This window comes from Phalacrocorax carbo, chromosome 19 (assembly GCF_963921805.1).
Source record: "Phalacrocorax carbo chromosome 19, bPhaCar2.1, whole genome shotgun sequence".
Classification (NCBI taxonomy): Eukaryota; Metazoa; Chordata; class Aves; order Suliformes; family Phalacrocoracidae; genus Phalacrocorax; species Phalacrocorax carbo.
In genome coordinates this window covers 6,898,835-7,177,860 of record NC_087531.1, presented here as the reverse complement: position 1 = coordinate 7,177,860, position 279,026 = coordinate 6,898,835, and the positions used below count along the sequence as shown (strand labels likewise).

Here is a 279,026-nt window from a genome sequence, read left to right as displayed (position 1 = left end):
GTCCCAGGGGCTTGGGCTGGACTTTTACAGCCACTGAGCAGCACTGGTTTTGCCCCCTTTCCTCCACTCGCCCTAGCAGACTGGTGTGTTGCGGGGAGAAACAGACCATGTAGAGCTGTGAAGCTGGTAACAAGTGCTGGGGGAAGGCTGGGCTCCGCTGCAGAGCCACTTTGTGAGCACACGGAGGAAATAACAGCAGCTGCAAGATGGAGTGCCCAGGCCCTCCCCACCTCCGGGATGGCTCCAGCACCTGTCCTCCCCGATCCGGCCACAGGAGGGTGCAACTAATCAACACCCTTTTATTAAAAACAATTACAAAAAAGTTATGGGTTACAATAGCTTACATACAACCCAAAATCCTCTTGCCAACTACAAACCTCTGGTTTTGCAGTGTTAGGGTGCCTGGGGATGGAGGCGGTGACAGCCTGTGGTCCAACGCTTGCTCTGACCCACAACAACAGCGTGGGTGGAAGCAGTCTGCTTTCCCACTAACACCCCACAAGCCAGGCAACCTCCCCCCGCCACACAACCCACTCCAAAAGCCTCATTTTAGGAGGTCCCACCTGAACCATGAGGAAAGGAAGGGGAAATGACTGAGGTCCCCTGGCCTGGCAGGACTCATGCCTGGAGGAATGCACCCTGTAGCAATATTCTGCCTTCCCCAAGCCCAGGCAGAGGGGTTAAGCCAAGCAACTGGCTCCCCAAGCAAGACACCAGCACACCAGGTCCATGTTAGAAATGTGCCAGCTTTTCCAGGGAAGGAAAAGCAGCTGCTGTGGGAGAGGGTCAGGGGGCTGGGGCTGCCTGTCAAGTAACAGGGGAACCTCAAGGCAAGAGCTGGCTTTGAAATCTAATGCAGCTGGCACAGTAGATTGGCAGGCTGCTCCAGGTACGCTCCATTACTGCAGCCAGGGGTGAAGATAAATGGGGGGATAAACAAGGGAAAGAGGCAGAAGCAGGAATAAACCTTCCCTCCCCTGTTAGGGAGCACTGAACTTTCTATCTCTCCCACAGCCTGGGCAGGAACAGCATCGCTGCCTGCAGGCGATGGGAGAGGGGGACAAGACAAGGTATGCCGAAGATGCTTCGACGTGGAAGCTCCACAGCAGTGAAGGAAGCAGCTGCAACACTTGGCAAGGGTGGGTTACGAGGAAAGCTGGGTGCAATGTGCCCTACAGAGAGCTGGGGAAGTGGCAGGGAGCTGCACAGCCCAAAATGTGGGGTAACGAACAGGCTGGGAGCCCACGGCACTGCCTGCCAGAGGAAACACAGAAGGGCTCAGCAATAACAGGAGCCTTTACAGTCCCCACTTCTCCTGGTGGCTTCAGGAGAGCCTGGCAGCAGTCAGGCCCTGGAAGCCACATCCTCACCTCTGAGGACAGCAGTGGGATGGGGAGAGCCTCCCAGGGCTTGCACACGTACCAGCACCCTCCAGCCCACACAGAGGGCCCAGAGCAGGACACCCCTGCCCATGGCACACAGCCCAGCCCCGTGCTCCTCCCCTCCCCCATGCTGGGCACAGAGGTGAGACACATCAGCAGGATGTGCTGGGGGACATACAGTGTGGCCCCAAACCCTGAGCCCAGCACTGCCAGAGGGGCTACAAAGGAGCGAGCCAGACCCAGCTCTGACAGGAACCAAACACCCAGGAGCTCCGCTGCCCCACTGCCACCGGAGCAACAGCCAGCAGGGGCCAGCACCACACCAGCCACCACTGGGAAGCAATGCCAGTCCTGCCTGGGAGGGGCAAGGCCATCACTGCTCTAATAATGGGGCTAAGCCACTGCCTGGGCCTCAGCTAAATGACCTCAACTATCGGGGGCCATTTCAATCAGCTGTTGTTCCCTGTTGTTCCCTGGGTAGAGAGACAGCTCAGGCCATCCAGTCTGCCTGTGCTCCTGCCCCAGTCACTGCAAGTACAGAGACACGCTCTTGACTGTTGTTTTTGTCCAGGGGGCCAGACAGACAGTAACTGGGTCTTTTGCTCTTAAAACACCCAACATGTAAACTAGTTTAAGAGAATAATTTTTACCTATTGCTTTTGCTCTTGCCTGCATCAAGTCCCTGCTATCAGGGACAGACTGGTGGGGCCACCCTTAGGTGCAATCTTAGCTACACCCAGGTCCCCCCAAAAACCTTCAACCCTGCATACGAGCTCACTGGAGACATGTTGGAACCTCAGGGTTGGGACAGCATGTCCTAACCCGCAAAGACACAATGCCTGCTCTTACCACTGTCCTCCCCAACATGGCTTCTCCCCTGGAAGGCTGCAAGTTGCTGCTTGGCCTTGGGAGCCCAATTTGCCCCGCTGTCCGTTGCCTCGCTACTACACATGCAGCTCCCTGAGGTCTGGGCAAGGTCTGACACTTGTGGTTTCCCCCTTTTGCAGCAACTGCAGAACCAGGATGCCAGCCCTCGCTGACAAGATCACCTAGATCACCTGGGTCACAGCAGGCAGTAATTCCCCTGACACCATCTCAATCCTCTCCGACCTGCTGCTCCCACCACACACTCTCAGAGACAGCTTCCCTCTCTCGCAGCTCTGGCTTTCTCCTCCACAGTGGGACTGCACTAGGATCTCCTCCCAGATGGCTTGATCCTTGGCTCTCATCACACCTTGCTACACAATCCACTCACTTTACAGCTTCCTGCCCAGCTTTCTTCCATTTCCCCCCCATCTCCAAACACTGTGGGAAGCTCCCTGCTTTGGAGTACAGAGGCAATTGAAGTTGGGGGGGGGGGGGGGAAGAGAGAAGAAGAGATCTACCTTTAGCTGAACCAGAAAGATCCTTCTGCACATATGCAACCTAACTCTAAAAGCTTCTCCTAGGAACCAAGAAGTTCTCTCTGGTTGTGCTACTCAAAACCACCTTGCCATGCCTACAAGGCAATTATTATACCACAGAGTATCCCTCAGGTAGAGTTGGAGTAAAGAGGATCTGAGCACCACTATCTGGACACAGGGACCTGCAAGCAGTGAGCTAGTGCCATTCAGCTGTGCCAGCAGCAGTCTAAGTCCCATAGATACCTGCGAGTGCATGGGGAGCCTGGGGTAGCATGCTGCTACATACAGGTGGACAGTGTTACTCTGAACATTTATTGCATTGCTTCAAAAAGGTGAAGGAGGAACAGGACAGAGAGAATGGGCAAGTTATCGTTTCACTTTAGCATCTTCTTTGATCTTCCAGACCATCAGCTCCATGCAAGCTCTGGCGTCCTCACTGGAGTCGTGCCCTTCCACTGGGGACAGAAAGACAAGGATGGCGGTTACCACCTCGGCCCAGGCCGCTGCTCTGCTGCACAGGGGCTGCCTGCTCACAGCACAAAGGCTTCCTGAGACAAGGTCCTGCCTGACACTGCTGGCCCAGCTGCTCACAGCCCTCTGCCACAGCACCCACAGGTGCAGCTGTGATCACCGTGACCCACGGTGATGGATTTAAAAATAGAAGAATTGCCACTAAACACATTTTTTGCAGGACTTGAGCCTGACCTCATTCCCTTGTTTAAATTAAGGGCTGAAGTCCTGCTAGTCTGTAGGCCCTCAGGCTATGGAGTAGCTTGTCAGAGAGGCCTCAATTTCCCAGTATGTTTATAATGTGCTCAAGGAAGATGGAAAGGAACATGCCATGCTTCAAACAGAAAGGTCAATCTCAATTTGCCAGAGAGAAGGGAGGGCATGACATGGCCTTGACAGAGCTACCTCTGGCCTTCTCACACCACTTCTCTGGTCCCCACTTAGCACAGAGAGGGAAGAAGCAAGTGCTGCTGGCCCTCAGAACAGGGTTCAAACTGAAACTGTCTGTGGCAAAGACTTCATACGCTGGTCCATTCACAGCTACTGCCAGACACTATGCAGGAAAAGAGATTAGGAGCAAGAGGACGGGGCTTGGGGAAAGCAGAGGAAGGCAGGTCCAAGGAGCCCGCATCCAGGTGGGAAGGGACACGAGACCCTCGCTCTCAGCTCCTCCTCCTCTTCAGTCTCACCATTGTCCTGGATGATGCGCTTGAGGTAGTCTGCCATCAGCGTCCGGAGAGCCCGTTTGTAAGGCAAACCCAGTCGGTGAGGAAAGACAATCGCAGTATCCACCACTGTGCCATGGATAAGCTGAAGGAAGGGAGCAGGAAACATACATGCTTATTTTCCCTCTCCCACAGGGACAGACACTCCTTAGGATTAACCATGCTAAAGCAATCTTACAGTCAGCCTCTCAGGCTCTATGTAATGCTATCGCCAAGCTCCAACCCAACCAATCCTGCAAGAGGCTCTGGCTGAATCAAAGATGACTCCCCCTTGAAGGGTGCATGTACTCAGGCTTCCCAGCACTCTGCCAACCAACATACCTGCCTCAAAGCCCTGCCTAACTGCATGTTCAAAGCAGCAGAAATTCAGGGCTGATTCAGTTTGTCTAACTCAAACAACAGGACAGGTCAATCCTTAATACCCTGGCCTGGAGGAGCTAGCATACCTCAGAGTGTCTTTTACAATGAAAAACTAAGCCAAGGAACCAGTTGACCCCACAAAGCTTGTAACAGCCTTTCAACTGCTTCTCAAGATGTGGACAGAAGTGGGACAGATGTGCAAGTCAAAACTGTACCTAACCCACTGTACATCACACTGCTTCTACAGAAAAGGCCTAACCTTCAAGGTGCTAACCAACCTGAAAACCTCCAGTCGTCAGCAGTGAGTCAACAGGAAGTTTTTAACCAGTACCAGCTCAGCAAGAATGAAATGGGATAAGGAGATCTTGTACTTCTGGGCATAAGGAACTACACAGTGGAGGGGAGGGAGGCCCTGGCTGGTCCCATGTCCAGGTCAAAGTGCCTGGGCACACAGGAGAGGCAAGAGGTTTGCTGTCCTCTAAGTATGAAGTGCCACCATGCTGGAGGAACTGAGGATGCTGAAGAGGTCAGCATGCTACCCACCCTGCACCAAGAGGTCCTGCGGAGGGCCAAAAGGCCACATCCGACAAAGTCCATAAACACAGGATAAGCTGGCTTTTCTGAAATACTAATTTCTCACTCTCAGGGCAAGACAAGATTAATCCTCTGTTGCCAAGAATGTGTGTCAGTGAGAGCTAAAGGAACATGGATGAAGGCAGTCCCATATCCTGAGTACAGGAGTAAAATGCACAGTCTAGGAGATAAACCTCTAAGCCTGGCCAAAAGATGGCTCTGCAAGTCTTGGCACAGGATGACTCAGACAGGACCCTGATAATCTAGTCCCTTCATCTGCCTCAACTCTTCCTAGGCACCAGCTAATGTTCTGTGACAACCCATAACTTTGTCATTAATAGTTTCATAGCCCAGCTCCATAAATGCCTGAGAACAGCTGCAGTTTAACAGAAACAACCTGCTATGCACTTTGAAGTATAAAACTGCCAACATTATAAATAATCTCCCCTAGACTGCAGTCAAGTTTAGCACCCACCCAGGCACAATGATAATTACTTATGTAGATCAGGAAGACTGAGGAAACAGGATAATATAGCTTTAAATAAAAATTGAAATGCTATCACCATTTGGAGCTTGCCATAGCCATTAGCAAGATGTTGACTTTACTGCCACAGCCTTCAGACATTACGACTTGACATGCCACTGCCTGTCACGCTCTGCTATATTACTCTTGGGTTCGTTCTCTTGGCAGTGTCTGCGATGCTAAGAGAAAATCATGTATCTAAGAGGCCAACGCAGTCATCTTGTGCTGATAAAACTGTAAATAATTTTTTTATGATGATGAACTCAGAGGCTGGGATAAAGGGTGCCATAGAGAGGTAAAGCGCTTTACAGGCATTAAAACCTCCTGCTTCCAAACCATCACTGTGAGTTGGCAGCCACAGCTGCTTCATCAAAGCAGCTGCACAATAAAGAATGGCCAGAGGAAGTTCTGACTTGTAGGCATAGACTAAAGACTCAGCTCCTGTCTGCCACATGCTTTCTTGGTGACCCCAGACAAGCTCCTGGGGATCTGTGTTCAGAGTGGAAGGGGAGAGAACAGCCCTCCCTCGCAGGACAGCAGAGGTGGTTGAGAGATGTGCAGGCTAGACTGACAAGGGACAGGCAGGAAACGAAGCAGATAAAAGGTCAAAATAGCTCGATCAAAGTAACACCACAAATCACAGCAAAGCAGGCAGAGAACCTCACTCAGAAAACAGATGTTTTAACATTGGAAGAAAAACCACAGGAATTATCTCCAGTGGCAAAGAGGCTTGTCCTGTTTCTAAAGTAGTTACTGTGGATATCCAGAGGGCACAGGGGACTCCAGAGCCTCCCCTATTCCTTGCTGAGCACATCTTCAAGCCAAAGGATGCTGACACCAATGGGAGATTCTTGACTATATGGCAGGGGGGAAAGGCAAATGATTCAAGATCAGTCCTTCCAACCAGCCCTGCTCTACTCGCCCTCCCCAGTCACCTCTAGAGAGGTCTGTCACTAAAAGCTGGGGTGACACCACGAGTGACACACAACTCACTCCCTTGCTCTTCCACCACAGGCAGCTTCCCACTGGCTCAGAGACAAGACAGATTTACTGTGTCCTCCTGGTTCTCAGAAATAAACAATTCCTAAATTTAAAGGAGACATATAACACACCAGAGTGGGAAAGAACCGGAGGGTGATGTACACGCAAGACATGCAAGTTACCTTTAGTGCAAATAAGTCACTTTCCAAGCTGTGCCCTATCAATATGGTATCTGCATTGAACATGTTCAGTAGGACAGCTTGGACATCCCGCAGGGTGATACTAGTGTTCTCCAGGTCCTCTTCTGTCACACCTGAGAATCTGCAGAGCAAGGGCAGAAAGGAGAGCTTCCTTCACTAAAGGAACACCTTGAGGCCCAAAGCATCTCAGCCATTAGGAAGTGGTGGTCAGTGGAGTTTCAACAAGTGCTCCCAGCCTTTCCCTCCAAGTTCCTGATTCTGAGCACAAACCTCTGACCCAAGGAAGACCATCCTTACCTGGTGTTATAGTCCACCACCTTGGTGTCCGGTTTGACGAACGTGTCATATACCACTTTCAGGTCAGAGTTGATCACAGTTACTCTTGTCAGCTCCAGCCCTTGTTTAGTGTAGCACTGCAAGCAACAGAGCAGACGTGAAGACAAGTGTGTGCCAGCCACAGCACGGTATCAATGGAGCCATTCATCGAATTGCTGCACCTCCCAGAATGCAGCACACCTAGTGCAGCGAGGCCAGCCTGCAAACGCTGCTCAATATCAGCCAGCTAGTTACAGCTTTTCAAGGGTACACACGGTCCTCAGATGAAACACACATTGCTAAAAGTAATTAACAAGAGCTAATTTAAATGTACAGGACCAATATGATTGAGAGTCCACAGCAGAAAGGAAAGAAGATAAGGAATCAGAGCTTTCCTTCAGCCACTTGTATCATACCATCGGCCTTCCCCAAAAAGCTTTATTTTGCTTGTGCATTGCCCCTGTCATTAGGGACCCACCATTTCACAGTCTAACGCGTAGATTCCAGGGTAGCCATCAGTCGTAGGCAACTTCTCAAAAGTCTTCACAAAGCCATCAAGGCTCTCCTTTCGGCCATCGTGGACATGTTGCTTAAAGAAAAAAAAAAGGGACACACACACACAATTGTTGACAGTAGGAACAAGAATCCAAAGTCCACTTCAACAGAACCTCCCACTTAAACAAAAAGGGTTTTTTATATGATTTCTAAAGGTTAATGAGAAAAGTTCTGCCTACCAGTCGGTCTGAGAAGTTTACCACAACAGCAAACATAGCCATGTGCAACCCTGATTCCAAAGCCAGATCAGGGCTAGTGGCATCACACTGAGAGCTCACGTAGGAGCAAGACATCACCCATCCAAAGACAAGTAGCTTTCAACTTTCAAGTCTGAGTAGAATTACTCAGAAAGGGTCATGCTGAGGTCTTACACCGATCTAAGTCAGCTACTGGTTCCTGGTTTAGCTTGCGGCTGAGACATGCCCAGGTGCAGGATTCTAAGTCCAGACATCCCTGTTTGAGCATGAGCATCAGGTGTATCACAGCCCACAGACAGCATGAAAAACTGGTGTAATGAAGTACCAGAAAATTGTCAGTGTGTGCATACAAATAAAAGCCACTGTATTCCAAAAACTAGACAGTTCACAGACAAAGAGGAGCTACTGCCTACCAGCATCTGAGGCAATAAATAGAGAGTATTTCCAACCACTCTTCATTATCCTCAGCTAAAGCTCTAGGGTCAACAAGATCCAGCACAGAAGAGCTCCCCAAGCAAGCAGGAAAACTCAGGGAGTGATTTCACAAGTGGCTTAAGCCAATGTAAGGCTAAGCCGCTGTTGCAACAGGCACTCTCTCTCCTCCGCTGCCACGGATCCCACCCTACTTGGTCAGCCTGAAAGCCTTCTTTGCAGGGGAGTTTTAAACTGGATGATTGCACTAATCTGGTTACCTGCACCACTGGGGAAGCAGGAACATGTAATCAAGGGCAAGGCAGCAGTTGTGACTGCCCTTTTACACACTAACATGGTTTTAGGTAAAATTAAGCTGCTGCACTACACCCTGAGGTGATGCTCGCTCTCATTTCCCAGTGGGGTTGTTTTGTTAAGTTTTGTGTATCCTTAAATCTCAAGGTATTTGGGCACAATCACAGCAGCCTGCGTACAGCCTCCTTCATTGTTCTTCTCACAGATCTCACCCTACAAAGAATCAAACTGTACTTGTTTGTCTCAGGATAGGAAGGGCTGGAGAGATGAGGAACTGAGGCACTGAAGCCTGCAGGCAGAGGGGTAACCAAAGCAAGGATTTGTGTATTTTCCTGCACAGGTTATTACTGCAGGAGCAGCCAGAGTACAGAGAACTGCATCATTTGAAGTTAACAAGGCAGCTGAGCCAACACTGAGCCCAATCTCTCCCCGTATCCAAAGCCAGCAATGCTCAGAGGCTGCATGGTTTCTTGCTTCACAGGAACAAGAGGCCATACTTGTCCATTCTGCATCTATACCCATGAATCTGACTGTTTTCCTAAAGAAACGGATAGAGCAGATTACCAGGCCAACAGATAGTAAACGTTTCTCTCCCTTGCAGCTTGATTTCTTCTGTCCCTCTGTAATACAAGATAACTGGGCAGCAAAGGAAAGAAAAAAAAATTAGGTGTTTTTCTGCACTAGTTGATGTTCTGCAACTGCCCAATTCTTCCTTGCTGAGAGGAGGGCAGAAAAGTTGCTTCTGCTTTCCAGAGCAGAGAAGGAAACAGACTCAGTTCTCACAAAGAGCAGCTCGACTCCTCTGCTCCTGGGGAGCAGTAGGTACGAGCACAGCTCCACCCTGCCACCTCCTGCCACACTGGCTAACTGCAGCGTAATCCGGACAGGCATGTCTCAAATGTATTTGGAAGGGAAAGACGCAGACTTACTTTTCTAACCAGCTGTCGTGGTTTAGCGGCAGCTCAGCCCCACACAGCCGCTCGCTCACTGCCCCACCGGTAGATGGGGGAGAGAATCAGGAGGGTAACGCTCGTGGGTTGGGATAAGAACAGTTTAATAATTAAAATTAAAAGAAACAACAGTAGAAATGCAATGTAAAGGAGAACAACGAGAGGCGCAAAGCCCCGGGGGAGGGGGAAGGGAGGGGAGAGGGGGAACGAACCGCCGGAACAAACCGCACGCGCCGCAGCCGCTCCCGAGCCGCCACTGCCCCCCCTTCATATACTGGTCATGGTGTCACGTGGTACGGAATGAACCTGCCATTGGCCACTCGGGGCCAGCCGCCCCCACCATGGCCCCGCCCCTCCCGCCACAGCGCGGGAAGCTGGAAAGGCAGCCGCCCCCCCACGGTGAGGAGAATTAACCCCTTCTCAGCCAAAACCAGCACACCAGCTACGGATCTAGTTACTTAGAACAGTTTCTTATTACAGGTATTTGCTGTTTTCAATGCCCTCCTTCCAAGCGGAAAGATTCCATACTCCCCAGTAGCCCAAACATCCCGATATCTCATTGCGTAACTCTCATCCTGAGCAGGATCACAGTCTGTGGACTCCAACCTTAAATCTACCAAAGGATGCTGTGAAACTTGCTTATTCAGATAAGAAAACCAAGAAAGCCAGACCATAGTGTTCTGTAGCAGCACAACAACTAGGAGGCAGATGCGAAAGGATGCCTGAGCCCTGGAGCAGTGGCAGCATGCTTCATTGAGTAAGAGGCTATTAGAGAGATTGTATGTTTCTTAAAAGGCCACGAGGTTTTATGGTCTACAACAGCCACACAAAAACATGCAGAGAAGTCATGTTTTTATAGCCCCATCAATTTCTCCCGACTTCCCTGCTGGATTTTTTTTTGAATGCTGATTAAAAAAGAGATCCTAATTTCACATGAAAAAGAAATACAAGTAGCAGCCTGCCTGATCCCATCCACACTTCAGCAGGGCAGGCTTTTAGGGTGCCCATACAGACAAGTCTTCCTATTTTAACAAGCTTTGAATCTTGCCCCAGAAGTCACTTCCTAGCTCTACCTTTTGGCCAGAAAAAGAAGGGCACACACCTCAGCAAAACCTACAGCCAGCCTTGCTGGCCCTGCATCACTTGAGGTCTTTCAAACAGTGGGACAGAAGATGCTTCAAAACAGATATGCTCTGGGAGCCCCTTCCACTGGACATGACCCTTCTAGATCCCCTCTCACTTGGTTCTGCATCATGCTCCTCTCGCCTGCATGGCAGCTGCCAAATATAAAAATGCCACTGAAACAAGTGACGAGGAGCATCCCCCGAGACCCGAGGGAGAGGCAAAACACAGATCATTCCCTTCAGTCAATGGTTTGAGGGCCGATGATGCCAGGCTGGGAAACCAACTCTCCCCGTTGCCTAAGGAAATAAAAAGAGCACCTGTGCAAAGGTATCCCAGACAGTGCTCAGCTCTAGCAAAGGGCCAAAACTCTACTACTGAGTAGCTTTTTCATCTGCTTTCTAGTGCTGGGATCCCTTCCCACGCCTCCCTCCTCAAGAGGAGTAATATTTATCAGTTAACACAGGCTCCTTGGGAAGGTTCCTCCCCTTCATACAACAAAGGTTTGGCCTATAGCAGAAAGTTACTTTAGCATGGGTACTTGGGAAAGGAAAACATGGGAAATGTTTTGGAACACTGTTGTCAAGGCCCCGAGACTGCTCTTTAAAAAGGAAACATTGAGAAAGTGAGAAATAAGGAATTTCCCTAAAGAAGTCTAATCTGAGCTTTTGCTGAGCAGCTTAATCCACTGGCATTTGCTTAAAACAAATGAAGCCACCTTACTCCAGAGAGCAGAGCCTCCTCCTTCCTGCCAAACACTGATTTTTCTTACCTTTGCATAGCAAAAGATATTTAAGTAGTACTTGGTTTCCCCCCTTAAGGGAAGCCACCATTCTTCTAAAGCCTTAAGCACTGATTACACAGCCTTCACCAGTGTAAGCAGAGGACAAATGTCATTGAGAATAAAAAGGTGTTGCTCAATAACTTACTTTAGCAACCTGGCAGCCTGGTGAACCCACAGCTCCTGAGCAGCAGCTGTAATGAGTTTCCCATCCACCTAGCACTGAAAGAGCAAGACATAAGAGTCAAAGAGAGGAGTCCTGTTAACAAGAGACCTAAACTTTAGCTCTCACATGCAAAGATATGCTGGATATGCACAGCAACAATAATGTGTCAAACAAAGGGGAAAAATAAGTATGGATTAACTCGCAACAACCTAAAGAGTTTAAGTCCCTCACACTCAGCCAAACTCCAGAAGCCACATGGATGCTCTGACAGAAAACCACAGCAGAGCTCAAACTAGGTTAGTGTCTTGCTGCAAATGAATTCAACCAAGACCAGGAAACTGTCCTGGGCAGTGACAGACATCTAGTGCTCCCAAATCAGCCTCCTAAAAAGACTGTTTTTTTTCAAAAGGTTCAGGAAGGTTTTTTTCTTTTGCCTTTTTTTTTTAAACTGAAAGATGAACAACCTCTGCTCCAGCCCCATTACTTCCCAGCAGCTCTTTGCAAGGCTATTTCAGCAGCAGCAGGGCCACCCAGTGACAAAACTAGGAACTGTCACAACCTGTGAGCATGACAAGCCCCAAAAGCCACAAAATGTTCCAGAGCAACTCAAACCTGAGGCAGATTCTGAGCTGGGAGCTAGAGCACAGCTAGCACATGACTAAGCCCTCTTTGAAGAGATATACCTCTCTGCTTGCGTAGCCTTCCCCAGTGATGGACACACTCCTCTTTCCGAATGCAGTTTCCAGAGGGTGAGACCATGTACTTGGTGCCACAGCGACAACAGATCCTGCAGGAGGCTTTAAGAGAAGAGACAAGCAAGAGTCAGGTCACTAGAAATCCTTCACCTGTTAAATTTGTCCAAAGTAGAAGTAAATCAGAACCACTCAAGCCCCAGACACCAGTGGAACAACTTCTGTTAAAAGGGATTCCAAATGTTGTTTTGAACTCCCATAAAGACATAGAAATCCCTCTGAAAATGCAGTCCCATAGCATTTGCCCCCCAAACACTTCTCAGAGGCAAACATAAGACTCCCTAGTGTTTCTGGTGTGCAACATCAGCTCCACCACAGTTCACATCAGCATTTGCTGTGTTGTTTCTCCATCCACAGTAAATTACATTGTACTTTAACACAGTTATTTTAAGAAACAGGATAAATAAGTCATTCTTTGAACATCAGAGCTAATGAAGCCTGGTTTCCAGGGGATCTGTGCCTTATCACTTCTAAATGACATTTGAGTTTTTCCTGGGCACAGCTTTTATGTAAGGATTCTCCAGCATCTAAAAACAGGAGTGCTTACAACACAGCCTGGCCTACCAAGGGGGCAGTTACAGACTTCTCCCTCCCAGCACCTGTGGTTATACTGCTCACAATTCAGAGAAGGGAGATGCACAAAGCCACAGTGAAGGAGTTTACTGTCATGCTTCTGATGTTCTAGCGTAGACATTTAAGCTGCTAGCACATTCCCAGCTCTGCACAACACCAGTCCAGACCATTTTTGTGCACTGACCATGGTCACAGCATTAACTGAAGCTATTGCTAGTCTGTTCAGTAAGAACAAATTCAAAGATCCTGCAACATCTACAGGAAACTAGAACCAGGAACATAACCTCAGAATCCTATAAAACAGCTGGCTGGTTAACTAGAGAAATGGGCTCTAACAAATACAGTACTTGACAGCGTTAATGCAGGAGAGCTTTCGTACAGGTTGCTTCAGCAACCCCTGGACAAATGTAGACACAAGGTGTTAACATGGATGAGCACTTAACACACTTCAGTGAGCTCTCTCCAAAGAGATGCTCAGAGGAGTGTGGCAAGGCACCTCACAGTATATCCTAAGTACGTGTTTCATCCCTGCTGCATCACAGCTTGCTCTAATCAGCGTTTGAGAATCTTAAATGCTGCTACAGGAGTTCAGAAAATTCAGGCAGAAGAGGACATCACCCTGTCCTGAGAAAACCCTGGTGATTGTTTTGTCCAGTTACAAAAAGGGCTTTTGGGAACCTCTTGGCCCAGCGCTGCCATGAGACAAGCAGAAAACCGTGCAATCCAAACCAGCAAGGCATGACCCACTGCAAAAAGCAGCCTCTCTCCTCTGCGACCGGCTGGCCTGCAGAGGCAGAGGTCACAGCCAAGGAGACACATCACAACAGGAGCAAATGGCTCCACACTGAGACCAAGAACATCTTTATGCAAAAAGACCATTTGCAAGCAGGACAGGTGTCTCTAGTCCTGTGTCTAGCAAACCTTGCAGAATGAAAGAGCCAGCAGAGCTTACAGTCAATTGTTTTCTTCTCCTCTGCCGTGAAGAGGACAGCGCGACCGGGCTTCTCTGGGTGAGGCATTGGGTAACCATTTTCCTTTAGCTGCTCCTCAGTCATCAGATACTCCTTTAGTCGCCGGTATAAGGCGGCTCCTGCACACAAAGGCAATGCTGAAGCCAAATCACTTAAGTAGGGACCGTTTCTCTTACTGTTTTTTGCTTTGTCAAGCCTTCTGGCAGGGACTCCCACTATTTTAAACTTGTTTCCACTGCCTTTGTTCAGGACTGACAGAGAAATAAGCACCAGGGCAGTTTTAAAAATCTGGTCATTGGTGCACAAGCTGATTTAACCTCTTCAACAACCAGCATTAAGTCTGGAAAACACAGGCTTATTCTGGAAACAGAATTCCTCCAAAAGGCCCATCTTCAGGCCTTTTTTGTTACCAATGTGAGACTTCTCCCATTTTAACGTTTTAAATGCTTTAACCGGTAATTTGTAACACAGCCCAAAGAATACCCCTCAAAGGCCACCCACAGCTAGCTAAAAAATTCATTATTGGAAGCTTTCTTCCTGCTGTTGATTTCAGGCTGCTCATTTCATTTCACAGAATAATTATAACTTGCACTCTGCTCAATATCTCCTCTTTTGCCGCTACGTTAAACCCTTCCAATACTGCTGCGTACCCTTTGATGTTGCTTAGCTGACCTATACAGGCCCTTTTAAGCTTTCTCCATGTCAATCCCTTCTGCTCCTTGGCCTCCCTGTCTCTCCTCTGATCTCCTCAACAATTTGCCTACATCTCTTGGCAACCAAAATACCCATAACCAATTTGAGCCAACATGAATAATGCTTCTGGCACAATCCTTTGGCTACAATCTGATCTTATTATGCCATTTCTAAACATGAAAATGAGCCCTGCAGAGCAGATGGAGATATTTGTAAGTTTACCTTTTAAACCCACAGGCACATTGTAAAGTACCGCTTCAGGGCAAGAAATTTAAAGTAAAATCCAGGCAGAAATAAAAGCCCAAAAGTCAGTAATACCCAAAACACAAGAGGCAGCTTGGAACAGTTACTGATGCTACATCAAAGCCACACGACTACATCAGTGAACTCGTAGCCCAAAGCAGGGAAGTAAGGAAGGTGCTGATCAGAGTGGCGTGCCATTAACCGAGCCACTCTGCAGCACTGTACTGCAGTTAGGTAATAACTCATAACTCTGGCCCACAGATAAATCGCAGCACTTCATGCATCAGCAAGATCCTGCTCTCCCCCGTCACAGCGTTATACCTCCAGCTATAATTTGCAGGTTACAGCCTCACAGGAGCAGGGTCTTACCTGTTAAATCCTCTGCTCTCAAGCTCCCTGACCGGTTTAGAGTAAAGCTTGTCTTAGCAGCAAGCTTCCCTCCCAGAACAGCTTCATGGGACACCACTTTCTTGTTACTTGTCTCTGCAGCGAGAAGAGGGAAGAAAAAACAGGACACAGATCAGGTACCCAGCCGAGCAAGAGTAAGCAACTTCAGTTCTAGAGTTTGGGGCACTATGCATCAGCAAAAGGACTGCATTTATCCTCTTGAATTCTTACTCTGCTCCAGAAATCAGCATGTGTAAGGTGGTGGCCTAGCATTTTCATTCCAGCACTACGGGGAGCTTTCTGTTTGCACTGTCAGCCCACAGCAACTTTAAGGGTAGCATTTTTACAGTTCCCTTGGAAACTCTGGTAGCTCTACCTGCTTACTCAGCACAGCAAGCCTTCCTCCTGACCAAAAGCAAGAGAGGACTAAGCGCAGAAGCAACTCGACCCAGTCATGTTCTGCATGGTGGCATCACCCACCCACAGCGAGCAGCTTTGTTGTTAGGTCTCTGCAGACCAGACTCCCACACTGAATCTTTCAACTTCCTTTAGAAAGGAGCTTCAGAGCTCTAGAATATGCTCAGCACATCAGATAATGGCAGATCGGTGCTTTTTACTAATCATTAACTGGCAGCCCTCTCTTAAAGGCCAGCCTCCCAAGTTCAGCCGCTCTGACTAATGGCTATGAAGGTAATGAAGACAGAGGGGAGAAAAGGGAAGAGACCAGGGAAAAAAATTCAGAAGAACAGCACAAATTGATTGTTTAATGTACCCTCTCGAGAGCCAATAATGAAATGTCTTAACCCTCTTGGCTCCTCTCTTGAAGCTTAATGTGTGTAACATTTCTGTGGTGATGGACGCGTCATTCACTTTGAAGGCATCATGTGAAAGTTACTCCATTAGCAGGGCTTTTCATTTTAAAGAACTTGTGCTAAAAAAAAAAAAATCCATGTGGCATTATCTCCATTTAGGTTCAGACAGCCAAAGCAGCATTGCAGGACTTGCCTCTTGAAGGCCCATTAAAGCTTGCCAGACTAAAAAGCTAACTGGAGTTGTTTGCCTTTCAGCATAATGCTTCTGAGAAATGGGTCTGTCTTTTCAACAAGTTTCTCTCCATGGCTTCTAATCCAAGCAGGGCTCCGATTATTAAACCACAAATGTGGTACGTACTGTTCATACTGGTCGGGGAATTGGGCGCTAGGCTTCGGAGCTTCTTTAAGGTGTTCACTGCCACATTCAGGTAGATGTTGCGACTGGTGCTACGTTCATAAGCCACCTTCTCTTCTGACAGAGCCTGCAAACAATGCAATTCATTACTACATACTCTTTCCACTACTGCTTTTGGAGGAAAAAAAATGTTTGGCTCTTAAAATACAGAATCCAGGTATGATCGCAAAAAAAAATTGCCTGTCAAGGAATCAAGTAATAAAGTGGAACATGGCAAATATTTACTGGTTCTGGGGCCTGCCTTAGGTGAGTAACAGGAAAAAAAAATAATTGTATTTAAAACAAAGTGCTGGAAGAAGCATTTTCATGTGAAACCTTTGCTGACAGATTAACAAAGCAGTTCTAGAACTGCCTGGGAAAAGGTATTTTCCCCGCTTCAGTGGCAGTGTAAGATTAACTGGCAAGAAAAGGAATTTGGGTCCAAGAAGTGACCGTTTGCCAAACAAACAGGAGCATTCCCCCTAGGGAGCTGTGAAGGTGAAACCCCACAAACGAAATCCTCATGGCACCTGCTTTGGTTACAACACACCACACAATGTCCCATATTTACCCAACTAACATTAATGGCTAAAGTTTTCCAATAAAGCGCATTACATTCTCAACTCTGCTTTTGGAAATCCTACTCTATTATTCCCTACTGCTAGAAGGCTCCTTAAAAGCCTCACAGTGCATAAGCAGCAAGTTTTACCAATTACATCTACCTTAGACACTTACCTCTGCTGAACACTTAGATTCCAGGTGGTGTTTGCTGCTGTACCAGAGAAAAAGGCCTTTCTGTACAACTTGACCATAACACACATTCCCCTACGTCCCTCTTCTGGGGTTATTAAAAAGATCACTCATGCTTTCCGAATGAAGGGAAAGATGGGATTTCCTACTGGAAACCCCCACTGGAATTACACTTGCTGTTGCCCAGTTTGGAATTATTTAATGCCAGTCTCCTCTACAGGGTTGTATGTGGATAGGAGAGTTTTCTGGGCTTGCTGCAGTTTTAGGTTTTAGCCAAGGTAGAGGATGTTATTCTCTGCTGCAGACTTTATTCATAAGCAGCAAGCATCAGTACAGACCTTGTCAAATGCTTCCTGGGAGGAACGGCAGAATTTCAGGCACTCATCAATGAAGAGATTGAGATATCTTTGACGAATGTTTGTTGGGACTTTAGCACCAAATTCTGTGGTAATAACAGGCCTCTGTAAGCTGGCACTCTAGAGGTGAGACAGAGAGAAAGAGGCTATTCAGGGTTTAAGTAGTATGTTGCCTTGAGAATCTCACATTTCTGCTATGTTAGTGGCATGACTTCCTTTCTGAAAATCTGCCCAAAGCTAAATATAACGTGCATCGTTTTTAGTACTAAAAACACCACTTGAAGCTTTTGTGCCACTTTTAATATTTGTACTTCAAAACACAACCATGTTTCATTATGCAACTCATCCAGCAGCCAAGGACTCCCAGTGGCATTAGTCACAACAGCACGTTTACACATACAAGCATTCCAGACCATGAAAATAATGACATTTACATTAGGAGATTCAAGATTAGCATGATACCAAGCCCCACGCTTGGACTTGGAGCTGTGAACACATGACACCAGTTATGTGCATGACAGACATGGTTTTCTCTTCAGCACTCTGGTGTGAAGAGAGAACGGGAGGCCCACCCCTGCCAGGCTGGCAGCCAGCTAAATCATCACGCTTTCTGTGGGATTCCTGTAACTTTACTGCATTGAGGTTTTTCTTCCTTTTCTAATGCCAATCATGATGCTCCTGAAAGGATTTCCCCCTTAAATTGAATGACACCTTCATGCATAAAAACTACATGTTGGACCAACCGAGTTACGATCTACCACTGCAGTTTTCCATTTAACACCAGTTTATTCACCAAATCAACAAAATTTGCCTCTTTTTTGGAGAGGAAACCGTTTGTTCACCTCTAAAGCACCCAACTGTTTTGTCAGTCCTTCTCCATCCCACCCAAGAGATATCCATAAACCAAACCATCTGATGCAATTTGTAATAAAAAGACCTCTATAGAAGATATGAGCGCATTCGAAGGGGAGCAACTAGTCCTATTTCAATGGAAAGAATGCTCATGAGATTGCCACTTTGATGCCCTGTTCAAGGGGCATTTTCATTATTTCATTCATCATTTTCATTATTACATAAGAAAAAATATATTATATGTATTTTCTAACTTCTAATATGATACCCTTAAGCACCTCTGTAACACTGGTAAATATTTTATCCCTTCAGTGGTTCTTTTATTTTTGATCAGCTTCAAATGATGTTACTATGGTGGCTTTTTGGGTGGGGAAGGAAGAAAATGACTTTTCACTCCTACAGAAGTAATCAGAGCATGTTATGATATATCTTGATACACAATATCATCAGTAAAGAAAGATATCTTTAATCAAGTCCTGGCACTAACCACATTCCTTGCCATCCACTCCAGCAAACAGCTTCTTATGCCATCCACACGCTGCTACATGAGGAACTCTGTTCTGAACTGTCTCAGCGAGTAACATGTTCCCCAGTGCTCATGGGGAAAAGGAGGGACTTATTTGCTAAGGAACTCATCCCAAAAGTCCCCAAAGGCTGGGCAGGTATCCTAGGGCAGGGGCTGGGAAGAGAGTTTTTCCCTCAAATATTAACAGCAGCATTAAGTTTAAATGATCCCATTTTAACTACTAGGCTCTTTTCATTAGTGCCCAACAACAGGCCAAGGGGCAACGGGCACAAGTTGGAACACGGGAAGTTCCACCTGAACATGAGGACAAACCCCTTCCCTGTGCGGGTGCCAGAGCAGGGGCACAGGCTGCCCAGAGAGGCTGTGGGGTCCCTTCCCTGGAGACATTCACCCCCCGCCTGGACGCGGCCCTGTGCCCCTGCTCTGGGTGTGCCTGCTCAAGCAGGGGGTGGGATAGGATGAGCTCCAGAGGCCCCTTCCAACCTCCACCATTCTGTGATTCTGTGATATAGGTCACTGTGGGACATTATTCATAACCACCCTCCTCAGCATAGCCCACAAAGCCCAGAAGGACATTAATCCAGCCATGCCTTTTGAACACGAGAGGCTCCAAGTCCCTGAGAAAAAACAGCTACACACCTAGCCAGACAGCACAACAGAAGACTCAAACTGAAGATGAGTGATCAATATTCAAAGAGATCAGAGTAGCACTTAAGTATTTCTATCTTTTTAAGCTCCTACCCCTCAAGTGTTTAATTTTTAATACAATGCTATCAAAGAAAACCACAGGAAAAAACAAACCCATTTAATCAACCTAATCAAAACACCGCTCTTCAGAGAGTGCTTAGTTCAGAGCAGCACAGTTAAACATATCTCCCTCAATGGGGAATGACCAGAAAGACTTCAAATTTCCCTTACCTGTAATGAGGGAACATGTGCTATCCTTTTGGGCACAATGGTGCTGGTGGTCTTTGAAGCCATCCCAGCTAAGGTGCAAGCCTTCAGAGAAAGGGTGGATGCTTCAGAGTCATTGGAAGGTGTGACACTCCTGCCAGCCACAGTCATCTTACCACTCATGAGGCCTGCAAGAAACAGAAAACACATTTAGGTAGAAATCCTATCACTGGGCTTCGAGTTGCCAGAATAAGCTTAGTATAAAAGGCCCATGCTGCAAGCTGTGACTTTTTCAAATGGAAGTCTCCAAAGGGATACAAGTCAGGTAATTTTACCACCTTCCAGGCAAGGATGAAGGAACCTTCCAGCAGGAAACGTGCCTCGTTTCTGTTTGTTTAGGGGTAACTGAGTCAGCAGAGTTTAAAGAGGTAACCCTGTCAGCTATAGTGCCCTAACTGCCCATCACGTCAGCTCTGAGTGCTTCCAACTACAAAAGGATACCAAGGAGCGTTAATTACTACTTCCCTTCTGCCTGTGCCGCCTCTGAAGGTTTGGCTGGAAGAGCGAATGAGGAGCAAACACACTCCAAGGAAGAAAAGAAAAAGAACAGGCTGAAGCAAGGGAGGCTGCGTGAGACAGACAGGGGAACAGGGGTATACATCTAGTCTGTTGCTTTTCAGAACAGGATGGAATTTCTCAGGAGAAAGACCTTCCACCGGTCACTATCAGAAAAGTCATGGCCAATGCTACACGTCTCCTGATAGCTTCACATCTGCTCAGAAGTTTAAACAGATGCCAGCATGTTTCAACATGGGGGAGGACAGGACATCAAACACAACACTGCTGGCTTACTTTGTTTGGCTGCTGTGGAAAGGGCTGCATTTGGCACGTGAGCAATCCTCTTTTCTCCTGGCAAGAAGAGAGAGGCCTTTTGAACAGCCACAGCCAGCTGTGCTGCCTGCTGCTGAGCCAGCTGGATCCTCTGGTAACAGACCTCTTGAGCGGCGGGGGGACGGTATGGCCGGACTACGGGCTTGCTCGGGACCTCTGCCTGCACAGACAAAAAGTTTTAGAGCCAGCATGCTTGCCTGCTCAATCCCCACCCTCTGGCTTCCATTCACCTAAGAAAAGTCTCTTTTCCTCAACCCCTCTCTGTTAGCAAATCCAGGGTTTTGAGAGAAGATCCCAATCGTCTTCCAGAACAAAATATTTAGTCACCCACTAAAAAACATGACATTAATGACTCACCCTCAGGCAAGGCCTTCCAGCACTCCGGCATGTTCCTAAATTGGTAGGTGGTATTTGAACTGCGTGTTTAATGGCATGATGTTCCCCATCACTGCGCCTAACCCACTTCTGGACTCTGTCAATACTCTCAGCTCTACAGTCTTGTGCTAGAAAATTAATCTACCCCCATGCTGCCTACTGCATGCTTCTTTAGTTTATATTGCAATGAAAAAAAACCAACCAACTATTCTCCATTCCCCTTTGCCACATGATGCTGAGTTTTACAGCTCTCTCCCTGTCTTTCCCATGCTGAAGAACAACCAGTGCCATCTACCCTTGCAGCAGCTCCCCACCTCTCAGCAGCCTTGTTTCAGGTCTCTAGTTCCTGTAGCTACTTAAAAGTCTCACATATATTTATGGAATTAGAGCATTACATAAACTGAGCACTGAATTTTAAACAGGCTCTGCCCCTGCCCACTTCTAGAGGCATTTCACTGCTTCAGCCATTACTAGCACAAACAAGTTACACATGCATTTCCTTTGATGTCCAAATTTAGGTTGCAGGAAAGGTGCCAGAAATTATGCCAGCAAAGAGAGTTTTCTAGCAGCAGAAGTACAAGAGAAGCAGCAGGAGTACAAAATTCTCCACACTACTTAATAACCTTTAAAATGTGAGAAACAGGCCTTCCCTCCTGAAATTTCTTCAGAGAAGGCTGCGCTCATGCAGCCCATGTGTAACGTGGCATTTCTGAGACCGCAAATTGGGGGCAAGCTGGCACCTCCTGCATTACTGGTCTCTGATGCTGACACCAGCTTCTGGATACCAAACTGAGTGCAGTCAGCCATTAAATCATAATTACAGACTTCCGAGCAGGACAGGACACTCATTTTCTGCCTCACCTTCAATTCCTTTGGCCCACCATTTCCCCAGCAACTAAACTGGAACTCAGCTCCCTCCCCTTCTGCTTGCTCAGTACTTAAGTTATAAATCACAAGGAAGACTGAGCAAATATTTGATTTGAAGGGACATGGCAAAGCACGAGCCTCAACACTGCGCGTAAAAGCAGCAGTTCAGGTCTTATAGCACCTCCTGAACAGACTTGGCAGCAGCGCCAAGCTGAGATATCCCAGGGGACGCACATCCCGTTGCACCCTCACAGAGGCTGCTGATGAGCGCACCAGATCAGCTCTGCCCATGCAATGGCTGTGCTGGGGCTCACATCTTTGGAAAGCATTTTGGGATCAGCTGTCACATTAAGAAAATGCATTTAAAAGATTTGTACATGCCTAAAAGGCACCTATTTACAATAAATATTTGAGTTAATGAATTTCCAACCCATTTGTCTTTTATCTCTTCACTTTGGAAGAAAGGGCCCTTATCAAAATGCATGAACTGGCTGAAGATATGTAGTTAAATAAAAACACATGGTATTGACCTCAGGGCTTCAAATTATTAAAAGCAAAGAAACCTTTTCTAGGCAGAGAGGAAAGGAAGAACAATTAATTTGGACTACCCAGCTCAAATCAGTGCATAAGCCTCCACTCTTATCCTGCTGGAACATAAAACTGACTAATCTGTGCTGAGCACCTGGAGGGAAACACATTAAACCCTCAGAGAAAACATGAATTAAAATCCCAGTGAGAAAGAAATTTTAAAAAAATCAGAGTTGTCTTCCTTGTCTTTTTTTTAATCTTCTCCTCTGTATTTAAAGTATTTTCACAACTGTGAAAGAAGAATATCAAACAAGATATTGTTGATATCTTGGCTGATTCAGAACAGATACGAGGTAATGGTTTTAAACATCTGAGAATTCCTACAGCTATCTTTTAGGTCCACAAGACAAAGAAAAGTACCGTCAGACACAGACTGACCTTGTGTCTGGCTAATTTTTATCTAAGTGATTGAATGAAGCTATACTGTAGAAAGATGAACACCTTAATTTATCCCAATGTGTTACAAGGTACAGAATCCATTTACTCTTCCAAAGCTCACCCTTGGTTTTATGAAAGTTTATTAGAGTTTTGCTGCCATTTGTAACAGATGCCTAACCATGTTTTTCAAAAATCAGAAAGGAGATGAAAGAAATCTGACATAGACGGATTCCAGTGCAAACGACACATATGCTACTGCCTGAACCTGGGACTGCATCATTTTCCAGTGTTGTAACAGGACAGAAAATCCTCACTTTAAAGAATCTAAACTTTTGCTTCTAAAAGCTGCACTTACATTTCCTTGTTTGACAAGATGAGAGATCCTTCTTTTTTGGCCAGGAAACAAGGTAGTTAAATTATCTTCTGTCTTTTCTTCATTCCCTTCCTCTCTGGATAGCTGAAACACAAAAGAACAAACTTCCAAAACTGAATAGACTTGAAGATCCCTCTCAATGAGGAAACCTGAAAAGTCTCCTTTTGGCTTAACAGAAAGTCCTCGCAGGTGACAGGTGAGAACAACATGTGCTCAGCTGCCAAACTTCTAAAACAAACCTCGACTGGAACCCAAGAGCCACCAGTGAAGCCAGCGAACAGCAGCGTGACAGTTCCCACCCAAGCAGTCGCTCCACAAGCTGTGCACTAGGCAGCACTGGCATGATTCAGGACAGCCCCCACCTGACACAAGAGCCTTGAGCACCCTTCTCCTGCCAGCTGCTCACACACCTCGCCTTTCATGGCATTCTTAAAATCCAGGGGGGTTTGGTTTTTTTGGTGGTGGGTTTTTTTTTTTTTTGTTTGGTTTGTTCCCCCCCCAAGAACTTAGGAGCTGACTCATTTCTGCCCTTGTGTAACATGCTGCCAGAGCAGGTCCCACAAACCTGCTTGACACCAAACCACGGTGCCCCCACTCCATGTTTAGGGAAACACTTCTCTGCAGTTTTACCCACAGCCATATCTGCAGAAAGGCTGCGGTGACAAATCCCCAGGTCACACACTTGTACGGCCAGAAACCCAGGAAGAAGTAACAGCACCTCTCCAGCTAAAGCTACTTCTGAGCTAACATCTCGGACTTGCTGCTGGGGGAAACCACTTTAAAGCCTTCTTTGAATTTGACTTGGCTGTTCTTTTATACAAAACACGCTTCGCAAGTTTATTTTACAAAACTCTAGCTGCTCTCCAGTCAATCTTGCTTTCAGTTTTCCAACACAACCCCTGGCAAAGCTCTGAGCAGAGGCAAAGTTGACAATCTCTTAGAAATTCAGCGCCAGAGCTGAAGGCTGGATTTGGGGATGAGCTCAGGCTCCACTTGGGTTGCGCTTGTGTTTGTCACCACAAGGGCATTCTGGATGAGCACTTCACACTGAATCACTTCGCTCTCTAGGAACTCGGTAAGTCTGTTAATTCAGTTACATGCCCAATAAGCTCTCTCACAAAGCAATCCTTCACAGTGGAAAAGTACCGCACTGCCCACATGTATCTCTTCCCTTGGGACTAGGACATTACTGAGACCAAATGACGTGGGCTCCATCTATGAAGTTATTCCTCAAACAAAAAAATTCCCCGTGACCAATCCTACATGCCAGAAATGCAGCGGGGAAGCAGGTACCTACTTACAAACACCTACCTCGCAAAGGACCCCTCTGCTGCAATGCTCTTGTTCCTCCCTTTCCAAAACAGGGGGAAATTAAAATTTTAGTTCAGGGATATAAGGTAAAGCACGTGAAAAGGAAACACGTGGCTGCTGACAGCTGAACATTGCCACTCTGCTGGAATTAACTGTTTGCAGTGAGTGGCAGCCCCTGGTTCAGCACTTTTTGAATTCAGTCCATTTTGAACCATCGTATTTGGAGAGCTCTAAATGGATTAGTATTTCCCACTATAGGTTGCGTGCCCTTATAGTACTTTCACTTAAACCAGGCAATTTGAAGAAACAAAGCCAAAGATAAAGAGCTCATTCTTAGCTTGGAATTACACTAAACACTGAAGAAAGCAAGCTGAATTTTAAACAAGCAAAATCAAGTAATGCTTAATAGTTCAGAAGGAAATCATTATACACAACTGCTTTATACAGTTTCTTCTACCGAGGTATTTCATAGAAGTGTAAAAAAGGTCTTTACTTGTCAGGAACACAGACTTATCTCAGAACAGATCGGGGACATTATTCCAACATGGAGTTCAGCAAAACATTTTAATAGTCCAGCTATTCTTTTCAAAAGATGAGCTCTCCTCCCCACACTGCAGATCCTGGCTCGCTTTGCCCTCCACATACAGTCATGAATGGAAGAATTTTGTTCACAGCCACTTCGCCCAACCAACTAACAAAAGCCTGAAAACCAGCACCAATTCCTGATGCCATCTTTAGAACAAAAGTCAATAAACAACCACACCAGGAGAAATTGGCTTTCCACCATGCAGTCGCCTGGTTCCTGCTGCACTCACCCTGCCCCTCCTTCAGATCAATAACCCCAAAGGGAGCCTCACTGTGTCTGAAGGGGTCTAAACTGGAACACACTAGAAGCCCTGACAGAGTCCCAGTACCTCCATTATCTTTGGGACACAGGATAGCTGCAGCTGAAGCCACTAACTCCTTGGACAGGCGCTCTTGGCCTTTGGCCCTCCCATTCCCCTGCACACAGAGGGCACCTGATTTTGTCCCCTTGCCCCACTAAGCCTCCCAGGTAATACAGCTGACTCAGCCACCCTGATATCTCCTCACAGCAGTCACATGTACCAGACAGATAACCCTACAGACTGGTTTGGGGTATTTTCTCAATGTTGCCAAATTTGTCACCTTATTCTTTTATTTAAAGCGCTCTCCAATCCAATTCCCTGAACACCTGCTCTGTACACAAGCAAAACCATCCCAACCAGAAAACCTGGGCATGCTGGGTTGGACAGCAAGTCAAACAATCCTGCCCATGCACAGGCAGCTGATCCCGGGATCCGGGCTTTGCTCTTGCTGCCCAGTTGAACTCACATGTCAGAAGATGAAGGATGAGTTTTGTCTGCTCCTACTTCCCTGCCTCAGAGGCTGTTGGGATCACTGCCAGCAGCCGCTTTCTTTTACAGCGGCCTTTTACACTTGCTCCATTCTGTTTTAATCTTGGAAAATGAGGGTCTTGCATCCTCTAAGGACCACCTCACAGTCACTGGCAGAAGCCTTTTTATGTAAATGCTGTCTTTTTACCTCCTTATTCTGAAACCCCTTGTACCTTTTGAAGAAATTTTGCCCTCCATTTATTTGCACCACCTACAAGGTATCCAGAGATCCTCACAAAATATCTGCAGTACGCATTTAAAATAGGAAGCAGTAATTTGGGAAGTCTCCAGTGTCCAGTGCCAACTACGACGACTTACTTGCACCAACACATTATCCTGGTTCTACCAGCTGCTACATTCCTTAAACTACACTGCAACAAGAAGGGATCATCCAGATTAGCAAACTTGAATTAGCTTTGGAACACCCACAATGTACTCCCTGGAGCCTCTCCTCCAGCCATCCAGGCCACCATGGTTCTTAGGCCAGGTGGAGACAGAAGTAACCGATAAACCTGGAAGCTAAAGGCCTTCCACACAAAAGGTAATCAAACCCTTACATTTCACAGCAGCTTTTAATCCAGCAGGTAAATTCAGGTACAAACTCTTCAAAGCACTCTGTCATCACAAGGATGACATTCTTCAAACACATGGAGGCTCCCTCTGTAGCCCTCTTCAGCTACTTGAAATAAGCAACACCACTAAACTAAACATTTAGATGTGAGGGAACCAACCAACCCAAACCAGCATTACCTGTTTCCCCAGCCTTCCCTTGTCTTCAGTTTTCACATCTGTAGATTCATTAAAAATCCTGAGACACTCTTCCATTGTATCTGACTCAAAGTCCACATCTTTCTCAAGGATGGAATAATCAATGTCATCAGATGTTGAGGAAGATGATGATGACTTTGACAACTTAGAGTGCTTCACTTTCTTTGTCCCTTCATTTTCACTCTCAGAGTCTGAACCACAGTCATCACCATCCGAGTCCGAGCTCACATCAAGTAGTGTGGGTGGCAAAGGCTGGCCTTTGTCATCATCATCTCCACTCTCATCGCCAAACAGGTCAACATGACTCAAGCTCTGCTGCTTCCAACCCTTCTTTGGATCTCCTTTTTCTGTAGAACTGACCTTTTCTTTCTTTCGCTCTAGTGCTGGAGTCTTGGTCTCTTTCTCTTTGTTTTTACGATCACAGGTTTCTTTACCATTTTTCATATCAGCTGTTTTCAGCTTGGAATCTTTCTTGCTGCTCCCCAGCTTCTCTGTACTAGAGCATTTGACAACACCCTCGCTCTTGTTTTTCCCTGAACTACTGCTGGTGGACTTAGATTTTTCTTTATTAAGCCCATCTACTTTTTCTGACTTTTGTTTTTCAGGTTTCTTTAAATTCCCATCAGTTTTCACTTTGACACTTTTATCTTTGCAGTTTTCCTCTTCGTTCTTGGTTTTTAATTTTTCTTCTTTCTTGAGCATTTTGTCTTTCTCTGTATTTTTACTTTTCTCCTTCTTACCAACCTCACTGAGGCCAGGTGTTTTACTGACATCTGATTTCTTCCTTTTTGTTTTGTCTTTTGAGTCTTTGTTTCTATTTTCAATTTCCTGGTCATTCCTACCAGAACATGATTTTGCTGCTTTTGCATTCTTGTCTGATAAGTTTTTGGCAAGATTTTTCTGTGGGCTTGGAAGTTCTTCCATGTCATATTGTGGTGCCGCTTCTTTGCTATCCTGGGAAGCAAAGTCATCCAGTTTGGTGCTCTGCTCTTTGTTGGATAACCCGTCATTTGATTCACTTTCAGAACCAGCTTTTGATTGTGAACTAACAGAAGTTGGCTTGTGTTCCACATCAGCCTCATCTTCAGAGGAAGAGAACCTGGCACACACTCCATAGTCATCAGCTACTTCACAGAGCTTCTTTCGCAATGGAGAATAGGATTCCTCATAACTAGACACCCTACCCCTTTTAGACCCCTTTGGCTCCTTTGTTGTAGCTTTGCTCAAAAGCCTGGCTGAGTAATTTGAAAGTGGGTCATACTCCAAGTCTGTAGAAGGCTTAGAGTCATCGATCACATATTTATTGCTAGTGACAGTGATACTATATTTTTTATTCTGTACTACAGCCTTGGGAACATATTCCAATGAGCTACCTTTAGATCGGGAAGTACCCAAAGTGTATTTACTTGACCAGCTAGCAGCAGCGAGAGGCATAGGGTTGTAGTCTGAGTTATTATTAAAGTTGTAACTACCCAGATTATATTCTAAGGAGGTAAATGAATCATTTTGTGTCCCAGCAGCTGACACAGGTGTATTTGAAATGAGCGAGGAGGCCTCTGAAGCACTGAAGTCCTTCGTCGTTCCTAGCAGCTCCTCATACTTTTTCTGCTCTCTCTCAACTTCATTTTTGACTGCCTCAATTGCTTTGTTGACCAGCTCCAGCTCCAGAATACCAGGTGCCACATCTGTAATGTCAGCCAGAGAACCATCCTCTGCCTCCAGCGAGGGCCTTGGAAGCTCTGGATTGTAGGGATCATACCCTCGTTCTGTAAAAGAGAAGGAAAAAATAATTTACTGCCAGCAATTTAGGTAAAATCTTCTTTGGAGTAAAATTTAAAAAAGGTCTTTTTAAGGTCTGTTCTTATCAAAACCCAATACTGAAAGACACCACCAAAAGCCATGCTCTCATCACCACAGAACAGATGTTGGATACCAAAAGCCACTAGTGACATTCTCTGGCCAGTGGCAGGTCTGTGGCTAGACTAGATTTTACAAACTATTCCTGCACCTTAAGGACTAAAGATCTCTTAACAGAGTGCTTTTATTTCTCATGGAAAAGCTCCATAAATTAAATTTTCTTTGGGGCACCAAAGAATAATCACTGTATTAGGACCAAGAGGAACTGACTATACACAGAATTATCTGCTTAATCCAACAAAGCAACCAAAGGAGGAAAGAGGATTCCAGTAGAAACACTGTGGATTAGGTTCTCCTTTATTGATGCCAATGAAAGCCTCCAACACTCCTCACAGCTCAGTATTTCTCATGGCAGCTACAGGAAAACCCATCTTATTTGAACTGACAAACTGAGTGCTGCCAACATGAAAAAACTACAGGTCCAAAGGCAACACAACTCAGCCATGCAGAACAACCACCAAGTCAGGAACATTAAACACCCAGAACACCTCATCCTTCAGACATTTGTCTTTTCAGACAAGTCCTTTAGGTGGCCTCTCTTTCACAGGCATTTCTAGGACTACAAACAGAGGATACGCTGTGACCATGCTGCACAACTCTTCCAACCACAGCTCTACAGGAGAGCTTTTGGTGAGTCATGGTCCACCCTATGGAACAATATGGAAATGCTAAAGCAACCCATCCAAGGGACAACGTACAACTGGAGAGTCCGTTAAAGCTCATCTTGTAACGTTCATCTTGAAAAGGACATGGGAGCAGTTGTCACAAGCATAAACGCTCTCTACTTTCTGCCATGGTGTTCCAATCTCTCCCACCTACCTTTCCAACTCATGGTGAAAGGAAGGGACAAGGACATCATTCATGTGTGTGTGCAGAGTGACAGGCACCCTGCTTGCCAAAGATCAGGCAGGAAAATAACTTCTCCTTGAAAAATTAGACTAGTAATGGGGGAACCCAGCAATCAAGTTGATAACTGCATTTAGCAGGCTAACAGAAGCTACAGGTAAGTTAAGGGCTGCTTTTTCACCTTGAACAGTTTTCAATCCTCATTTTATCATAGTGTGTCTGGATGCTGCTATTCGAGAGAAACTTCTTTCCTAGGATAGTAGTAAAACTGGCTTGCCACCATGAATATGTAGAAGGATAAAACAATAAGCAGAGATAAAAAAGACAGGGAAAAAACCCCAACCTCTCAGGTCTATCAGGGATGAAAGAATTTCTTCTAACAGCCAGAAACCACCAGTGTTTACAGGATTCATTTCTACCATTCTCACAAGACTGAATTTTTTCTTACTTTTTTTTTTTTTGAGAGGATCCATGAATGCATGGCTCCCTTTGGTAATAAGAAAAGAACCTGCCTAGCAGTTGGCAGAACTGGCCTCCAAGCAAGCAGAATAATGGAGACTGGGTTAAAATAAAGGCAGTGGTTTCATAAAACACTTTTTACCCCCTTGGGTCTGCAAAGGCTTTTTTCCAAACCAATTAGCTCCTGATTGAGCAGGGACTCCAGGTGATCAGAGCGTGATGTCACCATCTTCCAAAGAACAGTCTGAGCTGTGGTCAGGATCAGAAATGTGGGGGAAAAGGAACAAGGTGATATATTTCTATAACTAACTCCCCCTCCACCTATTACAAAGTGCTTTACAACTAAGACACAACAAGCATTTCCAGAACAAGCATCTGTGCTTCCCCATTAAAATGCCCAAGCACAGCTCACACCCTGGGGAAGAGAGGGAGGGTGAAGGTAGCAAACCAGAGCATCTCAGCAGATAGCGTACACTGGACAGACCAATATCCAGAGCCTCATTAGAAAAAGAAACCATGAAGAAATGCAGGTGACTAGGGAAAAACATCTAGGAACAAACCTAGATGCAAAGAGCATCATCGTCAAGACTAGTATATATAAACAGATTATCAAAATAATTAGGTATGAAGACTAGCCTAACAGCTGACAAAGAACAGAGAGCCCTCCACACCCACCACCTCATTTCTCACCACTTTGTGAAACATCAGCTCCACAGTGGTAGAGAAGACCAGTGCAGTGAAGTCTGGAGGAGTCAGCTATCACCCCCTAACTCAGGAACAGAGACCTAAAATTTAACACAAGCATTTTTAAGGGAACAGCTGTAAGGCTGGTAGTTTGTGCCGAGGTAAGCATTAGGTGGCCTATAAACAGAGGTGAGAACACAGAGTCTGGATCTAAAGACTTGCCAAAATAAAATAAACCCAAATATACTACCACACACAAAACACCAAACCCCAAACTACACAAAAGACATCTTGTCCATGCAGAAAAACAAACTGTTCTAAACATATCAGGATACAGAGAAAGAAGACGACAACCTAAGCACAGACCTGGTGTCTGATTCTCTGCTATCCATCTACAGCATAAAACTAATTTGCAGATTTTCTTTCAATGGAATGAGCAGATGTAAAAAATACATTATAATCTCTGAGAATGCCAGCAGGCTTTGAGATATCGTCATGAAAGAGCTCTTTTGTAGGCATGTAGAAGGCCTGATTACCCAAGTGCCACTGATCAAAGGCTACCTTTTCCATGAAAGACACTTGTGTAAGTGGGCTCCATGACACTAATCAGGACTGGCACCTTTGGCCATGATGCATTTGCAGATAATGTAGTGGAAACACAAGCAGAAGGGGATTTTATTTATATATTTAAACACACACACATGCATACATATGGAGAGCCATATACACACAAGTCCCCAAAGTCAGAGAAATTAAATGTGCTACCTGAAATCAGGCCACCTTTTCAGACGCCAGACTATACTCCTAGGAACCTCGGAGAAGAAAGGACCTCTGGGAAATTGAGCCCAGTCCCACGCAGGCAGGCACCCACCTACACCCACACCCCCCTTCTTACAACCTGGACACAAGATCCAAAGGAATCTTCTTCAGCTCTTGCCATTTATTCCTCTCCACTTCCAACACTAATATGAACACCCATGGCATAAAGAAAGACTACTACAAGATGAACTACACTGGTTTTGCTATTTCAATATACAAGATGCCTGCAGTATTTCTGCAGAAGCAGAACGAGTGAGAGGCACCACATCATGAAGTAACTCTTTTTGGATGGATGTAAAATCAAGAGACTACACTGTCTTTTGAGAATCACGAGATAATGAGACTTGAAATAACTCCTTATAGGATTGCGAACTCAACTGCTATCAGAACACTCTCGAAAATACATTAATTTGTTAAAATGGTTTGCACCTCAGATGTGAAATAGTCCTTCTGAGATACAAAAAGGTGAAGTTAACATCAACGCTATAAAAAACAAGTTATTAATAATTTACCTAGGACCTCAGCAAACAATTTATTTAACCTAGAACTACTTTGGAATATACCAAAACAAACTGCACTTAAATCAGTCATTTCAGCATGGAGTATACAGAAGTGTAAAACAAGATTATTCCAAAAAAACAAGGTTGATTGTTTTTCTCCTGGTTACAGTCATGTTGGTTCTGGGAAATGAGGCTTCAGTCCTAAGGTGGAGCTGTTTTATTACAGAGCTTCTACAAGCTAGCGACTCCTTGCTGTACACTGGCCTTTCTAGTTTGTGCAACAGAAGGCGGCAGTAAACAAAGGCTGACATTAAATGAATAATGGAAGTACAAGGTCACCTGTTTGATGTTAAAATTTATTTTACAGTGAATCATTCTGGAAAAAAGATGTCTTGTTTGTTTTTTTCTCCCCAAGCACCAGATTAGAACACATACTTCAGATGCTTTAAATACAGAAAAACCCAAATGTATGACGGGTAGTGAGTGGTCATTGTGAAGCTGGGGGTTTTGGAAGGGCAGTCAAGCTCTTGCACGCATGTGGGCATAGATGACAACTATGTTCCTTCAAGATGTAACACAGAGCTGCTAAGCAGCAGCAGCAGCTGCTGCTAAACAGAAGGGAGACAAAAACTAGAAGCTTTCAGATTTACAGCAATTTGGATCTCAGAACAGAAGGGTTTGCTGGCCAAGCTGCAGAGGGGCCAGTGCGGGCCGAAAGGCAGCAAACATCTTCAAGACCCGCTGCTGCTGAAGTCGCCCATTTTCCCGGGTCACCCAGCACTGGCAACAAAAGGTGCATTCATCAGAAGGTGGGGAAGGTGAAAGCTGTTGGGAGAACTCTTTGGAGCGGGGGGGGAGGCATTTTTATTTTAACATCATCAGAAAAACTATGTTGGCTTAATAGCTTCCCGGTGTTTACAGTGCCAGTACTTAGCAAATGGACAACCTTTGCAATTACAGAAAAGTTATCACCATTGGAAAATTATTTTAAGCTTTTCATTTAATGCTTCACAGAAGAGACAGTGGTTTCTCAAGAACAAAACGTTTCAAAAAGGCTTTACCAGCAGGCTGAGTTTTGCTACTCTTCAGAATTAAACAGCACAAAAGAAAAGGCAGTTTTTGGTGCAGAACTTATTCGCAAGTACCCAAAGCAAATTTCCAACAATTAATTTAACAGTAATATCCAACCACTTGGAAATAATTAATACTGAGATTTAAAATAGTACATTTCAAATAATTATCCAGAGTAAATGGGTTAGGAGGGCAGGTAAGAGGAACTAAGAAATGTTTCCTCCACTTTAAATATAACCCTAGTCCTAATGATTTTTTTTCTCCTTCTTTCTCTTTTTAAATACTAAACTTAATTATTAAAATTAAGTTTTAAAAGCCTAGATTAACCTTGTGCTGGTCTAAGAACATAAGGGAAGCAAGGTTTGAGAGGTATCACAGCCAGTCTAGTCCAAGCTGGCCTCTCCCCATGCACCCCACTCCTTCCGTTTGTTACTCCATTGGAGGTATTCGATGCCACAGCATCAAAGCACATCATGAACCAACAAGGTCATTTCTTTAGTGGAAAAAAAGGAAGCAAATACGAGAAAAGAAAGTCTTATATTAGCAAGGCCAAAAAAAGTTTGAACAGTCATCCATCACCCTGTGGTATTTTAAACCTGCTGTGACAAAGCCTGTTGAAGTTCAGGGTATGGTTTCACCAGATGTTGTCGGCCAACCTAAGCGCTCAGTGCCACCGAAGGACAGTTTGGTGTTGAACTGGTTGGCCGGGGTGTTCACTGGAGGGGGTCACAACCAGCAGAAGAAGGGGTGGATCAGGCCAAGGGACAAGAGCAGCCAGACATCATCCTTGTACAAGCCATACGCTGTTTTCTCAGCTCAGCTGCCCAAGACTGCTGACGTGCTGCGGCTGGAGAGGAGACACGGACCTGCCCAAGTGGGTTCAATCCAGCAAGGGAGCAGCTCCAACATGGAGCATGTCGCTCCCGAGCGGGCGGCATTATCAGGGAATGACTCACTCAGGTAGGAAACTCACTTTGACAGGAGGACATTAGGGCACACCCCTCAAAGCAGCTCAGACAGCAACATAAAGGGAAACAGTACACACCTAATTTTATCCAAGAAAATGTAATTTTGCCTCTGGTGCAACAGAAGATGCATCTAAAAGGTCCTCAAGCCTACTAAATACGGTAGCTTCACCCTCTTGATAGCCTCACAGACAGTCCTGGAGGACTGCTGGGACCACCACTGCTTCAGACAGCAACACTAGTTAAATCTAAGGATGCAAGAGCCAGAATGAGCTGGTCTGGCCCATGCAAAAGCCATCATTTACATTCCCCTATTGCCAGTGATTTACAGTCCCATCCGCTCCAGTGCTAAAACAACAGTGGCAGGCAAAGAGCATCAAAGGCACACCAAGATCTGTGATAAATGTAATGTTTTCCTAAGGCAAAAATCACACCATCAGTACATTTCTCCCATCACTTAGGAAGGAATGTGAGAAACCAGTGCATTTGCCAGGAGAGGAGCAGAAAGCAAAGGCTGGCACCCCAGATATCACAACTGCTCCCCAGGCTGCTGCCCCGACCCCACAGCCTGTCATCACACAGGCTAGAAAGCATCTCACCATTTTAAAATCGATGATACATTAATCTGGATATCCAATGTTTGGATTCTTTGGAGATCCTTCCATTCCCCCTCTCATTTTAGCTTTAAAGTTATTCCTCAATATACAAGAAAAGTTGAAATGCTGTTGGGGGTGGGGGGGGAAAGAGGAGACTAATTTTTTCTGTTTCCAAGAAAAAGACCAGAAAACACTTCCACATCTCCTGTATGAGTGCTAGGTAAAACTATGCATCTACTCCAAACTTAATAGGCCAAGTCGTCTTTTCTTTTTCTTCTGCTTCTTTGAAGAAATGCTTCAAGTATTCTGGTGTCTTTTTTTTTCTCTCTATTCAAATCCAGCTTGAAAACTTACTTTGACCAGCACAGTCAAAAGCCATAACACCACTCCTCACCCACCAGTCCCTTAATTTTCCAGCCTTTCTCTGGCTTGCTCAAGATAAGACAGGTGTTGAGAAGATAACTTATTTCTTTAACTATTGTAGGTGAAGAATTCCCAATTAAGAACAAAACCCAACAGTATTTCAATACAGCCACAACTGGAGACTTTGAAAAAGTTCAAAACTAAAGAAAAGCACCCTTCAAGCTATATTACATTTTAAAACTTCAGCTGTGACTTATGAAGGACTAAACCCAAAACTTAAAATGGTTTTGAAACCTGTCTGGCTTTAGTTAACTCAAAAGCTGGAATTAATACTTTGCAGCTCCTTTACAACTCAGACACCTGCAGCTCCACAGACTCTTAACCAGCAAACCCAACACATACCCCCAGTTCTCAGCAGGGATCCTCTCTTTAATAAAAAGGCTAGATCTCACAGAGAAATTAAAATCCTTGTGCAACTAAACCCTCCAAAGCAGAGCTGGGTTTTCTGCCTAGTCCATATATTTCAGAGGCAGATGCAACCCTGAGGACCTAAGTCTCATGTTAAATGAACGGCTAACACGTGAAAGCCTCTCTGGAGAAGGCACTTCTCACAGCTGCTTCTTCACATACTGCAACCCACACAAAAACACAAGTCTACTTCACAGTAAGTCAAAAACTTCAAAGAATTACCTGAGCTCCCCACAGTTAATAAATATTGCGGATATTTGTTCATGCTGTACTTGAGGTTTTTAATACCTGCTTGGCACTGCTAAGACACTCCAGCAAGGGCTTATGGCACAATACCACTGACCATGTGCTGACACAGCACTTTGTCCTGCAGAGATAATTAGGGCAGGACTTACCAACCCAAAGTCCCGCCTTCACCCTCATTTACTCCCAAGTCAGACTGGGTTTTACTCGAGTGTCTGCAGGGGCTTTTTTACTGTCGTCTTCTTTCCTAGCACTACTACAATCATCTTGGGGAATTTTTTTACATCATACTTTCCCCACTCCCCAACTGGACACGTTGCTTTTTAGTTGATTTGAGCAACACAGGTTGGCAAGCCCAGCGGTTTCCCAAACAGAGATCCCCAGGGTCGTGCTAAGCGATCCCCTCGTCCCATCGGGCCCCTCAACAGCACACTCCCCAGCTGGAGCCCAATGCCACCCCACAGCCCACACTCAGTCCCAGTGGGGAAGGAGGCTGCAGGCAGGGCAGGGAGACAGCCTGGCCCTGCCTGTGGGCATGTGCCTGCCTGCAGCCCAGCACCACTGCCTCTCTGGTACTATGTGAGCCGACACACCGCCCCCAACCCACCTTGCCCAGCACAGGGCAGCCCAGGGAAAGTGGTTTGGGAAACCCTGGACTTTCCACTTCTCCAGTGCTAATGCAGCACTGTCGTGCTTGACTGGGGGGGGGGGGGGGGAATCAGAAGTGAGAGAGAAATCCTGTAAGAGCAGGTAAAGGACTCCTGTGGCAGGCAGAGCGGAGCCCGGGAAGTTCAAACACGCCAGCGCAAGGCTAGTGCCTCTGATCCAAGCAGGTTGCTGCACCTTTAGCCTTCAAAATCCTCCCAGCTTGACAAAGAAGATTTGTTCCCACCTCCTGCTTTTCACAGGTCTGTGACTGGAGCAAGGAAGAGCTGCGTGCAAGCTCAGGGCCGAGTCTCCCCACAGCCACACTACCACTCGCAGACAGACCAGAAGTTGGAAGTGCCCTGCCAGCCTGCACTGAAATCCCAACACAGAGCAGCTGCACCTGCCCACCCACAGGAAACCTGCCATAACTGACAATTTAGTTAAGTGACAAGAAATCCCTAACCGCTGGAAGACCATGACATTGATCTACATGAAAAGACTCCTCCTGACGTTACCATCCAGTGGGTTTTCTATTCTTCATTTCAAAACTCAGTTTAAAAAAAAACATCCACTGGTGACATTTGGTAGTTACTGTCCTAAACACACATGTGGGGGGGGGGGAAAAAGCAGTCTTAGCAATGCCCCCCACATGCAGTTTATGGACTGGAGCACCCGACACCAAACCACCCAATTTCCTCTCTTGGTGAAGAAACACTGAAGGCAGTTCATAAGTTTCTGTTTCTACTCACTCAATTTCCCTGTAGTAAATACAATAATAAAAGCTCTTTCCTACAAGAAGCTGATCTTGCACAATATCAACTACAGGAAGGAAAATACATCTATTAAAGGACTTTTTTCATCCTTTCTACACATGGCGTGAACCTGCACTGCAATATAAGCAATACAGAGGCAATCCCAGGCAGCGCGGGGAGGCTGCTCCTACCACACACCACTGAGTTTAATGTGCAGCCCCTCAGCACTCTGCTGACAGGTGAAGATGACATTGGCCTTGATCCTATGGTGATGCATGGGCTGAGGACGATTAAAGTTGGGTTTTAACACTTAAAGAGCCACTTTAGGTTTTACCAAGTATCATTTTGCACAGCATTTTTATATAAAAGTCACAGCCATCGCACGTGGCTGCTTTTTGGCTGAGGACTTTGAAGAAGGGAGAGGTGAAGTGCCTTCCTGCATCAGTGACAGGATCAACAGAGTTAATGCTGGGGAGATAAACCCAAGGATTTCTCCACATCTGACCTGGGCAAACAGGCACCAAACAGTGTTACAGCAGCTTACTCGTGTGCTGGGTAGCGTAAAGGTTTTTTTACACAGAGATAAAAAACTCAGTGACTGGATGGTACCACATAAACCCACCCAGTCACCTTTCAAAGATGCAAACTAGACCTAATCTGCCAAGCCTTGCCTATCCAAACAGAAAATCCACACAGCAAGAAAACTGCTCCACAAGTTTTGGACCATACCAGAAAACTGCCAAGCAACTGTCAGCACGCACCACTCTAGAATAAAGTATTTCAAGGCAGGGTGCTGAAAGCCTTGCTCTTCCCATCTCACGCTAACACAAGGATCAGAGCGGGCAAAGAAGAACTCAGGCCTCCAGACCTGGACACAGCTTTCTGCTCTGGGTGCAAAAAAACCATCCACCTCTTAAGCATCTCCTGACAGCTACTATCAAACCCAGCAAACCAAAGAGATGGATTCCTTAAGATATTTATGAAGAGATGTATTATGCTTCTTTTATGTCTTTCGACATACTCAGGACCTAGACTTTAAAGAGACCTATTTTTCTCCTCTACGGTTCTTGAAGAGATGCTTTTAGGACTGAAGGAAGTTCTTCCCTCCTACTTACACAGCTTGCTTTCAAAGCACTTCACAAATTCAATAATCTTTTCATCCTGCTCTGAAGCAGGTGGGGTTTAGTCATTCTGTAGATAGAAAAAGCACTTCAGCCAAGTCAGGATTAGAATTTGCAATCTCCAGATTCTCAGTCCTGCACAGGCCCACATCCCATTTCTCAGCCCACCAGCACTGCCGTGGAAATACTATATCGGTGCATGCTACTGCCCCAGCACCTTCCTCAGCTTTCAGCCAGCCCTGAATTTCCACAAACCTCCAGGTAGCCACTCTTTTACGACACAGGCAGATACTTGCAGTAAAGACACTGAAATAGATTTCCCATGTGAATACCATATGTTTCAGAACCCAGTTCAAACGTGCCCTGTGGACCAGACACATCACACTGGTTCCCTCCTCACCCGACAAGTTTGTATTTACTGAGCTGCTTTCAGAGGAGAAGAAAAGGGAACAACTGCCACATGCAACAGCAGCAGATGGGGGAAAACTCAGTCCTCCTGCTGCTGCTGATCTAACAGGCACGGAGGCCTCTTCACCCATTTCCCAGTGGCTGGGACCATACAAGCACTGTATGAAAAATAAGGATCATCTGTTATGAACATCTGAAGACTCCACTCCTCAGAAAGTTTGGAACAGTGCAAAGGAAAAAGGGGAACAGTGCTATGTCCTACTAATTCCTCTTTTCACCTTCTCTCTGCTCCATCTGGCATGTGTCCACAGCCTCCTCCCACCACAGCCTGGCAAGGCCAGCTCTACTCCTCGGTTTTCAAAAGCTACTTTCAAGGCTACAGAAGGTCTACTAAGAGTTTTGGGGTTACTGCCAGTCCTACAGTAGTCCTCAAAAAGTCAACATCAGCCTCGAATCAATATGCTTAGCAGGCTGGTTCTTTAGATGTTATCCTTTTTTCTAGGCACTATCCCAGAAAACACAGATCTGGACCATAGCTCTTGGTGTAGGTACCCACCTGTTTTGGCAAAAATAGTGTGCTTTTATAGATTATTTATCAAGTGATGTGATTAAATAGGTCATGTATGCTCCAGTGCACTGTTATAAGGCTACTTTAAAACAAGACAGGCCGTTTCATTGACGGGGAGCAACTTACATTGGATCAAGAACCTGCTTTCAAGAAGATGGTTGCCTGGTTGCTAAACTACTACACCCTCTAGTGTAAGTCTTAAATACATCCTTCCAAGCTGGATGAGCTTCAGACAGAGAAAGAGACAGGAGCACTTCAACCTGCACCCTTCAGACAAAGCTAATCCATAGCACTGCTTCAAAAATAACTGCAAAAGCATCTTCTGCTCCTATAAAAATGAGGCACCTTACAAAATGCTGCTAAAGTCCTTTCTAGAAGACAGTGCTTTGCAGTGGGTTCATCACTTATTTTCCATTCCTCAATCACAATCAACATAGAAAACATGGCTGAAGTCCAATGCTAAGCTGAGGCAGAATTTACAGATCCTTGGTTATGACAGCCGTGCCATGCGTTAGATGCCAAGAGTTTGGGAAAGAGGGCAGGAGCACATGCTAACGCCGGCTGAGGGGAGTGGGAGGCAGTGGGCTGAAGTTAAGCGTCAGGATCCTGCTTCTTTCACAATCGGCGGACACTTCACCTAGGAAAACTAGACCCACACTTATAGCTTCTGTTTTACAAAAGCCAGAGCTTCTCTAAGAGTACAGCAAGTAAACCACTCTCACTCCCCAAAACACAAGCTTTCCCTCCTGGGTCACTAACACAGCCAAGCCAGGCCTAAAAAGATTAGCACTGGGATAATTTCTTGTCGCTCACACTCAGCTCTTACATTAACACTTTTCAACCAGTATTAGAAGCTGCACGCACTTTCCAGGTGCGCCAGGAAGTTTTACTAAAGACCAACCTTCACTTCCCCATTCTGAAAATCAAAACCAGCACCAGCAATTCTTTAGTACAGGAGCATCTGTTTCGGGTGGCAGACCAAAATGAGCAAATTTAGTTCCAAAACTGACACTCTACAGATATTTAAAGACAAACAGGAATAGTACACTAAAAGGTAATTATAATATCAATAATCTAGAGGACCATCCGAAAGGGTTCAAAAGAACACTGAAAGAGGCAAAAGCTTTTGTCTTTCTAATATGGCACCTGTCCACCTATGATAGCTCTGAGTATGCTTCCTTTATTTTAAGCTAAACCATAGCCATAGTAAGTTGACCTGGTAGCCAGGAGACAAAAAAATTAATCGCCTTCCAAACACATGAATAACCCAAACTTAAGTAAGCACAGAAAAAACATGACAAGTTGTGCTTCATTTTGACAACTTCTGCTTCAGGTTATTAGAGCCCATACATATTAGGAAGCATACCTGACTGAAATAACAAAGCTTTAACAAAAAGAAAGCATGCAGCATTCTGCTAGGGAGAAGAATGAAGGCTTTTCTCTCCAAATAAAATGAGATCAGCAAATAATGCAAGTAAAACGATGAGAGTTGCTAGAAGAACGGAGGAGAACAATAGCTCACTATTTCTTTTGTAGCCAAGCTTCGTTTGAGAAGCCTGGCAGCACTCCATGCCTTACTGAGGTCCCTCATCGGGAGGGGGCCCAGCTCACTGCAGCCCCCCACGACACCCTGCCAGCAGGACCTGCCTTGCAGCACTGGACTAGAGAACACATCACCTCCAGCTCCCAAAACCCATGCACCTCCTGAAGGGTTGACGGCACCGCAACTCTTAGCAGAGGTTTGAAAGACTGCCCCGACACCTCACTGCCGCGTGACCCGGGGTGCCTGGAGGGACAAAGACAGGGATCACAACAGAGCTGCCCTTCTGCAGCCTCCACCCTGGTGACCAGAGACAGGCTGTCCTCCGGCAATCAGACATTTTGAGAAGCTGCTCCCCACCACCCCACCGTCAGACAGCAACCGTGGGATCCGACCGACGGGGAGGAGGAGACGACGACACCCACCTCCCTCTCACCCAGTGGGGGAGAACAAGCCTTTCAGACCCTCCTTCAGAGGCAACAAGAAGTGACAGCCACGGGCCCAGAGAGCCGGCAGGGCTGAGCACAAGCAGATACAAGAGCTCAGGAGCGATGGGGACCCGCCTGGCCGGTGCTGACAGGTCCCCGTAGGGACACCCCACTCGAGAGTGAAGAACACCCGAGCCCCGGGAGCACGTGGGATTTAGAGGAGCCAGAGGCAGATTCAGGCCCTGAATTGCGGGCGGGCGGGCGTGAGGAGGAGGAAGGGCAGGGGCCTGTCCTTGCCGGGGGAGGCCATGCTGTTGCTGGGGTGCAGGGCCGGGAACAGCCACACCCCGGGGCGGGAGAGAGACCGGGAAAGGGGAGGGAGGTACCGCGACCCGCCGGGCCGGACCGAGGCCGTACCTGCGCCGTGGCCGATGGCGACCCCCGCGCCGGGGCCGCCGAAGGCTCCGCACCGCGCCGCCGCCGCCACCGGGGGATGCCGAAAGTGGCAGTAGGGCCGGCGACAGGGCAAGCCCCCACCCGGCCCCGACCTCCCGGCGCTGAGGAAGGGGCAGTCGATACCGCGGAAGTAGCCGGTGGACCTCAGCATCCCACCGGCCGCGGGGCGGGGAGCAGAACCGGGGAGGGGAAGCGGAGGCACGGGCGGCAGCGACAACGCACTCCCACCTCACACCACCTGCACCAGCCCCACCGCCATCTTGAAACCACCAGGCTCTGGCAGCGAGGCCCCCGCGACGCCGCTGCCCGCACAGGGCTGCCCGCGGCGCGCCTGAGCGCAGCGAGGGGCGGGGCGGGCCGGGGCTGAGGGGGGAGCGGCGGGAGCCTCAGGGAAATGGCGGCCGGAGGGAGGCGCACGTGCTGAGTCGAGCCTGGCCCGGCGGCCACCGCCCCTCTCCTCCGCTCCCCTCAGTGCTTCCCCGGCCTCACCCGCCTGTGAGCTCGGGTCTTGCCCCTCGGAAAGGAGCCTGGGGCCGTCCTGGGCCCCCACGGCCGCAGGGGGCAAACCCCGGGCGGGGAGGTCAGTCGCCCATCACCTTCCCGGAGCCACAACTGGCGTGTGATCGGTGTGTAGGAGATGCCGTGGAGACCATCTCCAAGTTCAGCTGTTTTGGGTACGCTGCTGGACCAGCTCCCCCCAGAACCCCGCAGAGCCACGGAGAGAGGCTGGGGAAGGAGGGCATAGGCCCTGGTGCTGCGGCTGCCCCACACTGGGCTGGGACACCTCTGCTGCACCCCAGCACTGCCACATCGCTCCTGCTGTGGCCGGAGGGACGGCCCCAGGCTCCATGGCTCCATGTGCTGTGGCCCACTGACCCCAGCACAGCCCCAGCCTTCTGGAAAGCAGCAGAACGCCAGCCAGGTTTTGGCAGAGGGATCTGAGGCAGAAATAGCTCACCTGAGGCCATGCAGAGGAGCAAACTCACCCCGTGCTGCCCCCCACCATGAAGACCCAGCTTGTATCAGCAATAGCATGGCCAGCAGGAGCAGGGCAGGGATGGTGCCCCTGTACTAGGCACTGGTGAGGCTGCACATTAAATCCTGGGTTCAGTTTTGGGACCCTCGGGACAAGAAGGACCTTGAGGGGCTGGAGCGTGTCCAGAGAAGGGCAACAGAGCTGGGGCAGGGTCTGGAGCACAAGTGTGCTGGGGGGCGGCTGAGGGAGCTGGGGGGGTTAGCCTGGAGAAGAGGGGGCTGAGGGGAGCCCTTCTCGCTCTCTGCAGCTGCCTGAGAGGGGCTGGAGTGAGGGGGGGGCTGGTCTCTGCTCCCAAGTCACCAGTGACAGGACGAGAGGAAACGGCCTCAAGCTGCGTCAGGGGAGGTTTAGGTTGGATATTAGGGAAAATGTCTTTACTGCAAGAGTGGTCAGGCATTGGAAGAGGCTGCCCAGAGAGGTGGGGGGTGTTCAGAAAGCGTGTAGACGTGGCACTTTGGGACATGGTTTAGGAGACATGGGGGTGTTGGGTTGATGGTTGGACTTGATGATCCTAGAGGTCTTTTCCAACCTTAATGATTCTGTGATTCTGTGTTCTCCTTTCCCTCCTTTCCCCAGGCAGTCGTCACACCCGTGTTAACCAGTAGGGAACCTGAGGCACATGGTAACAGCCATTTGTCTGCCAAGTCGGTGCCAGAGTAGGGACTCGGGACTGGCCCTGGGGGAGCTCAAGCAGGCGAGAAGCATCCGCAGCTCCTCTGGGAATCACCCGGTGTTGCCCCTACCTTGAGTTTTTGGATGAGGGAGTCTCCACCTTCAGCAAGTGAGGCTGTTTTGGGATGACAGCAGGCGACCAAGGCCTTCGATGAGAAATCCCATTAAGGGTAGCCAGATGCCCCAGCCCAGAGAGGAGGGATGATCCAGGAAAGCCTCATCTCGTGAAAGGAGAGATGTGAGAGAAGGTGGAAAGCGCTGAGGCAGTGCAGGGAGCCAGCTAGATGATGCAGAGAAAGGTGCACAAGGAGGAGTCATCTTGGCCCCAAGGAAGGACAAGGGAAAGATCACAAATAGTCTTCAAAAAAACCAAAATCACTTTATTGTCAAATACAATGCCACAACAGTGCCATGATCCTGCCTCTTCCCCTCCCATTGCTCCCCCATGGTGTCCCTGCAGAGCAAGTCCAGGAGCTGAGACTGTTGGGAGAGGAGCCCACCCCCATGCCCGGCCAATGCGAAGGGGGACGAGCAGGAGACTGATGCCCTGGCGCTGCCGAGGCTTGGGGGCTGAGCAGCTGCCGGCCCCGGGAAACCTGAATAATTGATACAAAGCTTTAAAAAAGCAGGAAACACCAGGAGGTGAACAGCTTTCCCTCCAGCAGAAACATGCCACCAATGCAAGGTGCTTTAAAAGGTACGCAGGGAGGGCTCACACTGAATATCCCCACCCATGCTCCTGCCAGCCAGCTCCCCGCTTCCCACCAGTGCTAGAAAAGCAAGTTGGTTTTTCCCCCCAAAAAAGGAAAGCATTTTTTATTTTTATGATATAGATAAATCTATTTTATATAACTTCAGCTGTAATAGAGAGGACTCCATAGACATGCGTGCAGATACGCTGAATAGTGTTATTTCCCTTCCTTATAATTCTCCCCCAACTCACAAGCTTGTGGGGGATGAATTTGCAAGTATCTCAGCACTGTTTGACACGTCCTTGGACTGAAGCAATGCAGCAGTAAAAAACAGAGACAGGAACGTGGGAATGCCAAGGAAGATTTAAGTAAGCAAAAACAAATGAGGTAGCGCAAATAGAACAGCCTATTAGAATGTAGCATAAGGCGCGTGCTTAGAGCTAGCTGACGAATAACAAATTGATTGTGCGCGTGATCGCGTGAGGAATGTGTCGAAAAGATATATAAGCAGTGAAAAGCTGACAATAAAGGTCTTCTGCAGAACATCTGTCAGGAGTCCGTGACATTCATCCCTGCACAAGCTGGCAAAATAATATAAAAGAAACCATTCATGTCTGTCTAGACATGGAGGACCCCACATGGAAAAACTGCCCAGGATCGATTCAGGCTGGCCTTGGCTATGCTTCTGGTTCCCCACATGGAAAGGGTTAGCTCTCAGTTAGCAGGTTAACAGCTCGGTTAACTGGGATGCCCAAGTTAGCAGCACTGGGAGAGGTCCCAAGGGTCCTGGCACACACTGAGGCAGCCCCTCTCTGAGAACATGGACCCCCAAATTCACCTGTCCTGGTGGATCCAACCCTGCCAAGGACCTGAACCTCCCACCACAGCCTCCCAGATCAACTAATGGATCCCCAAGATGGACCTCATCCCCCCAAAAAAAGCTTCTGACCCCTCTGCAGAGAAATGAGGGGATTTCCCCAGCTGCCTGTCCCCGGGACACCTGGCTGATGCTTGCTCTGCCTCCTGGCACGGCTCGCACCCAACAGTCAAATGTCCCAATTTAAGTTAAGGAGGAAAACAACCTCAGGACAGGTTTCGGGCACGCGGCAAGGTTGTCAGCGCACCTTGGGATAAGGTGCAGTGCAGAGGGACCTCGGGATGCCCTCGAGAGTGAGGGCTGTGCTGGCGCATAGCCCTCTGTGGTTTTACCTCTCTCCTCCCTGGGGAGAGGCAGGCAGAGGGATGCCACCACATTTGGGCCAAATTCATCCCCACCACGGCCCGTGATTGCTGCTGGGTGACAGTGGGGACCCGCTCCCTGTGCCAGGGAGACCGCACACTGTGCTGGGCTTCCCCGACACAGCAGGGACCGAACAGAGGATGTGACCCAGCAACGTGGCTCTGGACCTGCCACAGGGGATGCTCCCAGTTTGCTCCCCAGGGCAGGAGGCTGGATCCACCGCTGGGGCCGCTGGGGCTCGGAGGTGACCAGGGGAAGGGGGTGTCCCCACAACCTCACCCCCCAGCAAAGCATCTCCTGTGGGGCATGGGGCTCTGCCTCCGATCCCCACCCCATGATAAGCCCACAGCCAGGTGAATTGGGTTGAGTTTTTTTGGGGAAAAGAGCCAAAATAAAGGAAACCAGCCAGAGATGCTCATGTGGTAGGAGCCTCCTGCCTTGCAGACCTCTGCTCCCTGCTTGTTATTTTGCATCACTGTATAAAAGCTTCTCCTGGGGCAAGTTTCTGCTCTGCATGGTGAGGGTTACAGATTTTTTCTGCATCCACATGGGAAGTTTCCCAGCAGGGCTCCGGCACAAGGCACCAGCCAGGAATTTGTGAAGTTGGAGAAAGAAACAGGGCAGTGGGAGAAGAGGGGCTTCCCCAGAGCTGCTAAAATGTCCTTGCGTGGAGTCATCTCCTTGCAGGGATGGACTGTTCAGTGCATGGGGTGATACCTGTCCCTGTACCCCATCCTGGTACCACCCCACACATATCCCGCCACAGTCCACATCCCCCATGGGAGCCCCTCCCTGGCTCTGCGGCACTGTCCCGCTCACCCCACAGCCCTGCCACAGCCCAGGGTGCTCTGAGACACCCCATAACCCCATCCACATCCTGGGGCGCTGGCCAGGCCGCTGCGTCCCACACTGCCCAGCCCCAGCCTACCAGGTATCAGCCAGCCCAGGGAGGATGCTCCAGTCCCAAAAGGGTGCTCCCGACCCCCCAGGGTGCTCCTGGCCCCCCGAGGGGATGCTCCAGCCCCCCCAGGGTGCTCCCAGCCCCCCGAAGGTGTTCCCAGTCCCCCCAGGACTTGGGTCCTGGGTGCGCAGTCCCACACGTGCTGTCCAGGCGTTGGTGTGGCAGCAGGGCTGTGGCAGCCCGTGGGCCTCCCTTCACCGTCCCAGCCTCCAGGCATCACTCAGGCATAGGATGACAAAGGGAAGCTCACAGGGGGCAGGGGGCCAAGGCCCCGCACTCCTCCTGCTGCCAAGGGCTCCTGTGGACAGAGGAGAGACGCGAGTCCGAGGGAGCTGGGGGGTCCCCAGCCTGCGCCACATCTGAAGGGGGTGAAAACCAGCCCATGGATCTTGATGATCTTAGAGGTCTTTTCCAAGCTTAACGATTCCATTATCTCCCCGGTACGACCCGCAGGCCCTGGCGCTGCTTCTCCCCCTCCCCAGGGACAGTTTGGGACTTGGCAGATGCGAGCAGGGCTGCGTGCTTGGGCAGTGCTGCCTTTTGCAGGGGGGTTTGTAGGCGAACGTGTAGGTTTGTGTGCGCAGGGCCAAGGGGGTGAGGAGTGCGGCACCAAAAAGGCAGCGCAGGCATGCGTGCACATCCACACGTGTGTGTGTGCGTGCCCAGCTGTGGCAGGGTGTGCGTGCACGGCTGTGCGTATACACACGTGTGGGTGTGAATGCGTGTGCGAGGCTGGGTGGGTGTGTGCAGGTCACTGGGTGCTCGGGTGTCTGTGTGCAGGTGTCTGCACTCACACGTGTGTGTGCATGTACACACGTGTGTGGGTGCGTGCACATGTATGTGTGTGCATGCACATGTATGTGCACAGCGCAGAGCTGGGTGGGCCTGTCCCACGGCCCCACTCACAGAGTCCAGGACCCAGCCTGGCACAGGGGGACCCCGGGGACCCCTGTCCCCCCCAGCCGGCAGCGCAGGGTGTGGGTGCCCCTGCTGCAACCCACACTCCCTCTGCCCGTGATGTGATGCCACACTCGCCATCTCTCACCAGGGAAGTACCAGCCGGCGCCTGGGTGCAGCCTCGGGCACACCAGGGTGCTCACAGCGTCTGTGCCGCCTGGGGAGCAGGGGCAGGCGGGCTCTGCTCCCCCAGACCTGCCGCTGTCCCTGTCCCCAGCTGCCCCCCGCCAGCCCCAGGTCGCTGCCTCACTCACCTGGCAGGGCAGGGCCAGGGGCTGCTGCCAGCACGGCCTCTCCGCTCCTCATCCATCCCCTTCACTCCACCTTATCCAGTGCCGTGCAGAGCCCCTCACGCTGACATCCCTCCTCTGGCACCCTCCCCTCTCCCCAGCCTGAGCACGGATGCGATCCTTCCCCTCTGCCCTTTTATACCATCTTTGTTCATATGACAAGCATGTGAAAAACCAGAGCAGAGCTCGGAAAAAAGCTCCTTAAGATGCTTTAATTCAGTTTCCTGGATCCCATGACTGAGCTTGGCCTGTGAATGGGGTCTCATGACTGTGGCATGCAGGCCCCGGCCATCAAAAGCCTCATTTATGCCCCAAAAGGGACTTAAACCCCTCTTGGCCGGTCACCGGATGAGCCCAACATCCCCCATGCCTGCCTCTGCCGCAGCCCTGTCCACACCAGCATTGCGCCTCTGCCGAGGGCCCATTGCAGCGGGTGTCCCGTCCTTTCCCCTGCGAGATCCCTGAGACATGCAGTATGTCATCCCCGTTCACAGCCATGACACGTGGGCACACGCAGACACACACAGACCCATGCAAACACCCCCCAGACCAGCCAGGTGCCTGCGACTGCAGTGATGGGGGCAGGAGCCGCCTGTGCCCCAGCTCTTCTGGCTGGGGACTTCAGAACGACCCGGGGGGGTGGAGACGCCTGCCCTGTCCCCTCTCTGCTGTGGCTGCAGAGGGGCTTTGTGGGGCCTTTCCCCTCTCCCACGCCCCGCTGAGGCTATGATTTCAGCAGAAACCCCCCCCTCCAGGCACCGAACCCAGTCCAGCCACAACCCAGTCCCTTCCCTTCCCCAGCACCTCCTGGTGCTCCAAAGCAGCTGTGGGGACACAAGTGCGTCCCAGTGGCTTGTGGCCCTGCTTGGCCCTGCTGGTGGGGGATGCTGCACCCAGGGCACCTCAGGCAGGTCTGGCTCATGCCTTGTGGGGACCCTGCAGCTTGTGTATGAATTAGAGCCTCTCCCTCCCTCCTTGCTCCAGCTGCTTGTGCCTGGGCGAGGATAGAGCCTGACCCTCTCAGGCCAGGAGCAGTGAAGGATCCAGACATAAAAAGCCCTGACCCCTAACAACGGCAGATCACAGCCATGGCTCCCCATCATGGAGGTGGCAGCCAGCAATGTCAGGCTCACCAGGATCCCATAAACCCAAGCTGGGTCTAAATTTTGGGGATCAGGATGAACTTTTCTGTCCTTTTGCCTTTTTTCTTTTTTTTTTTTTTAAACTGAGACACAGTAAATACAAACTCAAGCCATCCCAAATACCCCCCGAACCCAACCACTGGCTCTGAGACATCCTGCCGGTGATGCAGAGCCGCTCTAAAGCATCCACAGCTCAACAGAAAACAGGCAGTAGTAAGAGGATAAAAATACCCTTGGTGCAAACAAAATGTCTCTATGTCAGGATTAGGGCACCATGGGCTGCTCCAGCCCTGCTAATCAGGGCCGGGGGAAGACAGGCTGGGCGACCGCAGTGGCTTTGGCTTCGGCTTCCAGCATATGTATGAACTCAAGGCTCTAAAATCGCCCGGCAGGTGTGTGCGGTGAGCTGGGGAAGGGAGGGGAGGGCTGGGGGGATGCTCAGACATCCCAGCTCCTGGACCCCAAAATCCCCCTGGAAAAGGGGGGAAGACCACCCAAGAGCCCCAACATCCCAATCCTCTTCTAAGTCCTGCAGAGCCCCAGCACCAAGGAAGGGTTCCCCCTCCTCCACCGGAGCACCCTGCCTTGGTCCCAAGGGGAGGTGAAGGATGTGTTGGGAGCAAGGGGTCCTGCGTCCCCCTCCTCGGCCCCCGGCCCCAAACAATAGGTGCATTTCAGCACTCCAAGCGTGGGGCTGCAGCGAGGCCCCACCACAAGGCCCCCGAGCCCCTCTAAGAGCTGCCTAAGGAGATTATCGCTCCTCACATGAGCCTGCCAGGCCCCGCAGCCTCACACAGGGGAAGAGGGGACATGAGGGTGACAGGGACAAGGGAGCCGGTGCCTGGGAGCCCCATGAGGGACCCTGTGGGCACAGGAAGGAGCAGAGGTGCTTTGCTGTTTGTGTTTTCCTGCCCCCGGGGCATCCCTCGCCCCAACCCACAGACGCTTTGAGCTGCAGTTCCTGGGGCGATTTCAGAACAGGCACCGACCCAAAAAGCACAAACCTGAGCACTCTGCTTTTTCATGGGGCAAAACACCCTGTCTTCTGGTGGGAGGGCACAGCGGGACGCCCCCAGTGCCTGGCTCCATGGCCAGTACTCACCCGGACTCACAGAGCTCCCCGTGCAGCCAGGGCCATAGAGCAGATAAGAAAAAATATTTGCTCCCTGAGGGCCACCATCAGGACAATGCTGCACCCCTCACCATGCTAGCAGGCTGGGGGGATGTCCCCCTTCCCCTGCAGCACATCCCAGGCCCCCATGCCATGGCTCCCAGGAGGCTGAGGCCATCCTCCACCTCTGCCCCCACAATCCCATGGGACCCCCTAATGAAACAGGCCAGGGACTGGTGGGGGGGACATGCCCCTGTTGTCCCCACGGCCCAATTCAAAGAGACAGACCTTTGCAGCCCCATCCTGTGGGGCCAATGGCTCCTTCCCTTGGGGCTGCCCCATCCCCAGCAGAGGGTGACAAGCACTGGTGATCTAGCCAAGTGCCATTTGGCAGCAGCCAGCAGGGAAAGCCGAAGGGCCGGACCCCACAGGGGCTGGGCCTGGCCCCCCCCAGGCCGGGTCACAGGGAGGCAGCCCCAGGCGTACCCAGGGAAAGGGTGCATACAGGTAAAACGTTAAACCTTTGCTCTTTATTCAGTACCTGGTTTCCTCACCCCATTTGCCGAGCGTACCATGAGCGAGTGGTATGGAGGAGGTTTTCCAGGGGTGACCTGAAGACAGGGAGTGCTCTGAGAAGGCAGAGTGGAGGGGGTGCAGGGCAGGCACCTCCTCCACGTGTCCCTAAACTACCCGTGGGGACGTAGCTCTGCCCTGGCTGCGGGGCGGCACCAGGCACCCCGCCACCACCAGCACTGATCCCAGGAACGTTCCATCAAGAGCAGGAACTGCTACTTCCTCTGTCCCACCTCGCAGCAGCACCAGGGAGTGGGCCGGGCCCCCAGCCCCTCTCCAACTCGCCTTATTGCTATAGTCAGAGCAGCAGAGAAGCCAGGAGGAGCTCAGGAGTTCACTGTTTTAGGAGAGGGGATGAGGACATGTCCGAAGCCAAGGATACGCCATCAAGAGGGTGGGCTCTCATCTTTCTGGAGAAGGGGGAAGGAGGGAGCTGCCATCTCTTGCTAGCCCAGCTGGTGGTGCCAGCAGTGCTGGGGCTGACACCAGGAGGGGAAGACAGTTGTGCTCACGTCCAAGAGGAAACGCACCGTCTGCTCCAGGGCCTCCTGCCCTCTCTTGAGCCCAGAGCTGAGGCTGTACAAACTCATTGCACCTCCAGCAGCAGGGACTGGGGAGGGACACTGGGAGAACTGGAGAAATGGGCAGAAACCCCCTGCCCGTCCCCCCGCCCCGCAGCTAGTTGTGTTGGCTGGTCAGCTCCTGGGAGATGAATTTCCGAAGGCGCTCGAGGTACTGACTGTAGAGTTCAATGTCATTGTGCCCAGCCCCATCCACCCACAGCGGCTCCACAGCCTTGGGGCAGCGTTCAAAGAGTGCCAGGCCGTGGGAGAAGTCGATGACTTCGTCCTCTGTGCCATGGATGATGAGGACTGGAGAGGTGATTTTGGCGATCTTCTCAATGCTGCCAAGAAGGTGGGTGGGGAAGAGATGAGAGGGGGCTAAGTACAGGGATCAAGGCACTCCCATTCCTCCTGCCCCGCAAAACACATCCCCTTGGGGAGAGGGACGGGAAATGCTCTTTGATCACAGCAGAGCACAGGGACACAGAGCTCCTGCCAAGGATGAGCTCCTGGACCCCGGAGCAACAAATGAGGACCAGACAGTGGCAACAACAGCCCCACAGGCCCCAGGCAGGGCTGACAGAAACCACTGCAGGACGGCGTGAGCCCAGGTCCTCCCTGCACCAGGATCAGCCGTACCAGGCTCTGAGGAGCAGAAGCATGTCTGTTCTCAGCCTGGCCCCAAAGGCCACGTGAGGCCATCAGGATGCAGAGCGTGGGCTGGTGGCTCCCAGCCACAGCTTCTGGCTCAGGGACCGTCCCTCAGGCCCCACTGGCCTGGCTGCAAGGGAGAGGCAAAGCAGGAGCTTCTCCCACTTCAGCGCTGCCTTTCTATGCCCCCACCCCTGCCCTCTGCAGAGGAGGGAAACAGCCCAAGGAAGTCACGCTGGGGGAGAGAGGGGTCCCAGGGACCCTCGGGGCATGTGGTACCTGACAAGGGGCTGGTGGGACAGCCCCAAAGCTGATAGGCAAAGACACTGGGACAGGACAGCTGGGAGGCAATTCCACTGGAGGACATGGGGTACACACATGGCATGGCCCTCAGGAGGGGGCACGGTGACCCCAGGGAGGGTTAGAATCCCCTGCCAGGGTCTGCAAGCAAGGCAGGAGGATCACGATGGGCATGGTTTAGCCTATCGTGGGAAACAGGCCCACAGTTCTCACCACAAGCCCTCTTTGTGGCCAGGGCTGGCATCCAGGCCAGAGCCAGTCTGGGCGCTGCCCCCCCAGAGCTGAGCCCTGTCCCCCGTCCCATCTCCTCAGGCCACTCACTTGGGGAAGGCATCAAACCAGTAGGTCTTCTTGGTCTCAGGGAAGGCAACTCTCATGCCAGAGGTGAGCGGGGAATGGAGCACAATGGCAGCGCACTCGTAGCGGGAGGCCAGATCAACCGTGGGCACTGTGCCAATGCTTTGTCCATATAAAATAATGTTCTCCGGGCTGATGCCATACCTGGGAGAGGAGAGGGCAGGTCAGCATCCAAGCACCAGCCAGCAGAGTCACATCGCAGGAAGCTGCAGCTCAGGGGGTCACTGCACTGGCCACAGCACCCCACAAGGCTTCCTGGGATGGTGTGGAATGGGCTCTATCCACGGAACACCCAGGAGCAGCCAGGGCTGAGCTGCCCGATGAGCCGTGGGGGGTGTCAAGGCTCACCCTCGCCAGGAGCAAGGCGAAGCATTCACAGACCCTGGATCGCAGCCACATGGGGCAGCCCCCAGTTCCTGGGGCGCGCTGTGAGCCAGGCCTGGCTGCAAGCGGGGCAGAGGAGGCAGAGCCCGTCACAGGGTTGTACCTTGAGCCCAGCTGGGGAACAGGGGCTGAGCACAGCCAGGAGAGAGGCTGGGAGCAGCAAGGTGGGGAGCACAACTGGTGCCAGCGCCCCTGAGCGAGGTCCTATCCCCACAACATCCCTGCCCCTCCAGGTCCCCTGGCCTGCTCCCCCTGCAGCTGCTTTCTAGCCACCCCTTCCCATTATGACTGGCCCGGGTTCCCTCTCTGGGAGATTTCCTGTTTTCCAGACTGCTGGCCTGCAGGGTTTTCCTGGACATCCTCCCTTCCCCCTGCCTAGCTCCCCACTCACCGCGTCCGCAGCGCCTGCCACGCAGCATCGATGTCGGAGTAGAGGTTCCTCTCCGAGGGCTTGCCCGTGCTCACGCCGTAACCCGAGTAGTCGTAGGAGAAGATGTTGCAGTTAATGCGGGTGCCCAGCCCAACGTAGAAGCTGCTCATCTGCCCCAGGTCCACAGCGTTGCCGTGCGAGAAGAGCACCGTGTACCTGCATCACCGGGGAGAGACAGGCACAGCAGGTTAACCAGGAACTCCGCTGTGGTGCCGCTGCGCTGCCCGGCCCTGCCAGCAGCTCGGGGACAGACATGCCTGGGCAGCACCAGCCAGGACGTCTGCTTCGGAGGCCGAAAGCCCAAACCCCAGGACACGAAGGGCCAACACCCCTCCAGCCACCAAGGAAGGTCCTCGCGACACCTCCGGTCCACCCCAGAAATACCCAGACCCTCCTTGCTGCCCAGGGTCAGGGGCTCGCTCCCAGCAGAAATGGGCAGCCCAAAAGCAGGATGATTCTGTTCAAGTTTTTGAGTGTATTTCTTAGTAAAAAGCTCAGGATTTGGGGCCGTTTGCCCAGTGGGGATTTTAAATAAGAATTCTGTCAGTGTTTGTTTTTTTTCCTCCCCTGAGTCTGGCAAGACACCAGACGCTTGGAGAGAAGTGAATTGTGGGAGTGACAAGGCACAAGAAATTTCCACCATAAGGGAAAAAACAATGTTCATCATAAAAATCAACACTAATAATGCATTGATAGAAGCTTGGCTCCCTTCTGCCAGAGGGAGGGAGCAGGACCTGCTCCCTGCTGAGCCCCCACAGTTGGTCCAAGGGGTCTGTGGCCAGCTTGAGCCTCCATGTCACAGCCCGGGTGCCCTAGAGAGCCCCAGCAGGAAGATGGTGGCATAACAAGCTGCGGGGAGGAGATGGAGACCCAATGCACCAGGGGGTTTGGGAGGGTGGGAACCCCCCAGCCCGGGCTCTTCCCTCCAGCCCCACAGCCTGTACTGATCCAGCAGGCTGGCTGGAAGCGGGACCAGCACCAAGCCTTGCCATGGCAGGGTGCGGGCAGGCGGACATGCAGGCAGAGCAATCCCACCACCAGTTTCCTCTCTCCGGGGACCTGCATGCAGGGACAGAGCGGACGTCCCCACCAGACAGCCTGCAGAGGCCTCCTGTAACACAGCTTTCCAACCCCGCCACGAGAGCCATTCCCCTCACCCCAAACTCACCCAGTTGGTTCAAAGCCCTTGGTGGGCCGAGGGCAGATCCAGGCTGTGGCCCCCTGTACAGAGGTCTCTGCAGACACCGTTCCTCGGAGGGCACATTGCTCCCGGGGCAATACCAGTGCGTGGGGTCAGCCAGGGTGCTGCAGGCTTTGGGACCTGACCTCCCTCCACACCTGAATCCCCGCGCCGTGCCACCAGCTCAGGGAGCAGCTGCTGAGTCCCCTCCTGTCCCCACACCATCCCCTCATCCACCGGCTCTCCATCCTGCACCCCGGGCTGCCCCTCTCCAGCTTCCCACTTTACGGACCTGTGGGAGTGACCAGTAGCAGGTTGTGCCTAAACCCCTCCTGGCTCCTGCTCCTATCCCTCTTTTTGAGGAATCAAATGCACCAGTGAAAGACTAAACATGCAGAGCCGGCTCACTGCAGGCATCTCCTGGCTGGCACAGCCTCTCATGCATCCATGTGGTCACCATGGGGCTGGGGACAGCGGGCGAACAGCCGGCACAGACCCTGCTGGCGCTCACCGAGAGCCTCGCACAGATGCTTGCTCACTACTGGAGCATTACATCACTGGCGTGACATCAGGGGAGATGTGCCGCACAGCCTAGGGAATCCCTACACCCCTACGGCCTCCAGCTTTGCCTCCACTCCATGTTTAACCCCATTCCCAGCTGCAGCCACAAGCCAGACCGGTCCTGGGAGCCGAGCTCACCCGCCCCACCAGATGCCTCCAAACCCCCGTGGCGGGGCCAGCTCCTTCAGCAAGGCGCCGGCTCAGGCTGGGTCAAGGAGGTGGCATTCGGCTGAAGGAGAGGAGGGGGCAGGATGGCACTGTGCCCACCAGCACCACACCAGCCCGATGTTGAGCGGGCCAGGGTCAAAGCACCATCTGCGGTGATGGGCCAGCATGTCCATGGGTGACTCACCTGGCACCTGGCACACAGCGGACGTACATGCAGCCGACACGGTTCCCTCGGCTGCTCTTGGTGAAGAACACCTCAATGTTGTCCAGCTCCCGCTGGGAATACTGGAAATCCGCCCGGTCCTTCAGGTGGAGCTTCCACCGCCCCACAGCGCTGCCGCGCAGGGAGCCAGTGCTGGTGCTGCCCACAGGCTCCGGCTCGGGGACCATGGCGTAGGTGGGCTCCGGGGGCAGGAAGGCCAGTTTGGCAGCGATGCGGCTGGGGCAGGGAGGGCAGCAGAAGAGGCAGCAGAGTTGGCTGATCGACAGCCCATTCATGACGGCGGCGAGGCAAAAGGCAGCCGCGCCCAGAGTGAAGGAGGATCCAAATCGGAGAGAGGCCGGGAACGCCAATGGCCTGGAGAGGCCCTGTCCTCAGCCAGCCCTTGGCACGGCTGCCACCGGCAGTCCACCACGGGCCAGGGCACTGGTTGGGGCTGGGGCGGCTGCCATCTGTCCGTCTGCAGGCAGCAGCAGTGGCCTGCAGGCAGGTCAGGCAGCAGTGAGGGCTCTGCAATGGGTGCCCCCCAGACACACGTGACCCATGGCCAGGGACAAACACACACCTCCCCAGCACACACTAGTGAACACCGCAACCCCCCCTGGAGCCAAGGAGCGCACTGTCTCCCCCCAACACACACACACAGAGCACACACCTGCTACTCACAGTTCCCATGCTCACACTGAACCCACGCAAGCCCCCAAAACTGAGCCTCCTTCAACACTTCCCAGCTCACACCCCCCCATGCTATGTACTGCAGCCCCCACACGCAAGCCCATGCTGGGGAGGCAAGGACGGCAGGTGCAGGATCGGAGACATACACACACACACTCTCCACAACAGCCGCACGGACAGTGGTACAAAGGCCACAGCCCCTCCAGGACCCTCCCCAGACACCAGCACAGGCCTGGCCACACAGGTGTGTGTCAGGAATACCAAGCTCCTGAGGAAAAAAGGGGAGAAATGGGGAGGAAAAAAAAAAAAAGCAACTATTTTCTGCAAGTTTGGGCACAGACTTGTGCTGAGGAATGTCAAACCAGCCCACACCCCAAGGAATGCGCTCCATCTGCTTCTGAAGGGTTGGGAAGGGGGACGAAAGGGTGGAGGGCAGAGGCCTCCCGCCCAGCTGGGAGGGGAAGGCACACAGCGCCTAAATATGCCCAAATATTCCGAGTGAAGGGATGCCCCAGCCCCGTCACAGGCCCTGGGGCTGAATTCGGGTCCCTCTCGGGCCAGTGGCCACCCACAGCAGTGCCGGGGCCGGCATCACAGCTGGCACCCCTGGGTTTGGCACCCCATGTGCCAGCGGGAGCACACGCACCCACGGTGGACAAGGGTGTCCGGCGGCCGCACACCTGCACGGGCACGTCGGGGCATGGGTCCATGCAGGCAGGGGCAGGCAGCTGCCGCTGGGGCCGTGTGTCACGCTCACGCTGGGCCAAACCCCGGCACCGGCAGGGGACATGCACCCCTGCGGGCAGGCAGCATGGGGGGCAAATCCACACCACACACCCCCCGACTCCAAACCCACTCACCCCATGCCTGGCGTGGGGGCCGGATCCATGCCACGGACACACACTGACACCCCCCCCAACACACACAAACACTCACCCCACAGCCAGAGTGGGGGGATCCACACTGCACCCACTTGCTGACCTGAGTGGGAAACACGCACTGACACGGGTGGGACCCTTCCAGACACACACTGACATGGGTGGGCCCCCCCCCCCGACTGGTGGGGGCCCCCACACACACTGACCAGCGTGGACCTCCACCCCCACTGATCAGTGGGGGTGTCCCCCTGCACTGGCTGGTGGGGAGGGGGTCCCACACACACTGACCCGCGTGCCTCCCTCCATGCACAGACTGCTGTTGGACCCCCAGACACACACTGACCCGGGTGGGACCCCCCAACACTGACTGGTGGGTGCCCCCCGCGCTGACTAGCGTAGGCCTCCCCCCGCCACTGACAGGCACAGGACCCCCCCACACCCCACACACACTGACCGCTGTGGGCTTCACTCCCCGCACTGACCGATGTGAGGCTGTGGGACCCACCCCCCCCCACCAGTGGGGCCTCCCACGATCACTGTGGGCCCCCTCCCCGCCCCAAACCGGCGTGCACCGCCCCCCGCGCCGTGGGGCCCGTCCCCCGCCGCCCCCCGGACCCCCCAGCACCCACCAATGTTCCCCTCCCGTACCTGGCCATGCCGGGCCAGGCCCCCCCGCACTCGGGGCTGCCGAAGGGACGGGCGGCCGCCGCAGACCTCCGAGGCGGGGGCGGCGCTGCACAACGGCCCGTCTGGCCCCGCCCTCACCTCTCCCGGAAGTGGCGCCATCCCCCCTTCCCCACCCCGGTTGCCACGGGAACGGCGCGGCCTTCGCTCCCCTCTTGGCCACCCGACCCAGGGGCGGCGTGGCGGGACGAGCCCACGCCCACACCACCCCACCCCCCCCCGCAATCCACATGCCAAACCCAGCCCAGCTGCGGCGTTTTGGCCCAGGTGGGACCTAGGGAATACTCCCTTTCCCCCCAGGACGTCCATCCGGCAAGGCCGATTCTGATACTCACGCAGTCTGACACTCCCTCGCCCATCCCTGACACCAGACATAAGTTGAAGAGTTCCATTAACTGGGTGCCCTGAGGATCGATCTCGATAAGATCCCTCAAACTGAACCCATCTGGTCCTGGTGTTGCGTTCTTACTCATTTTGATATCCTGAAGAAAAAGGAATTTTTCACTAAGTCATAACAATGAACCATGTGAGCTTGGCAAAACAGAATTTGATGGCCAGAGATGGGAACTGAGAGATAGGGAAGCACTTGTTTTACAGCTATATCCTTGAGGAGCGCTGAGAGACTGAACAAAGCAAACATCCCACCTCAGAAGAGGCTGAGGACGGGGTGATAAACTGTATAGTCAAGGAGAACAGCTAACTGGGATGTGAGAAGAACTAAAACAAAGTGTCCTTTAGGTGAACAATCCTCATTATAATACTAAAAATCACACCCATAGGCCAGGAACCCACCCCCCTCAAATAAGCCCCTCACTCTCTGAGCATGCGTGGTAAATTTAGAGGGAGCTGTACTTTTAAGTTGAAATGAGAAAGAAACTACCCAATTATTAGCTGAGGGGTGTGAATATTAGCTGCAACTGACACATTTAACTGTATAAATGCCTTGTGGTGTCTCAGTGCGGGATGCAGCTTTGTGGGTTACCACCTATCTTTGGGCAAAAATGAATTAAATAAAATACCTCCACTCTGTGTGGAGTCTGGCATTTTGCATGCCAGGTGAATGAACCCGCTTTTCGTAACAATCTCTCTGATATTTTTTGAGATTTCTTTTGCCGTGATCACGGCTTCGGATGCCAAGTTGTCTGCATGACCAACAGTCCTGAAAGCACCAAGGCCCTTGAATGTTCCCGGCGACTCCCATCTAGAGCTGATCACCTTGTGCACTTCACCTAGCAGCACCTCAGGGATTCCACATCATCCAGGATAATACCAGCAAGTTTCCCTCTATCCAGGTAAAACAATGGCTAGAATCATAGGAATCACCCCCACTTCTTGGCCCTCCTCTTCATCCACTCCTTTGGCAGTTCCAAAAGAGTAGCCCTACGGCCGACTGGTGCTTCTGTACCTGTCTTGCTTTCACCTTGGTGGACTTTGTGAACAGGCATGAATAGTAGTCTTCCACCACTTCAGCGATCAACACTGACAGATCTTCCTTCCCTTCGAGCACCTTTTCAAAACTCCCCTGAAGAACGGGCAGTTTTTCAGATGCCAACCAGTCAGAAATCGCTTTCCGATAGTGGGACCTCAGTCCTCCCTCCACACGCAACCCAATGTCTGCAAGATGTTCTCCTTTTTCTAGATGTTCTCTCAATTCCTGGTCTTTTTCCCTTCTTTTCACTGGACTCTTATGGAAACCTCTTCTTTTATCACTTATCTGCTTCGCAGTTTTTGACAGAGTATGTTCTGCAATCAAATTATTGATGTTCTTACTCCCCTCGTACTGCTCATCCAATCTCCGCAACGGCTCCACCTCCTCCTCCGTCCAGCACTGCCGCTGTACCCCTCTGTCAGTACACTCCTTTGGGCAGGAGGCAACAATCTGCTCCAAGTTTCTGACAACTGACCGGGCCAGGTGTTGTGTGTTGCCCCAGGCCGATTTTTGATTGGAATATTCTTCCACATTCCCCACATACTAAGCCCTCCACCTGGGGTGGAGGTCCCACTCAGGTCCTAGGCCTGGGCCAAACCCCCCCACCCCATATCACGAGCACCATGTGGTCCCACCCCAGCCCTACGAACACAGGTAGAGAAAGCAATTCCCCCGCCAAAGGGGAATCCGGTCCCCCAGGGTGTAGAGCTGCTGGGTATGGCCGCAGGACACAGCCTACATACCAGGGCTGGGGAAAGAGAAACCTAACCCCCAACCCCTGCCAGCACCAGGCTCTGTTCATTATTATCCATGGGGAAATTGAGGCACAGAGCCCCACAGCTACCCCAGAAGAGCCCAGAGTTGAGCCAGCGCTTGACACATCCATGCCCGTAACAAACCATCCACAGCATCCAAGCAAACTAGACTGTTTTAATATTTACACATATGAAGAAGAAAGAAACAAAAGGGAAAAGGTAGGTGGTGGTGAAGTGGGCGGCTGCCCTTTTGCCATGTGGGTTTTCCCGGTGCATCCACGGGAACTGTTTCCCCTCCCCAGGGGCTGCTGGCCTTCATGCGAACACAAGGCAAGGGGTGGTTGCAACTTCTCACAGCTTCCCCCCACCCCGAGAGTGATGGCTTGTTCTCAGCCAAAAACCTCAACGGTGAAACCCAGCCTTGCCATGCACCGCTGGCACCGTGCTTACGGCCCAGGTGCGTCCTGACACTAAAACATGCTGCCACTCATGCGCTCCGGACGTGACGCCCATGTTACCCAGAAGCAAAAACCTGAGGAAAAGGCATTTGCACCATTTTTGGAGGTCTGAATCCTCCTGGCAGCGCTGTACAATGGTAGCTGCCGCAGGGCGCACACTGCTTTGGCTGAAATCATATAGGAAAAACAAAACCTTTGGAATGTTTCCCCCACAAACCCCAGGGCAGAATTGCCATAAATAGAGGAAGAAGCTGACGCTTGGAAGGAGCTGCCATGATTTCCCCTAGCCGCCAGTTCAGCCCCTGCAGCTCCACTCTCTGATGCCCTTGTATGAGCTGATGCTGCAGAAAAATGTTTCCAAAGCGTGGGATGGCCAGAAGTGGGGCAGAGGCTGCCGCTTTTTCCCTGGGACCATCTGGGTTTCTCTGCTTGTGAGACCACTAGGAGCCCCATGGCTGCAGCCCTGCTCCCAGCATTCCCAGAGGTGGCTTTGAGCTCACCCCAGGAGCCTCCACCTGTCTCACTGCATACCCAAGCCCCACATTTTCCTTTCTAACACCCCCAGAGCCCTCCACATTTTTTCTGGAGTGCTACTGAGCCCAGCATTCAGCACCCCAGAGCCCTCCACGTGTATCTGTGAGCATGGATGTGCCCCAGAGCCTTACAGGTACCTTTTGGGGTGCTCAAGTCCTCTGAGCATGTTCAGTGTACCCCAAAGCTCTGCTTTTGCCTTCCCTTGCACCCCAGAGCCCTCCCTGAGTCTTCCAGCACCCCCAAGAACTCTACAAGTCTTTCTGTGGGCCCAGAGCCCTCCAAGTGCCTCTCCCTGCTCCCCAGGGCTCCCCATGAGCTTTTCTGAAAGCCTCTGCCTGTGCTTCTGGGCACCCCAGGACCCTCCTTGTGACTTTTCACATGCCCTGCAGCCCTCCACGTGCCTTTCCCTGTGCCCCAGATCCCTCTGTGTGGCTTCTAGAGCATCTCCTGGGGATCTGGCCCTGCCTCCCATCCCATGGGGACAAGTAGTGGGGCGGGAGAGCAGGGAGGGGTGGGTGGGCTTGCTGAGCCAACATGCTCTCAGGGGAGAAAGGCTCTCACCGAGTACTGGCGAGGACCATGGGGAAGGAGGGGGCCCTGCCATCCACCTGCGTGCAGAGACAGGAAAGGAAGCAGAAGTTTGGTGATCTGAGCTTTGTGCACAACCCTGATGAGAAAGAATGGCGTAAGGCAGAAAGCAGGGAGCAGAGGGGAAAGGAGAGGCGCAGGCGCTGCTGTTACAACAAACCTCACTTGGGAAGTGGCCAACAGTTATTCAGGGGGCGTTGAAGCATGAGAGGCTGGTGCAAGGGTGTCCCTCAGGCTTGCTGCGTCCCTGGACGCAGCAAGCCTGGCAGGCTGGCTCCCTCCCTGTGGTGAGGGGCATGAGGCAGCGAGCAGTGTGGAACAAGTAAATGCCACAAAGCAGTACTTTCCTAAAGGTCCTGACCTGTGGCTGGAATGTGTCTACATTGCTTCAAGCCACAAAATAACTTCACTGTGCCGGTACTCTGCTGCTTAACCACCCCAGTGCTTCAACAACAGTGTCTCAAAGGGAGGGGAGGGGTATTTGGGGTGTTAAAACTACAGAATCCTTTTCTGCATCTGAGAACAAACACCTCTAGGGGAGCAGAAGGCAGCCTTGCTGCCAGGATTCCCCAGCTCCCGGTTTTACATCTGCCACAAAGAGATGGCGGTACAGAGGGAACAAAGTCCAGCGGCAGCTCCCGGGCCCCAGCCGCGAGTCCCAGGTGGTTCGCAGGACTCAGAGCTGCCAGCTGAAGGGCAAGGCTGGCTGGCAGAGCCCTGCTGCCCAGGCCGTGCAAACCGCCCCAGCAGAACCAAGTCCAAAGGTCTCGGCACTGGAGCGGTGGGGCGGGATGGTCCCTTTTCCCTTGGGAAGCTGGTCGAGAAGGGATCAGCTGAGCTGTGGCTGTCATACGGGTAATGGAGGGAGAGGAGGAACGGCAGCCTTCTGCCAAAGAGGAGGTGCGAGGAGTCTCCGTATCCGGGTGCTGGTTCACGTGTGCTGCTGGAGTCCCTATCGCACCACTGATGGGGCTGGGAGGAAGGGGAGGAGCACCAGGCCACCTGGCTGCAGTTGGAGCTGCTCAGCCCCCTTCACAACTTCTGGATCTTCTCAGCAATAACGATGGGGTTCTCCTTACGGATCTTCTCAGCAGCTTCTGCCTTGTAGTCGTAGGGGCAGGCATGCACATCAGAGTACCGGTGAATGGCACAGAACAGGTTCCCGCAGCGGCAGTCAAAGCCTGAAGGGAGAAAGAGCAGAGAGACAAAGCCGCGTTAGATGCCATCCAGCCGGACAGGAAGGTGGCAGGGCCCCTGCTCTTTCCTGCCAGGCCAGGAAACTCCACTAATGCAGAAAGAAGGTCAGATGAGGGAGGGGGGCCACTGTCCCCGACAGGCAAACAGGAGTCTCAGTGTGGGGGAAGACCACGGGTTGCTCTTCCATTTCCCCTGGCTTAGCCGCTCCTATGAGTGCATGCACTCTGGGCAGCCCCAGCTGTCGTGGCAGTGGGAAACGCTCCCAGAGCAGCTGCTCTCCACGTTCCCCAGGGTCAGGGGACATGCCGGGGACTGCACAGTACCAGATTGCTAATCCAGACCAGGCTCCCCAGGCTGCAAGGAGGCAGCCTGAGCTGGAGCCGAGCCCTCGAGCCAGCTTGGCTCCCCAGGCATCACACAGCAGCATCTGGACTGACCAGCAGCAAGCCTGCAAGCAGCAAAACCTGTACCTCGTTAGGATCACTTTTGAGCTATTTAGGCTTCAAAATTCATAATTTAGTCATTTTACTTGGAGATAACGCTGTTCTGAAGTGCTGCCATTATCACAGCACACACAAACTGAGGCACAGAGCAGGAAGGGGGTTTGCTACAGGACAGCAGATCAGCTCCCCATCACACTGGCAGTGACTGATGCTCTTTCCTTTCATGTCTTTCCAACTACAGGCTGTAACGACCACAGACACCTTGCTACAAGGTGCCAGTTTACTCCCATTTGGGAAAACTCATTTTATCCTAAATGCCCTGCATTCACAGGACTTCTCTGCATGTTGATTCCTAAAGGAGACAAAACTTCTCACACTTTGAAGCTCTAAAGGAAATCAATCCTCCCTGCAGATCTGAATCATAGAATCACAGAATGTCCTGAGCTGGAAGGGACCCACAAAGACCATCAGTCCAACTCCTGTCCCTGCACAGGACAGCCCCAAATTCACACCATGGCTCTGAGGGCCTTGTCCAAGTGCTTCTGGAATATCGCCAGCCTTGGTGCCGTGATGCCTCCCTGGGGAGCCTGTTCCAGGGCTCCACCACCCTCTGGGGGAAGAACCTTCTCCTAATACCCAGCCTAACCCTCCCCTGGCACATCTCCCTGCCATTCCCTCGGGGCCTGGCGTTGGTCACCAGAAAGAAGAGATCAGCGCCTGCCCCTCCTCCTCCCCTCAGGAGGGAGCTGCAGAGCGCCATGAGGGCTGCCCTCAGCCTCCTCTGCTCCAGGCTGAACAAACCAAGGGACTTCAGCCGCTCCTCGTACAGTTTCCCCTCTAAACCCTTCCCCAACTCTGTGGCCCTCCTCTGGACACTCTCCAGTAGCTTTATACCCTTAATGTCCTGTGGCGCCCAACACTGCCCACAGCACTCGAGGTGAGGCCGCCCCAGCACAGAGCAGAGCAGAAAAGGCTGGGCACAGAGTACCCTGCTCAGTCCTAGGCTTATAAACCCATGTTTATTCAATGACAGTGCCCTCAAACATCCAGGCAAGCTCGGGTTCCACAGTGTCAGGTGCTGGGCAAACCTCCCAGGCCAGACCATGCCAAAGCAGCTTACAATGGATGAAATCTGAAGTGTGTGTGCAGTCCCTGGTTGCTGAACGCACCGAGGAGGCTAAAGAGGAGAGCGCTCTGCTAGAACAGCAAGACCTGCACGGCTCTAGAGTTAACTTTTTTCCGGGGAAATGCTAAATGCCAGAGTCAATTTACAGGAATGATGTTTTTATTAACAAACCACAACCAAGCTAATTGCTTCATGAATTGCCTTTCCAGGGGCAGTTTCCCCATTGATACCAGTCAGCTGACACCATCTCAGCACTTCTCTCCAGCTTTACAGGCTGAAGACTGAGAGCCATCTTGCTCTCAGGAAGCTAACAGTGGAAGTCAAGCAATGTTAACTTTAAATGGGATGAGTCTTAGAGTGGGATTTTCAGTTTGGATCTATCTTAGTTCACATCACTATTGTGAAAGCTTTACCACCGACTTGAATAGGAGCAGAATTAGACCCACAGCGAGCACTGCCTTTGCTTCTACAAGCAGCTTTGGCCAAGTTGCAGAGATAACCTGAGAGGCACGGCTCCACCCTGTTCCACAACCCTGCATCCACAGGCTCGCAGGGACCCCGACAGCAAGTGGCAGATTCCCCAGGCTACCTCCACCCACCAACCCACGCCAACCCTCTGAACCCAGGCATTATCGCAGCACAGGAGATCTGTTCGCAGGGCTATGAAACCAGACTAGTCAGGCCACAGGCAAGTTTTCCCCACAGCCAGGGACTTACCAGTTAGCCCTATCTTCTTCCGGCAAGTAAAGCAGCGATTCTTCTTCTGTTTTGGCTTTTCTGAAGCTGTCTTGTTCTCAGCTGTGTTCTGGGATATTTCAAGCAGGGTACCTGAAACAGAGGCCAGAGTTTTGCTACCCTTCTTGATAAACCAAGCATCACATTCATTTTATTACAGGAGCTGCCTGAGGCCCTACTGATTCTGGGTCTGTGCCAGACACCTCTGTGTACACATTGCCCCAGCCAACATACCCCAAACTGTGATATTTGTCTTGTTCCACAGAGATCTACACCTCACACAGCCTCATGTTTTCTCTGTTTCAAATTCCTTAAGTCCAAGGCTCAGAAACACCAAGGAGGTATTCCAGTTTAGCTAAGGCAGAGGTAAGGTAATGTGATGCTGTTTAGCTCCTGCCAAGGAAAGGTACTACTGAGTAGAATTACCCAGTGCTTGCCACAGGTTAAGCATGTGTCTGGATAGTACATCAGCTAAGCTGTAGTGACAAAACAGTTGTACAGCTGAGCCTACAGTTAATCTTTGCAAGGGGGAAAAAAGTTAACCCCTTGTAAGTACTACTAATTATTTTTGCTGACTCTTATGTAAGTGTTCCTCGTATGTAGGTCTCAGAATGCTTTACCCAGATACTCATCACTGTCTCTAATCTACCAAAAGGAAAACTGAGCTCTGAAAGCCAGATTGTTAAAGGTCACTGATGCTTAGCAGGATTTCCTACAGTACCTAAGCAGGTTAGAGAAGTCGACAGGAGGGAGGAGCTCCAACTGCTAGCAGATACACACCTGCAGCGCACACTGCTCTGAAAATCAGGCTAAGGAGACAGAGGCAGAGATAGCTTTGTGGATATGACCCTAAACAACTCCCTAACAATCCCACAGTCAGAAGAAAGGGGCAGGCTCTTCCAAGCCTCCCTTTCACCAAATACTCTCTCACCTGCCTGTTGTAAATTGTCCCCATGGCTTACAGGCCAGAGATTACCAAATCCAAAATGCACAGTTATATGCGGTGACTAGAGCCTGTTTTTTTAGCAACCAACAACTCGTGGGGTTTTTTTTAGCTTTGAATGCAAGCAAACTGTCAGTTGAACTAAAGGAGGGTGTCTCCAATGCAGTGTTACTTGGTTACGGCTCAGCTACAACACAACAGCTCACCCTGTAATTCATTGACTGGAGGACATACGCTGCTGGGCAACGACACCTGTGCTCCTCTACCACTTCAAGGTACGCACTTTGCAAAGCGACAGTGTTGGCGCTCCCCTCCGAGGGGCAGGCATGCTGCCCATCACACAGGATGACACCAACCAGGCCAGCTGCTGCCCCTGGGCACCACCGCAAACACTTCTCCTTCCCTCCCTCGAGAGACAGCAGGGAACTGCAGCCAACAACAGCCGTGCAGCAGGCCGTGGGATGCTCCGGGCTTTCTGCCATTCACTAGGATAGGCATCATGGAAGATTATCCTCCTGCCAGCGAGTCAAGGGCTGGCAGCTACTCAGCCCTCAACCCACAAAGCAATCTCTATCGACCTGCCCTCAGGCGCAGCATTTTCTCTCCTCCCTGTTTCAGAAACAGACAAACTGTTTTCTCCTTAGCTCTTTTGCTAGGTGATCCCTTCCTGCCAGGAGGTAACAACTGGCCCCTGGAGTTAGCGGCCAGTATTGTACTTGCTGCTCAAACCGACTTGCGAGATTGGTGTAATTCAGACTCGTGCAAAGGCCAAACCATCTACCTGATGAGGAAGATGCTGATGAGGCTTCTTCTGTCTTGATCAGTTCTTCTGGCTCACTGCTGTTTTCTTCTCTGGATATGCTCATGGCCGTCATCTGATGGGTCACAGGAGTTTGAGCACTGGAAGCATTTGCAACAAACAAACCATAGAGCAAACACAAGTATTTTCTCTTGATGAACAGTTATGTGGGAGAGATCTTCAGCCCATAAAGTTAATTTCATGATACTCAGAGGTAGCTCAGGACTACAGCAGGCCAATTCCCCTTGAGATTTGGGATCAAAGTTCTTCACAGACACAAATGGAATGAATCTGTGATGATCTCAGTTCCCTTTTCCACCCAATTATATCTCAAAGCCAAGGAAAAAGCCCATCCAAACAAGTCCAGGGACAGGGAAACTGAGTTATGAGCCAGGACTGTAACGCAATGGTAGAGCTCAACACGGTACTACCTTCCTTCCTATCAAACACGACTGAGGTACCTAATCCTGCTGTTGCAGCTTCCAGACTGGATCATTGCCAGGTGCTGTCACTTAGGACTGAGTTGAATCTGAACAGTTTAACACAGCCAGTGACAGACAAGGTACGTTGGCTCTAAGAGAACCAGGACGCCATTTAGTTTACTACAGGTTTTAATTTACTACCAATCCTCTGATACCTGACTGTACGCATCAGTCATCATTGACAGGGACATCTGTGTCTTCCAGATAAACCAAGAACAGTGATCCAGCCCACTTTACAGATCCCCTTGGCCATGTGAAGGACGAGAGACAACCCCTTGTGTCCCAGGGCTGATTTTTAGCACAGCTGCAGATCCCCCCACCCTGTAGGCTATGCCCCTACCTGGCTTTCACATCCTCAGGCATGGAGTCCCCCTCTGCACGCTGCCCTGCAACTGAATCTGAAGCCATGGGGCTGCTGTTGGGACCACTGGGTGCTACAAGACAAGATCACAGTCTTGGTAAACTCTTTAAAATGTCAGCAAGTTCCTTGGGTGCTTGACAGCCCAGGAGAAAGCAGGACAGGCACTTTCAGCAGGCTTTAACCTCCTGCTCCCTACCAAGAGCTAGGAGGGCGCACCCTGGTTGGGATCACTCCCAGATCCCCTATTCTTATAATCTCCCCTCTGAATTTGGGCACAGGTCTCTGTGGGGACAACACATCAGTGCTGGACAGACCTCACTGTGACCCAGTGCAGCTATTCTTACACTAGATCAGGAATGACTCCTTGTATCAGGATCCCTCTGGAATTAGCTGCTCATCTTCCTGAGGACTGCAGGCCTCATTTATGGAGATCTGCTTAGCTCCTCAGGATCTGTGAACTCCCTTTTGAGGGATGCCAGTTTATTTGCAGGAGTTACATGCTGAATGCCTGCCATTACTGTGTTTTGTAACATCTGCTAAAACCTGACTTCAGTCACCCATGTCATTCTTTGACTCACCTTCTTTTCCACAACACTGCAAGGCAAACTCCACATCAGCATCAACATTCTCCTATCAGCATAAATTAAAGTGCTGCAGGTACCAACATACCTCAAACCCCACGTTACTTTGCAACTTCTCCAAGGTATAAGAACCAGATCCTCATCTGCTGAAAGGAAACAGCTTTGACAGAAGCACGTTGGTTTATGTCAGCCGAGGATCTACGTCAGGGTCTTTAGGGAAACCCTTTGTCAGGAAGAGCTGTGTTCCCAATATAAATTTTGGGTGGGTAATTCAAGGAAAGCCATTATTACACTCAGGAATAAAACTTCAGAAGATCTCTGGAAGGAGTTTCTCACCAGTATTGCAAAGCCTGTACGTGGGGCATCTGCACAAACTCTCAGCAAAAGAAAATCCTGCTAATGATGGAAAGAGCATCCTTTCTGTGCACCCAGCTGCCTCCCAGCTTGGTGCTCTGTCAGCTCTGTTCAGCTGCAAGAAACAAACCTTTTATTTCATTGCTTTTGATTGTCAACCCTGTTAAGATAAGAAAATTATGCAAATACAAACTGGCCAAATTCTTCCCAAATAAAAAGTCATTTCAGGGGTCTGTTGTGACTCCCAGCAGTCAGCATGTAACTCAGGCAGCAGGTAATAGCTAAAAATTTGGGCCACTGTTAGTGCCAGTGAAGTTTTGTGGTTTACTGGAAGGTGCTGACTGGGACGGGCTTCACAAACAGCTGGGACAGGGAAGAAAAGAACTGACCCCCTTCCAGGGAACAGAAGTGTTCAAAGGCTCAGGTCTTTGATTTAGAGGCTCAGGTCTACAGGAAAAGACACAAGTTTTCCAGGAGGGAATAAATCTGCTGGCAGCCAGTACCAGTACCACACTCTATCCCAGTCACTTAACACAGTCTGCATCCAGGCACCCATTTAAGACAGATTTCTCAGCCAAAAAACCTCTACCTGGGGGGCTTATCCGGTCACTGCTCTGCTGCCTCTGCAGAAACTCCTTATAGCAAATGGAGCACATCCCGTTAGTCCGGGGGCTGCCATAAAATCCACAGCCTGTGGTGCACAACAGAGGCACCTGGGTCTGGTTCGTCTCCTGAGCCATCCTCTCTCCTCCAAGGCACCAAGCTACAAACAGGAATAAAAATGAGACACTGTTAGGGCTGGAGCATTCATTCATTGTACGCCGCAGCTGATCAGGAAGGAGCACAAAGGATCCCGAGAGAATCTGGTTCCTGCACATGCACGACACAATCCGAGTCCCCTGAGCACAGGGTACACAAGGCTCGTAAGCAGCCACAGGACGCAAGTCCTGGGGCCTTGAGCCACCCAGAGCTCAGCTGCAGGAGCCTGCCCAGAGCCAGGCTGAACAGCCGACAGGAAACAGCTCCCGGTACTCCCTCCCCACACCACAAGGCTCCCAAAACTCCCAGTGAAGGGACACACATGTAAGACCTGAACAATCTGCTCTCCAACGGTAATGAGAAGTGCCATCGCAGCATGACTGGCTCCTGCAAACACTGACACAAAGAATGCCACTCAAAAGGCCAGCGTCCAGCCTAAGTAGTTACACTTTGCACTTAGTGGCGCTTGTTTTCATTTCAAGCCTGTTTTACTACTTTAGCTCTCAGGAAGGTGATATAAGTGAGGCAAAAAGAACTCGTTGACTCTCAGTTTTGACATGCTCATGTATTTTCTGACCCATGCTGGCATACGTAGGCTGGAAATAAGGATAAGGTTTCTTCCCAGTAGTAAGATGTGATTCTAGAACACCTTCCCGGGGAAAAGAGCAGACACGGTGAAACCTACTTTTAAAATTAATCTTAATAATTTCTCCCTAGATCACCTGCAGTTGCCTCCAGACCTGGGAACTGGCCCCTTCCAGCCACACATGGTATAGCATTTACACGGCCAAACTGCACTGCATCCTTTTAAACCAGAACCATGAGCAATAACACCCAGCAACAACAAACACCAATTCAGACGTGTGTGAACGACATGGCTGTGTCCGGTAGAGCTTCAGTGGGGGACAAGGGGAGAGGATGTTTGCAGGGCCGCGGCGGCACAGGTGGCTTCAGCTCGGGTGCAAAGACACTGTGTTGCTACTGGGAGTCCCCAGCAGCAATCCCCTTCTCCCAGCACGGCAGATGCACAAAGTATCCACCGCTTCACAGGTAACTCTGCCGCTTGCTTTCACACTCCTACAAAACTTGCTCCACCGAGGGAATAAAACAACAGGAACACGAAATCATTACCCTCCCAAGAGCGCTCCCGTGGGATGGAAGTGAATCAGCTCCGGTTTAGTCCTCCTTGTCCTCAGCTGGGTGATACGAATTTCTGCTGTGCACTCGGGGCTCCCCTTGCAGAGCTCAGACCAGCATTCACATTACCAGACCAGGAGTCCTTCCCGGCTCAGACCGACCTCTCCTTCAGCCCTAGCAGCCAAGAGAGCCTCCTCCGCACCGGAGCCTCCTCCACACCAAAGCCTCTGGGAGCAGACCTAGCAGGCTGAACAGACAAATTTTCAGGAGTTTCTTCTGATTTTGAGTGCCCCTGGAGAGAGAAGGGAACGACTGCTGTGACTTTGGGCAGAGTTCAGCTCAGCTCTCCCTTAGCCAGCAGCCCAGGGGAGAGCTGCAGCAGGAGCCGAGCGGCACAGGGCTCTACCGCAAAACCAGCTGAAATTAAGAACCACTCCCCCTCCGGCTGCTCTGCCCCTGCCCCCGAGCCGAGCCAGGTAACCCGCCGCAGGCTCGGGACCGCCGCCGCCGCCCCGTCACCCTCCGGCCGAGCCGCCCCAGCCGCTGCTCGGTCGAAAGCCGGCGCTGCCCCTGGGGGGACGAGATGCCTTCCCGCGCCTCCCCGCCCGCCGCGGCCGGGCCCCGCGCCCCGCTCCCCGTCCGCGGTGGAAATCGAGGCCGAGGCTTTGGGGCCTGCGCGGCGGCGGGCGGGTCCGGGCCGGGGCACCGGGCCGCGCCGGGTCCCACTCACCGGCGGCGGAGGCGGACGGCCGCCGGGCCGGGTAGGGCCGGCCGCCGGCAGGCTCAGGCGGGCGGCGGGCAGAGTGGTCTGCTGGGAAACATGGCGGGCGCTGCCGCGGGACCGCGGCCCCCGAGCGCCCTCCCCCGGGGAGGGCCGGGCCGGGCCAGGCCAGGGCGGGGCGACGGCCGGGGAGGGCTGGTAGTAGGGGCGCGGGTATAGGTGTGCCCTGGCTATAGGGGAGGGGGCTGTGATCTCCCTAGCTATATGAGCAGGGATATAGGTGTACCCCATTTATAGTTAAGGAGGTTGAGAACCTCCTATGGGGGGGGGGGGGGGGGGGGGAGGAGGAGGAAGATAAGATAAGATAAGATAAGATAAGATAAGATAAGATAAGATAAGATAAGATAAGATAAGATAGCCAGACCTCACTATAGAGGGGGGATTTGGGATCCCCTGCTATAGGGACTGGGTCACAGTCAGACCCAGGCTATAGGAGAGGGGTGAGACCCCTGTTCCCCCAGGCTATAGGGGCTGGGACATCAGCTGGACCCCAGCTATAGCTGCTGGAGGAGAGGGTGGGCAACATTCTTCCCCCCCCCCAGCTATATGGGCCAGTTATATAGGGCAAGATGCAGCTGGCTCTGGACCTGGATACCCTGGCTCCAGGAGAGGGGCTGGGAACACCCGCCCAGCTCCTGGGGCCGTACCCCATCTATATGGGCTGAGCCGGGAGGCACTGGTACCCCTTGTGTGTTTCTGCTGCCGTACAGCATTGACTGCCCTGAGCACACATGCCTTTTCCACCTCACCCCAGGCTGTTTCCCCGCAGCCCAAAGACCCCCAGGGTGTCACTACTGACCCCCTGGGTCACCCTTCCCATCGAGGCAGAAAGGGAGGGTAGGAGGCTCAGGGGATCTCTGGCTGGAAGGGCTTCCCAGCTCCAAACCATTCCTGCTGCTCTTCAAGCCTTGGTTTGGGGTTGGGTTTTTTTAATTCAAGCTTTGCTCAGGTGCGTTGTGACCTGGCTCGTCACAGAGCTGGTTTGCCTCCGAGCCTGTGTGCCTGTGCCCAGGGTTGGTGATCAGAGGGTGCCCGGGGCAGATGGATCACCTCAAGAGAAAGCACCTGTTGCCTGGCCATGTTGGGGTTCAGGAAACACCCAGGAGCAAAACCCCTGGGAAGCCACCACCAAGTTCTGCTCAGGTCTCTCCCCATCTTCTTCCTGGCCCAGGGGGCTACAAAAAACTCTGTGCGTTAGTCCTAAGCCCCGGGCAGGCTGCCGGAGCGGGGTTTCTGCTCATCTTTGGTTTGTGGCAGAGGCACAGACGGGACTCTGCTCTCGGGGTGCCTTTCAGGCTGGCTCTGGCTGCACAAAGGTGTCTGTTGGTGCATCTTGATTTACTTGCGCTGGCCGGCATGGGGAATAAATGCAGCTGAGGGGCTGGGCAGGTCGCTGCCCCAGTACCCTTGGCCCTGCCCTAGCACCCCCAGCACGGTTCTTGTGGGGCCAGCACCGGTGAGAACCCCCCACTCGGGGCCGTAGCCACGGCCATATGGCCACCAGGCAGCACCAGGCTCCCATGGGAAGGTGGGCACCCGTGTACCCACGCACCCCCTCACCCACGTACCTGTGCACCCCCGCCCTCTCCACGTCCCCTTTGCCTCCCCGGGCACCCCTCGCTCGCTGCCAGTCCACATTCCAGCCAGCCCTGCCCAGCAGAGTGGGTTCCCCTCTGGCTCTGGAGCCCCACTTGGCTACTGAGGGTCCCTTGGCTAATGCAGACCAGGGGTCCTGGGACCACCAGCACCAGTCCAGGGTGCCCCTGGCCCCCCAGGGGTCTCCACACCCTCCATCACCACCATCCTGCTCCCCAGGCCCTTTGGCTTTACCAAGACCAGTGGGGCAGGAGCGGGGGGTCAGGGTGGCTTTTCGAGGGGCAGACCCCCCCAGCAGCCCTGGACAGATGGGTGAAGCACAGGGGCTGCTCTGCGAGGGCGGTTGCAAGGAGACCAGGAGCTACCTGACTTCACAGGCTCCAAGATCCTGCCTGTGGCTGGGGGAGTGCGGTGGGAGCAGGGGTCACCTTGCCTGTGGGACAAGGGCATGGGACGAGGGCGGTGGTGGGGCTTGGAGAGCAGGGCAGGCTGAGCTGCTGGGCTATTAATATACATTTTCCCGTGATGCTCTGGCACAGTTTTCAGAGCCAAAGCTGGAGGGAGCTCCCAGCCGAGGCAGCCTGGGTTTGTCCCTTCCCTTGCTCCACTCTCATCCCCAGAACTGCTGCGGTCACCCACCGTGCTCACTCCCACAGCACCACGCACTGCCGGAGCATCGTCTCCATCTGCCCTTGAGCCGTGGCAGCAGAGAGGAGCTGCCTCCATCTCTGCCTGCTGCCTGGCTGCATCAGCCCCCTCCTCAGCAGCTCTCCGCCTGGGTTATCTAACGACCCAGCGGAGCATTTAACTGTCACTCTGCTGAAGGGAGCAAGGCGACGGGAGGACTGGGGGAGACAGGATGGGAGAAGCAGGAGCGAAACAGTATCGATTTCTAGCCAATTATCACTGTTATCAAAGCAATGCAATTAAAGGATGAGGACACATTTCCAATACCCTGCCTGCCTCTCCAAAGCCAGACACTGGTTCTTCAGCTCGGCTGAACACACATGTCTGCATTCACGCAAGTGCTTAACATCTGCACATGCGTGCCCACAGATGCTGTGACACATGCATGTGCATGCAAACGCACACGCGCAGCCGCACAGGCGTCCTCGGCTCAGCAGTGTCTGCTGAGCTTGTTTTCCCTGTGGAGTTAATCTCCCCAGCCCGCTTTGCTGCCTTGTTTTTCTGCGCAGCTAAGATGTGCCTCCATCTGGCTCTCACTGAGCCCAGGGAGGGCGGAGGGCTCTGGGGAAGGCTGGTAAAGCCCTGCCTGGGGCTCTTGCCCAAAGAGGCGCTGGAGCTGTGGGAACTTGGCCCGTTTCTCATCCTCAGGGTCCTCTGTAAAATGTTTTCTCTCCACACGCCCATCCCTCCTTCTCCCTCCTCCTTTCTGCTGCCCCAGCACACAGGCGTTGGCTCCAACCCTGCTGCACCCCAGGGCCCTCCCGGGCTGCCAGCTGGGTGCTTGTTCTACAGATATTTGGGTTCTTATGCTCTTGCAGGATGAGTGTCAGGGTCACGCAGCTCTGAATTACACTATTTACATCCTGTCAGTGGCAGGTGGCATTTGGGAGCACCGCAGATGCCAGCAGGGACCAGAACCCCAGCTCAAAATGTGTGCCAGGGCCCGATGTGGTAATGTGAGTTATGCACAGAGGATCCCTGCAGCGCAGGCCTTCAGAATTGGCAGGGGGTTTGCATGTGGTTTCCAGCATCAGGAGGGTCGGATGCCTCCACCCCGAGGCAAACCCAAAGCCAGGATCAACCCCTGGTTGAGCAGAGCCCAAATCACCCCTAACCCAGCCGTGCCCAAGGGGGCTGTGCTACCCGCTGTCCGGTGGCACGGCTCGAGAGCAGCATCTCCAGCAGCTGCCCCAGGAGATGCTCCCGGAGCGGCGGGGAAGGAAGGAGAGCATCTGGGCTCGGGTCGTATTGCCTGGGAGGGAGGTTAAATGGAAAAACACGGAGGCTGACAATGGCAGGAGCCCTGTACTCCCCACCCAGGCAGCCACCCTCCTCCCGCAGCTTGGGAGCCCTGTGCCGGCTCTCACTGCTGCCCCTTCCCCAAGGGATGAGCAGAACCTGAGCCCCGACACCCTGCCCCAGCCACTGGCCATCACTGTTTCCATCTCCCCCAGCACCCAGCCCCCGCTCTGGTCCAACCTTGCACAGCTAACACATTAACCTAGTGCTGCACCAGCCCCTGGCAGCAGCGCCCCGCGCTCCCTGCCTGCGTGATACACATCTGGGGAAGAAGAGAGGTGTAGGGGGGGCATAAAATCCTTTTAACAGGCTCAGTGGGTTAGAAACCCCCTTGCAATTACCACCTTCTCCTTGTCCAGCGCACACAAAGGACTCTCTGGGGTGCTGGGCATGTTCCTGACAAACCCAATGTGGCCGCGGGAGCAGGGAGGAAAGAACAGATGCGGGAGCCCTTTCAGATGCTGCTATTTGGTTGCAAACTGCTTAATTTCCTGAACAAAATTATATTTTTGTTGTTGCTTTCTTGGAAGGATGGCACTTTTTTGGCATGGTACAATCCCAGGGCTATTCATCCATCACCACAGCAACGAGCTCCATCAATGGCCATCCAAGATTGCAGATGATTAGAGACAACATGTAAAGGTGGAAAATGCTGGGCACCTCGCAAACCTCATCTTCCCAAATGACTTGAATTATCCTCATTATTTCTCCCCAGCCAATTCTCTCCTCAGTCCATGGGAGACGTCACTGTTATATAAACACGGGAAGAGCCGAGTTATGAGAGTGGGCAGAGGAGAAGGGAATGGTCTCTTTTGGTGAGGGACTGACCTGGAAAGCTCATGACATGGAGGATGAAACCCTCCGACATGCTCTGGGAGCTGCAAACATCTTCCCCTGCCTGAGGCGGGCATCGCTCAGGGCCGCAGAGGAGCGAGGCTGTGCTGCTGTCGGGGTGGCAGGAAGCATGGCTGAGCTTTGGGGTGGGGTGGCCACAACCCCTGCTTGTCCCTGGTCCTGCAGGACCTTGCACCCTCCCGCAGCTTTGCCTTGAGCTGTGCCGCTCCTTCCTGGGGACATGGCAGGGAGCTTCGAGTCAGTTTGCTCTTGGAGTGGTTCAGGGACCCAGCCCATCACCACCACCCGTTTTGGGGGTACACCAGAGGGAAACAGGTTGCTGGAGCCTGGCAAAAGTGTGACATGTCCTGGCAGAGGGGCTTCCCTTGGTAACGGTATCCGCGGGGCTGCAGTGAGTTGTGGCAGCTGTGAAACTTTAATGCCCGTCTGCAATATTCATGGTGCTTTCAAAGGCGAGGTGGGAATCGCGCTGAATGGCCTGAATATTTCATGGGTGGCCCCGCGCTGGGATTTTGGGGAGGGTTTCCTCCGCTGCTGCCGCATGCCCACCTTGCCGCTAAGTCTGAGCTGTTGGGTGCAGAAAAAGGGTGATGACACCCCCATTTGCAGCCAGAGAGTCCCCCAAAAAAAATCCAGGGGCATTTTGGCCACTGCCCAGGGTGGGAGGAGATGCCTGGGCATCTCTCTTCTCTGGAGGGGAACGGGAGACCCCGGGTGCAGGGCTGGGGGTCTCCAGTGTGACCTCCCAAACTGTCTTCGGTGGATGCCCCCCACCCTGTGTCCCAAAGCAGAGTGTGGGTGGCGTGGAGTGCCCACCCTGGGCTGGGCTGTCCTGGGGCCACCGTGAGGGATAGGGACAGCAGCCATCTGCAGCCCTATCCTCCCTGGCCATTGCAGGGCTGCCCCCCATGCTGGAAGTCCCTCTCACAGGGACATGTGGTGGCACTGGAGGTGATGGCCACTGGGGTGGCTGGGATCCAGGTCAGCTCTCCATCAGCGCATCCCTGCCGTGAGCCAGGGCACTCACCACTCACAGCTGGCATTACTCAGGATCCTGATCCGAATCAAGTCAGCCCGAGTGGGCACCAGATCCCCAAACCCCACAGCCATCCCATGACGGGGAGGTGATGGCGAGGACATGCTACTCCGGCACAGCCCCCTCTCCTCCAGCCCCCTTGGCCAGAAACCTTCCCCGAGCAGCTCCTGCCTGCTTTCCTGCAGCTTTGGGGGGCTGCTGGGGTTCTGGCTGCCTCTGAAGCCCCCTTAGGTGGAGACCTGGAGGGCAGCCGAGCCCCTGGGTCCCACAGCAGGGACAGGGATGCTGCAGCCTGATGGGGCTCAAGCACCCGCGTGGCTTGGATGATGCCCCAGAGCTCCGTCCCTGCCTGGGCAGACCCCAGCATCCCTGCCTCACTCCATTCCTCAGTTTCCCCACTGTACTCGGGGGATGAGCCATTCCTCCAGGCATTTTGTAGGGAGTTGTGGCCACCCTCCAGGGCCACGGGCAGGAGAACAGGATACGGGTGGGATCCTGACCTCCACCAAGGGACAGACCCCAGCCCCACGCACGCAGCCAGGAGGGGCGGCTGAGGAACATATTCACCCATCATTTTCTCCGTCAAATGGAGAGGCGGGAGGAGGCTGGGTGCAGGTGCCACCCCCGGGCTCAGCACCCCAGGGGCCAGCACCAGGCAGGATCAGCTTTGCCTCCCTGCTCTGGAAGGATGCTGGGACCTGTCCTCAGAGCCGGGGAGCAAGGACCACTGTCACCTCCCCCAACAGCTCCAGGGGAGCAGAGACACAAGGGGCAGCTCTGCCCCTGTCCTTGGGGCAGGGGGTGGCCCTGGAGGGTGGACCCTGCACTGCATTTTGACCCCATGCTCATCTGCTACTGGAGCTGGCTGCTGCTGCAGAGCCAGAGCCACCATCCCCCTGCCACAGCGTCATATTGGATGTGAGACACTAACACCTCCAGGCTGGGATATTTGTGCCCTTGGGGGAGCACGTGCCGGCTCCTAGCCAGGGCTCATCCCCCGCCATTGATCCCCACCACGTCCCAGGTCCCCCTGCTTGGGGAGCAAACCCCCATTGGGATGCACACCCCAAACCCCCACCCGCCCCTGGCTCCTCGAGCTCCCCCTTTGGGTCCCATCCACTCGCCAGCAGCCCCAGTGCCCTGTGGGGAGGATGGCCAAAACTGAGACAGGCCCTTTGCAGGGAGCCATGGCTCTCATCAGGCTAAATTAGAGCCACTAATTAACAGCAGGAGAGGACATCAATAAGGGAAGAGGCTGGCACTGCAGCTGAGGCTGGGGCTGACTGGGCTGAGGCCCCTCCTGCTGCTCAGGGTGCCCTGAGGAGCCCCGCTCCAGCACCCTCCAGCACAGCAATGCTGGGTCTCTGCTCTCATCCCGCATCCTCAGAGGAGGAGGAGGATGGGAGATGCATGTGCAAGGGCAGAGTTGGGTCCCACAGGGAGCCCATCACCAGGCTGGGGGTGATGACGAGAGGAACCCACCCACACCCATCCCATGGACCCCAGGCCATGTGCATGATGGAGACAGAGCCAACACTCCAGGTCGGGGAGCTCCGGGGTGGGAGAAGGAGTTAATTCCTACACTGAAAAGCTCTTTGCTGGCATCTCGTCTCTAATGGAAGAGTCATGTTGGATTAGCGGGTGGCTGCGCGAGACACTGAGCGAGCACCCTGCCTGCTGGTGCCCGGCCCCGGGGAGAGCCGGGGAAGCCATGCGGAATGGCAGATCTGGGCCACTGTGCCAGCGCCAGTGGGGGACGCGGCATGGAGGGGACTGTGGCCGAGGACAGGCACAAGGAGCCTGCCGCAGCAAGCTTTCACATGAGCTTTTGTCTCCATCACATTCCATCAGAATCCAGCCCGGGGATACTTTTCCTCTGTTTCCAACCAGCCTGGAGAAAATTGGGTTCAGAAGCAAGGACACCCCAACCCCTTGTGGCGTGGTGGCTCCAGCAAGCAGCAGGGCATTCCTGGCCATGCTCCCTGTGCCTCCGCCACTGCAATCCAATAGCTGAGGGTGAGCGATGCCCAGGCAGTGGAAAAGTGGGTCAGGCACATTTGATACCATGTGCTTCACTTCCCCTTTCACACTCCTTATCGCAGCCCTGATGGTAAATAAACCAGCCTGTCTCCCCAGCAACCCAGCCGGCTGCTGGGCCATGCCAGGAGCGGAGTCCAAGGTGAGCCGTGGTGCTGGCAATGGGGGCCAGCCTGGCCAGCTGGGTGCCAGAGGATGAGCAATAACCCACAGCCCATTGGCATGGCATGGCATGGGTCTGCCTGGCAGCCGGGAAGAACCGTCCTGGGCACCGGTGTCGTGGGTGGGGTGGGAGAGGTGGGTAAGGCCCATTTCTTGGTGTGATGCTGCCTCTGCGAAGGGCACTGAGTTCCCTGAAGCCACTCACTTCTGGCAGATCCCAAGGTGGGAAAACTCTGGAAAATGGGAGTATTTGCCATGAAAAAGCACAGCAAGGTGTGTGGGGCACCTTTAGGGTGAGCGTGTCTCTGAGCCAGGCTCCCTCCGGTCCCTGGGAGCAGGAGCAATGGCTGAAAGCAACACAGAATCACAGAATCCCAGGTTGGAAGGGACCTCAGGAATCATCTAGTCCAACCTTTCTGGGAAGAACACAGTCTAGACAAGATGGCCCAGCACCCTGTCCAGACGACTCTTGAAGGTGTCCAACATGGCCGAGTCAACCACTTCCCTGGGGAGATTATTCCAGTGGTGACTGTCCTCAGCGTGAAAAATTTCCCTCTGGTGTCCAATTGGAATCTCCCCAAGAGCAACTTGTGTCTATTCCCCCTTGTCCTCTCCGTGTGACTCTGTGTAAAAAGGGATTCTCCATCTTCTTTGTAGCTACCCCTTAAGTACTGGTACATGGTGATGAGATCCCCTCTTAGCCTCCTTTTCTCAAGGCTGAACAAACCCAGCTCTCCCAGCCTATCCTTGTATGGCAGCTTCCCAGTCCTTTGATCATCCTGGTGGCCCTTCTCTGGACCCCTTCCAGCCTGTCCACATCCTTTTTGTATAGGGGGGACCAGAACGGCACGCAGTACTCCAGGTGTGGCCTGACAAGCGCTGAGTAGAGCGGGATAATGACTTCTTTCTCTCTGCTGGCAATGCCCTTTTTGATGCAACCCAGCATCCTGTTGGCCTTCTTGGCCGCAGCAGCCACTGTTTGCTCATGTTGAGCTTTCTGTCTGCCAGGACCCCCAGGTCCCTTTCCACAGAGCTGCTCTCCAGCCAGGTGGATCCCAGTCTGTGCTGCACTCCTGGATTATGTTTTCCCAGGTGCATGACCTTACACTTGTCCTTGTTGAACTTCATAAGGTTCTTGCTGGCCCACTCCTCCAGCCTATCCAGATCTCCCTGCAGAGCAGCTCTCCCTTCTGGAGTGTCTGCTTCCTCACTCAACTTGCTGTCGTCAGCAAACTTCATCAGGCTACACTTGATGCCCTTATCCAGATCACTTATAAAGATGTTGAATAACATTGGGCCCAATATCGATCCCTGGGGGACCCCACTAGTGACAGGTTGCCACTTGGAAAAGGAGCTATTTACCACCACCCTTTGGGTGCGGCCTGTCAGCCAGTTCCCCACCCACTGCACAGACCACTTCTCTAGGCCATAACACATCAATTTTTCCAGGAGGAGACTGTGGGGGACCGTATCAAAGGCCTTGGAGAAGTCCAGGTAGACAATGTCCACCGCCCGCCCCATGTCAACCAGGCAAGTCACTCTGTCATAGAAGGCCACCAGGTTTGTCAAGCACGATCTGCCTTTAGTGAAGCCATGTTGGCTTTTCCCAATCACGTGCTTCATTTGACTTGTGATGGCCCCCAGGAGGATTCGTTCCATAACTTTCCCAGGGATTGAAGTAAGGCTGATGGGCCTATAGTTACCCAGCTCCTCCCTCGAGCCTTTCTTGTAGATAGGGGTAACATTTGCCTTCCTCCAGTCCTCTGGGACATCCCCTGTTCTCCATGACTTCTCGAAGATTATGGAGAGTGGCCTTGCGATGACGTCAGTCAGCTCTCAACACCCTCGGGTGGATGGCATCAGGGCCCATTGATTTGTAGGGGTCAAGCTTCTGTAGTAATTCATGTACTAACTCTTCCTTCACTGATGGTGGGTTGGTGTTTGGATCAATCGGCAATTTCGTTCCCAAAGCCTGGGACCCGACAGTGCTGGTAAAGACAGAGGTGAAGAAGGTGTTGAGGACCTCTGCCTTTTCTGCATCATTGGTGATTGACTCTCCTTTTCCATTTAACAGTGGGCCTATGTTTTCCTTCTTTTTCTGCTTATGGTTGACATGTCTGAAGAACCCTTTCTTGTTATTTTTTATGTCTACAGCCAGTTTCAATTCAAATTGGGCTTTTGCTTTTCTAACTGCATCTCTGCACACTCTGGCTATGCCCTTGTAGTTCTCGGCGGATAATCCTCCACTTCTCCATCTCTGGTGTGCTTCCCTTTTGGATTTGAGTAGACCCAGGAGGTCATGGTTGAGCCATGGGGGCCTCTTGTTCCGCTTACTTCCCTTTCCTTTGTAGGGGATAAATTGGCTTTGTGCTTCCAATAGAGAGTTCTTGAAGAATTCCCAGCACTCACTAGCTCCTTTGTATTCCATGGAAGCTTCCCATCGAATCCCTCCCAACTGAGCCCTGAGTGCACTGAAGTTTGCTCTTCTGAAATCCAGAATCCTTGTCTTAGAGGTGACCTTCAGCACACTCAGCAGGATCCCGAACTTCACAGAGCATCCCTGACCCACTGACTCATAAAAACGAGGCATCCCAGAGGGGCTGTACCCTGTGTCATCCGGCCGAGCATCCCCCTCCACAGGTAACCCCAGCAGCTCCCCCTGGGGAGGGCTGGACCACCCTGACCCCCCTCCCCCAGCTGCTTAAAACAAGCAGAGCCCTTTGTTTTGTGCTTTCATATTATTTAATTCTCCTCTCCTCACTTGCACTGCAGGGGCAACATCTAAGCCTGGGGTTTTGCTAAGCCGAGATCATATTAAAAGAACAGAGAGGAAGAGAGTTTCTGGTGCTAAGCTGCTTGTGGCAACAGAGATGGATTTAAGGAAATTGCTCCCATAGTGATATTATTGCCCAAAAGCAGCTGGCCCGGGGAAAGGCAGCCGGTGATGCAGGGAAAGGCCTCAGGCTGGTCCTTGGTGGGATGCACCAGCACAGCAGGGCTTGGGGGTCTTGCCTGGGGCCACCCAGCAAAGCCCTGTGGGGCTGGGACCTGCAGCCGGAGCTGGGACCAGCCCGTTTGGTGCCAGTGGGCGGTGCAGGCAGTGGTGGGTGGCTCACCTGGGCTTTGGCTGTATTAAAAGAGAAGTCCTCCGGCACAGCTTTTTCCAGAGCGACAGCCAAAAAGGTGCTTACGGGGCCAAGGCGGGAGCTTGCCAAGCCCTAATTAGAGACGCTCAGCAGTGCAGCATGCTAATACGCAACCTTTTGCCTCTGGAGGCTGGGATTTAAACCGCAGTGAAATCGTCTTAGGGACACGAGCGCTGGGTTTGGGTTGTTTGGGAGAGAGGGGAAAAAGGCTCCCTTCCCTCCCCAAACTGCGGCAGACCAGGAGCTGCTGAGGCTCCCTGGCCCATCACTGAGCACCATCCCCAAAACTGCTCCCTGGTGTGATGCAGGGTGACCTGAGCTGGAATGGGGGGAGAAGCCAGAGCAGATCTCTTGGTGCTTTCTTCTCCCCTGCTCTTTCTCTTGCCCTCTCTCCACATTAACGTGTTAACTTTGGCCAAGAGCTTTTCCCACTGACCTACTGATCTTTCCTTTTTCAGTCCCTGGAATTAAGGGATTGCTGGGATTAACTTGTGCTAAAGCCTCCAGATCAGCTCTGGAGCGGGATGCCCAGGTACGGGTGCAGCAGGCAGCCAGGAGCATTGACCAGCAGGACAAGGAAGCCAAGCAGTGGCTGATGGCTCGAGCATGGGCCGGTGGGTGCAGCACCCCATGCTCAAGCAACTCGGGTGCTCTTGGCTCCTGCTTCTCCCCTCCCCAGGGTTTTGGACCCACTGCGGTGTGCTGGTTTTGGCTGAGAAGGGGTTAATTCTCCTCACTGTGGGGGTCGGCTGCCTTTCCAGCTTCCCGCGCTCTGCCGCGTGGCGGGGGGGGGGGGGGGGCGGGGCCATGATGGGGGCGGCTGACCCCGACTGGCCAATGGCAGGTTCCTTCCGTACCACGTGACACCGTGACCAGTATATTGAGGGGGGGCAGTTTGCGGCTTGGGAGCGGTGTGGTGTTGGGGGGTGAGAGGTTCCTTTCGGTGGTTCATCCCGCCCCCCCTGCCCCCCCGGGGCTTTGCGCCTCTCGTTGTTCTCCTTTACATTGCATTTCTGTTGTTGTTTCTTTTAATTTTAATTATTAAACTGTTCTTATCCCAACCCACGAGCGTTACCCTTCTGATTCTCTCCCCCATCTACCGGTGGGGAGTGAGCGAGCGGCTGTGTGGGGCTGAGCTGCCGCTAAACCACGACAGTCTTCTTGGAGCCCAACGTGGGTCTCAAGGGTTGGAGATAACAACAGCTGCTGGTCACAGCACCATGTTGTCCTTTTTGCAGTTGGTGTTAAAGATTGGTGTTGGTTTGTTTAGTCTGCTGTGTTCTGCTGTGATTAGTAACCTTTTGCCTACAAGATTTGTTATACAAACACTCGTTTTCAGCTTTATCTAGTATTTGGGGTTTTTGCTGAAACTGTTACTGTACTTTGGATACCACCTTGTTGAGGCAATTAGCAATTATACCTCCTCCTCGGAGAGATTTTATATGGAGGAAATACAGAATAGTACCTTTGCAACTTTGTTCTATGATGTCTGTGCCTTTGTTACAACAACCTTTTTGTATCTTGAACATCCTTGGGTGGTTAAGGCGCACTTATTGTTAGCTTTTGGGCATGTTGTTTTGGTTTTGACTAAGCAACTTAAGAATATCACCCAGAAATCTGCCTCGAGGCTTGATAGTTACGAGTGGCAGGGCATGTGGGATAGCATGGGCAAATCCCTAGGGCAGTGGGCACCCCCAGTGTTTTGGAGTTTCACCCCCGAACAAGTGCAGAATCCTGAAAAACTAGTAGAATATTTGGAGAAATTATGTTGTTACGCTGGGAACTCCAGAGAGACACAGATCACTGCAACATGCTGGGGCCTGGCCCATGCATACCGAGCCCTGCTCAACAGTATTCAGTGCCCCCAGGGGGAAGAGAAGGTCTCTGGATTGAAATGCAAAGTGACTGGCACTGTAGACAATCCAGCCCTGACAACAGGCACTGCAGCCACTCAAACCCCCACAACAAGTACCGGAGCTGGCTCAGAAAATAAACCCGTACCAGTATCAGTTGCCCCCATACACAAGACAAAATATTGGAAGCGGACATCAACTCGTTTAGAACGGGATGATGAAGAACCAGGGCCATCGCGGGGAGAGGAGGAAGAAGTCATAAATGAAATAGAGACCACCCGATCCCTGTCCTTGAGTGAGTTGCGAGATATGCAAGAAGATTTCAGCTGTCCTTCAGGTGAGCACATTGTCATCTGGATGCTCTGATGCTGGGATAATGGGGCCAGTAGCCTGGAACTAGAGGGAAAAGAGGCCAAACAACTGGGATCCCTTTCTGGGGAAGGGGGCGTTGACAAAGCAATTGGGAAAAAGAACACAAGCCCTCAGCCTCTGGAGGCGACTCCTGTCTGGAGTGAAGGAAAGGTATCCCTTTAAAAAAGATGTTACATATCGCCCAGGAAAATGGACAACTATGGAGAAAGGCATCCAGTATCTAAGGGAATTAGCTGTGCTTGAGGTTATTTATGTTGACCTGGACGATCAATGGTCATCCAAAGATCCAGATGAAGCCGAGTGCACACGACCCATGTGGCGGAAGTTTGTACGGAGCGCGCCATCTTCGCATGCAAACTCATTGGCAGTGATGTCCTGGAAAAATGACGAGACACCAACGGTGGCAGAGGTGATTGATAGACTCTGGGATTACGAAACAAATCTCTCTTCCTCCCTCGTCTCTGCTGTGGAGAAACTATCCCAAGAGGTCCAGCAACTCAAAGAAGATCTGTCCTGCTCCCCACCTCGACAGAGTAGTGTCTCAGCTGTTAGGAATAAACGTCCTTTGGCTCAAAGGAGAGGATACACACCACGGGCCACCCTATGGTTCTACCTGCGTGACCACGGAGAGGACATGAGGAGGTGGGATGGCAAGCCTACCTCGACCCTACAGGCACGAGTACATGACCTGCAAGGAAGAACAGTCACTCGGGGAGGCTCTTCCAGGAAAGCTGCTGCTCCAGTTTCCAGCGAGCAGGTCCCCAGACAGAGGAGTAGAAGCGCAGATTTTATTTCTAAGTGTAATAGAGGGACTCCTGATTCACATTTACAGGAAGTGAGTTGTGACTGCCATGATCAGGACTAGAGGGGCCCTGCCTCCAGCCGGGTGGAGGAAAGGGATAACCGGGCTTACTGGACTGTGTGGATCCGATGGCCTGGCACGTCCGACCCACAGGAGTATAAAGCTTTAGTGGACACCGGTGCACAGTGCACCTTAATGCCATCAAACTATATAGGGGCAGAACCCATCAGCATTGCTGGAGTGACGGGGGATCCCAAGAGCTAACTGTATTGGAGGCCGAAGTGAGCCTAACTGGCAATGAGTGGCAAAAGCACCCCATTGTGACTGGCCCCGAGGCTCCGTGCATCCTTGGCATAGACTGCCTCAGGAGAGGGTATTTCAAGGACCCAAAAGGGTACAGGTGGGCTTTTGGTGTAGCTGCCTTGGAGGCGGAGGAAACTAAACAGCTGTCTACCTTGCCCGGTCTCTCAAAGGACCCTTCTGTTGTGGGGTTGCTGAAGGTCAAAGAACAACAGGTGCCAATCGCCACCACAACAGTGCACCGGCGGCAATATCGCACCAACAGAGACTCTCTGATCCCCATCCATGAGCTCATTCACCAACTGAGGAGCCAAGGAGTCATCAGTAAGACCCACTCACCCTTTAACAGTCCCATATGGCCAGTCCGGAAGTCTAATGGAGAGTGGAGACTAACAGTAGGCTATCGTGGCCTGAACGAAGTCACTCCACCATTGAGTGCTGCTGTGCCAGACATGCTAGAACTTCAATACGGAGTGGAGTCCAAGGCAGCCAAGCGGTATGCCACAACTGATATTGCTAATGCATTCTTCTCAGTCCCTCTGGCAGCAGAGTGCAGGCCACAGTTTGCTTTCACATGGAGGGGCGTCCGGTACACCTGGAATCGACTGCCCCAGGGGTGGAAACACAGTCCTACCATTTGCCATGGACTGATTCAGACTGTACTGGAACAGGGAGAAGCTCCCGAACACCTTCAATACATTGATGACATCATCGTGTGGGGCAACACAGCGGGAGAAGTATTTGAGAAAGGAGAGAAAAACAGTCCAAATCCTTCTGAAGGCTGGTTTTGCCATAAAACAAAGTAAGGTGAAGGGACCCGCGCAAGAGATCCAGTTCTTCGGAATCAAATGGCAAGATGGACGTCGTCAGATCCCAATGGATGTGATCAACAAAATAGCAGCCATGTCTCCACCAACTAGCAAAAAGGAACCACAAGCTTTCTTGGGCGTTGTGGGTTTTTGGAGAATGCATATTCCCAATTACAGTCTGATCGTAAGCCCTCTCTATCAAGTGACCCGGAAGAAGAATGATTTCAAATGGGGCCCTGAGCAACGACAAGCCTTTGAACAGATTAAACGAGAAATAGTTCATGCAGTAGCTCTTGGGCCAGTCCGGGCAGGACAAGATGTAAAACATGTGCTCTACACCGCAGCCGGGGAGAATGGCCCTACCTGGAGCCTCTGGCAGAAAGCACATGGGGAGACCCGGGGTCGACCCCTAGGGTTTTGGAGTCGGGGATACAGAGGGTCCGAAGCCCGCTATACTCCAACTGAAAAAGAGATATTGGCAGCATATGAAGGGGTCCGAGCTGCTTCAGAAGTGGTTGGTACTGAGGCACAGTTGCTCCTGGCACCCCGACTGCCAGTGCTGGGCTGGATGTTCAAAGGAAAGGTCCCCTCTACACACCATGCAACTGATGCTACGTGGAGTAAATGGGTTGCACTGATCACCCAGCGGGCTCGAGTAGGAAACCCCAGTCGCCCAGGAATCTTGGAAGTGATTATGGACTGGCCAGAAGGCCAAGATTTTGGATTATCACCAGAGGAGGAGGTGACACATGCTGAAGAAGCCCCACTCCATAACAAACTGTCAGAAGATGAAAAGCAGTATGCCCTGTTCACTGATGGGTCCTGTCGCCTTGTGGGAAAGCACCGGAGATGGAAGGCGGCTGTATGGAGTCCTACACGACAAGTAGCAGAAACTGCTGAAGGAGAAGGTGAATCGAGCCAGTTTGCAGAGGTAAAGGCCATCCAGCTGGCCTTAGACATTGCTGAACGGGAAGAGTGGCCAGTGCTCTGTCTCTATACTGACTCCTGGATGGTGGCAAATGCCCTGTGGGGCTGGCTGCAGCAGTGGAAGCAAAGCAACTGGCAGCGCAGAGGCAAACCCATCTGGGCTGTCACATTGTGGCAAGATATTGCTGCCTGAGTAGAGAACCTGGTTGTAAAGGTACGTCATGTGGATGCTCACGTCCCCAAGAGTCGGGCCACTGAAGAACATCGGAACAACCAGCAGGTGGATCAGGCTGCCAAGACTGAAGTGGCTGAGGTGGATCTGGACTGGCAGCATAAGGGTGAACTATTTCTAGCTCGGTGGGCCCATGACACCTCAGGCCATCAAGGGAGAGATGCAACATACAGGTGGGCTCGTGATCGAGGGGTGGACTTGACCATGGACGTTATTGCACAGGTTATCCACGAATGTGACACATGCGCTGCAATCAAGCAAGCGAAGCGGGTAAAGCCTCTGTGGTATGGGGGACGATGGCTGAAATCTAAATATGGGGAGGCCTGGCAAATTGACTCTATCACACTCCCACAGACCCGCCAAGGCAAGCGCCATGTGCTTACAAGGGTAGAAACAACGACTGGCTGCCTGGAAACATATCCTGTCCCCCACGCCACTGCCCGGAACGCTATCCTGGGTCTTGAGAAACAAGTCCTGTGGCGACATGGCACCCCAGAGAGAATTGAGTCAGACAACGGGACTCATTTCCAAAATAGCCTCATAGACACCTGGGCCAAAGAGCACGGCATTGAGTGGGTGTATCACATCCCCTATCACGCACCAGCCTCTGGGAAAATTGAACGGTACAATGGACTGTTAGAAACTACACTGAGAGCAACGGGGGGTGGGACATTCAAGCACTGGGATACACATTTAGCAAAAGCCACGTGGTTAGTCAACACGAGGGGATCTGCCAGGCGAGCTGGCCCTGCCCAGTCAGAAATCCTACATACTGTGGAAGGGGATAGAGTCCCTGTAGTGCACGCAAAAAGTATGCTGGGCAAAACAGTCTGGGTTCTTCCTGCCTCCGGCAAAGGCAAACCCATTCGTGGGATGGCTTTTGCTCGAGGACCTGGGTGCACTTGGTGGGTGATGCGGGAGGATGGAGAAATCCGATGTGTGCCTCAAGGGGATTTGATTTTGGGCGAAACCAGCCAATGAACTGAATGGCACAATGCGAACTGCTATATAACATTGTGTGTCACCTCTGTGTTGTATCAATGATATCAGAGTACGAGCCTCCCAACCCATGGAAGACAGACTGTGAAACAAGCCGTGCAGCAGGGATGGAACGATGACTGACTCTGTATGCAGCAACCCAACGCCACACACCACCTCTCCCACCCTGAAAGCCTGATACGGCAGATGGAGCCCAGAGTCATGGACTGGGTGAACTCAATGGACATTTTAATGGACATTTTACAGGGAAGGTCCATGAACTAAGGGAACGATGTCTGTGTGTTATGTTAAAGGATGGGAAGGGGAGGGGTGGTGGTTGGTACGGTTGTATTGCATCATATGGGACCTGGGCATGGTGTAAATGGTATGGAATAAGGGGTGGGGAATGTGCTGGTTTTGGCTGAGAAGGGGTTAATTCTCCTCACTGTGGGGGGGCGGCTGCCTTTCCAGCTTCCCGGCTCTGCCGCGGGGGGGGGGCTGGGAGGGGCGGGGCCATGGTGGGGGCGGCTGGCCCCGACTGGCCAATGGCAGGTTCGTGCCATACCACGTGACACCGTGACCAGTATATTGGGGGGGGGGCGGCCAGTTTGCAGCTCGGGAGCGGTTGTGGTGTGTGTGGTTTGTTTCGGTGGTTCGTTCCCTCCGTCCCCCCCCTCCCCCGGGGCTTTGCGCCTCTCGTTGTTCTCCTTTACATTGCATTTCTACTGTTGTTTCTTTTAATTTTAATTATTAAACTGTTCTTATCCCAACCCACGAGCGTTACCCTTCTGATTCTCTCCCCCATCTATCGGTGGGGCAGTGAGCGAGCAGCTGTGTGGGGCTGAGCTGCTGGCTAAACTGCGACATGCGGTCAGGGCTGAGCACCCGCCCAGGTGATGAGGAGGGTTACGATGCCCAGTAGTCTCGCAGGGATGGATGGGTGCTTTGAGGACCACCTTTCACCCAGCCTGTCCGGTGCTGTCCCAGCAGCAGGGATGTGATCAAGGGTCTGGAGCCAGCTGGAGCTGTGCAAGGCTGCAAACACGGCTGCCATGGCTGCCAAGCCTCTTCCTTGGGAAGCAGCTGGTTCCCACAGCAGAACCCTGAGTGGGCAGCACCGTCCCCCTTCCACCAGCCCCGGCACTAGGGTCCTACAGCCATCCCCAGTCAAGCAGCGGCGGGGGGATGCTCCCGGCACCTGCACAGCTGCTCCGCTCCCAGCTCAGCCCCTGCAGACTTGCCGGGCAGCTGCCTGCACCCTGGGTCTTCTGTCTGTCCCTGGGGTAATGCCCCACTGTCACCAGTCCCCAGAGCCCTCACTGCCTGGGGAGGGGCCTGGTCACCACCTTGGTTGAGCCAAGGGCTATATTTTATGCAATATTTTGACAATATTCTAGTTTGGGGTGAGAAAAAAAAACAACAAAATATCCCCTTTCCACCCCAGTTTGGAAACTCCCCCCAAAGGCAGTCTGCTTTTCTACCTGGAGGGAGACCCCCGGGAGTCCCCATCCCGTGTTCCCCCGCTGTGTGCCCATGTCTGCCCCAGGTCCCTCATTGCTTGCTGTTGGGTGCAAGAGAAGCAGCATCACATGAAACTCAGCAATTTTGTGGCTGGGAAGTTCAAAAAGATGGAGGCGAAGAGGGGGGACGGGGAGGGGAGCAGGAACAACCCAGCTTTGAAGGTGCCTGGAGATTAACTCAAGGCCACGGTGAAGGCTCAGAGACTTTTACAGCAGAACCTCATTAAGGCAGGAGCAGGGGGTGGGTGGGGGGAGCAGGGAAATCTTCTAGGCAGGAGGAAAAGTGTTTGATTCAGCAGAAACAAGTGGGGAAAAAAGCCCCCTCATGTCCCCCCACTCTGCTTTTATCTGTCTCAGAGGGATCAGGGTGGAATATGAAATCTGCCCCTTTCCTCTTTCCTGTTTATCTCCTAATTATTATACTGGAGATTTGGCAGCGCCGTGTGGCGCCTGAGCCAATGCCAAGTGGAGGCAGCGCTACCTGAGCCAGGGGTGAGTGTGGGGGGGAGCCGCCGGGGAGCCCTTCTGCACCCCCACACCACTGGGCTGAGGCTCCTGGGGCAGTGGGGAGAGAGGGGGGTGCAGGGGGGGCCAGGACCCTCCTTCAGGTGCCATTATCCAGGCATCATTTGTACAATGAGGTGTACCAGGGCTCAGCAACCCAGCCCTGGTGGGGATGACACCTTCGTCCCCTCCCCAGGGACCCTGGAGACCAGTGGGGTGAGTAGGGCGATGGGCTCAACAGAGGGCGAGGGCGGCAGGGGGGCGGAGGCCGAGCTCCCCATGAGCAAACCCCCCTGGACAGATGCTGCGGCAGCCCGCGGTCGCCCAGCACCTCGGCCCACTGACCTACTTTGAGCATCACTGTGCTGTGGGTGTGCAGGGATGGGGATGGGGATGCCACACTCCACCTAAGGTGATGCTCCCTCCCACCCCATGGGCACCCACAGCTGCTGCCCAGTGGGGTCCAGCCTGGCCATTCCCTCCCCACAGCCCCTAACAAAGGCTCAGCAAGCACTGGTTGCTTGGGACCCCCCTCAGGGTTCAGGGTGAGACCGAATCCCCCTTCCCCGGCAGCTCTGCCGGCCACAGCTCCAATTAGCCTCCTTATCCTGCGTCACCCGCTGCTTAAGGGCCAGTAATTGCTGTGGCGTTGGATGTCCCTTGTAGCCGCGTGGCAGCAGCTATTGCATAAGTGCCTGGCAGGCGTTACGTGAGTGCGCCAGGCCAGCCCTGGGGCTCCAGTTACACCTGGACCTGCTGCTCCCCGGCCCCACACATGCCCTGGCCACGGGTGGGGAAAGGGACAGCCTTGAACGGGCTGCAGGACTCGGGGGCACACCCCGCTGCTGCCTTGGTTTCCCCCTTCTCCATGCTCTGCTTTGCACCCACCACCAGCCCTGGTGTGCCCGAGCAGCACCCACCCAGTGCCACGGCCCCATGCCACAGCCCCACGCCACAGCCCCACACCACAGCCTGTGCCAGCCTTTGCATAATGAGCGCCATGGGGCGGTGACTCACGCTGCTTCGGCAGGGCCACATGCCCAACGCCATGCCAGACCCAGCCGGCTGCCAGCCATTGGCGCAGGCGGCAAAGCCATGTCTCGTCCCCCTGTTCTGAGGGCACCAGCTCCATCCGACACAGTGGGGGGACCCTTGTCCTGCACCACCAGAGTGCTTCGGCCATGGGGTTAGGAGGAAGGGTGACACTGATGCCATGGAGAGGACAAAGCAGTGGGGCCTGGTCCCTGAGCCTGGTTCTCTGTGGTGTTAACCCCGCAGCGGGGGGGCCATGTTAAGGCTTGGTGGTTGCAAGTGCCACAGCTCCCCTGCTGCCCCCCAGTTCCCACTGCCTGCACCCACCCCCTAGCCTGGCACTTGGGGACAGGACCCCCGCCCAGCCCTGGGGCTGGGGGCTGCCACGGAGCACGCCCCCATGCCAGCACCCAAGGATGAGGTTTGAGGGCACCAATGTTGTGGCCCCCATCAGTGGGTTCACCCCATGACCTGCTCCCCGCCAGGCAGGTCAGCTGTTCCCGATGGGAAACTGAGTCATGGTGAGGCGAAGCAACCTGGCAGTGCCCACGGTGGGGAGCCCAGTGGTCTCTGAGGACGGGTGAAGGGCTGTGGGTGCAGGATGGGGTGATGCTGGCTGGGCGGGTAGAGAGGTTCCCCTCTCGCTGGGTGGGGTGTGAGCAAGAGCAAACAGTGATTAAGGTGCAGTGGTGTCATCCCGAATTCCTGCTCACCTCCAGGCCAGCCAGGGGCTGACTGAGCCGACCCTGGCAGGAGAGCCGTGCCAGCAGTTGCTGCTTTAACATGGCCATGGGCTGGGAGCACCCCGGCCAGCATCTGTCCTGGCCCTGACCACAAAGATTTGGCAGCGAGGCTGGGCCGGGGAGGAGGGGAAGGAGAAGAGCTGAATGGTGGCAGGGTGGCAGAGTTTTTGCTTCTTATCCATTCCTGGTGGCTGTCTCCTCCTCGTGCTGCTGATGCTCAGGGCTGCTGGAGCCACCTGCAATGGGCTGGATCCAGCCACACTGGACACGTCCCCTGGCATCGCCCAGGTGGGTGCAGCTCCCGGACACTGAGCCCGGTTCTGGCAGTACCCAGGCATGGGGCGGCAGCTCTGGCCCCTCCGGCTCCACTGTTCCCCCATCGCTGGGAATGTCACTCGTCGATGCCAGTGTCAGCTCCTCAGCTCTGGAGCAGCACCGGGCTCCGCATCACAGCATGTGGAGGGGGAGGCAGTTTTTATGGGAGGTTCAGTGACCTCCAGTGCTGCCACATCCAAAACAGCCCTGGGCAAGGGGAGGGGAGGCGCCTCCTCTCTCAGGAGCAAATGTTACACCAGGGGCTCAACCAGCTCCAGTGAACTGGCTCCACCTTGGTTCTGGCTTTGCTGGCACCAGGACCCCAATTTAAATCTGGCCAAGTCCACAGGGTGAGGCCCTGGTCAAGATAAAAGGGAGTCCTGCTCTGGCATAACCTCTTCACCTCCACCCCTGTGGCCCCAAAACCATGGGGCTGAGTCCCAGACCTGCAACACACCTGGCACCCGCTGCCCCATGGGCTGTCCCCACTCAGGTGGCCCCGCAGCATTTCCTTCTCCCCTGGGACTTTCCCTGGGCTGCGCCAATGCCCGTCGGTGTTGGAGGTCGGGTGTTGCACACAAAGGGTTAAGGAGCCGGTGGCAGGGAGTGGGTGCGTGGGTCCGGCATTGCTCACAGCAGGTGTGGTGCCGCTTATGTAACCTCATACTTTTGGGTTGCGCTGGGGCACTCGGGGAGTATTTTTGCTCTCACTCTGATGTGATTCAGCCACGACTGTCCCAACAGCGACAATCGGGGCTATGCCAGTGACCGCCTTTCAGGAGGGGCGAGTTCACTGGGGCCAGACCCTGCGTGCCCCAAAGAGTCACTGCGTTGCTCCCAGTCTCAGTTTCCCCATCTGTGAAATGGGGATAATGAGGCTGACCTCCTTCAGGCAGCACCTGTGACCTCCGGGAACGGGCAGTGGCCTCACGCTGTGTGTGCTGCTGGTACAGGGGCTGCCCCCACCCGGGGCCGGTCAGGATGTGTGCAGGGGTGGGATTTCACTGGCCATCCAGGGCTGTGCTTGCAGAAATCCCGCTGGAAGTGGAGCCTGTAAAGACCAAGGCGACACGTCGCCCCGTCCCATCTGCGTGCCCATCCATGCGGAGTGCAGTGGGGAGGAGAGAGGAAAGCCAGGAGGAAAGAGCGAATCTGAATGGCAAGAGCAGCGAACCCGTTCCCAATCGCCATCAGCAAATTCATGTCAGACAGCAGCACTGGAGCGTGGCGGCAGCTCGGCCCCTTCCACTCCCCGCACCCCTCCACCCCCCGCCCAGCTGCTGGTGCCCCCCACCCCGGCCGCTGCCACTCCTACACCGGAGTGGAGCAAGGCTGTAACTCAGCACATGGGCAGGAGCACAAAAAGTGCCACCATGGCTCAGCTCCACCATCCATCTGCTGCTGCCGCCCGCCCACACAGCTGCGGGGGGTCAGTGCCGAGAGCAGAGGGGAGATCCCCTCTGCCACTGGCCCGGCAGTGTCCCTGTGCCCACGGCTCAGCCCCAGGCGTTGGGTTGGATGTGGGTTGAAATCATCCCCTTCAGCCATGCTTAGATGGTTTAATTTAAGGGTTTGGGGGCCATGGTGAGCCCTAAAACCCCCAACCACGAGGGCAGGGGGGAGTCCAGGGAGGAGGCAGCAATGTCATGTGTGTGATGGTGGCGGCAGCTGCAGCTGTGCCCATGGTGGATGCCGCATGCCCATGGCAAATGTGGTGTCCATGCCCACAGCCATGACTGCTGCCGCGCTTGTGCCCATGGCAGATGCCACATCCATGCCTGCGGTGGATGCCGCGTCCATGGAGGATGCCATCGCCATGTCTGTGGAGGATGCTGTGCTCGTGCCAATGGTAGATGCCGTCTCCACACACAGCAGGTGCCCAGCCCAGCGCCACCGTCCCCAGTGCCCAGGCACATCCCTTCGTGCTGCTGAGCACTGCATCCCACGCACTCAGAGCCCTGGACCAGCCATGACACAGACTAGCCGCCTCCACCCCTGCGACGTGGCACCACGGGGACTCTGGTGGTATGGTGCGAGAGTCACCCTGCAAACCTCAGCCACGGGGCTTTGTCCTGTGCCGACACCTCTGGCACTGCACCACAAGGTCTCGTTGTGTGGTCCAGAGCCAGCATTTCTTTGCATTTATTATGGGACCATGTTGGAGTGCCCTGTTACCCAGAGTACGACCCCGGGCCCCAAAGCCCTCTGCGTGCAACGCAGCGCAAAGGACAGGGTGGGAATGGCTCGCTGCCACCTCCAAAGCTCCCTGCTGCGTCCACCATGCACTTTCTGAAGCACAGGTCTGCTAGCCAGGACGTCCCCTCCGACCTCAGCATCTGCACCCTGCTGTGGGGACGCGTTGGGGCTGCTCAGGGGTCCCCATGCTTCCCACATCCCCCCAGCACTGGGTGTCTGCGCCTTCTCCAGGGTCCCCCCACCCTGTCCTGCAGGGAGGTGAGCATCCCTGTGCCAGGTGGGGCACCCCGGGGGGGGGGGACAGCGGAGCCGTACGGGGGGGGCGGGGTGAAGCAAGGCGGTGCGGTGATTCAGCGGGACACCCAGCCGGCTCCATGCCTGGGCGAGCCGGGACAGGCCGGGCACCGGCACGGCCCTCCCAGGGGCGGGCAGCACCCGGGGGGTGCAGCGCCGAGCACCCCGCTGCCGGAGCAGCTGTCCCCGGCCATGGGGCGGAGGTGGAGGTGGTTGTCGGGCAGCCCACGGGGCAGCGCCCGTGTGCAGCGCCGAGCACCGGCGCGGCGGGAGCGATAGAGACGGAGACGGAGGAGGAGGAGGAGGAGGAGGAGGAGGAGGAAGGGCAGGAGGTGGGGCTGGAAGTGAAACCGATTTGAGGGGGCGGGGCGGGCTCGTCATGTGAACGGCCGCATGTTCGGGCAGAAGTGGGTCAGCGGCGCCGCGGAGGAGCAGGTGCTAGAGCCGCCCGGTGCTGCCGCTCCCGCACGGACCCCCGCGCCGCTCTATGCGCCCCCCCGGCGTGCCCCTGAGCGCCGCCGGCCACGATGCGAGGTGAGCCCCGGGTTGGGGGGGGGGACCGCCCAGCTGCGGAGCGGCAACAGCAAAAGTTGTCCCCGGAGGGGAACGGGGAGGACACCGCATCAGCCCCGCTGGGGACACGGGGGGACCCTCATCAGCCCCGCGGGGGGATCCGGGGAGACGCGGCATCCCCGCCGCCCGGGTCGGTCCGGCGCCTTCAGCTGCCCCTTTCATTAGGAAAAAAATTCTTGTTTATTTTGCTTCGCTTTCCGACGCCGGCTTAGACCCGCTCTTAAGCTTTTCCTCGTATTAAACACCTTAACCTTCTCTTCAATATGTTGCTCCCACCAGGGTTGGATTTATTGAGGGGGGGGGTTGTCCCTTTTCCCTCTCCCCAGGGCTTTGGGGGGCGGTTTGGGACCGGGCCGGTTTGGCCGGAGCGAGGCTCCTGCGAGGACGGGCGAGGGACCGGCCGCAATTTCGGATGCCCCTTATGCAGGGGAAGGGCCAGCTCCTGCCTGATTTCATCCGTTATTAAAGGCGAATCCTACTTTGCACCCCTCCGCTTTGCAAAGTAGGCGGTTGGGAGGAGGAGGAGGATGGAGGGAGGAAGGCTCCGGCGGGACGATCCACCGGGGCCCGGTGGTGGTGACGCAGCGGTGGCCGGACCCAGCTCTCCCCGAGCCATTTCCCGACTGAGCTGCTGGGAGCACGGCAGGGACCTGACGCTATGGGGTGGGATTTTTATCCCCCTTTAAAGCAGTTTTCCCTCATTGCCTGACGTGCCCGAGCCCTTCACCCCCGCCAGGACTTGCTTGTGCACGTCTTTAGGTGTGTTTTTTGGGTGTGTGTATTTAGGTTTATTTTTGGATACGATATTTAGGTGCATTTTTGGGTGTATGTATGGGGATGTACATCTTTAAGCTCCTCAAATGGGTTTTTCTCCCTCCCCAGCGCAGCTGTGGGTGCTGCGGCTCCACTACCTGCCATGCTCTGGTGTAATGGTGGGGCGAGGGTGAGACAAGCCCCCTGCATCCCCTTCCTGCCCCACGCCATCCTGGGATTTCACCTTTATTAGTATGGAGGGAAGCATTAATGCCTGCCTAATTAATAACACTGCCTGGCTCTTATGTAGCGCTTGCACAGCTGGCCCCGGGCTTAATAAGCAGCTGGGTGAACTTTTCCTTTCTTTAAAAATTCGCCCCCCCCCCCCCGTTACTCTGCGTTGGCTGCAATTAATGGCCAAGACCCCCCAATATCACATAATTTTCCCCATCGGTCATTTTTCCTGCAGTCCTGCCTGGTGGAGGGTCCCTATCTCTCACTGAAGCCTAAGTGCTGCGTGGTGATGCTGAATCAATTAAATCTTTGTTTTCTTCCCCAAAACTGCCTCCACTCTGCCCATTTCCCCAGGGGCCACAGCAGCTCCTTGCTCTTGTCCTTCCCTGCACCAGGGCTGGACGAGAGGCTTTGCCTTGTATAATCCTATGGGGTTTCCAGCCCTCCTGCTCACTTGTTTTGCAAGCAGCGTGGCGAGGAGCGTGTGGTGGCTCAGCAGCCTTTCCGACTTGTCCTAGTGACCTAGATCTGTCATTGGAAAAAACAGAGAGGGTGGAGGAGGAGCTTCCCTGCCTGTTTAGGCAGCGTGCGCATGCTAGTGCAGGCGAGGACAACTGGCACCCATCGACCCTTCCACACGATGGCTGAGCCCTGACCCCAGGTGCTATGGAATGGGGATGGATGTCTGTGCCCTTTGCCTCCTGAAAATAAAGTTGGAGGAGAAAGGTGGCTGCTGGCAGTGTGGGGTCCCAAGGGTTCCAGCCAGGATTTGGGATCCTCAACCCCCATAACCCCAAGGAGCAGCAGCACCTGGAGGGGGAAAGTGAAGTATGGGGAGACATTGGTCCCTGTCCCCGCAGGTGGCAGCGGGTTAACCCTGCAGCCCAGCCTGTGCTGGCAGCATCCCCTGCCTATCCTGCCCGTCCCTCCTCCCTGTCGCATTTAACTTTGAACTCCACAGTGGCTATTTAAAGAGCTGCTAATGTCTAAATCACACTGGGTTTATTGGATGTGGTGAGCAGAGCCGCTCTCACTGCCTTTATTTAGCCCCACGGAGATAATTCCCCCCCGATTTATCTGCAGGGCTGGGGGGGGAATCTCCCACCCCAGCCTGGTTTTTCCTCACCCTGAGCTCGTGGCAGGTCCCCCTCCCTGCCACCACACCTTTGCACTTTGGCTGGTGCAGGAGGGTGGCAAAGGGCTGTGTCCCGTGCCGGCAGTGCTGGCCGCGGTGTGGGAGCTGGTGAACCGCAGGAGCTGGGTGGCCTTGGGGGAGCCTCATCGCCTACCCACCGCTGCTTGTGGGTGAACTGCTTACTATGATTTTCAAGCCAGGGACACGCACTGCACCACAGGACAGGGAAAAAACAGCACCTTACCAGGGATTGGGGTGGCTACAAAGCCACCAGCCACATGGCCATGAGCAAAGGTGCCTGGGGGTCACCGTGGGGCAGGGGGAGAGCTGCTGAGCCCTGTTCTGGCCCAAAGGTTCCAGGAAATCTCTGCTAATCAATTAAGAAACTGGTTCCCACCTTCAGTATCACAGCCTGGCACAGGGCCAGAGTTGTGTAATTTAAATTTTCCTTACTGCCTGCATGGCCCCAGTCCCGGTGCCCCTGCGGCCTGGAGCCCGTGCTGTGAACATTACACCGGGGCCATGCCAGCTGCATGCTGCAAACTGCCCTGGCCTCACGCAGCCCCAGCTTGTTTGGCGTCACCCACGGGGTGCATGGATGGGGATGGGATTTGCTGGCAGTGATAGCCAAAATGTTGGGATGCTGGGGGCCCCGGGGCGCTGCAGCACGGGACCCTGTTTAAAAGCAAAACCAACAGCAGATTTAAAGGGGTGATTGTTCCTTTTATTTACTTATTTATTCCTCCTCTGCCACCCCTAGCCCATGGCCACCTTGCCAAAATACAACGGCAGCTAATTGCTGTGTGGAAGTGTTGTGACTCCCAGTGCTGGGATCTGAGGTTGCCGGAGGGAACGAGGGAGTGGAGCCGGGTTTTGGGGCAGCAATGGGGAGGTGGGATGTTATTGTAAGTCCTTGTGTATCCCCATGCAGCCTGGACCCATCCTTCTCCTGCTGCCCTGGGTGTACCAGGGGGATGCTGAGCCCGGTGAGGGGCTGTGCCCACACCCCTGCTTCACCGGAGGGGAGAGGACAGTGGTGGCAGAGCATTGGAGTGTCCCGGTTCCCTGGGCTGGGGCTGGGGTAGTGAGGGAGGGCGGCAGGGCTGCTGCTAATTACCAGGCGCCTGTCCTGCGGCATCGATCGCAGCAACAGGATGGGGCACAGACCTACTTTCCCAGCAGGTTCACTGAGTAATGAGCCATGGCACTGGGGAAGCCGCCTGCCCCGGCTCTCATCCCGGCAGCTGGGGGGGTATTTGGGGTAGGGACAGCCATGGGGGCATGGAACCACCTCCAAAACACCTGGAGCTGGGCTGTTCCCCCTGGCCCTGGCAAGGGGCACCTGGGCCCCGGGGGAGGCTTTGTTCCTTTGGCCTCATGGGGCCCACCCAGGGGAGGGGGTGGCCATATCCTGACCCCAGCCCCACGGTTGAAGGGTGCGTGGGCTCACCCTGGGGGGTGTCTGTGCTGAGGGCTTTGCAGGGACCAGCTGGTGCTCCCCAGAATGCCCCCCCAGGGGTCCTCACCCCTTGGTGGGGGGCACCCAGCCCCATCAAGCTGGCTGGAGGGGGGGCAGCTCCAAAAAGCCTCTGGCAGCAGCAGAATCACAGCACGTCCCAGGGCTCAGTGGGATGCTGAGAGTTTTGGGGTGATCCCCCCTGCCCAAGGAGTGAGAAAATATGGCCAAGGGGAGGGATGGGGATGAGGAGGAGGATGGGGCCACCCATGGTCCCTGCACCACAGAGGGAGGGTCCAGACTCCTGTGGCTGGATCCTATGGGGCCTGCCTTGATTTGGGGTGCAAGAAGGATGCCTGCCCTCAGAGCAGAGGCGATGGAGAGGAGGGTGTGCTGGTGTGGGAGGAAGGCCAAGTCTTGCTCTGGGGAGGGCAGCTCTGGCTCTGCCAAAACCACTGGAGCTGCCTGCCCAGTTTGGGGCAAGAGGTGGTGGGCTGGAGGGGACAGGGGATACACAGCCAGGTCTGGGGGGGTGACAGGGAACGTGGGGATTGTGCAGGGACAGACCTGCAGCCCCCACAGAGAGCTGCAGCTTGGGGCAGCAAACAGGTGTCCCCAGCTTCAGGTATCACCCCAAAATGCCCTAAAGGCCCTATCCCCAGCGGCAGGAGGTCGGGGTGCAGCTGCAGTTCTGTCCTGGTGCGGCCACGGCTGCGGGAAGGGTTAACAGCCGTGGTGTTACACAAGCATGTGGGGCCACGGGCAGAAAGTGTGTCAGTGGGACAGGATGGCTCCAGCCACAGGGCCACACGCAGCCACCGGACCAGGGGCCAGTTGCCGCCAGCATGGCTGAGCCCCATGGCTGGACGGTGCCGTGGTGCCACTTACATAAGGACCGGCTGGTGGCAGCAGGCCGGGAGTTGGGCAAGAAGTATTTACAGTGGGAGGAGAGCAAATGCCACATCCAGGACATTTTAATTGCCAGCTGGAGGGTTTTTTTTTTCTTTCCCCTGTTTTAGCCCTGCTGGCCCCAGGGAGGAGTTTCGCTGCCTCCCCACCCTGGGCAGGGGGACAGGGTTTGCCTCCACCTAAATAAACCCCCCGGGTTGCACAGCATGGCTGATGCTTACAGAGTTGTGGTGGAGGATGGAGGAGCCCAGTGCTCCACTGGGGAAACTGAGGCACAGCTGGGGGGGCCATGCCCGGGGTGTAGGGTCTGCTGTGATGTTTCCCCCCAGTCGTGGTGAGAACTGGGGGATGTGGTGTGCTGCTGCAGACACCCCACCAGCACCCATACCCCTCCCCATTCTACTGGGTTTGCCCCAGGGGGTATCTAGCCCCCATGGGGGTCCCGGGGGAGACATGGCCATGGCACGAGGGGATGTTGAGGGAGCTGGCGCGGTGATTCAGCCGGGGCTTACAGAGCCGCAATCAAAAGCGTTTCTGGGCTGTAATTGCCATTGTGCTGGGGTTATGGCCATATCTCCATGTCAGTTATTTGGGGCAAACCTCTTAGGAGTGGGTCAGGTGCTGGCTGTAGGCATGGCCGTGTAATTAGCAAGATGATAATTAGAGTCCCAAGAGGCTGCAGGCACATGGCAAGCGGTCAGGGCTTCTCCTTCACAGCATCCAGGGGTGATGCTCAGCTCTGGAGGAGCTAGCACAGCATCATCCCCACATACTCTTAACTCTGCCCACATGGCTACAGGGGTCTTTTGGGGGGCTCCCCTCTGCCTGGGCCTGGGGGTGCAGGGGCAGGATTTGGCCATTGGCATCACATGAAGCCATCGCCATTGTTGGGAGGCAGTGAACAGCTTTCAGGGCCCTGTGGGGCAAGCGGAGCGGCACCCTCAGGCTCTACTTGGTGGGTGCCGGCGGGTGCGAGGGCCCTGCTCAGCCCGGCTGTTTTGTCAGGCGCGCGGCGCTGGTAATTGCGGGGGGCCAGGAGTATTGGCTGCAGGCAATCACCCCAGCGCTCCCGGCGGCTGCAATTACATTGCATAACAAACTGATGCTGCTTCCTGCAGGGGGTGGCATCACTTCCCTGTGTCCCCCACGGTGCCACCACCTCCATTCCATCCCTGCGCTCCTACCCAGGCAACAGGGACAGGGTGCCGGGGCGGGGAGGGGTCCCCACGGTTTGCAGGTTGCACCCCTCACCAGCGGCACGGGCGAAGGTGGCGGTGGGGAATTGGGGGGTGTCTTGGTTGTCAGAGCTCGCGGGTGACATGGGGGCACTGGCACATTGCCCTGCCCATGCCTCTGTCCCCCTGCCAAAGGGGTGACCCCAGGGCTGTGATGCCAGTGCAGAGCCGGGGCGGGCGGTGGGGCTGGAGAATGTGAGGATGGGAGGATGACCTGCCTGCTCCCTGCCAGCCCCGGGCAGGTGGCTCTGCTGCCCTAGGCCCAGAAGTACAGCAGAGGCAAGGGCAGAGGCTTTGGGGAATGGCAGGGGTGGGATGTGACCCCCTTGGGTCAGGGGTGGATGACAGCACAGCCCTGGGATAAGCCCAGCCCAGCAGCCCTGAGAAGCGGGGGTGAACCCCAAAATCACCTGGTCCATTTGTGGCAGGAGCTGAGCAGCAAGTCAGTGGATGGAGGAAGGATCTGTCCCTCTGCTTGCACCCAGGCTTGGGGCAAGTCTTTCTCCCAAATGGCTGGAGCAAATCTGCCCTGGGGGGGATCAATAGCATTCCTGGGGGAACAATGGCTACCCCACTGCGTGGCAAGGCTTGCACTGACCTGACCCAGCCCAGCCTCCCCAAAAGCAGCGAGGGACCCTGGGGCACCGCTGGGTGCCAGGGTGCAGGTGGGGCTGGCTGAGCACCAGGGCTGTCACCCACAGAGGTGGCCAGAGCCCCCGCCAGCAGCAACCCACAAAACATGTCCCTCGACCAGAATTGGTTGCTCCCAGGGGAGGAGAGAGGCAGAAGGGAATTACCCAAACCAGGGATTTGACAGGCCCAGGAGATTTGAAACAACCATAATCTGGCCATGGGGGTTATTTTGGCATGGCGGCGGCTGCCCAGCACCCTCAAGAGCGACACCAGGCTGAGCCCGGCTGGGGGGCCTGGGGACTGGAGTGGGGATTAGAGGGTGCAGAGATGCCGGGAGGCATGTATGAGTCCCGGGGGTGCCACGCATTCCCCCCCCGGCGCACACGGGGCAGGCAGAGCCAGCCCAGATCTGGGGCAGCTGGAAAATGAGGAGGACAAAGCCTATTAGCAGCTCAGTGCCAGCGAAGCAGAAGCGGGGAGGGAAGCGGATTTATGAGTGGAAGGGGGCCAGGACCGTGAGCCAGCGATGGCTATATCAGTCCTGGGTTTTCTAAGGAGCTGCCTGGAGGGGTCAGGGGTCCCCCAGACCCTCAGCTTGTGCCAGAACCCTGGCAGGAGAGCGTCCATGGCTGCAGGGACAGGGAAGGTCCCTGTGCCAAGGATGTCCCTGTCTGTGGTGCCCCCCCCCCCAGTGTGCACACACTGGCTGAAAAATAAGAGGAATGATTCCAGAATGGGGTCCTGGGAAGGCTGGTGCACAAACATGCTGTGCTCTTGTAGCTCAAAGGGTTTTTCTACCCATCTCTTGGTGCTGGAGAGGATGAGGGAGCAGATAGGGATACCTCACACCCTGTATGGCCCCTTTTGGGGTCCTCTTTGAGGCACAAGCCTCCTTGTGGGGTCTGTGGGAAGGGCTGAGCTGCCAGCGGGTCCAGATCTTGTGCCTCAGTTTCCCCAGCAGCTGAGCAGGGCTGCAGCTGTCGCGGAGGGAGGGCCACCTCCCTCGTTCGGTTCAGCGGTTGCCATCATTAACTACTGTGGTTTCCCCCTCTGCCGCAGCCCAAATTGAAGTGATCCCATGCAAGATCTGTGGAGACAAGTCCTCAGGGATCCACTATGGTGTTATCACCTGCGAAGGCTGCAAGGTGAGCCCAGGCATGCCCGGGGATGGGTGCTGGTGGGTGGGTGGCCGCAGGGGCTAACATCCTGCTGGGCGCTTTCCCAATGCCTCCCCATCCCACACAGGGTTTTTTTCGGAGGAGCCAGCAGAACAATGCCAGCTACTCCTGCTCCCGGCAGAAGAACTGCCTGATCGACCGCACCAACCGCAACCGCTGCCAGCACTGCCGCCTGCAGAAATGCCTGGCGCTGGGCATGTCCCGCGATGGTGAGTCATGCCCAGGGTCCCCAAGGGCCTGTCCACTCCTCCTTGGAGCGAGTTGGGCTCAGGGCTAGAGCTGCTTCCCCTGTGAGGCCAGCCAGGCGAAAGGAGGGGTTTGGAGAGCAAGAAATGCTTTTTGCATTTTCCATGGGAAAACTTAAGTCAATTCTGTTCTGTTCGACCCAGGGTCGGTGGCAGGTAGGGGGTGCATCGGACAGGGCCCCTGCCCCGCTCAGGGCTCATACACCCCCAAACCACGCCCTCCCCCGGGAGCCAGGACCCTTCCCAGGGCAGGTGGGCGATTGTGGCTGCTGCTCTGCAGGGGCAAAGCTGCCCTGACGCAGCCACTCTCTCCTCCCTGGGCAGCAGTGAAGTTCGGCCGCATGTCAAAGAAGCAGCGGGACAGCCTCTATGCTGAGGTGCAGAAGCACCAGCAGAGCCAGGAGCAGAGCGGCAGCACCAAGGATGAGCCCGAGTCCCTGAGCCGCGTCTACACCACCAGTGTCAGCAGCGGGCTCTCGGACCTGGACGACATCTCCACGCTGTCGGATGGGCTTCTCTTTGACTTCCCCCTCACCCCTGATGGCAGCAGCACCTACTACAACCTTGACCTTCTCGCCTCAGCGCAGCCCTCGCCTGACCAGTCCAGCCTGGATGTGGCCGATGCCACGCTCATCAAGCAGGAGTCCATCTATGAGCTGATGCTGGAGCCAGCCCTGTTCACGCACGGCGCACTGGAGGGCGGCCAGCTGCCTGCCGATATCTCCGTCCTCGAGATCGGTGAGTGTTGGCGTGGTCCCGGCACAATGCCGGGCACACATGGGGTGTGCAGCCCCGAGTGCCTTGCAGGACGCATCCAGCCCTGGGTGCCTGTGCAGCACTGGGCATGCTCACAGCGAGGGACTGACCTGGCCTCAGCTCTTGGAGCAGCCCCAAGCCCATCCCCTCCTCCAGGCTGAGCACTGATGGAGCTTGGTGCACCTGAGGTCATGCAGAGTGTTCCTCCCCTCAGCCCCAGGGATGGCCCCCAATGCCCCATCTGTCCTCAGATCCCTGTGACATGGTGTGTGAGTCCCTCTGCCCCTCCACCTCCCTCCTGAGCAGCCCCCCAGAACACCCGTGAGGGGACAGCATCGGGGTGTGGGGACGGGGAGTGGGTGGGGTCCCTGGGACTCACGGCCCACTGCCCTCACCTTGCAGACCGGGTGGCCCAGAACGTGGTGAAGTCGCACCTGGAGACGTGCCAGTACACGACTGAGGAGCTCAAGCGCCTGGCATGGAGCCTCTACTCCCCTGAGGAGGTCCGCACCTTGCAGAGCAAGGTGAGCCCTGCTGCCACGGCCTCCCCAGCTCCCTGCCACGGCCTGCCCAGCTCCCCACCATGGCCAGAGCCACTGCAGCCCTGGGCAAGGGGCACCGCTGTCCCCCGGTGCTGCGCTGAGGCAGGGAGGAAGGCGAGGAGGATGAAGGGGGGTTCTTTTGGTGCTTTGGGAGCTGGAAAAGCCCTGTTGGGGACGATGTGGGGGTGTGGGTGGCCAGTCATGTCCCAGTTGTCCTACTGGCATCACCCCGTGTGGGTGGCACGGCACCTGGGTCCCTTCCCTGCCCCGTGCAGCAGGGATGGGGGGGGACAGTGGAGCCAGGGTGATGTAGTGGCAGCAAACACCAGGTGATGGGGTGGCGGTGAGCCCTAAGGGACATCCCTGCTGTGCCGGCAGAGCTGTGAGGCCATGTGGCAGCAGTGCTCGCTGCAAATCTCCAACGCCATCCAGTATGTGGTGGAGTTTGCCAAGCGCATCGACGGCTTCATGGAGCTCTGCCAGAACGACCAAATCATCCTCCTGAAAGCCGGTAAGAGCGGGGCCCCTGCCGGGGTCCCCCTCGCATTGCTGCCACCCCCCTCACGTCTCTAATGCGTCTCCAGAGTAGCAGCCCTGGTGCCAAAGGCAAATCCCATCTTTCTCTTGGCTAGTGCTTTCCTTTCCAGATCTCCCCTCCCTCACTGCCCCAGTTGCCCTTGGGCTTGACGTCCTTCCAGGCTGGAATGAGTTTAAGATCATTTTTAAAGGCGATGGTATAGAGAGGGATGCAGGGAGTGGCCACCCTGGGCAGAGGGTTTTCTCCGTGGACACCCTCAAACAAATGTCACCCAGAAACCGAGATGGAAACAAGAACAGCGAGTTTTCCCTCAGGAAACGGGGTGCCAAACCCAAAGGGGAGCAGGGAGGGAGGAGAGGAAAGGATTGGCCTCGTCTCCCAACAAGAGACTGGGAAGAAGAGGACAACGGCAGCGCACACCCAGGTCCCCCACCCATCCATCTGCCTGAGCCGGTGGCGCTGTGCCCAGACGAGGAAGCTGAATGTGCAAAAGGCCCAAAATGCCAAAAAAGGTGGAAAAGCTGCCCAGTCTCTCAGCTTTCGAGGCTGGGGGAGCTAAGTGCCTCACCCAGCACGGGGGATGTGTGCCAGCGTCCCAGCAGGGTGTCGTACCCCGAAGCCAGAGCTGGCCGTGCCCGACACGCTGGAGTTTAACTCATTCTTTCATTTCTTCCTTCCATTCTTTTTATTTATTTTGTTTTCACCCTCTCCTCTCTTGGTGTTCCACCACGACCTCGATCACTCTCTGTGTCTGGCTGTGAATGCCTGGATAATATTTCCCTTTGCTGAAATATTGTGGTCACAATTGGTAACCCTAAAATAAAACAAACTGGATTTATTGGAATAACCATTCTGCTGTTGGGAATGAACAATCTGGACTTCAAACTTGCACTGGGGGCTTTCCTCTTTGTTCCATTTGGTCCTGGGGTGATGGAAAACCCCCTGCCCTGCCCTGCCCTGCCCTGCGCTCTCTCTGCCTATGTCAGGTTGCCTCGAGGTGCTCCTAATCCGCATGATCCGTGCATTCAACCCGTTGAACAACACCATCCTCTTTGAGGGGAAGTTCGGCGGAGTACAGATGTTCAAGTCTCTCGGTAAGAGCCGCTTCGCTGCATGTCTCTCGGGGCTCTCTCCTTTCGATACCTGGACAGGGCTGAGGTTTGCAGCCAGGTGAAACGCAGCATCCCTGCAGCTGGGCTAAATCCCTGGGGCACAGAAGGGGGTGAGACCCATCTGTGCTTGCTCCCGCTCCCGTTGGGATGAGGTTGATGTGTGCCGTGGTCAGGACCTGCTTTCTGCCCCAGCCCGAAGCCCAGCCGTGCTAGGCATCCTCTGCTGGGGACCCTCCTTCACCCATCTCATCTCCCAAAAGCTTTCCAAGCCCCAGGTGCCACTGGGGTCAGCCAGTGGGTGGGATTGTGGGGGTGCTGCTGGGCAGTGTGGAGCTCTGATGTCTCCCTCTTCCCCGCTGTCCCCCCATCAGGCTGTGATGACCTCATTGGTGCTGTCTTTGAGCTGGGGAGGACACTGTGCCGCCTGCAGCTGTCAGACGAGGAGCTCGCCCTCTTCACCGCCGCTGTCCTGCTCTCCCCAGGTATGGGGTGCTATGGGGGGGACACGGCAGCCAGGGCTGGCCAGGGAGATGGGGTCTCGTGCCGAAGCTGGGGAGAGCTGGCCCTTAAATCTCAGTGCTGCTGGATGATTTAAGTTATTCCTGGGAAAGGAGGTTGGGGTAGAAAATGCATCTAAAAATGCACAAAATGCATCTGCCACAACTCCTCAGTGGGAGGAGGAGCCACGTCCCCTACAGCGGGGTGGGAGGGGTGAAGAGGGGCTGCCTGACTGTGCCACCATCCCCAAAAACATCCTGGAGAGCAGGAAGGGTTAAAAGAGCAAGAGGCCACCACGCCATTCCCAGGGGAGACCCCTGTGTCCCAGGGGACACCCCCATGCCAGCACTGACTGGGCTGACGGCCATCTCCTATAGATCGCCCGTGGCTGACTGAGTCCAAGAAGGTGCAGAAGCTCCAGGACAAGATCTATGTGGCCTTGCAGCATGAGATCCAGAAGAAACACTCTGCCGAGGACAAGCTCTCAAAGGTAGTGGCGCTGCCTGCGTGCGGCGCAGGGAGCCTGGTTGGGGCATGGCACATGTGCCACAGGGAGATGTCTGAACTGGTGGATGTGGCTGTGCTAGAACTCGTTAGACACACAGGGGTGTTTTTTGGGGGGGCAAGCCCTGGGACCTGTTGAAGGCGAATTTCTCTTTCTGAGGGCCGTGCATCTTGACGGCAGTGCAGGCAGGGGCAGCCGCACCATAGGCAGCCCTGTGCCGCTGAGCCTGGCAGTGCATTGGGCAGTGGGGGTTTGGGGCAAAAGGAGACATTTCAGGAATGCTTTGAGCACAATGGTGATGGGACGAGGACAGGGGGCGCTGTGGGGGGGCTCCTTGCACCCTCCTGCAGAGGGTGGGTTTGGGGGCAAGGCCATGTTGCTGCCGGGCTGCCCGAAGGTGGGGGGTCCCCACTGGTCCCCCCAGCGCCGGGCAGAACCAGTAGTCCCCAAGCCCACCTGCTTGTCCCCAGGGGAGGGGGAACAGTGGCATGAGGGATGCTGGCTGGGAGCTGAGTGGTCACCAATTCCAGCTCCTCCTTTCCTCGCAGATGGTTTCCAAGCTGCCCTTGATGAAGACCATTTGCAACCTGCACTTGGACAAGCTGGAATTTTTCCGTCTCCTGCACCCAGAGACTGCCATGAACTTCCCACCCCTCTATAAGGAGGTCTTCAACTCAGAGCTTCATTACAGCGACCCACAGGAGAGCTAAGGCTGGGAGCCACCGGCCCCCTTTGAATTCCCCAAAATTTGGAGATGAGCTAAACTTCAGAGGTATTGGGCAGTTTATTTCAATCAAATAATCAAATTCGAGAGAACCTGGGGGGCTGGGGTATCTCCCTGGCCACGTTTCCTCGCTGTGGATTGCAATAGCTCTTGAATGTAAAGCACCTTGAAGGAAAAAGCAAACGGACTTTGCCATACCAGTGAAATGAATGTGAAGTCTCTGCTCGGGAGAGGAGATGCTCCTGGCAGTGGTAAGGGACCAACGACTCCTCGCAGTGCACAGATCCAGGGGAGCACACACCACGCACATGCCGCTGCACTCATGGCATGGCCCTTCCCACAATCCTGGCTGCACTCTCCATCTCTGATTTTTTTAAATTATTTTTTTATTTTATTTTTTTACCCAAACACAAGGCATGGGATAAAGAAGGGGCAATGCAGACCTGGCCGGATAGGTATGAGCCAGGCCGGTGGGGGCAGCTTTGTGCTCCTGGCTGGAGCCAAGGAAAGGGTGAAGGCAGAGCCTTTGTTTTATTCCTTCTCCCATGGGGCATGGAGTAACCTCAGGAGCTCAGCCAAGAAAGACCCAGCTGTGGCCGGGGGTGGATTCAGCACAGGATTTCCCCATGGAGGAGGCTGGTTCGAGGGAAAAGATGCCCAAAGTGGCAGGGGAGAAGCTTTGCAGGATCTCCATGCCCTCTGCAGCATTTTCCCAAATGCCCGGCCAACTCCCTGTCCGGCTGGCCGACCGCCTAGCTTTTCAGAGCTGATTCAGCAAATCTGCCCACCTCCTTTCTGCATCCCAAGTGCTTTTTGAAGAGGGGCTTCGCCCTTGTGACTGTGGCCAAATCCCAGCTCCCGGCTGCTCCACCCCAGAGGCAGCCGCAGGTGTTGGTGCGGGCGCCTAGGCTTGGTGCCTGTCCCTGCGTGTCATCGCAGGCAGTGGCTCTTTGGGTGCTGGCTGCTGCATGTAGTTTTTCTTATTGAGACTGTTAAAACTCTGTCCCATGGCTCGGCATCCAGAGGAGGTTTTGTGGCCTTTCCTCTGCCCAGTCCATGCCAGTCCCACTGCCGGGTACTCCCTTCCCACACCAGGACCACCGGGGGCATGGCCATGACTGCTGTTGCAGGTTGAGTTGGACCCAGGCTTTTCCCCCCAGGGAGCTCTTTAGAACTGTTATTTTGGGGTTTGTCCTCTGTTTAGCAGGACCTGGGGGCTTTTTAGGGGGAGAAACTGCCCATTGGTGTGAAGGGGAAGCAAAAGGTCCTCCTTGCTTCCTTGGAAGTCATGGTGTGGTTGGGACCTGCTGCTCTGAGCTTGGGAGGCTCAATAGGTGAAGAAGGAATGAATTTGTGGAGTGATGCTGCAATAGCCTGCAGCTGGTGGGGCTGCTTGAGGGACTCTGACCAGGCTCTGCAGATGGTTTTTCCATCCCTGTTCCTGCAGCTAACGCCAAAAGCTACAAGGGAAAAACCTGCTCTGAGGAAGCCCCGGTTTCTGCTGATAAAGGGCTAAAATCCCAAGCCCTTTCCCGCTTCATGGTGATTTCTCGTGCATCCAACCCCATCCTCCGGCAGCTTGGATTATCTCCGAGCGTGAGCCAAAGACCTTCAATTCCATAATTCCCTTAAACTCAATGAGCAGCTTTCTTGGTGACGGTAGGGGATATTCGTGCTTTCAGTTAAAAGACCTCCTAGGGAAGACCAAGGACCAACCTTGGCTAGGGAAGACTCACCAGGAAGCCAATGGGATTTCTGCTTCAGTATAAGGCAGAGAAAACCTTGGGACTGTGCTATTTCCCGGCAGCTGCCATCCACCACATACAGCCATGTACTTTCTGGTTTTGCTACCGGCCGTCTGATCTGCTTCTCAGAGCATATCGGAGTTCGTCAGCCTTGTTTCTCTCCCCGATGGCGTTAGAGCCTAAGTCTCCGGTGAAGGCTGCTGACCCTCCCAGCAGCTCCATGCGATGTTGAGTGCCAATGTGTCGTTCTCCAGTACAGCATTCACCGGGGTGGGGATGCACCACACTTGTTTCCTGCCCTCTCAGATCCTAAACCTTTTACAGAAGTGTGAAGTCAGTACTGCCCTTTTTTGTCTAGGGGGTTGTGCCTTTTTTTTGAAGCATCATTTCCAACAGCACTGTTTGCTTCCTGGCTCCTCTCTGCGGGGAAAAAGCACTCAAGAAAATGAACATGCTTTGCAGAGGGGGCTCTCGCCCTCTGTTTCTGCAGGACAGCAGCACTCCCCTTCTTGGAGGAAACAGCCACGGGTGTGTTGAAATGTTTGGGGGGGGTGGGGGTGGGGTGGGTGGAAGCACACACCCTTCTCTATGTCCTCAGTAGTTGTCAGCCAATGTGCACCAATGGTCAATGTCACCATTTTCATTTCATCCGGCAAAGAAACCAAGAAAGCACCTTAAATCAGGAAAAGAGCGAGCCCTTGCCACTGGTTGCGTTTTTTCGGCTTATGACACAGCATCTAACTCATGGGAGAGGTTTTGGATTCTGAGCGATAAAAGCCCCTGTGGGAAGCTAGGGAAGACTGGGAGCATTAAACACGTAACTCAACCTGCCAAACTGCAGGGACCTGCACTTTTAGGTTCTCTTTAAAGGAACCAACTTGTTGATTAAATGATTTATTGGGAGAAGAGAAATGATTTAATGTTGATTAAATGATTTCTTGCCGGGGGGGGGGGGGGGGGGGGCGTGCATTGAAAGGGAGGGCAAGGGTGTGCCAACCCCCCCGCGGCACCTCTGCTGGCTGTAGCCTCTGCTTGGGGCTCGCCTGAACGTGCTGGGCTGCGGTGGCTGTGCCAAGTTCACGCGTGCTCCCTCTGTGCTACCAAGAGCAGCAGCTTGGCAGAGCGAGGCATCGAGCTTGTAGGGAAAGGGCGAACGAAAAAGCCCAGGTCCAAATTTCCAACCTAAACCATTCTATGAAATGCCTGAAAAAGGGAGATTTCCCCTCTCCCCTGCGCTGGAGCTGCATATGGCCAGTGGAGGGCATGCATGGGAGTCCCAAGACCCCCAACTCGCCTCGATGCCCCGTCCTTGGCATCTCGGAGATGTTTCCATCCCACCGGCCAAGAGAAGTTCTACTGCCTTCCTTTCAAACAGACCTCGGCAGCAGTTCCCTTGAGCAGGGCGACCTCAGGTACAAGGGATTGCTCTTTTCCAGATGAAGATTAATTTTGTGTGTGTTTGTTTGCTCTGGCAGTTTAGCTGAGTGTGCATTTCCACCTCCAGAACCCTCACTCTGTGTATAAAAATGGATAAAAAATATATATAATATATATTCTTGTGAATGTTGGTGCAAAAAGAGAAAAATATATAAAGTTTCAGTCAGTTTTATGTTATTTTTATCTATATGAATGAAAGGAAGAAATGGAAAACATTATTTTCCATTTACCACCCTTCACACACACCTACCTGTAGATACCGACAGGTTTTATGGAAATGTTTTACTTTTTAGATTTAGGAACATGCTTCTGTTCTCATTGAATGTTCTGTCTTGTAAGATTGTAATTTCTATTTTTTTAAAGAAAAGAAAATAACTAAATAAAATTTCCTCTTTCAGACCAGTCAGCTAGGAAGGGAGGGCAGGGGAGGGAGAGATGTTTATTTAAGGACAAAAGTGTTGTCTGAATTTTTCATGACATTAAATAAAAAGTAATATAATGTATGGACGAAAATCTTTTATTGAGGTGTATTCCATAGGTATATAGATGCACATTGCACAGAATTTACAGGGAGAAAAATAAAGTCTGTTTTACAAGGTAAAAAAAACCAACAATGTTGGAAACAGTGACTGTGATTCCAAATTTTAGTGAATGTTGAGACTGGAAGCAAAGTCCTCAAAGTCACGGAAAAACCTTTTATTTTTTTCAGCAGGCTCAGGGCCAAGCCGTACCAGAAGCCCTGATCCAGTGCATGATTTGGACACAAGGCTAGGTTTTAGATGTTGTACAGTATTACCGAGTAACTTAAAGCGAGGTGCACACCGGGAAGGGTCACAAGATCTGGGAAACTGTTCAAGCACTACCGAGGCAAGGACAGTGACTGCACCTGGCTGTACTGGGGACACGTTTCAGGGCAGGGCGTACATGGATTCATTTTCAGACAGTACCTAGTCCTAGGAGGGAAGGAAGGGAGATACATGCTCTAGATCCAAGGACTCGGATCCAAGGACTCCTCTCCATCAGGGTGCAGTCGGTTCAAGGGTGTCACTGGGCATCAAGTGTGCAAATCTCATCCTCACTTCCCCCTTCCCCTGAAAATCTCACCTGGGTGCGCGCTCCCTGCTCTCTGCAGAAATCCAGAGCGGTTGAACTATCTGGGAGCTGTGGAGCAGAGTGAAATAACGTAAAGGGATCCTTGTCCCAGCAGGGTCGGTAAATCCCAGGGTCTCGCCTCACTGGCTGCCCAACCGCTACCGCTCTGCTGTCCCCAGGAGGCAGCACTCGTTCTCCTTCATGGTTCCCACCCACAGAGTTTCTATATTGCAGGATAAAACCTGGCTGCTACCGAGAGCTGGGAACAGCCAGAAACACGGCATGGCAGACATGGGGAAGGATTATCATCCTGTTTGGAGAGGGAAGGAGCGGAGCTGGGGTGGCCGGGAGTGCAGGGAACTGCTGTGTCCAGCGCGGAGCACGCAGGGACCAGCCGGAGCTGTGGCATGACACGGGCATAGCAGTCCATGGCCCTGCCAAGCTGCTGCATGCTGGCACTTTTATTTGGTTTTCATTTTTAAAAAGATGTCTTTTTCCACAAAAATAATGTTTTTCTTTTTTTTTTAATAAATAAATTGAAGCATGGGAAAGCCATTTAAAAAGTCCTTGCAAAAAGCTACTATTTAAACAAAGCATGTTTACGAAAAATGGCCTTTTAGTTCCAGTGAGATGCTGGGAATTGGCAAGAGGAGTGATAACTTCTGCAGTCCGTGGGAGCCAGCAAGGACGAGTTCAAGAGGCCTCTGGAAGCTCAAACACCTTCAGCAAGAGGCTCGGGCAGTCCTGAGCGTGTCTGTCCCATGCGGAGCACAGCGAGGACAGGAGCTGCTGGTACAAGGGTGACCTGGGTGCCCGGTGTCCCCAACCCTGAGCTCTGGTGGCACATCCCGCCTTCCCCCAGTAAGCACTCCCTCTCTTACTGGTGGCCTCATGTCTCCAGTAGCACTGGATTTACTGGAGCGGAGTGACCTCTACTGGTTTACAGCTAAAATATTCCTCCATGTCTGTGATGTTTCCCGATCGATGGAGACAGGAGGCCTGATCCTCCCCTCCCCCAAAATATTCACCCAGCTGGCAAATACTGCAGCCAGTGGCACGGCCTGTGCCTGCTTTGGGGAGCAATCCCTGGCAAAGCCAGGCAGCCCGCCTAGAGCTGGGGCCAAACACAAGCAATGAGCCCCAAAACCTGTATTTTAGGAAAACTTTGCAGACTAGGGGTGCAATGCCTCAGCATTTGCTCAGCTAAGTGCTAGAGTGAGGAGCCTGAATCACACAGCCTGGAGCTGGGAGTGCTGTGTTTGCAGAAACCACAGCCCCAGGGCTTGTAAATATTTTTGAAGTAGGATAAGGTTTATATATGGCCAACTTAACAGCATTTACATAGAGCTGGTACCTTGAAAGTGGATTGGTGCCTACGTTAAGGAGCTATAGAACCAAGCAAAAGTGTATAAATCCAGAAGGCATATAAATCCAGCTGTCAGCATGGCTGGGTAGGGGCTTCCCAGAACACCACTGTCAGCACAAAGATTTCAGAGTGATCGGTCTGTTCAACCCTCATGACCCTGTTTTGCTGAACTGCAGAAGGTGGTAAGTCACACAAGCACCAGGCACCAGCTCCATTGTTGCTGCTGCTAATTTTCTCATTCAGAAGTTAAATCAGCATTTAATGACAGATGTTAGAATCATAGAATCATTAAGGTTGGAAAAGACCTCTAAGATCATCAAGTCCAACTGCCAAACCAACACCCCCATGTCTCCTAAACCATGGCCCAAAGTGCCATGTCTACACATCTTTTAAATGCCCCCAGGGATGGTGACTCCCCCACCTCTCCGGGCAGCCTTTTCCAATGCCTGACCACTCTGAGTAATGAAATTTTCCCTATTATCCAATCTAATCCTCCCCTGACGCAGCTTGAGGCCGTTCCCTCTCGCCCTGTCCCTGGTGACTTGGGAGCAGAGACCAGCCCCCCCCTCACTCCAGCCCCTCTCAGGCAGCTGCAGAGAGCGAGAAGGGCTCCCCTCAGCCTCCTCTTCTCCAGGCTAACCCCCCCAGCTCCCTCAGCCGCCCCCCAGCACACTTGTGCTCCAGACCCTGCCCCAGCTCCATTGCCCTTCTCTGGACACGCTCCAGCCCCTCAAGGTCCTTCTTGTCCCGAGGGTCCCAAAACTGAACCCAGGATTCAATGTGCGGCCTCACCAGTGCCGAGCACAGGGGCACTGTACTGTAAACAACAATCTCCTCAGTGTCCACATAGTCCTGGGTCCCCAACCCAGCTATCACCTATTGACTATTGTAATTAATTCAGCAACTAAAACTGGGCGATGCGCTGAGGGCCTGAGCTGACAGCTGAATGCTGTAACACTCTTTGGAGATGGAGCCCGGGGGTGCCTCCAAAGTAGCTCTGGTGCCAGAGTGTCCTCTGCAGGGTGCTGCCAGGAGGGGCACGGCACAAACCCCCTGTCCCAAACTCGCTCTGTTTATCTAAAAAAGAAAACAGTACCAGCAGTGTTGAGGCACGTGGCCTGTGCAGGCTGGCAGCACCTGTGAGGGGTGCGGGCACCTCAGTGCTGGGGATTTTAAGAGTTACAAGTGGGTCAGGGCAATGGGGACCCAGGTCCATGCAGGGCCGAGCCTCTCCTCGGCCATGGCCACAGTATAGTAACAATACATCTGGACTACTGTGTTCAGTTCTGGGCCCCCCGGTTCAAGAAGGACAGGGAACTGCTGGAGCAAGCCCAGCAGAGTGAAACCAAGATGATCAGGGGACTGTAGCATCTCTCCGAGGAAAGGCTGACACCTGGGTTTGTTCAGCCTGGAGAAGAGAAGGCTGAGGGGGGATCTCATCAATGCTTATAAATATCTGAAGGGTGGGTGTCAGGAGGATGGGGCCGGACTCTTTTCAGTGGTGCCCAATGACAGGCCAAGGGGCACAAGCTGGAACATGGGAAGTTCCACCTGAACATGAGGACAAACCCCTTCCCTGTGCGGGTGCCAGAGCAGGGGCACAGGCTGCCCAGAGAGGCTGTGGGGTCCCTTCCCTGGAGACATTCAAACCCCACCTGGATGTGGCCCTGTGCCCCTGCTCTGGGTGTGCCTGCTCAAGCAGGGGTGGGACGGGATGATCTCCAGAGGTCCCTTCCAACCCCTGCCATTCTGTGATTCTGTAATACAAAGCTGCTGGAGAGTGTCCAGAGGAGGGCCACAGAGTTGGGGAAGGGTTTAGAGGGGAAACTGTATGGGGAGCGGCTGAAGTCACTGGTTTGTTCAGCCTGGAGCAGAGGAGGCTGAGGGCAGCCCTCATGGCGCTCTGCAGCTCCCTCCTGAGGGGAGGAGGAGGGGCAGGTGCTGATCTCTTCTTTCTGGTGACCAACGCCAGGCCCCGAGGGAATGGCAGGGAGATGTGCCAGGGGAGGGTTAGGCTGGGTATTAGGAGAAGGTTCTTCCCCCAGAGGGTGGTGGAGCCCTGGAACAGGCTCCCCAGGGAGGCATCACGGCACCAAGGCTGGCGATATTCCAGAAGCACTTGGACAAGGCCCTCAGAGCCATGGTGTGAATTTGGGGCTGTCCTGTGCAGGGACAGGAGCTGGGCTTGATGATCCTTGTGGGTCCCTTCCAACTCAGGGCATTCCATGATTCTATGGCACCACCGCTGATGCTGCTCCACCCCTCAGGGGCCATCCACACACTCATGTACCCGTTTGGTGAACGGGCTATGACAAACCCACCCCCTCGGGGCGGCAAAGACTCCCCAGCGGGGACGGGGACACGGCCCCACGCCCTACACCCCCTGACAATTCTGTCCCTCCCGGTCGCCGTAGCCCTCTCCGCCGCGCCTCCGCCCGCGCCCGCGCCCGCAGCCGGCTGGCACCTCACATGACCAGCGATGGGGTGTCGCGGGCCACGCTGGGAATTGTAGTCCGCCCTGCTGGGAGCGCGGCCGCGGCGGTCGTTGTGGGGACTCTGTTTCCCAGCGCGCCCCGCGGCGGGCCCGGGGGGCGGGGCTCCGGCGCTGCGCCTTGAGGTGGGCACGGTGAGCGGCGGGACCGGGCTGGAGCGGCGGGGCAGCCTCGGGGGAAGGAGCGGCGGGGAGGTGGGGGTCGGGACGGAGCGCGGGCAGCCTCGGGCAGCGGCGGTGCGGCGGCCCCGGCCCCGGGCTTGGGGGTGCGGGGGTACCGGGGTACCTCTGTGGCGGGGTGTGGCAGTGGGGGGTGCCCGGGGAGGGGGTGACGGGGCAACCCTGGGGACAAGAGCGGCGGGGTGACGGGGCAGGCGTGTCGGGGGGGGTCCGTGCTTGGGGGAGCCTTGGGGACAGATCTGGGGGGGGCGGCTGCGGGGGAGGGATCGGGGGCAGCCCCGGCGGAGAGCGGCGAGGGGTACCCTGGCCCCCACGGAGCAGGGCGGCGGGTGTGTGGAGGCTGCTCCTGTCCCCCCGAGGGCTGCGGGTGCCCCGGCCGTGCTCGCCGTGCTCCCCTGCGGGTCCCCCGGCTGCCTGGGGTGCCTCTGCCAGTGCCGGGTCTCCCAGGGGAGCTCCAGGATCCCCAGGGGGGTGAGGCTGGTGCGCTCGGGGCAGGGTGGGCGCAGGCCGGCTGCGCAGCTCCTGCCGGGGAGGTTCATGTAAGTGACTCTCCCGGAACTGTGAGGAGCAAGGATGGAGCTGTTTGACGTGTGTGGTTTGGGTAACAGCTCTTTCGCATACTGCCCTTGATAGGGATGGCACATGGACATTGTAATTTTATTTCCCCCTCTTTGTCTTAGGATTTTAGTGGGCATAGTTAATGCTTGAGAAAGTCTTATCTGACCCAGTGATTAAGAGAGCATTAGTTTAGAAATTAAGCAGGTAATTGACAGATTAATTTATCTGCTTTTTAGTGTTATTCTGGCCCAGTTAATGTCATTACTGCTGTCTGCAGCCTAGGTCCTCTACATGAGGCCAGTCCAAGTAGGTGACAAGTGGTGGAATAGACTCGTGCCCTGAACACATGTGTTTCTATGCTTTCTGTCTTTCTCTTGAGTCTTCTGCAGTTCTGACCCTGAGTGGCTGAGCTCACACTGAAGTTAACATTTGTCTGCTGTGGGTTCTGTAGTACCTAAATTAAGGCTTCTGCCCATCAGCTGAGGCAGTAAGTATGGCTGTGTAAACAGACTGGGAGAGACCTGAGGGGAATTCCTTCCAGTTGTGCTTTCTCACCAGCTCCAGGATGGGAGACAAGGGGGAGAGGGGGCAGCAAAATGCCCTGTACAGCCTGGCATCCCCAAGAGGCTCTGGTAACTTGGAGCTGTCAGTCGGACTGACACGGGAGGAGCCTTACCCTTGCTAACTTTATTGTTCCCTGTGCATTTTCTCAGCAGCCCAGTGCTGCCATAAACAGTTTCCCCATTCTCACTGGTCGTGCTGGGCAGCTTTTGGAATTGCTTTTCTGGCTGGTTTTGTCACCTCATCTAATTTGAAGCACGGTGCTGTAAACATTGCGCTGGTGTCACTAGAGGGGCAGTGTCACACTCTGCGAGGGCTGGCAGTGCGCAGTGGGGAGAGGAAACACTATCAAATACAAACTGCATCAGCTATACGAAGTCTAGGTTCGTAAAGCCGAGCCAAGCATTTTGGTGCCTTGCAGAGTGGCCTCTGCTGCTTTGGACTCTCTGGGAAGTTCCTCATAAGAGTTTGGCATCTGAATGAGGCTCAGAACCATCCTTTTCTCTTAAAACCAGTGCAGAGTCACCACTTTCTTTTTAAATGCAACTGGAGAGGCATACAAGCAAGGCATTTGCTTGTCTTGGGAAGACTGGAGGCCACATTGATTCCCTGCTGAGTCTGGTGGTTTAGCTCCAAGTCTCCCAGATCCCTGTGGGGTGCCCTTGCTTTAGGCCATTTGCTCTTCCGAAATGTCTGGGGTCTGCTGGCTTGCAGTGTGAAGTGACTTCCGAAAGCCTGGGCTCTGGCGATAGGACTCCCTGGAGGAGTGAGCTTGAACCATTTTTAGGAGAACTGTATTGTGCCCAGGTCTTCTCATTCCCCTTGTGCTCTAATCATTAAATTGTTGTCTTATGAGGGAGTGTTGGCAAGTTCTGCTGTTGTGTACGGATCCTGCCTCTCACTTTGCTTTTGGCAAAGTACTCTAGATTAGACCCTTGAGTATAGATCTGCGTAGAAGCTCTTATCCTCGCTACAGTCATCATGTTAGAATGAAAATAGGATATTTTCTGTACTGCTATCATAAAGCAAGACTTCAGAGGCTGGTGGATTTTGCTGGATGGAAAGCTTAGGGTGTCAGGCTCTTCTGGGTTTGGATGGGATGTCTGCAGATGGCACGGGAGGAACCAGTGTCCTGTGAATCTGGTCTTGGGGGGCTTGCCTCAGGTCACCATGTGGGTTTATGGCAAAGCAGGAATGAGTTTAGCTCTCCCATCTCCCTGTCACCACTCCTCTTTTGGCCTGTCCTTTATTCATTTCCCCTACTGCCCTTCTCTCTTTTTGGAGAAAGAAGTAGTGAGAAGTAACTGAAACTTTAAAAAGTATTTACTGTAATATAGGCAGAATAAACAAGGGGATTAAATAGTAACATTCATGCCGTCATATAACATGCCTCAAGCAGATTGCTGCTGGTTTTCCTTCAGAGAATTTTCCCTGATCTGAGATGGTGAAACGTATTTCACACTAAAGTCACATTCAAAATAATCATGTTATTGTCTGCCTAGAAAAACAGCTTGCATACGTGTCTTGGTTTAAAAGGAAAATACCATATCTTAAAATGACAGAGGGCATTTTTACCTTTGAAGCACTGGTGAAGAAAAGCTCCCAGTGTCTCCCGTGGGCTCTTGTTAGTCATGTGTGTTGGACTGTAAACTTTGGAGTTATTCATTGACCGCGGATGAGCAAAGTGGAAAAAGGAAGTTCACTTCACACCATGGTTTCCTTAATGTGTGTGTTTTTTTCCTCCCTCCGCAAAGAGTGGATTATATATGAAGAAATCTCTGCAGTGAGATGCAGGATGTTGGGTTTTGTCTGTTCCCAGCTCAGCTGAAAACATTCTGGTGAATAGAGAGCTTATTTATATGTGGTGTTGTCTTGCACAAATTCATGTGTGGTTGGATGATACCTGTTTATCTGTATTTGCTGCAAATCTATTTCCTTATGCCAGGATCTCACAACTGGAGCTCAACTGGAGGATTGTTAGGCTGCACAGTGAAATTTTCCCCCTAAAGGAGTCTTGGACACCGGCCATCTGAGCTGAGTGGCATCATCTCTTATTAGGCACAAGATTTTTCCCTGACTGTATGTCTGAGGCCTGTTATCCCAAGACCCTGCAATTAAGAGTTTGCAGAAATCCTGCCCAAATTAAGTGGTGAGCTGGGGAGGTATGAAAACAGCGACTCCTGTGCAAGTATATCTCAGAGCACTGAGTAAAAATGTCATTGTGTTGGATCCTTGAGTCTGAGTTCATGCCCGCAAAAGGCTTGAGCTTGTTGCTGTAGGTGTCCATGGGGGAAAGCTCCCTTTGCTTTCACCGGGAGCCAGGCTGGAGTCTCGGTGCAGCTGAACCAGTGGAAGGTCAATACATTTCAGGAACTGATTGTTCAGGGTAAAACTTGGTTGTATGCGCTTGTCCTTGCAGAAAAAATATTCTTAGTGCTGCTTTGTGGTTCCAAAACACATCTTTCTGTAGGGAATTTATAGTTGTTGTCCCAGGAACTTCTGTGAGATTAGTCATAAAAGCAAAGGTTGCTGAAGAGAGGAACATTCAGTAATTTCTGTTGTAGCTTCTTTACATGATAATGTACTCTGTCTTCAAAGCATCAAACTGTGGCTGAGATTTATGAGGAGATAAGCAAGTGAATGTCAACAACTGGGCAAGGTAAGGGAGTGGATCACTGCAATGCTGCTTTCTCTGTTTTTTTAATCTATTTATTTGAGTTAAAGCCACTCAACAGCACCACAGTTGTCTCCTCGAGAAGGGAGGGCACAGGAGAGCTACTGTTTGGTCGTGGTGCCCCCGTCAAGCCAGGAATGTGTCCCTTGGTCTTTCCTTCTGGTCCCTTTTCCGGTGGATAGGCTGATGCCTCCCACAGCTCTGCAGCTGTGAGACATTGGTACTGAAGTACATGAACTAAATAATCCTCTTCTGAAGAAGGACCTTACTCATTTGCTTATCATTCTTTTCTCTTAGTGTGTTAGCGAAACTGGTGTTCATGTGTCATTTGTTCTTCCCCCAAAATTTACAGATCTCAGCTGGGAACAGCTGCAGATGGGTGGGGTGAAGTTTTAATTGTATTCTTCACTGTCTTCATACTTTATTTTCTATTCACACATTGAAAAAAGGCAAAGCAAAATGCTTCCATTTCTAAATCATAAGTTATAAAACACTTGTCAGATGCTGGGTAATGTCTGTATTGTGGGAAAGCCCAGAGGCTTCACTTGTGTGAGCCTTTAATGAGGGAGTCCCAGCCCTAAGCAGCTCACAACTGACATAGCTTTCCTGTCCACACTCTGTTGCTTTCTTTAGACTGGTACAAGCAAAATAGTACATTCTCATCTGTGTAGATGTAGGTAAGCTTGTATGTAACTGCATCTCTACGTATAGGAGGAATAAACTGCCTGTACAGGTCCCACTTCTTACCAAAGTGCTGTCAGCTCTACAAAGCTGTGCTAGAGTAGCTCAATTAAAAAGAAAAGTAAAACGCAACCTGAACGAAATAATTGTGCCAGTGTAAACTCTGCACCCTCCAGACCATACGCAGGGCACGCAGGAGGAAAGTACAGAGGTGCAGAAAAGGGAAACAAGCTGCTGTAAATCCTTTGCATACAACGCAGCTATTCTGACCTCAGTGCTGCGGCTGCTGTCGGTGCCGGCAGCAGCATGTGATGTGTGTTGTGTCTTTGTAGGGGCAGTTTTTAGTCTGGACTTCCTTCGTTCTTGATACCTCTTGTCAGACCATGCAGTGCTGGTTTAGAGGGTGGTTTTGTGGTACTCTTGTGTTTCCATTCTGGGATTTGCAGGTGGGGGCACACAGTGTTTTTATCCTTAACGAAGAAGGGGTAGAGTCAAAGCTCAGCACAGACCTCGCTGCAGTTTTCATCTGTGCGATTGGTTCTGCCAAAATCATCAACACGGCTGACGCAGAGTAAACTTTGCAGGATTTGATTCTTCCAGCATTACCGTCATGTTCAATGGCGATAACAGGAAGAATGAATCTGTATTTTAAGAAGGGTTGTGCAGAATTATTAAAATAATGAGGGATGCTGGGGTTTGTAACAGCAGTTTACTTGCCAGCTAACAGTGATTATCTGTTTGTTTCAGCAGTTGGGAAGGTCCACAGAGAGCCGGGAGCCAACAAATCATCTCAACACCTAAACAAGGCATTAAGTCTGGTGAGCTCGTACAGATTTCTCTTCCGATGTATGTGCTTTGCTGGGTCCCAACCAGAGCTGTCTGTCTCAGCTTGTTGTCTGGCTGCAGCTGGAAGGTACACATGTTCTGGCAGCAGCTCTCTGTGTATCCTCAACCTTTGCCAGGTGCCACTAAGAGCACGTTTGTTGCTGAATAATACGAGCCTTAAAAGTGGCTGGCAGTGGGATGCTGCCAGGTGGAGCTTCACGTGTACAAGGAGAAATTGTGATCCTTTCTGTAAGGTTCCAGTGTGCCTCCTGTGGGCAATTGGAGATGAATAGTTTGTAGTGGGAACCCCAGGCTCGCAGTCTGTCAAGCGCTACTGGAGACGCTCCTGATTCCAGGAGATTCTGTGGGTGCTGGTTAGTGACATGTGCTGACCTGATTTTCTTTCTCCAATAGAACTGTTGCTATCTATCTGTCTGAAACTTCTGGAAGGAACACTCCTATTAGAAATGGCAGGTAAGAGCACTTCAAAGTATGGCAATGTAGGGAGAAGGGCTTCGGATAATGTTTTTCAGTATGCTGTGATGGCTGTAATGCATCAGGTGTGCGACAAGCCTCCCTTCCTGAGATCTTACTGATCCCTAAAGCTCTTCAGCTACTTCTCTTTTTCCCGCCTTGGTCACATTCACTGTTTATGCTGTATCCAATGTACATTTGCCAGCTGAGGTTACTGTTCCAGCAATAAACGCTCAGGTATCGCTTGTTAGAAAGTTTTATGAGGATGGAATTTATTCACAAAAAATTACGTGAGAATAATTTCTTCCTTAGAGAGGCTAAACAACTTTCCACAGCGTTCCTAGCTGTGCTATTGATATTAATACATCTTAATTTTACTTGCAGTGAAATTAGTAACAAAATTCTTCCCAACTTTTTTAAATTAAGAGAAAGTCTGGGGCTTGTGTGCAGCTGCTGCTCATTGGTAATACGGTTTGGTTTTTGAAAGCACGGGTTGTGCTTGCTGATCTAATGTGTTGATCCTAGCCTTGATGGGAGCGCTGTAGCACCCCACGCTATGCAGTCAGCTTGAAAGGGGATATTTTTGTTTTATTTGTTTTGTCTATTCTTCAGAGTAACCCAGAACAGTTGAAAACTACAGGGTCTCTGGGTGGGGAGAAAGTGGCCATTGGGCTGCTTTGCAGCTGGGCAGCAAGAGAGAGGAGGTGCAGTCCCGATCTTTGTGTACCTAACAAACAATTGTGGAAGGTCTTGGAATATTTTGTGAGCTTGAAAAATGACAAACTGCTGCAGCTGGCGCCCAGCAGGCCAGTTGGGTTGGCCCCACCATTTGGAGTTCTGCACTAGAGGCTGGCAGGAGCTCTACTGCCCGTGACAGATCTGTACTGTAGGAGAGAAAAAAGGGAAGAGAGCAGAACCAAATAAGTAGCTGCAGCTTCAGCTGTTGAAGAGGGACAGAACAAAATTTTCTGCATCCCTCAAAAAAAAAAAAAAAGATTCTTAGAGAATGTGCTTTTACTGTGGTCGGTTAATCTTGGTCTTATTGACTTCCCCAGAGAACTGTCTCTTTAGCTTTAAAAAGCTGTGCCCCTTTCCTTTCCTTTGATCCAGCATTGTTCTGTCCCTTTGTAGGCTGCTGGGACAGACTGTCCAGGAGAAAGGCCATTAGGTGTTCATAGCAAACAAAAAATTGTTGCCAAGAAGTCCAAATTACTATGAACTTTGAAAGCAGCCATGGTATTTCAGCACTATGTGTGGTGGGGTCAGCAGTAGGTGTTAGCCAGTAACTAATACCAGCTTTAGAGGGTATCAGAATTAATGTAAAATGCATTTAGAGATGGGTGAGGAGGGGCAGAAGACTTAATGTTTGTTTTTATAAAGAAGAGTCTACTGAGAAGTCGAGTTGGGCTGGTGACTTCAGACATTATTCCATATTTAATTCTGACATACTCACACTGGGTGTTATCCTCACCATATTTTCTGCATGAAAATATGCCTTTTCTTTCATGAAGTAAAGCCTTTCTTTCCTAAAGCATGGCTTACAGCTTCAGACTCTTCCCTGCAAACCTTCAGATGATGCTAAGAAGCTGCTACTGCAAAATGTCTTCTCGCAGGGAGATAATGGCAAGAGAAGGGTAACTCTTGTGCTGACAGTTCTTGTTCAGACATTTCCTCTCGTCTTCTGTGCCATTTGGAGGTTTTCCCAGGACATTCTTCATCTCTTCCTCTGGTTGTTTTTAATTGTTTACTGGGGCTGAAGTGGACTAGAGACAATTAGTCACAACGCCCTGGAATCAAACTTTAATCAGCACTGGAAGGCAAGAGCAAACATTCTCAAACATGTAGAAACACATGTTCAGGCACACGATATACACACAGATCTGTGCATCTGTTTAGAAGCTGACAGCAGCTTAAGTGCAGAGGATTTAGGCATTTAATGACTCAGTTTTAAAACATAGTGTCTTCCCAAGGTAAGGTTTTCTTCACCATATTGCTTTTGCCAGCATTTGCTGATTTATTGTCTCTGAATGCACAGCTTTTTTTATTTTTTCTTTTTTTTTTTTTTGCTGGGATTTAACCTCACAGGGAAAACTTGATTTTCAAAGTAAAAGGGGTATGTTCATGAGCCTTGTCACAAAATCATCCCTGACATCTGGCTTGCCTTCCCTGAACTGGATATCTGCAAACTAAATTCCAGATGGAGAGAAACCTTTCCAAAGGCACCCTTCCTTACTGTCACAGGGACATAGCTACTACAGGTCCTGAGGCCTGATCCACGTGCCAGCAAGCCCACCTACTCAGAGCTGGTGCCTGAAGGTGGATCTGCTTGGCTGGACAGTCGTCAGCCTTTCCTCTTGCTTTGGTGTTCTGAGAGGTTGTAACTAAAATCCTCTGTGCAGCCTGTTTCCCCCAGATGTTGCTGGCCTCTCTGCCCTTCCTGGGAAACCTCATCCTGGAGCTTATTTTAAGGTTGTTTTTTTGGTCTTGCAGCGCCTTTTGCACAACTTTACACTGACATGTAAAGGTATCAAATCCATGTGTTGCTTATTAGCTCATTTCTATGCCTCGCTCTAAGCCTTGCGTGTGCTAATTTAAATATCGCGTCCGCTGCTGAAGGAGAATGAGATGTTTGGCGTCCAGGGTAAGGATGAACGCACTGCAGGGAGTAACGTGAAGGTCCAGAGCAGGTGATAGTTTTCTCTTTTGATTCCTGTGAGTCCCCTTGACCTAGGTGCCCTTGGCTGTGTATTGGGAAGGTGTGGAGGATATTATGCTTGCTCAGCTGTATGAGAACGTTTCTGCGTTCAGCTAACATCTGTGGTTTGTGTTGCAGAAAAGGTGAATAACTTCCCGCCACTCCCCACGTTTATCCCTCTGGAACCGTGTTTCTACCAGAATTTTGCTGATGAAATTCCCATCGGTTATCAGTCTCTGGTGAAGAGGATCTACCACGTATGGATCTGTAAGTTGAATAAGAAACCTGTGCTGGGAGGACGTGTGTGTGTAGTGAAAAAACCGTAGATCTTAATGACTTAAATGCTTTAAAGTTTCGACTGCAATTAGTTGATGAGGAAAAAAGGATTCATCTTGGAATACTGTAATATAACTTATAACCAAATTTTAAGCTGCTGTGCTTTGAGTCTTTGCCGCAGAGCTGCTGTTGAACAAAGGAGAGAGTATCAGTGCTAGAAAAGTCTATTAGTAAATTTGGGGACAAAAAAAGACGACCATATTTGATACCTTTATTAACATCAAGTGATGTTTTACTCACCAAAATAGCCATCTTAAAGTAATTCCCAGTTCACCTAAACTAAGATGAATAGGAGAACTTTAGGCAAGAAAATAAACGTGGCTCATTTGCTTCCTCCCTGTCTCCCCACCTCACTTTAGGAAGGCTAAAATTCCCCCTTGTTTGTGCCATCCCCAGATTTCCCCTCCCAATCGAAGCAGTTTTTCTAGCCAGGTGCTGTTTCTTCCTTAGCTCTCCATAACCTGCAAGACATCCCCCGTCCTGCTGGAGAAGGGCACTGATCCTCTCGGTCACAGCTGGTGATGTGCTGATATTCTGTACGAACAGACCTCCTGGCTCTGGGCTTGTGTTGTCTGGCTTAGACATTCAAAAGCCAGCAACAAAAATTGACCATTCTTCTCCAAGGAATGAAATAGGCTGAAAAATGGTGTGGCAGGCCTAGAGAACCACAGGGAGTGCTTTGGAAGATAAAAAATCTTTTTGCCTTGCTTATCTTTTTTCCCCAAATGCTTGTCATCCTATTTACCCTTCTCACTGAAGGAAAGCTTGTTTTCTGCCAGATACGCGTTTGGTGGCATGGCTTTTATTCTGGATGCATAGGATGTGTGTATGAGAGAGATTTGTGTGCATAAATAATAGCATAATCTATCACTCCATTGTTCTTTTGTTATTTAGAGATGCTGAAATGAGCTCTGTAATTTTCTTGCCTGAAGAAACTGCTTGTCCCTTCAGACTAACTGGCTAAATGTTGCATGCTGTAAAGCTGCCTTTGACTGAAGCTCTTCCTAAACAAAGCGCCCCTCAGTCAAGTTAATGGCATGCTGGAAAGGTGCCAGCCATTTGGGCAACTAGTCTAGGCATGGCTGAGGAGACCTGGCATTTACACCAGAAGTTTTAAATGTCTGTCTGCAACACACTTTCTTTTGGCGTCTCCCCGACTTTTGGGGATGGGATGGAGAGAGACACACGTGGAGGGAAGACGGTAAACAAGAAAAGGCCAACTCTAAAAATAGAAACATAAAAGTTGCTGCTAGAAGGTTGAATGCTCATTACTTTAATTTGATGTGAAGATTTTGTTAAGGTGGATGGTGATTTGGGGAAACCTGTACCAGAGCTCCCACTACTGGAGAGCCAACTCCTACCTGCTGCTCAGGGAGAACCAGAAGTTCCTTAAAACTTTATAGGTGCTCTTGACTTTGGGGTTTTTTTATTTTACTAAGTGACTTCTGGAGAATAAATAATTTCTGAAAACAGAAATTTGGAGAAGTACAGCTAATTACTGTATAAATGCAATTTAAATAATTCAAATTCTTTCTTCCCCCCAATATTAAGATACATTGAAACCATTGCATATAAAGCCTTGTTGTTAGCCGCTCAGAAGAATTTTCTTTGTAGTAAAACAATCTTTTATTTTAACTCACATGTAACTTGGGTGTCAGAAGCAGCAGCTGGGTTCGGACGCTTTCCACGCTAGATTCTCCCAACTGTGTTGTCAATATTATTTTACGACCACAAAACTTTGTAGTTGTTTAGCAGCCCCTGGGCTGTGTGAAGGCAGGTGGGTCTGTGCCAAGAGGAGGAACGAGAAGAGTTGGAAGGAGAGGCCAGACTGGTGTCAGGCATCAGAGGACCAAGCTGGTGATGTGCAGGTGAAGCAAGGAACGGGCAGGGCATGTTCACTTACCACGAGTGAAGAGAAATTCAGGGATTTACTTTTAACTGAATAAATGGGGCCAGGGTCCAAAGTGTTACTGTGAGCTCATCATCAGGCAGTACTGAAGGGTCTTTTGTGTTTGGACCCTCTGCCTCCTCATTTATCTTCATCTGTGCTAATTGAGACGAGTTAATGCAAAGTTTGAGTTACCACCTGTTTTTCCAAAATAGAAGCTTGTAATTGGGCTAAGCCTCTTCAACACTGGCAGAGCCTGGGGAGATGCAAGACAGCTGCAGGGAGACCCTGGAGTATTGAGGGGAGCGTGTGGAGGACTTGGGGTGCATCAAGCCCTGCATTGCAGCTGGGCAAGGGAGGGGATTGTCCCGCTCTGCTCCACGCTGGTGCGGCCTCACCTCGAGTGCTGTGGGCAGTGTTGGGCGCCACAGGACATTAAGGGTATAAAGCTACTAGAGAGTGTCCAGAGGAGGGCCACAGAGTTGGGGAAGGGTTTAGAGGGGAAACTGTACGAGGAGTGGCTGAAGTCCCTTGGTTTGTTCAGCCTGGAGCAGAGGAGGCTGAGGGCAGCCCTCATGGCGCTCTGCAGCTCCCTCCCAAGGGGAGGAGGAGGGGCAGGCGCTGATCTCTCCTCTCTGGTGACCGACACCAGGCCCCGAGGGAATGGCAGGGAGATGTGCCAGGGGAGGGTTAGGCTGGGTATTAGGAGAAGGTTCTTCCCCCAGAGGGTGGTGGAGCCCTGGAACAGGCTCCCCAGGGAGGCATCACGGCACCAAGGCTGGCGATATTCCAGAAGCACTTGGACAAGGCCCTCAGAGCCATGGTGTGAATTTGGGGCTGTCCTGTGCAGGGACAGGAGCTGGGCTTGATGATCCTTGTGGGTCCCTTCCAACTCAGGATATTTTGTAATTCTATGATTTAGGATAGCGGGGAGCCCCTGGTGTGGGGACCAAGCTCAGCTGGTGAAAGCTGGGAAGTATGCAAGTCCCCCTTTGTGGTGACGTTGAGCTTCAGGGAAAGGGGGGAGCAGCATCACTTCATGCGCATCTACTTAGCACAGCACTGGTGTGCTCTGGCGGCCGTTTTCAACTGTTCCTTTTTATCCAAGCGTCAGGAACAGGGATGTGAAAAGGCCTTTAAGCCACCCCTGTGGTCACGTGTTCTCAGCTTGATTGGAGTTTGCTTATCCACTCGCTCGAGGCAGCACTTATAAACCCTGAAGCTAACTTCCAAGCTTCCTCAGAGGCCCAGGGAAGCAGAGGGAGAGCCCGCAAGGCACTGTGCTGGCTCTGTAATAGCTCCTGAGCCAGCCTCAGTGAGCATGGAGACCAAAGTCATATTGAGGCTGGGTGCAGGGCAGTGTTTTACACCCCTCTCCTCTCATAAAGGGGTTTTGCTACAAATGGGAGTTGACCCTTGCTCGTAATTCATAATAATGCTGACCTGAGTATTGGTCGCGCTGGTTGCGACCCAGTTCTCCATCCTTTGGCGGTTCCCAAAAGAGTTTCCTCACCCCTCTGCTGCAGCACTCCCTCTGGAGATGGATGTGTCTGTGCTGCCGGCTCCTGGGGTCACGCAGGGACCTGCCACTCGCTTGGAGCAGCTGCATTATTGGGCTTGAGTTTCCCACTGCAGCGTGGACCCTTTCTGTTTTAATTCCGGATGTTTCCTTTTTGCATGAAGCCATGAAACTGCACAACCTCATGGTCTTTCCTCTGCCCTCTTTACAGTTTACTGCATCACGCTAGTGGTGAATATAATTGCATGCCTGGCATGGTGGATTGGGGGAGGCTATGGCGTCAATTTTGGTTTGGCCATCCTCTGGCTTATCCTCTTCAGTCCCTGCAGCTACGTCTGCTGGTTCCGACCTGCGTACAAAGCCTTTCGGTAAGTAGAAGCCCGTGAGGCGGTTTTGTTTCTGTTTCCTTTGGGAGACAGATGTGTTTTTACTGGGGAGTGCTCCTCTAGAGATCTCTCTCTCTGGGAAAAAGATTAAGGACTTGATGTCTGAATGTCTTTTTTACTTTTGAAGTGAAAAAGAATGTGGCTACTTCTAAATACTAGATGTAGGACCGAGGGTCACCTGCCTAGGGTTGGAGGTGAGCAGCAGCGAGTAGTTTCCATTTCCATGAGGATGAAATTCATATTTTGCTTAAGTATGTCAAGCTTAGAAGCACCCTTGTATCAGTATAGCATTAAGATAGATACTAATTTGGTGACGCTTCATTGAGGCTTGTTTTGATGGAAGACCATTAAGTTATCGGTTTTTGAGAAATCTTCTGGTTTTTGTCTCCAGATACTTGAGGGCTTGGCTGCTTTGCTTTTTAGATAAAAGCAGTTCCCTGGAGCGAGTCCTTCTGAAACTCCAGAAATATTTAAAGCCATCCTACATTTTTCACTTTAATAATCATTTGCATTTGCTCATGCTTGCTGTGGATCATGAGGCATTATTCAGACATTAATGCATAATGCTTGTTGGAGCTGTGAAGGTCCTGAGCATTTGCCAGCCTGATGCAGGGAGAGGAGGTGCAGAGGAGGGGAGGGACCTGCCCTGTGTCCCACCGCAGGTCACCAGCAGACCCCACACACCAGTCAGGGATTTGGACACTCAAGGTTGAAGCTTTTTCTGGTTCCCCATTACCAGAATAACTCTGGATTTTGATGATTCACTGGATTCTGTGACAAGATGGTTTAGATAACACAAAAGCAGCTGATAGGAATGGGAGTTGGCAGGTGGGGTCCTATCTATTTAGCACATGCTAAATTAGTTGTTAAAACACTCTTCTGAATTTATGCTTTGTACTAACAACACTGGGCAGTTAATGCACTTGTGGTGCTTAACATCAGTGACTACATCATGGAGTACAGGGGAGGCTTACTTCTGATGGAAGCAGAAGGCCACTGGGTTGGATTTGTCTGAAAGTTAAAAGATGTGAAAATACTAGCTCTGAATTCTTGCCCTCTGGGACTGGGGTTTTGTCTCCATCCCTAGTTGAGAAGCCCGAGGGCCAGTGAGTGCCGGCTAGAGCTCTGTTCAAAGAACAATTTCCATTCTGAAGTCTGGGAAAAATTACTTCTCCCTGCTGACCTCCTCTGGGCTTCACAAGGATCGTTTCTAATTATTTCATTAATGTTGTTTGTATGTGTTTATGCAACTGAGTACTGAAAGGGCCCTGAGGTTACCCTGTGTAAAGACTTCTACAGTTAAAAAAAGAATAAGCCCTAGGGACAGACTGGCAAGCCCAGAGATCGTTGACTTTGACATCAGTTGCAGAAGAGGCTTGAAGAACACTGCAGTGGGGCAGCAGTGTTTCTTGTGGGATCGCAGCTAGTCGTGATTCAAGGAAGCGAGGTCAGACCCACTTACTCTGCTTGTTCTGGGAAGAGGCAACCCTTCAATATTGGCATCATGTACTGCGAAGATGCTTTTGTAAAACCTTCATCATACATCTGCATCCAAAATTAAATTAGCTGCAGAGCTTTGCTAGGGCAAAGCTGTTGCAAATCTGCACCAGAAAGCTGGATCAGAAATCACCTTTTCAGTGTATCCTCACTAATTCCCACAGATCCTTTCAAATGAAGATTCCTCCAACCCTTTCAAATCATAGTTGCAAGAGTCTGTTTGAAAGCTCAGCTTTGAGCCTAATCCTTGTTAATTGGATTATGATAGGCACTGCCGTGAACAGTCCACGTTTAAAGTATTTCTTTCACATTGCCATATTCTGAGGTGATATTTGAAGGGTGGGATCATGAGGATCCTCCAGGATGGCAAATTTCTTTCACAGCATCTCTGTGGCCATCTTTTTCAAAAGATGACAGACAACCACACCAATGCACGCAGCTCAGGGCAGCAGAGGTCTGGCTGGAGGCTTTTCTACTTGTCTCAGGCTAGTCAGGGTCCACAGCATTGACCCCTCCAGAGCCTGGGGTCCTGCCTCCCTCATCTCCTCTTTAGGCATTAGGGGCTAGAATACTAATAAACATTAAAATAATATTTTAATGTTTATTATTTTAATTACTTTTCAGGGTTTGAGCAGGAGCTGGGAGTGGCTAGAGCTGTTTTGTAAACTCCCCCTTGCACCAAGATGCCTCATAAGCAACTGAAGTGGGTTTTTTTGTAGATCTCTTCTGTAAATCATGGGCCCTCTGAGTTCCTGAGAGAATGGGAATCATTTGTATCATTAAAAATGATAGTCTGGGGAGTTGTAGTTGTGCCTGGGCTTACAGTGAAAGGCTGGCTCATTGACGTAGCTGGTTTAATGGGATGAAGATATTGTGCTGCAGTTCTGTGGCACAGCCAAAAGTTGGGCAAAACAGTGCTGTGCCCCAGTGAACCCATGACAGAGAGACCATGAACATACGGGGTCGGCCTTCTTGTTTGGGATCATGTTCATGCTGCCTGTTAAACCTGCATGAATTAAAGGGCCTCACATATTCAGGACCCTCTGAACCTGTACATCCCAGAGATGTGGAGCCTGCAAAGATGCAAAAGTGTGCTTCTGCATTTCCCCGTTGTCATGGTTTTAGCTGGGATAGAGTTAATTTTCTTCACTCTAGCTGGCACAGTGCTGTGCTTTGGACTTAGCATGAAAACAATGTTGAGATAACACACAGATGTTTGGGCTGTTGCTGGGTAGCGCTTGTACTAGTCAAGGACATGTCTAGCCTCCCATGCTCTGCCGGGTGCACAAGAAGCCGGGAGGGGAGGGGGCACAGCTAAGAGAGCGGATTCAAACTGGCCAAAGGGATATTCCGTATCATGTAACGTCATGCCCAGTATGTTACCTGGGAGGGGCTGGCCGGGGGAGGGAGGCAGCAATCGCGGCTCGGGGACGGTCGGCGGATGGTGAGCAGCTGTATCGTTTGTGTTTCTGTGTTTTTTCTTTTTTCCTTTTCCATTTTATTATATTATAATTATGATAGTAATGACAATAATTATAATTTTATTGTAATTATTAAACTGTGCTTATCTCAACCCACAAGTTCTTTTGCTCGTCTGATTCTCTTCCCCATCCCACAGGGGTGGGGGGGGGGTGAGCGAGTGGCTGTGTGGTGTTCAGTTGCCAGCTGAGGCTGAACCACAACAGTCCATTTTGGCGCCCAACGTGGGGCACGAAGGGTTTGAGATAATAACAGTTTCTGGTCACAGCATTGATTTATCTGCTCTCAATATTAGTTTGTCCAGTCTTTACCATGCTGACTGTAAAGTACATGTTAAAAATTGCTGTTGGTTTTTGTAGTTTGCTGTGCTCTGCAGTGATTGGGGATGTTTTGCCTAGGAGATTTGTTATTAAAACACTGGCCTTGACCGTTATCAGTTATTTAGGTCTTGCATGGAAGCCGTTACTGTACTTCAGCTACCACCTCATGGAGACAACTAGCAATTATACCTCCTTCTCTGAGAGGTTTTTTATGGAGGAAATACAGAATGGCACCTTAGCTACCATCTTATGTAATGTCTCCTCCTTCATTACAACAACTTTTCAGTATCTTGAACATCCTTGGGTAGTTAAGATACAGCTGTTGGTATTGCTTTGGCAGACGGTTTCAGTTCTGTCTAAGGTTAATAAGCAATTTAAGACTATAATCCAGAGATCTGCCCCAAGGCTCGATAGCTATGCGTGGCAGGGTATGTGGGATAGTGTGGGCACCCCCCGTGATGTGGGACTTCACCCCTGAACAAGTGCAGAATCCTGAAAAATTAGTAGAACATTTGGAGGAAGTATGTTGTCACCCTGGCAATTCCAGAGAGATACAAATCACTGCAATGTGCTGGGGCCTGGCTCATGCCTATCAAGCCTTATTTAACACTATTCAGTACCCCCAAGGGGAAGAGAAGGTCTCTGGATCTAAAAAGACAAGGAAAGCAACAAGCACTGCGGCCACTCAAACCCTCACAACAGATACTGCAGCTGCTCCAACCCCAGTGCCAAGCGTTGCAGCTAAACCAGAGGACCAACCCGTGCCAGTATCAGTCGCCCCTATACTCAAGAAGAAATCTTGGAAAAGAAAGTCAACTCGTTTAGAAAGAGATTACGAGGAACCAGGGCCATCACAAGAAGAGGAGGAAGAGGAAGAATGTGTACAAGAAACGGAAACTACCCGATCCCTATCCTTGAGTGAGTTGCGGGATATACAGAAAGATTTTGGCTGTTGTTCAGGTGAGCACATTGTCACCTGGCTGCTCCGATGCTGGGATAATGGGGCCAGTAGCCTGGAACTAGAGGGAAAAGAAGCCAAACAACTGGGATCCCTCTCTAGGGAAGGGGGCATTGATAAAGCAATTGGAAAAGGAACACAAGCCCTCAGCCTCTGGAGGCGATGCCTGTCAGGTTAGAAATAAAAGTACCCCTTCAAAGAAGATAATGTATTTCGCTGAGGAAAATGGATGACCATGGAGAAAGGCATCCAGTATCTAAGGGAATTAGCTGTGCTTGAGGTGATTTATGGTGACCTGGATGATCAACGGTCATCCAAAGATCCAGATGAAGCCGAGTGCACATGACCCATGTGGCAGAAGTTTGTACGGAGCGCACCATCTTCACATGCAAACTCATTGGCAGTGATGTCCTGGAAAGATGATGAGACACCAACGGTGGCGGAGGTGATAGATAGACTCCAGGATTACAACACAAATCTCTCTTCCTCCCTCGTCTCTGCTGTGGAGAAACTATCCCAAGAGTTCCAGCAACTCAAAGAAGATAGATCCTACTCCCCACCAGTACAGACCAGTATCTCAGCCATTAGGAGTAAGGGTCCCTTTGCTCAAGAGAAGGGATACACATGACAGGGCACCCTATGGTTCTACTTGCGTGACCACGGAGAGGACATGAGGAGGTGGGATGGAGAACCTACCTCAGTCCTAGAGGCACGGGTACGTGAGCTGCAAGGGAGAACAATCACTCAGGGGAGTTTCTCCAGGAGAGCTGCTGCTCCAGTTTCCAGTAAGCAATTCCTCAGACAGAGGAGCAGAAGCACTGAGTTCCTCTCTGATTTTAATATACACACTTGTGATTAATATTTACAGGAAGTGAGTGATGAACACTATGATCAGGACTAGAGGGGCCCTGCCTCCAGCCGGGTGGAGGAAAGGGATAACCGGGCTTACTGGACTGTGTGGATCCGATGGCCTGGCACGTCCGACCCACAGGAGTATAAAGCTTTAGTGGACACCGGCGCACAGTGCACCTTAATGCCATCAAACTATATAGGGGCAGAACCCATCAGCATTGCTGGAGTGACAGGAGGATCCCAAGAGCTAACTGTATTGGAGGCCGAAGTGAGCCTAACCAGGAATGAGTGGCAAAAGCACCCCATTGTGACTGGCCCCGAGGCTCCGTGCATCCTTGGCATAGACTGCCTCAGGAGAGGGTATTTCAAGGACCCAAAAGGGTACAGGTGGGCTTTTGGTGTAGCTGCCTTGGAGGCGGAGGAAACTAAACAGCTGTCTACCTTGCCCGGCCTCTCAAAGGACCCTTCTGTTGTGGGGTTGCTGAAGGTCAAAGAACAACAGGTGCCAATCACCACCACAACAGTGCACCGGCGGCAATATCGCACCAACAGACTCTCTGATCCCCATCCATGAGCTCATTCACCAACTGAGGAGCCAAGGAGTCATCAGTAAGACCCACTCACCCTTTAACAGTCCCATATGGCCAGTGCGGAAGTCTAATGGAGAGTGGAGGCTCACAGTAGACTATCGTGGCCTGAATGAAGTCACTCCACCATTGAGTGCTGCTGTGCCAGACATGCTAGAACTTCAATATGAAGTGGAGTCCAAGGCAGCCAAGCGGTATGCCACAACTGATATTGCTAATGCATTCTTCTCAGTCCCTCTGGCAGCAGAGTGCAGGCCACAGTTTGCTTTCACATGGAGGGGCGTCCAGTACACCTGGAATCGACTGCCCCAGGGGTGGAAACACAGTCCTACCATTTGCCATGGACTGATTCAGACTGTACTGGAACAGGGAGAAGCTCCTGAACACCTTCAATACATTGATGACATCATTGTGTGGGGCAACACAGCGGGAGAAGTTTTTGAGAAAGGAGAGAAAATAGTCCAAATCCTTCTGAAGGCTGGTTTTGCCATAAAACCAAGTAAGGTGAAGGGACCCGCGCGAGAGATCCAGTTCTTAGGAATCAAATGGCAAGATGGACATCGTCAGATCCCAATGGATGTGATCAACAAAATAGCAGCCATGTCTCCACCAACTAGCAAAAAGGAAACACAAGCTTTCTTGGGCGTTGTGGGTTTTTGGAGAATGCATATTCCCAATTACAGTCTGATCGTAAGCCCTCTCTATCAAGTGACCCGGAAGAAGAATGATTTCAAATGGGGCCCTGAGCAACGACAAGCCTTTGAACAGATTAAACGAGAAATAGTCCATGCAGTAGCTCTTGGGCCAGTCCGGGCAGGACAAGATGTAAAACATGTGCTCTACACTGCAGCCGGGGAGAATGGCCCTACCTGGAGCCTCTGGCAGAAAGCACATGGGGAGACCCGAGGTTGACCCCTAGGGTTTTGGAGTCGGGGATACAGAGGGTCCGAAGCCCGCTATACTCCAACTGAAAAAGAGATATTGGCAGCATATGAAGGGGTCCAAGCTGCTTCAGAAGTGGTTGGTACTGAGGCACAGTTGCTCCTGGCACCCCGACTGCCAGTGCTGGGCTGGATGTTCAAAGGAAACGTCCCCTCTACACACCATGCAACTGATGCTACGTGGAGTAAATGGGTTGCACTGATCACCCAGCGGGCTCGAGTAGGAAACCCCAGTCGCCCAGGAATCTTGGAAGTGATTATGGACTGGCCAGAAGGCCAAGACTTTGGATTATCACCAGAGGAGGAGGTGACACGTGCTGAAGAAGCCCCACCCTATAACAAACTGTCAGAAGATGAAAAGCAGTATGCCCTGTTCACTGATGGGTCCTGTCGCCTTGTGGGAAAGCACCGGAGATGGAAGGCGGCTGTATGGAGTCCTACACGACAAGTAGCAGAAACTGCTGAAGGAGAAGGTGAATCGAGCCAGTTTGCAGAGGTAAAGGCCATCCAGCTGGCCTTAGACATTGCTGAACGGGAAGAGTGGCCAGTGCTCTGTCTCTATACTGACTCCTGGATGGTGGCAAATGCCCTGTGGGGCTGGCTGCAGCAGTGGAAGCAAAGCAACTGGCAGCGCAGAGGCAAACCCATCTGGGCTGTCACATTGTGGCAAGATATTGCTGCCTGAGTAGAGAATCTGGTTGTAAAGGTACGTCATGTGGATGCTCACGTCCCCAAGAGTCGGGCCACTGAAGAACATCGGAACAACCAGCAGGTGGATCAGGCTGCCAAGACTGAAGTGGCTGAGGTGGATCTGGACTGGCAGCATAAGGGTGAACTATTTCTAGCTCGGTGGGCCCATGACACCTCAGGCCATCAAGGGAGAGATGCAACATACAGGTGGGCTCGTGATCGAGGGGTGGACTTGACCATGGATGTTATTGCACAGGCTATCCACGAATGTGACACATGCGCTGCAATCAAGCAAGCGAAGCGGGTAAAGCCTCTGTGGTATGGGGGACGATGGCTGAAATATAAATATGGGGAGGCCTGGCAAATTGACTCTATCACACTCCCACAGACCCGCCAAGGCAAGTGCCATGTGCTTACAAGGGTAGAAACAACGACTGGCTGGCTGGAAACATATCCTGTCCCCCACGCCACTGCCCGGAACACTATCCTGGGTCTTGAGAAACAAGTCCTGTGGCGACATGGCACCCCAGAGAGAATTGAGTCAGACAACGGGACTCATTTCCAAAATAGCCTCATAGACACCTGGGCCAAAGAGCACGGCATTGAGTGGGTGTATCACATCCCCTATCACGCACCAGCCTCTGGGAAAATTGAACGGTACAATGGACTGTTAAAAACTACACTGAGAGCAACGGGGGGTGGGACATTCAAGCACTGGGATACACATTTAGCAAAAGCCACGTGGTTAGTCAACACGAGGGGATCTGCCAGGCGAGCTGGCCCTGCCCAGTCAGAAATCCTACATACTGTGGAAGGGGATAGAGTCCCTGTAGTGCACGCAAAAAGTATGCTGGGCAAAACAGTCTGGGTTCTTCCTGCCTCTGGCAGAGGCAAACCCATTCGTGGGATTGCTTTTGCTTGAGGACCTGGGTGCACTTGGTGGGTGATGCGGGAGGATGGAGGTGTTCGGTGTGTGCTTCAAGGGGATTTGATTTTTTGGGTGAAAACAGCCAGTGAACTGAATAATATGCTGTTAATTGCTATATAATGTTGTATGTCGTCACTACTATGGTTGCTGTATGCCATATCAATGGTATCATGGTGGGAATCTCCCAAATTAATCATAATAAAAAGAACTTTCAATTTAACCAAGCGAAGTGCAGCAGTGATAGAACAATGACTAACAGTGCAGCGGTGATGGAACAAGGACAGACTTCAGTATGCAACAATCCAACGCCACACACAGCACCTCTCTGAAAGACTCTTACAATAGATGAAACCCAAAGTTTTGGACTAATCGAACTCAATGGACGTCTCACAGACATTTTGCAGGGGTGGTTCATAGACTAGGGGAATGATAAATGAAATCTGTATATTCTGTTAAAGGATGAGAGGGTGGGTAGGGATTATTGAAATTGTATTGGATAGTATGGGACCTGAGCATGATGTAAATGATATGGAATAAGGGGTGGATACTGTTGTGGTTTTAGCTGAGATAGAGTTAAATTTCTTCACTGTAGCTGGCATAGTGCTGGGCTTTGAACTTAGCATGGAAACAATGTTGAGATAACACAGATGTTTGGGCTGTTGCTGGGTAGCGCTTGTACTAGTCAAGGACATGTCTAGCCTCCCATGCTCTGCTGGGTGCACAAGAAGCCGGGAGGGGAGGGGGCACAGCTAAGAGCGGATTCAAACTGACCAAAGGGATATTCCATATCATGTAACGTCATGCCCAGTATGTTAACTGGGAGGGGCTGGCCGGGGGAGGGAGGCAGCAATCGTGGCTCGGGGACGGGCAGCATTGGTTGGCAGGTGGTGAGTGGCTGTATCGTTTGTGTTTCCGTGGTTTTTTCCCCTTTTTTCCCCTTTCCATTTTATATTATCATTATTGTAATTATGATTATAATCATTATTATAATTATTATTTTATTGTAATTATTAAACTGTGCTTATCTCAACCCACAAGTTCTTTTGCTCTTCCGATTCTCTCCCCCATCCCACAGGGGTGGGGGGGAGTGAGCGAGTGGCTGCGTGGTGTTTAGTTGCCAACTGAGGCTGAACCATGACACCCGGACAGAGTACTACCCACTTTTCTTGTGGCTGTTTTTCTTCCTAGTATGTCCTAGTGCTGCATTATTGACTGTGGGTGTGTAAGCACAATGATAAGAAGCCACTGAGACGTTCCCAGCTGGAATTGTCATGTTCAGTGATCACTTTTAGCGTATGGGCAAACTTTGCCTGCCAGTGTTCAGGTGCCCTTGTGCCTACTTGCCAGTGGCTGAGCTGCACAGGTGTCAGGCTGTGCTGTCTTCAGATGTTTGGTCAGAGAAATGATTCAGGTATTCTTTGTTCTGCAGGAGACTGCTTTGCCTCATGTTGTCATCTATCTATGCAATTACTTTGGTAGAGCAATTGCAGGAGCCAGACTTATCGGAAGAGATTAGGTGCTGATGATTCATGGATCTGCATGCTTTCACTGCCAGGGAACGAGGAATAGCTTTCAAAGTATATCGGTGTAGGGGATCTCTTCTGAGATACCACATTCGAGGGTTTGCATGTGATGGGGTCAAACATCAGTGTGAAGCAACATGAGGTGCCAATCTCCCCCTAACTTCCTCTCTTCCTTCACAGGTCGGACAGCTCATTTAATTTTATGGCCTTTTTCTTCATCCTTGGTGCACAGTTTCTTCTCACGATCCTGCAGGCGATTGGTTTCTCCGGATGGGGAGCTTGGTAAGCAGGATGCTCCTACAGTCTTATGGCTGAGCACTCAGCATCCGTGACTGAGAGTTTCAGGCCGTGGGCTGTTTATGTGAACTTTTGAGACACCTCTGGGAAGTCTGTACAGGGTGGAGTGAAAGAAGCTTTCTGTTTTGCTCTGTGGCATAATTATATTTGCTCTTGGAGTACACAGTTCTGTTTTCATTGCTGTACTGGCAGAAGTCGGGTATCTTCACCTGCTTGTCCTTTGTAGCACCTTCCTACAATATCCGTTTCTTTTTACCATTTAAGCAGCCAGTTTCAAGATTCATCTGATTCTCTCTTAGCATTGCCCTCAAATTATTCACAGCACATGGGGAGCAGTGCATGATGACTCACTGTTGGCCTATAGAGCAAGTATTGTGAGAGTTGTCCTAAAATAAATGGGAGCATTTTAGTGTCTGTCCCTGGTTATGTTATAATTGTTTGGCATTTTAACTTTCTACTTTGAGAGACTTGAGAGCAATTACTGCTGAAACTACAAATAATAGAAAGTCCTAGTACTCCGTATAGCATTTTGTTTTCTTAACTGCTGATGCTCTCCAGTCACCCTACCTGGTTATTGCCATCAGAGGAACAGAGATGCAGTGTAAGTCATAGGAGCCTCCTGTTCCCTGTTCCCAGGTCTGGTCTCTAGATGCACAATCAAAAGCACCTCGGCAATGAATCTTCTCCTCCCAAAGTCTCTGCAGCTGGCTGTCCCCTAAAGGTCTGAGACTGGATTAGCAAGGGATGCTGGCAAGTGAGACTTGAGATCTTGGGGAAGTACCTGCCTCAGCTGCATTTAATTCTGTCTGTTTTCTCCATTATTCTTTTCATTTTCAAGAGCTTTAAAGCTGCCTTGTAATTTCTGGGTATGAGTAAATGGTCTTTCTGATAATAAGGACACTTAAAGACAGCTATAATGATACTGTTTCTTTCTTTCCATTTCTTCCAGTGGCTGGTTGGCAGCTGTTACTTTCTTTAGCACCAACGCTGCAGCTGCTGTGTTCATGCTGTTTTCTGCCATTATGTTTACAATGTCAGCGGTCACAATGCTCATCTGCATTTTAAGGGTAGGTGCTTCTCATGTCTCTGACTGGCGTACCCGCACTTTGTATCACAGTAATGTGAATGGGCAGCTTAGCAGCCACTGTAAGCCGTCGCTGCTTTTAAAGGTTTTATAGTGTCATCAGTTGGTGTGTCTCAGAGTATCTAGAGCATGAATCCAGATTACACAAGACGGCTGGGGCTGGATGTTGTCACCATTTCATGTGGCGATGTTCCTTTACGTCACTCAAAGCGAGCTTCATTGCCGATTGGGATGTTCATTGATGGCAAAGGTGAAGTATCTTGAGATGGCCTGCAGTGGGGACTGGGTGGCAGGATGGGGAGTGGTCCTTGGTTCTCTGCAGAAAGAAGGATTTGGAGGTAGGGCTGTCTGGAAAGCTTCAGTAGACTGATGGCAGCGGAGGGGAGAAGACAGAAGCCCTGCTGAAGCAGCAGTGCCAGTTTTACAGAGGTTTCAGCCCACTGGCCTGGGTTGGCTGCCTCGCTGTGGGATCCCCAACCTGAATCCCAGACATGTGGCTGAAATGGGTTCAAGTCTTGGGTTGACATTATCTATTTGCACCTCTGTTCACTATATCATCACATTGATGATACATTTAAATCACATTGATTTAAACGCGGAGATCCCAGAAGCAGCACTCAGTCGGCGAGGCACGCAGCGGCAGCAATGGTAAGTCCTGCGACTGGGTGCTAGACTGGGGTAGAAACAGGGGTTTCCTGTGCCAGGGAACCTGATAAAGAACCCAGTGGGGCCCTCGTGCCAAAAACAACAGGCCGCTCTCGCGAGTGAGGCAGACAGGGCTTGGGCATTGCTGGGGCAACGGCGGGAGTTTTAAATGGCTCCCTAGGGAGTTCAGCGACTAGGACGGGCAAACATGGTGTGATGTGTCAGGAAGGGCGTGGCGCGGCAGTTTGTACAGCAGTTCGCGCAGGCAGGGCGAGCAGGCAGCTGGCGAGCTCTCCTCGTGGTCTACGCTCTCCCAGAAAAGACATAGCCATGGTCTCCGCTCAGACAAGAGCTATCACCAGGAGGCATGTGGCAACACAGACAGAACTCCCACTAGAACATGCAGCCACCCAGGTCTCTGGCTGCAGGGAGTGCCAGAGCCTTGCTCCAGTCATGGAGGGCTCCTGAGACAGGACCTGTGTGAGGTGTGAGCAGGTGGAGGATCTGCTCAGCATGGTGGCAGAGCTGAAAGAGGAAGTTGTGAGACTGAGGAGTATCAGGGAATGCGAGAGGGAGATAGACTGGTGGAACCACTCCCTACCATCCCTGAGACAAGCACACCAGATGGAAGCATCAAGAGAAGGAGTGGCCCCCCTGCCCTCGTGCCGCCAGGCAGAGGGAGGGGACCCAAGAGATGGAAGATGGATGCAGATCCCTGCTCGGCGCAGCAGGTGAATCCTCTCCCGGCTGACTTCGCCCCCCCAGGTGCCCTTACAAAATAGGTATGGGGCTCTGGAACCCGAGGGCCAGGAGGACGAAGATACGGACAGTGATCCGCCCAAGGGGTTGACTAGAGGGAACCAGTCAGCCCCACGCATTACAACGGCCACTGGTAAGAAAAAAAGAAGGGTAATTGTCGTAGGGGACTCCCTTCTGAGGGGAACAGAGGGCCCAATGTGTCAGCCAGACCCATCCCATAGGGAAGTCTGCTGCCTCCCTGGGACAAGGATAAGAGATATTACCAGGAAGCTCCCTAGGCTGGTAAAAGCATCCGATTATTATCCACTAGTGGTTGTTCAGGTCAGCAGCGATGAGGTAGCTGAGAGAGGTGCAAAGACAATCAAAAGGGACTTTAGAGAACTGGGGCGATTGCTTGAAGGATCAGGAGCGCAGGTAGTGCTTTCCTCCATCCCATCGGTAGCCGGGAGACATACAGAAAGGAACAGGAAGTCCCATCTCATTAACATGTGGCTCAGAGGCTGGTGCCAGCAGTGGAATTTTGGTTTTTTTTGATCATGGGGCAGTTTACATGGCCCCAGGCCTGCTGGAGACAGATGGGGTTCACCTGTCACAAAGGGGGAAAAGGATTCTGGCTCAGGAGTTAGCAGGCCTCGTTGAGAGGGCTTTAAAATAGATATGAAGGGGGAAGGGGATAAAACCAGGCTTGCTAGGAATGAGCCTAGGGGTGGCATGCCTGTGTTGGAGAAGAGATCGATAGATCAATTGAAGTGCAATTATACCAATGCACGCAGCATGGGCAATAAACAGGAGGAGCTGGAAGCCATCATGTGTCAGGGAAACTATGATGTGGTCGCCATCACGGAAATATGGTGGGATGACACACAACTGGAGCGCTGCAATGGATGGCTACAAGCTCTTTGGAAGGGACAGGCAAGGAAGGAGAGGTGGAGGTGTAGCCTTGTATGTTAGAGAGTGTTTTGACTGTCTAGAACTCAATGACGGTAATGATAAGGTTGAGTGCTTATGGGTAAGGGTCGGGGGAAAGCCGATAAGGGAGACATCCTGGTGGGAGTCTGTTACAGACCACCCAACCAGGATGAGGAGACAGATGAAGTACTCTACAAGCAGTTGGCTGAAGTCTCGCAATCTCTAGCCCTAGTTCTCGTGGGAGACTTCAACTTACCAGATATCTGCTGGAAATACAACACAGCAGAGAGAAAGCAGTCTCGGAGGTTCCTTGAGTGTGTGGGAGAGAACTTCCTGATGCAGCTGGTAAGCGAGCCAAGCAGGGGAGGTGCCCCGCTGGACCTGCTGTTTACGAACAGAGAAGGCCTGGTGGGTGATGTGGTCAGAGGCTGTCTTGGGCTCAGCGACCATGACATGATAGAGTTTTCGATTCTTGGAGAAGTAAGGAAGGGGTTCAGCAAAACCACTACCCTGGACTTCAGAAGGGCAGACTTTGGATTGTTAAGGAGTCTGGTTAACAGAGTCCCTTGGGAGGCAGTCCTGAAGGGCAAAGGAGTCCAGGAAGGCTGGATGTTATTAAAGAAGGAAGTCTCAAAGGCGCAGGAGCAGGCCGTCCCCATGTGCCGTCAGTCGAGCAGGCAGGGGAGAAGACCGGCTTGGCTGAATAGGGAGCTTTGGCTGGAACTCAAGAGAAAAAGGAGAGCTTACCGCCTTTGGAAGAAGGGGCAGGTGACTCAGGAGGACTACAAGGGTGTTGTGAGGTTATGCAGGGAAAAGATTAGGAAGGCGAAGGCCCGGCTGGAACTTACACTGGCTACCACCGTTAAAGATAACAAAAGATGTTTTTATAAATACATCAGTGACAAAAGGAGGACCAGGGAGAATCTCCCTCCTTTGTTGGATGCGGAAGGTAACCTTGCCAGGAAAGATGAGGAGAAGGCTGAGGTACTTAATGCTTTCTTTGCCTCAGTCTTTAATAGTCAGACTGGTCATCCTCAGGGCTGTCAGGCCCCTGTGCTGGGAGGTGGAGATAGTATGCAGAATGAAGTCCCAGTTGTTGAAGAGGTGGCAGTCACCGACCTGCTCCTTCACCTGGATGTTCACAACTCTATGGGGCCAGATGGGATCCACCCGAGGATACTGAGGGAGCTGGCAGAGGAGCTCGCCAAGCCACTCTCCATCATTTATCAGCAGTCCTGGTCAACCGGGGAGGTCCCAGATGACTGGCAACCAGCGAATGTGACACCCCTCTACAAGAAGGGTTGGAAGGAGGATCCGAGGAACTACAGGCCTGTCAGACTGACCTCGGTGCCGGGAAAGGTCATGGAGCAGATCATCTTGAATGCCATTACGCAGCACATGCAAGACACCCAGGGGATCGGGCTCAGCCAGCATGGGTTTATGAAAGGGAGGTCCTGCCTCGCTAACCTGGTCTCCTTCTATGATAAGGTGACCCGCTTAGTGGATGAGGGAAAGGCTGTGGGCATTGTCTACTTGGACTTTAGTAAGGCCTTTGACGCTGTCTCCCACAGCATTCTCCTGGAGAAGCTGGCTGCTCACAGCTTGGACAAGTGCACTCTGCGCTGGGTTAAAAACTGGCTGGACGGCCGAGCCCAGAGAGTGGTGGTGAATGGAGTCAAATCCAGTTGGTGGCCAGTCACGAGTGGTGTTCCCCAGGGCTCAGTGTTGGGGCCAGTCCTGTTCAATATCTTCATTGATGATCTGGATGAGGGGATTGAGTGCACCCTCAGTAAGTTTGCAGATGACACCAAGCTGGGTGGAAGTGTCGATCTGCTGGAGGGCAGGAAGGCCCTACAGAGGGACCTGGACAGGCTGGATCGTTGGGCCGGAGCCAACGGTATGAGATTCAACAAGGCCAAGTGCCAGGTCCTGCACTTGGGTCACAACAACCCCATGCAACGCTACAGGCTTGGGGAGGAGTGGCTGGAGAGCTGCCTGGAGGAAAAGGACCTGGGGGTGTTGGTTGACAGCCGGCTGAACACGAGCCAGCAGTGTGCCCAGGTGGCCAAGAAGGCCAACAGCATCCTAGCTTGTATCAGGTATAGTGTGGCCAGCAGGAGCAGGGAGGTGATCGTGCCCCTGTACTCGGCCCTGGTGAGGCCACAACTCGAGTACTGTGTGCAGTTTTGGGCCCCTCACTACAAGAAGGACATCGAGGCACTGGAGCGTGTCCAGAGAAGGGCAACAAAGTTGGTGAAGGGTCTAGAGAACAAGTCTTATGAGGAGCGGCTGAGGGAATTGGGGTTGTTTAGTCTGGAGAGGAAGAGGCTGAGGGGAGGCCTTATCGCTCTCTACAACTACCTGAAAGGAGGTTGTAGTGAGGCGGGGGTTGGTCTCTTTTCCCTAGTAACAAGCGATAGGACGAGAGGAAATGGCCTCAAGCTGCGCCAGGGGAAGTTTAGGCTGGATATTAGGAAAAACTTCTTCACCGAAAGGGTTGTCAGGCATTGGAACAGGCTGCCCAGGGAGGTGGTGGCGTCTCCATCCCTGGAGGTATTTAAAAGAAGGGTAGATGTGGTGCTTGAGGATATGGTTTAGTGGTGGACTTGGCAGTGATAGGTTAATGGTTGGACTTGATGATCTTAAGGGTCTTTTCCAACCTTAACAATTCTATGATTCTATGATTTTTAGTGCTTTTGTTCCTTGGAAATATAGGTCTTTACAGAGAGAAACAAATACACAATACAGTATCAAAGTAACTATAGCTCTTCTGAGGAAGCGGTGTGGGTACCTGTTGCTGACTTTCCTCTTGTTCTCTCTTTCATCCATTAGGTACATAAAATCTACCGAGGGGCTGGTGGAAGCTTTCAGAAAGCTCAGGATGAGTGGAACAGTGGCACATGGAGGAACCCCCCCAGCAGAGAGGCCCAGTACAGCAATTTTTCTGGGAACAGCCTGCCAGAGTATCCCACAGTGCCCAACTATCCCCCGGGAAACCAATGGCCTTAAGCAGCAACAGCTGCAAACTGCCTGGATTCTCTTCTTTTTGATCTTTTTATTATTGTTATTTGAAAAGATCATTTGCATTCCCCTGCCAAGCACCCCGGTCACCTTGGGGACATTTTTGGTTTTTGTCTCATCACTGCAGAAGATACGTGCTGTCAGCCCTTGACCCCTCTGGAGCTCTGCACGGCTGCATCAGAAAGTTTTTCGTTTGCATTGAGTTACCAGTATTTGCCTCGTTGCAGACTGAGGAACCGACCGTTCACTGCCCTGCTTGAGGGAATCATTTCATGACCCCATGCAAAAAACGCTGACTTCCCTACGACGGTGAACACCACTGCGATTGCTCCTTCTCTGGCCTCCCTGCCCTGCTTAGTTTTCATCACATGCATGGCACGCCCCCAAGTCATCTGTAATTGTAACAAACACAATCAGACCGGTAGTAGCAACTGGTGTTTACTCTCCCGGATGAATAATCTGGAATTTTTCACTCTAAGGGAAATGCAACGCCTAAATTATTTGGTACTAGTGATATCGAAGGTATTTGTAAAACTACCACCTCATTTGCTTGCGCACTCTGGTGAGGAATCCTTTAGATAACAGTGCTCGCTGCGGGTGAGTGTTGTTCAGATGTAAAGTCCACAAGAGTTTTCATTTGCCTGGCTAGGGCTACTGCTATGCTAGAAGTCTTGTTTTCCCTGCTGCTAAATGTTTTTTCTAGATCTGTGTGCTTCAAAGGTGCAGATTCATCTCATTTGGTTAATGATTGCTTGCTAAAAGCCTGATCCAAAGCCCACTGGAAACTCTTGAAAAGCTTGCTGACATTGGGCTTTGGACCTGGCCTCCTGGGTGATGCTCACCCCGTTACAGGCGGGCAGCGCGAGATCTCTATGCCATCTAAATTCCACCTATGTGGCATCCAGGCTTTGTGCTGACCCAAGAAATGCCCCACAGGACACACCTTGCCCTGCTGGGACACCCTTTTTTCTGAGCTCCCAGCCAGTAGCCGGATGCAAGGTAGCTTTGATCTCAGTGCTGGGACCCCAGTGTGCTTTGGGAGAAGTTCTGTTACAATGAAGAGTTTTAATTCTGCCTTCTACCGATGTAGTTGAAATCCAAACATGCAGTGGGGTCTGGTTGACCAAGGAAAGCTTCTTAGTCCTTGTAACTGATGTTAGCTGTGCAGACCTGGTCTGCCTCTGTGTAGCTGGCAGCACTTTCCTTCCATGTATGAGCAGGGAGAAATTTTTGCCTTTCTCCAAGAATTGGCTAAAGTAAGGATGAAGCTGTTGGGAGGGATTGTTTTTCCTGAGAGCTAGCACCTGTCATGTCGTTCATCTCCATTCTGTGCATGCACACCAGGGCTCCTGTAGCCTGAGCCATCCAATTCCCCTGTGTCCACAGCGATCCAAGCAGCAAAGGCTGCGGTGTTTTCTTCCCCTTCAACAGCCTGCTGTGAATTTTTTCAAACCTGTCAAAACTGGGAGGTCAGTTCCCAATATTTTTATAGGGAGTGAGTGTTCAAAGTCTTCAGCTCTGAAAGTTTCAGCCATTGATCCTGTGAAGGACAGAGTGCTCCACTGCAGGACTTGGGAGGTGTTGGGCACTCTGTGGGTCAGACCCAGAGCCAGCCCGGCTTGGCAGGCTGCAGATGGGATGCCAGAGGTGTTCTGGTGTAAGTGGAGCTGCTCCAAATTCACACTGAGTAACTGGAAAACAAAGTTGGCTCCTGGAAAAGGACAGAGAGGTTGTTCTAGCTAGGTGGAATTGATTTGCAAGTGATCTTTTGAAAACTGTCTCTACATGTGCCTTATCTAATAAACTATTAGTTCACAAAGGAGAATTCTTCCTTCCACATCACCCCTGCAGAACTTCCCGTTTGCTCTATTAACTTTTCCTGTGTCATACTGTAAATACTAAGTGAAGTACAGCTTGGAGTCTGCATGACACCTTTGTTACTAGGGCCAAAGCAAAAGCAAACCTAAATCAGAGGGCAGAGCCTCCCTGAATTTCCATTTACAAGCAACACTGACACCCTGCTGCAGAACCAGCCTTTTGTTGGGTCTGGGATATTTAATGTGCTCCCAACACGAGGTTTTTTTTCTTGCGAGTGTGCAATGTGCTTGTAAGTATGAGTGCTTGAAGCCTTCATAACAGAACACGACTTAAATGCTTGATAATGCGATCAGGTGCCTTTGTCTTGTGTCAAGTGTAATTTTAAGTGTTCTTTGTCGCTTGCCATCAGAGTGATAAAAGAACTGCCTGTCGGTTATCTGCCTGGAAATACAATTGCACTACGGGGGAGTGAGGGAAGGTTACTGGGGCTGAATGTGAGGTTGGCCAGACGTGGAAACCAGAACATGGTGCACCCATGTACCACGCTCCCTCTGGCCCTGCCCCTCGCTGTCCTCAGCCTCTTGCCAAAATATTTCAAAAGCGATTGGTATCTGTCCTTTTTAGTGTCTCAGGTTGGAGATTGCAAAGGAACCAAGAGGAGAAGCATTGCCGGGGACTCTGTGCCCTGCTTCTCCCCCCCCCCCCCCGGGATAATCTGGGGCACTCTTTTGAAGCAGCCACATCCAGTCACATTGAAAATGCTTGATGCAAGGAGGAGGAGTGCTTAGGACCAAAATGGTGGGAGCCAGACACCAAAATCGCAACCCATTAGCACACACTGCCTGAGATCTCTACAGAGCTTAAACGAACCTCTCTGGGATCTACCGTCTCTCATCCCCCCTCCATCCTATTTGATGCCAGAAACCGTAATTCCAGATAGTTGACTCAACGTGCTGCCTGAACTACCATGGCTTTTTTTTTTTTTTTGACTCCTCTGTATGGTTTTAAATGTTTACATTAGATTTCTAAGAGTTCTTAACACCATTGACCTGGACCTGGCTTCTGGTTTTGTTTGGCATCACATGGCATGTATGTGTGCCATGTTTCACATCACTTGTGGAGCTCTGTTTTTTGTTTGTGTTTTTCTCCTGATCACAAGACAATAAATACTCATCCTGTGCTTGATGAGAAGAACTGGCTGCATTAGAGAAGTGTGTCTGTTCCTAGGTAACCAGAGCTATCTGGTGGAGGGAAATGGCGAAATCTCTATTTTCCTCCAAAGTCTTCCACCACATGTTTTTTCCTTAAAAGAACAGCATGTTTATGGCTGAAGCTCACCCTCTGTGCTGGGGTCTGGCGTGAGAGTGGCATGCCATGGTTTGTACTCTTACAGCTGCCTGAGAAGTGCTTACCAGAGGTGCTGCTGTTATTCTTATTTTCTAATGAAGGGAACGGAGAGCAGAGGTGTGGGTGGTGGAGAGAAAGTCACTTCTCCCAAGCGCTGGGGTTGAGGTCTTTTTCCTGGCCTCTCCTTAGCAGTGCAGAGACTCGCACTGGCCCCTTGCAGTGCTGGCTTCTGCCTTCTCTGGTTTACTGCCTGGAAGGAGATCATTATCCCTGGAGTAAACAGGCTGTTTGACAGCGAAGGTGAGTTGGATGGCTCTGTTCAGCATGTAGATTAATTTATTGCCCCAGATTGCCATATTGTGGCTATATACCCCAGTCAGCTCCATAGCAGATATTTAATCCTAAAAGAGCCATTTTCATCGCAGCTGCTTGATATGACATCTGCTAATCTCAATGTCTTCCTTATCTCCAAAAGCTTGTGCCAGGTACTCCCTGCCCAGCTGTCAGCATCTCGCTTTCACCTGCAGTGGTTTCCCACAGCTGCTCACTGCTGTGCCAGTGATGTGTTGAGCGTGAGGATAAAATGGCTTTTGCTTAAATTCTTGCTCCAGGCCCTCAGCGTCTGAGCACGAGGCGCAGCTTTAAGCTCCTGCTCCAGCTGCTGCTGGGGCAGGGCCTTGGCACTTGGGAGCGAGGAGTTGTCACCTCCACCACGCTCGCTGCACAAGAGACGGGGCTCGGCAGGACGAACGGGCAAAGTTTGTCAGGAACAAGCCTGAAGCATGGGGATAGGGGGGCGGTTGTGCAGCCAAGTTCAGCCCCCCACCCCAAGGAGTTCCCCAAAAGTCTCAGGGCTCCCGGCGTCAGGGTGGGGGCTCTTCAGCCAGTGGTGCGTCGGACAGGACACTACGAGGGGCCTGGCTTTTTCTTTTGTCTGGTTCTTAATGTTTCTGTTGCTCTTTGGTTTCCCAGGCCCTGAATGCAAATGTTTCACGGCAGGAAGATTTTTTCTGCCTGTCCCTGAGCAGCTCGTTCTCCCGTGTGTGATGGAGAGTGGTTTGTGTTGTCTGCTTGCGAATTAGCCCTAATTAACTTGGGCCTGCGGGAGGATGGCAGGGTTCGTAGCTGGATGCTTTCCTGACAGAAATTCCCTGGCTTTTCTTGCTGATTTGCTGGTGCTGAGCTGGTTCCGTAGCATGAGCTGTCAGGTCTCTGCAGACCATGACTGGCACACTGCATGTTCACTGCTGGAGATTCAACTTGAAATAAAATCAAAACTATTTGCTTTCCCCCTCTCCTGCTCCAGAGGATGGGTTATATCCTCAAGCCAAATGTCTGACCAACTTGTGTGTTCTCAAAGTGCTTGAAATCACCTTCCTGCGGTGCGGGGTGGTGTGATGGTGCAAAAAAAAAGGAAGGATGGCTCTGCTGTCGGGTACTTTGGGGGCAATTTTATTCTCTCCAGTGGCGGGACGTGGGTCAGAGCCCCTCACCACCCTCCTGAGCCAGGAGCGGGAGGAGAAGGGCCATGTCACAGCATGGGGACAGGATGGCAACATCTGGGCTTTACATGCAGAGCAGCTCACTTTATTTTCCTAATTCTCTAAAATCATAGTGTTTTCTTCTAGAAGCAAACACCTATGGGGGAAAAAGTCCTTCAGACAAATGCTGGGGGGAGAGCATTTCCCTGGAACTGGGAGAGAATCAATTCAAGTGGCCAGAAATGCTGAAATGGGCATTCGGGGCAATACTGGTGGCTGAAGACCTGATTCTCCCCCCCAAACCACACAAATGCACCATTGCTTGAAACTATTTTGTGGGTGAATCTGTCCCATGCCATGAAGAAGATGAGAGCAGTGGGATTGTACAGGGGCACCTCCTCCCTCCAACATTACCCTGAAAGGCTCAGAGGTGGCTCTTGTGCCACTGAGAGAAAGAAACAAATCCTCCGGCTGTGCCCTCCTTTGCCGAGTGAGCACAGGGAGAGAATCTTTATGGCCAAATAGTTGATCAGAGTAACTCCAAAAACAAAGAAAGCAAAAGGCTTTTGGAGATGGCTCCGAGGGCTGTGTGCCTGCCCAACTTCTGTCCCAGTGGGTCCCACGAGCTTGGAGCTCCGTCCTGTTGACCTCCCCTGCGAGTCAGCAGGGACGGCAGCAGCTTTGCTCAGGGCTGGCATCCCCAAAAAGGCTTCAATGTCTTTAAAATGCCAGCCCCTGGCTCCCTCTGCTCCTGTGGGGTGGGATGGCGGAGGCTGCAGGGCTTTGTCCACTGGTACCACAGCTGCACCCCTCTGTGGGACCCCCTAGACCCGGTTCTCCTCCACAGAGCTTGCCCCACCAGCCCCTAGCACTAGTTGGGCCCTAGAGCGGGGCTGTGTGTCATACTGGGGGCTGCACCTGAGGCTGGGGCTGTGCGCTAGCGGAGGACTCAGCCACATTTCGGGGCCTGTCCGCTATAACTGGGTCAATATAGAATCATAGAATGTCCTGAGGGACCCACAAGGATCATCAAGCCCAACTCCTGTCCCTGCACAGGACAGCCCCAAATTCACACCATGGCTCTGAGGGCCTTGTCCAAGTGCTTCTGGAATATCGCCAGCCTTGGTGCCGTGATGCCTCCCTGGGGAGCCTGTTCCAGGGCTCCACCACCCTCTGGGGGAAGAACCTTCTCCTAATACCCAGCCTAACCCTCCCCTGGCACATCTCCCTGCCATTCCCTCGGGGCCTGGCGTTGGTCACCAGAGAGGAGAGATCAGCACCTGCCCCTCCTCCTCCCCTTGGGAGGGAGCTGCAGAGCGCCATGAGGGCTGCCCTCAGCCTCCTCTGCTCCAGGCTGAACAAACCAAGGGACTTCAGCCACTCCTCGTACAGTTTCCCCTCTAAACCCTTCTCCAACTCTGTGGCCCTCCTCTGGACACTCTCTAGTAGCTTTATACCCTTAATGTCCTGTGGCGCCCAACACTGCCCACAGCACTCGAGGTGAGGCCGCACCAGCGTGGAGCAGAGCGGGACAATCCCCTCCCTCGCCCAGCTGCAATGCAGGGCTTGATGCCCCCCAGGGCACGGTTGGCCCTCGGCTGCCAGGGCACGCTGTTGGCTCATGTTCAACTTGCCATTGACCAGAACCCCCAGGTCCCTCTGCAGAGCTGCTCTCCAGCCTCTTGTTCCCCAGCCTGTCTGTACACCCAGGGCTGCTGTGCCCCAGGTACAGAATCTGGTGCTTTCCCTTGTTAAACTCCACACGGTTGGTGATTGCCCAGCTCTCCAGTCTGTCCAGATCCCTCTGCAGGGCCTCTCTGCTCTCGAGAGTGTCAACAGCTCCTCCCAATTTTGTGCCATCATCAAACTTAATTAGTATTCCTTCCAGTCCTGCATCCACGTTCGTTTATGAAGAGATTAAAGGGTGTCTTAGGGTGCCAAGATGGATCCCTGCAAAGCCCCACTAGTGACCAGCTGCCAGCCCGATGTAACCCCATTTACAATAACCCTTTGATCCCGACCCATCAGCCTCAGCCCATTGCTCACCCATTGCACTGTATGTTTACCCAGCTGTGTGCTGGTCATTTTGTCCAGGAGGGGACTGCGAGAGACAGGATCGAAATCCAAAAGATGACATCGATATGGCCTGTACTGGAACCCGTCCCCTATAGCTGGCTGTGTCTGTGCTGAGGCCTGTCCCCTGCACTGGGGCTGTGCCCCGGCCTGAGGACGGTGCCCATACCGGGGGCCACGTCCCGCAGCGGGACCCGTCCCTTATAGAAGGCTGTACCCCTATAGGGTCCCCTACCCTATAGCGGGGCCGGAGCCCGAGGGGGCAGCTGGGCCCTATACCGGCGCCTGCGCCGTTCGGGGGGCTGTAGGCAAGGCGGGGGCGGCCCCACAGCGGAACCGGACGCCGGACCCCAGGCCGCCCGCCGAGCAGCAGGGAGTTAAAGGGAGGCCCCCGCCGGTAGCCGCCAAGCGCGGCGCTACCGTAAAGTACCCCGCGCCGCCGCAAAGCCGTCCTCCCGCCGCTTCGCCTCAAGCCTGCTATTCTCGAATGCGCCTTACGCCAACGCCGTTGCGCCATCACCCTCCTGTAGGTTGCGCTTGCGCCGAGCTCTGCCGGACTTCTCCGCCTCGGAGTTGATATTCAGGAAGGGCGCTTGCGCTGGTGGCGTGGTGGGGGGGCGCATGGGTGCGAGCGGAGCCTACGCTGGTGGCGTAGGGTTGTGGCTGGCTGGCCGCTGCCCGCGGAGTGGTGAGGGGAGGCGTGAGGAGAGCTGGGCCGGGGGCGCCGCCATGGGAAGGCGGCCGCGGGGCAGCGGCAGCGCGGCCCGCCGCTGAGGGGCCCGCCGAGGTAACGGCGGCCGCGGGGCGCCGGGGCTGAGTCGGGGTGCCCTGTTGCTGCGGGTCGCCCTGGCCGGGACCGGGCAGTGCCCGGGGGGGGCCGGGCGGCGCCTCCGGCGGGGGCGGCGGGGACAGGGGGCGGAGGGGGCCGCGGTAGGTGCCGGGGGAGGCCCGGGCTGGGCCGGGGGGCTGGGCTGGGGGGGGGGTCTGAGGGGTTGGGGTCGTGCCGAGGGCCCAGGGCCGCCTCCCGCCGGCTCTTCCCGGCCGTACCCGTTCCGTAGCCCTTCGGACGGGGTCCGGGTCCACCCAAGATCGCGACCCCCCCGCCCCCCTCCCTAAGGCCCGGCCGGTGGCGGGGATGGGGTCGGGCCTCCCCGGTTGTGTCCCCCAGCCGGCGCCCTGCCCGCGGAGCCGGAGCGTCGCAGGATGTTGGCTCCTTTGTATGTGGCTTCCCCCTCTCTCCAGAGGGGCTGGGAAGTGTTTATTTGGGGAAAAGGGACTGTGCTGAATCTGGTGTTTAAAATAGCTTTTTTATTTTTTTCTTTAGCAGAGCGGGTGAGGATGAATGTGAGAAACAGGAAAAAATACCCTCCCCCTTCTTACCCCACCAGACTGGAGCTGACTTTAGCTGTTCCTAAGGCAGCCTGGAGGAGAGCTCTGCAGCCGAGAAGCAGCTCTCCCATGGAGCTGGGCCCCTGGAGGCCTGTGGCTCCTCTTCCGTGGCTGGTGGAGGGGAACTGAGGGAGGCCCTTGGACCAGGGAGGTGTGGGGATGTCCAGGAAGGTGTCTTTTCTTTGAGAGATGGCTTGTGGTCTGGGCAGCGTGGGGCCCTGCCATGTTAGGTGTATTTCTGAAGTTAGAAAATGAAGTTTGTTAAACCTCTTTCAAGTTGCCATGAAATTAGTCTGCTCTGAACAAGCTAGAGGTAACGGGGACCCGAGTCAAACCATGTGTAAAATGGACTGCAGGCATGTGAGTGGTTCACACCAGCATGTTTGGAAGTTGCCTCGTTAACTAATCCCTTTGTTTTCCCTTTGTACAACAAGTGGTTGGATATCTGGAAATGAATTCTGAGGACTGTGTAAATTCATATGTCAGCTGGACTGTCCCGTCAGCCTGCCACATGTGGCGTGCCCCCATCTCCCCACTGCCAGCATGGAGGCTTAAAAACTGGGCCTTATATAACAGATTGGAGAAAATGTTTGGTGTTTGCCAGTGTGTCTGAAAAACAATTGCTGTCAATTAGGGCAGGAGGCCTCCATGGGGATCCTGTGGAGAGGCCTTCTCTGGTGGGGTAGGCTCAACTGCTGTGAGGAGCTTGCCAAAGATTTGTTGGTTTTGTTTTAATTTGGTGCATTACAGATAGGAGCGTAGTTCAGTGATGATTTTATCGCGGCTTAGCACCTTTTGGGCCTCTGGGTGGGTTGTAGTCTTGTGGCGCAGTCGAGGATGTTCTAACACCAATCTGGTGGTGACTCCTCTCACGTCTGGGGTGGTTTGTGTGCTTGGGGAGCCCCCGGATGCCCCCAGGGGCAATTGTCTCATTAGCTTGTAGAGATGGCTTCCCTCCAGTGTCAGTCTGCCTCAGGGTGTGATCTCCTCCTTGTTAGCTTACAAATCTGTAAGGCCTTATAAATCAGTTCTGTAGTTTCTTTGCTAAAACATCTGCTCTGGTTTACACTCGCATTAAAATGGCTGGGGTGCAGTTGGTGGTGGTTTGCAGGGGAGACTTCTTTCTGGGCAGTTTCTCTGGGCGTGCTGAATGGAGCTCTGTGTTCCTGCCCTTGCAGCGTGGTTTGTGTTTGGTTTTCTTGTTGCAGCACTCTTCAGAAGAGCGAGTGGAGAGGAGAAAGTTGGCACTTGCAGTTCAGCAGGTTTCTGGATTCTGCCCTGCGAGCGCTTCTCTCTGCTGGTGTCAGTACATAGAGAGGCTTCACATTGCTGTGTTTTGTAGTCAGTCTTCAAGCTCCTGTGCAGCCTGAGTGTTGTCAAAACTGTTAATACAGGAGTGACTCAGCGGATCAATAGGAACGACATGAGGGTTGTGCTCATGGACAATCAGTATTTTTCCCCCCACCCCCTCCAGCCCCACTGGGCCGGAAGAGACTATGTCTGAGAGCAACTGCCAATAAACATGTTTGCTGGACTCGGGCCTGATTGTGCTCTGTAGCCTTCTCTCCCCCCGCACCATGGTTTTCCTAGCTAGGAGGAGCTCTGATGGGCTGTGCTGGAACAGCAGTCCTTTGCTTTGCCTGGTCCATCCAGGTTTGTGCCTAGCCTCCGGTCTGGGTGCATTACAGGCTGCCAGAAGGACCAGTCCTCGCATGAGCCAGTCTGGGTAGGAAGCTGTTTATCTCTGCCTTTTGGATAGGGGAACTGCAGCACTACAGGTGCTAAAGGCTTATCTGAGGTGTTGAGGAAGCCTTGGGTGAGTGGCAACCCCTGCTATGCTTTGGCTCCTTCCTGGGGCTCTGCAGGAGGGGTGCAGACCTCAGGGCTGTGGAAGAGATTATGATCTCTCACTTGGCAGGGCTGGTTGATGTGGCATTTGCTTCTAGTGCTCAGTGGCCTGGTTTGCCTTGCACTACTCCTGTGACTTCCAGCTGTGTCAGGAGTTGAGCCTTCTCCCCTCACAGTGCTGCTGAGAGTGGGGAGACTTGGGTGCCAATGCAGGAGCTTCCTTTGTGTGCTTACAACAGCTTTTTGCTCAGAGCTTGTGGGAACAGCTCTGCCCACAGCCCTGTAGTTGGGCTTTGACTAGGCAGACTTGCCTTGTCCTGGCCACAGTGAGAAGGTGTGAAACTGAGCCTCCTTCCTCGGGTCCAGATGTGGCATGGCTTGGAGACTGCCTCGGTCCTGCTGTACCCTGTGAGCTGGGAGGGGAAGGACGGGGAGCAGGTCTTTCAGCAACTCTGGGTTTCTGCTGGAGGACAAGTTATCTTCCCATTAGAAAAGCTGTGTGCTTATAAATAGTTTTGGGTTCTTATTAGAATGGATGTTTATACTTCCTACTGGCAGTCTGCATCTCCGGTAGGTCCCTTGCTGTAGAGAAGAAGCAGAGCTCAGTTGTGAGGAAAGTGGAAAGGTGATTTTTCTGCTGGATCAGCTGAATGCAGAGTGTTTGGGCTCTCTGTCTGGCTCCCACATTCACACTAGCTGAATCTTCCATCTCCTGGAGGATTCTTTTAAATCCCTGCACAGGCTGCAGCCCTTAGTGTTGCACACCCCCTCCCTTGCATGTTACGTTGATGTGTTATTCCTAATAACTGGCTTAAAAAAAACCCCAAAAGCTTACTGCAGAGCATGCATTGAGCTGAGATGTTCCAGGACACCTCCTGCCCTGTCTTTACTACACCATCAGCTGCTGGATGGTGCTTTGGCAGCTGGGGTGGAACATGGGGCTGCTCTTTCAAGGCTTGTCTCAACTCGAGGTGCTCAGAGCTATGATCCCCATGGTTCGTGGGTTCTGCCAGCCCTGCTGTGATAGGGAGGGAGAGGTGGTACAATGTGAGCTGGGTGCAAGTGCAGTGTGTGTAAAACCACAAAAAGTCTTCCTGTCTTCTGCTTGCTGTGATAGTAATGTTGCAGCAGATTGCTGCACTTGATAAGCCCTGAGGTGAGCCCACGCTGTGCGATGTAGCAAATTGTTCTTCAGGTAAGCTGAAACTTGTAGGTAAGGCTTTGCAAGGTGCTTTAAAATGCTGCATGGAGCAAGATGTGCATGGTTTCTTTCACAGCTCGCAGTAAGGAGAGTTTGCTCTTGGAGTAGAGGAATTCAATTAGTTCTTGAAAGACACTAAATTGGCTTCTCTGGTTCCAAAAAGATGACGGGTAGAAGTTCGCCCTGTGTCCAGGAAGACTTCCCAGTGCCCATGAGGTCTGTGTTCTGCTAGAAGGTTGGTGACAGTCGTGTTTTCAAAGCAGTACCTGCTTCTCTGCTGCAATCAGACCCGTGTTGCTTAAAATGTTGCAGCATAAACATTCTCACTCATAGGAAACAATGGTCTCTGTCTTGAGATTAGTTCACCTGTGGCAGTAAAACCAAGTGCTCTCATGATCTCATCTGCTAAAAAGACTTGCACAAAGATGGTGATGTGAGGGAGGCCTGGAGTCCTGTCCTGCAAGGTCCAGAGGAGCTGAGCCTCAGGCCTGGGAAGGGTTCCCCATGCTGTGGGGCTGAGATCTCTGCTTCCTCTCCAGTGTCAGATGTTGGGCAGCAGAACACAGCCCTGCCACTGTCTGGGGATGGTGCTTTGAAACAGAGCTGGGAAGTGCTGAGTTTCGTTTAGTGTCTGTGGGGCAGAGGTGACAGTAAGCTGAATGCGAGAGCAGGTGTTGGAATGAGCCAAGACCCTGTTGCAGCCAGGTCTTGGAAATAAGGTGCCTGTTGGGCTCCCAGGGTGTTTGAGATGCTGAGAGTCTAGAGGAAAGAAGTGTTAAACTTTTTTAATCATTCAATTTTACATGTCTGCCAACCAAAGGGTGTCCTGTAGCCCTTTGTTATTTAATGTTATGTAATGGTTTTTAATGAGGGAGGCCTGGCTTTTGCTTTCCAAATGGTGAATTAGACAGTTGGCAGGTGATGTGCAGGCTTTGTCAGCCTGAGGGGGATGTTCCTAAGTTCATAAACAGGGGTTACGGTTGGTCTTGAACTTGGATTTTGTGAAGCTTTCCTCTGGAGGAGCTTTGCAGCCCCACGATCTGCAGCTGAGCAGACCTGTGCAGGAGGAGCGGTGCTGGGAGGGGTTTGTGGGTAGCCTGGGAGAAAAGCCATGTCTCTGGGGTTTCCTTCCCCTTCCCAGTCTGAAGGCTGGAAGAATGGCTATTGCCTGGGTGCGGGGGGCTGGATGACAGCCTCTGAAGGGTCAGTGGTAATCCAATTTAAAACCAGAATGGAGGTGTAATGGTTTTGTACTACTCAGAAGCTCCATTCTTAAGGACTCCTGTCGTTGCCTGATGTTTTCAGGTAGAAAAAGCTGCTGCTTTTTTTGCTTTTTGAGATAGCGCTGAAGTATAAAAAACAAAGCAAGAAACCCTTTTTCTTGTCCTTTTTTTAGCATGGGCTGTTGGCAGTGATGAAGTTTATACTCTGTGTGGTCTCCCCAGTTTGATGCAGGGAGAGGATGATGCTTTCCAGCGCTTTCTGTGCTGTATGTGTGGGCGAGGGGCAGGCTAAGGCTCTCCTGGAATCCCCCTGCCCCCAACTATGCCGATTCCTCTTATCCCAAAGGCGATGCGGGTTTGAGTTGAAGCCTGGCTTTTGTGTTCCCAAGTACAGAGTGTATTAAGGACGTGACTTAAAACAAGTGCTGGGCACAGAGGTATGGTCTGCATGTTCAAGGGACTGCTCACAGCCAGGAGATGAGGAGCAGCAGGCACCTCTGGTGGGTGTGGGGTCAGCGTGCCATGGGACGAGGCACCGGAGGTGTTGGTGCTGATAGGTACAGACTAGCCTCTGCCTTAAGCCTTGGGAATTCCTGCACAAACTTGCTTGCTGGAGCTTGTTGTTCAGTGGGCTTTGGCAGCTGGGGAAGGAATAGGAAGTGCTTGGAGGGATGGAGCTTTAATGTTTCCTCCAGGGTAACTTGCTGGTTTTAAACCTGTGCTGTTTTCATAGGGGTGTCTGCCTGATCAGAGGATCCCAAGAAGAGATTGTCAGAGTCCCCAGCAGATTCTCCAGCCTGTAGTAGTAGGTGTTTTTGTGCAGGGAATGGAGCAGAGAGGGGAATTCCAGCACAGCAGACTCTTGCAGCTCTTAATCTCACGCGATAGCAGGAGATGTTGCCAGGGAGCAGCTCTCTACCACTCAGGCCCCTCTCCTCTCTCCCAGGCCCACTGCTTGGAGCAAGGGGAGCCAAGCAAGACACTCCTTGGGCTTACAGGGGCCACATGCACCAAGTTCAGGAGAGTGAAAGGGAAGCTCAGTTAATACACCATGCTGAATTTAGCTGGATATAGAATAAACACTGTGAATGTGAGTTACTGTGTAGTGTGCTGTTCAGGCACACCTGTGCTGCAGTAACCTTTCTCTAGCTAAAGCTTGCTGGGTAGATCTGTTGCAGCATTTTGTTATGAAGAAATGGCAGGCAGACCTCTTGTGTTGGAGCGAACTCTGGTTTCAGGTGGTTTTTGGCAGGGGCTCCTCCACCTTGGCTGCGAGGCACAGACACAGGCCTGCCTTCAGCAGGAGGTATGTGAGCAGCATGGTGATGTAGAAGCCCCGTCTGCCGATGGGCTTGGCTCAGCAGTGACGCGGCATCGCAGGGCTACTTTGGGGTGAGGCGAGGCCAGCTCCGCAGGGGCTCCAGCACTTGGTCCTGGCTGCAAAGTCATGACAGGAGCTCTGCTCCCCTGTTCTGTATGGAAAATGCTCATGGCGTCCAAGAGCCCGGGTGTAGCCATACTTTGGGTGTACTGACCTCACTGCATATTTTTTTTTCCCCTTCTATTGTGCTGACATCTCTCTGACTTCTTGGGCTCCCACCTTGCTGAGAGGTTTTCTTGCAAGAGCTAGCACGTCCATCAGGGAGCTGAGCTGCCTGCATAGCAGGAACAGCTTAGAGCATCTTCTGCATCCGAGATATCAGTTTGCCAGGCATGGATGGATGGAAAGGTGGGTGCATTTGAGAATGGCGGTGGCGCAACCAGAGCGGGGAGGACAATGCGTGCAAATGCCCTCGCTGCAGTCTGGATGGCACCCACGGTTCCCAGCAGGTCTTCTCTAATGTCTCTGAGTATGTAAGCACAGACCTGGAAACGAGACTCAGAATATTCCTGTGCACAGCGCAGAGGATGTGCTGCAGCAGGCTTGGCTTGGTGACAGCAGACACCCGAGGTGTGATAATGGATGAGCAGGGGACAGTTCCTGCTGCTGGTTGTCATACTGGCAGGGGATGTGCAGAGCTTGAAATCGGATTTCTCCCTGGAGAAGTGTGACACTTGGTGCTTTGCTCCTATTTTTGTTCAGAGCTAGAAATTAAAGTCCAGAGTGGTGCTTTTGCAGCCAGAATAATTTAAAGGCACTTGCTGCTGTTTTAGGGCCAATATTTAACTTGTGCCTGTGATGAGGAATGCCTGTTAGACCCTAAGTATTTGCCTTAAGGAAGAAGTTTGAGGGAAGAACATCCACTGCTGGGGGGGGAGCGGGGGATTTCAGGAAATTACTTTAAACATCTGTATTTACAGATCTGCATGGAACAGCCTGTGCTCCCCTTCTGGCACGGCTCTGGCAGGTACTGAGGCTGCTCTGGTGGAGCTGCAGCACAGGAGTGTCTGGGAGGAAATGTTTGTGTGCTCCAGCGGCTGGAGCAGGCAGCGGCGCAGGGTGTGTCTGCTTGCATGGCCCCAGTCCTGTGCTCCCGCCGCCAAGGGGGATTTAAAGGCACAGGTTTGGAGCTGCTTTCCAGCTGGGGCTGGTGTGGGCAGCCAGGCTGAAGGCTGTGTAAACTACCCACTAAAAGCAGCTTATCGGAAAAGAAATGCTCTGCTGCTTTTGCTTTCTCTGTGGTCTTTGGTGGTGAGACTTCATTAGCTGTGAAATCCTCTGCAGTGAATCCTGTTAATGACAGGATTTCCCATTCCCTGGACCTGCTTGATGAGGTGCTTGTGGCTGCTTCTGTCATCTTTCTCTGTGATCCTTCTTGCAGTGTGCCACAAACATTGTCACACAGCCTCCAGTAAGCCCCTGAAGGTGTTTGTTGCCGCCAGTCAGTGTTGAGCTTGTCCCACGTTTCCAGGCAGAGAGCGGCTGTGTGGAGCTGTGTGCAGGGATGCCAGAGGTGTAGGTCAAAATTCAGGTTGGGTTATGCTGGCGTCTCTGCAGGCTGTGTGGGCCAGTTGTGGTGCATGATGATGTGGCAATGGAGAGGAGCCTGGTCCTCTGTTCCCAGCTCCTTAGGTGGCCTTAGGCAGGTCAGGCAGCCCCTCTCTGCAGACAGGGCAGGTTAGTAATTCTGGGTCTGGATGTGAAGTCTGGACACCCTTAGCTACATGATAACCCTCTGCCCCAGCTTCTCGTGCTCAGTGCTCTTGATTGGATGCTTTTGCCATCCTTGACTATTTTAGCTGAGTTAGCTTAAATACAGAAAGAACATGTTTCCTCTTGAAATCAAAGGCACACAGCTGTTTGCAAGCTAGCCCAAGGGGAAGGCTTTGCCCAGGCTCCTGCGCACAGAGTTCAGCCCAGCTCTGAAATGCTGAGAACTTCCTTCTTCCAGTGTAGCAAAGGGCCTGCAGGCTCTCCTTAGCTCAGCTTCAGGCTGGGATTGAGGGCTGCCAAGTCCAGCTGGAGCATGACTCTGGCTTTTAGTGACAGGTTTGGCACTGGGGAAGCAAAGGCTTTTGTCAGAGCTCAGAGGGTGACGTGGTGTTGGAGTTCGGAGGCGATTGGGGGCTGTATAGGAAGATAGGCCATGGAGGGGCTTGTGTTCCAGAGTGTGGCTGGCAGCCCCTCTGAGCGTGCACCCACGGGGCTGGCTGTGGGTGGGCACCCAACAGCACTGCGCAGCTGTGGGAAGTCTTGGCCCACTTCCATAATGAATGTTGATGGGTTTAAGCCCACAAATTGGCTGTATAATGAATTGAGGGAGCCAGGAGAGCAGTGTCCTGTCTGCAGGGACTGAAAGAGGTGAAGGGAACTAGAAACACAAGTAATTAACTCAAAAAAAAAATAAAAATAAAAATTTGGGTTTTGGATGGAAGTGTGCACTAGAGAAGGGTGAACGTGTGTTGGCTGGGGTTTCTGGGACAAATCAGAAGTGAGCCCAGAAATGATGGAGAAGGGATAGTTTGTTTGTGCAAATGATGTTCTAGGTATTAATAGCAACAAGATGAAATGGGTCCTCCTGGGGGGGTGTATCCTGTGTGTTTCTTCATGTGGGTGATCCCTCTGACTTTATAAATTTAGCCCTTTGTGTAAGACCCAAAGAAGCAGGTCTTGAGCAAGTAAGGTAAAGGGAGGAACCAGCGAGGTCATGCGAGATCTACCTGTCTGAGAGAGAGTGGTCTTTTGGATGAACCCCTTGAAAAGTTTCCTTTCCCAGTCCACAGCATCTCTTTAGCCACTTTTCTGGCTGCAGCCACTCCTGTGGTATTCCCGTTCCAGTCCTGGCCTTCTGATCCTGTGCAAAAAATACACATGGGTGGGGTACAAGGGATAACAAGGAACAGTCTTTGGAATGTGCCTTTCTGAAGCGGAGGTTGGTGGCAAACCAGACTGAGTCCTTAACCCACAAAGCTGTCATGGTGCTTAACCATGGGGTTGTGAGTCTGATCCCCTGTGTGAGGGATGGAGGAGTGAAAAGATCCTGAACAACTTGTGGTGTGACCGGGAATGGGATGTAGGTCTCTGGCCCCTCTGTTCTGTGAGTCAGCAGACTGGGGTAACTGTCTAGGTCTTAGGAATTTGTCCCAGTTAGTTGAGAATCACCTTTTTCTACCCCCCTTTTTCTTCTGTGAGATCATGGATGTGTTAAGAGTTCCATGCTGCTTCGTTTCCCCATCTGTAAAATAAGCAGGTCACTTCTGTACCTTTGAGAGGTTGCAAGGAAAAATGTGTAATGGATTGAGCTGTTTCGTCTTGTAATAGAGGGGGTGGGAAGATAAATGCCTCATGGATCGCTTGTTGCTCCTCTGAAGCTGCTGCTGACGCTTGCTTGTAAGCTGATGGATGTTGTCGTGCCACAGAGCATCCCTCTGCCCCAGTCACTCTGCACGAAAGATTAATTGCATGTTGCTACTCTCTCCTCCCCATGGTCTGGGCTGTGGGTCCTGCTTCTGGTCCCGGAAGGCTGTCCCTGTTGGGTGACTGTTCCTGTTGGGGAGAGCTGGGAGCAGCATACATAAGCCAGGGCAGCAGTGAGACAGCTCATGTGGGACTCCGCAGTAGGGAAGTGGTTCTGGCATCTCAGCACAAGGAGTTTGACAGCTCTTTGGGGAGAGGTTTCCCTGTGAATCCCCCCAGAAGCCTTCCCTTCCCTCCCCTTCTTCTTTCCACCCCAATTCTTAAGGTTTGTCAGTCACTTGAGAGAAAACGTGTGGGGCTTCCAGCAGCCTGGGGAAGAAAGCAGAGGGGGAAATGGTGTTTGTTTGAATGTGGGACAGAGCTCGGCAGAGCTGCAGCTCTGCAACCCAGAAATGGAAATAGCCCTTGTCACCAGTGGGGGTGACACCCCCCTCTGCCCACCTAGGGCTCTCCAGGGTGAAGGGCCTGCTCTGGAGCAAAGTGACTGGGCTGGGACAGAGCAGAGCTGGCACAGATCCCCCCTCCCATGCAACCCTAGGGGAGTTGAAGTTGCAATTAGCTGTAGTTTGGTGATTGAAGAGAACTGGATTCAGACACCCCTTTTCCCCCTACCTTGTCTTGCAAAAGGCTACCCCAGATCTGCCAGTGCAGCTGCTTCCTAACCTGGTTCTGTCAAGAGGATATGGGTTAAGGGAAGAAAAAGAAAAAACCCTACTATTAAAAGTCTTTATGCCAACCCAGATCCTGCTGACAGAAAAGGGTTTGGTAGTGATACACATGACAGGAGGCCAAGCAGATCTCTGCAGAGTGACAGTCCCCAGATGGGCTGAGGCACGGGGGAGCCCTGCTGTCACATGCATCTCACTGGTGCAGTGTACAAGCCTTTGGCAGCTGGGCTGGATGTATGCTTTGAATCTGCTGAGTCCTTGTGGGTCTGTTTCTCCCCTTTAAACTGTGGCTGACGTGTGGCTTGTTAGTACCCCCTTCTGGAAAACCCTTCTAGCTGAAGGCCCCAGAGTGCTCAGTTTGTCCTTGTTCCCTGTGGGATGAGTAACTATCCTAAATCTTGGAGGTGGGAGATGAAACAGGCTGTGGTTTTTGTTCCTCCAGTACCGCGTGGCTTTCATCTCTGCCGCTTCCTCCCCTAGCCTGGTCCTGAAGCAGGGCTGGGAAGAAGCCCTGTTGTTTGAGGTACTGGGCAAATATGTGTTACAGCACTTGCCCATGAGAAGTGTTGATGAAAGTGATTGGGAAAAACTGTCTTGTTTTTCAAAGCCACCCAGATGGTCTTTGCGCTCTCCTGGGAAGAGCTGGTTGCTTTGCAGCACAGAGTTCCCTGCTCTGTCCCTCATGGAGGCAGTGGGGCTGCCCTGAGCTGCCTGGCTGATGGCCAGCATCTTCTCCTGGCTTAGGCTGCACTGCTGAGTTTTCAGATCCCCTGAGAGTGCTCTAGCACCTCCCTGCCTCTGCACTGAGCTTTCTGGGTGGCACAGCACAGCTCACCCTCTCTCCCTCCCCAGTTGTCAGGGCTGGGAACCCCTCACCGCTACCTGGTGCGAGCCCTGCAGAGGCAGAGCCAGGGAGGAAGCAGGAGATAAAACGCTCGCCTTTGTTCCCCCGTATCGCAAGGGACACGGGCGATGGCTCTTAAGAGGTGATACCTGCCCAGGGTGCACTGGTGAGGAGGGAGGTGCTGGCTGAGCTCTGCCTGTAGGCGCCTGCTCCACCTGCCTCCTGGAAACGCGAACCAGGAGACAAATCTGAAACCAATCTGGCAATCGCTGCAGCCAGGCCTCTGACCTGCAGTGTGGCAGGAGGCTGGGTTACTGCCCTGGCCTGGAGAAGGTGCCTGTGGTCAGGGCCACCTTCTGCACAGGTGACCTTAGAGGGCACAGCAGCCTCTGGGGACTGGGCTTTTCTCCCTGTTTGTCGCTGCCTTCTGTGTGGTGTTAGGCAGTTACATGCCTCAGTTTCCTCTGCTGTAATGGTGCTTCCTTGGTGAAGTACTTTGAGGCAGCTGCTGTGAGGAGTAGTACAACATCCAGGGGGCATTTATTGTTTGCATCAGCCATTCGGAAAGCCCTTTGAGCTTGTGAGTAGGAACATCGGGACAATAAGATGGCTAATGCTGCTGCCTGGATTCTTGCCCAGCTTGCTGGGAGGGAAGGAGGTGTGTGCCCAGCCCATGGAGCCATATGGCGTGGATGCCAGCATGGCAGTGTGGATGTGGTCTCTTCTGGGGTGTCCTACCTAGCGTGACAGATGTGGTCAGGGGTGGCAAGTACAAACTTTGAAATGGCAGCATCAATGCCTGGTGTCATCTAGAGCTCCTTGGTGGCCTGGACTCTGGTGGGACAGTGGGGGTAACGAGAGAGAGGGTTTTCTCATGCATGGCCGCTTGGAAAGCTGCAGTTCAGAGAAAAGGAAGTCTGCTGTGGACTTGCAGTGTGACTCTAGTTTGGGCAGCAGGGATGTCCTGTCCTCCAGAGATGATGGCTTCCAGGAGAAGAGTGCACATCACCTGCTGCCAGAGCAGGCTGGTGCACCAGCACCAAAAATTGTCAGGCTGGTGCAATGTGCTGATGACAGTCCTTGGGCTCCTTGTCTGTCCTGCTCTGGGGGCCCTTTCTGCTGCTGGCTCCAGGGGCTCAGCCCCTGTGGGCTATGCCGGGAGCCCCCTGCTCCCTGTGCCTTGCACGTGAGGAGGCCATGCATGTGGTGAGCAGAGGGAGTGCTTTTGCTCATTCTGTGGCTGCAGGGAGGGAAATGGAAGTGCTGAGTGCTAGTGCTCTGCTGAACTTTGACCTCTTGCTCCCTGGAAGTTGGAGCGAGTGGGGATGCTCTAGGTTGTTCAGTGATGCTGAGCCAGCTCTGACGAGTTTCAAGCCATTTGTCTTGTGGGGAGACCTGTGGTGTGAGTGTCTGAGGGCAGCGGTCTGTTCCCAATCTCCTGCTCCTGAGGTTATTTGGGAGCCTGTCTGAAGGCTGTGGGGAGGAAAAAGTGCCGAGTGTGTCACTGAGGAGTCCCGTTCCCTGGGGAGGAGAGCGCCTGGCTGGCCTGCGCTGGTGTTCAGCCGAGTTCCTCTGCAGGGAGGAAATCTTCAGGTGGATGAAAGGTTTTGAGACTGTCACCCAGCCTGGGGGAAGAAAGGAAGGGAAGGGAGCCACATGCATCCAGGAATTGGCTTTTGTTATAGGAAAAGGGTTGGGAAATCTCCCTTATCTTTTGGAGAACAGATGTTGAGCCCCTCATCCTAGCTACAGCTGATCCCTTGCGATGCTGTAAGGAAGCACATGTGAGATTCAAGGCTGTGGGATCTCTGAGGACATCCTCAAAAGCGTTGCGTTCTTCCTTTGCTCTTGAGTATCTCCCACCATTTGACAGCACTCCCTCTGAGACAGTGCTTGGACGGCTGTGTCTTCCCGTGTCCTCTGTTCCTCTGCTGCTGCTGCCTGGCCCTTGGGATGCAGCTGTGGCTTGTGCTCTGTGAGCAGAGCCATGAGGAGCTCTCCCATGGCACGTGGGGGGAAGTATCGCCACACCATGTGGTCGGACCCTCTGACTCATGCACACCAAAACACCTCTGCCTGAGCTTTCTCTGGAGTCTTGTCCTGCCATGACAAGGCGTAGATCATCCCGTGGGCAGCGTCCCACTCAAGAGGCCTGTGACACCAGTGCAGTGGTTCCTGCAGAAGAGGAGGGCAGATGAGAGGCAGGAGCTGGCAGTGGGAGAGCAGTTCACCTGCAATCTGGCAGTGTGGGAAAGCTGCGCTGTGCTTCGCCAGGGGAGTCCATTTGTCTCCAGGGCTGTCATATGGGGCAATCCACGACTCGGGGCTGCAGGGGTGCCCCCCTCCTCAGCAAATGGTTGAGAGCTGCTCTTAACCTCCCCATCCATGGGAATCAATAAAGGTGCCCTGTCGCCAGCAAACAGGGAGCTGTTGTGGTGTTGGCCAGCTGTGCTGGCGGGTGTGGGTCTGGGGCTGCCTGCCACGGGCTGGAGCTTGCTCTGTGGCTCACTGATAAGGGGTGAAGGTGGCACGGCAGCCTTTTGGTTGTGTGTGGTTTTCACATTTTGTGAAGATCGCTGTTGTCATGTCCTGGCTTGTTTTCTATCCTCAGGGGCCTGTGGTTGCATAAATAGACCTACAGCAAAAACTTCCTCCTTTCTCAGTGGCCTGTAGTGGAGGCTGTGGAGCCTGCTCTGCCTTAGGTAGAGTGGAGAGAAGCGAAGGCATGGTGCACAGCGTCGCGTGTGTGACAAGGCTTTATTGATGGACTGGCCTTGTGACGATTGGGCTGTCCCAGCACTGGGAGAGCAGGATGCCTTCCCATCTCCCTGCTTTGGTGGGAAGAACTGATTTCACGGATTGGGATTCAGAAATTGCTGGAACACTGCTGTTTCAACCATCTGACTTCACGCTAATGTTTAAATACATGTGTGTGCTCATGTACAGCTGCAAATTCAGGGGAGGGAGGGAAAACTCCAAAGTTTATTAACAGCAAGCAGTGTGAAGCAACCCTGACGTCGGGCTAGGAAATAAGCCCGTCATGGTGGGGTGGGAAATGGATGGTTTTTGCCAAAATATCTGCTTTCCTGCTCTGGTGAGGTGTGTTAACAGTGCCAGCTGTGCGCTGTTCTCCATGGGTCGCTGTGGTTGCTGGCTCCAAAAGGTGATGAGCAGGTGGGCTCAGGACCGGCTCTCTGGTGGGCACGTTGTGGCCTTGCAGCTGCTGCAGTGTTTCCCCTTTCTGCTTTGCTGGGCCATTGGCATGCTTCTCTGATGTTTCCTTGCCTGCTGCTGGCTGCTTTTGTACCCACTGTTCCTCTGGGTTTGCTGCCAAAGTCCTCTTGCAGCAGGTTGTCCCTAAACCTTCTCCTTTTGCTGGGCAGGTTGTGCAGCCTCTGCCCGGTGGCCTGGCCAGGAGGCAGGGCAGTTCTCTGCTGCTGTGGCTGTTGCTGCAAAGCAAAGGTGCAGCATGTCTCTGGCCGCAGTGGAGGCGGGGAGAGAGCCTTCCTCTGTTCTGTCTGTGAAACCGATGGCAACTCTTCTTTCACATCCATTCCTGTGCATGCTGCCGGATATGCACCAAGATCCCTTATCGAGAGAAAGGCGAGACGCAGTTTATCTTGCTTTTATGAAAAGTGTTAGCTTTTGCGGGCATGGGAGTATTCAGGGACAGGGCTGGGGAAGTAGCGTGCTGGTAGAGATGCCTTTAACCTTATTTAAGGCTGCAGTGGCACAGGAGGTGTTCTAGCCTCAGATGTGAGATGGAAGCGGTTGTTCCAAGCTGCTGGATGAGAATTTATCTATTTGTCTAGAAGCCTTTTTTTGGCCAGTGCCTGGTGACTGTGAAGCAGGCTGCGAGCTCTGGAGATGGAAGGGAAGGAGGTGGAAGGGGAACTTGCCTTACTCGGAAACCTGACATCTGAATGCAATGCTTTCCTGCCTTGTTCCTGGAGCGTGGCTGAGCACAGGTACTGTCGCAACCAGGCTGATGATCTGGGTCGCGTTGGCAGTGAACTTGTGTGTTCAGCACAAACGTAGGATCGTCCCTTTTACAGAAAGGCTTTGCAGGTGCCTGGTTCCTGCTGCTGCTGCCTGCCTCTTGCTGCTGAACCAGCATCCTTACCTGAAGTTAAACCTGCTCTCGAAACTTCTGTGGTGCTGGGGGAAGGATGGAGGTGGCACAGCGATGCATGCTACTGATGTGCTTGTGCAGCTCCCATTCTGCATCTGCAGGCGCTGCTCAACTTTTACAAGTCCCTTCAGCTGGATCCCCACGGTGCTGCAGGCCTGGCAGTTGCTTAGAGTACGTCTGGATCAGTCTGTGTTCAGCCTCCCTTTCTGTATCACGTGCCAGGGCAGTAAAAGGGTGGCTGGGTTGTTACGGTGGTGTTTTCCCCACAGCTGAAGCAAAAATAAAAAAGGTCTGCATCTGGTGGCAGAGGTTGAAATATGGAATAGGGCTGTCCAGCCTGAAGGTGCTTTGGTCTCTGGCTCTGTACTCTGTGCTCCATAGCTGTTTGAGCAGTAGCTCTCCTTGGGCTTCTCTGTTTCCCAGGGCACAAATGTGACTCAGTGATTTGGGACACAGACAATCCTTTGGACACCTGCTTGCAGACAAAGCCTATTTTGCGAGGAGTCACCAGGCATGAAAGCAAACCTCAGGTTTTGCAGTAGGTGAGCACTAGGGACTTGACCTTTCCCAGTGTGCCTGTCAGATCTGGCTGGACTGTTCTGCTCTGAAGCTTCTTGGGGTTGATGTTGGCTGTACAGTTGAGTCTGGGGCGTTATGCTCTGTGCATGAGTGGAGTAAATAGCAATATCTGGTCTTGACTGTAGAACCAAAACCTCTGCAGGCTCTGTCCCGAGATGAGTGTGCTTGTGACAATGAAATCGGTGCAAGAACTGGGCAGGAAAAGAAAACTGGTTGGAAAAGAAGCAGGTTCTGCTCTTACATCAGCCTCGGTAGATGTGTGGAGGGGACAGCAGGAGAAGGGGAAGGCACAGGACTGGTAAGCAGGTTTTTGCTGGCCAGCTGCTGTGGACATCTGGAAGGCAGCTGGTTCCTTTGCAACTCTGCCTTGTAGCAGCGGCATGGATTTAATTAGTATCTGGTGTCTAACTGGAGCTTGCCGTGTTGTGGATGTATTGTCTGGTTTAAATAGAAAACCTGCTGGCAGAGCTGCAAAACCCGGCGTGTGCAAGGGGCTTGATGGCTGAGACCACTTACTCAAGTAAGTGACTCTGTGTATGAAATGCCTTATTGAATGCAGCTCTTGGGGTGCTGAGCGGGGGCTTGAAAGGCATCATTAGCGTTTTGGCTGGGGTGCCTGCATGTGTCCCGTGGAAACTGCTGGAGCTTACGGGCTGTGGGAAAGGACAAAGAACCGGGAGTTGGGCTCTGACTACTGTCCTTTTAAGGTCTCCCAGCCAAAGACTCAGCTTTGTCTGTAATGAACTTCCTTTCTTCCAGTACTACTGACTCTACATTACTAAAACCGAAACCACTTCAACATCCGAATTGGCTTATTTCTTTTTTTGTGCTGAACTGTTAAGATGTGATAGATTCTGCAGAATTACAGCCTTGGGTAATGTACTTCATGCAGGGGCAGAAGGCAAGCCTGTGTCATCTTCTGTTGTTGAGAACCAGGTTTACTGCTCTGGTTACCCATCCGTTACCTGCGACATCCTGCTTACGGTAATAGCAAAGCAAGTTGCAGTTTCTCAGACAGAAATTGCTCCATCTCTGAGCAGGAACATCAAAGTGACGCTACTACGAGCAGTGGGGCAGCGGGTTGGAGCTGTCGTTGGGTCATTTGCTGATCTTGCCCTCTTCCAGCTGTGTACCAGAAGCTCTCTTGGTCCAGTAGCCACAAGGATGGCTGTCGCTGGTCTTGGAGAAGGGATACTGGAGTAGAGAGCAGGTAGAAGCTGCTGGTAACGTCCCAGAAGCACGAGCTGGATGGGAAAGTGGGCAGGTACCTCTTGCTATCTGACCCCTTCCTGCAAACAGGGGTTTTGCGTTCCCAACACCCTGCAGTGGTTTGGCATTGCTGCTGTTTCTGTGTGGGGTGGATCCAGCACGGGGACCATGGGAATGGCTCACGAGAGGGACGTGGCTACTCTGGGGCTTAGTTGGGCACAATCGCATGTCCTGCAAGGGGTAAATCAAGACGTGTAGTACAGACCCCTGTTGTGGGGTCTGTAAAGTCAACCAAAAAGCTCTTTCTTTCAAGTCTCTCTAATAAAGCTTCAGTGTGTTTTCTGGTAGATTTTATGAATTCTGTAGTTGAGAGTTTAAATTTGTGGCTGATGAGCCCAAAAAGGTGAATAGACTCTTAGGTACTTGGTTCTCAGATGGATTTGCCTGACTTGTGCTGTGTTTGATCTTTTTCCAGTCTAGTTTTCAGATCTGGTCTTATTTTAGCATGTGTATATTTACTATTATTTTTTTTTCTAGATAAGTATTTTTAGCTTTTTGCTTGGTTCCTGTGCTGCTCATGAAATTCCATCATGGTATTTCCAGCTCCTTGGTAAAGCATAGCTAATATTTTCCATCCAGGTGTAACTGCTTTGGTCGGGGATCCAACAAAAAGAGCGAAATTCTGCATTGGGCTGGGAGCAGATTGCATAGCAGCTCACAGCAGTGAAGAGATGCTTCATAAAGTTTTCTCTGTGGCTGCTTTTACTGAGAGATTTAGGAGTTGCCCCAGAAGAGCTGTTGACTCTGCAAGCTTGTCTGCGTTCAAAAATGTTGAGGATCTGGGTTGTTCTGAATTTGGACTGTCCAAAGCACAATGATTCCCACTTCTGCTTATGCAAGCAGGGAGCAAACAGGCATCAGAATGGTCCCGCTTGTGTTGGTTAGAGGGGCCTGTTTCCTCGTTAAATATTTTTGGGTGCAAAATAATTACTGCTGAACTGCTGCCAGGGAGCTGACTCTTAGTAAAGCTAACGCTATACACACGCATCCTCACCTGCCTGCTCACCTACTGCCGGGTGGCAAGTTGTCCTGGTCCACGCTGAGCTGCCAGTGCGAGCAGTCGAGACTTCAGGGTGAAGTTGTCCAGCTCTGTACACTTCTGCCAGTCCAGAGGTGTTCCCCAGCACGTGGCTCGTTCAGCTCTTCCGTGCTCTTCTTGAAAAGGAGGCAATTGTTTTAAAATCACACCAGCGTAGAGAATTCACACCTTCACGTGCGTTCCTATCAGCTCGTTGGAGTGTTGCCTTCTGGGCTCCACTGGAAACACTACTGCTGGCAGTTTGCCCCCTTTTTTTACTACTTATTTAGTTTCATTATGTTTAGAGAACAGATTTCGGATTTTCTCCCACTCTCTTTTGGGGCTGTTGTGATGCTGGAGTTGGATCAGGGGATGCTGTGCACGCTCCGTGTTCGTGAGCACATGCAGCCCCTTGGGCAGCAAGAGTCTGGGATGGCCGGGCCACCCCAGCACCAACTGTACCCTTAGTGGTGCTGGAGTCTGAGGAACAGCTGAGATTTTGCTTTTAAAGCAAGCTGATGGTTTTGAATACATCAGCTGGTGTGCTCTAAAGATCTCTGAAAATGCGTGTCAGTCATTATGGGGTTTGTGTTGTGAGAACTTGGCATGGCCAAGCGTTGGTGAGGCCTCTGAGCTGTGAAGCGGGACTCCCTGTTTGGTAAAGCAGTTCTTTGCTGCAGAGTTGAAACTCTGCTCTTCCCATCATTATGGAGGGAATGATGTGGCACAAACCTTTTTTTTTTAAAAAAAAAAATAATCATAGTAATCCATTAAAAAGCCATATTTGTATTTGGAAGCTGGGAGAGAATAACTTTGAAGAGATTTGGAGCTTGATCTGCTGTAGGTGAAGAGCTGACCAGAGTGCAGTGTCTAAAAATCCCCTGGGGAAGGGAATGGCCAGTAACAAGAGAACACTTCTAATTTAGAGAGAAGCTTAATAGACATGATAGCTGGAAGAGGAAGCCAGAAACAAAAATTCATCATCTTCACAGCACAGCTCAACTCTGGGGGGGGAAACAAATGTTTTATTATTATCAGTATTATTTATTTAATCCTGGTGGTTTTGTGGCTTGGATTTTTTTTGGACGTGGCTGAGAGCCACAGAGGGGATACCAGGGTAAAATGCTGAGGTGCTCAGGCTGGCTGATGGTCTGCTGGGAGCAGTACAGCTATGTGTGGTAAATGCTCTAATCTCTAGCAGAGGTTCAAAGTGTTCCTTCGCTGTTGCTTTGTTTGCCAGAAGTCTTTTATTTTTTGTTGGTTCTGTGTTAACTGTATAGCTGGAGGTGATGGTGTGTCTGATTATTTCTGTTAGTGTTTTGGTTTTTTAATTAGGCATTAAGAGCAGTGGTGGCTGTGTCCGACCCCCCTGCTGTGCAGGGAGGGCGAGAGCCCAGCCATGGGGAGTGGTGGAGGCAGGAGGGGGCTGTTGAGGCTGAAGGTGCCGGGAGCGCCCCGTGCCCATTGCTTGGGGCTGAGGTGGGCTGACGCATGTGGGTGGAGTCCTCCCTCCTCACAGACACACTGTGCTCTCAGTGAAGAGCTGGGAAGCCAGGAAGGGAGGGAAAGTTTGGAACACGGATGCTTGGATCATGTTGGATTAAAAGCTTTGCTGCCACAGTCCTGGGGTTTTGTGGTTTGGTTTTTTCTGAACACCAGAAGAAATTCTGGTAGAAACATTAACCTCGGCTTTATTCTTTCTTGTTGTTGTTGTTTTTTTTCTTTTCAAGAAACAACCTGGATGGGGGGGGAAAAAAACCCATGTTTTGGACAACTGCCCTTGCAAATTTCCTAATTGTAAATATTATGGGGCCAAAAGTGAAACCACGCTGTGGTGTGTCTGCTTGCTGGAGGGGGGGAGACAAGCTGCAACCATTCCTGTGTCAAAGGGGAAACTGCGCTTCAAATGCTCCTGGTACAGTGACCATGATGATAGGACTGCGTCTGCCATGTAATCAATGACTCAGTCTGATAGCACTGTACAGACGTGAACCGGTGCCCGTGTTTGCGTTGAGGGATGCAACGGCTTGTAAGGAAGCAGTTGGGGAGAGATGGGCTGTAGGGCTTCAGGTGAGGGCTGCTCTTTGGGATGAGCAGGCTGGTGGGCTTGACGTGAGGATCCAAAAAGTAGGTTTGTGATGGTTGGATATTCCCCACTGGTGGGCTGATGATCTTGCATGTGGGCAGCAGGAGCGCAGGTATGGTGGGTGGATTTCACAGGATGGTGTTGCCATTTGGGGGGGGAATTTCTTCAGTCGGTTACTGCATTCTTGTCTTTTCCCTGAAGGATGCCTTGGAAGAGGCAGGGGGAAGGTTGCTGAGCTCTCAGCACTGTTGAAAAGCTGAAAGAGCCAAGCATTTCCTCAGGGACCCCAAATGAAGAAGGCAGATGCAGAGGAGTTGTTATCCCAGTGTAATGGCTGGGATGTGAAGGGCCAGGAAGTTTGTACATGCCCAAATCACCAGGGAGGCGGTGGCAGAGCTGAGCGCTCTCAAATGCCAGCCCTGAACTTGTGCTACGAGGCTCCCCCACCTCTTGATACATGCTGCACATTACACCTGGGTTCCCCAGTGGCTCTGCATCAGCAGTTAAGTAACAAACTATTTAACAAGAGCTTCCTGTTGTGCTGACACAGACATGAACACACAAAGGAGGAAATGGAGCAAACAGAGCTGTGCTGGCTCCTGCCTTGCTGTAAGCTGGGAAAAGCATTGGAGATCATGAGGAGGCCTGGATGCCATCTCTGCTTAACCCAACCCTACAGGGGTTGGGGGATGATGTTCTTGTGGCTGCGATCAGCAGAAACTGTGCAGGAGCCGTGTGCTGCTGGGAAAGCAGCTGCTTTCAGGACTGCCTGATTTTTTAGGGGGTGGGGAGGAAACTGGGCCAGAACAAGCCTATCTGCCTTTGCTGTAAGGAATATTCTGCTACCCCAGTAAGTTTGCCTTGGTGACCAGAGCTGTAGGTGGTGGAGGTGCAAGGTGGAGCAAGCTCAGGGTGCTGCACAGCCCTGCTGCCTCTCCAGCCCATGGAGGAAACCCCTGGGTGGGGGTCAGGATGGGTTTTCTCCAAACAGCAAGGTTTCCCTCTTCTTCCTGGGGAAGCAGTTGATGCAGCTGGGGACAGCCCACCCTGCAGACCTGCATCCGAGCTTCTTTGGGACATCTGCTGTGGGAAGGAGCTAATGGTGAGCTGTTGTGTCCAGCTAGGAGGAGAGGTGTATGTCCAGGGGCAGAGGAAGCTCAGGAGATCCTGTGGAGCATGTTGCCTTGTGCTGCCGGGCTCAGGCGATGCAGAGAGAGGAGCTTACGTTTCCAGCTTATGACTTTCCTGTTGCCCAGGCAAGTCCAAGTCCTGGAAGGACTTCTCATTTAAAACAATCCAAACCAAAAACCCTTTCTACCAATTGTCTTGTTTCCTCAAAAATCCACCCAGCGTGGGATTTTTCTCATAAATGTTGAGACCTGAGTTGCAGGGAGCTTGCTGGCACGCTCTGGAGCACAGTGCTACCTCTCCAAGGTAGAAGCAGGAGCTGGCTTCTCACGGTGCCTGACGTTGCCATCTCAAACCGGGCTATCTCCTGCGACACTGGTGTGTGTGTGTGTAGAGAGAAAAGGGAAGGAAAGCGGTGTGGGGAGTGGGTTCCTGGTACTGCTGCAGGGCTTGGAGTGAGTCACCCCCCCAGCTTTATAGCTCTGTGTCACTTGTGAAAGAGGAATTTTGAGCCCATGAATTTAAACTGGTGCCGAAGGTATGTGAACGTTCCCACCTCACTGTAAAGGTGGCCTAGTTCCAGTTTGCTTGTATTTTGTTCTTAAATGTCAATTAAATAACAGTGGGTCAAGCTGGGTTTTTACGCATGTGTACACACTTGCTGTTGCAAGCTTTGGGCTCAGACAAGTATGGTTTGAACATGAAATTTCCAGAATATGAGAAGTAGTTGCATTATTTTTACATCTTGGAAAACCCACTGCATTTCCCTTTTGTGGTAGCTGCATGGACAGGCTTTTCCTCAAAGCTTTTGGTGGATGAAAAAGCAGAAGTGAGGAGCTTCAGCCCAGAGGGAGGGCCTCAGCCAGCCCTGCAGAGCATGGGATACCACAGGCCCAGCAGAAAGGCTTTTTGCTGCACTGGGACACTCTAGAAGGTTTTTCCTTTACCCTTAGCCCAGAGCAAAGCTGGTGGGAGAAGGTGAGTTCATGGCCAGTTCCTGTCCTTAGGAGGTGGAAGAGCCTTTGTCTGCAAGCTGCCGTCTTGCTCCTCCAGCCTGTGTTGGCCTCTGTCCCCACTCCACAGGCACGTGTGGGAGCTGTGGCCCTGTGGAGGACAGAGGTGTGGGCCCAAACCTCTATCTCAAGAGGACCTTTCGTGCCGCTACTGTTCACAGCATTAGGTTAGAATAAGTTTTTGGGTTGTTGTCATGTCCCGTCCCTGTTCCCTGTCCCCTTCAGCATCTGTTTCTCACTCTATAGCTGCTCACACCCCAGATGAGTTGTTCCCCTCCTGAGCCTGCTCAACCGGGAAGGGCCCTGGTCAGAGCCATGCACAAGTACCGAGAGTTGTCCTGCTTGTCTTGGGTCTCGGGATGCCTCGTGTCGGGTGTGGGGCAGATGGAGAGGGCCCCAGCAGTGCTGCAATGGGGCCCAGAGGCTGGTCTCTGTGCACTTGGGCAGCACTTGCTCTTGAGCAGTCTGCAGATGCACTGCAGCCTTCTGGCAGCCCGTTGCCTTCCCACTTGCTGAGCTCTTGCGGGTGCCTGTGTAGGGATGCCCTGGGTCTGCTGCCCTCCTGCAGGAGGATGGAGCTGCCCTGTGCCCCTCCAGTGCCTCCATCCCACCTCTGGCTTGACTATACCTATCACAGGGGTCTCCTGTGGGAAGCCTGGAGACGCTTTCCATGACTCCTCATTTTGAGAAACCTCTGTGTCGTGGCACAGCTTTTCCCCATGTTGTCATTTCCCCATTTTGGCTGTTGGCACTGCAGACTGGAATACATTTTTAACTACAGACCTTTGTAGACATCATCTGGGACTGTCTGCAGCTTGCCTTAAAAATGTTGGATCTTGCTTTGTTTTAAGACTCTTGATCTCCTTGTAAGCGAAGACTTCATCTGCCTCTTAAACTTTTAAAATTTATTGGATTTTGGTTTCAGCTGCATAAGGCCACTGGTTGCTTTTTGGTCTGGGTTTTTGTATTGGGAGCCAGCTGATGGGTCATCCTTCAGGACATCGGGGTATTTGTGATTTTTAGCTTTTAATTGGTGGTGATCTGTATTTGGAGCTGCATAGTATCAAGGGCTTTTCTTTGTTGTGCTCTCAAGCTTTTCTTTCTCTTTCATCTGGATGCAGCTGTGTTTCTCTTTCGCTTGCAAAGCGCAGAGTACACGGGGAAACCGGTTTCAAGTAACCATCCCAAAGGCTTGCAGAGATCAGGGCTTGGTACAGTCAAGTCTCCATGGCTGGTAGCAGCATTGCACCTGCCCGGGGGTGCCGGTGGGTCTGGGACACCTGGGCTCTGTTCTGAGAAGCTCCACGATTCTGCTCCCTGACCTTCACCAATCATTTCCTTGTTCCGCGCTGCTATTTTTTCTTCTTCCCCTTTTTTGTCTTGCCCTGTTTAATTGTAACCTTTTTCAGGCAGGAACACTGTGTGTATATAAAAGGTCTAGAACAATGTGCCCCAGATGGTATTGTATGAGTCCTCCCTCTCTGCAGCCATGAGGTTTCACTATACAGGAAAGAAATTTTTAAAAATACAACTTTTCAGCATTTTATACTTGCAAATGTGGCCAGGAACTTCCTGAGCCTTGATATTTTGGTCCAAGTCACAGGTCTCAGACAAGGTCTAGCACTAGAATCGCAGGGTTTTTTTATTCTTTTATTTAAAAACCATCAAACAACCCCCCACCCTCAATTCCTTTTTTTCTCACCCTCATGACTGCAGGGAAGAGTTTGTAAATGTGACTGGAGCAGACCTGGCACGCTCAAAACCAGATGGCAAATAAAAAGAACCAATATTTCAACAGAAACATGAACCCCTTCTCTGGGTTTCAGATGATGGCTTGAGTGTGATTTTTGCCCCCTTTATGGTACTTTCAGTGCTTTTGTGGCTCTGTTTTTGAAGAGGTGCCAAAGTCGTTTGCACTTGTCTGCAGTTTATTTTGCTTTCAGGTTCCCTGGCTTGGAGCACTTGCATTGCAAACACTGCAGGGCAGTGCTTATTTGTTTTAAGACCTCAGCTTGCTTTGGAATTTCTTCCACCAAACTTCAGGCCAACTTACTTTTTTCATGTTCATCCCCTCCTTCCCCTTCCCCCCAAAGAGAGAAAGAAGTTTTCTTAGTCTCATCTTGCATCAGATTTGATACCAGGCCAACAAATCCAGCCTAGAAGGGGCTTTTCTGAGGCTGCTTGCCTCAATGTGACATTCCAGGGGAGGATTCTTGTTCAAAATGCAACCATGTGCCCTCAGTTTTATCAGGGGTACCCTGGGGTGGCAGGATGGGGCAGGTCTGGGTCCCTGTTGTCCATCCCGAGGTTGCTGTGTTTTAACAAACCCAGGTTTTACAGGGCTGTTTGCTCCAGAGCAGTGGGAGTCCTGGGATTTTACCAAAGGTTTCTGTTTCTAATTAGGTTGTTCTCAATTTTAAAGGCCAGAGATCTCTCTATGGCACAGGGTGGAAAACCTGACCAGTCACTGGCCACGCAGAGAGGTGGGTCTTGCTTTTGTACAGAGGTGCACAGAGCCTCTCCTTGGCACTCTTTGGATGTGGAAATAGACTCCTCCCAGCCCTCAGCTCCCTGTGGCTCATACATGGGGGAGGCTGGTGGGCAGAGTTTGGAGGAGCATTGCTTGCCCTGGCCTGACTCACACCGATGTGGTTCAGTGACTTCCTGCCGCTCTGACCACCTGCCTTTGGGAAAGGGGGGAATTGCAGTGCAGTAGCTGGCTGGCACACAGCCCCAGCACGGGGGTCACTGCTGTGGCCTTGCCAGTCGTTGCCCTGGCCCAGCTGCCTGAAATTGGGGTTTGGAGCCGGTCTCTTTCAAGAGGGCTGCTTCCGAGGCAGGGGATTGCTGTACAGGGCTGGAGAGTTGTGCTACACCACTGCCTGTGTTCATCTGGGCCAAGGGAAGACAGCACAGTCTCCCAGTGCTTGCAGAAAACAGTATTTTTTTCCCTTCTGTTAAGGCTCCATCTCACTCCATTGTCTGAAATTCCCTTGCAGAGACTGGCCCATAACTCTTTAATCCTAAGTGCAGGACTGGAGTTCCCTTGGCTCTGGCTGTCAGCTGCCTGACTGTGCAAACAGTCTGGGCCTGAAATCCCCTGGGACTGAACATAAAGGTCTGATTCAAAATGAAGATGGGGTATGAAGCAGCATGGCCTGCACATCACTGGCTGCCCTGCCTTCCCTGGTGTGCGGCAGGAGCTGTGCCTGGGGAAGGTGGCTCCCGAAACACCCGGGAGGGCTGTGCCGCACTGCCTGATCCAGGAGCTGGGAGGTTGCAGGGGAAATGGCTCCCCAACGCCCTTGTGTGAGGCTGGCAGAGGTGAAGTGTGAGATGGGCAGGAGGGCTCCACCATGTGCCAAACCTGGGGTGGAAATTATTGTGGGGGGAGCAAAGAATGAGCAGGATATCACATGTCGGCTGTGTGCGCTCAGGGCTGGGGGAAAACAAAGCGTGGGGAAGCCCTGCTCTGCTGCTGCTCCCACCATGCTTCCTGCTGCCATGGGATGAAGATTGCTGGCTGCTGGGGGAAGGGAGTGTCAGGGCAGGAGCTGGCCCGTAGCTACCCTTTAGGGAAGGTGGAAGGCTCTGTGTGCCTCAGTTTCCCTTGGCTGAGATGTGCTGGGTACAGCAGCATGGTCCCCAGGTGGTGGCCTTGGAGGGCCAGGCTGCTCTGTGCTGGGGCTGCTGTGCTCTGGGGGATGCTCCAGAGGTGTTGGCCTGGAGGATGGAGCCTGCAGCAGAAGGAGGCGGCTCCCATGCCATGTGAAAGCCTTGTTCCACAGTACTTGAACAGGCAGGTCCCACAGATGGGTGTCATGCACCTACAACCACCCCAAGGGGCCAGGCCAGCACCCTGCACCTTCAGCACCTGCAGCTCTGGTTTCTCCTGGAGAGCAGTGGCATTCTGCCAGGATGCTGTGGACAGGGTGTGGTGGGCCCTGGCAAGGATTTGGTGTCAGGAGAGGACTGGGAGCAGGGTAGCCCCAGGGAGCAGCTCTTCTGCCCACAGACCCTTACGCAGCCAGTCTTTCCTCCATGCTGAGCTCCGGCTTTGGGTGTATTTTTCCCTCTGTTGCTCTTAGACCCTCCCCCATTTCCCCCCATGCACCCTTTAGCACAAGAAGCCTTTTTTTGTTATTAGTAGCTATTGAGAGCCAATAAAAAGTTTTATGGGGTTTGGCCAAGCATCAGGACTTGCAGTGTGCTCATTTCCTGGAGTCTGAGCACTAGAGGGGTGTGGGTTTGCTTGTTTAACCTGCAGGTAATGAGGCCACAGCAGCAAGGGCTCTTGGTGGGTGTTGTGGGAGCCTGGAGAGGAGCAGAGGAAGGTGGTGAGAGGGGGGGCGGGCAGGGAGTGGCGGGGGCTGCCGCTCAGCTCACTCGAAAAGCAGCAAGGACTGAGCTGGGAGCAAAACCAGAGATGATGAATGCTGGGGGGAAAGCAGGGAGTGCGTGGATGTGTCAGTCGGTCTGTCTCACGTGGCCTCCCAGTGTGTGCCCAGCTCCTGCTTGACCCTCTGCACTTTCTAGCTCGTGTTTAGCTTCCTGGCTGTCCTGCTCCTGACTCCCATGGGAGTCCTGGATGGAGGGAGAGCGTGGCTCCCTGAGCATGGAGCTGGTCGACAGTTATTTGTCTTTCCACTCCTCCAGAAGGGAGCGAGGGGCTGATTTGGCCTCAATGTTGGGCTGTACCTGTGTGAACACAGTCAGCTTGCACAGGGTGGGGCTTGTGCGGAGCCAATGTCATAGACTCCTAGAATAGTTTGGGTTGGAAGGGATCTTTAAAGGTCATCTAGTCCACCCCCCCCCCGCTGTAAACAGGTGTGTGTACATGGGAAGGAGCTCCCTGGTTTGAGGGCCTGAGCTGAGCCCTGTCTGTTTGTGGGGGCTGAGGGGAACCCCGAGTTACCCCACTGCCAGCACAGGGCTTCCCACCAGCCTCACTAGGAAGTGCTGGGAGCTGCATGTGTGGGGCGGGCAAGGTGCTACACGACCACTGAGCAAACAAGCATCCACGGCCATAAGTTACTCGCAGCGAGTGTCACAGTGGCTTTTATCCAGGCTGCAGCCAGCAGCCCTGTTGGCCACTGAGCCTCGCTCCGAGCTTTGCAATTAAAATCAAGGTTGGTTTTCGAGAGCAGAGAAAGAGGCAGCAATCAGGAACTTGCTGTGGAGGCGAGCGGGGTGTTAGTAAGTCCTGGGTTCCTGTTTGCCAGTGTCTGTTTTACTCCAGCCTGGCAGGCCTGGGTGGGCTGTTGTGGAATCTGTGAGCGTGGGTCATTCCCCACACACATGGAGCTGCTTAGAAACCGTGTCCTCTCCCATGCATCCAGGCATAGGATCACTGGCACAAACGTCCCAGCCCAGCCTCAATGGAGGCTGGTGCTGGGGGGAAGCATTCTAACTCAGCTGGCCACAGCCTCTGGACCCACAGGGACCCTCCTGGCAAGCAGCCGCCTGGGGAGAATATCCTCTTTTCACTTCATAGGAAGTTGCACGCCTGGTATGGTTTGCCCTGTAACTCAGTGGTTTATGTGTATCCTCTGCTTTTGGGGACTCTCGGGTCTGACCAGCGGCAGCCTGGCCCCGAGCGCCTTGGCTGATACCTCCAAAGGTCTCCCTGCTGCCAGCAGCCCTTGCCCATGGGGATGTTTTTCTCCCCACATGACTCGCTGCTGGCTCTCACCTGGAGATGCTCATCAAGCGTCTTGCCTCCTGCCATGGCCAGACTTCATTTATTTATGTCAGCGTCTTAGATGTGGGGCACCCTGCAATGGTGCTGATACCCCAGCTTCTCCCACCCCTCAGTTGTGGCACCCTTCATCGTTGTGGGAGTTATCTGTAACACAGGGAAGGTGTTGGAGGGGCTCTGTGGAGCTGGGGGTGGGAGCCTGGAGCCCACAACCCTTTATTGTCCTCTGCCTCCTCATTTTATCATTCTAACTTTCTCCCTCTTCTTTCTGCAGCTGGGAGACTGAGGAGCCACGCTGGGAGGGCCCTCTCTGCAGGATGTTCTCGCCACCAAAGAACTCCCTGTAACAGGCAATGATGACAATCCTGGCGGGACCTTGGAAAGCACTAACATTTCAGTAGCCCAGCACCTGTGGGTGGCCGCTTATCCCTCCTTCACGCCCTGCCCTCCCACTGATCACCGTGATGGTGTATTAACCAAGAAGAGCCCTGTTTCTTTTCTCCTTACTCCTCAACTTTCGGCAGCTCTGGGATTTGTATGGCAGCAGCGTAACCGTGGAGAGGCCAGGGTATCACAAACTTATGGATTTTGATAAGAGAGGAGGGAAAGGGGAGCTGGAGGAAGGTAAAAGGATGTCTAAGACAGGTGGAGGAAGGAGCAGTCATGGAAGCCGAAGTGCTGGAACCAACTCAGGAGTCTTAATGGTGGGTCCCAACTTCCGGGTTGGCAAGAAGATTGGATGCGGCAATTTCGGGGAGCTCCGTCTAGGTGAGAAGGGTCATCTTCTGTCCTCGCTGTAACTACTTGTGCAGGGATTACCCTGGTATTGCCTCCTGCAGCAGGAGGAGCTGGCACGTGCCTGTGGCCGTCAGCACCAAGGGTGTTGACCGGCCATGCAGTGTTGAAGCACTGCACGCTGCAGGTTGCCTCCTTCGCAGAGTTTCCTCTTCCTCAGCCCCTTCACACTGCACTTGATCTTTCAAAGCCCATCGCAGCCTGAAGGACTGATTGCCAAGGTGTTCCCTATCTCCACCCCATACCTATCACTCTTTGGCTTTGTCAAGGGAGAGCATTACAGTTCAGTTCTGCCTGTTGGAAGGGGTGGTGGCCCACATGAGCCTGTGTGTTCCCCCCAGTCCAGAAACGCTTTGAGTAATGCTTCATGAGATGCTGCTGTATGCTCACCAGATCTCGCCCTGCTTGCGCACAGCGCGCTGCCCTCCCGCTGCACCATGTGCCTCAGGAGAACGGATGTAGAGTGGAGGCCACAGTGAAGAGTGTTTGTTCTGCTGGGGCAAGCTCCTGGGGGAGGGATTCAGTATTTCATTTTATACTGGGTAAATTCTCCAGTTGTTTCAGAGACTCTCCTAAAATTTCATGCAGGGGAGAGAGAAAGGGCTGAATAAAACCCAAGTACCTTCCATGGTCACTTTCCATTTTGAACCCAGTTTATCAGGAAACTGTTCAAGCAAACTCTTGCTTAGAGGGTGGGTAGGTTGCTCCTCTTTCAAGGACTCTGCATGCCCCAGGAGGCGTTCAGTGGGCTGTTAACTCTTCGGTTGGCATCAGGCAGCTGGGAGAGGCCTGGCAGTGCCAGGCACTGCTGTGCCAGCAGCGCAGTCTGGAAGCCTCCAGGAATTGTGCATTGGATGTGTGGATGGAGTCTCTGCCAGGCAGTGTTGGCCTTGGCTGCAAGTGCTTTGGGAAGGGGCTTGTGTCCTAGGAAGAGGAAAGAGAGCCGGTCCCCAGAGCAGGCTGGGAGCCTGAGAGAGCCATAGGCCTTGTTGTTCCATGATATTTTAAGCAGCGTCATTTCAAATGAAGCTCTGAGCTAAACCTGCAGTAAACGTGGTCATCTGGGCAGGCTGTTTGCGTGCAAGAGGAGCAGGAGGTGGGAGGCTGTTGGGAGGCACTGCTGGTAGCCCCGGCTCAGGCACCTGCATGGAGAGTGGGGTGAATTTACCCACTGTGCTGTGCTGCCTCTGTCTGTGGGGAGTTAATGTTAGCTCTTCCCAGCGTGACAGACTGGCTGGTGCCAGGCTAAACCATCATGTTCCTGAACTCCCCGATGGGATCACTGCTTAATTGCGGAGCTTAGGAAAATGCTCTGTTTAAAATCCAGCCAAGTTGTTCCTGCTTTCAGCAGTGGAGGGTCTGTATCTCCCAGTGTCATAGAATCACAGAATGGCGGGGATTGGAAGGGGCCTCTGGAGATCATCCCATCCAACCCCCTGCTTGAGCAGGCACACCCAGAGCAGGGGGCACAGGACAGCATCCAGGTGGGGTTTGAATGTCTCCAGGGAAGGGACCCCACAGCCTCTCTGGGCAGCCTGTGCCCCTGCTCTGGCACCCGCACAGGGAAGGGGTTTTTCCTCATGTTCAGGTGGAACTTCCCGTGTTCCAGCTTGTGCCCATTGACCCTTAGCCTGTTGCTGGGCACCTCTGAAAGAGTCCGGCCCCATCCTCCTGACACCTGCCCTTCAGATATTTATAAGCACTGATGAGATCCCCCCATAGTCTTCTCTTCTCCAGGCTGAACAAACCCAGGTGTCAGCCTTTCCTCAGAGAGATGCTCCAGTCCCCTGATCATCTTGGTTTCTCTCTGCTGGGCTTGCTCCAGCAGTTCCCTGTCCTTCTTGAACCGGGGGGCCCAGAACTGGACACAGTACTCCATGTCATGAAGAGCTGTAATCCTTCCTTCAAACACAGGTATTGTGGAAGGAGTAGTATTGAGGGATTTTGCTGCACCAGCTGCTCCTTTTGCTGCCCAGGTGGATCTGGACACCCCCTGGGGATGCTGCACCTCCTGCTGCCAGTGCCTCCCTGCAGGGCTGGCTGGGAGGGGATGGATGGAGGGCTCTGAGATGTGCAGGGTCTACCTGTGTCCTTCACCCTCCTTTTCCCTGCTTGCCAGTCAACATCCCATGGTGGGTATGTGTTCCTGGATGAGCTATTTCCTAAGATCCTGCTCTAGGCAGGAGTCTGAAACAACTGGGGCTGTGGCTGTTCCTTTGTCTGGTGTACTCAGCACTGAGGATTGGCATGACCCCCTGCCTTGGCCTCCCCCTTGCTTTTTGGGGACAGCACTGAGGTAGGCATGAGTCTCACAGATCTGAGGAGTGTCTGTGAAACTGGCAGTCTGGGTTGCTCAGAGTGCAGCTGCTGCAGGAACCTCAGAGCAGTTGGGCTCAGTTTGCTCGTGGCTGGAGCAAGCAGTGAGCTCTTGCTCTGGGGCTCTGCAGCAGTCGATTCTTGCTGTGAGAGTGTCCTTGCCACCAGTAAGAGAAGCTTCTAGTCCCTTCATGTGGTTTTCCTGCTCTGTCACACCCTTTAGCACCTGGCCTCAGCACAAGATCTCATCACATCAGTGGAAGCCACAGCTATGTGGTTTTTTCTCCTAAAATTGCATCTCTTCCTTAGGTGTGCCTCTGAGCTGCATCAGGGCTCAGGAATGTTTTTGGGACTTCACAGAAAGTAGGGATTTCTCCAACTGCAGATGAATGGCTAGGGACCAGAAGGATCCTGTTGTGAAGTGGTGGCATGAGCAGAGATACTCCCCAGCTGTTGCTGAACAGTCAGTTTTCCCCTGGGAATGGAGTACTCGGTCCTCAAGACAGGCTGACTGCAGAGGCCAGAGTGTAGCCCAGTGTTTAAAAGCTCCCAAATCTTCTTTGGACTTTTTCCTTTCATTAAAAAAGCCAGGAGATCTTGCAAAAACATGCTAGGAGGTGACTCTTCCAGCTCCAGCCGTGGGGGATGGAAGTATGACATTGTCTTCCTGAAACAGGTAATGCTTTGCCCAGTTTCACCACCATGCCAAGAGGCAGGTGCCGATCTGTCCTTCTCAGTGCCTCAGACTGGGACAAGTGTCCTCCCAGGTACGGAGGTGTCCAAAATCAAAAGTGATTTGTTTAAAAATAAAATTTATAAAAAACTGGCATAAGGCATTTGTGGGAAGCCAGAAGGGGAATGATGGGCAGGAATTCCTGGCTGCCAGAGTCATCCTTGGATCCTGCCCCTCCATGTTCATACTGGCCTTGGCATCCTGGGTGATACACAAATGTAGTACCAGTCCCCATCCCAGTCAGGCAGTGCTGCTGGCCAGTTCCTCACTGTATGAGCATGACTGGAGAGCTGGGGTGGGAGCTGGAGCAACTTCCCCAGCCCTCTGGTGTGTGGAGTTTGGGGGGAGCCATGTGGGGGTTAGCGAGGGGCAGATTTAGGTCATGCAGGTCCTGTTACCTCCTGGTCACCTGGTTTTGGTGCTTCCCCCTGGGCTGGGCAGGGCACCGTGCCCCAGCCAGCACATCCAAAGTGCTTGTTCCCCTCACTGTCAGCCTGCAGCTGTGGACAAGAGCCAGCCTGGCTCCTCCTGGGGTTTTCCAAAGGCAGCCCTGGGCAACCCCTGCTTCCTGCAGTCCCCTGAGCTTCCCCCCCTTTCCTGGCTGGGCAGCACCCCTGCCCATCTGCTGCCTGCAACCAGCCTGCTTCTGTGCCAGGGCTGGATGCTGCTCTGTGAAATACAAGGCAGGAGGAGGCTGTTGGCAGCAGGGGTGACTGGAGCGTGGCTCGTGTGCCCTGGCACTGGGCTACAGCTGAGCAGCGGGAGCCTGCTGCCTCTGTCAGCTTCCTGCTGGCCAGTGGGAGCCAGGCCAGCATGTACTGCTCACAGCGAGGGTTTGTTGGAGCAGGCTTCTCGGTGGTGCCTTGGAGTGGGCTGGGAGAGGAGGAGAACCCAGCCCAAAGCACCTGGGTGGTATGCAAGCCCCTTTCCCTGAGATCTGCCTGGTGCTGGGCTGCCTCGGAGCTGCACTTTGGAGCTAGGAGCTGCTGTTTGTCCTGCCATGCTGCCTGGACAGGGGGCTCCCTGACGGCCCCTGTGAGCATGGCCAGTGCTCTAGTGAGGCTGTGCTGTGGAGCTGCCGTGGGCTGTGGTGAGGGACAGGGACCTGGCAGAGACTGCTGCTTCTGTTTTTCTGGCAATAAACTTCTGCAGATATGCTTTTTGCTGCTTTCCTGTGCTCACCCCTCTCCCCTGGCCTGCTGCATTCATTTCTAATGGCAGCTTGGAAACACAGCAGCTGTTTTCCTTCAAAAGTTGGAAATTAACTTATTTTTAAGAAGTAAACCCAGTACTTTGGAGGGAAGAAAGGGGGGGGATCCTTGTGTGGTGTATGAGCCAGCAGCAGGTCGCTACTACAGCTGGGCTGGGTCTGTGTCCCAGCTGAACGGTCACGTGTGAGTGCTGGGGACATTCCCAAGCTCGCTCAAGCTGTGGCTCTCACCCCTGGCCTGCAGCCTTTAGCCTCCAGGTTACTTGGCAGCAGGGGGTTATTCCTCAGGGGTAGTACCTTCAGGAAATACGGGCTGGGGTCAGCACGCTGCACATGACACCCTTCTGTCTTCAGCTCCGCATAGACCTCTGTACATGTGCACATATGGCAAGGGGCTCAGCCACCTCGAAAAGGTGGCTGGCTGGTCGGAGCTGCAGAGCCACTATGTGCTGGAGGCAGCTCACGGGCATCTTTGGAGTAGGCTGCGGGAGAGAAGAGGCCACACGCTGCCTGCTGACTTCTCTTGCCTCCCTTGCTAATGGCTCATGTGTGTTTTTCCTCTTAGGCCTTCAGAGCCTCCTCTAGAGGAAGGTAAAACTCTAAAATAACTTTTTTTTTCTTCTTTCCCCAATGGTATTAAAACCCAATGCTCCAAGGAACTGTCATTGCTTGGACTCATGCAGCTTGTGTCACCAGGGCTGTGGTGCTTGCAGCGCTGGGCCAGTGCCCGGCTGCCTTCGCTCAGAGCTGCCTTCTCCTGCGCTCCTCAACTGTATCGCCTGGGGACCAGAGAGGCCAAATACCTGGTCCTGGTGCCTAGGCATGACTCAGGGCCATAGTGTGCAGAGGCTCCTGGCACTGTTGGTGAGGTGCTGTGCCACAGCCGAGGGGCTGGCACAGGGGGAGCCACTTGGATGGGGACCTGGTCAGGAGCCCGGCACAGAGCCCAGCTCCTCCGTTGGTCACCATGATGTGCAGGAGCAGGTGCTGGACCCCACCGCTGCCAAATCTGCCTTCGGAAGGGGGATGATTTGGGTGTTAGCACAGGGTTAAGAGAAAGCCATGTCCAGCTTTTAAATGCGATACAGACCCTGGGTCCAGTGCCTCCTCAGATGGGTGGCTTTGACTTGGTGCTCATCCTCTCATCGGACACACCGTGTCTTGCAGGTGCTGGCAGCTGGATTTGGAGGTGCCGCCAGCACTGAGCTGGGCAAAGGCCTCTCTGCAAATGCAAATATTTGCTTTCTGCTGCCTATATTGCTGCTTTCATCTTTTTTTTTCTTTCAAAAGCATCTTTTCTGCTATGAATCCTGCAGCGCTGCCTGCTTGAGTCCTCCCCGGAGCAGCCTATGAGCTCCAACACATTTTAGGTGTTAGTAATTGTCATTAGTGAGCGCTCAGCAGAGTGGGCAGCATAGGGGTGGCTGCGGGAGCTGCTCCAGGAGCTGGAGTGGGAAGTTCCCTGGTGTGGGTTTGGCCTGGCCAGGGGAAGAACCCCTCCTTGCTCTTTTGCTTTTTCTTTCCTGTTGTTTGTTTGCTTGTTTTCTCACGATAGGCTGGTTCTGCTCTTTGCACCTTTTTTATCAGGAAAGGGGAAGAGGATGGTGGTGGTTAGACAGCAGCAATGGTCCATGCTCTCTCTGCACCCCATCTTTTCTATGGGCTTTGTCCAAGTCCTCTGAGCATTACAGAAAGGGATGAACTATGGGGGTATCAAATTATTTGAACTCATTTCTTGGGCTGGGAGATAGCTGCCAGCTCCCAGAGCGTTTTTGTGGGTAGCTTTCTGTGCCAGTGAGCCACGGGGGGGGGAGCAGTGTGGTGGGAACAGGACAGGTGCCACGTAACAGAGAGGGGGTGGACCCCTCCAGCACAGCCCTGTGGGAATGCTCCTGCCTCCTTCCCTTCTCCCTCCCTGCTGCGCTGGGCTGGTTTTGCAGTACACCTCTGGCAAGGTGGCAGGTATCCTGCCATGCATTTTTTTCCCCTCCTCAGACCCAGCCTAACCTCAGGGAAGATCCCGCTGTGAGTTTTCTGGTTATGTGTTACTACCATGAAGGCAGCAGTGATTTTTTTTTTTTTGGACCGAACAGTACAGCCCTGAGGCCAGAGCCCACCTTAGGCGGGGAGCACGTGGGGACCCTGTGCCGTTGCCACAGGCAGGGCCATGCCTGCATCCCAGCTGGTGTGTGGGGCTGTTTTGCTCTCCCTTGCAATTATTTGCAAAACACAAAGGTCTTGGTGTGTGGAAGATAAGCTGCCAGCACGTGCTTCTCTTCCCTGCCAGCTTGCTGCCTTCTCTCCCCGTTAAATTGTTGGGAGGTGACTTCTCGTGGCGAGGGCAAGAGGCTGCACTGGGGTCCATCGGGATTTCAGTTCTTCCCAGTCAAGTTCCCAATGAACCGAGGGTTTCCTTGACCTCTCTGGAGCCATGTCTGGGTCTGGGGGATGTCCCGCCTCCTTCCCAGGAAATGTTAGCCCGTCATGAATGTCCATTAGTCCAGAATCCCTGAGTCTGGCATGTTTGACAGACGTTTCTCTCTCCCTAATCAGCTACTTCCTAATTGCTGTGAAGGGATTGGGTTTTGCAGAGGCAGGAGGCAAAGTGGCTTGGCAGAGGCCCCCTGGGATGGGAGAGGGTCAGTGAGGCAGCAGGATTGAGCCCCTCCTTGGCTGTAGAGCCCGTCCCTGGGAGTAGCCACTCCATTAATATCGCCTATTCATCCCTCTTCCTGTAATCCTGCTGCCGACTCTGGCACTCAGCAGCTGGCTCTGATGTCGCCTGGCAAGGTTTTATTGCTGCTTCAGGTGGAGAGCAGCAATCAGAGCAGATGAAATCTTATGCCAGGAGGAGCTTGTTCCCCAAGCAAATTGCTTGGAGAAAATCCGAGGAGACATGCAGCTCCATCAGATACCCACATGCCAGGCAGTGGGATCGCATGTCTGCTGGCTCTGCATGCTGTAGAAGGGGACCTGCTGTGGTTAACTCCCATCTCCTCAGTGTCCTGGGGGGCTCTGGAAGAAGGGGCACTCAGATGTTTTTGCAAACCTCTTTAATCTTTGCCTTTAAGGACCTAGGAGGGAAGAAGTTGTACTGACAATTCCCAGGTGTAACACCTTCCTCCTGGCTCTCTGGGGTAAACAGGGTGATGTGCAGACACCGTTAGTTCAACCTTTCTGTAGTTATGGGTGTGAAAACACCAGTGAAGGTGCTGAGCTCTCTAGGAAGTCATTTACAGGGTTTTGAGGTGGCTTGGCTGCCCTTTCAGCTCTCCTGGGTGCTTGGAGGCAGTTGTCTGGCCCTGCCTGCAGCGCATCAGTGCCGTCAGCTCCTTCTCGTACCGTCTGGGCTGTGCCTTGGGGCTGCTCTTGGTTCCCGTGCACCCTCAGGTGGGTGGGTGCATCCCGAAGAATGAGGTTGAGCCGCACACATGTGCGCGCGCGCACACATATGCCATCCCAGGAGTGACCCCAGCCCTGGGGAAGGGATTTTCACCTCCTGCAGTGTCTCTGAGCCACTGCCAGCTGCAGTGCCTCAAGCTGCCCCAGTGCTCTTGGGGGTCCTTCCTCCCTGCCACCCCCTGCGTGGTCCCACTGCCCACAAAGCAGCATCCCCCAGCTCTGGACAGCCCGCCGGGAGCAGGGTGGCCCCTCTCCATGCAGGGAGGTGGCTGGGAGAAACAGCAAGTCCCAGCCCTGTTCCTGCCTCAACCAGTCACATCCCTGCAGGCCTGGACTGGTATGCTGCCCATCCCAGAGGAATCCACGTACCTGATCTGGGGGTAATTAACAGGCATGTTGCAACTCTCCACAGTGGGTTCCTGCTCCTGCTTGAGCCTCGAGGCCTGTTTATGTGTTGTGGGAGCCACTGAACCTGTTCGGGATGTTCTGCAGCCCAGGAGCCCTCAGGGGACTGCGGCTGGTGTGAAGTAGGGTTAATGCAAAGGCTCACTTGCTTTCAATTGCCTTTTTTGTGTCTCCCTGCAGGAAAGAACCTCTACACGAATGAATACGTAGCTATCAAATTGGTGAGTCCCTCCGTGGTTCAGGCCACCTGGGAAGGAGGTTGTTCACCCTCCCCAGGCTGTTAGAGTGGGTCGAGCCAAGTGGGTTGCGATGGGTGATGAGTGGGTGGCTGCGCAGGGAGCGGTGCTCACTGCTAGGAACTGAGGGCAGGCGAAGCAGCACACGTCATTGCAGGTGGGGTGATCTGGACCCGGGGAGAGAAGAGCTGGGTCTTTGTGCTTCTCCAGGACCTCGCTGAGGCCTGTGCTGCACTCAGCCGGTGCCAGCGGCAGAGAGACCCCCAGGAGAGGGTGGTCCCCACTGATACCTGCTCCCATTAATGTCCCAGCACCTGAATCTCTCTGGACGGGGTGGACCTGGCTCCCATATGGACTGGTTGTCTCTCATCATCCCCTGAGGCTTAATCTCCATTTTATACCAGTTTTTCTCAACTCCAAATACTCTCAGTCCAGCTGCTGCCAGCATGTGAAGGAGGTGTCTGACACACAGACCTCCCTAACATTCTGCTCCCTACAACAACATTAACCGTTCTCCTTCTCTCCTCCAAGGAACCCATAAAATCCCGGGCCCCCCAGCTGCACCTGGAGTATCGGTTCTACAAACAGCTTGGCAATGCAGGTATGGAGCCAGGCTGAGCTGCCGCAGGGAGCCAGCCGCCCAGGCAGCGCGGCTGGGAAAGGGAGGCTTCCTACAAATGTGACTCTGCAAATTCACTCCCCAGCATGAGCGACTCCTGCCCATCTGCTCGGCTGGGAGAGGTCGATTTTACACAGAGCCACGTCTAATCTTTGATCCCTTTTTATTTAGTTCTTTCCCCCCACCTCCCCCACAGCAGTCAGGGATGCAGATGGAGCTGCCTCCTTCGCCCTCCTGCTAAGAGCAGAGCCAGGCTGGCTGTGGTGTGGAGGGAGGGCAGTGCAGAGACATCCCCCCATCCACAGCCCCCCGTCCCAGCTCCAGCAATGGCATGGCTGCGACATCATGGCCGTGTGCTGCTCAGCCCTGCTGCAACCCCTGACAGCCCCTGCTCCATCTCTTGCAGAAGGAATTCCTCAGGTTTACTACTTTGGCCCCTGTGGGAAGTACAACGCCATGGTGTTGGAGCTGCTAGGACCTAGCCTAGAAGATCTCTTTGATCTGTGTGATCGGACCTTCACGCTCAAGACTGTCCTGATGATCGCAATCCAGCTGGTGAGCACAGCACCTCCTCCTCGCCTGCAGCTCTGCGCAGCTCACCCCAGCCCGCCTGGCCATGGACCGCCCCAGGGGAGCAGGGTGATGTGTGGGCATGGCGTGAGGCTGTGTGGGGACCCTGCAGGGAAGGAGGGGTGAGCAGGAGACACTGCCTGCTGGCACATCCCAGCCTGCCTCCCTCCATACCTCACCCTCTCTCTGATGTAGGAGGGCTCTCCCTCATCCCTCACAGCCCCTCTCTGAGCACAGCCGAGCGCCTCTTGCTATGTGTCTGAGATGCGGCCGGACTGGGGTTGTCTCCCAGGGCTGGAGGACCTGTTGTGCCCGTCCCTTCAGCCCAGGGTGACGTAGGGGCTGAGGGGAGCAGGGTTGCTGGCTGGGGCAAGGCAATCAGAGCAGAGTCTGGCCCAGGGGAGGAGGGTGCAGGGATGTGTGCAGGATGCATAGCACATCTCTGCCGTGGTGCTGACATCTCCTTCTGCCCCCAGATCACACGGATGGAGTACGTCCACACCAAAAGCCTGATCTACAGAGATGTCAAGCCAGAGAACTTCCTGGTGGGGCGGCCGGGCAGCAAGCGGCAGCACACCATCCACATCATTGATTTTGGCCTGGCCAAAGAGTATATTGACCCCGAGACCAAAAAACACATCCCCTACCGAGAGCACAAGAGCCTGACAGGGACAGCACGCTACATGAGCATCAACACCCACCTTGGGAAAGGTGTGTGCGCACTGTGTGGCCAGCCCTGTCTCAGCCGAAAGGGAGAGGGAAAGGGGCTGCAGCATGTGAGCTCCCCCCTGCCAGAGGTGGGGCTGGGGGCAAACTGCCTCTCCTGCTCTTCAGCCTGGAATGGTGGCAGGGTACTTGGGGTGATGCAGGGTCTGGCAGGGACAGGGAAGGTGGCTGTAGTGGGAACGTGCCCATGTCTCTGTTTTCTCCATGCAGAACAAAGCCGCAGGGATGACCTGGAAGCATTAGGGCACATGTTTATGTACTTCCTCCGCGGAAGCCTCCCTTGGCAAGGCCTCAAGGTAACTGCCAGCTCCCACTGTCCCTGGGCACAGCTGCCCTGTGGGTCTGGCTCTGCCCTGGCGTGGGCAGCATCACGGTGTGGGGAAGGGAAAAGCTTTGGCCCCCAGGGTGTTGGGGGGGGTTGGCAGCCTTGCCAGATGCAGAGGCTGTTGCTCTGAGCTCTATACCAGACCCTTGCTGTGCTGAGCAGCTGTAGGTGTCCCCCTTCTCTGTGTCCCTCCTGCTTTGGGTATCCCAGCTGCTCTCAGTGGCTGTCCTGGAACTGCCCTCCCCAGTGGTTGCCTTCCAGACCTGTCCTGGGTGAGGGGGTTGCCTGGGAATGAGCTCTTGCTGTTACCTGGAAAAGGGGGACCAAGAAACCTGGCCCTCATGCCGACCTGTTCCATGTCTCTGCCAGGCTGACACGCTAAAGGAGAGGTATCAGAAGATCGGTGACACCAAAAGAGCCACACCAGTGGAGGTGCTCTGTGAGAACTTCCCAGGTGAGGGCGCTCTGCATGGTCTGTCCCTGGCCCCAGCCTGGCCCCAGGGTCCACTGGCCTGGCATCTTGTCCCCCTGCCCCATCTGAGCCAGCTCTGTCCCCACAGAGGAGATGGCCACATACTTGCGCTATGTGCGGCGGCTGGATTTTTTTGAGAAGCCTGATTACGACTACCTGCGGAAGCTCTTCACAGACTTGTTTGAGAGAAATGGTTACGTGTTCGACTACGAATACGACTGGGCAGGGAAACCATTGGTGAGTGGGGGGGGAGGGGGTCAGACAGAGGGTTCTGGGCCCCAGTGTGGTGGTGGGGCAGTGGGCAGCATAGTGGTCAGTCAGTGTGGTCTGCGGCACATCCGTGCCCAAGAGGTGAGCTCCACCAGTCCTCGCCAGACACCAGCAGCCATCTCTAAGCTGGGGCTGTCATGCTGATGAGTTAAAGCTGTGACTCAAGGATTTGAGGCTCCTGGAGCTATGGGGAACCCAGCAATTGAGTTGGCACCTCACTTTCTGCTGTGGCACCCTCTGTGGGCTCACTGGAGCCAAACAACAAGCGTGGAGCTGCTGGGGTTGGTGTAGGGGCTGGGATCAGGCCCTGATTCTGGGGTGGTTTGCATGTTTGGCTGGAGGTTGGATCAGGGGGCGTGGAGCAGTGGGAGGGCTGCTGTGCCACAGCTGATGTTGTCCTTGTCGTGTCCCCAGCCCACCCCCATCGGCACAATGCACAACGAGGTGCAGGTGCAGCCCCCGAACAGAGACAAAGCACAGCCACACACCAAACACCAGGTGAGAAGCAACACTGCCCCGGCCGGGGCACAGTACTGCGGTCGTGCACAGCTCAGGCTTCAGCTCCACAGACTCACAGAGCCCGGCAGGGCCTCTGGATGGAGGCACGGACTGGGGCATCCTTTTTTCCTCAGTGCTGTCTGTGGGAGGACTTCCTCCCTCCAGGTCTGTGTCTGTGGCTAGCAGGGGGACCAGGGCGGTGTCCCTGGGGCCAGGCAGCCTGGCAGAAGTGGGAGGAAGCAGCTGTGGGAGGCTGGGAATGTCAGGGAAGCGCCAGGCCTGGGCTTCAGCCAGCAAGCTGCAGGGTTTAGCGCTGGCCGGTGGGTGTGGGCACGGTACAGGCTGAGCCACGCAGCGTTGAGGTCAGTGTCCCTGGTGCCGCATCCCCATGGGATTAACTTGCTGCTCTGTTCATGGTGCCAATTCCATCAATGGGATGGGGACACGGGACAAGGCTGGGGGGCTGCCTGGGCCTTGGGGGAGAATCATGGGGCAGCTTGGCAGCGTGTGGCCCTGTGATGGAGAGAGGGGCTGGCTTTGCCCTGGGAACCAGCAAAGCATGTGGGGCCGAGCTGGGAGCAGCCCAGGGCAGGGAGACAGGCAAAGCTGTGCAAGAAGCTCCCTGCCTGGGTAGCTGTGGGAAAGGGGCTGGGCTGCTCAGCCCATCTCCGGTGCTGTGGCCTGTCATACCCCGGTGCAGGAAACACAGCTTTAGGACTGCTGCCATCAAGAGCAAATCTCACGCATTTTCCCCAGCAGTCCCATACAGACCCTCATCCTCTTGCCTTGAACCTCCCCGGGGAGCAGAGCACCTGCAAATGGGCTGGAGCCAAGGGTGCAGCACCCTGTCCTCCCTCACCCAGGTATCAGCCCAGTGGTGCCCCTTGCTGCTGTGGGCCGAGCTTGGGGAGCCTGGGATAGCCCTGGCTCTTGCTGGCTAGTAGCAGGGCAGTGCTTCCTTAGGGAGAGGGCGACATCTTCAAAATGCTTCTGGCTCATCCCTGGGAACTTGCTTCCAGTAATATCATCTTTCTGCCTCCAGCATCCAAGAAATGCCATGTTCGACAACCCTTCTCAAGGGCAGTGAGAAAAACAAAGCTCAAAACTCTCACAGCGTGGGAACAGTTTCCAAACTGGGGATGCGGGGGGGTGGGGGTGGGGGTGTGTGTGTCTGTGCCACACTTACAGTGGCAAGAGTTTGGCAGCAGGGTGCTCTCCTGCTGTTGGGCAGATGAGGAGCCCAGTGCCTCGAGGAGCAGCACAGCTCGCTTCCTCGCACTCACCCCGCAAAGATCCACGCCGACCTTGGATCATCGCACTCACAGGAGAGCGGCCGGTGGCGGCACCTCGGCCTGGTCGCATCTCCCCACACAGTGAGCAGCACTGCTGTCCCAGCACGCTCCAAAATGCAGCCGCCAGCCCTGCGCAGGGCTGGCTGTGCTCTGCAGGGCAGTGTGTCCTTGGCTGCCCAGAGAAGATGTGCCCAGTGGGGGGGGAAGAGCCCAGCTCCGTTGCTGGAGGGGTGCGTGCGTGCGTGTGTGTGTGTGTGTGTGTGTACGTGGCAGGGAGGGTGCAGCCTCACAGTGTCACTGTAGAGACCGCTCTGGGGAGTTGCCAGGATGGTGCTGTGCGAGTGCCCTCCACAATCACAAACTCAAGCTGCTCCAGTCATATTTTTGCTTTTGCATGTCTTATTTTCTCGACTCCCTTTGCCACTGCCCCCCACCCCTTCCCTCCACCTCTCCCTTCTCTTCCCCATTCTTCCTCTTTTCTTTTGTTTCTTTCCATTCTGTTCCTCCTGCCTGTCGCAAGCAGCTGCCCGAGGGGACGGAGTTGTGGGATCCTCAGGCCAGTGGGCAGCCTGCCGAGGAGCCTTTGGGAGCTCACCTGGCAGCCAGCAGGCTCGGGGGGTCCATCCAGGTACATGCAACCACGCGCCAAGGGCAGGGGTGGGCGCGGGAGGGAGCAGAGCCAACCTGTGCCATGCGACCTGCCCACGCAGCTGGGTGCAAGCCTATGTCAACCGTGCGAGGAGATTAGCACCACTCCCCTGCTGCAGGGCAGCATTGGGGCAGCACATGCCCAGGGTCTTGCCTAACCTGCAACACATGGACCCAGGGGCTGCGCTGCCCTGTCCCCGTGGTGCGTGATACGCATGGCTCGCAGGCGAGGCTGGCGCTGCTTCCGAGGGACTGCTGGGCTCCCTTGGTGCTGCCAGTGGGACTCAGAGGGTGGTTAGAGGTGGACAAAGCACTGGCTCTGCGGCACAAGCAGCCAGGTGGGCATTGGGCTCTGCCCCCAGTGCTGCTCATCCCAGCGGTGCCGGATGACGCGGCCTTGTCCCACATGGGGACTTTCCTGTGCCTCCTTGTCTGACTGGAGCAATGGCTTCGAGCCCTGCTTCTCCTCCCTTTCCCTGGGCAGTCCTTGGCTTCGTCTACCCGCCTCGGTCCCGCACTCGCGCTATTGGCCACGTGCTTGCCACCCTCGCAGTCTCCTGCCCTCCGCTGCTCGGCCCTCCTTGGGCTGGTGGGGTCCAGCCCATGCAGCTAGCAGGGCATCCACGGTGGGTCCCCCTGGCTGGGCCTGCGCTGTTTCCTCTATCTCTGCTTCCATTCCCACGGCTGCTGCTCGTTCCTGCTCTTCTGCGGTGAATCTCTGCCGGTGCTTGGACCCGGCTCCCGCCACTGCCGTCGCAGGGCTGGTGTGGACCGTGGGGCCAGCTCACGCTCTGCCCTGCTCATCCCGTACCGCTCCCTGCCACAGCGGCTGCTCCCTGCTCTCGCTCTGCAGACCTCTCCCTGTTCTCCGCCTGTGCCCAGCACTGCGGGGGGGGTGTTGGTGATGCACACGGGTCTCCAGATTTGTTTGTGGGGGGGTGTCTGTAGCTTGATGTAGCCCTGCCAGCTGGGCAGCATGGCTGTCAGATGGCAGCTCCTCCACGAGTCTGGGTAAGGCCAAGCTGGGGACAAGCAGCTTGGCGATCCTTTGGCCTGTGCATCCCCAGGGAGCTCCTGGCTTTGCCTGGGGCAGCAGTGCAGGAGGGGGGTTTCAGGCAAGTCCCTGTTGCCTCTCCCAGCCCCATCCTTGCTTTGGTGACCTGGCTCTCCTCCCGGCCCTGGCACCACGTACAGCCCTGCTGTCCCGGCGAGTGGGCAGGAGCGCAGGGATACCCTGAAGCTGGCAGGAGCCTGTGGGGTGGGCGCTGGGCTGAGTTCTGCAGGGCCCGGTGGTGTTGGGGCTTGGCACTGGGGAGCAAGAGCTGTGTCCAGTCACTCGGCCATGGCAAGGTCTCCTCGGTGCTAACAGCTTCACAGGGCCATCTTTCCTGGCCACGCTGGAGCTGGCTGCCAGCGAGCCCCTCTCCCAGCCCAGGTTCCCAGGAGCCGGGATCCGCCCAGCGATGGGGAGGTGACCAAACCCCTCTGTGTGATGGGGCTGCCTGGGAGTGCTCAGCACTGAGGCCGAGCTCCACTGTCTGGGTGAGAGCACCAGCCTGCTGCCCTGCGTGGGGCCTTCGGTACTCTGGGCTCGCACAGGGCTCGGGGGGGGGGGGGCCCCCACCTCCTGGGGCTGCACCCCTCTGGGACGCTGCTGCCGTGGGGTGGGGGTCAAGGCGGAGGACCGGCCCATGCCCCGCAGGCTGCCCTGTGCTGATGCTCACCTCTCCCCAGGTGATGAGCTCCACCAATGGCGAGCTGAACACGGATGACCCGACGGCAGGACATTCGAACGCCCCCATCACAGCCCCCACCGAGGTGGAGGTGACAGACGATACTAAGTAAGGACACAGCTCTGCTGCCTCCCCATCACTGGGGCCGGGAGGGCCGCGGGTTTCAGCAGCTGCGCTGTGATGCCTTGTCCAGTCCCCTCCAGGGAGGAACAGCCCAGCTCTAGAGCAAGTAACCACCGCTTTTCCCCGGGATGCCACGAGGGGCGTCCCTGCAGGGCCACTGCCACCCCCAGCCCCTTCCCACCTTGCCCTGCCCAGCCCTGGGGCTCCCGCATCCTCCCAAAGCCAGCTCAGGCGGGCCTGCACAGATCCAGGGCCATTCCCTCTTTGGGAGCCTCTGCCTGGCCCCAGCTCTGGCCACTGACATTTGCTGTAGCTGGCATCGTGTGCCATTGCCAGCATCGCTCACCCTGGCCGGTGTCACTCACTGTGGCCATTGTGGTCCAGGCCCCGCCACGTACCAGAGGCACTTCCCAGAGCAGCGCTGCCCATGGAGGGCTCACTACAATGCCAAAAGGGTTCCATCCCCCCCTCACCGGCTCTGCCCTGACAGTGGGGCTGCGGAGCCCATCCGTGTCTGGGCCCAGGTGCTGACAGGTCCCCTCCATCCCCAGGTGCTGCTGTTTCTTCAAGAGAAGGAAGAGGAAAACCACCAAGCGTCGCAAATGAGCTGCCAGGGCCAGGTGGAGCGGCGTGTGCGATGGCTCCTCTCCCTCTGGCCATGGCTGGATCTTGACCTGCAGAGCTGGCGGTGGCCCCTTGATTTGGAGGGGGTCGGGGGGTGGGGGGGGATGGGCTGAGCCAGATGGCCTCCCCCAGCGACCCACATGCAGGCGGGGAGCGGGGCCTCCCCAAACTGCTTGTCCTTTCCTCTGCCACTCGCCCAGTGCGTGGCTGTTTACTCGAACCAAGCCCAACTTCGCTGAAGTTCCTGCATCTGTCAAAAAGAAAAAAAAAGAAAAAAAAAAAAAGAAAAAGAAAAGAAAGAAACAAATGGAAACAAATCCACAGCGTCACTTGCTTTTGAGTCTATAACCAGTTTGAAAATAGGGATCAACTCTACAGATGCTGAACCGTCGCTGTCAGAAGAAGCAGAAGACAATGTCAAGAGCAGTGGGCTAAGGAGGAAAAAATATTCCCCCCCCCCCCCCCCCGTTGCTTCTTTGTCTCTTAATTTAAAGTGAGTCTCGGTGCAGAGTGCTGAGTCATCAGTCTTTGACCGTCATCTTCAGTGTTACTGAATTCTGCTCTTCCTTTAGGCCCACCCCACCCCACGTCCCCCGGTGGGTTCCTCCCCCCTTCGCTATCACCTCTGGTGACGAGCACTACGGGCTCTGGTACGGTGAGAAGTGCTGGGGAGCGGGGGCCGGGAGGGAAGGAGGAAACGCGTTTACAGTTCATTTTTTACGATGCACTTTTGCTAGCAATACAGGTGCCGTTTGGGCCTGGGGAACAGGTTGGTGACTCCTGGGAGCTGGGGGATGTGGGGACAGGGACGGCCGAGGCCAGAGGGACTCATGACAGGAGGTGGCAGAGCACGGTTCAAAAAGCAAAGCAGCCTCTGGTGCTGGGATGTCTTAGGGCTGGATGTGTTGCCACCACAGATGTAGGCATTCGCAGGAGGGCAGCGGTTTATTGGCCTCTTTGGTTTGACCATTTGTTGCATGTCCAAGCCCCCCGAGGGCCCCAGGGCTCCTCCCGGGGTAGCAGTGGGTGCAGGGTGGGCCACAGCCGGGGCGAGCAGCACCACGGACAGGCATGGGGCACACAGCGAGCGCGGCCAGGCAGCAGCGGGTGTCAGGGTGGGCCGGTGCTGCCAGAGCTGCTGGCACGGTGTCCTCCTGCCTCATCCCAGGGCAGGGGGAAATGGGATTTGTTTTTGCAACTTACACCCAAACACATGGCCACAGAGACACACTCAGACACCCCCTGTTCCTCACCACCCCCTGGCACTGCAGCTCTCCCATGTGACTGAAACCATGCACTGTTGTGTGTATTGATCATGACACATGGGCGGGGGGGGCGGGGGGCACACTTATCTTTACCAAAACCCCGTTGTTCTGCCCCAAGAGAGGGTCTGAGGCTGTGCTGAGGCTTTGGGGAGGGGTGGGAGGGGTGTGTGGGGGGGGTGGGAAACGGGACCTTCTGTGGCTGCTTCGAAACATTTGTCCAAACTGACCATCTCTGGGGGAGGCTGGAGGGCCCAAATCAAGGGGGGGGGAGTCACCCTGTCCTGCCCTGGCGCCCATGGGCTGTGGCTGCACATGGGGGCCCCAGAGAGGGCACCGTGCCGTGGCCCCCTTCCTGAATTTGGGCTTGACCCCAGCTTTGGCTGCTCCTGGGCTGCAGCAGGGCCGAGCCAGCCCCAGCTGCCACAGCTGCATCCCCCAGGCCGCGCTGGGACGGGGGGGACCTGCAAGGTTTGACCTTGTTTCCCCAACAAGGCAAACAAATAAACAAACAGAAATGTTAAAAAAACAAATATCGCCTTAAATTTTCCCTGGAAGTGAACCCTTCTCAGAGCATCGGCTCAGACCAACCCAAGCGGAGGCTGAAGAGGAGCCGCAGAGGGGAAGGGCCGCGGCTGCAGACATTTGCCCAGCTCCATCTGCGCCCGCTATGCCACTGGAGCAGGGCCAAGAGGCCCCCGGGACTGACCGTCCTTCCAGCAAGGAGCCCAAACACTGCGATTGTACGTGAGGGCGTTTGTTCCATTGCGAGTTTAGTTACTGCTTTAAAACAAAGTGTACAGAAATGGCATTTAAATTTCTCTGATGCTTCCTGGAAGCCATAGAATTTAGGGGCTTTTTTTTTAATAAAAACAAAAAGTAAAATTAAAAAAAAAAATCTTAAAAACCTACACTTTCTTCTGCGCTTGATTGCACAGCCCTGAGGGTGGGGGTTCCCCATCCCCAGTGGGAGCTGCCGCCAGCCTTTCCTGCTGGTCCTAAGCTAAAACTGCGGCCCCCTCAGGGCTTTTCCGCTCAAAGTGGGAGCGGCCGGGGGAGGTCAGGGCAGCAGCAGCGAGGCCGATGGCTCCCGGCATCTCCCTGCCTAGCTGGACACTCCCCAGGGCTCCCCGTGGAACATCGTGGTGTGGGAGGGCAATTCCCGGCTGAAGCCCCGTGTGCAGCACAGGCAGGGCAGGGAAAGCAGGCTCCAGCCTGAAGGACCACAGCCCTGAGGGGGGTGTGGAAGCCAGGGGAGCCTTTGGCCTCGCTGCTGAGGAGGAGGAAGGACAAGATGGGCCTTGCACTTGAGCTGGGCAAGGCCCAGCCACAGGACCTTGTGCCTCCGAGTGCGGCGGCACTGGTGCGTGATGGGGGTGAGGCCGAGGTTGCCCCTGCTTCTGGGGCTCTGGTGGCCCCCAAGTGCCCCAGCCTGGCCCGGCAGCCCCCCACAGCACCCGGCCCCAGGGTTCCACCTCACCGGGTGGCGCCGACACAGCCCTGCTGCTTCCTCCAGGCAGCTGCTACAAGCAGGGCCACGGCTCCTCACACCCACAGGAGCTACTGAAAGGTGCTTTGCCAGGGCACAGCTGCTGCCTTTGGTGCAGAAGGGCAGGCAGAACCCCCCCCATCCCTGCTCACAGCCCCTCCACACGACAAACTGCCTTCCCATCGTGCCAGGGCCAGCAGGGCAGGGGAACAGCCCTTTCCACCTCCCTCAAAGCAAGGTCCTGCTTCCAAAGACCCAGACTGACCCCTGCAAAGGCCAGGGCAGCTTTTAGCATGTTTGAAGGTTTTTGATGCTTAGTCAAGGTTAAAGCAATTCAGTCATAAAATGACAGGCTGAAGCTCCCCCTGCCCATGGCCAGGATAACACCTACTCATCACCCTCTTCCTCTCCTCCCCCAGAGGAACACAGGTTCCACAACAACCTCCAGACCCAGAGGGTCCCGGTTCCCCACACAGGGATCTGCCACCCTCCGGAGTCTTGGGGAGCTGGTGCCACGCGCAGCACACAGGGAGGCCGAGGACCTCACACCCTTGGCCAGGGGAGAAGGGCCAGGATCCAGCTCAGCACAGGACCCCGCCTCCGCCTTCCCTCCACCCCAACGGCAGCCATCAGCCCTCTTCAAATCACAAAGAAACTTTTGTAAAGACAACCTGAATGTCTTTATTGATTTCCTATTTACAAATCACAAAGCTAGCCAAAAGCAGAGTGTGAACACTGAATGAGAGCATCGGATACATTCATCAATACAGCACTGGAGGCGAGACAGTCCCAGCTCTGCGCGGAAGGTGATGTGGTACAACAGAATGTCTCATACTTTGGGGAATAGGCATGTCCAACAGTGAATTACATTCATCTATCTACAAAAGCCAGAATTGCATCAAACTGCATAAAAGCTGCCAGAACAGAAGTTGCTCAGGTGTAGTTCAGGTTGGCTCCTCTGCCCCCCGCCGCCAGGCCAAGCCCCCAGACCTACCTTGGGGTGTGACAGTGGGAAGGGTGGATTTGGGAAGAGAATCTGCATAACAAAACAGAAATAAAACCAGATGCTTCCAGTGAAGATCCAGCAAGGAGGTGCCCACCTGGACCGAGCAAGGCCTGCTCTTCCCACGGCCAAGCACACAGCTTTGCTTCTTTCTAATTCCAATCGTTTCCGCTGCTGCCACCCACAAGCAGAAACGCCCTGTGAGGTACCAGGCCCACAGCAGCCGGCAGCCCCAGGGAAGGCGCAAGGCCCTGACACAGCTCTCGGGCACTTGCAGTGAAGCTCCCACAACCCTCAAGAAGGGGCAGAGGTGGGAGGCGAGAGCGGGCGCAGCTACGAACATCCCCAGGGGCCGCCTCCACCCCGGGCTGTTAATCCATCTCACAACACTCTTTGTATTGCACGGAGTCAGGTTCAATTAACTAAGTCACTGACCCATCTTTTTTTCTTCCTCCTCCCCCCCCCTTTTTTTTTCAGTACTGGCCATATTAAAAACATCCTACCTCAAAGCAGGCTTACAATATACACATCTTACAACGTCTTCCCAGAGAACATTAACACACTATTGACATCTCTAACAGCTACTGGTTAGGAGGTGCAGGGCATTCCCGACAGCATTACTGCTGCCCGGCTGATGAGGAGATTCCTGGCCACGGACCTGACCGGAGGGAGCAAGAGGAGGAGATGCTATTTCCCAGTGAGTGAGCAGGCACCGAGCCATCCGCACCAGCGAAGGACAACCAGGTTTTAACTTCCAGCAGCTAAATAAAGTGGCAACTGCTGCCCAGTGAGTTACGATGGTTTGTGCACCTGGAGCAGAGGGGGAGGCTTGCAAAGGGGAGCCTCAGCTTTGGGGCAGCACCACCCCTGCCAGCAAGTCCCACGCAGGCTTCGGAAGGCTCTGGCCAGGCGGTCCTGTCCTTACAGTCTCCTCTGTGGAGGAAGGGGAGGAAATACTCTTGTCTTCATCAGCAGGCAGCGAGCGTGAGGCTGGTCGGGCAGCCACAAGTCCAAGCCCCCTACAGCCTCCCCGGCAGGATGGAGCCTTCCCTGCCCAGCTGAAGTCGTACCTGCTCACGGGGAAAAGCAACTGGCCCTGAACAGGTAAGAAGGGTCGTCTTCAAGATTACTGAGCTCAACGGCCCAAAGCCAGGTAAGATTCATAAATCCCACATCTTCCTCCCGCGCCTTTCCAAACAGGCAGGCTGTGCAAACAGACACTGGCAAACAGAAGAATCTTTGTTTTCCTGAACTGTTTCATAAATCCTCGTCCATCTGCTGCATTATTCAGTTACAGGCAGTTGCGTATCAAGCCTCTTCCCTATTTTGCATCAGGGCGGCACGCTCTGAAGCAGCCCGGGGTAGGTTAGCAATGCACAGAAACAAAGAGAAAATGCATTGAAACGTGCATGAAAGCAGCAGCAACACCCAGGAGCCGGGGGTGCCAGGCGAGGCAAGTTCCCTTGCTTGTTTCAACTGACAAACCCCGGCGCTATCTGCAAAGAATTTGATTAGCACAGTAATGACTAGTAGGGGTACCCTGCTGCGGAAGGCAGCATGGGGGTTAGCCAAGGAGTGCTCATCGTTTGAAACACGCTACGGAGTTTGAAAGAAGCACCCACAGGCCCCAGCGTGGCAGCCTGCACACAGGGGAGGGAAGAGCCTCTCCGGCCAAGCCACTGCCCCTCCCCGAGTCCATGGGCCGTCCGCAGGGGAGGGCAATTCGCTGTCACCAACTGCCCAAGGTAAAGGATTGTCACAAATTAGTGAGAATAGCATGAAAACGCCGCAGTCCCTCCAGAGGCGCCTCTCAGCTTTGACGTCTCCCTCAAGAGCATGTAGTGCTGAAACAGCAGAGCCTCAGGGAAAAGGTCACTTTCTGTAATTTTCTGAAGGCGGCTGCACGTGCCATGGCCGGTGGGAGGGAAGGCACCAGGCACGGGCTGGCCAAGCCCTGCTCAGGCAAACCGTCTCACCTCGACCGCTGAGCCAGAGCAGAAAAGGATGGGCCACACGGCCCTCAACTGTATCTTTCTGCAGGATTATCTCCTCACAGCAAGGATAACCACAACCAGAGCCACTCGTTTCCATGCTTCTGACCGGTGGAAAAGCATCTACATTCATTACAGTCAAAAAAAATGGATGTTGTTAGATAGGATTAATCAGTAAAGTGAAAAACAACTAGCCACAGACAACCTACAAATGATACTGGAATACCAGTTAGTCTGGCATGTGATAGCAGCAGAATCACTAGCACTAGGCAAAACATGAGCTCAGAAATGATTTTACTGAGACCTTTGGCTAGTGTGGCTCCAATTGGTGTGGTCAAACTCAGCCAGAAATTTAGTTTGGAAGGTCACAGGGAAGAGAACAGAAGAGTCCAGAGCCAGCTCCACAGCTGCACTATGTGTAGAAGATGATCTCTGGGATTTGTCCATCCTCCACGGAAGTGCCATTGTTATTCCCAGCCGCGTAACAGAACGTAAAGCAGGTTTTGGCTCCCGTTGTTGGCGATTCATGGATCACTTTGCGCAGTCCTTTGGTTCCATAGTGGGAATCTGGACCCTGCGATGGCCACAGAAGATGAGAACAGATCAAGATGGGGATTGCAGCCCCGCAGGAATCTGTTGCCCAGGCACACTCTGGGAGGACTGGCCTCACAGCCTGGCCCGAAGCAATGAGCTTTTGGAGCTCGTTTCTGTCCCCCTTTTCTTTCTGGTTCTTGCACCTCAGGTATTTTGAGCAAAGTTCTCATCTCTACCAGAACTTAAAACTACATTAAACCAGGTCTCAACAGTTAAATATCAACTTTTTTAAGCCACAACAGGCAGGCTCTGGATTACACACCCACAGAACCGACAGCTTATCTGTATACACCAAAAAAAAGAAAAATCCCATCACTTCAACACTAACATACCTGGTTAATTACAATACACCTGGAAGACAAGTTTTTAACTCTGAACGCTGGTGGTGAACATGCACGTTGCACCACGAGGTGAAGGACTACAGAGCAGATCTTCAAGATTGTACTACAGGCCTTGAAAAATGCAGGACCATGTTGCACTGAAGGGACTACAGAAGCCAGCTTTAACCCATCTTTATAAGCCTCTCTCCTACCCTCGCCACCCCAGGACGGTACCTTTAGAGTAGCACATGCTGTGTAGTTGACATTGGGTAAAATCTCAACAGGTTCCTTGAACATGACCCGGAAAGTGTTTGATGATCCATCACAGCTGAACCCTGTGTCGTTCTGCCCCAGGACTGTGTTGCTGTCCGTGTGGATGATCTGTAAGACACAGGTTAACTTTTAATCTGCAGTTAGTTAACGCTGCCCCTGCACCAGTGCGTCCCCTGAACCAGACTGAATCTGAGAGACTCAACAGTTTGACCAGCCCCATCGTAACTGCACTATCCCATTACTTATGTCCATCTCCAGCGCTGTGGTCACACCAAAACTGTGGGCTTGGGTCCCAGACAGCCCATGACAATGCCTCCTTTCCCTGAAGCCTGGCAGAGGACTGCAGGCCGATGTCCTGCACTTAGATCTTCACTCGCCCTTCTCCTCCAAGAGCTCAGGGGCACCAGAAGGAGACCCTGACAATTAAGGAAGAAGTGCTGACAGACCGTGCCCGTCACATCAGCTGTGCTCTGTTGGGGTGACTTTGCTGGGGATGGTGATCCTAAGTGATCCAGACTGGGGTTACGTACGTGCATCCACAACAAGGCACACCAGATTTCCATTAGCCACCCCAATCTTTGAACAAGATCACAGTGGACTTCAGACAACTGAGTCTCCCTCAGTCCTACTCGCCATCTCAAATGGAACACCGACAACGTGAGGCATGGCCCAGACCCAGCGCTGACACAGCAATTGCTTTCTCCCCTTTTTGAATCGTGGCTGCTCCGCTGCACTTGTACAGCTCGGAGCAAAAGACGGTCCAAGCACTATTGCAGGAGCCAACTGTTGCTGCAGCACCCGCAGGGCAGAACTGGCCTGGCCTCCTCACTGTGGGAAAACAAGCATAGCTTCTTCTCAAACTGCGTCATGGCTCTTCAAGACGTATTTTTAAAGGCTGTGAGCGGACTTGGGAAGATACTGCAGTGACGCATGCAACAGGAGGTTGCATAAAATTGAGAGCAATAATCCCTCTTATCCCCGTGCCCCATCTGGCCTCACTACATCTGCCAACCACCCTATCTAGAAAACAAATACAGTCCTTCCTGTCTAAGATTTTGTTGCATATTCACTAAAATGTGTGAGTTAGTCCCTACAGCAGCAAATATTTTTAACGTAGTAGAGAGAATTACCTGTATATTTACTTGGTAATCCGTTGGCCCATGTATGGATCCGTATAATCCAAACCCAACTACAAATATCCTTTTGTTTACTGAGAACCTGCAGGAACAGATCAGGAAAGTCAGACCAACTTGCCACTCCTGTATTGTTTCAGTACAAGGATGATACACAAATATGTTTCCTCTGTTTAATTTTATACCTACGATTTAATCAAACAGTTTTAAATGCAACTCTTAACTAATAACTGAAATCCTTTACAGAAACCATAATTTGTAAGCTTACACCTTTGAGCATCCTAACGGGCCGGCAATAATTTTGTTTGCTCATGTAAAATACGAAAGCTGCACAAACCCAACACCAAACTCCAGAGTCCAGGCTCAGAAAGCGTTTTGAGGTTGCAGTACAATGTCAGCATCCAGAAACGCCGGCCAGGCCAAGGCAGGGCAGCCTGCAGAGTGTGCAGTAGTGCCCACCCTCATGGCAGCAGCAGTCTTTCCAGCAAGGTAACAGCAAACCACTTAGTGTCATTAGATATTTCACTGCTGAACACTGGAGGAGAATTGTTAACATACTTCTGAGTATTTGCTGGATATAGCTGAGGGTAGCGGCACTCCAGATTTATCCAAGAGAAGAAAATAAGATTCAGCAGCCCCTGAACACAGGAATTCCTGCTGCCTAAGGCAGGAAGGGAAAGGATATTCACCCCACTGCCTCACCACAGCTCCATCTTACTGAGTAGCAGAAAGCCTCAGTGCCCACCAAACTGCCAGCGTAATTTCTTCACCCATCCACCAACTCTTTCGGGCCTGTGTGTTTCAAGAACAAACACCTGCAGCAGGCTAGAAGCCTCTGCTCTGCAACCAGCTTAAATATTCACTGTTGAAGCTGCACATAAATCCTGCTGAAGACTGACCCTGATGCTGCCAGCAATTGAACTTAAAGTCAAATACAAGCTCCAAATGGTCTCTGAGCGTTAGACCCGAGAGCAGTGAGTGTTTGGAGCTCTTCCAGTTACGATCTCCTGTGAGGGGACGAATGGCCCTAAAGATCCAACAGACAGCTCTATTGACACGCAGGAGGCCCATCGACGAAAAGGCTTAAAGATTTTATAGAGCTATATTAATGCGAGTCCCCCTTCCACCCAAGACAAAGACAAATCGGGAAATACCCAAGGCTTTCCAATTACCTCCCATCTTGCTCTAATCGCTTGGCCACACAAGGCTTGCAAACCACCCTTACCACACCACACCTCCACAGCTCTATCACCATGACTGGGCTTTGCTGTTTCCCCTCAAGCTTAGGTGTAAACAAACTAGATATTAGCAGAAAAGCAGGCACAGCAAGCATTTCATCCTAATCCCTCCCTCAAATAGGCAAGATTAAGGGGCTTCAATAAGCCACATCTACATTTATAATAGAGCAGGGAACCAACCTGATGGAACACTGGTTCGTTGACATACCCAGGCACAGAAGGAAGCTGTGAGCTGCCTGGTGACTCCAACAGCTACGTGCCCGTACAGCTGCAGGAAGCCACTTGAAAAGGAGAGAAATAATTCCCCAAGAAGCCTGTGCTGGAGGCCCACATTTGCAGGAAACCTCTGCCAATACAGAAGCAAAGTGGCAGCCTGCAGCTGCACGTGCAGGTTAACACATCAGGCGATGCTTTTGCCCAGCAAAACTCTTCCCTTTCAGGGTTCGCACTAGGGCTTATATGGTGGAAGTCAGGGTCCAGCACGTGACCTTGCAGGTTTAGGTCTAGAGTAGGCTCAAAGCTCAGTAAACACAAATCTATCAGCAGCAGAATTAGCAGAGAAGCTGACCTTATCCTGTCACTAGTCCCACTGTACCCCCAGCGGCTCTCCACCTGCTGGAAACGGCTGATGCTGCACTCCTTCCCCCGCAGGCAACAGCGTGGTCTGTCGATGAACTCCACCCGCGGCTTCGGGTTCACTGTGAAGTGGAGGAACAGGCTCACCACTTCCCTGTCCGTGAGGATTCCCGACTGGGCAGGCCCTGCAAAGGAGCACGAAAGCAGTGACGCCATCAGCATTCAGAAACCAGAACGGATCCTTTTGGAATTTACATGGGGAGGCAAACCTGACTTGCAGCTAAGAGTGGGCCAAACCCACATCACAGGTGGGATCTCGCTGGTGTCTCAGGAAGTTAAACCCCAGACAGAAATGTGCTCCCTGCCTCTTATTTGCATGCCAGATGTGGCCTGCAGAGCCTCTGTACAGAGCATGGACATGAAACAGTGATTAAGGATGCAGCTCTGCAGAGCTGAAATGCATTTGACCAACAGGCCTGGTTTAAAAACCTAAAACATGCAGCTAATCCTTCCCCCACTCCCTCAGGAGATGATAATACTGGTAAGGGACAGGGATTTTCATACATCTACACTGGTATTTTATAACACTACTGTTAGGACATCATGAAAGCCCCGTCACCTGGTTACCTTCAACTTAGAAAGTATAGGGGTATTTTTCAGTCAAGGCAAAAGTTGAAACACATTCTTATCTTTTCTCCAGTAACAACATGTTTTTTCAAAATGATGCTAAACTCAAGCTTTGGAGGCTACTTCAAACTCTTTCAAATGTGGAACCGGGTAAAAATTAGTCTTTTAGCTTAAGAGTCAAAAGCTGCTCTGCACCTTTATTTGCGAGGCTTTTAACAGAAACAAGACTACTGCATACTGGAGAAACAATTGCATTAAGTGCTCTTTAATTGGGAATCCAATGCCTAGCTATTCATCGGCCCAGAGACTTGTAGTTGGTTAAATTCAGCACGATGTTACGCAGACATAACGTGGTCCAAGGCTGCAATAGGTAGAGATGAAAGAATTTAAGGAAGTCGACTGTTAACAGATAAATGAGCTTACGGTTATTTTGCCTAGCAAAAATTAGCCGTCATTGATCATGTCTAAACTTATCCTCTATTGCTGCAATTCAATTCTCAAATGTTTCAAATTACTTGCTCTAAGGGAAGGGAGCGACACATTTGCCAGTTAAAACATCTTCATGCAAAACTCCATGTTCGATTCCAGATTATACAATAAGAACTGGTGAAACCACTGCCTGTAAAAATCCCTTTTTTTTGCCTCCTTTGGGAGAGGGGGGTGGAGGGGAGCGGTTTCCCTCTCCTACCTCTGCTGTGATCACCAAAGAAATCAGAGTCACTCAGAAAAAGGGCAAAGCTGAAGCAATTCCAGCGTAGTCCCTTGTTTAAGGAACAGCTGACCAGAGCAGCCTTTTGGGTTTGGGGTCTCTTTTGTTCATCTTTTAGGTTAAAGCAGACAGAGAAAACTTAAGAGTTTCTCTCAAAGCAAGAAACTAACCAAAGACCAAGTGGAACAGGCAGTTGGGACAGTACGGGAGGGGCACCGACATTCCCAGCTCAAAGGCTTCAACCCAAATATGCCAAAATTAACACAAGTTAATACTCCTAGTGAGACAGAACGATACAAGATCTGAAGGAAGGGTTGAATGAAACAGGATCTACAGAAAAATGCAAAGCTTGGTATACATGAACTACCCTGACAGCTGTAACGCTACCCAGAGGGAGGATACTCTCTCCCATCAAGCCAGATCGTAAGCCTGTAATGTGCTGCAAAGCTGCTGCTTGGCACGATGCGCACCAAGGAACAGAGCATGCCATGTTTTCACCCGGTGCCAACACAAAGGAAAGTTACCCAGTTGGGATGAACGGATCTCTGCCTCCCTGACCAAGCCATTTCTGAAGAGAGTCACGTCCCTAAGAGCACGTTGCGGCTGTGACAGGCAAAAGAGAAAGTGGGTACCAAGTTTTAAGCACTGATTTACTTCTTACTAATATCCCTCTTCATCTTGAAATATGTACGTTAACCGTCAATAAGCTGACGCCATCTCTGCCTTGAGAAGTGATTTGCAAAGGAAATGGTGTCAGTGACCCTTTTTGCTTCTTTGTACACAACTGCAGCCTAAAGCAAGTTTCCGTTTTGAAAATGGCTCCACGGTGTCTTTTAGCATGAAAACTATTTAAACCTATTGCCAGTTTTCAACCCCTGGAGAATCACCAGAGTATGAAGTCAAAGACAACAGGCAATGAAAACAAAACAAATCTTTAGTCAAAACTGTTAAATGATTTAGATATCTTTGTAGTTCAAGATCTTACTGTAAACTTGAAAAGTGCTTTGAGACACAGACTAAATAACAAACCCTTCAGCTCAAAGAACATTTTCAAAGTGATTTCTGTTATGGGGCTCTGCTCTGAACGGCATCAGCAAGACACAGCCAACACCAGCACCGGGTTACAGGCGGCAGCAAATAGAGGATGGGGAGAAACATCCACATTTCTCTTTGGGAGTAGGCTACAATCAACACCAACTATTTGCAACTCCATTAGCTTTGTGGAGGTTAAATGCTTGGAATGTTTAGAAAGGAAAGTGTGTGAACCCCTGTTTGGACCTTTGCTCTCAGCTGAATGAGAAAGTATCCATCTAAACATACCCTGAGTACAGTCAGCTCTGATCCAACTTGCTCACACCTGATGGAGCACCGTAGTCTTTAAAACAAGAGTGAATGATCAGGGATGAAAATAGCATTTACACAGTATATTTTGTAGGCCAGTGGGAATGGGGGATAATCTCCAATTTAAATTACTACAGGATACACAGAGAAAATCCATTTTCATGTACTTGATCCTCTGCAGTTCAGAGAAAGCAAAGACCAGGGTTGCCAGAAACGCCTTTGTTCAGTTACCTGCTGCAAACTCCTCAATAGTCATCAATGGGAAGCGGATAAGAGAAAGCGCTTTGCCCAGTACTTTCCGCTTGTTCTCTGGAATCACCTGAAGTTGCTGCCGTTGACACTCAGCCTCCGACCAGCGAACCATGGCATTAAACAAACGAACCTCCCGGATCCCCAGGGTATCCCTCTCCAGCACCGCAACCAGGGTGTCTGCAAGGCAGGACAGATAGTGACAACTTTAGGCTCTAACCCAAATCACCCGAATTTACCTAGCCAGAAGTACCCTATGTACAGCCAAGGTAAGTAAATAAGAGGCAATTGAAAGAACAGCCTCCCCCCAAAGCACTGCCTGCAGCCTCTGAGGAGATATATCTGTGTATTCCATAAGCAAGTAACTCACTGGAGCAGCAAACAGTGCCCAATTAATTAGCATGTTAATGGAAGTGCAGAAGAATGAATTGCAACTTACTTGACGTCAAATTTGGATGAAGCAAGCAGCATGAAAGCCAGAAGGTTGTCCGTGCCTTACCTCTGTAGTCCTTCTCATTAGAACAAGGTTAAAGTCTGAATTTTAATGTTTATTTTCTGTGCCCAGCAAGTTTGGAAACTGCATACGATAATTAAAATAGCCAGTTCTTGCTTCCAAAAACGCAACACCTTTTTAACTCCAAAACCTGACAAGGACTCAGGGAACAATGCCAACTCCACAAAAGGCAGCAAGTTACACCCACCCAAAACCTGCCAACATCAACAGAGGAAACAGGCTTTGTACCATGCCCAGAAAACTCAAGTTGCACCAAAGTAAGCAGATTCCAGGATACTTCTGCAAGCAAGCACGCTCTTTTGCAAATGCCTTGTCTCTAGCCATGTAGTGCCAGACACTGTTCGGTCAACAGATTGCTCCAGAACAGCAAAGCCATGAAAGAGAAGTGCCAAGAATTAACCTGTAATAACTTTAGAGGCTGGCTTGTTATGAAAGCATGTAGAGGGAGGAGGGAAAAAAGCTTACCCAGATCGATGTCTGTAAACCCCTCTGCATTGATGGCATCTGATGTGTTCTTGTCTATGTTCTCTAGGCAAAGGCTGGCCAGCTGAGGCTCATCAAAAAGTCTTGCCTAGTAATGAAGAAGCAGTCGTTAACACAAAAGGTATTTTAAAGTTTACATGAAGTAAGGACCCCCCCTTCTCTCCCTGAGCCCATCTTCATCAGCAATACTATGCCTGACTGCATCATGAATTCACTGGGCTGCAGCAGCCTTTCACAAGCGGTTAAGCATGACAAGGCAAACACTAGAAAAATCTGCACTTGGCGTCAGCTCTGGTTTAGCTGTGCATGTCTTCGGGCATGTCTTTGTTTTTACATCCCATCAGTTAACTGGCTGTAGTGCTTTCTAGCGCCATACTGACCATGTCAGCTGAGCACGGGCGATTTTTACTACATTATTTTTATATTTAGAAGAAAGTTCTGCCCGATGACTCCAGGCCTGCTTGCTCTAGGAATATGCAGAGACAGCTCATTCTGTAAGAACATAGTCACACTGATCTCACATATTAGCAAAAACGCCTTAGCAGGCACACCGCTTGTGTCCCGGGGAGACGTGCAAAACCCTGTGGGGTATGCAGCCTGCTTAGTGCATTTGCATGTTTTGCACAGAAACAGCTACTCTTATCTAGTTACTTTAAAGAATTCCCCCCAAAATAGGTTACTAGTCCAAACAAAGCCTGCACACAGCTTGGAGAGTTGCTCAGAATCTCTCTGCCCAACTTAAGTGCAGTCTCGTAACAATTTCACTACTGCTTCAGATCCCCCTGGACCGCCAAGACATGCTACCAACCCTGTGCTTAGCACAAGCAGAAGTGAGGCAGGAACACACAAAAATCACTAAGATGACCTCTTATTTCCAATGCTTTGGTTTTGCTCTTTAGGAAGGAACAGCCTTAACATCACACCTAACATTAGCGCAAGAGTACGCTGGGACTTGAACTCACTGCCACAGGTAAGGTTTAAAATAAAAAAATATATCTATGTTTTGGGCTGGGAATTCGGTCACTCACGGAGGCTAGCACTATTGAGCATCTTTGGCTTCACCCTTGCTCGCAGGCTGTGGAGCTCAGCAAGGCCAGCCTTTGATGCCAAAACCTCAAGTGCATAGAGCTGAAACAACTCCCCATTTTCCGAGGGACCAGGGAAGCTTCAGCAGTCTCACCTGCTCCTGGGGCTGGAGGATCGCCAGCACCTTGCACTCTTGGCATCCAAGAGCCGTGACTGACTCAGACTTTACTACTGTAGTGGCTCTTTTGACATGTGAAGGATTTACATTACACTCACAGAGCTCTCCCTCACAGCGGCTTTAGGCAAGCTATTATTTCCTTGTTGATCGAAGTGACATTTGCATGAACGTCTGGCAGGAAAGAGGATCACAGTTCACTATGAGGCACAATCAATTAGGAGAGGTATTTGCCACTGATATGTCTGCCAGGGATTAGCAGTTGCTTGAAATGCTGTCAATGATGTAGTTGTTGGACCAGCAGGATTCAGCAACGACACACCCAAAGGAGGTCTGGGGCTCTACAATCTTTGGTCCACAATCTTAAGCCTGTTGGGAAACATTTTGCACGAGATGCATCTCAGGTCCATAACCGACTGTACAAATTGTCAATTTGTTGCGGTAAAAGCAGAAAACAGAGGCCAATTTTCACATTGAAGGACCAGAACCGAGAGCATTTTGAGAATAGATCCATTAAGTGAGTTGCCTTCGTGCAGCCAGTCATTGAGATACAGAAACGTTTCTCAAAGAACACCAGCCTCAAACATTTTAGAGACTTGATATACTGCGATAGTGAACAAACTAGATAAGAATCACCACTGATAATTAATCATAATGGACAAGCCACAAACAAAAGGAACCAGGAAAGCCTGTCTCCATCTGGCATTTCAGCTGCCCCAGTACAGCCAGGCAGTATGTCATTTTTATATCTAAAAAACCAGGAGACCTTCCTCTTTTGCCAAAGAAGGACCTTTGTGACTTGTAAGGAAGTCACCATGAACCTAGACGTTACCTTGCCAAAGCTGCAAAGTCATGTTGCAGAGACTTAGCTTGCTGCAAAATCCCTGCAGGAAGAATGCCACCAAAAAGCTGACACCTCATGAGGTGATGGCTAGCACAAAATGCCTCTTCAAAACCGCAGCCTACGGGAAAGATCTCAGCTCTTGGGTAACAGCTCCTGATCTTTCAGATTGCAGGCTGCTGAACCCAAAGAATGGGCAAGCTGCAGCCAAAGAGTTACAGCTGTCCTACCATGCATCAGATGGGAGCACAGATTTGGCTACCATCACCCAAGCAAGAATCCTTAAGTCCTGAATCTTCCCCAGGGAAGTGCAGTGTGGTTTTCCCCATGTCTCAGAGGCTGCCTCGCCCACTTATGGCATGTGGAAAAGAGCCAAGTTAAAAAGAGGGACACGGTATTTTTCAGCAATAGCTGAATCCTAGCAGTGAAGTGTCTCTACAACAGCAACGTAAGGTGGAACTACTTTGAGAACTTGATCCAAATATTTAAGATCAAATAAAAACCCATCCTAATTGCAGCAAACAAGCAAAGAGCTCAGCAGCAACTGCTTCAGGCCAACGCTGCTTCAATTTCTGCAAAAACTGCCAGCGTAGGCACTGCCACTAATGTGGTAACTACAGTCAAGAGTCTGAAAGACACTTGTACTCCTGACAAGAAGGAAAGAAGCCAGCAGACAGATACGCTGGGCAAGACAGGACGACCCCTCAGAGCCAGACCACCTTAGTGCACCCGTTCCCAAGTCAGAGGAGCTGTGAGAACCCCTCTGCAAGTTTCTTTAACATCAGGAATCACGGCAGCTTTCCTGAGCTGGCTGATCAGAAATATTCCTCCAGAGCTAGTCAAAAGCGTGCCCATTCCCTAAAGGAAACAAACTTGCACACAAAATGCCTGTTTCTTGTTCCTATAGCACTCAGAATAGGGTGTCCCTGGCAACGCTACAGTCGCTGCAACACTCAGGTGACAGCGCTGTGGAAGTCACTGGTCTGTCATCAGCTGTCAGCAGAGAGGGTGGCAGAAAGAAAAGATGGGGCTAGGAAACAGGAAGGACAGCAACGCCAATCTAATCAACCTGCACACAAAGTCTGATCTTCTCCAAAATAAGCAGAAGTCGTAAATGCTGCCTTCTAGTTTGCTGCCTGGAAGAGTCAAATGGAAGGTGGAGGAGTCCAGCCCTCACAGATCGGATCAGACCGAGGGGCACAAGGATGCGTAACCGGCCTCACAAAGACTCAAGAAACAGAGCTGCTCTGAAACTCCAGGTTTGGGTGCCTCCAGGGTGAGCTGGAACAGGCTGAGCAAGAGATCACACTGTTCCTCTCCTAGGAAAATATACCAAAGCACTCATGAAAAGTTGCATTTTCTGTCTTTCACCCCCGTTAAAGGGAAACTATTGCAAAAAAAGTTCTTCAAAGAACATCTGACCAGTTAGATGCAGCAAGCTTTGCACAGAGAAAGCTTATTACACCAGCCCAGAACCTGAACAAGCAAAAATCCTCTCATTTCACTTTTCTTCTTGGCAGATGAAATTTTTCTACCCTGTTAATCTCTTCCCCAGTTCACACTCTGGAAGGAATCACCTGCCACACTGAAAGAAAGCAGATCCGAAACGGCAGCAACATTTATCTGAATTTTATTGTTCTTTGTAAGAAGCTGCTCACCTGCACTAGACTCCTGGAAGGAAGAGTTCAAAATTACACAGAACTGCTCCGTTTTGGATGATCATCAACCCCGCAACACTCGGAGAACTTCTGTTTTCCTGTTGCGATGGACCTTGCTCAGGGACTTAATGCAAATGATTGCAAACTCACCTGTGTTAACAGCATGAATGCATTGTCCGCTCTGAGGTTTTTTTTCAGGAACTCCACACAGTGAGCTTCAAGGGCTGGAACTGCATATTTTTTAGCTGTGTAAAGCGTTGTCATAACAGTCTCTGGTCCAATCTGAACTTCGTCTGAATAAAGAAATCTGAAAGCATGCAAACAAACATTGCTCTGGTGAAGCCAATAAGATAACAGGGTAAAACCCTTTGCAATTCATAAAAACCATGTTTGTGCTTCTGCCCATCATCCCGGCCCAATTTCCCATGCTTGAGAGATGGAAGGGTTTTCACATCCTTTCCACTGACTCTGGTTTACCAAGGAGAAGCTTTTTAAAAAACAAACAAACAAAACAAAAAAACCCAACAAAACAAAAAAACCACCACGCTTTTTACAGTATAACTTGTAATGAATGATATAGCCAGGATACCTGCCGAGGCACTTCGAGCCGCCTAGCACCCGCCAGGAGGTGAGCTGTTTAGCCTGCCACTTACACTAGGCTAGAACAGCCTCTGGCCAAGTGCACACCTTAAAATTAACAGGTTTGGCCTAAGCTAAACAAGGACAAAAAGTCAACCCTGCCTATCTACTTCAGAAGAGAAGCTCCATTTTACAAACTAATTGAAAAGTGATCAGAAGCACTCAAACACATACATCCATTGCAGATGAGGTGTTTTATATGTACTCTACTTCTCCCTCATCTCTTCACTTTATATACTGAGCTGTTTCATTTCATTACACAGATGTTAAAGTACAGCACAGAATATAACTTCAGCATAAAGCAAGAGTTAATGTCAATGAAAAACAAGGACTGCCACGCTGCTAGCAAAGCATCAGCCTTTGCTGTTAGGCCAAAACAAGGAAGTGCATTCATACCGCATGGAAAAAGAAAGGTCTTCATAGGAAGCCTGACGGAGCCTCCTCATACCCAAGCATGCTGATTAGAGACAACAGGAACTGACAGGCTGAGTTCAGTAAAACCAGTTACACACTTGATGTTAGTCCTAATCCCATGCAGAGTTTTTGGTTACTGTTTTTCCCTTTAACCAGTCAAGCATTTGCCAATCAGGATCTGAAAGGCAGGAAACACAGAGGCGTAACATTAAGTGTTAACTGTGCTTGGCGTTCCCATTCCACAGGATATTTGGAAATTCCAGCAGTTTCTTCTGCTTTTCTCTGAAGGGGGCACAGCAACATGTCACACGGCCGCTGTTCCTGGAGGCTTCACGCAGCAGCAGGGCTCTTCTGGGGGGATGCCAGGCAGCATCCCTGCCTGGAGGGACTTGCTGCAGAGCAGGAGTGGAGCTCCTGGTCCTCTAGCTAGAGATGGCCAGGATGCAATTCAGGGAAGCATAAACAAGGGGATTCAGGGGGAGAGAAGCACTCTCATGGCTGTTGAAAGCAGGCTTTTGTGCTGCTCTAGAGCATCTGTTAATAACAGCATCAAGCCACAGGCTCATGAATGTATTTTGCACACATCCCTTCACCAGTCCTATTTTCATTAAGTAATCCTTTTTATTACAAGATTAAAAGAACACAATTGCTCTAAAAACAACTAGTTCTATTTACTGCAATGATTATGTCAGTATTTATTTTTACAACAGACCAAACAGTGTGTGCTAAGAGGGATAACATGAGAGGCTCAAACTGTGAAAAAGTATAGTATCAATTTAAAAGAATCAAAAGTGTTCTTTGGGTTACCATGAAAATAATAATAAAAACAAAAGGATCTCTTATGCAATTACAGCAGACCTATTGAAGGCCACTAGCCCACAAACCCAATCACAATCTAGTGCCCAGAAGAGACCTTCTGCTGAACATTCAGGATGGGCACTTTGTGCCTTGATAAGCGCCTGCTCCTAGAGCATCAGGTTGTGCCTTGGACCAAGTCCAGAGACATATGTAAGGATTAGCTGCCATTTCAGATCGGCGTTTGGAAGGACTGGTTTTACTCTAGGAAGCTTCATACCACCCACTTGCTTCCTACTGGAATGCAGCACCTAAACTTCCTTTGGCACATTTAAGCTCTGAGCGTTTTAAAAGCGACAGTTCGATTCTCGATTTAAGCATTTAAGATATCACTGGACCACGTGCACAGCTACTGTAGTGTAACTGCAAGCTTTAGAGGCACTGTGATAATCCACACACAATTTCTCCTATAAAAAATACAAACATTTCTGTTGCAATCCACCTAAACTCATCACTTGAGTCTTTTCAGATGATGGTTCTCTTCCAAGATCATACTGTTTATACAAGCGCTGAAATCTCAGCACTGGCAGAGGAACAACATGAGTTTGCCTCTCATTTACTCGATATTTTAGCCTCACTAAGTTTTAAAGATAGATACTAACTCTGCACTCTGGCATATGACTCTCTTCAGCCAGGTACATCTCTAATTAGAGGGATTCCCCATGTGCTGGTGTCTGGTTAAAATGAGCCAAAGAGGAGGGGGCTAGGGTCTCCATATTATTTCTGGCCTTTCATTCTAGTGAGGATCAATTTTAAAATCTTCTACGATAGCAGAGTCATGATCAAAGCACTTTTTGAAGGTAAAGCAAAAAGTGTGCCAAAGCTATATATAGTCACTGCTCCCAATAGGAAGCAAGCGGGGAACATGTCAAGAACACAGGACTAGAAACCCCTGGAAGTAGGTTACAGAAATCCTATAGAAACGGGACAATGACTTCTCAGCATACATTCAGGATTGCTGCTGGATGTCATACAGCACCAGCCAAGCTTAAAGAAATCGGTGAATAGGATGTTACAGTCCCTTCCTCCTCCTTCCCCCGGCATGCAGACTTGCAATGCACACTGTAAATGTAAATTCAAAACCAGCTCTCCAAAAGAGGAAGAAAACACACACAAGGGGGGATACCATGCAGGATGGCTGACACTGATTACACACCCTTGCTTACCTGTTATAACTTGCTCATTTGCTCATAACCTAAATGAGCTCCAAGTATTTTGTAACTTAGAGAGCTTTAAGAGGATTACTTTCTCCCACTTCTCTCAAATAGCATTTGGATCAAATCAAACCAATTCATGAACAAGAATTTATGAGACAATGTCTGAACAAGCGAGCATCAACGACAAGGGCCAGCAAATGCACTTATGCCAGCTGCTAACCAGAACACCTCCCTGCTGCTGCATTTGCATGATATAACTACATGTAACTACGTATTTATAAAATTATAAGCTATCCAGCTTAGTTTTGCCCATACTGCAGATCAGCAGCAGCACGGCACATTCACTTAACTATTGCTGAACCAAAACATGAAGCAAGTCAGGTATTTTTGTGCAGTAGCTACACTAGACTTTTACCCAGGAAAAGAGGGATTTAACACCAGCATCTAAACCTCCTTGAACAGAACAAAGAGGCATTTGATTTAGAAACTTAATCATCTCCACTCTACAAAACAGTTCACTGCTTTCATTAAAAAAACCCTTCTCTAAATCTGTTCATTCCAGTTATACTGTACATTACAAGAAGCTTACTTCAGCAGAGCTAGGAAGGCAGCAGGCTCTACATCAGGCAGCTCGATCTCTGTAGAAGTTGTGGCCATTCCACCATTAAACATCGCATCGAAGACTGCACTGCCCACAGCCAGCACAAACCTAACATTAAAAAACAAACAAGCGAAAAACTTTGTTAAATCGTATTCACTTTCAAATAAAAAAATCTCAGGCTAGTTGCTATTCCTGAAGGCCACCCCCAGGGAAAGCAAATCATTCCTAGCATTAAAGCAAAAATGTTTTGCAACAGAAGGGAGTGTCAGGCTTTCTGTTCATTTACTGCAAAAACACCAACGTTGCAAGCAACTTCATTTTGAGCCCCATCCCAGTGTACGGCATAGTAATGGTTCCCCAAAGACGACATTTGTGCATCACGGAACAGAACACAGGTGGCTGCTCTGCAAAGTCCTCAGACGAGCCTACGGACCTTTCATGAGGTTGAGAAGCTAAGAAACAACAGAGTTAAGGAATTCAAGTTCTACCAGTGAACAGAGCCCAAGTCTTGGGGTAATTCCCCCCACTCACATACTGAAAACACTTACAGAAAACTTGTCAGTACCCACTACCCATCCTCCCCCCTTCTCTCCAGATGCCAGCAAGACACCCTTAGTGACAGCAGAGCAAGCTCTCAAAACGTACAAATTGCACTGGCAGCATCACCGGGAGCTGCAGACACCAGCACCTCCTGCAGCACCCGGCATGGGAGCTGCCTTCCCCGGGCACGCTGCTGTCTCCTTCCATGCAATACCTGCTGCGGGCTTAGATTTCTTAGAAGGCAGATAAAACCTCGCTTGATGCAAGTGCACACAAACCCTTCTCATGCTGCTCAGAGTTTACGTGGTAATTAATGGCGAGAGGCTTGTTATTGGCCTAAAGAAACAGGAAGCAAGAATTCCCACAAACCAGGTTTGAGACCAAAAATAATATTCCAGTGCTCCCATGTAAACAAGATGATTTCCCTCGCTGATAAACACCAACTCATATTTTAGGAGGCGGCCCACACCCAGGCTACTGAGAGGCCTGTGCAGATGTAAGCTGCTGCACCTGCCATGTGCCTCAGAAAAGCTATTTTGAGAACTTTCGCTGTTTGAAAACGCAGAGGTGAGTTTTCCCAGGAAAGCAATCTTGTTCCTGGTGTCTGTAATCAAGCAGCTCCCTGAAGTTAAACACAGGCCGTGAAGGTCACAGCTCAGCAGCGCAGGGAAGCAGAGGAGACCAGGCTGCAGAAGCGATGACTGCAACCACTTCTCCAACCAACTGTAAAAAGGAAGAAGCTGGAAAACGCAGGGGCTCTCGCTGCAGCAGAGTTTGATGCACGCTTCGACAGAGAGAAGCATCAAGAACCGCAGGCAGAAAACCCTACAGGAACGAAGGCACAAGACAGAAACCTCCAGGACTCTGACCCCAAGGAAAGCCCATCACTAAAGGGGAATTTCAGTTAGATTTTGCTGCAGTAGGAAATGACACAGAAGCCTTTTTTTCTTTTCCTTTTAAATAAATTTTTCATTTTCTCGCTTTTCACTCCCCTCCCATCCAGAGGAGGCCTTCCACGGACACAATAGAGCAGAGCGATGCGGACGTGCCAGGCTTGTTTGCCGTGACGGACTGTTTGGCTGACACGCTGGGTTGTATTGTTTCTGATCGGTTAAGAGAGCTAGGGACAAACCACAGTGGCTAAAAAAATAAGCACACACATGCATATTTTTATCAAACAATTCTGAAGAAAAATGTCAAGAACAAATGAAAAACCTTGTTCACAATACTAGAGTTGCCAGATGAAACAAAAATCCCTGTTCCTACAAAAGCAGTGATGGTGGCAAGACAATCGCAGGCACTATTTGCTACTAAAAATTAAATTAATTTTCATTCTCGCAGCCAGCACAGTATACATCCTCAATGAGCAGACTGCCTTCAGAGGCAATGTGAAAAGGGCATTAATTAAAAAAAAACCTCTCAAATTTTTGCCTCCATTTCACTCAGGGGCAAGTCAGTCTGATTTTTTTAAAACTGCTGAGTCCTAAAGGGATCCCAGTAGGTGCCAGAAGGATACACAGGACTCCAAATGTTAAGTTACCTGAAAACATTAAGGGAACACAATTAACAAGAAAATACCTCTCTCTTCACAGTGTCTTTCTGCTCTTGCTAAAATGAACATTTAAAGCTATTCTAAAAGCAAATCCAGGAAAAGCAGGGATACACACCATTTCTCCTACACAGTCCAACAGTTTTCCCCAACCGCTCGGGTCTGCAGGAGGAAGAGATGGGGTTTCTTTCAGATGGAAGAAACACAACTGTTAAACCAAACCGGCAGAGTAACAGGGCTTTCTTTTGTTTTCCCCTCCTATTTTCCTGTAGCAACCAGTGCACAGCAAGCCTCCCTCCTAGGCCCAAGCAGCATCACCTGACGTAAACATGCAACTCTCAAAAGGGAAATGCAGGTACCCTAAGCTCAGCACAGTGACCCACTTTGTCAGAGGAGGAATTCAAACAGAGGGTTATTTTTAAACAATAGCATGGTGGCCAAAAGAAAGCGGACCACTGAAAGGATGCAGAGAAGTGATCAGAAGCAGAGCAAAAGAACTAAGAAAGCAGCACTGGATTTCTCATCATTCCCCTCTGCACCTGTAAGAATCAAAGTAAACTGACTTTTGGCAATAAGTCACAGGTACTTCCATAAGGTTAATTGTTTCATTTGTCTTCATGAGGATCCAAAGCTGACTCTGAAGGCTTTTGAGGGCCTGCAAGAAAATGTCTTTTATTCTGCTACAAGAGCTTCCTACCCGTTGATTTTCACTGCTTCCTTGTTCACCTTGGAACATCCCCACCTGTCACCTAGTTTAATCTGTATACCCAACAGTCCTGCTCCCTTTCTAGGCACTACGGTAATTCCAATAATAAAATAAACCACTCAAGAACCACAACTATCCCACCGCTGCATACCACCTCCCTCCTCCATCTGCTCCACTGCAGAGAAATCTTAAAATATCTATTCCAGAAGAGCTGGCACAGGAGCAAAGTAATATGTGATGTGCTGGAGCTTGGTGAAACCGTAGGTGACAAGAAGCTAGTGAATGATGATCGTTTGCTGGCTGCATCCTTCCAGTGCAAGGACTAAAGACACCAGGTGAAACGAGCACGAGGCCGGTTCAGAAACTCCCAGGAGAAGCCCTTCACACGCAATGCCAGGAGCTGAGCAGTGGGACACCCCGGCACACAACACTGCAGGTATTGCAAGTTAATACACAGCCAAGAGAGAGGATGAGCTCAGAAGAGAGACACCTGGCAACAGCAGCCAAAAACCTACTCAGACTGGGCCCAAGCTGCAGATCTCCCAGGCTGGAGTACACACAGGGGTGCATTGCCACACGCTTGCCCTGTTCCCTTGTGGGCCATGTTTTCTAGCCAATAAACAAGATGAATTATCACACCCATGCAACTCCCAGCTGATGAGGTTTAGATGTTTCTAGTCTCTTGGATGTTGTGCTCGATAAAGCATATCTGGAAAAAAGACAAAAACAACTCTTCCCTCTGCTGGGCCTAATCAACACGTTGACCTTGGCCACGTTAGCATCATGAAGGCTCAAGACAGCCTGTTCAGTCCAGCATTTCTTAGCCTTGATATCCAAAAAACTTAAGACCATTTCGTCGTCTTCATGGCTGATTTAGCAGAAGAGGGAATGGGCTCATGGCGCAGAGATCAAGCTTGCTCCGGGGTATGCAAGCAACTTCCACAGGGTCTGGAGCCTCCTAAAGGTGGAAACATCTGATCTTCTCAGGGCTGCAGACGCTTCACAGGACAGATGCTTGGGTAGATGAACATTCAATCAAACCCAGCACAGCCATGTAGGCTGTTTATCTACAAACACAGCTTTCACACACAAAATGAATGTTTTCTCTCAGTGCTGTGCGAGATATCTGCTGTCTGCTTCTGTGGCTTTACAGGAACTTCTGAACTTACCAGACTCCCTTGGAAAGGCACCTGAGCCTACAGCTATGCCACACTCAGAAACCTTCTCCCCACACCATCACAACCACACATGGATGGCATCACCTGTGATCACTCAGCATATATGCCATTTACCTACCTCAACCTACAAATACACCACCTCTGCTCCTTCCTGGAGGAGCCCAGCCAAGGAACACCTGCACCATCACCTCCAGCTCCTGCAGGACCCCAACTCACAGATTTTTTGTGCTAACCAGTTTGCTGCCAAAACCGGAAATTCCTAACGCACCATGCGGCCGTATCAAAGATGAGAAGTTAAGATAGTGCAGGCCACTCATCAAGGCACCACTAGCTGCTGTCCAAGAACCCTGTTTAGGGCACACTTCTACTACAGCCACGCTTTATATCTGGCCCGGTCTGAAAATTAACACAATAAAACCAGATCTGCTGGATTTGGCTGAGAAGGGGTTAATTCTCCTCACCGTGGGGGGGCGGCTGCCTTTCCAGCTTCCCGCGCTCTGCCGCGTGGCGGGGGGGGGGGCTGGGAGGGGCGGGGCCATGGTGGGGGCGGCTGACCCCGACTGGCCAATGGCAGGTTCATTCCGTACCACGTGACACCATGACCAGTATATTAAGGGGGGGGCAGTTTGCATCTTGGGGGCGGCCCGGTGTCGGGTTGGCGGGTGGTCAGCGGCTGCGGCGCGTGCGGGTTGTTTCGGCGGTTCCTTCCCCCCTCCCCCGGGGCTTTGCGCCTCTCGTTGTTCTCCTTTACACTGCATTTCTGTTGTTGTTTCTTCTAATTTTAATTATTAAACTGTTCTTATCCCAACCCACGAGCGTTACCCTTCTGATTCTCTCCCCCATCTACCGGTGGGGCAGTGAGCGAGCGGCTGTGTGGGGCTGAGCTGCCGCTAAACCACGACAGTCTTCTTGGCGCCCAACGTGGGTCTCAAGGGTTGGAGATAACAACAGCTGCTGGTCACAGCACCATGTTGTCCTTTTTGCAGTTGGTGTTAAAGATTGGTGTTGGTTTGTTGACTCTGCTGTGTTCTGCTGTGATTAGTAACCTTTTGCCTACAAGATTTGTTATACAAACACTCGTTTTCAGCTTTATCTGGTATTTGGGGTTTTTGCTGAAACTGCTACTGTACTTCGGATACCACCTTGTTGAGGCAATTAGCAATTATACCTCCTCCTCGGAGAGATTTTATATGGAGGAAATACAGAATAGTACCTTTGCAACTTTGTTCTATGATGTCTCTGCCTCTATTACAACAACCTTTTTGTATCTTGAACATCCTTGGGTGGTTAAGGTGCACTTATTGTTAGCTTTTGGGCATGTTGTTTTGGTTTTGACTAAGCAACTTAAGAATATCACCCAGAAATCTGCCCCGAGGCTTGATAGTTACGAGTGCAGGGCATGTGGGATAGCATGGGCAAATCCCTAGGGCAGTGGGCACCCCCAGTGTTTGGAGTTTCACCCCCGAACAAGTGCAGAATCCTGAAAAACTAGTAGAATATTTGGAGAAATTATGTTGTTATGCTGGGAACTCCAGAGAGACACAGATCACTGCAACATGCTGGGGCCTGGCCCATGCATACCGAGCCCTGCTCAACAGTATTCAGTGCCCCCAAGGGGAAGAGAAGGTCTCTGGATTGAAATGCAAAGTGACTGGCACTGTAGTCACTCCAGCCCTGACAACAGGCACTGCAGCCACTCAAACCCCCACAACAAGTACCGGAGCTGGCTCAGAAAATAAACCCGTACCAGTATCAGTTGCCCCCATACACAAGACGAAATATTGGAAGCGGACATCAACTCGTTTAGAACGGGATGATGAAAAAGCAGGGCTGTCACGGGGAGAGGAGGAAGAAGTCATAAATGAAATAGACACCACCCGATCCCTGTCCTTGAGTGAGTTGCGAGATATGCAGAAAGATTTCAGCTGTCCTTCAGGTGAGCACATTGTGACCTGGCTGCTCCGATGCTGGGATAATGGGGCCAGTAGCCTGGAACTAGAGGGAAAAGAGGCCAAACAACTGGGATCCCTTTCTGGGGAAGGGGGCGTTGACAAAGCAATTGGGGAAAAACCACAAGCCCTCAGCCTCTGGAGGCGACTCCTGTCTGGAGTGAAGGAAAGGTATCCCTTTAAAGAAGATGTTACATATCGCCCAGGAAAATGGACAACTATGGAGAAAGGCATCCAGTATCTAAGGGAATTAGCTGTGCTTGAGGTGATTTATGGTGACCTGGATGATCAACGGTCATCCAAAGATCCAGATGAAGCCGAGTGCACACGACCCATGTGGCGGAAGTTTGTACGGAGCGCGCCATCTTCGCATGCAAACTCATTGGCAGTGATGTCCTGGAAAGATGATGAGACACCAACGGTGGCGGAGGTGATTGATAGACTCCAAGATTACGAAACAAATCTCTCTTCCTCGCTCATCTCTGCTGTGGAGAAACTATCCCAAGAGGTCCAGCAACTCAAAGAAGATCTGTCCTGCTCCCCACCTCGACAGAGTAGTGTCTCAGCTGTTAGGAATAAGCGTCCTTTAGCCCAAAGGAGAGGATACACACCACGGGCCACCCTATGGTTCTACCTGCGTGACCACGGAGAGGACATGAGGAGGTAGGATGGCAAGCCTACTTCGACCCTACAGGCACGAGTGCATGAACTGCAAGGAAGAACAATCACTCAGGGAGGCTCTTCCAGGAAAGCTGCTGCTCCAGTTTCCAGTGAGCAGGTCCCCAGACAGAGGAGTAGAAGCGCTGATTTTATTTCTAAGCGTAATAGAGGGACTCCTGATTCACATTTACAGGAAGTGAGTTGTGACTGCCATGATCAGGACTAGAGGGGCCCTGCCTCCAGCCGGGTGGAGGAAAGGGATAACTGGGCTTACTGGACTGTGTGGATCCGATGGCCTGGCACGTCCGACCCACAGGAGTATAAAGCTTTAGTGGACACTGGCGCACAGTGCACCTTAATGCCATCAAACTATATAGGGGCAGAACCCATCAGCATTGCTGGAGTGACAGGGGGATCCCAAGAGCTAACTGTATTGGAGGCCGAAGTGAGCCTCACTGGGAATGAGTGGCAAAAGCACCCCATTGTGACTGGCCCCGAGGCTCCGTGCATCCTTGGCATAGACTGCCTCAGGAGAGGGAATTTCAAGGACCCAAAAGGGTACAGGTGGGCTTTTGGTGTAGCTGCCTTGGAGACGGAGGAAACTAAACAGCTGTCTACCTTGCCCGGTCTCTCAAAGGACCCTTCTGTTGTGGGGTTGCTGAAGGTCAAAGAACAACAGGTGCCAATCACCACCACAACAGTGCACCAGCGGCAATATTGCACCAACAGAGACTCTCTGATCCCCATCCATGAGCTCATTCACCAACTGAGGAGCCAAGGAGTCATCAGTAAGACCCACTCACCCTTTAACAGTCCCATATGGCCAGTGCGGAAGTCTAATGGAGAGTGGAGGCTCACAGTAGACTATCATGGCCTGAATGAAGTCACTCCACCATTGAGTGCTGCTATGCCAGACATGCTAGAACTTCAATACGAACTGGAGTCCAAGGCAGCCAAGCGGTATGCCACAACTGATATTGCTAATGCATTCTTCTCAATCCCTCTGGCAACAGAGTGCAGGCCACAGTTTGCTTTCACATGGAGGGGCGTCCAGTACACCTGGAATCGACTGCCCCAGGGGTGGAAACACAGTCCTACCATTTGCCATGGACTGATTCAGACTGTACTGGAACAGGGAGAAGCTCCCGAACACCTTCAATACATTGATGATGACATTGTGTGGGGCAACACAGCGGGAGAAGTTTTTGAGAAAGGAGAGAAAATAGTCCAAATCCTTCTGAAGGCTGGTTTTGCCATAAAACAAAGTAAGGTGAAGGGACCCGCGCAAGAGATCCAGTTCTTCGGAATCAAATGGCAAGATGGTCGTCGTCAGATCCCAATCGATGTGATCAACAAAATAGCAGCCATGTCTCCACCAACTAGCAAAAAGGAAACACAAGCTTTCTTGGGCATTGTGGGTTTTTGGAGAATGCATATTCCCAATTACAGTCTGATCGTAAGCCCTCTCTATCAAGTGACCCGGAAGAAGAATGATTTCAAATGGGGCCCTGAGCAACGACAAGCCTTTGAACAGATTAAACGAGAAATAGTTCATGCAGTAGCTCTTGGGCCAGTCCGGGCAGGACAAGATGTAAAACATGTGCTCTACACCGCAGCCGGGGAGAATGGCCCTACCTGGAGCCTCTGGCAGAAAGCACATGGGGAGACCCGGGGTTGACCCCTAGGGTTTTGGAGTCGGGGATACAGAGGGTCCGAAGCCCGCTATACTCCAACTGAAAAAGAGATATTGGCAGCATATGAAGGGGTTCAAGCTGCTTCAGAAGTGGTTAGTGCTGAGGCACAGTTGCTCCTGGCACCCCGACTGCCAGTGCTGGGCTGGATATTCAAAGGAAACGTCCCCTCTACACACCATGCAACTGATGCTACGTGGAGTAAATGGGTTGCACTGATCACCCAGCGGGCTCGAGTAGGAAACCCCAGTCGCCCAGGAATCTGGGAAGTGATTATGGACTGGCCAGAAGGCCAAGATTTTGGATTATCACCAGAGGAGGGGGTGACACGTGCTGAAGAAGCCCCACCCTATAACGAACTGTCAGAAGATGAAAAGAAGTATGCCCTGTTCACTGATGGGTCCTGTCGCCTTGTGGGAAAGCACCGGAGATGGAAGGCGGCTGTATGGAGTCCTACACGACAAGTAGCAGAAACTGCTGAAGGAGAAGGTGAATCGAGCCAGTTTGCAGAGGTAAAGGCCATCCAGCTGGCCTTAGACATTGCTGAACGGGAAGAGTGGCCAGTGCTCTGTCTCTATACTGACTCCTGGATGGTGGCAAATGCCCTGTGGGGCTGGCTGCAGCAGTGGAAGCAAAGCAACTGGCAGCGCAGAGGCAAACCCATCTGGGCTGTCACATTGTGGCAAGATATTGCTGCCTGAGTAGAGAACCTGGTTGTAAAGGTACGGCATGTGGATGCTCACGTCCCCAAGAGTCGGGCCACTGAAGAACATCGGAACAACCAGCAGGTGGATCAGGCTGCCAAGATTGAAGTGGCTGAGGTGGATCTGGACTGGCAGCATAAGGGTGAACTATTTCTAGCTCGGTGGGCCCATGACACCTCAGGCCATCAAGGGAGAGATGCAACATACAGGTGGGCTCGTGATCGAGGGGTGGACTTGACCATGGACGTTATTGCGCAGGTTATCCACGAATGTGACACATGCGCTGCAATCAAGCAAGCGAAGCGGGTAAAGCCTCTGTGGTATGGGGGACGATGGCTGAAATCTAAATATGGGGAGGCCTGGCAAATTGACTCTATCACACTCCCACAGACCCGCCAAGGCAAGCGTCATGTGCTTACAATGGTAGAAACAACGACTGGCTGGCTGGAAACATATCCTGTCCCCCACGCCACTGCCCGGAACACTATCCTGGGTCTTGAGAAACAAGTCCTGTGGCCACATGGCACCCCAGAGAGAATTGAGTCAGACAACGGGACTCATTTCCAAAATAACCTCATAGACACCTGGGCCAAAGAGCACGGCATTGAGTGGGTGTATTACATCCCCTATCACGCACCAGCCTCTGGGAAAATTGAACAGTACAATGGACTGTTAAAAACTACACTGAGAGCAACGGGGGGTGGGACATTCAAGCACTGGGATACACATTTAGCAAAAGCCACCTGGTTAGTCAACACGAGGGGATCTGCCAGGCGAGCTGGCCCTGCCCAGTCAGAAATCCTACATACTGTGGAAGGGGATAGAGTCCCTGTAGTGCACACAAAAAGTATGCTGGGCAAAACAGTCTGGGTTCTTCCTGCCTCCGGCAGAGGCAAACCCATTCGTGGGATGGCTTTTGCTCGAGGACCTGGGTGCACTTGGTGGGTGATGCGGGAGGATGGAGAAATCCGATGTGTGCCTCAAGGGGATTTGATTTTGGGCGAAACCAGCCAATGAACTGAATGGCACAATGCGAACTGCTATATAACATTGTGTGTCACCTCTGTGTTGTATCAATGATATCAGAGTACGAGCCTCCCAACCCATGGAAGACAGACTGTGAAACAAGCCGTGCAGCAGGGATGGAACGATGACTGACTCGGTATGCAGCAACCCAACGCCACACACCACCTCTCCCACCCTGAAAGCCTGATACGGCAGATGGAGCCCAGAGTCATGGACTGGGTGAACTCAATGGACATTTTAATGGACATTTTACAGGGAAGGTCCATGAACTAAGGGAACGATGTCTGTGTGTTATGTTAAAGGATGGGAAGGGGAGGGGTGGTGGTTGGTACGGTTGTATTGCATCGTATGGGACCTGGGCATGGTGTAAATGGTATGGAATAAGGGGTGGGGAATGTGCTGGTTTTGGCTGAGAAGGGGTTAATTCTCCTCACCGCGGGGGGGGCAGCTGCCTTTCCAGCTTCCCGTGCTCTGCCGCGGGGCGGGGGGGGGGGCTGGGAGGGGCGGGGCCATGGTGGGGGCGGCTGGCCCCGACTGGCCAATGGCAGGTTCGTGCCATACCATGTGACACCATGACCAGTATATTAAGGGGGGCAGTTGCGGCTCGGGGGCAGCGTGGCGTTGGTTCAGCGGGCAGCAAGCGGCTGCAGCGCAGCTGGTTTGTTTCAGCGGTTCGTCGTCCGTTCCCCCCCCCCCCCGGGGCTTTGCGCCTCTCGTTGTTCTCCTTCACATTGCATTTCTATTGTGGTTTCTTTTAATTTAAATTATTAAACTGTTCTTATCCCAACCCACGAGCGTTACCCTTCTGATTCTCTCCCCCATCTACCGGTGGGGCAGTGAGCGAGCGACTGTGTGGGGCTGAGCTGCCGCTAAACCACGACACGAGACTGTAGGAATATTTATTTGTTAACTGTGAACTATTTGAGACACCTAGCATCAAAGTATGAACATCTGCCCTTGGTCACTGAAGCAATACAGTGCCTCTCAAGTTCATGGTTGCTTTGCGACTGAATTCCAGCACAAAATATCTTCTGCTGTCAGGCTGCTGTGGGAGAACCGAGCACAGAAGGGGTCTGGGTGGTTTTATTTTAAGCTCTCTGTTTCTGAAATAACCACCATACTTCATGAATCATCAGGATATCCCAACTGTAATATCATACAGGCAAGTTTTACAAAATCTATGTAAATTACGAAAACTTATATAATCTGTAAAGTGGGATGTCACAGCATGACACGCTCTATTCTATCTTTACCACCCAGAGTACCAGATGGATTTCAGAGCAATTAAGCAGCGTTTCACTTTGGGGCTATTTTTTTTTTAAGCTTCATTTATTTTCCATGTATTTCTGGGACCCTCCCCACCTAGCAAGCCTAGTTCTCGGGACAGGAACAAACTTACTCAAGTACTAATTAAGCTTCAAATTACAGAAGAACAGAACTGATACCCTAAACACTCAAACCAGCCTAAAGCAAGCATGTTTCATTTGGAAAGTGAGAGAAAAAGGGAAATCTGAAGGGGAAACTTCCCAGAGTGCAAGCACATACGAGAAAAGGATAGTTCAAAATATTTTGGAGCGAGGCTCCCTTTGCCAAGCACCACTTCTAAGTACACCAATAAGCCTTCCCTTACCCCAATTAAAGCGGGTCCTGTCTCCAAGCCAAAGGCTCTCGCGTTTGCTGTTGGTACAGCCGAGCAGCCCAGGGGGCATTTCCCTGAGTGGCGGATTGTGAGTGGCACGCATCGATTCACCGGAGCTGCCCCAAGAAGCAGCTGAATGTCAATCAGTCCCATCAGTTTTGCATTATCCAGGTGGATGCAATTCCCAGCTTCTCAGCGAGCGAGCAGCTCAGAGCTGCAAACTCTTAAATGGCAGCTTAGCCTTAAACGTTAACCTTGACTGGTTACCTCACGCCCAGATGTCACGCTCAGCACAGCTCTACCAGAATCATGGTGTTTGTTTTATAGTGGTGGATTACCCCAAAAAAAGATTGAGAAGAGATTCAATAATCTTGAGAAAAGATTTAATAAGGGTTATTTTAAAAACAAAAACTGTTGTGGCAAAAATTTGGTTTCTCAAATCATTGCTCTTTCCTTTCCATCCCCAATGCTCTCACTGATCCCTGTATCGGTCAGCAGAGATCAGTTAGTTTTGGAGACTATTCCTTCTCTCCTCCACTATTCACAAAAACAAGGACTGCTTATGAGCGAGGTCCAGGGATTTGGGGTTTTTCCCACCATGCTTGCCCCAGTCGCATCTACCCTCTGGGGAAAACATCTCAGCCAAGCGCTGGACCCCGTATCCGGGGCTGGTAACTGTAAGCAGGAACACGACATCGATCCGAGGGCCGGCAGAGATTTGAGGCGACAGCGACCGACCACGGAGTCGCCCCCCAATACATCAAAAACCAAACCGGGAGGACCCACGCTGCGGACCCCGGTGCTGCCCGGCTCCCTCCATCCCGCCGGGGAGTCCGAGGCCGGTGCGGAGCTGGGCCTGGCCGAGGCCAGCGCGTCCCCCCGGGCTCGGCAGCTCCCGACAGGGGTCAGAAAGCGGGGTGAAGCCACCCGAGCCCCCTTTCTCCTTTCATGAGGGAGGCACAAGAAACCCAAACCCTGTGCCCTCCCCCCCCCGAGGGCGCAGAGGACGCCAGACACCCCACTGCAAACCCCGCGCTCAGCCCGAGGCCCGGGATCCCCCGACCACCTCGCAAGGCCTACAGATCACCCCCCCACGGCCCGGCCGGGCCGCCACGGCGCCCGGGGGCACCCATCACAGCCCCCGTCGGACACCGGGATCCCCATGCGCGGGGTACCCCCCCCGCGGGGCCCACCTGTGCGCCGGGATGCGCTGCGAGCCGCGGCCCTTCCCCACCAGGAAGTGCACGTCGCTGAGCACCTCGTTGTTGAAGAGGAAGGCGAAACGCTCCTGCACGGTCGGCTTCGTCGCCTGCCAGTTATAGACCGGCTCCCGCTGCAGCGCCCCGCCGGGGCCGCCCGCCCCCCCGGCGGCCCCCGCCACCCCCGCAGCCGCCGCCGCCGGGCCCCCTGCGCCGCCGCCGCTCACCGCCGGGTTGGCAGCACCGCACTGGTTGTAGGTGAGGCCGGGAGGTGACGGGGGGGCGCCGTTGGTGCAGGCGGTGGCGCCGTTACCCGGCGGCGACTGCGGGCAGGAGGAGGAGAGGCCCCCGGGGCCCCCGCCGCTCCCACCGGCCGCCATCTTGTGCGGCGGAGGCGCAGAAGCGGGCGGCGCTGCAGCAGCACCAGCACCAAGAGCGGCGGGCGGGAGGGGGGCGGCGATATCAGCAGCAGCTGCTGCTCCCGCTGCTGGTGGTGCTGGCGCTGATGCAGAGAGCCGGGCAGCAGCGGCGCATGGGGCGCGGCGCAGCGCGCCGCCGGCCGGGCCAGGGGGGAGCGGCGGGGCGGGGAGGGGAGAGGGCGTAGGGCGTAGGGCGGCAGGTGGGGCCGGGCAGGCCCGGCCCGGGGAGCGGGGCGATCCCTGAGGGGATGGAGGGGCCGTCTCTGGGGAGGATGAGGGGGCAGTCCCTGAGGTTTTGGGGGTTTTGTGGGGCGAGAGGGCGATCCCCGAGCGGCAGCTTGGGGGAAAGGGGACAATCCCCTGAGGAGCAGCTGGGGGGGGGACGGGACGACAAGGGAAGCAATCCCTGAGAGGCAGTTTTGGGGGATGAGGGGGGCCACCCCGTGAAGGGGGTCATTCGGGGCGGGGGGGAGGCAGGGGGTGCAGGTGGCAGTTCGGGGCGGGATGGGGAATGGGGGGGCAGTTCATGGGGGGGAGGTTGGGGGCTGTGGGTCTGGAGCGGGGGTTAGTGCTGGGGGTGAGGCGTGAGGGAGGTTTGGGCCGTGGAGAGGGGCAGTCAGAGGGGTGGAGCTGAAGGGGGAGAAGCCCTGGAGAGGTCGGCGGGGGGATGTGGAGGGAGCAAGGGTCGCTCCCTTCTCGCTCTCACAAACCAGCCTTTCCCCTACAACAGAAACCCAACCCTGCGCCGTCCCCAAGACACCCTGATTTGTGCCCAGCAATTCCTCAAAATAATTAGCCCGGAGCGACAGGCCGTTGCTGCTGACACCGGGCCTGGAGCACCGCGTTACCGGCAGCGCTGCAGGTATTACCCTGCGCGTACCGGGAAGCCGCGGCTCTCCCTGGGGACAGGCTGATCCACAGCAGCCTGATGCCTCACCTGGTTGCACCCCGCTGCCACCAACACCCTGCGAGATCTCCTTGCCAGCCAGCGTGAGGTGGAAAATGGGGGCGGGGGGGGGGGGGGGGACAGGAGCCTGAAAAGCAAAAGATTAATTAAGGGGCTGTGCCACTGCCTTGCTGTGGTCTCAGTAACTGAACCGTTAAAGTGATTTACTCTTCACAGGGTAATTACATTCCCCCCCCTCTTATCTGTCCTCTGATCTGTGGTCAGCTCTTGGAGGTGCCCACACATGCATTAGGGAGCAGAAGCATGGTCCTTGATTCGACATGTTCAGCGAGATGTCCTGTCTTCCCCTTCTGTTTTCCTTGCCTTTGCATCACAGTTTCTGTAATACAGGGACATGCACTGTTTATATTGATGCAAAGCTTCCAGACCCTTGCGTAGCTCAAGGATCCCACGGATCAACCACTACGGCAGATGCTGCCATGGCACATTGCAGCGGTGTTGTTACACCTCTAATTTTGATCGAGAGCTTCCGACCTGGTTTTGCATCATGTTATCAAATACCTGTTTCTGCTGCATTTTTTTAAAGCTGTGTTACACTTCACGTGGAGGAGTTTGGGAAACTCCTGTAGCCACAGCTATGCAAAGTTCAGAGCTGGCCATCTTAATAGTCCCTTCTGGCATCTGGTGCATGCAGGAAGGAGTAGGAGCCTGGAGAGGGACAGTTCTTTTTCCTGTGAAATCTTTCTTATATTAATAATAAACAAGCATTAAATACAGACGTTTTCTCTTTTAAAAACTGTATCCTTTTGTCTTTCATGCCATTTGCTTAGCACATCACCCCCTTGCTGGCCGAGCTGTTTCCGTGTATTTCAGCATCACATTTTTTACTCACAAATGTGATCTCTGGATGCCTGCCCGGTCCCTGCTCAGTCCTGTTTGGCTTTTGGATGCTTCATTCAGGCCATAAACATTAGAGGGAGCTAAAGACTGCTGCGTGTGCCCAGCAGTTGGATGGTTGGGCACGCCTGATTTCTGGCCGGGGTGGCCTGGACCCTTGTCCCAGGGCAGGTGGGCACCGGCTGGTTGGTCCCATGGCCCTGCAGCTCCAGGAGTGCTGCTGGGAGGGTCACCAAGAGGCCCCTGCCCTGTCCAGGAGGTGCATGAACATCCAACCCAGCCCATGCTGGTGGGGATGGAGGTGGCAGAGGCTGAAGCCTCGCTACTGTAGCATTCCCTGCTCCCAAACCCAGCAAATGTACCAGCACCACTGCCCTTCTCTGTGCCTTACTCACTGTGTCAGCCCTGCCACAGCTCATTACACAGATCCTATTTATCTGGCACATGATGAAATAAATTAGGATGATTCATATTGTAGCAGCAGCCAGAGGCTCAGGTCAGGACCGATGTAAAGAAATGCAGCTACAGAAATAAGGGATAATACAGATAGTACATAATTCTGCGTGGGACACTGTCGCCTTTGCTCTGTGGGGTAGGGCAAGGTGTTTGTGTCCCTGGACCAACACAGCAGGGATCAGCAGTGTATTAAAGAAATACAGTCAAAGAATAGTGCCATATGGGCGACTTTAACATCCCCAAAATAAATCTGAGAACAAACGCTCCTAAAAATGGCATGGCGCCATTATTTCTAGATCTGATAGCCAACAGATTTCTTCACAAATTAGGCACTCAGCAAAAAGGCAGCACTATTTCAGATGCGGTAATGGCAAGAGGATAAAAAGCCTAACGGCGGCAGTACCTCTGGGTGGGGGAATTGGTGTGATTCAGTTGGTGTTAGATGAAGGCTGAGCAAGTACAGGTCTGGAAATACAGGATCTTGGCTGCACAAGGGCAAACTATGGGGTGGCTGGAATGAAACCAGTGGAACCAGAGTGCTCAGCGTTCGATGGCAGAGGACACCTGACCTTTCTTTACCTTGTAGAGGCAAAAAAATAAATTTGGAATATGTTTTCCAAGCAAAAGCTAGGAATGGGAAGGCAGCTATTACCTGGCCAAGCAGCTCATCTCAAAGGAGTTACAGTAAGATGAAACACGCCCCAAGGAGGATGGCGTGGCAAAGACATCTTGGGTGTTGGCCAGAGGAGGGCTACAGTGGGACTTGCCAAACCCCATGCTTTAGCAACAAGCCTTTATTTAAACTTGCAGCCAGGTGAGAAGAAGAATCATGAGGCCCGTGACCCCCTCCAGCCGTGGCAGCAGCGGCATCTCCAAGGGGCACAGCTAGAGGTGCTGTCCTGGGCTTTGGGAAAAACCTGACGCTGTGCCGCTCCCACTGATTGACTGCAGCTCCTAAGGCCTGTGCAATCCCACCTGGAGCTGAAACCCTGGAGGAAAGCCGAACCTGCACCCTGTGGCTCGCCAAAAGCCACACTTCACCATCCGAGCCCACAAACACAAAACTGCCCGAGGCCTTTTCCAGGCAGTGGAGGAGGCGGCCATGCTTGTGCCACCATGGCGCACCCTGGTGCAGAGGGACCAGCGTGCCACAGGGCTTTTGGGTGCAGCAGCTGAGCGCAGGCAGCGCCAGACCTGCATACCAGGGGCTGCCAGGGTGCACGTCGCTCCCTGAGGTGGCTACAGGGGGAGAACCTGCACACCTATGCACCAGCTGCAAAATGACACCAAAATGGCACATTCTACCAAAAAAAAAAAATAAAGAAAAAACCCAAACCCCAATTGGTTTGTTTCGATTGCCTGGCGAGGAGTGGTGATTCACTGCAAAATGCAGAGTTGTTCTTTCCCTTGCTGCCCCATCCTGTAAACCATTTTAAATGCACAAAATGGAAAAACTTTTTTTTTTTTTTAAGCTAAAAGAGTGCTTCATGCCTTCCTCTCTGCATGCCCAGCGTGGTTTTGGGGCTCACCAACTGTTTAGGAGACCAGTCTGGGGCTGAGGGAATGCATATTCCTCACTTCAGGGTCTTTTTTGAGCTGATAGTAAATCAAAACTTCAGCTAATCATCCGGCTCATCTCCCATCACCAGTATAGGCAGGCTTAGACCCAAAATACTGAAGACACTTCTTTGCTCGCTTGCCCACTCTCTGCAATGCCCTGTGCCAAAGCCAGCCGTGACCCCACTATGCACCCCAGCACTGCTGCCGCTCGCATCTGAGCATGACCTGATGGCTCAATTAAATCCTGAGAACAGGAGAACTGACACAAGCCACTGCGTCACCCAAAGCCCGACTGACCTGCTACGTCACCCAGGCCACCCCGGGGGCCCCGTCGCTCTTGCAGTGCCACTGGGCCAGTGTGGGTGGCATCGCTGCTGCTCCTGCCGCAGGGCTTTTCTCTGGTGCAACTCACCGCAGACTTATTTATAGAGCCCTTATCCCAGTGGGAGAGCCTATTTTGGGCTGATGCTCAAGCACCAGAGCAGCGCAAGTTATTTTAACCTAGTGTGGGTTTATTTTCAGAACTGCCCTTCTCCGCGCATGCTCTGAGATGGTTTCCAATACCAGGTGCTTTCTAAGGGTGGTGAAGTCAGCGGGGCGGGGAAGAGGGACCACACAAAGAAATTTTACAGAGATTAAAACCTAAATCAGCCTTTACAGCAAAGCTGCCTTTGACAGCACCTGCCTGGGATCTGCCCAGCATCTCAGTCTGTGGGACAGGCCATGAGCAAAGGGCAGGAGAAGCAGGGTTTCTGGAGCAGTGTGCTGGTTTGGACTGAGACAGATTCAATTTTCTCCATAGTAGCTGGTACGGGGCTGTGTCCTGGATTTGTGCTGGAAACAGTGCTGATAACCCAGGGATGTCTGGGTTCCTGCTGAGCAGGGCTCACACAGAGCCAAGGCCTTTGCTGCTCCTCACCCCACCCCACCAGCTTTGCTGGCGCGTGCTGTTGCTTTACCTCTTAAACTGTCTTTATCTCAACCCACTTTTCTCACTTTTACTCTTCTGTTTCTCTACCTCAGCCCACCAGCTGTGTGGGGCTTAGCTGCCAGCTGGGGTTAAACCACAACAAGCAGATAGCTGAGCACCCAAGGGCAGGTGAGACAATGTGGGAGAGGGGAAGGAGAGCAGGATAAACAGGGAGGGAAGGAAAGGAGAGGCAAGAGCTGGATGCCCATAAAATATCCAGGGCTGTGATATGGTGCCCCTAGGCACAGGAGGGAGCAATGGTTTTGTTCAGGAGAGGCAGGAACAGCACGGTGGGATGGGACACACTCCTCCTCGTCCTCTGCATCCAGGGGACCTCAGCTCTGCTCCTGCCATGGGCCATGCTGGAGCAGCTGGGGATGGGAGGCTCCCAGAGCCACCCTGTCCAGAGCCAGATGCTACAGGAAGCAGCTGCATCATTTTTCAAGCAGCAAGCACAGACTTCTCAGCAGTGAGTTGCTATGGGGCTTTCTCCACCCCAAGCAGCCCTCACTGGCGTGCAGAGAAGGAGCAGCAGCTACTGCCCCACAGCAGAACTCACAGCCCTGTCCTCAAAACTGGGGGTCTGCTGGGACAGCAGCACCCAGCAGTGTCCCCCCCAGCCCCAGCAATGGCATCCAGAAGGCTCACAGCTCCATCCCCCAACACAGCAGCAGGACTGGAAAAACTTATTTATATCAGGCCAGAAAATACCTTAAAAATTAAAATACATTTTTTTAAAATTCAACAAGGTTGAATCCTGCCCACAGAATAAAGCACAGCCAGGCTTCCATAGCCCTTCTCCTGCACCCTGACTACCAGCCTGCAGTCCCTGCTGCTCCCCATAACCCCAGCATCCCAGCCTATGCTTCCCTCTTGCCTCAGTTTCCCTCTCCACAACCTCACAGATAAGGAAAGGGTAGAAAATGGGCAGGGGTGGCTCAGAGGGGCAGCTGGCAGCCTCTATGCCATTATTTGTGGCTGGCAGAGCACCCAGTGCTGCACTGTGACCCTCCAACTGGGGATCCAGCAGATCACACCACCCCACTGGGAAAAGTGAGTCAGGACCTGAGCCCCTGGCAGCCCCTATCCCTGGCATCCAAACACAGCACCCTGCCTGGGCCCCAGCCACCCTCCCAGCCCCCTTAGGAGCAACAGGGGACTGGGAAGGAACGCCATAGGAAGAGCCCTTGGCTGGAGCACTGAGGGGCCCACTTCCCACCCCATGCCTGCCCAAACCACCCCCCCAGCAGCAGCCCCATGCTCAGCCTGCCCGCAGCCACATGCCAAGCCCATAGGTCTCAATTCATTTTTATTAAATTCTTACAAAACAATACAAAATTCTGGCATCAACAATTGTTATAAAGGAAAACTTCAATTCAGCTGTATCAGTTCACCTGGTACATACAGTAAAGTGCTTGGTTTTGTGGGATTTTGTCTTGTTTTCATTTTTCTTTTCCAGCCAGCCCCTGAGCAGAGGCTGCCTTTGTACAGACCAACAGTGCATTAACAGGACTCTTGAAGACTGCCAAAGCTGGTTTGACAATTGTAAAGTGGAGAAAGTTTCTCCTGTCTTTGATAAAAAGTTAGCTTCACAGTAATCATTTCTAACCAGTTCTAAGTCGAGTTAGTTGGCTGAAGGAAGGGCAGGGGGGAAGGAGAAGCAGCCAAAATGCTTAAAATTTCCAGCTTAAAAAAATATTTTTGAAGTTGGTTTCCAAGACAGATGCTCTATGGGGGGGAAAGGCTTTAAAAGAGGAAGAGGAGGAAGAAGGGTGTTGGCGAGAGGGAAGCATCTGTCTGGAAACCACCCCGGGAGAGGCGCTGGCACTGGGAGGGGATATCTGGCCCCGGCATGAGCCTCTCCCCAGCTGGCCCAGTGCAGTGCCGAGCCCTGCACTGCCGAGGCACCCACGGCTCCCCAATGTCTTGTGCAAAGTCACGGCTAGAGGTGTTCCAGAGTCAATCTGCCAGCTCTGGAGGCATTTAAGGATCCTCTCTAAACACACAGACCCTGCCACACATGCCACGCACCAGAGCTGCTGGGGGCTTGCCATCCTGGTGGCATGGGACCCTCCGCCAAGCGCCACGCCAGGAGCACCAGGTTCACAGCCAAACCAAACCCTCAAGCCAAAACACGAAGCCAAGCCTGGGCTGAGCAACCAGCAAAGAGCTCAGATGCTGCCAGCACATCCACCCCCTCGATGTAAACACTCGCAGCAGCTGCTGGCTGCAGGCGTCCCCAGCCAAGGATGCCCGCGCAGCAGCACAGTGCCCACAGGGATGAGCTCCCACACAGCACGGGTCACCTGGGCCATGAGCCAGCCATCAGAAGAATGTGTGTCTATATATACACATACATATATATGCATATATATATATATAAAGAGTTTGGTCTTGCACGTGGGACAAGGGGGAAACTTTGTTTGCCAAGAAAAGGACAGGGGACAAAAAAAAGCATATTTCAGAGACATCCCCTTGCCATCCCCTTCCCATGATTTTCTTGTTTGTTTTAAAAAAAGGCTGCGGCATGCAGCATCAACAATAGCTTTCACAATACCAGCTCAAGGCATCGCATACTGTACATCATTCAAGTATTTCTTAATATAAGACAACAAGGAATTATCTACAACTGATAAAATAAGCTATAAAAAGTAACAAGGTACAATCAAGATGGATTTTTTTTCTTCCTTTAAAGGAGGCCTCTCTGGAGTGTCCCGGTGCCTGCGTGGGGGGGGTCTCCCCTCACCACCACCCCGTTCCTCCCCACCCTGCATGGTGGGACCGGGGCACCCGGGGGAGAGGGCAGATTGCAAGTGCAAGGCGGTTTTTGGGGGGGAGCTGCCCTCCCCAACCCACCAATGCCACTCGGCAGAAAGACCAGGAAGGGTGAGAAAAGACAGTCCCTGCCCCAAACTCCATCAACACTCAACATCACCATCTCCTGAGATAACTCACACACACCTCCCTGAAACAAAAAACAACAACATATATTGCATAGTACGGCCATCAGCAGTCTTAAAATAAAAGGTAACTTTTTCATTTTTTCCCCCCCTGGAGACAGTGACTGTCTTCAGCTGAAGACTGGGGAAGTCTCTTCCCCAGCTCAAAGCAAGCTCCCAAAGGCTTCACCTGTTCACATGATGGGCCAAGGCTTTTTCAAAATATAAAGCTCAAAGTGTTGAGTTGGAAGGGAGAGGAGATCAGTAACGAAGGCGGCAGCCTCCCTCCCGGCGGGATGGGGGGATGCAGCGGGTGCAGCTCGGTGGCACAGCCCATGGTGGGGAGCAGAGGTTTACTGCTCTGGCTTGGTGCAGGGGGTGTTCGGAGGAGCTGGCCACCAGCCTGGCTCCAAGCATGGGCACCACTCACTCACCCAGACAGATCCTGCCCTGTGCAGCCAAAACCAGCCAAGGGCCCCGTCCCGATTCAGCATCTCAAGCCCTTCCCCCGCATGCACTCCCTCCCTTCCCCAAAGCAAAGCAAGCTCTGAGGAAAGGGCAGATGCATGCACACACATGCGGGAACACATGTGCCCAGCTCCTCTCCCCAGCCACCCATCAAACCCTGCACTGCCCAGGCGCTGCTACCCCAACCCCAAACACTCCAGCCCCACATTCCAAGCCCTCCCCAGGCTGCTCCCCCACGCCATGGCCCTTGCATGCTGCTGCCAGCCTGGCCACTTGCCCACTGGCATCCTCGGAGCACTCGGCACCCTCTGCACCCCCAGACCCTCCTGCCACAGCAGCCTCGGGGCCAGCCTGAAGCCACACCAAGTCACACCACCCTGCAAGCAGGTCCCAACACTCTTAAGATGGGTCCTTTTCTTGCCATACAGCACCCAGCTATTCCCAGAGGGATACTTTTTGGCTGCTCCAGCCACCCTGGACACCTCATTCCAACCTTGTGCATCCACAAGAGCACAGCCACTGGTGAGCAGCCCCTCCAAAAACAGGGGTTCAACATCCAACCCAGCACAAGAGCACAGCCCTAGACACCTCTACATCCCCCAGCTCTGACCTTACCCCAGGGGAGCTGCCAGCTGGAGCGTGGGAAGAAAGGAAGACATTTCTCCATGCCCTGTAGACAAGCACAGCTAGCAGCTTAAAACCAACAATAATTTAAAAAAAAAAGTGGGGGATGAATAGCTTATTCTGGAAGTGGGCTGCCAAGGACAGAGGGCAGCTCAGTGGGACAGGGCACCATCCCTCCTGGCCCAAGCAGTTCACTGCACAACACCCACTGCATCCCTCCAAAGCACAGCTGGGGATGCCCCCGAGCATGGGACGAAGGGGCTCCCCATGCCTGGGAGGTGCCTCCCAGACCCCCGGGGAGGGGTGTTTCATGGGATCTGCCCCAAAATCAGAGAAAAACCTGCAGCTCTGAGGGGAGGGGCAAGGTTAAAACACAACTCCTGTTGTTGAAAACACGACCGAGGATCTTCTGTTCACAGTATGAAATGAGCTGAAATCGTCAAAGCAGCCGTGGATACAAAGAGTCCTTTGGTGTCAGGGAGGGGGAGAAATGTCAGAGGAGAAACAAAGAGTCAGGAAACAAAAGTCTGTGTGTCTGTCAGATGTCCTTGAGTATGCCCTGGGTGAAGCAACCTCACGCTTGATTTAATACCTTAAAAAAACAGATCAAACAAACCCTCCCACCTCCAGACCTACAAGATCAGCAAAACCTTGGAAACCAGCCACAGGGACGAGTACTGATCTTGTCACTAGTCAGAAACAGTGGGGTTTTTTTCGGGGGCGGGGGGGGGGGGGGGGGGGGAAGAAAGAAAGAGGAGGGGGACACAGGGTACAGCAGGTTGGAGTGGCACAGCTCAGGCTTGGTCGACCACCAGGACCAGCGGGGCCACCAGGTGCTGCCCGGCAGCCACCGCCTTTGCCAGGCTGCTCTTCTGCCGCCGCTTGGCCAGCTTGGACTCGGAGGGGGGGGAGAGCTGCACAGCCCGTGAGGTAGCTTTGATGATGATGGGTTGTGCTTCCTCCTCCGCCTCCTCCTCATCTTCATTGCACCGTGTCAGCTGGCAGTTGACAGCAATGGCCTCGGCAGCAAAGGAGGTGAGCTCTTTGGCACTGCTGTTCCTGTGGGGGAGGCAGGGGCTCAGGGTGGGATGTGGGGGGTCAAATATCAGGGTGTCCCCACTTGTGAGTGCTACATCGGACCAGTCGAGCCATGTTTTTGGTGCCCGAACCCAAATCACATGCCTGCAACTGCTGTCCAGACAGAAACCCATGGCAGAGCCCCCCAAAAAGCAGCAAGAGTGGACAGCAGCCTGCTGGGCAAGAGGAGCCAGGATTTGGGGGGCTGGGATGTGTCCCCCCCTCCCTGGGCCACCCACGCTCACCTCTGCAGGATGATGGGGGTCGGCAGGGTATTATCTGGGGCACACTGCAACAGAATGCAGCTGGTCAGAGCTAGGCACCCCACAGGGGGGTGTCCCCCACCCCAGCTTTTGGGAGCAGAGGGCTGGGAAGGGGGGCTGCAGCACTCACCCCCTGCACCCAGGGGTGCTCCAGGACCTGGGCCGCGCTGAGCCGCTTCTTAGCGTCTCTCACCAGCAGCTTGGAAATTAGGTCTTTGGCTCCGAAGGAGATGTGCGCCCAGTCCTTGTCAGGAAACTCGTACTTGCCCTCCTGGATGCTCTCGAAGAGCATGTTCTGGGGTGGGGGGAAAGAAATAAAACGGTCTGAGCTGGGAGCAGCACTGCCAAACCGGTGGCGGGTTTCAGCGATGCCAGGGTCCCCCACGCACCTGGCAGGTGTGGCATGCCTCACCCCAGTCCCAGCCGCAGTCGGAGCCGCAGTGGCCCACAAAGGGGGGGTACCCGCTCAGCATGATGTACAGGATGACACCCAGGCTCCACAGGTCACAGCGTTTGTCGTAGATGGACGCCTCCTCGTTGAATGCTTCCACCACCTCTGGGGCCATGTACTCAGCAGAGCCGCACTGTGGGGAGAGGCAGTGGTGAGCCCCAGCATGGGGGCCCGATGGGGTAGAGCCACGCTGGCCAAGGGGACTAGGGGGTCCTGCCAGAGCTACAGGGCTGCACCCCATTGAAATGAGGGGTGGCTCACAGGTTTGCTCCTGGCAGGGCAGATCACCCCCCGCTGGGTTTCCCACCTCATCCTGCCACACAGGGGATGCCACAGACCTGCCTCTCTGGGGGTCACCCAATGTGGAGGCTGCCACCCCCAAAAAGAAAAGCCTAAGGGTGCAACCCCCTCCCAGGCACTCCCATGGGGCAGCACTGGGGAGGCCAGACCCACACCCCACAGCATCACTGCCACCGCCACCCAACCAGCTCAACGGGGCAGCACCCATCCCATCGCCTGGGAGCAACTGCAAAGCACTGTGAGGAGCCTGCTCTGCCTGTTCCCCTGCCCAACGCAGGCAGGGCCTCTGGAACAGGCACTGCCATGGGAGCAGGCGCGGGACGCGGAGCTGGAGGAGTTAACACTGATGCAAGGAGAGGCAAGAGCCAGTGGCCCCGTTCCCCTGTGTCTCCTGGGACTCTGGGGCTTTTCCAGCACAATTGACCCACAGCCCACATGGGCCTTGTGACAAGGGGAGAAAAAAAAAGCTGCAGCCAGCAGATAATCACCCCATAATGAGAGGCCTCACCAGCCCCAGCAGCTAATGCTACCACAGGGAAACAAAAAAAAACAACCCCAACCACCACCCTGCAGCAGGGCTTTAACCCTGCAGGGACTGGGGCAGCCACCCCTTCTGCCCCCATTGCTGAGAACAGGGAAATTTGGGACACCTCAGAAATTCAGCCCCTGCTCCAGGAGGAGGGTAAATGCAGAGGAACAAGGGGGGATGGAGTGTTTTGGGCACCACCTCTGCTGTTGTGCACCTTGCATCGGCCAGGCTCCGCCCTCCCCAGCACATGAGCGCCCCAAAAACACCGGGGTACAGGGCAACACCCTGCACGGGGGGCCCTGCTGATGGTAAGAGGAGCAGGGCTTTCTGTGCGGGGGGGGGGGGGCCCAGGCTGAGCAGCCCCCTTGGAGGGTGGGACAGCTCCATGCCACATGGGGGTGGACCCCAGAAGCTTTTGGGGTGCCCACTCTGCAGGGTCCACATCGCACGCAAGCAGGATCTCACAGCTGGGGGACCCTGGCCCCCTCTCACCCCCCCAACCGAGGGAGCCACAGCGGCCCCAAGCCTCTCGCCTGACCCACTTCTCCCCCAGGAGCACGGGCAGCCACCTCTGCCAGGGCTGGCTGTTGCTACGGCTCTCGGCTGCCCAGGCTGCACACCAGCCCCCCACGTTATATAACTGCATCTTGCCCACCACTGCAGGGAGGGAAGACACGCAGCATAGGCCACGGGAGCAACGAGCAGGGGGGTGTCCACACACAGCCCTGTCCTCAAAGCCTGCAGGGCAAGCCGGGGGGGTCCCCCCATAGACAGCCCCCCACACACACCCCCCAGGGTTTGCATGCTTACCGGGGTGAGCAGTTCCGGGGTGGAAATGGGGGAGCAATCGCTGTTGAGTTTGATGCCGCTTCCCAGGTCAAAGTCGCAGATCTTCACCGGAGAGACCTGGGAGAGGGAAAGGAGCAACTAGTGACACACACCCCCACCCCTGGCAGTCCCCTGGGAACCTGCAGCCCTGCTTTCACACCCCAGCTGATCATTAGTGCCTGGTCATGTCGTACTTCACACCACCCCTTGTGCTACAGCAGAGCATCCCCCACTGGGACCTGCAGCAGCACCCCCCTGCACCCACCCCAGCTGCTCCCCACTCACCTGGTCTAGGCTCTCACACAGAATATTTTCTGGTTTTAGATCCCTGTGTGCAATTCCTGGAGAGAAGAGAGACAATGAGGACAAAAATTCCCCAACCTCTGCGGTAAAAGGTCTGGGGGTGGCACAGGGATCCCTCCCTCCCTGCCCCAAATCACCACCCGCATCATGGAGAAGGGCAAGATTTGCTGGCCCCAAATCCCAGCTGAACCAGAGGAACAGGCTCTACCCCACAAAAAGCCTCGTGATGCAGCTGGGCCTGGCCCTGTGTGCCTCAGCCAGCACTGTCCCCTGGGTAGGAGGATGTGGGGTGGCTGCACACACACACACCCCCCCCACCCACCCCCCAGGGAGGGCATGTCAGCACCCGAGCTCACCTTTGTTGTGCAAAAAGTGCAGGGCGCTGGCGATATCCTGCACCACCATGCTGGCCTCCAGCTCATTGAAGTGGCGCCTCCGGTGGATGTGGGTCAGGATGGAGCCTGCAGCCAGGTGAGAGCAGAGCAGGGGCTCGTGGGGGCTCCCACTGCCCCGGCTTCCCCCAACCCGGCACCACACTCACCTCCTCTCATCTTCTCGAACACCAGGTAAAACCTCTCTTCCTCCTCAAAGAACTCAATCAGCTCCAGGACGTTCCTGCAGGGACAACAGCATCAGCCCAGCATCCCCCCAGAAACCTCCTGGGGTCCCCCCTCCCCACACCCTCAGGCAGCACAGGTCCCCACAGGGGGATACAGGACAGGAAAATTGGGTTTCCAGTGATTGAAACCACACAGCTGGGGCCCCCCAGCCACATTCCACAGGGGGAGAGGGACTTTCAGCACCCAGTTCTGCTCCCCAATTGCTCACAGACCCTCCTGGCTCACTCGCCCCTCTCCAGAAACAGCCCCACTCAGCAGCTTTCCGCGGCAGGACAGCAACCACTGCCGTGGCAGCTCGGCTCACCCCTCAGCACTGCTCTAACTTGGCTGCCACGGCCCCCGTTGTCATGGCAAAGTGTTTAACATTGCCTTGAGATGCTCCCAGCAAGACCAAGGGGAGGGAGTGCCATGCGGGAGGGTGGCCTGGCTGCAGCCCATGGGTGTCCTGAGTGTCAGCCCGGTCTCAGCCTACTCCCCATGCCTACAGAGGGGGACAGGATGGGGGCTGCCCCATGGTACCTGTGTCCCTGGCACTGATACAGCATCTCCACCTCCCGGAAGACCCTGCTGCGGATGTGTCCCAGACGCTTCTCGATGATCTGAAATGCAAAGGGGGAAGGCTCAGGGAGAGGCACCACTGTTGGGTGGGGGGAGGGGGAGGCAACTGCTGCACCCCTGGCCAGGCAGCACTGGGGACCCCTGGGGCGAGGCAGAGGGGTGCCTGAAGGCGTTAAGGCAGCAGAACAGGCTGTTCCCAACAGCAGTGCCAAGCCGCTCCCGGGGCCGCAGCCAAGCGAGGTCCATGTGACACCACCAAGCCCTGGTGGCAGGGAATGGCCCTTCACCCCGCCAGGCGCTGGCACGGCGGGTGCCTGACAGACATGCCATGGGGCAGACAGGGGGTCCTGACCCACAGCCCTGTGGGGAGGAGAACAGGGTACTCCCACCAGCCCCACCCCTTTGGGGCACACAGAGCATCCTGCCGCCATGCAGCGCTCGCCGCTGCCTCAGTTTCCCCACTAGGGCACCCAAAGGCACCCCTAGGGCAATGGGGGAAGCCAAGTTCCCCTTGCATTTGCTGCATGTTGACATGGGGCCCATCCAAGCCCCCTCACACTGTGGCTGGGTTACATCTAGGGGAAAAGTGGTGGGGAGAGACTTTGGCTAGACATCAGGGAAAATTCTTTGCAGTGATAGGGACAATTAAGTCCTGACCCCCTCCTGCACCCATGTGCTTGCAGGGGGATGGAGACTCCCTCAGGGCAAGTGGGAGCTGGCCACCCTGCCAGCACCACACACCCCTGCTTGCCCTGAGTCCCCAGATGTGTCGCAAGCATCAATCTAATCTCCCACCTGCCCTAATTCACAGGGAGAGGAACATGGCTAAGGGGGTTGACCAAGGCCCTGGAGCTGAGTGGTGGCACAGGATAGTGTGCCACCTGCATGGCCCAGCCCAGCTGTGCTCCTGCCCATAACACCATGGTCCTGTGCCAGCACTGGATGGTTGTGGAAGTCAGGAGAGGCAGAGATGTGGAGGGCAGAAAGGGAAACTGAGGCAGGGGGTGGGAGAGAGCCAGGTCTGCAGCCCCAAGCAGCAGAGCTTTACCTTCACTGCATACTCCTTGTTGGTGATGAGGTTGACGCAGGACTGGACTCTGGCATGGGCCCCTTCTCCCAGCACCTCCTCCTGCAGCTGGTAAACATCTGGCAAGGGAGAGATCACTTGAGCCACTGGCTCCGCCACAGCATGGGATACCACAGCTGTCCCTTCTCCCTGGGTTGTCCCCAAGCCTGGGGATGCCAGGAGGGCCCTCAGCCCTGCCCCAGGCCAGGGGGGACCCCTGGGATCCCCAGGAAGCCCTGCTCACCTTCGAACCTGCCAGAGAAGCTGTTGGTGGCTCTGCAGCGCTTCTTCTTCTTGTTCCTTTTCTTGGCATTGGGGATATCAATGGGTTGACTTGAGGGCATGTCTGCACCGGAGCAAAGCCACTGGCATAAGCCACCCTATCCACCCCATGCTCCCCCAGCGTCACCACCCCCAGTGCAGCCCCCCAAAGCCTTTAGAGTAACACAAAGGGCCAACAAACCAGGGGTGAGGATGGGAGGAGCCCCCCAGGATGCAGCCCCGCAGGAGGGCACCTGCAGCACCCCCAGCTCACTGGGATGGGGCGGGCACTCGAAGTTGAAGACGGGCTCCAGGTGGTTGGACTGGTCGAACTCCAGGTCAAAGGGGTTTTGTCCCTGCAGGGGCCAAGAACTGGAATGAGATGGCAGCCACTGATCAGCTGCCACCGGCTGCCCGGTACGGGCACACGTGCCCGGGCACACTCCTGGCCTGCTCACCCACCCCACGGGTGCTGCTGCCAGAGGGATATGGCAGAGCCCCATGCAGAGCCACGGGAGGAGGAAGAGGAAGGGTTTGACCACATGTGATGGGGATGGTACTGTGGGGTCATGCCTCCACACCAGCAGCCCCAGGCCAGCACATGGGGGATGTGAGTGGCTGGGGCCACCCACACCAACCCAACCCCAAATCTCTACCCAGACCTGAACTACAGTGAAGGGGGAGGGAAAAAAGCCACAGGGCAGGATGGGCTCCAGAGCCACCACACCGCATCCTCCCAGCTCCCCGCAAGGTCACAGTGGGACAGAGCCTGCTCCGGTGAACATTGGTTCCTGCTGGGCTGTGAGACACCTGCAACCTGGCAGGATCAGGCCCCACCCCAAACCCTCCCTGCACCCTGGATTAGCAAAAGGCATGGGAACTGCTGCCTCCCCCACCACAAACCCCACTGGCTCCAGTCCCAGCACCCCAAGAGGGACATGGGGACCCTCTGCCCCCCGACTGCCCCACTGTGGGATGGGGTAGCACTGGGGGCACCCGGCTGGGGCAGTGAAAGGGCCCCATCCTCTCCAAGGTTACAAAATCTGTTTGGGTGGAGGTGGTGGCTCCTGGCAGCGTTCCCAAACCCGCCCCAATGCCTGGGCCAGCTGCCAGCCCCAGTGCATCGCAGGAACAGTGAATCCTGGCCACCGCTGCCAGAAACAGCCAGAAAACACCAGGGCAGCTCTCAGGGGCCGGGGGGGGGTGGTCCCCATCATGGTGCAGGTGGGTGTCAGGCCAGGAGCACCCCCCACCAAGCACCACCCCAGATCCCTGGGACTGAATTGCTCCTGCCAAATGTTTTGCCACCTCCTCCCCCCCCAAAAAAATAATCTAATTTGCAGAGTGCAGCACTGCTCTTTGGCTGCCAGCCACCCCCCCAGCTGCAGGCCATGGCCCCTGTGTCAGAACAGCCACCCCCCGGGACAGGAGTCCCTGCACCGCAGGCAGGATGAGGCCTCCCGGGGGGCACATGGGGAGCGCACAGGGGCCACTGGGGGGGGGGGCACAGGGGGCCTGCCAGCTGCCACGGCACCGACGCACAAAAGGTTTGGGGGATGGGAGGTGCAGAGCAGACACTGCACCGGCTCCATCAGCACATCCGAGGTCCCCCCCCCTTGTCCCCGGCCCCAGCCACCCGGGGGGGGAGAGTTGCTGGGGAAGGAGCCAAACCCCAGCCAAAAGCCTTAAAAGCAGGATTAAGTATCAGCTAAAATAAGCCGGGCAGGTTTCGGGTGATCTCCCAGCATCCCTCGGAACGCCGGGAGCCAAACTAAACAAAGATCCCACGAAGCCGCTCGGCCTCACGCCGGGACAGGAGCGAGCGCTCAGGGGAGCGGGACCCCGCAGGGTCCGGCACCCTCCCGCACACCCCAACCGTGACAGCAACCGGGACAGGTGCGGTGTGATGGGGCACGGGGCTGGCGGTACCCCGAGCACCCCTGGGTGCGGGCGCAGCCCCGGGCCGGAGAGCGTGTGTGCTGTGCTGACAGGATCTGGCCCTCGCACCAAGATGCACGCTAGGTCCGTCCCCGCCCCAGGCAGGGTATGCGGCGCAAAGCGATGCAGAGCGCAGGATCGGGCCGCCGCGGGCCCGCACCTGCCCTGCCCGCACCGGAGCCCCCCCGAACATCCCCGGGCAGGGGAGCAGCCCCTTACCTTGAAGGAGCAGTGGAAACCTGGTATCTCTGCTTTCTTCTGCACCATCTTGCTGCGGGGGGTGGGGTGGGGGGTGGAGGGGACGGCGTTGCTGGGAGAAATGGAGGGGGGGACCGAAAAAAAAAAAAACAAACAGGGAGGGGGAGGGAGGGAGGGTGACCGAGACCTGCGGGGAAAGGATGGGGGAGTCAGAGGGCTGTGGCGTGGCCCGGCCCGGCCCCGCAAAGCCGCCGCCGCCCGCTCCGCTCCGCTCCGCTCCGCTCCGCTCCGCTCCGCCGCCGGGAGGGGACCCGCCCCTGCCGCCCCCGACAGCTTTATAGCGCCCGTCCCGCCCCGCCCCCGCCGGCCGCCACCGCCCCCGGCACCCCCCGCGCTGCGCCCGGGTCACCCGGACCCCCGCCGGGGACACAAACACACACCCCCCTCGGGCAGCCCCCGTGCTGCAGGCAGGGACAGGGACCCCCCCGGCCGCCCCCTCGCCCTGCCCCCAGAGGCGGGGACACCCCCAGTGTCGTGTGTCCCTCCCCCCGCACTGAACCCAGAGACACGGGCAGCCCCCACCCCCCCGCACCCAGAAACAGAGGGAACCCCCCAACACCCCCCCCGCGCTGCACCAGGCACCCCAACCACCCCCCACCGCACACTTGGCCACAGGGGCACCCCCTGGACACCCCATACTGCACCCAGGGACAGGGGCACCCCTTTCCATCCCCCCACCCGCCCTGCACCCGGGGACAGGGACACTCCAGCTCCGTGTTCATTTTGTGCAGCTCCGAGGCTCAGGGCTGGGAGGTGGGGGCTGACACCCCCCCCAGCCCACACACACCACGAGCAGGGCTGTGCTCAGCACCGCAGCCAGGCCTGCGCCGAGGGGGGGAGCAGGGCACGGGGTCACGTCCCTCCATCCCTGCAGGCTGCCAAGGGCCTGCTGGATGCAGGCAACGGCTGTGGGGGGGTTCTTAGGAGCGGGACCCTCACCCCGGGCTCAGTGGCACTGTGGGAGGCTGTCACTGTGTGGGTGTCACCCCCCCGCCTTGCGTGACGCCAGCCTGGGCTGAGAACAGACGGGCTCATTGCGCCGAGCGGCAGCACCAGGGCCAATGGCTGCCGTACCGCGGTGCATGACTTCACTGGCCGCGCTGCGCATTGGCTGCTCGCCCCACCGCCACCACTATGCACCCAGCGGGCCCCCCGTTTTGCTGCAGCCACCTCCCCCGGGGCACCCCGCATCGGCGCCCCACATCAGCCCCCCCCAGGCAATGCAGCCCCCCCCAGCCCTGCCGTCACGCTCTGCCCCCCCACCAGCTTCTCTTTGTCCCCCCCATGCTGTTTGGGGGCGTTTCGCTGCAGGATTTGCAAACCTCCCCCAAAGCCACCGGTGCCATCCTGGCATGGGGCCACTCCAGTGTGGTCCTGGCTGCACCCACCGCCCCCCCAGGCCCCTCCAAATCCATCAAAATTCCTGATTTCGCCAGTCCTTGGCAGCTGCTCCCACATCCCACTTGCAAGCAGAGCAGCCAGGGAAAACCGGGTACCCCAGACCTTTCTTTACTAGCGCTGCTAACAAGGGATCCCCGACTAGCCCAGGCTGGTGGGACGGGGGGGATTTGCAGGGTTTTGACTCCCAGGGTTAGAGGAGGGACAGGGGACAGTGGACAGGGGCAGCGCCATGGGGGGTGTGGGCCAGTGGCACCCATTGGGTGGCTCTAACAGAGAAGCCACATGCCTCCGAAATTGCACACGCTGCCATGTAGGTCACCAAGCCGGTAATGACAGGGCGGCAGCGCCAGCACCCACAGCCCCGGGGGGACACACCCAGGGGTGCCTGGCACGGTGGGGACACCTGGGAGCTCACCCAGCCCGCAGGGGTCCCTGTTGTCACGTGGGGTACTGGAGCGCTCACAGCCGCACTTGCTGGCTTGCTGCATTTGTTCTGTGTGCTTGCTGCATGTGCAATGCCTGCTCTGAGTGTTGGTTGCGTGTCATGTCATCTACATGTTCCACACGTGGTTGCTGCATCCTCTGTGTGTCTGGTGCATGCTCACCTCGCTGCCCGCTCTGTGCTTGCCTTGTGGCCTTTGCAATGACCCCTGCGTGTTCACCGCATGCCTGGTACATGCTCTGTCTGTGCTCGTTGCATACTCTGCATGCTCACTGCATGTCTGCACGCTCACTGCACACTCCCTCCGTGCTCAGTGCACCTGTTCCACACTCATTGCCCGCTCCCTGCGCCCTCCTGGCCTCTCTGCACGCTTGCACCACGCTCACTGCACACTCTCTGTGCGCCACCTCCCACACTGTATCCCACCTGTGAAAGGCCCAGGAGGTGTTGGGGTGATGCTGGCACCTTTCAAACCGGGGCCGGGGGTGGCAGGAGGCAGTGATGTGCGAGGGACGGCTTCCTCCAGCTGCGGGGCCATGGGTGAGGCTTGCAGCCAGGTAGAGAGAGCATTGGGTCTCAGGCTGCCGGGAGCAGAGTGTGAGCGCCCAGTGCCGTTTGGCTGGGGGGCTCCAGCCAGTGCAGAGCACTGGGACACATTCCCCTTCCCTGCACTCCCCTTCCCTGCACTCCCCCCTACAGCATCGGCCGCCAGCACCCTGTGGACGGGCACCTGCATGGGGCCAGACGCGGCACGGCAGCTGGGCGTGCACCAAAGCACATGCATGTGTGTGTGAGGGCAAAGCAGGAGGCCGCAGAGCGTCGCCCCACGTGGTGTTTGCACGCACATGCGTGTGCAGCCGGCACATGTGTGCACACACACGCACGCAGGTGTGGCCTCTCCAGGTGCATCACTGTGGAGCCGTGCAGTCGCCTGAGGGCCGGCTTGCACATGCACACATGCATATACATACATGTGCACACGCACACATGAGCATGCCAGCGCCATCCCACATGTTGTTTTTTTGCCTGCACAGGCGTTTCTCCCAGTGTGTCGCCCATGTTTCCCTACCAGAGCTCTCCCCCTCTCCCACACAGCTTGGTGGATGCAGGGACCTCAACCCCAGCTGCTTTCCTCCGGGCCTACCCTGCGCGCGTGTGTTCCGGGGTCCAAAGCGGGGGGTCCTGTGCTGCAGCCCTTGCAAATCTGGGGCTGCAGCTGGTCCCCGCCTCAGCCAGCTCTGGCTACGGGGGCACATGTGCCCCCTGCAAATCCATGGGCAGTGGAAGGAGCCACAGCAGCGCCTGGCGAGAGCAGGCTTTGACAGCTTACAGCCTGAGCTCACAGTGCAGGGCATCTGATTTTTTTTCAGGGGAACATGAATTTTAATGAATTTGATGCCACTCGCCTGCTCGGTGGGTGCTGAGCCCTCCCCAGCCCTCCTTCCTCCTCCTGATGATCACATCCAGCATCCCGGGGGTTGCAAAGCTGAGGCCAGCGGCAGCAACCCCGCCATGCCCCATTTTTTTGCTGGCATCCACAAGCAGCAGAACACTCCTGGGGTGGATGTGCCCCCACGGCATCACCTGTCCCTGTGCGCTTTGGTGCGACCTGCGGGTCGGCAGAGCCCCACACACCGAGACCGGCCAAGGAAAAACAGGAAAGTGAGTGGGGCCGTGACAGAAGGCATCTATTGTTGGTGTGAAGAGCAGAGGGAGCCTGAGTCGGACTGGAGGCCATCGCAGCCACCCTGCCTGCCTGCTGCCCCTCTGGTGGGCAGCACAGCCTGCCCCGAAAGCCGTGCACAGCTGCCCCATTCCCCATGGGATGTGGGTCAGCCCTGCCGCGGGCAGGAGCAGTGGGAAGGCGGCCACTGGTGGGCTTCCCCCTCCCCTGCTCTGCTGCTCCAGTTTGGAAGGGAAAAAAATAAAATAAAACCTTTTTTTCTTGTGCTATTTCCGCGGCACAAGGAGGCCCCAGCTTGCCTCTCCTGGAAGCAGGAGGATTTGGAGCCTTGGATCTGTTTCAAATGAAAATTCTTGCAAAAACCTGGAATTTCCTGCCAGGCAGAAACCCAGAGGTTTGACTCTCCTGGCACTGGTTCTGCTGCTGGGAAGGGACAGGAGGGACGCAGGGGACATGCACATGTCCAAGGCGCACGCGGGCATACGGCTGTGCTGGCTCGCACACCAGTGGGTCTCCCAGCTTCCTTCCTCACCCCAGCACAGCTGGGGGAATTTGGGCAGTTCCCACAGGGCCTGGGCAGGTCTGACCCTCCAACCCACTCCCTGCTGCAGGGGCAGGACACCAGGGCTCCAGTGCACCCCCAAGTCCCAGTGTTTGCGCCCCACAGCCGCTGGGGGTTTTCCCCAGGGATGTGACCCTAGTCCCTCTGCTCCCCATCTGCTGTGGGGAAGGGGCTGGGGCGAACCCCGCTTGGGTTTCCCAGCTCCTGCTTTGCACCCATATTTTGGGGCTGCCCACCCCCTATGCCCAGGGACCCCCATGGTGGGACATGGCCACAGGCCAAGGAGGGGTGGCCACGCACAGAGCGGGGAAGGTGGTGCTGTGCCTCAGTTTCCCCAGCCGGAGGAGGTGCTGTGAGGTTAAGGAGCAGCCGTAACCCACAGCCAAAGCAGCCAGGCAGCACGGCCCTGAGGGAGGGCACAAATATGTGCCAGGCTGGTTTTACTGCAAAAAAGCCTTCGAGCAGAGATGCCAGCCCAGTGGGGAGCATCCCCCATCCTCCAGCATCCCTGCAGGGACACAGCCAGCCCTGGCTCCACCGCCCTGTGCTGGCCAAAACCCAGGGGACGAGGAGATGGAGGGGCTGGGCTGGGACTCAGCACAGGCATCTGCGGGAAAGACAGACTGAGTCACCGCGGGGAGGGAAACCCCAGCAGCCTGTGAAATAAGGAGCAGGAGCTCTGGGAGCTGTGGTTTTGGGGTGTTTGGGGTGAAGGGCAGGGTGGGGGTTAGCAGCGTGCTGCAGTGGGGGTCCTGCCTTGGTTGCTGGTGGCAGATGGGAGAAACATTTCCATGTGGCTTTTAAACACCCTGGTCTCTTTTTGCCCTTCTCCATCCTCCAGTTTCCCCAGGAAGGGGTGAAACCTGCAGGAGCAGCCCTGACCCGCTACAGACAGGTCGCTGTGGGGTGGCCCAGGGAGCTGGGGGACACGGTGGGAGGGGAGGTGCAGGCTGGCACATTGCACAGTTTCCCAGAAGGAGCTAAGAAAGTCCCAAACCACCAAAAAAATTACCCCCTGCTCCCTTGAAAGGGCACTGAAGCTGCAGGGGGGGCCCTGCACCCCCGTGCTGGAAGATGCTGGGTGTCAGCAGCTGCGTCCCAGCAGCCTCTTGGGTTTGCAGGGAGGGTTGTTCACCAGGAGCAAAAATGAATCTGAGGCCCTTTTTTTAAGGTGCTGCTGGCAAAGCACTGGGTAAGCCATGGCGGCGAGGGATTGTCCCCTCCTGCAGGGACAGCACTGGCACAGAGCAGCAGGTGCCCTCCGGTATCACCCGCGAGCTGTGGGGAGGGGATACGTGCTCCCCGCTCCGGTGCTTTTGCAGAAGGCCTGCCAGGTCCTGCCCATGCTCCTGGCGTGGGGCTGGGGAGCTGCTGGCCACTGGCCTGGCCATGCTGTACCAGGGAGAGGGGAGTGTGCCACGCCAGTGGCCATTCCCTTGTCCCAGGAACGGCTGCCACCTCCTCCATGGAGCCCCAGAGCCCAAAACCAGAGGGGAGCAAACCCACGGCCCTGTTCCCCCTGTCTGGGAGGAGGCAGGTGGCAGGTCAGGGCTGGGGGGCTGCCAGGACTCTGCAGGGTCCCCTCCAGGGAGGGAATGTGGCCCCAGAGGCATCAGCTGTCTGGGGAAGGAAAAAAAAAAGCACATTTCAGAGCACTTGGAAAGCTGCTGGCTGCCTGCCAGGACGAGGGACAGAGGAGCAGGCGGCCACGGGGCTGCCAAGGTCTGGGGGAGCTGAGCATGATGGCAGAGCTGCTCAGGGACATGTCCTGTGCCACCCTGTGCCTGTTTCCCCAACCCCAAAGGCGCAAGGGGGGATAAGTGGAGGACGAGGCAGCACCTCCAGGGGATGGGATATGCAGCCCATGGCCCCTCCGGAGGGGTGGTTCCTGCCACGGCTCTCTGGCGCTGGTGCAGCCAGGGCACAGTGCCCCCGGCACTGGTGAGCAGCACCTGGGCTGAGCCGCTCTGACTGGAGGGGCAGGGCAGGGGAAAGGACATGCTTATGTTACAGCAAAGCCCCAGCAATGCTCCGAGCAGGATCTGCTGCTCGAGGAGGCAGCGTTGGCTGGGGACATCCCCATCCTCAGCCGGCAGGTACATGGGTCCTGCATAGACCCCACAGACATTTTGTGGCTGAAGCCAGGCAGCTGCAGCTGCTGTAGGAGACCCCCAGACCCTGCTCTCCTGTGGCTGGTTTCTGAGGGCTTGTGCAATTGCTGCATCTACTCCCCAGCTTCGGAAAACAGTGGTCAATTTTAAACAAACCCTAATGGGAACCAAGGTCCTAAAGCCCCTGAGCTCCTTGACATTCGAGGGCTGGAGGAACCCAGCAGGGAGAGGGCGCAGGGTGAGTGACCGTTTCCTTGCGACACCACACTGAGCCAAAGAAAAGTATTTCCCTTCGAACATACAGCCATGGCAGAGTGCCCTGCAGCCTGCGCCCGCTCCAGCTCCAGGGCAGGCGCCATCTGTGTTTTTTGGGAAGGGGTCAGCTCTGCAGAGGGGAGGCTGCTGGAGCCCTGGGCACATCACCTGCTCAACCCAGGCAGCCTGGCCCTGCAACGCAGGAGAGCTGCAAATTTGTTCTCCTCTGGGCTCTCACCAAAGCCTTCGTGACACCTCGGCCTGCATACTCCAGTGGCACCCAGGGAGACGAGCGATTAAATTACCAACAGGTCCAGGTGACAGCTAAACCCGTTCCGCCAGGCTGGGCTCAGCTCTAGGCACTCGCTGCAGCCCGCTCGCCTGCAGACTTCAACTCACTTGCAATGAGGCAGCTGCGGCTCATGGGCGAGCAAACACAAGGCCCCTGCATGCAGAGGTGAAAGCAAGGTGCTGCCTGGGCAGTGGAGGGGAAAAGGCGGAGGCAGTAGAAAAAGGCTGAGCCCTGGCTGTGGAGGCTCTGCAAACCTGTCTGGGCAACATCCCGCACTGCCACATGCTGTGGAGGATGGGCTCAGCTGCAGCAGCACCTCCGGGCCCTGGCAGCTCTCCCCCCTGAAGGTGCTTTTTCTCCTCCTCCTCCCTTGGCTAGGCTGGTCTTGCATGGAAGCGGCCAGATCTTTCCCCCTCAAAAAGGAAGTGCAGGGGAAGGCAGCGCCCTGCGGCACCGTGAGTGAGAGCCGGACGGGTGCTGCACGCCCCCAGACACGGCGCTCACGGCATCCGAGGGTGGTGTGAAAGGGAAAGCAGGTGAAAAGCCACAGAAGCTGACCTGGCACTGCTCAGAACCCGCTCGCAGCCCCAGCACTCGGGTCCCCACGGGTTTGTGCCCTTCCCTGCTTGTGCACAGGATCTGGCCTTGCTCCTGGGGCTGGGGGGTTGCTGCAGCCTCTCCCAAGCAGTGGTGGGTGTCAGCTCCAAGGGAGGCTCTGGCTGCAGCACCATAGGGCCACTCTGCACCTTCCAGCAGCACCTGGCTGGGGCAAGACACAGTTCCAGCTGAGCTGCACCAAGGAAAATCCATAGAGGGCCCAGAGGGGGCTTGGGATGGCCCAGCACCTCTGTTGGGCAGGGGGCCTGCAGCAGCCATGCGAGGAGAGTGGGCAGGACCTGGAGCCACAGGCTGGGCACGGCCAGCTCTGATACTGCCAGGAGCTGCGGTTACTCCCCACTCTGCCAGGAAAATAACCCGTGGACCATGAATGCAGAGCCCTGGCCAATCCAGCCCATCAGCCTCATGGCTATGCTCACAGCTCCTTTCAGTAGCAGCAAAGAGCCCATCAGCAAGCTGGTGAGCTTGAATTCACCTCTCCTGCCCACATCCACCCGAGTTTTAGAGCTGGGAGAAACAGCCCTTGGGTACAGGGACATTGCAGAGACAAGTCAGGGCAAACCCAGCCTGCTGGTTGAGCTCCAGCACCCGCCCAGCTCTGCCCCACAGCCCTGGGAACAAGCGCGGGGCTCGGAGCAGCCCAGACCCAGCACCGCAAGAGCAGGAGGAATCAAACCTTGGGGCAGCAGAGCCAGAAGCACACACCCAAGAGCTGTAGCAACAGTAGGAAGCAGCTCTCCAGCGCACCTCCCAAGGAGTCCAAACACATCATGTTTGTTTTGCTGATAGAAAGCCTCTGACAAATGTGTAATCATGAGACATTTAGCAATCAGAGCTTGCTATGTAAATACGACATAATTTATTGGTTCCATTTCAGAGAACTATAGTGGTATTTGTATGAGTGTCCTAACGATAGCACAAGAAATGAGAGTCACGTATGTACAGAGATTCCAGGACACAAAAACTTTGTAAGGAAGAAGTGGTTAGTGGTGCAGTTTGGTCACTGTTCATAGAAACATTTTTTCTTACTGTAAACCCTGCTCCCCCACTCCCCCCCAGATCCTAGGTAGACCTACCTACCTACCTCGGGGGCACTGCAAAGCTCCCGTCACGCAGCGGAGCTGCTTGTGCAAGCAGCAGGCAAGGCTGGCGGTCTCTGGCTGAACACCAGAGACCTCGGTTATGAGCTGCGTGCAGCTGAACAGGGACGTGCTACTCGGGAAGGGGGAGAAGGCTCCATACCCTAATGGGAAGCAGCAAATGGTCCCCACCCAGCCAGGACGTGAGGTGGAGGGCAAGCAGCCCAGTTGCTTCTCGGCAGGGTCAGCATACCACAGGGAGATGGGGAAGTGCAGGGGTTTGAGAAGAATTCCCCACGCCTGTCCCAGTGCCTTCCCTCGTCTCGTTCCCAGGAGGCACAGGTCTGCTTGGCTTAACGCTGCCAGTGTGGATCCCCGTCCCCCGTGGGGGACGGCATGCCCAGAGCTGCAGCTGGGCTGGGCAAGGGGAGAAGCTCAGCTCGGGGCTGCTGGTAACAGGCAAGAGCAGATTCACCACAGCAGTGCTCGAGCACAGACTCCATGAGCAGGGGCAGCGCTGGTCTAGCCACCAAAGAAACCCAAGTCCAACTTCTTTCAGAGGGAAAGCAGGGAGGGCCAAGCCTTGGGGAGAGGATGCCAAGCGGAGGGTGAGCACAAAAGCAGCTCTGTCCAAAAACTGGACTCACAGCCAGTAGAAGAGGTGCTGGAATGAAACAGCACCCTGGGGGATCCACGTACACCAGCATTTCTTCCCCAATCCTCACGTAACCTCCCTTCACGGGTAGGGAATGGGTGTCTGGAGGGAAGTACCGCTTCCATGGCAGCGCCAGCTACATGACATGGCTCTATCTGAAGCATGTGACTCGGCTTGCTTGGTGCCGCTGCAGTGAGGGGACAGGGAAGAGGCAGTACAGGGTGGCTCTTCCCCCCTCAAAGACTGAGCATTTCCACCAAGCAGCCTGAAATATTTTCTTTTTCTTAATAGAAATTACTATTAAAAACTAGTTTACCTAGAGCATCTTTAAAAAAATATTCCTGCAATATCACAGTTTTACATTGAAACTCATTAAAAATATATAGATTTCTTTAACAAAATGTCTCTGTTCTCCCCTTGAGTCATGTCTCCAATACAGGAGTGGGACTTGGAGTCCTTGGAAGAGATGCTGAGGTGGGAGCAGGAAGGTCTGATCTCAGTGGCACATCCGGGAGGTCATTTCCTTCTGTCAAAGGGACAGAAAAGACGAGGGACCATGAATGAAGATCCAGATTGCCAGGTGAGTGTGTGGATGAAAAAAACCTCACCTTTGTTTAGTCGTAAATACCCTTCTCAGGCACGCAGTGACACTGCTACTAAGAGCTCCAGTTTGGGCAGGTCCCTGTTCCCCCCACCACTCCCAGTCCCAGGCACGGGCAGGACACCCTCCCACTGCCCAGTGGCTCTGCAGGTCTTCTCTGTTCCTTATCACCACCTCCTAGCTCCAACTGGTCACATTCTCCATCCTCCAAGCTCCTTGTGAAGGCGGTGGTATTGCCCTTGCCTTCCAGCATGGGAAGTAAGCACAGGGAGGGGGTTTTAGCCATGCACATCCTGGACGGCCGACAGGGCCGGGCTCGTGCAGTGCGCACAAACAAGGCAAGCCAGCTGCTGGAAACGCAAGGAAGCTGCTGGAGAACAAGTCAACTTCCCTCAACTGATGCCCAAATGACCCTGGCTCAGCTGTGCCGGCACGTCCTGACTCCCAGTTTCCTGATAGTCAAACTGCAAGGCCAACTGATGTCCTGAATTTGGGCAACCAGTTTTGAGAAGGTACCAGAGACCTCTGTGACTCCTCCACACCCAGCCCAGCCCTTCTGCACTGGCTGCAGACCCTGACGGACCAATGTGTACCCTGAGCCTAGGCAGACACTCACCAGTGGTTCCAGCTCCTTGGTGTCTATGAGATTGAACTCTTTCACAAAGTAGTAAAAGTGCTTGTAGCAGGTGTTCACGTGGGCTTCCGACCCCATCTGGGTGATCCTGTCGAAATGGTGGATGTAGACATGGACAAAGACCCGGAAGAGCCTGGAGAGAATTTTCTTCACCACCGGGAGGAAGTTCTTGGGGAAGGGAGTACCTGGGAGGGAAGACACAATCATGAAATGCTTTCAGTGAAGTTAAAACTGGTTCCTTGGGCTAAAATACATTGATAAGATAGAGACAAAAGGGCTTCCTGTCCCTGGCAATTTCCAGTTCCCCTATCCTTTTTCCTTTCCATTTGGATGAGATTTTTTTTCAAAGCACAGATTTCTTAAGTGCCAGAGTGCTGCACGCCATTGACCGCTGCTAGTGACTGAAAGCAAGAGACCAGCCTCGGAGCTTCCCAGCAGCTGTTTCAGTCTGACAGAGCTTTCTTCTACTCCCATTTGGCATGTCTATACACACAGTGCAAAATACTAGGTACGACCAAGCAACTTCCCAGAAGAAAGAGTCAGTGCTGTTAATGCCCCAAAGTTACCTCTTATTTCGATATGTCTTTAGCTCTTTGGTTAAAAATTAAAGACGTTAGGTCCTCTTTAAAGGCATCTGTTCTTTAGGATTTGTTTAGCTGGGGCCCTGCAGCAGAGCGGTCTGGCCAACCAGCCATCTCAGTAGAATATTACAGTTTAAACTTCACACAGATCATTTCTGGAGGAACGAGGATTAGTTAAACCCTTTCAGTGCTCTGCAAGAACTGCAGCACTTCAGTCAGCATTAAGGGTAAGGAATCTGGTAAAAGCTGAGCGGAAAAAAACAATAACAATAAACTCGCCTCCCCTCCTCCAACCCTCCTGCTGTCGGAAACTTGTCTTGCCTCCCCGAACAGAACAAACACCCTGCTTGTAGTCCCCAGAGAGTCTTGCAGAAGAGCCCTAACTAAGGGCACACAGCAGCCATTTGGGCGACAGGAGGAACGGGTGGGGAGGATTTCAGTGTTTCAGCTGTCTGAAGAACGGGCTGTTTATGGCCCTGCTCCCTGCCTCTGCCTGCTCAACACCAGGTTTAAGCAGCATTTTGGCACGGGTGGAGGAGCCCTGTGGGTGCTCATGTGGGCAGAGGCAGCAGATGTGTCCCATACAGGGGCCAGCTGTGTCCCATCAGCGCTTCGATGGATAAACTCTGGGGCAGGAGGGAGGGTGCTCTGCTGCATCTTGTCTTTTTCGTCCGAGAAAATGGGAGCTCTGAATGGGATCAATCATATTTACCTAATGCTTTAGATACTGAATTCTCACATCTTATTCAGCACAAAATACACACAAAACCCAACAGTCTTTGTCCCAAAGCCAGTACACGAAGCTGTGTTTGGATATGCAGATTTAGGTGTCTCAGGCCAAATTCCCACTTCCATCACCCTGGCAATAGATGAAACACCTCCCCTCCCTCCTTGCACATGTCAGCATCCCACCCAGCTGCAACAAACAGCCAAGTGCACGCCAGGAAGCACTGAGCTAGAAAGGGCAGAGTCAGCTAACACCAGCCTGTAATAACGAAGAGGCTAATTACGGAAACGTGGCCACCATCACCAGGCTGACGCAGAGCATGCACCCAAGCTAGCAATCAGCAATAAAAGAGCTGTCCTTCAGGAGACCACGTCCAGCATGAACTACTTGAGAGTCATGTCAGAGACTGACTTTTCTAAGAGCAGCCTCATGTTTTCGCTGCCGAGGCTCAGCCTGGCTTTCCTCGAGGTAACCACGACTCCAAATGGGATTTGGTAGAGCTCTGGGTATTTTAGCACTCCAGAAGAGCTCTGAAGTTTCTCAGGTGCTCGGAACAGCTTACTCCACTGCCAGCCTCTGAGCAGCACAAAAGGAAATAGCTCTGCTGCAAGGGTGACCTGAGCAACAGCATCTCCTGGAACAGAAACAGGACCCGAGGGCTCAAAGGAGAAGGCTCTGCACCAGCCTCCCTCCCCACAGCCGCAGCTGGAACTGAACTCACCAACATTAGTGGGAAAGATGTCCTCGTTGTTGATCTGTACCTCAATCCAGTCCATCAGGAGGGTCATGTACTGGGGAGCAGACAGGGCCGTGGGTTTTCGGTACTTGTGCTCATCCTGCCATCGGTACTCGTACTTGGGTCCCCCCGACATGACGGGGCAGGACTGCTCTGTGCAATAGTCACTGATGGTGCCGTAGATCAGGTTGATGCGGTTGAAGAAGTCCACCACGTGCACAGCCACCCAGTCATTCTGCTCCTCTCCCGGTGGCAGCTGGACGGCAACTTTCAAGTCCAGGCCAGCGTTGAGTGAGGCTTGAGCCTTCTTGTGCAGCTCAAACCGCTGAGTCCCCGGCTCAAACTTGCGCTTGGGCCGGAAGGTTTTGTCTTTATTGAACACTTGCTTTAAAGCATGGGACATTTTTCTTCTCTTCTTCTTTCTTTTCCAGGTCTGTAGCGATGACAGCTGGAGACGCAGCACTGCTGGGCCACTTCCCAGGGCAGGGCTGGGGTGACTCTGATCTTCACAGAAGCCTCCCTCTGCTCATCTGGTCCTGATCTGCAAGGCAGCACAGAAGGGCAACGATTAGGAGCAGCTCTCTCAACAGGAAACCTTGTCTAAATCCCGTAGGAAGAGATCTGGGATACCATCTGTGCCCTTGCCCCAGGTCTGAGAAGGGGGGGGGAAGCCAACGCCAGGTTTCTTTCCTCCCCCTTCTCTTCACAGCCCAGCTTGCAGCAGAGCAGTGGCTCGGCTGTTGGAGGTGACCTGGGCTGAACAAAGAGTCACCCCTTCAAGGTCTCCCTCCACGCTCAGCATGGGATCAAGGCACCAGCCCCATGGGGAAGAGGTGGAGATGGCTGCCATTCACCGCACTGAGAGAGCCAAACCCCACAGAAACAAGGAGAAACAAGAATCACCACCTATTTGGCTCCAATACACCAGACAGTTAAGAAGGGTAAAACAAGCTGGGTTTTATCTGGGTCAGATTTTTTGCCTGCGCTTCCCCACCTCTTTGAAAACAAGCCTACTGAAAAGGTAAGGTTATGACAACCTACAGTGAAGTTCAGATCTGTTGCCAGACGTACGCCAACAAAACAGCTGTTTGAGCAGGAGCCGTGCGCTGCCGTCGCACTGAAGACAGGACACGAAAGGGTGGAGGGGAACAAGAAGAAGAAGTCGCAGCTCAGGCACCCAGAAAGAGAACATCCTGAAATAACACCAGCTCTAAGAGCAGCCACAGCCTCTTCTGCAGGTGCAGATAGACCATAAACATATTTTTCATTTCAGCTTAGCTCACTTCAAGTTGAAGGCTGGATGAAAGCTGGAAGATGAGGGAAAGCTTGCCTTCCTCTTCCAGTCTGTGGAAAAGAATTAGCTTCAAGAGGGTGAGACACAAGTTAAGATCTGAAAGGATGCTGACGAGAAGCGTAGCTCTGTTTATCTGTAGCTAATTATACCTCCTTTGTTCCCACATCCATCCCCTCATATAATTTGTGTCAAGCTGCTCTTTGATGGAAGCTCAAGGCAGAAAGCTGCGCGTACCAAAAATATTATTTTACATGTGCTGGACAGAGAAATAAATGAAGTAACAGATATTAAGTGAAGCTGATGCCTTATGGAATCTGGCAAATAAGAGTTTCCATAATTTTATAAACAAGCAAACAAACAAATCCCTTTCACCAAGCAGAAACATATGAGATTTCTATGAAGCCATAGTGTTGTTCAAATAGATAAATCATATCCTCAAATGTTGGCAAGAAAATCCCAAGTTCAAGGTCAAGACTACCTTTACTGCAATTCAGCCCATCTCTACAGATGCTGCATAGTGCTAATCAGCATTTCTTCCCTGGAGAAAGATTAAAAAGATTTAAACCAAGGCCTCTTGTTTTCTTATTTAATTACAACAAGGAAGAAAACCCAAACCACTTCAGTTCGTCCTACTAAGAACAGGCCCGACATTTCCTAGTGCTGCTTTTCCTGCGGGAACGGGCTCAGTAACCTCCTCTGTGCAGGAGCAGGGAGATCCAAACTCCTGTTGCAACAGGGGCCACAACACGCGCTGGGAGAAACTGAAAGAGCATTTTAATGTGGTTCAGCGAGGCCCACCCCGGGCTGCAAGTAAATTTACTCAACACACAGTTTCGCTGCACACAGCACTGCCAGAACAGCTGCTGTGAACCCGTAAGCTACCATGTCAGCGTCAAAAAAAGAAAAGAAGAAGAAACCCCCCAGAAAACATGTCCTTAGGAGGTGTTTGATCAGCCCACAGACATGGTTAGAGGAAGTAGCGAATGGCGCAGAGGGACATCTGAGCACGAGGCAGCAGCTTTGGTTACCGAGAGCTGTGTCACAGCCTCACCACATCCTGTGGCAAAAGACCAAGGCGACCCAGCGGGGCGGAAGCACCAGGGGACTGTGCCCACCCCACCACAGTGCCACGTCCGGAGCAGCGGCAGGACCAGCCTCCAAATAATGAGCAATGTGGACTGCAGGTGCTGAGTCTGCAGCTACTTCCAGCAGGAAATCAGTCCCAGAGAAGTGCTTGCACGAAATTATTTCCTTACACTGGAGATGGAGAAAGAAATGTCCTTTAAAACAAAAAAGCCATAAAGAAGCACAAGCATCACCCTCCATACAGCTCTGCGGAGGACTGGCAGCATCCTTGGGGCAGTACGACTCTGCTCCCACCTAGTTTCTGTAAGATCTGTCTGATTGCGGTGACCAGACTTGCATCTGTGCTGGCCCGAGACTGCAGCCAGGCACCCTCCCTTCTGCTGGACAAGGATGTGTTTCTCGAGCAGGGGTCAGGCTGTGGCTGCAGGGCCCTACACAGAGATGAGGATGGGCAAAACCGCAGAGTGAGAAAAAAACATCCCCTGGGCTTGGCCACGCACAGCAAGAAGCAGACACTGACCATTTTCCAGAAGAAATTGTCGTTTGAGAAGGGCGGAGAGACTTTTAATGCGGCTTATTTGGTATAGAGGCAGTACCTGTCCTGCAAACAACTTCCTCTTCCTACGGAGAGATCATTCATGAGAACTGAGGAGCTTGACACAGCAGCAGTCGTGTCTCAGACAATTCAGCATCTGTCTGAAGGCATTAGCAAAATGAGTAGCTAAGACTTCAAGCAGATGCAGCCTATTTAATTACGGTCTTTGACTGCAACTAAGCTAAAAGAAAGATTTAGCTCTAGGGGAAAAGAAAAAAAAAAGGCACAGAGACCAAAAGCATCCCTGACATTGCTTGAAGATGATATCACATGTACAACCCCTACTTCCACAGGCAGGAGCCACAGCTCAGGCAGCACTAAGGCACTGCCTTTGCACAGAAGAGAAAGGAAAGGTTAGGAAAAATTAGGATATGGGACATGCAAAGCACCTGAATGGTATTTACAAGCTTCAAAGATGAGGAAAAAAAAATCCCCCACAAACAACCCTGCAGTACATTTTGTTTACTCCTCCCTTCCAGCCAGCCAAGACTACAGCACGTCACGGGTGCTCCGAGAGGACCTTGGCCATCCCCTCCCAGATCACACAACCGCCGCAGAAAGCCCCGCGCCGTGGCAGGCTGTCCAGAGCACAAGCAAACCTCCACCTCCTCTGCTATTCCCAAGGACACTGGAGGAGTGGCTCTGCATTATGCTGGTTAAGGAGGAGACTTGCCCAGCGCCTTGCCCAGCGAGGGGTGTTGAGGCCTGGCCCTCCCTTCCCAAAAGCTCCTTTTCTCCCCTCTGGAGCTCTCACAGCTCCAGTCCTAATGCTGATTTCTGCTGGTAGCAGTCCAGGGCAGGGCTGCGTGTATCGCTCTGCCGTTCCTCATCCCTCACCGGGATGGCAGATCATGCTGTGCTGCCTTACCTTAAAACCAGGCTCTGGGTAGAGGAAGCCCAGGAGGTCGCTTCCCTGGCTCTTGGTTACTTTCACACGCAGCTCAGAGAGGATATGAAAAAAGGAAAGACAGTCACCTCCTCCAAAAGACCTGGAAACTGCCTTCCCTTGCAAGCCTGCCACAGCCATCCTCAGGCTTTCCAGGTTCGAGCAGCATTCCCGCTGGATCCTGCCCTCCCCACAGAGGCAGAATGGCCTGAAATCCTCTTCCAGGAGTCCCATGACTGCTCCGTCAGCGCCTGCCCCAGCAACACCCAGTGCTCCCCTCTGCCACTAACACTGCGCAGGGGTTTAACAACAGCCAGGGGGGGGAAAAAAAGCAAGCCAGCACGTCAGCAAGCTCCTACCTGCATTTCTAGCCTCAGCAGATTACTCTTGCAATCACTCAGCCTGTCTCTGCAACTTCTACGGGCGCTTGTAGGCACTGAGGCAAAGAGCTTCCTTCTCCAAAAGGGAGGGGGGAAAAAAAAAGGTCCCGTTTCATGCGCAGCTGCAATCCGAAGGCTCCCGCAGGCTGGGGAGGGGTCAGACATGCGGCCACTTCCCTCCCAGTGACCCCAGCGCCGGGGCGGCTCACATCCTGCTGCCTCACTGGTAGGAAAGCCCTTAAGCAAACCCCAGTGAGCAATGCATTTCTCAAAATCATTGATTTCTCTAGTTTCCTTTTAGGGAAGGCATGCTGCTGTCCTGCGAGATGATACCAATATGGTATTGCTGCTCAGCATTCACACCCAGTCCAGCCAAAAGCTCCTTCTGTGGCTGCTGATAATCGCAGCCCTTCAGTGATGAGCCTGTGCCAGTCACCCCGACGACTCCCCGGAAGGGAGAGGGGAGCAATGAACCCCCGCCTTCCCCCCGAGCAGTCTTCAGTGTCCTCACTCACCGCTAATGCTGTTGCTCAGGCCAGAGTTTCCAATACCGGATACAAACACTCATGCCAGTTTGATAAAGCAGCCACAATACATCAGCTGCATCAAGCGCTTCAAGTAAAAACTGAATTTACAGAGCATGCCCAAGAAGCGAAGTGGCTTCAAAATTGGCAATTTATACAAAAAAGCAAAGACGGACACACACGCACATTTTTTCCATCACTCCCCCCCACCTTCACAAATACCTTCCCGCAGCCATTCTGTACTAGCTCAGTTTCTCGGTACGAGATGATCCTGGTTTCCTACAGTCAAAGGAAAGATTTTAATATGGAAAGCAAAGATCAGACCAATTATGGCAAGCCGGGCTGGATGGGCACTAATGACAGCCAGTTTCTGCGCCTCGAGCCGGCGTGGTAACAAACAAGACAGCTCTCCTTCATGGGATGAGGTTTTTTGGCTGCTCTTTTGAATTGTTTTATGAAATGAGAAAGAAAGGTTTGTCCCCGCACTTACCTTGGCCGGGGCAGGGCACAGCGAGGAGCGCGTGGGGCAGAGGAGGAGGGCTGAGCGCGGCTGCGGCAGGCGCGCCTGGCCATTCATAATCCCGACGAGACGGCACTTCCACGTCATCCAGCTTCCTGTCTGGCACCGAGGCCGGCCTCCTGGCCCACGGAGCTGCCAATGTTTTCCCAAAAGCTAATTGTTCCCCTCTACAAGCTGGGTTGTGGTGTTTGTCTTTTCTCCCACACAATCGCTCCACGCTGCCACACGAGGGGAGCTGACATTACTCTCAACATCGCCTTCCCTCCTCCATGCCTGCTCCTGGCAGCAGAAGCTGCTCTGAAGCTAAAGGAGAGGGAGCAGAGAGTGGATCAGGCCCAGCTGCACCTACAGCCCCAGGCTGGGCAAGACGCGAGCAGCGAGTTTGCTCTGCTGCTCTGCAGGACAACATCCACATTTTTCTTTTGGAAACTGCTTTAGTAGCAGCCTTCGCAACAAACTGAACAGCGCCAGTCAAAAACGCACATTTCAAACATTGAATTCCCAAGGTTCAGGCAAACAAAGAGGCCTTTATATTTCACCACAAAGTCTGTTTTAAGAAAGTCCTGCTGGTCACCAGCCACCCCCCACCCCCCGCAATTTAAATCTGCTGCACAATTTGGAAATTCCCAAGTAAGAAAGTGTACAGACCCGGGCACTTCCCAAGAGGCTTGCTGAGTAGCAGGCCAGTCTCTTTACACGCCTCTAAGCCATGCAAAACGCAGAGCCTGCATCACAGCACACATAAGAAAAGGAAACAAGGAAACAGCATAATAAAAGACCAAAAGTCGTTATACTGGGCTTTAATTGGTATCTTCTTTTTCCCCTGAAAGGCTATGCATTCAGACTAATTTTAAAGTCAATTAGTTTATACAATAAAGGGAAAAGCCCTGTTAAATTAAACCATAGCTGGGTGAGGAGAAGACCCAGGTGCAAGCGCAGCAGCTCTGGCAGAGCCTGTCAGGCAGCTGCAGCCCCGCGCCACATGGGAACACTGCTGCATGGAGTGGAAAGCCCAGGTCATCGAGCAGCAAGAGGCACTTCTCGACCATCATGAGCAGGACGGATGAGCAGGCAGTTTATTGCTTAATTCTGAGCTCAGGATTTAGCTCCAGATCATGCAGCGGAGGGACGTTATGGGTTTTGTGTGACAGAGCTTGCACCAGAAGCGGACACTGATGGGAGGCAGGTAAGGGAATGAGCATGGATGGGGGCTGGATAATCCCTTATGGCAGGGGAGCGGGAAGGCTGGCTCACCTTCACACTCTGCACGTGCGAAGACTGAATTTCCACCATGGGTTGCCCCCCTCAGCCTTCCAGGTATCATCCCCACAGCCACGGAGGGGGGAAAAGCCACACGAGAAAGTAACTTTTGCCATCCCTCCTACTTTCTCTTCCCCAAAAGGGGGAGGACAGAAAGCAAATGCTGCAATTGAAAAATCTTCATTTGAAAGCCTAGAAGCGACTGCAGGGTAGCAGGAACAGCTGTCAGAGCCCTGAGCATTACTTAGGGCCAGTTTTCTTGCCTCTTACGTGACGTCTGCATCTATTGCAATGTCAGAGCTGCAGCTCTTTCGGAAGGTTTCCACAGATCGCGCCAGGCTGACGGCTGCATGTGGAGGCAGAGCTAATCCGCTGCAGGCTTTGCAGATGCTGCGTTAAGCTGACAAGCTGGGTCATGACTCCAGGAGACAGGTTAACTGCACAGACAAATATTTCTAGGATAAACCACAGGCAGTGGGTGGCTGACGGCATGCTAAGAGCAGCTCTCTCTTTTCAAGGTCTGAGGGCCCATATTTTGCAGCCTGTTCCTTCAGGAAGAGCTTTTGCTGTCCTCCAGCCTGGCTTTGTCCCCACTGGAGGACCCATAAGGGGTGGCATGATATTCACCGAGTCCAAGCTGCAAGCTACATGTTTCTTACTGCTTTTGCAGGACATTCTTGTCCTCACTGAACAGGGATATTTTTGAACCAACAGCAGTTTCATCTACTCTAACTTTGGGATCTGCCCCAGCCCATGTAAAAAGTAACACCAGTTTGGAGCAAAATTTTGCCTTAGGCTGGTAAAATGACTACAGCAAGAGGCACTATTTTATTTTCATAGAATGACTAAGGTTGGAAAAGACCTCTAAGACCATCAAGTCCAGCCATCAACCCAGCACCCCCAGGCCTCCTAAACCATGCCCTGAAATGCCACATCTGCACATTTTTTTGAACGCCCCCAGGGATGGTGACTCCCCCACCTCTCTGGGCAGCCTCTTCCAATGCCTGACTCACTCTTGCAGTGAAGACATTTTCTCTAATATCCAATCTAAACCTCCCCTGATGCAGCTTGAGGCCATTTCTTCTCATCCTGTCACTGGTGACTTGGGAGAAGAGACCAAACCCCACCTCACTACAGCCCCTCTCAGGCAGTTGCAGAGAGCGATAAGGCCTCCCCTCAGCCGAAAGCAGATACCCATGAGGCTTGCTCTTCCCCTCCACGAGGAGATATGGCAGTAACCCAACACATTAGCATGTCTCCAGGCAAGGAATAAGCCCACTGATGTGGAGCTAGAGATCACCTCAAGACTAACCACATCAAAAGATGTGCTGGTTTTGGCTGAGAAGGGGTTAATTCTCCTCACTGTGGGGGGGCGGCTGCCTTTCCAGCTTCCCGCGCTCTGCCGCGGGGCGGGGGGGGGGGCTGGGAGGGGCGGGGCCATGGTGGGGGCGGCTGGCCCCGACTGGCCAATGGCAGGTTCATGCCATACCACGTGACACCGTGACCAGTATATTAAGGGGGGGGCAGGTGGCAGCTCAGGAGCATCGCGGTGTCAGGTCGGCGGGTGGTGTTCGTTCCCCTCCCTTCCCCTCCCTTCCCCTCCCCCCCCCCCCCCCCCCCCCCCCCCCCCCGGGGCTTTGCGCCTCTCGTTGTTCTCCTTTACATTGCATTTATGTTGTTGTTTCTTCTAATTTTAATTATTAAACTGTTCTTATCCCAACCCGCGAGCGTTACCCTTCTGATTCTCTCCCCCATCTACCGGTGGGGGAGTGAGCGAGCGGCTGTGTGGGGCTGAGCTGCCGCTAAACCATGACAGTCTTTGTGGCGCCCAACGTGGGGCTCAAGGGTTGGAGATAACAACAGCTGCTGGTCACAGCACCATGTTGTCCTTTTTGCAGTTGGTGTTAAAGATTGGTGTTGGTTTGTAGACTCTGCTGTGTTCTGCTGTGATTAGTAATGTTTTGCCTACAAGATTTGTTATACAAACACTGGTTTTCAGCTTTATCTGGTATTTGGGGTTTTTGCTGAAACTGTTACTGTACTTTGGATGCCACCTTGTTGAGGCAATTAGCAATTATACCTCCTCCTAATGTAACCAGAGCGATAGAATTAACCAACCATGGATGTTGCTATACTCATTGTACAGCCCTATCCAACTGGACATTAAGCCTGGGGACATGGAGTATGCCAATCAGTGTATCTGTTGATCTGTATTTTAGTCCCTAGGTAATCATTGATGTGAACGAAACAATAGACAACGTGCTCCTGTCAGAAAAGGATGACAAAGTGTGGTTTCGTGTAGCGGACTGAGAAAACTGGCCAGGGCTGCCAAGATTAAGAGCCAAGTAGGTAAAAGGTAATTCCGGCAGGGGGAGATCGCGACCCCCGACTCACGGACCACCGACCCAAGTAATACCACCTACTCAAAAGGGAACAATGGAGGAGGACAACTGAGTCTGTGCAGTAATTTACATATGGAACGAGCAAGTTTGTACCAATCAGTAGAAAGGACAATAATGAATATGTATGAATATGTAATTTTTTGATCTATAAATCGTATGGGAAAGGTGTGTAAGGTATGCGCGTTAGGAGGAGCGATCCCCCGTGCATCCGGCGCCGTGAATAAAGAATGCCTGCTCTTTAATACTAAATTGGTGATAAAGAGTTGTTTCTGATTTTACTGTGTTTTTTGGTAACACTCTGAGAGATTTTATATGGAGGAAATACAGAATGGTACCTTTGCTACTTTGTTCTATGATGTCTCTGCCTCTATTACAACAACCTTTTTGTATCTTGAACATCCTTGGGTGGTTAAGGTGCACTTATTGTTAGTTTTTGGGCATGTTGTTTTGGTTTTGACTAAGCAACTCAAGAATATCACCCAGAAATCTGCCCCGAGGCTTGATAGTTACGAGTGCAGGGCATGTGGGATAGCATGGGCAAATCCCTAGGGCAGTGGGCACCCCCAGTGTTTTGGAGTTTCACCCCCGAACAAGTGCAGAATCCGAAAAAACTAGTAGAATATTTGGAGAAAGTGTGTTGTTACGCTGGGAACTCCAGAGAGACACAGATCACTGCAACATGCTGGGGCCTGGCCCATGCATACCGAGCCCTGCTCAACAGTATTCAGTGCCCCCAGGGGGAAGAGAAGGTCTCTGGATTGAAATGCAAAGTGACTGGCACTGTAGTCACTCCAGCCCTGACAACAGGCACTGCAGCCACTCAAACCCCCACAACAAGTACCGGAGCTGGCTCAGAAAATAAACCCGTACCAGTATCAGTTGCCCCCATACACAAGATGAAATATTAGAAATGGATGTCAACTCGTTTAGAACGGGATGATGAAAAAGCAGGACTGTCACGGGGAGAGGAGGAAGAAGTCATAAATGAAATAGACACCACCCGATCCCTGTCCTTGAGTGAGTTGCGAGATATGCAAAAAGATTTCAGCTGTCCTTCAGGTGAGCACATTGTGACCTGGCTGCTCCGATGCTGGGATAATGGGGCCAGTAGCCTGGAACTAGAGGGAAAAGAAGCCAAACAACTGGGATCCCTTTCTGGGGAAGGGGGCATTGACAAAGCAATTGGGGAGAAAAACCACAAGCCCTCAGCCTCTGGAGGCGACTCCTGTCTGGAGTGAAGGAAAGGTGTCCCTTTAAAGAAGATGTCACATATCGCCCAGGAAAATGGACAACTATGGAGAAAGGCATCCAGTATCTAAGGGAATTAGCTGTGCTTGAGGTGATTTATGGTGACCTGGATGATCAACGGTCATCCAAAGATCCAGATGAAGCCGAGTGCACACGACCCATGTGGCGGAAGTTTGTACGGAGCGCACCATCTTCGCATGCAAACTCATTGGCAGTGATGTCCTGGAAAGATGACGAGACACCAACGGTGGCGGAGGTGATTGATAGACTCTGGGATTACGAAACAAATCTCTCTTCCTCGCTCATCTCTGCTGTGGAGAAACTATCCCAAGAGGTCCAGCAACTCAAAGAAGATATGTCCTGCTCCCCACCTCGACAGAGTAGTGTCTCAGCTGTTAGGAATAAGCATCCTTTGGCCCAAAGGAGGGGATACACACTACGGGCCACCCTATGGTTCTGCCTGCGTGACCACGGAGAGGACATGAGGAGGTAGGATGGCAAGCCTACCTCGACCCTACAGGCATGAGTGCATGAACTGCAAGGAAGAACAGTCACTCAGGGAGGCTCTTCCAGGAAAGCTGCTGCTCCAGTTTCCAGTGAGCAGGTCCCCAGACAGAGGAGTAGAAGCGCAGATTTTATTTCTAAGTGTAATAGAGGGACTCCTGATTCACGTTTACAGGAAGTGAGTTGTGACTGCCATGATCAGGACTAGAGGGGCCCTGCCTCCAGCCGGGTGGAGGAAAGGGATAACCGGGCTTACTGGACTGTGTGGATCCGATGGCCTGGCACGTCCGACCCACAGGAGTATAAAGCTTTAGTGGACACCGGCGCACAGTGCACCTTAATGCCATCAAACTATATAGGGGCAGAACCCATCAGCATTGCTGGAGTGACAGGGGGATCCCAAGAGCTAACTGTATTGGAGGCCGAAGTGAGCCTCACTGGGAATGAGTGGCAAAAGCACCCCATTGTGACTGGCCCCGAGGCTCCGTGCATCCTTGGCATAGACTGCCTCAGGAGAGGGAATTTCAAGGACCCAAAAGGGTACAGGTGGGCTTTTGGTGTAGCTGCCTTGGAGGCGGAGGAAACTAAACAGCTGTCTACCTTGCCTGGTCTCTCAAAGGACCCTTCTGTTGTGGGGTTGCTGAAGGTCAAGGAACAACAGGTGCCAATCGCCACCACAACAGTGCACTGGCGGCAATATCGCACCAACAGAGACTCTCTGATCCCCATCCATGAGCTCATTCACCAACTGAGGAGCCAAGGAGTCATCAGTAAGACCCACTCACCCTTTAACAGTCCCATATGGCCAGTGCGGAAGTCTAATGGAGAGTGGAGGCTCACAGTAGACTATCGTGGCCTGAACGAAGTCACTCCACCGTTGAGTGCTGCTATGCCAGACATGCTAGAACTTCAATACGAACTGGAGTCCAAGGCAGCCAAGCGGTATGCCACAACTGATATCGCTAATGCATTCTTCTCAATCCCTCTGGCAGCAGAGTGCAGGCCACAGTTTGCTTTCACATGGAGGGGCGTCCAGTACACCTGGAATCGACTGCCCCAGGGGTGGAAACACAGTCCTACCATTTGCCATGGACTGATTCAGACTGTACTGGAACAGGGAGAAGCTCCCGAACACCTTCAATACATTGATGACATCATTGTGTGGGGCAACACAGCGGGAGAAGTTTTTGAGAAAGGAGAGAAAATAGTCCAAATCCTTCTGAAGGCTGGTTTTGCCATAAAACCAAGTAAGGTGAAGGGACCCGCGCAAGAGATCCAGTTCTTCGGAATCAAATGGCAAGATGGACGTCGTCAGATCCCAATGGATGTGATCAACAAAATAGCAGCCATGTCTCCACCAACTAGCAAAAAGGAAACACAAGCTTTGTTGGGCATCATGGGTTTTTGGAGAATGCATATTCCCAATTACAGTCTGATCGTAAGCCCTCTCTATCAAGTGACCCGGAAGAAGAATGATTTCAAATGGGGCCCTGAGCAACGACAAGCCTTTGAACAGATTAAACGAGAAATAGTTCATGCAGTAGCTCTTGGGCCAGTCCGGGCAGGACAAGATGTAAAACATGTGCTCTACACCGCAGCCGGGGAGAATGGCCCTACCTGGAGCCTCTGGCAGAAAGCACATGGGGAGAACCGGGGTCGACCCCTAGGGTTTTGGAGTCGGGGATACAGCGGGTCTGAAGCCCGCTATACTCCAACTGAAGAAGAGATATTGGCAGCATATGAAGGGGTTCAAGCTGCTTCAGAAGTGGTTAGTGCTGAGGCACAGTTGCTCCTGGCACCCCGACTGCCAGTGCTGGGCTGAATGTTCAAAGGAAACATCCCCTCTACACACCATGCAACTGATGCTACGTGGAGTAAATGGGTTGCACTGATCACCCAGCGGGCTCAAGTAGGAAACCCCAGTCGCCCAGGAATCTTGGAAGTGATTATGGACTGGCCGGAAGGCCAAGATTTTGGATTATCACCAGAGGAGGGGGTGACACGTGCTGAAGAAGCCCCACTCTATAACAAACTGTCAGAAGATGAGAAGCAGTATGCCCTGTTCACTGATGGGTCCTGTCGCCTTGTGGGAAAGCACTGGACATGGAAGGCGGCTGTATGGACTCCTACACGACAAGTAGCAGAAACTGCTGAAGGAGAAGGTGAATCGAGCCAGTTTGCAGAGGTAAAGGCCATCCAGCTGGCCTTAGACATTGCTGAACGGGAAGAGTGGCCAGTGCTCTGTCTCTATACTGACTCCTGGATGGTGGCAAATGCCCTGTGGGGCTGGCTGCAGCAGTGGAAGCAAAGCAACTGGCAGCGCAGAGGCAAACCCATCTGGGCTGTCACATTGTGGCAAGATATTGCTGCCCGGGTAGAGAACCTGGTTGTAAAGGTACGTCATGTGGATGCTCACGTCCCCAAGAGTCGGGCCACTGAAGAACATCGGAACAACCAGCAGGTGGATCAGGCTGCCAAGACTGAAGTGGCTGAGGTGGATCTGGACTGGCAGCATAAGGGTGAACTATTTCTAGCTCGGTGGGCCCATGACACCTCAGGCCATCAAGGGAGAGATGCAACATACAGGTGGGCTCGTGATCGAGGGGTGGACTTGACCATGGATGTTATTGCGCAGGCTATCCACGTATGTGACACATGCGCTGCAATCAAGCAAGCGAAGCGGGTAAAGCCTCTGTGGTATGGGGGACGATGGCTGAAATCTAAATATGGGGAGGCCTGGCAAATTGACTCTATCACACTCCCACAGACCCGCCAAGGCAAGTGCCATGTGCTTACAATGGTAGAAACAACGACTGGCTGGCTGGAAACATATCCTGTCCCCCACGCCACTGCCCGGAACGCTATCCTGGGTCTTGAGAAACAAGTCCTGTGGCCACATGGCACCCCAGAGAGAATTGAGTCAGACAAAGGGACTCATTTCCAAAATAGCCTCATAGACACCTGGGCCAGAGAGCACGGCATTGAGTGGGTGTATCACATCCCCTATCACGCACCAGCCTCTGGGAAAATTGAACAGTACAATGGACTGTTAGAAACTACACTGAGAGCAACGGGGGGTGGGACATTCAAGCACTGGGATACACATTTAGCAAAAGCCACGTGGTTAGTCAACACGAGGGGATCTGCCAGGCGAGCTGGCCCTGCCCAGTCAGAAATCCTACATACTGTGGAAGGGGATAGAGTCCCTGTAGTGCACACAAAAAGTATGCTGGGCAAAACAGTCTGGGTTCTTCCTGCCTCCGGCAAAGGCAAACCCATTCATGGGATGGCTTTTGCTCGAGGACCTGGGTGCACTTGGTGGGTGATGCGGGAGGATGGAGAAATCCGATGTGTGCCTCAAGGGGATTTGATTTTGGGCGAAAACAGTCAATGAACTGAATGGCACAATGCGAACTGCTATATAACATTGTGTGTCACCTCTGTGTTGTATCAATGATATCAGAGTACGAGCCTCCCAACCCATGGAAGACAGACTGTGAAACAAGCCGTGCAGCAGGGATGGAACGATGACTGACTCGGTATGCAGCAACCCAACGCCACACCATCTCTCCCACCCTGAAAGCCTGATACGGCAGATGGAGCCCAGAGTCATGGACTGGGTGAACTCAATGGACATTTTAATGGACGTCTTACAGGGAAGGTCCATGAACTAAGGGAACGATGTCTGTGTGTTATGTTAAAGGATGGGAAGGGGAGGGGTGGTGGTTGGTACGGTTGTATTGCATCATATGGGACCTGGGCATGGTGTAAATGGTATGGAATAAGGGGTGGGGAATGTGCTGGTTTTGGCTGAGAAGGGGTTAATTCTCCTCACTGTGGGGGTCGGCTACCTTTCCAGCTTCTGGTGCTCGAGCACCACAGGGCAGGGGGCTGGGAGGGGCGGGGCCATGGTGGGGGCGGCCTCTTCTCAAACTGACTCAACAACAAAGCCAAGCACCCAGGGACTTCATCCAGACTTTTCTGGAAGTAGTCAAAGCTGCCGCAGTGCAATGGATTTTTTTTTTGCACTGGCTTTGCATACTTGCAAATGTTTTATTTCCTGGACTTCACTACCTCCGTTCCTCTCCTCTGCTCCCCGGCTGCTTCACATATTCAGAGAAACGGTTGGCCCAAGAGCTGTTGACCATTTCGTCAAGAGCAGAAGAGCACTTTTAGCACAACCCCAGCTCCAGAGGGAATCAAGCAGCAGACCAAAGCAGGAGTCACAGATAACGCTGCCTCCCATGGGGCACCTGGAAAAGGGAAGATAAAGGTGCAGTCTTTATTGAAAGCATTAGCTGGATATTACGTATTTCTAAAGATAAGCTCCTAAACCTCTAGCAAAGCTGGTCGTGGATCCACTTACAGTAGCATTTATGACTCAAGTATCACAAAATACTTTCCTGCCTTTTAAGAAATTAAAACTCAGAAGTTGAACGCAATTCTTCTCCCAGATCCGAACACTGTTCGCAAGTCTGGTTAGGTTTTGCAATCTCTCTTCTCTGACCCCACACGCTTTCACTGCTGATAAGGGAAACGTTTCTGTTTTGTGTACTGTGGCCATAGAGATCCCTGGCCCATTTACAGAGAAGCACGAGTTGCAAAGCACGGCACACGTCAGTACAGTCCAGCCTCCACTACAGGACTAAATCGCACCGTTTCAGTTCAGGTGGTTCTTCACATCCCATCAGTGAAAGGGCCACATTAGAGCCAAATGTGACCAAGGAAGCATCCAGCCAACAGCTCCCGCACTCAAGGAGCACTGAAGTCATGAAGGAGGACTTTGCTTGGGATGCTGTGTATGCTTCAGGGTCCCTAAGCCCTGGCCAAGCAGGCAGGAGAGCCCGCTTCCATTTCTGACGATGGCACAGGTGAGCGCACAACCCCAAGTAACATGGCCAAAAGAGCATCCCAGATCCTGAAAGGTGAGCCAGGCGCAGGGAACCAGCTCCCTGCTCAGCACCTCATCTCAGCTCCTCAGCCTAAAACTGAGAGCACCAGTTTTTGCTACCACAGCACCAAGCTGGCATGAACTCCCAGCTCTCCTCTCCTCCCTTTCTGGGGATCTTAAAAGGTTACAAGCTTGCCCTCCTGTCCCAGTTAACTTCACAAGTACGTGACTAAGATAGAAAGTGAATGTAAGAGAGAGTGTGTAGAATCCAAGGGACGATGACAGATAAACACAGAGTTGGAGGCGAGTCTAAAGCTCACACAGGAAGCAGAGTGCAAGGACACAGCCCTGGGGACGGTGATAAACAGGTGGTTGGAGAAACTTCACATCTCCTAGCAAAAGTCCTCCCCTGCCCTGCAACTTGGCAGAGGGCTTCCAGACCAAAAAGGGATTTTAAACAAAGAAGGGATGAAAATAGAGAAAGTGTGGCTGCTCTTCAGCTCCCAGCACTAGAAGGGGGTCTTGCCTTTCACTAGCACCAGAGTCCATGACAGAGATGCTTTTTCCTAATATCTGTGCCACACGCTGGAAAACTTCAAATCCTTCCTTCCTCTCTCTCCAGAGGACTTCCCGCCCTTTCCTTTTCCCTTTTCTCACACAGGAACAGTTTTCTTTGAAGGAGTTGAGATTATTGTACTGCAGATCACAGCAGGGGCAGCTACTGCAGGATTAGCGTTCCTGTGCTCGTAGGAGGGACAGGAGAGCGAGAGCTTGCTTTCGAGCATCACAAGTTCTCCCTCATGACAGCCGAGACACAGCTCGCCACGAGCAAAGGGATTGAAAAAATGGGGAATTGCCCATTCTTCCCAGGCACTTTAGAGATTGAGGAGTTCGAACTTCAGGGCTATGCCTTTACCTACAACAGATACATCCAGTAGCGGAGCCAGAGAAGGGGGGGGGGGGGGAAGAGATGGAATCAAACCCAAGAGTATCCAAGAGTGTAACTTCACGGTTATGCCGGCAAAACCCTTACTCTCCGCGCTGGCTTTTTAGCTCGCTGTAAGATTTTTCAGCACGCTTTGCTCGCCCCGGGCCGGGGGCTGCGGGGAGCACGGGGGGCCTCGACCCCTGGGTTTCAGCGGAGACCACGGCTCGGGGAGCGCAAAGCCTCGAGGAACTCGCTTGCGATCGCCTTCCGCCCCAGGAAAAAATTATAAATAGTTACAAAAAAAAGTTTATAGATTTACAAGTCCCAGGTGAACAGGCTGCTCACTACGTCCCGCGCCCCCAGGAGTCCCCATCCTCCGGGGGGGGACACGGGGCTGGCGGGACGGCGACCCCTGGGCGGGGCTGGGCACTCGACCCGCCTCAGGAACCCCGGCCCCCGCTGGGGCCTCTTCTCCCCCGGAGACCCCCGCCAACCCTCTTCCACAGGCCCCTCCGCACCCCCTGGGACCCCCGCTCCCCCCAGCCCCCCGCACCTAGCTGATCGCAGCTCACCCGTGGCGGCGCGGAAGCGGCGCCCCTGGCGCGGCTCCGCCCCCCTCCTGCACAACTTGGAGGTCGGCGTCCGCCGGCCCTACTTCCTCTTAAAGGGGCCGCCCTCCCTCCCGCGCCTCACCGCCGGCGGCTCCTCCCGCGGGTGGGACCGGGGCGGTGGGGCGGGGCGTTGTTGTGGAGACAATTGTCTTATTTTTTATTCAATTGTATTTCATTTTACTCGATTTTATTTTATTCTAGTCTATTATTTAACTCTATCTTATTTTACTTTTTTCTTTCCCTCCTTTCTTTTACCTTATCTTTTTTCTTTTATTTTCTCTTTTTAATTTTTTTACTTTTTTATTCTACTTTATCGAATTTATTTTCTTTTATTCTAATTTATTTATTTTGA

General features: G+C 52.9%; 9 protein-coding genes and 1 long non-coding RNA gene across 29 annotated transcripts; 4 read left to right on the top strand and 6 right to left on the bottom strand.

Annotated features, from left to right (window-relative positions):
- Positions 1–284: 284 nt before the first annotated feature.
- On the bottom strand, positions 285–41,768 carry REXO1 (RNA exonuclease 1 homolog). The gene is made up of 16 exons (XM_064469837.1): positions 41,452–41,768; positions 26,621–28,404; positions 23,127–23,228; positions 20,525–20,723; positions 19,697–19,860; positions 17,383–17,520; positions 16,259–16,382; positions 15,071–15,184; positions 13,747–13,884; positions 12,153–12,266; positions 11,452–11,525; positions 7,451–7,561; positions 6,955–7,070; positions 6,640–6,778; positions 3,985–4,105; positions 285–3,240 (listed from the first exon to the last, which is right to left on the bottom strand). The coding sequence occupies exons 1-16, from the start codon at positions 41,639–41,641 to the stop codon at positions 3,152–3,154; spliced, it is 3,717 nt and encodes a 1,238-aa protein (XP_064325907.1). The 5' UTR covers positions 41,642–41,768; the 3' UTR covers positions 285–3,151.
- An 8,333-nt stretch (positions 41,769–50,101) lies between these two features.
- On the bottom strand, positions 50,102–57,294 carry ABHD17A (abhydrolase domain containing 17A, depalmitoylase). Its single transcript, XM_064469813.1, has 5 exons — positions 57,180–57,294; positions 54,943–55,458; positions 52,811–53,005; positions 52,000–52,179; positions 50,102–51,068 (listed from the first exon to the last, which is right to left on the bottom strand). The coding sequence occupies exons 2-5, from the start codon at positions 55,254–55,256 to the stop codon at positions 50,843–50,845; spliced, it is 915 nt and encodes a 304-aa protein (XP_064325883.1). The 5' UTR covers positions 55,257–55,458; positions 57,180–57,294; the 3' UTR covers positions 50,102–50,842.
- Positions 57,295–59,554: 2,260 nt separating this feature from the next.
- LOC104043089 (AN1-type zinc finger protein 5-like) lies at positions 59,555–70,762 on the bottom strand. Of its 2 annotated transcripts, none has more exons than XM_064469816.1 (7): positions 70,627–70,762; positions 69,891–70,143; positions 68,590–68,763; positions 67,045–67,138; positions 66,205–66,323; positions 64,463–64,573; positions 59,555–62,160 (listed from the first exon to the last, which is right to left on the bottom strand). In XM_064469816.1, exons 3-7 carry the CDS (start codon positions 68,738–68,740, stop codon positions 62,012–62,014), a joined length of 624 nt encoding a protein of 207 aa, XP_064325886.1. In that variant the 5' UTR covers positions 68,741–68,763; positions 69,891–70,143; positions 70,627–70,762; the 3' UTR covers positions 59,555–62,011. The 2 variants fall into 2 exon arrangements, with proteins under 2 accessions (XP_064325886.1, XP_064325884.1); XM_064469814.1 differs by having other exon boundaries at positions 69,891–70,188; positions 70,627–70,758.
- Positions 70,763–94,716: 23,954 nt separating this feature from the next.
- On the top strand, positions 94,717–109,694 carry LOC135316304 (nuclear receptor ROR-beta-like). Of its 2 annotated transcripts, XM_064469378.1 has the most exons (10): positions 94,720–94,906; positions 102,360–102,445; positions 102,546–102,687; positions 103,048–103,461; positions 103,882–104,003; positions 104,400–104,532; positions 105,546–105,653; positions 106,043–106,153; positions 106,547–106,659; positions 107,223–109,694. In XM_064469378.1, the coding sequence occupies exons 1-10, from the start codon at positions 94,900–94,902 to the stop codon at positions 107,382–107,384; spliced, it is 1,398 nt and encodes a 465-aa protein (XP_064325448.1). In that variant the 5' UTR covers positions 94,720–94,899; the 3' UTR covers positions 107,385–109,694. The 2 variants fall into 2 exon arrangements, with proteins under 2 accessions (XP_064325449.1, XP_064325448.1); XM_064469379.1 differs by lacking the exons at positions 106,043–106,153; positions 106,547–106,659; positions 107,223–109,694 and having other exon boundaries at positions 94,717–94,906; positions 104,874–105,638.
- Positions 109,695–115,583: 5,889 nt separating this feature from the next.
- Positions 115,584–147,813, top strand: SCAMP4 (secretory carrier membrane protein 4). Of its 7 annotated transcripts, none has more exons than XM_064469889.1 (8): positions 115,584–115,664; positions 120,931–121,001; positions 121,423–121,482; positions 124,316–124,444; positions 128,132–128,288; positions 138,262–138,363; positions 139,328–139,445; positions 144,608–144,925. In XM_064469889.1, exons 3-8 carry the CDS (start codon positions 121,476–121,478, stop codon positions 144,782–144,784), a joined length of 690 nt encoding a protein of 229 aa, XP_064325959.1. In that variant the 5' UTR covers positions 115,584–115,664; positions 120,931–121,001; positions 121,423–121,475; the 3' UTR covers positions 144,785–144,925. The 7 variants fall into 7 exon arrangements, with proteins under 7 accessions (XP_064325959.1, XP_064325961.1, XP_064325960.1 ...); XM_064469891.1 differs by having other exon boundaries at positions 115,617–115,655; positions 120,934–121,001; XM_064469890.1 differs by having other exon boundaries at positions 115,626–115,655.
- Positions 147,814–152,071: 4,258 nt separating this feature from the next.
- CSNK1G2 (casein kinase 1 gamma 2) lies at positions 152,072–197,717 on the top strand. Of its 5 annotated transcripts, none has more exons than XM_064469985.1 (13): positions 152,072–152,203; positions 180,744–181,237; positions 189,511–189,551; positions 190,098–190,167; positions 190,592–190,740; positions 191,232–191,466; positions 191,692–191,777; positions 192,176–192,260; positions 192,367–192,515; positions 192,963–193,046; positions 194,862–194,966; positions 196,721–196,827; positions 197,394–197,717. In XM_064469985.1, exons 2-13 carry the CDS (start codon positions 181,051–181,053, stop codon positions 197,446–197,448), a joined length of 1,353 nt encoding a protein of 450 aa, XP_064326055.1. In that variant the 5' UTR covers positions 152,072–152,203; positions 180,744–181,050; the 3' UTR covers positions 197,449–197,717. The 5 variants fall into 5 exon arrangements, with proteins under 5 accessions (XP_064326055.1, XP_064326053.1, XP_064326058.1 ...); XM_064469983.1 differs by having other exon boundaries at positions 152,116–152,302; XM_064469986.1 differs by lacking the exon at positions 152,072–152,203 and adding an exon at positions 180,133–180,280.
- A 3,958-nt stretch (positions 197,718–201,675) lies between these two features.
- BTBD2 (BTB domain containing 2) lies at positions 201,676–232,024 on the bottom strand. The gene is given in 11 exon segments (XM_064469853.1): positions 201,676–203,785; positions 204,360–204,506; positions 205,529–205,616; positions 207,338–207,530; positions 210,254–210,451; positions 211,251–211,356; positions 215,119–215,275; positions 218,623–218,742; positions 231,470–231,869; positions 231,872–231,946; positions 231,949–232,024. Coding segments are annotated over 11 exon segments (1,707 nt in total). The 5' UTR covers positions 232,010–232,024; the 3' UTR covers positions 201,676–203,623.
- A 324-nt stretch (positions 232,025–232,348) lies between these two features.
- Positions 232,349–233,577, top strand: LOC135316299 (uncharacterized). The gene is made up of 2 exons (XR_010375700.1): positions 232,349–232,756; positions 233,066–233,577. It is a non-coding gene; the product is annotated as an uncharacterized LOC135316299 (long non-coding RNA).
- Positions 233,578–237,976: 4,399 nt separating this feature from the next.
- On the bottom strand, positions 237,977–249,233 carry MKNK2 (MAPK interacting serine/threonine kinase 2). 3 transcript variants are annotated; one of them, XM_064469267.1, is made up of 13 exons: positions 249,129–249,233; positions 247,174–247,327; positions 246,955–247,056; positions 246,693–246,790; positions 245,606–245,685; positions 245,008–245,081; positions 244,823–244,927; positions 244,449–244,504; positions 244,146–244,241; positions 242,445–242,639; positions 242,186–242,350; positions 242,038–242,081; positions 237,977–241,774 (listed from the first exon to the last, which is right to left on the bottom strand). In XM_064469267.1, the coding sequence occupies exons 1-13, from the start codon at positions 249,174–249,176 to the stop codon at positions 241,510–241,512; spliced, it is 1,482 nt and encodes a 493-aa protein (XP_064325337.1). In that variant the 5' UTR covers positions 249,177–249,233; the 3' UTR covers positions 237,977–241,509. The 3 variants fall into 3 exon arrangements, with proteins under 3 accessions (XP_064325337.1, XP_064325338.1, XP_064325340.1); XM_064469268.1 differs by having other exon boundaries at positions 247,246–247,327; positions 249,129–249,232; XM_064469270.1 differs by lacking the exon at positions 242,038–242,081 and having other exon boundaries at positions 241,568–241,774.
- An 8,135-nt stretch (positions 249,234–257,368) lies between these two features.
- On the bottom strand, positions 257,369–278,709 carry MOB3A (MOB kinase activator 3A). Of its 6 annotated transcripts, none has more exons than XM_064469335.1 (4): positions 278,617–278,709; positions 261,531–262,086; positions 259,484–259,686; positions 257,369–258,792 (listed from the first exon to the last, which is right to left on the bottom strand). In XM_064469335.1, the coding sequence occupies exons 2-4, from the start codon at positions 261,946–261,948 to the stop codon at positions 258,763–258,765; spliced, it is 651 nt and encodes a 216-aa protein (XP_064325405.1). In that variant the 5' UTR covers positions 261,949–262,086; positions 278,617–278,709; the 3' UTR covers positions 257,369–258,762. The 6 variants fall into 6 exon arrangements, with proteins under 6 accessions (XP_064325405.1, XP_064325404.1, XP_064325408.1 ...); XM_064469334.1 differs by having other exon boundaries at positions 278,636–278,709; XM_064469338.1 differs by lacking the exon at positions 278,617–278,709 and adding an exon at positions 266,801–267,107.
- Between the last annotated feature and the right edge of the window lie 317 nt (positions 278,710–279,026).

Excerpts from the sequence above, each read along its gene's own strand:
- REXO1 (XM_064469837.1), bottom strand. The coding sequence starts at position 41,641 with ATGCTGAGGTCCACCGGCTACTTCCGCGGTATCGACTGCCCCTTCCTC. Across the intron at positions 19,861-20,524 it reads TTCCACAGCAGCCAAACAAA|GCCTCATGAGTGGTAAGATG; the intron begins GTAAGCCAGCAG and ends TGTTTCTTGCAG. Across the intron at positions 7,562-11,451 it reads CAGGCTGCCAGGTTGCTAAA|CAACATGTCCACGATGGCCG; the intron begins GTAAGTTATTGA and ends TTTTTCTTTAAG.
- SCAMP4 (XM_064469889.1), top strand. Across the intron at positions 124,445-128,131 it reads GATCTACCACGTATGGATCT|TTTACTGCATCACGCTAGTG; the intron begins GTAAGTTGAATA and ends CCCTCTTTACAG. Across the intron at positions 139,446-144,607 it reads TGCTCATCTGCATTTTAAGG|GTACATAAAATCTACCGAGG; the intron begins GTAGGTGCTTCT and ends TTCATCCATTAG.
- ABHD17A (XM_064469813.1), bottom strand. The coding sequence starts at position 55,256 with ATGAATGGGCTGTCGATCAGCCAACTCTGCTGCCTCTTCTGCTGCCCT. Across the intron at positions 53,006-54,942 it reads CGCTGTGTGCCAGGTGCCAG|GTACACGGTGCTCTTCTCGC; the intron begins GTGAGTCACCCA and ends CCGGTGATGCAG. Across the intron at positions 52,180-52,810 it reads TGGCAGGCGCTGCGGACGCG|GTATGGCATCAGCCCGGAGA; the intron begins GTGAGTGGGGAG and ends CTCCTCTCCCAG.
- LOC104043089 (XM_064469816.1), bottom strand. The coding sequence starts at position 68,740 with ATGGCTCAGGAGACGAACCAGACCCAGGTGCCTCTGTTGTGCACCACA. Across the intron at positions 67,139-68,589 it reads TGACCGGATAAGCCCCCCAG|CACCCAGTGGTCCCAACAGC; the intron begins GTAGAGGTTTTT and ends CTTGTCTTGTAG. Across the intron at positions 62,161-64,462 it reads GAAGAAGATAGGGCTAACTG|GCTTTGACTGCCGCTGCGGG; the intron begins GTAAGTCCCTGG and ends TTCTCCCTTCAG.
- CSNK1G2 (XM_064469985.1), top strand. The coding sequence starts at position 181,051 with ATGGATTTTGATAAGAGAGGAGGGAAAGGGGAGCTGGAGGAAGGTAAA. Across the intron at positions 181,238-189,510 it reads TTTCGGGGAGCTCCGTCTAG|GAAAGAACCTCTACACGAAT; the intron begins GTGAGAAGGGTC and ends GTCTCCCTGCAG. Across the intron at positions 196,828-197,393 it reads GAGGTGACAGACGATACTAA|GTGCTGCTGTTTCTTCAAGA; the intron begins GTAAGGACACAG and ends CTCCATCCCCAG.
- MOB3A (XM_064469335.1), bottom strand. The coding sequence starts at position 261,948 with ATGTCCCATGCTTTAAAGCAAGTGTTCAATAAAGACAAAACCTTCCGG. Across the intron at positions 259,687-261,530 it reads CATCTTTCCCACTAATGTTG|GTACTCCCTTCCCCAAGAAC; the intron begins GTGAGTTCAGTT and ends CTTCCCTCCCAG. Across the intron at positions 258,793-259,483 it reads CCAAGGAGCTGGAACCACTG|AAGGAAATGACCTCCCGGAT; the intron begins GTGAGTGTCTGC and ends TCCCTTTGACAG.
- MKNK2 (XM_064469267.1), bottom strand. The coding sequence starts at position 249,176 with ATGGTGCAGAAGAAAGCAGAGATACCAGGTTTCCACTGCTCCTTCAAG. Across the intron at positions 246,791-246,954 it reads CTTCTCTGGCAGGTTCGAAG|ATGTTTACCAGCTGCAGGAG; the intron begins GTGAGCAGGGCT and ends CTCCCTTGCCAG. Across the intron at positions 244,242-244,448 it reads TGTGTGAGAGCCTAGACCAG|GTCTCTCCGGTGAAGATCTG; the intron begins GTGAGTGGGGAG and ends TCCCTCTCCCAG.
- LOC135316304 (XM_064469378.1), top strand. Across the intron at positions 104,004-104,399 it reads TCCGCACCTTGCAGAGCAAG|AGCTGTGAGGCCATGTGGCA; the intron begins GTGAGCCCTGCT and ends CTGTGCCGGCAG. Across the intron at positions 106,154-106,546 it reads CGCTGTCCTGCTCTCCCCAG|ATCGCCCGTGGCTGACTGAG; the intron begins GTATGGGGTGCT and ends CATCTCCTATAG.